The sequence below is a fragment of the Mastigoproctus giganteus genome, chromosome 6, assembly GCF_048544385.1.
Source record: "Mastigoproctus giganteus isolate SK-2022 chromosome 6, ASM4854438v1, whole genome shotgun sequence".
Taxonomy (NCBI): domain Eukaryota; kingdom Metazoa; phylum Arthropoda; class Arachnida; order Uropygi; family Thelyphonidae; genus Mastigoproctus; species Mastigoproctus giganteus.
In genome coordinates this window covers 170429119-170717476 of record NC_143580.1, presented here as the reverse complement: position 1 = coordinate 170717476, position 288358 = coordinate 170429119, and the positions used below count along the sequence as shown (strand labels likewise).

The following is a 288358-nucleotide window of genomic DNA, read 5'->3' as shown; positions in this document are numbered from 1 at the left end:
ATTGAAAAGTACAACAGTACAAATTATTATTATTATTATTATTAATAGCCATATGGTGCAAGGAAGCCTGAGGCTTATGCTGCACCAGGAAAAAAAAAAAAAAAAAAAAAAAATTCCCAAGTTACCCTGAGAGAGAGAGAGAGAGAGAGAGAGAGAGAGAGAGAGAGAGAGAGAGAGAGAGAGAGAGAGAGAGTCAAAAGTAGAAGGAAATCACCAAGAAAATGAAGAATGATTGAAAAGTACCACTTGTGAGAGTGGCGCTGACTCCTGTCCGAATCCAGTTCATGGACTAAAAGAGGTTTTGAAAGAATGAAAATTAATGAGCTATTCAGGAAAAAGAAATTCTAAACAAGAAAGCTGATATCCCTAGACATGTTATCCTCACTCTATCAGAAAAGTGTCTGTTCATGTTTCTCTGGCTTGAATAAAGCAATTTTTCGTATTTCTTTTAAATTTTAGGTAAATAGCAACATAGTTCTTCAATTCAACATACCTAACATCCATGTATTGAAATCATTACTTCTAGAATTATTGCAGAATTTGATGTGTAAATTTTATATACCAACAATTTTTTAAATCTTCCACTTCCAGTTTGGAAGTAAGTTCCCGAACTAGATCAAATGAATGATTTATACTGCCAAGGTCATGAAGATGCTTAAAACAAGAGGAGATAATTTTGTTCTTTTGTTCAGTGAAGCAATTCATTGCGTGACTAGTGACTATATGGTGTGCAAGTTCTCATGTGCTGTCTCAGAATTTGTAAGAAATCATGTTATAAATCATGTGCGTTTCTAGATTTGAAAATTTGGACAAATTTCCATTACTTCTCGGTATCATTAACCATAAAGAAACAAATGAAGCAATAGATAAATATACTAAGGTTCAGTCCAGTGGCCGGCCGCTAAAGACCGTACTTCCCGTACCTCTACTCTGCCAGTCTGTGACTGCAGGGAGTCCGAGCAGCGTGTTTGTGGGGGCCATTGTACAGGCCACGTTATGGATATATTCTTTATATAGCTTCATATTCGAGCAAGATATACCCTTGTTGTGTGTACACCATATCCAAAAATTTCATTAATTCGTACATGTTCCTCCTTTTATTATTACTTTATTTACTGAGTGCATCATGAATAGTGGAACACTTTGAACAACTAATTTGGACAGTGTGTCTTCTGCTGAAATTATTAAAGGTAAATCACGTTTCTAATGTTATTTTCTTGATAGAAACAAAAATTATATTAGAAACATAATAATTATTAAAAATGATGCAAGAAAGAAGCATATTAATTATTACAAATGATGCAAGAAAGCAAGCTTATACAGCATTAGAATAAAATTCTATCCACCTCATCTGACCATCCCCTTTGGTAATTTGTCTAATTCTTCAAATTTATTCGAACTAACCAATTCCGCAACAGCACATGGTAGTTTGTTCCAACAGTCCATTACTCTCTGGCTGCAAGTACAACTGCAATAATCTATCCAGCAGCCACCACCCCAATTTGTGTCACGTTATGTGTGTTGTCCAAGACAGTAAGGATGCCATCAGATTTAGTTTACGCAGTCCATATAAAGCCATAAAAACTCAAATCTGATATGCGAGCAGGTGCCTAGTTTCAAGTCGCTGTTTGTTGGTAGTATCCTGACTATCTCAGAGTGGATGATAGGATTGGGAAAGAATCATAACATTCTCGCTCTCACCGGCTATGTATTATTATTATTATTATTGCTGTTATATTATTTCTTCCTTATTGGGGGTTCCACCTCGTGACGGGTATTGCTACTAAGTACACAGGGCGGTTACGTATGGTGTTACTGTTGGTCGAGGAACTGTCTGTTTGCGACTTTCTGGAGTTCCTTTTGGTGGTTAGCTGGGAGACCTATTGATGCTAGGTTGTTATGTTGGTTCTTTGGCACCATACCGGTGGTTGACACGATGATCGGGATGGCCGTTTCTTGTTGCATATGCCGTCTGTGCGTGTAGCACAGTGGTATCGCACCGCCCTCCCCACACAGGGTGTAAAAGTTCCGGGTTCGAAACCCGTCGATGACGTGAGGAACTTTAATGGGTTTTTCACTCCGTGGCTGAGTTAGTCGGTCTCAGGCGTAGATAGCAAGGTTTCTACCCTCAGAAAAACAAGTAAATTGACCACAGAACACACTCAATATAGACAAAATAAATAAATGGGTACATGTAAGAAATTACGGTTGCCTTAATATAATAGATTGAGTTTTTGAGTTATTATTATACTGCTCTTATATTATTTCTCCCTTATTGGGGGGTTTCGCCCCTTGACAGTTATTGCTGCCAAGTACATAGGGTGTTGTAATGCCTGGTGTTAACGTTGGTCGAGGAACTCTCTGACTGTCAGGCGCCTCCGTAGCCAGGTGGGAAGGAGCAGTACGTAGCGCACGCTTCTTGATTAGACCTGGGTTCGAGCCCGTCACCACCAAATACGGAGGATGCGGAAAGGTCAGAGAATAACCACTGCATATCCCGGAGCAATATGGCCTTAGTTGCTAATGCTCCTAAATAACAAACAAACAACAACTCTGACTGCCCTTCAGGTGTTCAAGATTGCGACTTTCTGGAGTTCCTTGTAGGTTTTCTCTGGGAAACATATTGCTGCTGGGTTGTTATGAAGGGTATTTGGCACCGTACCGGTGGTTGACATGATGATCGTTACTTGTTGCATATGCCACATCTCTTTGATCTTATCTTAGGTTCGTGTACGTCTTGATTTTTTCCACGTGTTTTTTTTGGAGGTTGCCAGTGTTGGGCACCGCTATGTCAGTTAGATAGGTAGCCTTTTCCTCCTTGTGGACAAGGGTTACGTCCAGTCTATTGTGCGGGATTGTCTTGTCCGTCGCTGTTTTATTATGGCGCAGTCCCAGTAAAGCTTGTGGGTTGGGATCTCTAGTACTGCCTGGAGTACGTATTTGTAATACGTTACACTCTCTTTGATCAACTGGTAGTTTCTTAGTAGCTTCTGATGTCTTATCCTGGCTACCTAGTCGTGTCTACGAGTGTACTCAGTCTGGCGATCACCTTGCATCCCGCGGTGATATATTGGATTGTTTCTGAGGCCAAGTGGCATTGTCGATATGTGTCATCTGACATTCCGGGTTCCTTGGCGATATATTTTCTATAGTTTCCGATGTTGATTGCCTGGTCTTGGATGGCGAGCATGAATCGTTCAGTCTCGGGGACTAGTGTCCCGCTCGTTGAGCCATGCATTGGAAGCCATGCATTTGTGCCATCCGGGCGGGAGGGGACTCCTCGCTTGTGTTGGGTGGAGCATACCGCTTGGCTGTCTTCCTTATGGCCTGGTAGAGTGCTTCTATGTGTTTCTGGAAGTAATCCTTCATGTGAGCTATCCCTGTTTTCTGTTGCTCGATGAGGTCTATCATACCCATTCCTCCCTCTTTCCAAGCTATTGTCAGTCTCTCCACGACTGATTTCGGATGGTGTTGGCAGCTCTTGGTCATCATTGTCCTTGTTTTTCTCATAATATCCTCCAGCTCGGTGTTATTCTAATCTGTGTCCCGAAGGAGTATGTTAGTATGGGACTGTTTATAGCTTTAACTGTGTTTCCTCCGTTCAGCTTTAGTTTCAACAGGCTTCTTAGTCTGGTGTTATTTTTCGATCAGGCAGGCCTTGATTTCCTTGTGCTGTAACTGCTGATCCTGCATCATAGGCTTCGATGTCTTTACCAGTCTGCAGCTGGTAGTTTTGGCCGACTAATTTCTCCTGATGCAATTCGTGGGCCCTGCATTTGTCTAGATCAAATTCCATCCTGATACCATTGCTGAATTCTTCAGTGATCCGGAATAGTTGCTAGAGTTGCTCCTCGGTTTCCGCGTAGAGCTTAATGCCATACGTGTACATCAGGTGGGTGAAGGTGTACAGGTTTTTCCTCCCTTATTCGAGTTTATATCCATACTTGCTGCTGTTGAGCATGCTGGACAGCGGGTTGAATGCTAGACAGAACCACAGTGTGCTCAGGGCATCTCCCTGAAAGATTCCTCTTCTGATGGGGATCGGTCTGGTGGTGATGATCCCGACCTTAATGGTGGTACTCCATTTCGCCATCGTTGCTTCTAGGAAGTTTATCACTGTCGAATTGACCTGTAGACCTTCAGCGTTTCAATTAGCCAGCTATGAGGCACGGAATCAAAGGCCTTGCGGTAATCGATGTAGGCCGTGTACAGGTTGCGGCGCTTCTTTTAGACTTGCTGTATAACTGTGGCATCAATGGGTTAATTGCACCTTGCATCCTTTCTGGTTTCTTTGGTTCAAGTTCATATGACTGCTAAATATGGTGCTGTTTCTTGTATTCTCTATGTTGTGAACTCTCCTCTGATCGTGTGGTCGTCATTGAGTATAAACAGAAATTTTTTTATTTATAATTAATACATGTAATACTAACACATTTTGTATATTTCATAAGTTTTATGAGCCGCTGAACGGTCTCTCAGAATTCTCTTGGTACAGTACTTATGTACAGAAGTGTTTTAAATTGCACTGACATTATAGGGGTAGCTTTTATATACCAAAACAAGTAAAAATATGTGTGCGCCGGGCACGTGCGAACAATGTTCTATGTGAAACATCTCTTTAGAATTGAATTTTTTTGAAATAAAGAAAAAAGAAATAAAATTTTATTTATTTATTATTTTTTTTTGTACCACAGACGATCACAAATCGAGTAAATTTCACAAAATTCGTCATTCCAAAATCTTCATTCATACTCTGTATGCGAAACGATATTTGTTGTACTGTAATTTAAATAAGGCAAAGTTGGAGTGGATTCTTCAGAAAGTTTCAAACATTTTAATCGAGGGAAAATGTGTCGCGTCGGATGTGGATTCGAACTAGCAGAACTTGCAAATGGTTGGCCTTGGTTCGTAGATAGCTGATTTAGTTTAGCCGAAAGAAAACTTTCATAATTTTTGCAGGTTCTTGACATTCTCGTTGATATTCTGCAGCTGATTTCGCAATCTTCTTCAGTTTAGAGACATTTAAGCGAGCCTTATATACTTTTGCCTTTTTACCTTTCAGCGCCGGTTTTTGCCATAACAGTCTAAAACGATGTTTTATTCCCCTCCCTCCACAATGTCAAAATTTTACGTTTTTCTTACACAGAACGGCGAAATAAAATCACTACACTTCGAATTTTTCAAATCGGTCCAGTAGAACTCGAGTTGTCACAAAATGAGATGATGCCGACTAGTCACTCCACACTGAAGCAGTATTAAGCCTATAACAGCTACAAATTGGTAATAATGCCGCTGGCAAAGAGAGCAAAGAGGGGGGGGGGGTGAGGAATTCTTCACATATATAAATGCAAAGAAGAGAAGGACAAACCAGATCGGACCCTTAAGTGCCTTGGGATAGTATTAGATACCCCAGCTGAAGTTGCAGATGAACTCAACAGTTACTTTGCACCGATATTTACAGAAGAAAAACCCTTCACGGCAATGACAAATTCTGGAAGCGAAGTTGAAAAAAATGTAATTAATGATGTTGAAATTTCACACGTTTATTTAATTTACGAGCCTACAAGCCAGTAAGGCTCCTGGGTGAAGGTGTACAGATTGGGGGAGCCTTACTGGCCTTAAGGGAGGCGGCAAGTGAGTGCTTGCCGAACCATTGAGGCTAATTATGAGAGCATCACTGGACTCGGGAGTGATTCCGTTGGATTAGAAAAGTGCCAATGTATCTCCAATACATAAAGTACACGCTTGATATTTTCGAACTTGTGTGCCAAATGTGCCGATACAGGTTGTGTTTGCTAAGTTCGAGCAACCACTTCAAGCATCGTGTTTGCTGAACATGGTGAAGAAGCACTTAAAAATTTGCATTGAAGAGAACTAATTTCACTTACTCTTCCTTATAACTCAAAGCACACACTTATTAAAAACGATTTTGCTCATCGCTTCTCATAATTTTGGCAGAAGAATTTAGAAATATCCTGTATATTGACCTCTTAAATATTTTCTGTTGTTATTTTCTTTTTTTATTGTGTTGATGATTATAATTTTTTGGCCCTGCATAGCATGCTGTGTAGTGCTTGGTATTAATTATTTAAAATATTTTGAGTGTTAAGAAATTTACTTGAAGTTCGGTTTAGGCTAGATTGGTTGGCGTTTAGAATTTGTGTCAAGGTAACTAAGGCAATATGTGAGGCTTAAGTCTATCGTGTTTGTAAATTGATTGCATTATTTTATGGTTGGTTTTGTAAGTTTTGCTGCATTTAAAAACTCGAATCTCCGGAGAAGAAACCATGCTAGTAAAAACGATCAACTCTTCGCAGTATATTTCGAAACCTAGGCTGCAATGGAGTTGAACCAAAGGCATTTTTTCACACGCGGTAATATTTATGAAAAGTGCAATTTTACAATTAATAATGGAAAATAAATTACAATAAATATACTCTCTCTCTCTCTCTCTCTCTCTCTCTCTCTCTCAACGTTCACTTATTTTTGCTTTATGAGGGCTTACTCGAAATGTTCATTATGACGAAGTTAGCATATAAAGGTTGAATTTAAATATACCCAGTAATACGCAGTCGTTGCAATCTAAGATACTGTAATAAAATTTTTGGTCTTGGACCGCAATAGTTTTGGTTCTCATCAAATGTAGATTTTAATTATACTATTGTATAATCTATGCCCTCTTTGCACAATGTTTTGTAGCTATCGTTGCATGAGATGTCTCACATTCTAAAAAGCTTGACTTGTATTCTCACAAAAACTAAGGAAAATAATCTTGCACCACCCTATCACTTATTTTGTTTCTTTGCATGAGGCAGAAATAAAACTAATCATTCCCTAACAGAATACAACAAAAGGTTCAGTTTTAATTACATTATGGAAATATGCAGGCTAGAAGGCACATTCCCTTTATTACTTTCCATGAAAAAAAAAAAAAAAAAAAAAGACAAGTCTTCAGCTTAGTTTTATTTCTTTCAGTCCGAGCCGACTCCTGCCTTTTCATGAGCTGCTTGGCGTTACACTAATAACTGTCAAATAAAGAGCGAGCGCATCAATAGAGGAGCACGTTCCTGTGTATTTAAAATAGGTACCAGAATACACTCTGGCAGCTGTTTCGAATGAGATGGCAGTACCGTCCCATTTGAGAGCAGGTGAACATCAGGTATTGCAATCTGGCAAAACATTTGATAAGAGAAAGCGGCTTTATGAAAGATGCCTTGTGGCACTTGAAATTTGCAATCACAAAAATCAAATATAGGTCAGCAGCAGGCCAAGCAAAAGTTATGAGAATGTAAGGGTCGTTTAAGGCAAACAAAATTTCGGAATTAAACAGTCTAGATATACGCATAGAAAAAATGACCCCACTCACAGAACAGATATAGACGCACTCCGTGACTGGTGTGTTAGTATAGGTGTCAGATATTAGCGAAAGGCGAGGATTAATATAAATAAATCTTTATTGCAGACTGTAGGCATGTTACAGTAGGCAATCCACCCATCATAGTTTAACCAGCTATGAATTAACAGTTTTATTGTTATATCAGGATAACATAAGTGATTAATTAATTAAATTATTATGCTCTCTTAGAATTATAAGTATTAATTCCTTTGTAATATCATGACTCGGTTGTAGTCGGTTACAGTTTTATAATAACTATGACGGCTCTGAACAACTTGCATACGTCCCAATGCATCCAGCTTGCAATAATGCAGTTTTTGAGTATATAAGGAGAAACACGATTGAACATTTAACACTGTTCGCTAGCCGTATGAAAAGTAAACTGTTTAAAACTTGTGACAATGGTGAAAGAAGTTCACAGGGGGCCAAAGCGTCAAGGAAGTTTGGGAAACCTCACACGGTCCTTGATATCCAGGCTTAGCTAAAACGATACAGGTGGAGAAGGTACCGCAACGCCTACAATCCTGTGCTCTTGCCAAATCGTTCCCGTATCTCTTCCCCCTCACCCTTCACCTGAAGAAGCGCTAAAAAGCTGTCTCTTCATCAAGAGCTAAAGACGCTGCAAAAAATTAAAAAATAAATATGTTATTTATGAGGTTTTTCTGTATATATGTGGTTTCTGTTATTGGGTATATCTATTGGCCTCACTTGTGACTAGCAGTTTAAGTACGTAATAAGAGGCAAAATTAGGCAAAGAATCAGAATAGAAATACTGTAGACACTCCTGCCTGTATGAACTGATAGCTCAGTGTGGAAATAATTAGTTGGGGGAAAGTATGTGAATGAATAATATAAAGTTGGCGCTCGGACTATCCTGGAGTGTGATTTCCTCCATGCTAGTAACGGCCCTGGACATTGCAGATATGTGGATCAGTAAATAGTTGCGTGTATTTAAATATATAATAATCCTATTATCTTATATATATATATATATATAATGTGATGTAAAAGTTAGGCAAAAGTAATAAAAATAAATAAATATGAATATGAAGCTATCATTAGAGGCAGCAAATGCACATCCTCCACATGAAGCCTAATTATATCTGATAATTAAAATAAATATGATATTTAAAATAAAAAACATCAGCCAGTAGTACGGCAAAAATGCAGAGCGAAAAGAAACGCAAAATAATATAAAATAAACAAACAGGGAAGGGAAAGTAGAGATAATAAGACAAAAAGGTAGTCGATAATCCCCTGTATAATTTAGTCATTAAACCCAATTAATAAAAACGATGTAAATTTAAAATAATGCCAATTATATATAATTTAGCGGTACCCCCCTTGAAGGTACCAGTTCCAAAAGACGTGAAATATCACCAAAAGGGGTTAAAGAAACTACAAAAACTAAAATATCAAAATGATAGACTGACCATTATGCCCCATATCGACAGAGGACCACGAGGCCAATAATGGTCATGGAATCGCTGCATTTCAATCGTCATACAAATCATCGCAAAGGCGGAAATATCGAAGAACCAAACCACCCTTCCATTCTCCGATAGATCAACCAATGCAGAGGATTTGCATGGCGGTGGTCCTTATGCAGCGAGAAATAATCTATAGAACAGACAGCACTCTTGATCAGAGCCACACCACTGACATAATGCAAGCTTAACCAACTTATATAATAGAAAGCATTTTTGCCGTACTACTGGCTGATGTTTTTTATTTTAAATATCATATTTATTTTAATTATCAGATATATATATATATTACTTATTCAAAGTATTGCACTACTTTGAATAAGTAACGCCTCTCTCTAATAGAGGAGACTACTGTTATTTATTCTCAGTGGGTACCACCACCCAGACGGCACCTTTTCAAATATGGTATGGGATAAAGATCTCTGTTATCCTCATACTATCCCTATTAGACTTAGGAAAGCAAAAAAGATGTAGGAAGGTAATAGTAGGAGAAGAAGAAATGCTCTCTGAGGAGGAAAGGGACAGTTACTCCTTCAACTCGCACTTTTTTTTTTTTCCCCTTTTATTATTTTTTTGCGGGCTACAGGGTTTCCCCTATTAGGCAACGCTTCCCCAGTTGAGAAGTTGTTGTTACTTATTCTCGGAAACTCCGTGGTCATCATCCCACCCCCCAGACGGCACCCGTTCAGGGCTTGTTGGACTTTCATCGGTGGTGGGTACCCTGGTAATGCAACATGCCATCACAGTTGCATTTAAACTACGTATATAGTGTAAAAGGCAGCCACAATATGAGATACAATTTAAACGATGCCTTTTACACTACATACATAGTTTAAATTTATGGGTAAAACTATGGTGTATCTACACCGATATTATATAGTTAAGTATTCAAAACCCATATATAATTATGCCTTATGCATTTCATCTTTATATATATATATATATACACACACAATCCAATTAATCCAAAAATTAAATAGAGAGATAAAAAGTAATCAAAATATATATTAAAAATAAATAAGAAAAATAGTAGAAAAGCAAGTCAGTGGCATCAGTGGCAGCAGAAAAACACAATCAACTACATGTCGCTTATAATAAGCTAAAATAGGATATTTGCCAGTAGCGTGGCAAACCAGTAAAGTGAAAATGAACTCAACCAAATAAAATAACAATTAACAGAAAAATATATGGGGGGATAAAGAAGAAGAAGAGTGTAGTGTTGAAGCAACGTTCCTAAAATAATTTAGAAAATTAAGCCAATTAAAAGAAATTTAGCGGCACCCCTAGTAGGCACCCGTTTCCAAATTATGTGAATCTCACTAAAGTGAGATTCACATAATTTGGAAACTGAAAATAATAATTAATAAAATGAATATATATATATATATATATGTATATATATATATAAATATTCATTTACAGTTGTCTCCAACGTTGTTCTTTTAAGGCACATCAAATGTTCTAATATACTCAAAAACAGGCATTTACCAACGTTAAACTTCATTTCCGTTGCCTTACCCCCAAGGGTTGAACAGCAACTTTTTTTTAATTCAGACCAAATAATATTTTAACTCACGGAACTATTTGGCAATTACTTAACAACCTTAATTTATCGAATCAACAATATTTAAAGTCCATTCTGAGTTATATTAAATTCTTCGTATTTCTGCTCTGCAGCTGCTGCTGGCACCACACGACAGCTAATGATTAAATTCGTGTCAGTCCCTGTTAAACAGGCGTGTATCAAACGTACAATAAAGTGCTTCAGACTGCAGAAAATTGATAAAACTGAGTAAGCAAGTTAATAAACGAGTAACAATAACGAGTAACAAATAAGCAAACTTTGTTTTTCCTTCTTTCTTTTTCAAAGTTGAACAGTTCATATAGCAGAGTTCCATCAAACAGATACAAAGGTCAACAGCAAGCATATTGTAGATTTTCAGGCTTATCTACGTAATGTAACATATGCGAAGATTAAATTATACTACTGGATGATTTTTATATGATTAGCATTTTTTTAAATATGCTATTTACATTTATCACTTTTCAATTTTAAGTTAATAGCCCTTATCAGACATTTTTAAGAATGAAATAAATCAAAAATGATCGGCACGGTACAGGTATATGTCAGTGACGGGAAGAATTTTTAGTTCTCTTCAGTCAAAGGAGTAGCATGTGTGTGTGTGCCTGTGAACACACACACACACACACACTTCTGCAGACCAAATACATGATACGCATATGAAAAACAAGCTCCAGTATCGTTAAAATAATACTTTGAATTTGTACATATATATGTGTTCTCAGGCCGATTTGAATGCGGTGCTGGCTGGTAAAGCACCTAGATACCTAAGGGGAAGGGGTGGAAAGGAAATACTACACCTCTCCCTGCGATTGAAGAAGCCTACAGAAATTCATCTTCTTCATAGACGGAAATCAAAACCAGACCTCTCCAAACGAGTGGAGTGGTCTGGATTTGAAATGTGGCGGAATAGTCACACGTGTGGAATTCTGTTATATTAAAGTAATGTTAAACGAAGCAGCAAAGGAAGTTAGCAAACCCTTAGCCATAATTATGAGAGCATCGTTGGATGTAGGAGAGTTCCTCACAAACTGGAAACGTGCAAATGTATCCCATATTCACACACGAGTAATTACAAACCTTTTAGTTTAACATTTGTTCAAAGAAAAAGAAAAATAATGGAGTCATTGGTTAAAGAAGCATTGTAGGATCATCTAGACAGGACTGCAGTAATAATTCAGACACCGCATAGGCTTGTTAAGGGGAAATCTTGTGTGAAAAGGTTGATTGGATACTATGATGTGGTCACAAAGGAACTGGATGCAAAAATTAATTTTGATATCATATACTGGGATTTCGGGAAAGCTTTTGATATTGTTGCACATGGAAGACTACTGTACAAATTGGAGCAGTATGGCATTAAGGGCAAGTTTCTGCTATGGAAAAGGGATCCTTGAGCGGGAGAAGACAGAGAGAGAGGTAATCAATGGACACTGCTCTTCATGGAGTAATGTTATTAGTGGAGTCCCCCAGAGTTCGGTTTTGGGCCCATTGTTGCTGTCTATATTTACCAATGATATTGATGAAGGTATATCAGGCATAATGTCCAAGTTTGCAGATGATACGAAGGTTGGCATGGTTGTTAATGACAGTACTCTACTGCAAGAATCTGAGAAAGTTGGGCAGATGGGCTAGAGGTGACAACTGAAGTTTGACATTGACAAATGCAAAGTACTGTATATTGATAGCAGTAGTTCCAGAGTAACGTACCAACTGTGCGGTACTACACTCAGGGTAGTGGAGAATAAAAAATACTTGTGGGGGGGGCTAATTGTACGGTCAGATACGAAGTTTTCTGAGAAGTGCAGACAGGCTGACAGGGCAGGTCATAGGGTTTTGTCAATGATATATAGGAATTTTGCTAGTAGGGAAAAGGAGGTGATTATCCCTTTGTATAAGGCAGTGGTCAGGCCACGCCTTGAGTACTGCATACAGGTCTCGATGCCTCATTTTAGGAAGTATATAGAGCTGCTGGGACGAGTACAGAGAACGGCAAGAAGATTGAGGAGAACAAAGCGTTGTTCTTACTAAGGAAGACTTAAATTCTGCAAATTGCAGTGGAGACTAGGCTACTGCGAGGTCGAGATTGAGGTCTTGAATGGCTTGAGCAGGCTCATTGCTGATGGGATCCTTCCTCTTGCTTAGATTACCCACCTAATAGGCATAAATTCAAATTGAGGAAAGAGAGTTGTAGAGTAAATTTGAGGAAATTTACCTTTAGCCAGAAAGTAGTTGATTGCTGGAACAAACTTCCATCTGTCGTTGTGGAAGTTGATAGCTTAAATAAATTCAAGGAAGAACTGGACAAACTTTTGGAGCGAATAGATGGGTGAAATGAGAAGTTTTTTCCCCCTTGGCTGATTCTCTATAAGCTTGCTTTTTTTGCATCATAAGCCTCTGCTAATGCTAATATCGTAACTATTCAAATTCTATAGAGGACAAGAATATTTTAAATAAGCCCACAGATTTTTAAAAGGGTAGTAATTGCATATCAAATTTATAGCAATGTTTCTCTCGGTGAAAATGCTAATGGACGGACATGACGAAGGCAGTGGGCGCTGAACGCATTTTAAACGTGCCTGTTAAAGTAGTAGGCATGAATATAAGGAAGATGATCTTTAATTATGCACTAAAGGTAGTACAGGAACTTGTACTTAATGCAACTCATAGAGTTGTCTGGGGGCTTGTATCAAGAGTTTCTTCTATTTTGTATGCATCCGTAGTTTTTAATTGTTCGTATGCTCACTTACGGTTAATTTTTTACTTTTTTTTATTTTTTTATTAACGAGTGCGTGACAAGAAATAGCTTGATATGAAATACAGATAACTTCTTGATTCTTAACTGTGCGACAATTTTATAAAGTTTTTCATTATTGATTATTATTTTTTTTCTCGGTTCTTGGGTTCTAAACATGGCTAAAATCTGTAAATAAATTACAAAGAGTGCTAACATTTCGAAACTTCGTAGGAGATGTTTCTTTTGACCATTACGCTTCCAGAATGAGACTAATTAGGAAAATAAAAAATGCTATTGAAAGGTGTCTATTTTCTAACAGTGAAACTAGCGTTCCTAATTATTACGAACGCTAGATTCAATAAGGCTCCTGGCAAACACCTACAAGGAACTCCAGAAAGTCGCGATCCTGAACACCTGTAGGATAGTCAGAGAGTTCCTCGACCAACAGTAACACCAGACATAACAACCGACTGTGTTCTTGATAGCAAACCCGTCATGAGGTGTAATCCGCAATCAGGAAGAAATAATATAAGACACTGTAACTGCTGCAAGGTTTACAATTACAGACTTAATCTAAATAAATTACCATTATTCTCCATATGGCCGAGGCCGGAAGAATTTACATATTCGTTGTGACAGCACACATATTGAATTAATTATTGAGGACAGCCAGATTTTCCTCCAGCACAGTTTAGAACAAGATGTGCATTTTTTGTGGGTGCTGCAGGGTTCAGCAATCTTCTTACTTGTGACTACGCTCTCTGACCACTGGAAAATTTTGGTTAAGAGATTCCTGAATGTGAAATAAACAGAACTAGCCGTGTTTATTTCATATGCAGGAAGCTCTCCACCAAAAATTTTCAGCTAGATAAATAAATTTTCTGTTTATATACTAGGACAGCTACATAGGAGCACAGGAGTCTACAAATATACCAGAAATATTATTACATTTTGTGGTATCACGTGGATTGGAACACAGAGTTCTGTAACTTTTTACTTTGAAGCTGACCTCTCCGTTGTGTCCTGATTTTTGGGTAGTGTAGTTTTGTTAAACACTAAATCGGTTTATTTGAGATTATCAGTTTATTCTTTTTCTATAACGTTCCTGAATTACATTTCGGTATTCGGGTGAGCCTCTGAATTATTTGCCATCTTGAGGAATCGCAATCTCACCTTTTCTCATAACTCTTTTCGCAAAAAAGACTCCACAAGGAAGGTTCTCTCGGGGGAAGTCCCGCTCCCCCTCTCTGTGGCTGTTTTTCATCTGTGTTGGACCTGTTCTTTGCCATATATTCAAATGTTTTCTATATCCAAATGACATTCAGCTCTTTATCCGACCCGATGATTCCCACTAGTTGCAATAAACGGATAATAACAGTAACAGAATATTTGACAAGCGTATGAAGTGGAATATCAAAATACTGTAACTGGTGCTCAACTTATCTTCTGTTGGTATTTCTGTTGAGCAGAAAAAATGGCGAGCAAATAACTTTTACCAGTACCTGTTTACTTATGACATTCAGATTTTTCTGGGGTGATCCTCGACTGTAGAAGTGCACCGGTACAAAGATCTTGAAGAAGTACAAATACTATATACTCATATGCAAGAGGAGTTCATCGGACTCTCGGACAAAACATTATAGTTTAAGGCCGTTGAATGCGTTAATGTATCAGTTGAATTCCAAACTTGATTCATTCCAGAAACGCATCTTTGGGTGTGAATATTGGCTTCTGAGGTAGATCACACCGAAGGCAAACAACTCCTCTTAGTTGAACTATGCGGTTTAAATTGAATAAACAACAACTGGCTCTGTGCTTTAGGCAAATATTACATCTCTGTTCTTCATTATCTTAATGAATATCAAAGACCTATGCCATCCTCTTCCTCAACAATGGATACAATTTTGATAAATAATCTTCGAATTGACACTTCCGCTTTATGCAGCGAAAAGAAATGATCATTCTATATATCCTGAGAGCTAATTTTTCTATAAATAACGTAAATTTGTTTGTTATATGGTAAATATTTTGTAAGAAATTTCAATGCAAGTAATTTAAATGTCAGTTGTTAATCTGTTCCTGCACTTTTCCAGAGTTAAAGTTGCAGTTTTCTTGAAACGTGCAACTTCAACTTTCGGCTGATCCTATATGTTCTCTCATAAGGTGATTTTATACTCATTTCTGTAATGAAATTGTTTACTGCTGCAATGTTCTCTGAGGTAAAAAAAAAAAAAAAAAATCAATTGCGATTATCATCTGAAGCAAGCACTCTCTTTTTACTTTCAACCCACGTTCCACGGAATACAAAAGGGGGAAATGCCGCTACTATAAAGCTTCAGGAAAGCACTCTATTATTGTCTGCATCTGCCACTCTTATTACCGGTTACTGGCGCTTTGGTGATTGCGAGAAGAATGGCGTAATAGGAGGAGCAAAGGCTGCGTACATTTTAGGAAATTGTTTAGAATTATGGCTGGAGAGCACGAAAGGTAGTAACTGTGATGGAAACGCAATGTAACAGTGAAATGAATCCTTGCCTTGAGTTTGAGTCCTATCTGATAACAATTAAATGAATTTTCCTTAAAGGAAGAGAACAGACTTATTTTAGTGGCAGGACTTGGTAATTAGACAAGTCCGTTCAAATGATTCAAAAGAAAATTTTCCAACAGAACTTGACTGTGACTTAAATGTGTAGAATCTGTGACGGTTGTTTACGTATATAATTAGCTAAAACCACACGAATTGATTTATCTGGGGTGACCGTTTTAGGCTAGTGAATAATTTGTCTGATGTCATTATGCCAATTAATCCATTTAGAAAAGGATATTTCTTTCCCTTCACTGTACTGTACTGTACTTTTGAAATACTTCTCTTCAGTTTGATTAAACGTTGACATTGTATAAAAACATTATGGGAATCCTGTTGTCTCGAAACTTTACTGTACATGTTGGACAGACAACTTATGTGATCGAGACCCGCTATTAGTAGCGGGTCTCGATCACATAAGTTGTCTGTCCAAATTTGATTAAACGTTTCAGAACGATGCAAATAATACTTATGTTTTGCAGATCACGAAAAACTTCCAGGTGCGTTTCGACATCCCTGTGTTGTTAATCAACGCGATTGGCTACTACTTATTTATTTAGGACGCCATTCGTAGAGAATTTCCATTATCATTCATGGGATTTGTATGCTGTTCTTCTCATCTAATTAATTATCTTTATTGTTGCTAAGCAGGGTACAGGTAGTAGAAGAAAACTCTTAATCCGGCTTCTATGATGTAATTAGCAGAGAATAAAAGGATCATCTTTGATTCAACTACAGATCTCGAATTCCAAGAGATCTGCAGTTCAATCAGACTAAGGCAAATGATGCAAGGAAGCGGAAATTTTCTGAATCAGCCAAAAAAAAAAAAAATATATATATATATATATATATATTGACATTGGGATATAATAATAATATTATTATTATTATTATATCCCAACTTGTGTACTTGGTACTAGTATCCGTCACGGGGTGGAACACTCCCATCAGGGAGAAATATTATTGTTATTATATCTATATATAAATAAATAAATAAACCCTTTTTCTCCTTCATGGGATTTTTTTCCCACCTCGTGACGGTGTTGGTACCAAATGCATATGGTGGTTGGTTGTGTCCGGTTACCATTGTTATTATTATTACTGTTGGTCAAGGAACTCTCTTACTATTCTACAGGTGTCCAGGATCGCGGCTTTCTTGAGTTCCATGTGTGTTCTCTGGGAGACCTATTACTGCTAGGTTCTTATGGAGGCTCTTTGGAAACATGCTGGTGGTTGACACGGTAATCAGGATGCTTATTACTTGTTGCATATGCCACGTATTTTTGAATTCTTGTTTTAAGTCTCAGTACTTCCTGATCTCATCCTCGTATGTTTTCTTGGGGTTGCTGGTGTTGGGCACCGCTATATCGATTAGGTAGGAACCCATTTTCTTCTTGTCGATGAGTTATGTCTGGTCTGTTGTGCGAGATCGTCTTGTTCGTTGTTATGGCACGGCCTGAGGCTCGTACTTGTAATACGGTAAACTTTCTTTGATCAGTTGGGATTTTTGCGCTAGCTTCTGATTATCCTGGCCGTCTGGTCGTGTCTGAGTTTACTCTGTCCAGGTGATTACCCTGCATCCTGATGATGTGCTTGACTGTTTCTGGGGCGAGGTGCATCGATGACATGTGTCATCTGTTACTCCGGAGTCCTTGGCGATGTACAGGGTTGTTAAAATTAAAGTATCCCTATGTAGAGGGCTCTGGAGCGAGTTTTAAGGCTCGTACTGAAGAGAAATTTGGACAACAGGAACAATAAATTCTTTAGAATGCACTCGCCATTTATTGGGGGGAGGAAATATATTAGTTACAAAATTTTTCACTGTATGGCGCGTAATTATCTTAGTTACGATTATGCAAACAACACGTTATTTGCATAATCGTAAGTTATTGCCACAGCGCCACTACTCAGCTCTACTGTACTGTATAAAAGCAAAGCAGTCTCTTCAAACTCATGAAGTATTGCTGCAATGCCAACAACAACGTTGCAGAAAAAGGCGCTATTACTGAATCTGTACTATCAGAACAGCAACAATGCAGCTGCGGCTATCAGAACAGCAACAATGCAGCTGCGGCTATCAGAGAATTCCGGCGTCAGAAGCGCATAAGGCCTACGTCGACCTATGACTGTGCTGTCCGCAAAATGATTGCGAAATTTGAAGCGATAGGACATCTTGGTGTTCAACCAGGTGGTAGAGGTTGAAAACGAGTGGACTCCTCTCGTGTTGATGATGTGGCTATGGATGTCGTGAATTTATCAAGTCAATCTTCATGTGGTAGCGCAAGTGTGCCAGATGTTTCTCGTGAAGTGGACATTCCTTATTTCACTGTAAGGCTAGTAATGCGTCAGGTGTTGCGGTACTATCCATACAAGATGCACATGCTCAGCAGCTAAAGCATGGTGATGCAGATATTCGTTTCACATACGCATTTCAGTTTCTGGCGCGAATGATAATGGATATCACTTGTCTATGGAACATCCTTTGGAGTGATGAAGCCCACTTCTGCTTAAATGGACAAGTGAATATGCACAGCTGTCGCATTTGGACAACAGAAAACCCTCGAGTTATCCAAGAGGTCCCGTTGCATTCTCCAAAAGTGATAGTGTGGTGTGGATTTACGGTCGCATTCATGATTGGGCCATATTTTTTTGGACAGGTAACATCGACTGGACCCCGCACCTGTTCTGTCACTGGACAGCGATATTATGAAATGTTGGAGAATTTCGCAATACCAGAGCTGCAACAACCTGGGTGCCTTCAGGATACCATATTCATGCAAGATGGTGCGCCATCCGACATCCACCGTTGTATCCAAAGATTGCTAAGGCAACACTTTACAGACGAACGGGTCATCAGTCGTTGTTTTCAGACGTCTTGGCCACCCCGATCACCGGACCTCACCCCATGCGACTTCTAGTTGTGGGTTTTTTTGAAGAACCAGGTGTTATCGGGAAGGATGTCAAACTCTGGCAGATCTGGAGGACAGCATTAGACGCCATGTGCTAGCTATTCCAGTTGGCATGTTACGTTCTGCTGTAGAAAATGCTGTTCTTCGAATGGAAACTGTTGTTGACCAAAATGGAGGACACATTTTGTAGCGCTGTTCAAGTGATTTGTATTGCCACACTGCCATATAGCGAAAAATTTTGTAATAATTTTTTTTTTTTTTTCAATAAATGGCGAGCGCATTCTTTATTGAACCTGTTTTCCAAATTTCTCTTCATTACGAGCCTTAGAACTCGCACCGGGCCCTCTACATTGGGATACTTTAATTTTAACAACCCGTCTTTTCACCCGTCTTCAGCTGATAGTTTTGTTCGACTATATTGACCTCTATGTAATCCATGAGTCTTGCATTTATCTGGGCCAAATTGCATCCTGATGTTAGTGCCGAACTGTTCGCTGATCCGGAGTAGTTTTGGGAGTTTATTCTTAGTGGCGGCATAGAGTTTGATGTCATCCATGTACATCAAGTGAGGGAAGGGAGAATGTACAAGTTTTTCCTCTCGTCTTTTAGAGTATATTCGTACTTGCTGTTATTGAGCATGATGGATAGTGGGTTGAGTGCTAGACGGAACTGTAGTGGCCTTCGGGCATCTCCCTGGAAGATTTTTCTTCTGATGGTATCGCTCTGGTCGTGGTGTTCTCGACCTTGATGGTGGTCCTCCATTTTGCCATGATTGTTTCTAAGAAAAGTGTCAATGTCAGGTTGACTTTATGGATCTTCAATGTCTCTCTCAGCCATCTGTTAGTCCCGAAGTCAAAGGCTTTGCGGTTGACGATGTAGGCCGTGTACAGGTTGCGGTGCTTCCTGTAGGCTTGCTCCATAACTGCAGCGTCAGTGGTAAATTGCTCCTTGCATCCTTTGGTCATCTGCTTACATCCCTTCTGCTACTCGGCCATGATGTTCTAGCTGTCGAAGTGGTCCGTTAACTTCTTGGTTATGCAGCCCGTCAGGATCTTGTACATTGTTGGGAGACAGGTGATCGGCCTATTGTATTTCGCTCAGTTTCTTGTATTTTCCTTAGCCTTCAGGTAAGTATTCCTTGAGAATTTTCTGTGGGTGACTTATCATTCGGGTGAATTGCTCCGTTAGGTGTGTGTGTGTGTGTGTGTGTGTGTGTGTGTGTGTGTGTGTGTGTGTGTGTGTGTGTGTGTGTACTTCTTGTACCTTGTAACAGTAGTTGTAGCTGTTATCTATCGCTGGGGTTCCCCAGTAGGTCTTCCTGATCGCCTATTGTACTTCTTCCATTCTGTCATCTTTTGTGTGTTGTTGGTTTTCTTCCGTTCTTGTTCTGTCCAGGGGGGGCTCGGCTGTTATGTCTTACGTCACTGCTCTTTATGTTGCCCCAGAAATTCTTGATTGTCTTCCACTTTGGTGGTCCATTACCTTTTCCCCTTCTTCTCCGATAAGTCGGTAGAAGGCCCTTTGGTTTTCATCGAAGGTCCGGTTGCTTCTGGGCGTTCTTTGTATTAGCACAGTCTCTTGCTGAATGCGAGAAGGTTGTTACTTCAGAATGTCAAAGTTTTCTCTGATTTTTGATGTCGTGTTTGCTGTGGATGTTGTCACTAGTTGTGGTCTACCTCTCCGCGGTGTAGACGAACATTGGGCAGGCTCTCCAGGTGATCGCGTTTGTACTATAAAAAGTACTGTAAATTAACTAAACAACACAACACAACACTTACACTGCATAAACTCAACATTATTCACCTTTCTGGCTGTTTGTAGAGTTCTGCATCATCACAGTGTTCCACAGCGGAGTTCAACTAAAGTTGTGGAACCGCCCTACATAAGATACTATACAAGTCTGCATACATGTGGATGTTGTCTCTCGCTTCACTTTTCCAATCAGCTTCTTAATCATATTATCCCTTTTGTTTGCTGGGTAAATTGGTTTAACTTGATGTTAGTTCTTCTATCTTCTGCCGAAAACTTATTTTCCATGCTGCCGGTTCCTTGTTATTATTATTAGTACAAAACAGAATATCTGTACTCTTCTCATTCCCGCAAAACCTTACAGTTCTGCTTCGAATTTAACGAGACTCGCTGCCTCTGCCACATTTGGACACATCTTATTCTAGTAAGTAACCCCTCTCCAGAAGTTTTATGTTCGCTGCTCATAAGTGATTTAATGAGATCTAATCTTCTGCTTTTCTCTGAGATTTTGTGGTCCACCTGGCTCATGTCTCATCTAGGAGGGAGAACAGATCTGCCTCATTTAGCTTGTCCAACACCTTCAGCGCCTTATAAACCTCAATCAGATCTCTTCCCTTAGATGTCTAGTTGTGAGACTTTGCAGTTCACGCTTTCTAAAAAGATCTTCATATTGCATCGATTTGTCTCGTCACTAATCTGGTTGCCCTTCTTTGAACACTCCAGGTGTTTTATGCCTTTTCCGGTTGCGGCCTCCAAACCTGAATACAATATTCCAAACAAACTTTACAATTAGTAAAAGTACTATAAACTTTGAGCCAGACGCAGTGTGTGTGTGCGTGCCTTCCCAGCCGCCTGTTTACACTGCATGGCAACGTTTCATGTCAAATTGAATCGTAACACTTAGTCTTGAACCGCTTTTAGCTCCGCTTACCTAGCGTATACGTGACTCCAGGATCTCTGTTCCCCACATGCATTTGAGAAGCAGTAAACTTTGCCATTTTTTCTACCACATGTGCAAACGATCGATTTTTTTTTTTTTTTTTTTTTGAAGCAGAATATCGTGGCTCAGAATTGTTAATTCCCAGAGACCATTGACATCATCGATTGTATACCCTTGTCAACGTCATTTATAAACATTAGAAACAGGAAGGGACCCAGCTCTGAGCGACCTCCCCTCGTTACACTGGTCCACTCTGAACACTAACCGTTTAAGACAGCTCTCTATCTCTTATCTTTCAGCCGCTATGCGAACCTACATAGGAGCTTACTAGCAACTCTAACTTGTTCCAGTTCATATAGTAGCCTTCCATGTGAAACAGTCTCAAAATTTTTTTACTGAAGTCTGGGTATTTAATATCAAAATCATTACTTCAAATTGTTTAGTGACTGAAGCTTAGTAATTTACTGGATTGGACAGGCATGACCAATAACGAATCCATGAGATGGTCCTGCATTGCATTATTAACCAGACTCTACTTGATACCTGGTCTTCTCTACCTAACTCATTGCCATATAGTTACGCAACTCCTTTTTAGTACCACCGTTGTGGATTTCAGTGACATTAATACTTCTCCAGCCCAAGGAGTTCTTCCCGCGGTGTAGTGACACTCTAATTAACATTCTGAACAATTTTATACACTCACATGACGTTGTTGTTATTTGGTTTTTAGGAGCATAAGATCTAAAGCCATATTGCTCCGGGATATGCGGTGGTCATTCCCTGACCTTTCCGCATCCTCCGTATTTGGTGGTGACGGGCTCGAACCCCCGTCTAATCAAGAAGCGTGTGCTACGCACTGCTGCTCCTTCCCACCTGGTTACGGAGGCGCCACACTCACATGAAGTTTCTTTAATAATTGAATATACCTCATCTTCCCCTAGATCCTTGTCTTCCTTATACTCCTAGTAGCTTTATTATTATATTACTTGATTTACAGCAATCTTACTTCGTAGCATTCCTCAGAAATTCGAGCTTACTCTCGATTGTAAATGTTACTTTCAATAGCATCTGATTTCTGTTGGACTATTTCCGCTATCTAATTTAAGAGACATATGATTTGCTTTCTTTTTTCTTTTTTTTTATATATTCACGTGTGAGAAGAACTTCCTACTGTCTTCTTAGCTTTCTTTCTCGTAATCAGCTGATTGTCTGTAACTGCCTCATGCATTCTTTTGCTCAATTAAACTTTTTTAACTTTAATTTTCCATTCATTTTGGCATCTTACGTTTACGGAACTTGACTGCTGGTACGAATACATTTCTGGCTTCGAGGATAAATCCTTTGAATATTTAATATAGTATGTTTGTATCCCGTGGCGTACTGTAATCTCTCCAGTTAACTTAGACTGCTATAAAAGCAACAAGTGAAAGTATAAATGAAAAATTTAAAAAAAAATTTTTTGCTACTGCTTCATATCAAATTAGGATTACTGTACTAAAAAAAACTTCTTTAAAATCATTGATAAGAACAGCTGGGGATTTACTTAAGAGAAAAAATCCAAGAATTAATGATGCGAAGATCAAATAAAACATTTTTATTGGCCTACAAATTAAAAAACTTATGGAGGACATCTGGCGAAGCCGTAAACAATCTTGTAAAAGTATAATTATGAACTTTTGAAGCAGTGGTAGCCAATTTCTTAGGCAGTTTTAATGAGAAATATTAAGTTGATCCTGTAGAAGAGATCGGAAAGCCTACGAGGGAGGATGTAATATGTCACATCACTTAAACTACTTTTCTCATGGAACGGGTGTTATCAGTGGTGAGCATCGAAAAAATTTTCACCGAAATATATCTGATATGGAAAAACGCTACCATCAAGTACCTTGATTGACTACTGATTTCTATGAAGGTGGGGGAAAAAATAATAATTTTTTATTTATTTATTTATTTATTTTATAAAACTTATTGGCATTGAGTATCTATAATTACTAGCATTTTCTACTTCTGATTGTCTCCCTCTTTATCTAAATTCTATCTTTATTTTAATTTTCTGATAAACTTTTCGGAGAATAATGACTGCCTCGTTATTTTGAAATTTTTATGGTTATGATTATCATTATGGTACGATAAAAAAACAAAAATTTGGGTCATATCTCATTACTGGCATAAAAGTAAGTTTATTTTATAGATTTTGGGGTGCTAAACGCGGAAATGGCGCTTGAAATGGCAGATTGGCTCTTGTTTTCGAAAAAAAAAAAAAAAAAAAAAAAGTAGTTTTTTATATTTATACAATATATTTTTTTATTTATATGGCACTAAGATATAGTTACGAACATACCTGTATCAAACACGGGACCTTTTCGCCTGTCGCTTGTGTTCAGCTTCGAGAGCATCCATTTTCGCCATCCAACAATAATCTTCTGACATGGCGGCACTCACTCCATTTGCTTTTGTATCTTTGTTCCATCGCTGTGATGTCTTGATGGATGCGTTCACCATGTTGGTCGCTGACGGTCCCACAGTTTGGCGGGAAGACATTCAAGTGTGAGTGCAATAAATGCATCTTCAATGACATGTTGCACCCCAGTTTTTCGTAAGAAGTAATGAGACCTTCCACAAGCTGCCTGTAGTTGCCGGCTTTAACATTTTCTAGAAAACCAGTCGAAACGTTTCGAAAGGCTTTCCACGCTGATTTCTCGCTATCGCTATGGATAAATTCGGACTGTTCGTCTTTGAAAAGTTGTCTTATTTATGGACCGATGTTTTGAAAACGCCTGCCTTAATCTTCTCTGTATTAAGTCTTGGGAATTTCTCTTGCAAGTATGTGAATGCAGGATCTTTCACTTCCGAAGCCTTCACGAAATTTTTCATGAGCCCCAGTTTGATGTGGAGTGGTGGAAGCAAAACTTTATTTGTATGTACTACATGCAAACTTTATTTGTATGTAGAGGTTCAAATGCTACATTCTTCATTTCAGATGTTAATGATTTTTATTGAGGCCAACTCCTCTTCTCGTATGCATAATCATTTCCACTACTATCCCACTCGCAGAAAAAGCAACAATACTTAGTGTAACCCTTTTCTACCTTTAAATCACCACATATATGCCACTCATACTTCTGATAGCCTACACCTAAGAGGATTTTCTCCATGTTTGCGTATGTTTCTTTTTTGTGGACGGCATACACAAGAGGTATTGAAGGCAGCATATTTCCATCGTGTAATAACACAGCATTAAGGCTAACCTTAGAAGGGTCTATAAATAGTGCCCATTCTTCGGGAACGTGCCTCATGTTCATTGCTGACATTAGACCATCAACGTTCTTACAACCAGTGAGTTTATCTTGTTTGATAGAATTTATCATAGTCTTTATTTCGAGTACGAAGCGTTGTCACTTTCACAGAATGATCTAGAACAGCGTTTCCCAAACTGGGGTCCGTAGACCAGTTCCGGGGGGGGGGGGGGGTCCGGGAAACGTTCAGAATGTATAAAATAATGTGTTTATTTTCTTAAAAAATATACTGACAGAATCACAACGAACTTCGTCATAGATCATTACTTATTTTCGGTACAATTAGTGTATATAATTGTATACATATTTCAAATTATTCGTTCTAAGTATAGCAAATTGATGATAAATAGAGTTATTATTATGTATTTGTATAAAAATAAGAATAAACTTAAGTTGTTTTACACATTAAACTTTGAATTTTCTTTTCAGAAAACCCCGTGTTCATACTGGGTTTTCTTTTTTTGAAGGAGATCCGCAAACTTGTTTTGATTTTTGAAGGGTCCGTAAATCTTAGTAGTTTGGGAACAGCTGATCTAGAAGATTCCACCGATGTAGCCTCGAGGCCAAAACCTCTGCCTTATTCTTCGGCAGTTCGAGATGTCTGATGAGGTCATTAAGATCACTTTCTGTGATCTTATGTGGTTCAGAAGGATAAAGGTTTGGACAAATGATGGATCCCTTGACATAAACGGCTGCTGTACTTCTTCGTGTATATCAAGTTGATGTTCATCAGTATCTTCATCTTCATCAGAGTGTACAGAAAAACGGTCGTGTAGTCCCAAAATAGGTAGTACAGTACTTCACCGTGATGCGTAGGACGAATTGCAGATGGTATATTTGGGTACGTCACTGTCCACTTTTTCTTCATTGCCATCCCTTTTCTAAGAGTGGCACCATACAGAAGTAACAGTCTGTGACGTGATTTGTTGGCTCATTCCATATCATGAGCACTGCGAAAGGCATAAAACGTCCCTTTCGATTCACCCACGCAGTGAGTTTTGATGAGCAGATAGTGTAGCATATGTGTGGATCCCAGTTCTTGTCCTGGACCTACTTTATACCCAAAGTACAAGAAGTAGGCCTTTTTTATGGCTCGAGTTAAGGGACGCTTTCTTGAATCTAACGTGACTTCTCTACATACGTAACAGAAGTCATCCGGACTATTCACACACAATTACGGGATACAAATACTGCGCAAAAAGTAGGAATCTCACAGAGAACAACCGTGAACTGCGAAAAAATCACCCAGTGCCTAGTCGTATTCGAGGATTACTGCAACAGAGTTGAAGACGCATTTGAGGAAACAACAACTTATCACGTGATGCAGAGCGAGGCGACAGTTGCCGATCACGTGATAAGAGCTTGTGGTATTGAAACTGCGGTGTTGCTATGCGTTTTGCCGAGAGCCGTAGTTGATAATGTATACTAACCCGCTAATATGAAACCCAACTGTAATTCGAAAACAAGACCCAGTCGACAAATTTTAATGTGATTTTCGTGTTCAACAGCATGAAATTAGTCAGGATTGGATATTTTCGTTTTCTTAACATTTTACGTGTTGACCAGTGTAATCAGAAAGTGCTAAGTACGGTTAGGCTATGAGTGGGGGAAGGACGCTCCATAGTTCGTATTTAGAGCATCTTCTTAAAAGCACGTGAATAAGACCATCAAGTTAGTCTATCTCAAGCGAGGGTTGCATGTTTTTTTAACCTTAAATTCTTGTTTTTAATTCTTAAAAACGTGCAAACCGATCATAGAACCCACGTAGTTTACCGACACTGTTTATTGATCTCTCAGGGTCATAGTTGTTTCAGATTTACATTCGATTTTGCCAGATCTTTCCCAACGACTAATATGAATTGTTGACATTATTTATAAAGTAGAATAACGTGGTTATTTTACGAATTTTTTTGATTCTGTACGATGATAATTAATTACGGAAAGCGGAACATAAACCAACAGTCTGAATAAACACGCAAAAACTTCTTGCATTCATAATCATCCCGTTTTATCCCAGTGCATATTTGAAACAAATGATTCGAATATGCAAAGTACACAACATTGGATTCTCTGCTGGAACTATTGTATGACAATAGTTCCAGCAGAGAATCCAAGAATCTCATTCAACGTCAAGATGACTACGCCGTAGCAGCGTTATATACAGAATACAGGTAGAATTTCCTCTCTGGTCTAGCACGCTGGTTTCGATTCCGGATAGAAAAGGTCTGAGTTCAATTTCTGTGTAGAGGGGATATTTCGTTTTGTCCTTTCTTGGCCAAGCCATAGCCGAGTTAATCGGTCTCGGGTGAGTTTACACAGTTTTTCTCCTCAGAAACGGCATTTTCATCAGGTAAAGCACAGACTGACCGACCCCAGGACGCAGCAATTTACATATTACAATGATACTTCATAGTTCATTGTCTTAGTTTGCTCTGGTACGAAAGAAAAAAAAATAATAAAAACCAAAAAGCAAACAGTAGTCGGAGTTGTAATAGTTTTTACGTAGGCGCAACACAGAGAAAGGAGGATTCCATGGCTGAACATTAATGAACATGAAGAAAAAATACCTCTTCAAACATCATTTGGTGCAACTCCGGCGGTATTGTAAATACCACGAATGCTCAAATAATAGGACATGAGTACTGGATATGACGCATCCTGTTGCTATAAGATGCGGGGGGGGGGGGGGGGGGGGGGGCTTGTAGAGGAGAACAGGAATTGCCTCAGCTCTCCATTGGGTTTGAATTCAATTTTTGAAATTGAAATTTAACTTTCAAGAGCAAATATATTAGTATCCATTTACGTTCATGTTAATCCTGGCCTTGTGGCCGTGATGAATTGCAATGTATCTTTTGTTGCAAAATAAAAGATTTCCTAACCCTTACATTAATTTTGTAACTCGCGATTTTAAGGAATACATAAATTTTTGTTTTTGACAATATTTACGATTAACGGCATAAAAATCGAGTACTTTGGTGTATCGTTAAAATTACTAATATATGCTTGAAGCATGAAACACTGAAAAAAATTTTAAATGCAAATATAGTGGACAGTGCATTTTTTAAACGCTTATTGCAAATGTGCACCCGTTTTTTCCTAGCACCCTCAGTTCACAAGGCATTTCTTATTTTAGTTTTCCCATACTTAGATTTTGGTAAATCTCACAGAGAACTTATGTTAGTTAGACTGCTTATTGAGAAGTTCTGGGGGTCAGGAGTTTTGTACACCTTGTTGCAGTGGGCAGTTTCTAGATTATTTTACCTCCCAAGTGCTTGCTCCCTGCATAGCATTCGACTATATAAAGCAAACGTCCCAGATATCTCAATCAGTCGGAGTTATAATTACGTTATTACATGTGAACTCATGTTCTTTTTACAGTTTATTGTCAGTATTTATGGTTTTTTGTCAGTTGCGGTTGAATGTGCTTTTAAAGTGTCGCGTCAGTACTTTAATTCACCATAAATTTTTGTTATATGCGCAGTGTGACACAATTAAATCTCATAGACAGTCTCTAACTCTTCTATTAAAGAAAGAATATGAACTTATAAAGAAAGAGTATGGGTGCAAAAGTGCATTAGTGCTCATATGTTGCACTAATTGTGCGTCGCGTATCAGAGACTGGTTAAACATTAAAGATAGAGTATCACGCCATTCGTTGTTCTCATGGTGTGGACGGACCGAACTCATCATGTCAAGGACTGCAATTTTTTATAACTCAAATTGAAATGCAGAAAGGGAAAGACGGGGGGGGGATTCACTATCCAAGCCATTAGACCAGTTAGTCAGAGTGACGAACTACAGTTCTTACAAATCTGGTCCCTGGAGGGAGTGGGGGGGGGGGAAGAGGAAATACAGGTAATTCACTAGAAACAGGCTATGCGATATGAATCAGAATACGAATGCCTAAACACGAGCGAATCACGTCTTATAACTCAAAATGAATTTAAATGATTTTGTGCATGATTTAAGTCTGTTTAAGGTACAAGCAGAGCTTTTGCTAGGCTGAATGAATAGAATTTACTGCAAAGAGATGTAAATACATCTGCATTTTGTAAAATACAAAAAAAGCGCCTTCCTATATATTTTGCTAATCAAGATTCATTCAGCTACTCTAATGAAGTTGTTGGACTGACTGATGCCGTGAAAGAGAAAATAACCAGAGGAATGAAGGCATTTCTTCTGTCGTTTAAAATTAAGTCTGACAGCTGCACTACTCCACAATGGAAACATACATCTATCTGTACCAGTCGGTCTTGCTGTTCACGTGAAAGAATCCGATGAGGATGTGGAACTTCTCTTAAGAAAAAGACAAGATGCACATCTCTGGAGATTTCAGCGTTATTTGGATCCTTTTAGGTCTACAAGTTGGTATATAAAATATTCTTGCTTTTTGTGCGAATGAAAAAGTCGAGACAAAACCATTCATTACGAAACTAAGATTGTCCCCTCCTATCATGAATCTTGTTATGTGGAAGGAAAAATGTCACTATAAACCACTTGATCGAACAGACATATTTTTACCATCGCTTCACATAAGATTACGTCTAATAATGAATTTCATAATAGCTAAGGAGAAGAATGGGGATGGTTTTCAATATTTAAAACTAGTTTCCACGCATAAATATAATTCCAAAGTGAATGATGTACGGTTCGCAGTATACGTGATAGTCTTTCGGTTATTGAAAGATGAATACTTTGAAACGGTGTTAAATTCTATAGTATTGGAAGCTTTGCTTGGAAATCGTTCAAGTGAGTTTGTGGATAAGAATAGGCTTTGAGCTCAGAGAGGCTTCTGTTCATTAAGAAGGGGAGAAAAAGAAAGAAAAGGAAAAATGACTAACCTGTATTTTTACGTCGTTTATTCTAATACTTGTTTAAATTTCATTAAAAATTTTAATAAACATAACCTGCATTTCTCTCTAAATTTGTGGGTCCTTGTCAGTATTTTACTTCAGCTCATCAAACTCCGTGAGATGGAGAAAAAACTTCAAAATCTTAATATCGTTATCCATTGTAATTAGAGACAGAATAAAATAATTGAAATGCTATTATGTTATCCATAATTTAAGTCCACCATTGTTTATACATAATTTCTTTACCCCACTTAAAGTAAAGCACTTGAGATATTTTGTAACTGGCACGATGCAAAGGAAATGAAAATTATTAACTTAAATGAAATAAAAGCAATTTTCCCATGTTTTAGTAAATATGCATTTATCGAAAAAAAAAGTATGCAAATTATAGCCAGACGTTTCGTGGTAAGATTCTCTGTCACTTCTTCAGTTATTGCTATCTTCACTGTAAACCGCCACAAATAAAGTCACACGAATGGGTTTACTTCAGTTTTTCCGTAGTGTTTTAGGGCGCCTCCGTAGCCAGGTGGGCAGTAGCAGCAGTGCGTAGCACACGCTTCTTGATTAGACCGGGGTTCGAGCCCGTGCCTACCAAATACGGAGAATGCGGAAAGGTCAGAGAATGACCACTGCATATCCCCGGAGCAATATGGCCTTAGTTGCTAATGCTCCTAAAAAAAAAAAAAAAAAAAACCTTAGTGTTTTGCTAGTTTCATAAGGTAAACCCTTAGTTTTACTGTTCACAATTATTGCGAAGATAGCAATTATTGAAGAATTTGATTGAAATTAACCGTGAAACGTCTGATTCTGCAGTGCTTGCTCACTTTATAGTCATGTTCATATGAAATAAATACGAGTTTAGTCAAGTTTTTATTATTTATTTATTTATTTATTAATGAAAACCCCCATACACGAAAAGTGTTTGGGTAAAGTGTTTTGAAAGGTATAAAATTATTTGAAACTGGAAGCTTGGAAATCCGTCACGATAGTTTGTGAGCATGAATAGGCTTCGAAATAAGAGTGCTCCTGATCTGGAAGGTATTAGAACTTAGCACCGTGCATGGGTTGAAGGCTGAAAAGTATGGTTTTGCAGAAAACAGAAGTGGAAGGTATAAATGAAGAAGAAGAAGTATAGTTGATTCTGTGAATTTGAAGTTAGACAGTAAATGGTGCAGACTGCTCGCGGTGCGTGTTCGACTGGTTTGGGAGAGAGAGAGAGAGGATTGTAGATGCCAATTCAGAAGGACAGTGCCTACTGCAGTATTTATGGAAAAGGCATACAGCAGAAACAGAAGGTAACAAAACTTTGTAAAAGGCTGGCCATTCCCTTTTTAATAGAGTATTTTTTGATGCAGAGGAAGCAATATTTGTGATTTGCATATGTCAAGAGAGAGAGATTAGGAGTCAGGCTAATCTGTAATAGAGATATGTGATCTTGTCTAGAAATTTGTGTCATTGAAGAATGTCATAGGCTCTTGAAGGAGTGAAGTGAACTAAGTTTGCTTTGCTCCACAGGAGAATTACCCTGAAGATCGGAATTTAAGGAATTGGTGGTGGATAATCGAGAAATTGTTGCTGTTTGTGCAGGACAACGTTTCTGAAACTGGAAGGTGGAATGTAGTGTGCTACCATAGCAAAATTATGGATAGCGTTTTCTTAATAATAAAGTTCTTTATATCATTTAACTTTAATTAAAATAATATGAATAACAAATTAATTTTTTGAAAGTAAAAAAATATATTTTTTGACAGTCTGAACTATCTTTTTGTTGATATGTCGAATTTTTCCCAATATATGCATTTGATTTTGCTTTTTCCCTCCTTTTTCTCCGAAACAGAAAGAAAAGCTTCCTATGTACTTGTTGCTTCTCGGTCTTATCCGATTTCACAATTCTTTTGGCTTCAGAGAAGTTGAGGTCAATGGTTTGGTTTTTTTTTTTTTTTTTTTTAGGGGCATTAGCAACTAAGGCCATATTGCTGCGGGAATATGCGGTGGTCATTCCCTGACCTTTCCGCATCCTCCGTATTTGGTGGTGACGGGCTCGAACCCCGGTCTAATCAAGAAGCGTGTGCTACGCACTCTGCTCCTCCCACCTGGCTACGGAGGCGCCCAGAGGTCAATGGAAAAGAGTAATTTGTAAGTAGCACTGTCCAGAGATGCTAGTATACCCCGCACACCTAAAATTCAGGGGGAAAAATAATAATAATAGTCACATGGTGAACCTATACAAACACAAATTAATGGCAGAAACTGGTACCAATTAAAAATAATTTTTATTTATGATGAGGTACATCAGAACTGCGGTAGTTTGAGGGTTAAAAGAGAAAGATGAAACGTAAGGCGAAATGGCAGACACATGCTAACGAAGAAATACGTTAAATTACCCGAAAGCTTCGCGATTTTAGTTGTAGGCTGATACTGCATCCAAGACGGCCTCCGTAGCCTAGTGGTCAGGAACGGGAATGCAGTAGCACACGCTCCTTGAGTAGACCGCGGAGTTCAAGCCCCTGACTGCTAAGTACGGTCGATCTGCCAACCCGCACTGGACCAGCGTGGCAGATTATGGTCCATCTTCCTCAACATGAATTGTTGAAGAGGCTTCCATCCTGCAGTGAGTTGATAATGGCTGCAGTTTACCTTTTTTTTTTTTTTTTTTTTTTTTAACTGCATCCAAGTAGTCGTCGTCAGTCTTATTAGTCCTGTTTCCTATCAGCAGGGGACCTTTTTTAGAGAAAAGATAGGGTATGGTCTGGATATTTGGATTACACACTTGCAAGATAAACATTAATCAGCAATTTAAACTTACTTTCATTTATGGAAAGGTTAAAATATCTTTATTTGTAATAATAATTATTGACGCATATTAGCATATTAAAACATGTAAAAAATTACGTTATTTTGTAGGAAAATAATTAAATAAATAAATAAAACTGAGAAACTTGAAATCGATCTGTTTATCTTGCAAGTGTATGGATAAATGGATCATGAGAATATTATTTGTGGATATTGTTATCTGCAAATAATGGCAATTAATTCTAAATAAAGATATTTATTTCTAAATAAACACATGCACTTACATTTTCTAAATTTTGATTTTTGGCCTCTCCATGCGCGTACACACTCTAAATGGCACCGAATTGTACAAAATTGGCATTTAATCCATTTCTCCATTTTGATTTATTGTTTGGATTCGTAACAGTCCACAAAATCCACAGCTGTTGTCACCATCCTTTTTAGAAACTCGACCATTCTGAGGATGAATTAGATGTAATGAAAATAGTTTTACTCATATATCACATGCACCGTTTACCCGCAGCTCAATTATTGAGAGATATCGATTTGCGTTATCCGGCTAAATAGAAAGTAACACATCAACGAAACACTTTGGCAACTGAAAACTTAAGTCCAGTGATTTTTAAGTCCATGTGGTACTCCAGAGATTATACGAGCTTATTTGAAGTCAGAGATCTTATGACAGATTTTAAGATTATGCATTTCGCTTACATTTATAATAGAATGTGTGGAATGGACTTTGTTTTAGGCAGCAACGATGAAATTGCAACTACGGAACGTTGCCAAGATTAATGTTGCTCGATCATGACTGTATATACAACCCTTGGTAAGAAAATGAAGCTTCTCTTTAACTTGATACAGATATTAGCATGTTTACCTGTTAATTCTTTTAACTTGTATACTCGTAAAGCAACTTTTCTGTACAGAATTTCTACATTTGATGTAAAAAAAAGAAGAGAGAGTTTGGAGCTGGACGGCGAATGGGCTCTTGACCCTTTTTTGGTCACTCTTGATGAAAAAAATTAAAAAGTTTCGTTAGGTGTGTTTTCCGTTGGACGCATCGAAAAAAAAGGATGGTTGTTGAAACTTTCAGTAGATGATTGATAGAATTGCTTCTTGTAATAAGAGAACCGACTTTGCTTTCAATTTGTGCGGGGAAATTGCTTTCAGAGATTAAGCATAACTCTTTTGTGGCTTCCGGGAACTCCGGTCTTACTCTAGCTTCTTTGAAAGCTGTAGATCAAGTCATAACGATATTATTAGTAGTTAACAGAGAAGGTTATCCAGAAAGTGGACATAATGCTGGAAGGGATTGCCCTGCTTATAAATTATTTATTCTGTTCTCGGAAAAGCATCTATTCTTATTATTTTTACGATCAGAGAATTTACAGCCTTACATTAGAAACTATAAACTTGAAATGGACCGGATGGAAGGAAGGAGGAAACTAGAAAAACTAGTGTTATTCGCGATACGCAATAGTTTGTTTTTTACCGAATATTAGTCACATTATTTTGGAAGGAACTGGGAAATTTTATGCTCATTCAAAAGTTATTGAAAGGCTTTGACGTCCTTCATTTAAAACGTCTCTAAATATCTTAGTTACTGAAATGCTGATAATTTCTTTTTGAAAAAACACGTTGGAATCTTTTATGACTTAAAGAGGAAAATTGCTAATGATACAAGTGAGATAGTTACATCCCATTTATATTTACGATATGCGCTAACAGGAAATCATTTTTGTACTAGAAAAGAATAACGATATTCCTTTGGCCATTTGGATTTTCTGTTCCTCCTTTCTTTCTCTCCATTTTGATTAGTGGTCTGTGTTTTACTTTTTTGGTTAACTTTTTTTTTTTATTTTGTACTTGTTCTTTGTCATAAATTTTCTTTTGGGTACAATAATTCAGTGGCTATATGCACAAAGGTTTTATTCATCTACATGTCACTTTATGCTAGACATTATCAGTGAGATCTTGAGACTGGACTTGAAAACACTGACCAACCAGTGAAAGCGTTTTATGTAGTAGCTTCTACTCTAGACATCCTATTGTAAATCACTTTCTTCTCTTTTCCAACTGAATAGGTAATATATCATTTTTATATCTGTGCAAGACCAAAAGGATCTGAGTGTGCTCTTTAATTCTGACTTCAACTTTCACATTTATATCAATTTCATCATGCCTAGTGAAATCCTGCTTCTATGAATCATCAAAAGATGACCGGGGTTCAAGCCCGTGACTGCTGAATACGGTGCTGTTTCTTGTATTATGTGTATTTTGTAAACTCCCCTGACCGTTTGGTCGTCCCGGAGTATAAACAGAAAAATTTATTTATTTATTATTTTCCCATTCATTTTCATCTAACGTTCATAACTTTATAAATAGCGCCCACACACACACACACACACACACACACACCGTGGGTAGCACAGTTGGTATAATCACCCTCCAGCCCGAGTTCGAGTCCTGTCAGTGAAACGAGGAATTTTTATGGGTCTTTTTTGCAACCTGGCTGAGTTAGTTGGTCTCGGGCGAGGGTAGCAGGTTATTTCCTCCCGGAAACTTGGGTTTTTCGAAAAACAGCAAACCACTACAGAACATACACAATTTACAGACATTATATACGGTGCAATATAGCCTAAGTTGCTGATGCGCGTACAATAAAACACACTGAGTTAGCATTGCATTAGCAACAATCTCTTGTCTGTGACGATGTTGAAGGCTGAAAGTAGGGAACTGCTGATATAGGATTGTAGTTTGCACACGTGGCAGTAGGCTTTTGAGTATTTGCAAGGAACAATGCGTCGGTGTCGAGCTCTTTCCGACTTCGAACCTGCAATGATTGTTGGGGCAAGACATGCAGATTCCAGTACAATATCTCGACAACAGCCAAACATGGTTATGTGCTCCCGTTCTGTGGTGGTGTGCGCTTACCTGACTGACCCAACAGCAGTCGCTGAACCATCAAAAGCTCACACGTGGGACACCCATGTGTGGTCAATGCGTACAGTGAGCGCTGTGTTTATGTCTCGTCTCGTAACACAAAAGCGATGCAGCTTAGTGGTCTAGCTAGCTAGCCACCTAGTACAACTTAGGAATAACAAGACCAATATCCACATGGTCTATGTGCTGAACATTAGATCATATAGACCGGGGGTGTTCAACCTGGAATTTCCGACCCCCTTTGAGGTCGCGGAAGAAGTTCGAGGGTTCGCCAATTAAGGAACATTGAAAAGGAAATCATACTCAAACATAATACTTTTATCATATCGCGTGACATTGTAGTTCCTACAGTGTCAGGCGATACGATAAAAGTACTATGTATTGTACTTTTATCGTATTACGTAAAAGTATTACGTTTGGGTCTTAATTCTTTCCAGAATTCCTTAATTGGTGACAATCCCTCCTGACCTTATTGTAGTTCCTACAGTGCCACGCAATGTGATACAATAATTAAAATGTAGTTGAACAATTGGGATAAGTCTTCTGATCTTAACCTCGGCCCACGATGGCTGTTACTGTACTTATTATTGAAACATGTTAGTCTGTTTCATGGACGTGACATCCTTGGTTAAATGTGCGGACAGTGAAGTGTGAGAGATAGAGAGCTTTTCTATTCTTTGTACTGTACAATCTTCATTGTATAAATATAATAAATACTATCAAAATCTATAAATGATGTATTTTTCATATTGTTTCCTAGGCAATGGGGGGGATCGTCATTGTCGTCTAAATTTAGGGGTCGCGAGTAGGGAAAGGTTGCTCATCCCCGGTATAGACTTTGGCACTCGGCCGTCACTCATGATCTTTACTCAACAAGCTGAGGACAAACCCCAAAATGATGCTATTTAAGAGCAAATTGGACCTCAGGTGATCTCCTCAAGTCAAGTTCTTTGGCATCCAACTTTCTATTGTGACTGAAGCAACCGTTCTGGAAGTAGTCATCGACCACAAACTTAATTTTTATCCCCACCTTTTGCACCTCAGCTCAAAGGCGAAAAAATCCTCTGCCTCTATTATAAGAATCTCAAGAAATGAGTGGGGGCTTTTTAGACGGACGCGCTCTCTTTACTATAAAGCAATAGTACTCCCAATTGTCTTCTGTGCGTCGGGGGTTATGGTTCCATCTCGTAGGACTAGTCAAAATGCCATCTCGGTGATTGCCGGAACCCTCCCGCTCTATCTGTATGTTGTTCACAGAGGTCTTACTTTCAGAATCAAAAAGAAAATTCTGACCAAGATCCTCAGCCTTGAACTCGACTCAGACTTTGATTGTAAGGCGCAGAAGGTCTGTTGCTATAAAGGATTAGTAAATATTTGGAAAACTCGATGAGACACTTTTCCTTGCGGAGTCGTTAAAAGGAAATTCCTCCCCGGCATTACCTTACCAGCTACTTTGGCTCTTTTTAAGCCTTGAAACATCATTTCTGGGTACCGGATACGTCTCACTGAATGAAAAGCTCCACCAGCTAGACATTCGATGCTACGACCATCCCCCTGAAACTGTACAGGCATTAACTGGACACTGTGCAACGCGTGGACACTACCACAGGACACCATGTAATTCCTTGTGGAATCCATGCCAAGACGTTTGTATTACTGATAAAAGGTGGCCCCACAAGGTAAGTGTTGCTAATGCGCAAAGTCAAATCAGTGTTTCTCTTTAAGAATTAAAAAAAAAAAAAAAAAAACCCTTCATGGATAATGCAATGGTTTTAATTCTCCTAATTTAACAAACTTGCAGGCGCCTCCGTAGCCAGGTGGGAAGGAGCAGCAGTGCACAGCACACGCTTCTTGATTAGACCGGGGTTCGAGCCCGTCACCACCAAATATGGAGGATGTGGAAAGGTCAGGGAATGACCACCGCATATTCCCGGAGCAATATGGCCTTAGTTGCTAATGCTCCTAAAAAAAAAAAACCAAACAACCAAACCTTAACAAACTTGCGTTTGCAACGAGGTATTACTCTCCTTTCACACAGATGTTTCGCCAGCCGACCGGGCTAGCCGAGTGGGTAAAGTACCTGCCCGGCAACCCAAAGGTCGCGGGTTCGATTCCCGCCTCGGGCTTGGATCAAAGTACTGCAAAAACCTTGGGAGGTGCAATATGGCCACAGAAGCCGATGCGCCAACAACTACCAAATCAAAAAAAAAAAAAAAAAAAAAAAAATGTTTCGCCAGTAGGCTGATTGGTCATTTCTTTAAAAGATGTAACTGCAATGATAGCTCGCCTGTTTCAGAATTAATTGGACCTATCAGATAACAAGTGGCCTCTAGTGACAACACGCCGACAAACCAGTAAAGAAATTTTGTGATGTGAGCTCTCGTGCGGTATACGAAACTAGTTTTCAAATTTGTAATATAGCTAAAGCTATCTCTTGAAAGTAGCGCAATATTGGGGTAATCCAATACAATGGAAGTTTGTTTTCTTCTGAGAATTAGAATTAGCATTAGCATTAGCATTAGTAGAGGCATATGATGCAAGAAAGCAAGCTTATTCAGCATCAGCCAAAAAAAAAACACACCACTCCATTTCACCCCTCCGTTCGCTCGAAATACCTGTCCAGTTGAGCCTTAAATTTGTTTAGGCTATCAACTTCAACAACAAGTGATGGAAGTCGGTTCCACCAACCAACCACCCGTTGGCCAAAGGCAAATTTCCGCACATCTATCCGACATCCGTCCTTCCTCAATTTGAATTTATGCCCTCTGAGCTGATTATTCTGAGCAAGATGAAGAATCCCATTGGCATTGAGCATGCTCAAGCCATTCAAAGCCTTATACACCTCTATCAGATCACCTCGCCGGTGCCTAGTCTCCAGACTGTAATTTGCAAAATTTAAGCCGTTCTTCGTAAGAGCAACCCTTTGTTCCATTCATTAATCTTGTTGCCCTTCTCTGTACCCGTTCCAGCAGCTCTACATCCTTCTTGAAATGAGGCCTCCAGACCTGTATACAGTACTCAAGATGTGGCCTAACCATTGCCTTATACAAGGGAATAATCACCTCCTTATCCCTGCTAGAAAAATTCCTGTATATCATTGACAAGACACCATGAGCTACTCTTGCAGCTCGTCTGCACTGCTCAGAGAACTTCATATCTGCCTGCACAATTACCCCCAGGTCCTTTTCATTCTCCACCACTGTCAGTGTAGTACCGCAGAGTTGATACGTTGCTCTGGGGTTACTGTTTCCCATATGTAGTACTTTACATTTGTCAATGTTAAACTTCATTTGCCACCTCTCAGCCCATCTGTTCAACCTTTCCAGATCCTGTTGCAGCAGCATAGCGTCAGTGGTGTCCTTAACAACCCTGCCAACATCTGCAAACCTGGACATTAAACTTGATATCCCATCATCAATATCATTCATAAACACCGAAACAACAACGGACCCAACGGTGAACCCTGAGGAACTCCACTAATAACATTAGTCCACGTTGATCAGTGTCCATTGATTACCACTCTCTGTCTTCTGCCACTCAACCATCCCCTTATCCATAGCAGCAATTTGCCTCCAATGCCACACTGCTCCAATTTGTGCAGCAGTCTTCCATGTGCAACAGTATCAAAAGCCTTTCTAAGATCCAAATATATAATATCAAAGTTATTCCCTGCATCCACTTCTTTTGTGACTACATCATAGTATCCAATCAAATTGGTCAGGCAAGACCTGCCCTTACAAAACCATGCTGCGTCTGAGCGATAACTGAATTCTTGTCTAGATGATCCTGCAGTGCTTCTTTAACCAGTGCCTCCATTAATTTACCTGGAACAGAAGTTAAACTAACAGGTCTATAATTACTTGTGTCAGCCTTTGATCCTCCTTTGTGAATTGGGGTTACATTTGCTCATCTCCAGTCTATGGGTACCTCCCCTGAGTCCAAAGAAGCTCTCATAATTATGGCTAGGGGTTTGCTTACTTCCTTTGCTGCCTCCTTTAATATAACTGGATAGATCCCATCCACCCCAGGTTCCTTTTTATGTTTATCCTCAACTGTTGAACCATCAATATTCAGTGGACCAATCTGATTCATCCCTTTCCTTCTTGAGTTTAAATAGGTGAAGAACTCTTTTCTGTTTTTCTTTGCATCCTTTGCCAAGGATTTTTCGTAGTCTGCCTTTGCCTGCCTAATCTCCTTTGTGACTTGGTTACAGACCAACTTATATCTATCATAGGCTTCCATGTCACCCATTAATTTGTATGTATCCCATGCATTTTTCTTCTCTGCCACATGTCTCATTAGTTCATCTGACAACCATTTAGGCCTAAACCTTGAACAATATTTCTTAGTTGGTATGTAAAGCCTGGTAGCCTCCAAGATTAGTTCCTTGAATGCTTCCCATTTTGAGTTTGCTGTTGGTAACATCATCAGTTGGTCCCACTGTATAGAATTTAAATACTGTCTCAGACCATCATAGTCGCCTTTACGAAAACAAAAACCCTTCCCTTTACCTCTGATGGTAGTTACCTCCTTGAGTAAATCCCACTTCAACACACTGTGATCACTGCCACCTAGTGGTTTTATAGTTTTATAATTAAGATAGTTTCATTATTCATGCGGTTTAAATCCTGCTCACAAAAACAGATGAATCTACAAAATAGTCATTCATTATAAATGTTTACAGATATAAATAAGTTCAGTTGCTAGTGCTTAATATTTACTGAAATGTGCTTTTATAAATCTGCTCAACCACTAAGAATATCTCTGTAAAATTCGGAAAATTTTAGAATCCAGCATTTCTCAATGCGCGAGAGATGCTTGTTTTAAAGACTTTACTGTATAACATTAAAGTATTAAAGGAAAATAACAAGAGGAGTGGTTCAAAAAAAGATTTGTATTCACCCCGAAATAGTTCTGATAGAAAGATGAAAATTTTTTTCTTGATACCTTGAAATTTCTGTAGAAATCATACAAATTTTGGTTTCGATCTGACAGTTCATTTTTCTACTTTGTAGCGCTGAATGAAGTGAAGTGACTCAATGAATAAAGTGGAACAGATCAGTGATTAGGTTCTTCTTTCTGTAAGGGAAAACACCCAAAACAATCCATGAAGAAATGATCACTGTTTATGGAGAAGACTGCCTAGATTACAGTGTTGTTGCACATTGGTATAAACAGTTCAAATGTGGAAGAACATTAGTGCATGATGAAGAAATCCCAGGATGCCCGGCAACTGCTGTAGCAGAAGAGAGTGTTTTAAAATCCTGGAAGATGCCATATTAGCATCAAAGAACTAGCTGCAGAATTCCAAATTACTGTAGTATAGGAGTCTGTGGAGAACATCATCCATCAACGGTTGCATATGAGTGAAGGTCTGCTAGATGGGTCCCCAGACTGCTGACCCCTTACCAGAAGAAGGATAGAGCCCAATGTGCTCATGAAATGTCGATGCGCCAGAAAAAGCAAAAGGTGTTTGTTTCACGGCTAGTTACCATGCATGAAACTTGGATCCATCATATGATCCCGAAATTAAACAAACGTCAGAACAATGGAAGCATGCAGAATGACCACCGCCCCCAAAAATGTCACAGATGCAAACAAGCGCTGGCAAGTTGATGTTGTCAGTTTTTTTTTTTTTTTTTTTGGAATCAACATGGTGTAATATCAACAGATTACCTTCAAAAGGACTGTACTGTGACGGTGAAGTGTTATTCCAACTCCCTCATAAATATTTTCTATTATAAAAAAAAAACAAAAAACGAGGAAAGCTGTCAAAAGGTGCATTCCTCACATGCTGCAGAGGTATTCCCACGAATGTGGGTTTGAAATATTGCCGCATCCAGCTTATTCCTTCAACCTTGCACCCTCGTATTTCTTCCTCTTTCTTGCCGTGAAGTAATTTACCTGATGTAGCCGAGTGGTCAAGAACGCGAGTTCAGTAGCATACACTCTTTGAGTGGCCAGGGTTCAAGCCCATGACTGCTAAATACGATTAACATTTGTATTGATTAATTTATTGTAAACTCCACTGCCCTGGCAGTCGTGCCGGAGAATAAACAAGAACATTTTTTTTATACCTTCTAGATACATATACACGGGTATACGCCGTATTCCCTCTGGAATTCGATTAATAAGCACAGTATACTCTCTCTCTCTGCATACTTAACATTCACAGAGTATACCTTCTGCTAATTTTACGACTACAGTACTGCTCATACCCCTTGTTCAAATTCATATGTTCCACAAAAAAGGTAATGTTCTTCTATTCGCTGTTTTGTAAACTCCTCTGGTCTTTTGTGGCCGTCCTGGAGTACAGGTAGATAATTTATTGTTATCAATCTCCTATAACATCACTTTTACTATCCAAAACCATAGCGACTTGCGAACCACACCTTTATATACTTTGTTTTACCCAAAGATTGGAAGTTCGCCACGCATACAAGAAAACATACATAGTCAACCTCATAAATTATTTATATACCCTATAAAGCATCGTGTTCGGTAGTTAAATTGGTGTAATAAAGACCTTTAGTCACATGGAAATTCTGGAGTATAAAATAAAATTCCCTCCAAAAAACAGACTTGTATTTTCTTATTAGAAATGGTGATTTAAAAGAGGTGCTAAAAGGAATTTTACTCTTAAGTCTCCTTTCATAGTTTTAATAGTAACAAATATAGTTATTATTAATAACTATATTTGTTATTATATTCCCGCAAGGCAATAGAAGACCATAAACTTAATAACTTATTAATAGACCCTATCGCATCAATTCCATTAGAGACAATAAGAGTTTAATTAGAAATTAGTTTTCGAATAGAAATGGATCTCTATCTTTTAGTTTCTAAGTATTTTATAGATATGAAAAGCGTAAATTAATTAAATGTGTTGAATGCGTTGTATTAATGCTAGCAACATAAGAATTTCTACTAAAACTTAAGTTCACGCTCATGAATCACGAACAGTGCGGACATTTTAAGCAGTAGTAGTAGTTACACAAGAGTTTCACGTTACCTGCATTTGGAAGTGACAGTTCAGTTCACTCGAGACTTGGCAGTCTTGCTTTAAAGGCGTTTTAACGTTTAGTCAGAGTGAATCATAACCTTCTCTCAGCAGTTTCTTTCACCATAATAATCCTCCAGTTCGTTCTTAAAAGTAACCTTGTGTGGGCCCCACAACTTACGACCCGCAGGAATACAGCAGATCTCCGAGTTCTTGATTAGAGCACGGTCTTTTCTAGTCCGGAGGCTTCCAATTATTCATTGTTAGGGATTAAGCTTCGTCCGTTCAATTCATGTTTCGCCCTTAGGGAAATTGCTATGGGAGGCTCATCGGCTTAACATTTCTCCAGTGTCATTTCATTATCTGTTCTTTATGTTATATAAATCATAGAGATATTAGACCTTTTACACCTGTATTACTCACGACTACTACTTGATAAAAGTTTTGGTTTCATTTTACTGAATAAAAACATTCGAGATCAGTATAATTTTAATCAAATTATCTGAGCTTTTCAGTAACATTCCTTAAAATTGCCAAGTAAAAGGCTAAAAAAAAAAAAAAAAAAAAAAAAAGAAGAAAACTTTACATGTAATCTAATTTTAATAATAATTCACTAGAAATTTAGTTATAGCTATAAGTAATGATGAATAAATTATATTTTAAGCTATAACTTTTTGACAGTATAAAGTTTTAAATCTGACTTTTCTTTATTTAGAGATGCTTTTAACTCTTCATTTGATCATATTTTAAAGTATTCATTATTTTAAGCACACACCTACACAACTTAATAGTTTAGTTCCTAAGTTCCAAACTGAGAGATAATCTTGCTCGTAATCCGACGACTTTCGAATTCTCTTTCGGCTCTTAATCTAAAGCAAGTAAAAGTAAGGTGGGATAATATGTTTTCAGAACTTAAATTAATAATCCACCTTAATCACAAACCAATATTTTTGAGTTCCATTACCTAACTGAAATTATGAAAGATAGTTGTAATTTTTAAGTAATATAGTTGCGAGACACCATGAGATTAAGATATTGGCATACAATCTGTATAGTGTTGATAAGAATAAAAAACTGAGTTGGGAAAGATATTGAGACAAAGATAATTAGAAGGCCTGGGGCAATTTTATTGCCAACGTACATTTGACGCCTGTAACACGTAATACCCAAGGGAATATTTTTGGAGTGAAACTCGGGTATAAAGAAGGAAGATGAAAGGTTGATTATTTGGTATTTTACATGAGATGGTAAGATTTTATTTTATTATTATTTTTTATTAATAACAAGATACACAACAGGTAACCATTAAGAGTGTATCTGAGATCAGAACAATGAACACAATAACAATAATAAGAGATCCAACAGGAAGATAGACATTGATATAGATTCAAACATTAAAATCATATGTACAAAAGCGGATTGCATTAAGTTAAGTTACCCGTAAAACAAGTAATAATTAATCAGTTAGAGAATAGAAAAATAATAAAACACATAATAATAATAATAATAATAATAATAAACTACAATAATTAAATGAGAGCTAGCCATTTGGCATTTGAAGTGACGAGGCAAACTTGTGGATGGAGTTCATCAATGACTGGGAGAGAGTGTAATTTGCTGATTCTGTTCAGTGGACTGAACTTCATAAAGTCCGTGGTGGCAGAGTCAAGGCGAAACGGTGTTAAGGTTCCTGACTTGTCTACAAGGAGTATTGAAGTTGATTTTGCTAAGGATATCGGATGCTTCATAAGTTCCAGTGATTACTTTGGCTAGAAGGGTGATGTCAGCAGTAACTCTTCTAGTGTAGTGCACAGAGGCCTCAGATGAAAGTAATCTTTTTTTTTTTTTTTTTTTTTTTGCAGTTGTTGGCGCATAGGCTTCTGTGGCCATAATGCACCTCCCAAGGTTTTTGCAGTACTTCGAACCAAGCCCGAGGCGGGATTCGAACCCGCCACCTTTGGGTTGCCAGGCAAGCACTTTACCCACCCGGCTAGCACGGTCGGCCTGAAAGTAATCACACAGCGATTCATAATACACTGAGTGATAGAATAGAAGATTACGGTACGTAAGGTAACGGACAAATTTTTTTTGGACTGTTTTAACTAACAGTTTTGTTAGTTAAAGTCTTTGTGTGAGCATTCCAGATGGGTGAACTGAATTCAAGAATTGGCAGAACAATAGTTTTATAAAGGATAACTGCATATCTGTAGTTTTTGAACTTGTAAGTGTTCCGTTTGATGAATCCCAGTGTTTTGAATGCTTTACTGTGATTTTAAGGACATGGGCATCGAATTTAGCACTGCTGGAGAAGAGAATCCCTAAGTCCTTAACTTGGGGATTTCGATGATCACAGAGTTAATACTGTACTCCGTATTTACTCATCCGACACATGTGGTGATCTGCCGGATGAGAAAGAGATTACTTTGCACTTCGAGGGGTTAGCAGACAAGCCATTCAGAGATAGCCACAGAGAGAGAATTTATTGAGAGCACACTGAAGCTGTTGAGAATCGGTAATCCCCTTCACTGCTGAGTAGATCTTAAGATCATCTCCATACAGAGCAACTTGAATATTGGAGGTGTAGATGAAAGAAGGAAGATCATTTACGAAAACAATGAAAAGAAGAAGAAGACCTAAGGGGGAGCCTTGTTGGTACTCCACTTAGTGGTATAAAACAGTCTGAGTTCACTTGATTGATGATAACGCTCATGGAACGATGCGTAATATAGCTGCATAGCCATGAGAGCAAAGTCACGAATACCATATAGCTTAAGTTTTTCCAGAAGTTGTTCGTGTGGGACTTTATCAAATGCCTTAGATATATCTGTGTAGACTGCATCAACTTGAAGGTGGTTATCAAGAACTTCAGAGGTGTATTGCCAGAAAGGAAGCAAATTTGTGACTACTGACTTGCCACTGCAGAAACCATGTTGATTCTGATCAATGAAAGGCCTGAAGAATTCGAAGAGATGTTTATGTACTGCTGTGTCGAAGAGTTTAGCTAGACTGTTTTGCAAGATATGGGTCTGTAATCAGTTACATAGTTAATAAATTGAAATTTAAAATTAATGCATGTTGAAATATAAAGTAAAAATTAAATAAAAATATTAAAGATTAATTTTTAAAAAATGGTCAGTTAATTTGCACTTGGATATTGGGATTGTCTGTGTCTTGTCGATTCAGATAATTTCTTTCTTTGTTTTTCTGATTGGTCTGTGCTCTGTTGTCGCTGGAACTCTAGTTTTGCTTTTATTATGGCTTCTGATAGAAAGGATTCCTTGAATTGTCTCCTGATATATTTTGAATTTGTATTATGGAAGAAGAATTAAAGTCATACTGCAACCTGCATTCCAAAACATGCAGTCTGGACCATCTATGTCGACCCGTCCATATTGTGTGTTCTTGGTGTCTTTTCCTAACGTTGTCATAAATCTTTGGCACGATTTTCCCATATATACTTGCGCATATCCACATGTGAGCGCAGGCCACTTGGTTATTTATGGGTTGTTGGAGTTGTTCTTTTTAGAATTTTCTTTATGGTGTTCTTTACTGTACCAATTGTCAGAGCGATGTTTATAGAAACTTTGAACCTGTTAAATGAGTGACTACATTGAAGGCTTTTACTGATTAAGCTGTATTCTGGCTAATGAATGGAACACCAGGTAAGGTGATAATTCTTGAATTGGTGGAGGGGTGCTGCGAACCTAGCTGTTGTTCCATCAATGTTTTTTGAAACAACGTTGTCTGGGTATCCATTCTTTTTGGCTAACGAACCAAGGTATAAGTATTGTACCTTCTCTATTAAGTTTTCACCATGACATACTTTTAACGCTTTTAAAGGAAATGACGACGCCTACCTTAATAATCAGGTCCTATATGGATATGAAGACGTGAAGATCGGTATAAGGGTATTCGTTGATTTCCCCGTATACTTTCATCCACATGCTGTGGCCTTGTCTGACTAAACAAGTTTGTGATCCGCTTCTATTCTTATTGTAAAGGTGACATTGGGGTAATGTCTGTTGTGCTTATAGAAGAATCTGTTGAGTTCTTCCATGCCAAGGAATAATTGATCTATCTGCTCCAAAATTTAGGGACAGATATTGCTCCTCTAAAAACGATTTTTCAAACTATTCCGTGATGATAGCTGCAAGTATTGGTCATAATGGATTTTTCGTGCTTAATTCAGATTTCGGGCTATAGAAAAATAGTTCTGGAATATGAAGTAAGCCTCACTAACAGAAATGGCGATTAACTAGAAAATTTCTTCTGTGTTCATGGGATGTACGAAAATTAATGGATAATTCGATAAATTTTCTACTTAATAAGGCTTTCGCTTCTTTTAAAGGCACTTACGTGTATATTGAATCTTTTGAGGTCTAAAGATTGGATCAGTGGAATTCTTGGTAGAGTGTTGGTTAGGAAAGACTTGTCAGGAGTTTACTAGCCGACGGAAATTCTTCGTTGATCGAGACTTACCGCTGATGATCGGTCTCACCGATTAAGATCTTTATTATAATGGTTAAATGATTCAAGGAAGCGGAATTTTTCTGCATCTTCCAAAATTGGGGGAAAAAATATCTCTCGTTCATACCTTCCTTGTCGCCAGAAAGTGGCTGTCATTTCTCCTTTGAACTTTACCAAACTGTCCCTTTATCTTCCTGTGACCTACAGCACGCTTCTCGAAAGTACACTTGATGAGATCTAGCCTTCTGTTATACCCCAAAATTTCGTATTATTTATGCCCCCTGATTCTTATCTCTTCTACCAGTGAAAATATATACATCCCTTATTCGTTTACTGATGGCTTCAGAGCCTTATTCGCATCTGTGACGTTACTCCCCTTTATTTGGCAGCTTGCAGTCTTCACCTTCTGAGTCGTTCTCCATACGGACATAGATTAGCACTGCTTACCAATGTGGTTGCCTTTCTTTTAACCATTGCTAGAAGTTCTATGTCTTTCTTCAAAAGTGGCCTCCAGACCTGAACACAGTATTCTAATTGCAATCTCACCATCGTCGTATATACGAAAGAGACAAATGACGTCCTTTTCTCTACTTGCAAGGTTCCTAAATGTCATAGACAATATACCACGTGCCCTTCTAGTCGCCTGTTTACAAATCCGCTGTGCCATGGAATATTGTTTCCACCTCTGGAGTAGTGCCACCAAAACTTCAAGATTCCATTCAAAAGACAGTAGTCAGTTTAATTAATGACCCTGCCTCTTACAAAGTCTCTCCACCCTTTGTCTCAATACATGTTCTGTTTCTGCCGCTTGGCTTTTCTATAAATACTTCCATGGGCACTGTTCTTGATTTGGCTTCTACAGTTCCCAAACCAGTCCAAACACGTGCCATAAGCAGTGAGCATCTATGTACTGTCTAACTTCACACTCACAGAACCAGCTTTTCTTCTTCCTCATTTATACCTTTAACTTCCATTTTCAAGAACAACCTTCCTGTCTACTTCCTGAAAATTAGTCTACAGAAATTCAAGTTTAATGTCATGTCAGCAAGTATCTTTTGCCTTCCCACACTGCAGCCTACACACACACACAATGCTCTCCAAGCGGTCATAATCAGTTGATGTCTAAAGATAATCCAAACAGAAATCCACAGATAAAAATTGGTCTTATGGCTGAATTTTAATATAAAATGTGTAGGGTATCACTGAAATTTAATTTCTAGCGTGTTAACAACTTAAAAAAATTTCTAATTTTTTTTAATAACACCACTCTGCATGGTTTTCGATGTTTGTAAATTTTTTTTAACTCAGTTTTTACATTGATTTCAGAAATCTTATTCGGTTGTTTTTTTCCTATCACGTACCATTTTTTCACAGATCACTTTATAGCATGAGTTGTATTATTGAATGTATTAAGTTAGGAATAAATGCTGGTAATTTGTAAGCTATATCTTCACATCTTGACAACATTGCCTCCAGCCATTTGTTTTTTGACCTTGAGTGGTCCATGCAGTAGTGTTTATCGGTGTGAGCTGAGTTTATTTTTGAGGTTGTCGTGTTAGACTTGTGCTGAAAAGTGAATAAAATATCTTCATGCAAGTGTTTAAACAATCCGACATTATTTTATATATTTGGGGAAGTTATGTAGTCCTCAAGCAAAGAAAATATTAAAAAAAAAAAAGAAAAAAAAGTGTATTGTGTTTATTTTGGAGTGAAACTCGGTGAACAGTTTACAATGGGCTCCAGAAAAAGTTTGCCGATCCTGTGTTGAAGCATTGAGATTGTGGAAAAATGATAAAAACTATATACCATTTTCAATTCCTATGATTTGGTGGGAGTATACAAACCACCGTACGACTGTTACTTTTGCTTAGTAATTGTAGAGGGATATAATACAAATAGTAAGAAGGGCATTGTGTATCCTAATATGCGTCTGCGTGGGTAGCAACAGTGGTATCGTCACCGTCCTCCCCATTCCGGGTGGAAAAGGCCCAGGTTCGAATCCCGTCGATGACGTGAGGAACTTTAGTGAGCTTTTTTCACTCCGTGGCTGAGTTAGTCGATCTCAGGCGTAGATAGCAAGGTTTTACCTCCAGAAACTGGGGTTTTTCGTCCAGCAAAACAGACAAATCGACCATAGAACACACGCAATTAACAGACATAAGACACACAGCACGGCAGATGAATTTAATTATTCAGGTGGCCTAAAAATAATAGTTTTGTTTGTTTGTTCGTATCCTAATATGCTCTGTCATTAGACCAGTCCAACATGGAGATAATCTGTCGATTCCATGCTATTTACTTATATTAGAGAATGTAGCAGCAGATAGTGCTGAAAGTGAAGCTTCTGAAGATGAAACTAAAGGCATTGAGTTCAGCCTCAACTGTTTTCACAGCATGAACTCAATGATCCGGTAAGAGATTTAAATTTACCAAAGGAATCTGGAAAATTCCTTTGTTCTAGACTTACGTCAAAAAATCTAGCACATGGGACGTTTTTCTCATGGTACAGAAAAAGAGAACGAGAGCTAGACCCTTACTTTTCTGAGGAAGATTCTATGGGTATTTTTTGCAGTAATATAAATGACTTAATGAACTATTTAGAAATCAGTTACAGTCCTACACAGTGAAGACTTTTTATTGACTCGTCAAAGAGGAGTTTCAAAGGGTGTTGCTCCACAATGGAAATAAGATGGGTCAGTTCCAGTAACTCACTCTGTGCATTTGGAAGAAACATATATATGAGTGCTCGAAGATATTGATGACCAATATTAATTATGAACATCATCATAGTTTCTTGCGACGACTGACTAACTGGTTAAAATAAATTTATTAAAAAAAATGATATATACATAAAATAAAACAGAAATAAAATAAGAAAAAAGGATTAAAATACAATAAGATAAAAGAGTTAAAATATATATGATGAAAGCGTTAAAATACTTAGTAGCTTTCGAAGCGAAGTGCCTCTTCATCAGCTAGTGTGTGAATGGTGTACTTCAGTATATATTGATGGTTACAATAGCACAAGTCAGCTGGGCATGATCATGTATCACGAGTCTGGTTTCGGTAAAGCAGAATTACGGCGCCTCCGTAGCCAGGTGGGCAGGAGCAGCAGTGCGTAGCATATGCTTCTTGATTAGATTGGGGTTCGAGCCCGTGAGCCACCAAATACGGAGGATGCGGAAAAGGTCAGGGAATGACCACCGCATATCCCCGGAGCAATATGGCCTTAGTTGCTAATGCTCCTAAAAACCAAATAACAGCAGAATTACGTACACGTGATGATCGCCAGCGCTCATCGCACTGCAATACAGTCCATTCTATAATAGGGTGTAAGTGTAGTCCCCTCGTTCGATTCATAGTACTATTATTGGTGGCTATGTGTAGTGCTTCAAGCCATGAGCGCTGGCGGTGAATAGTCGACGATTTCAATATCCCGTTGGGGATCAAGGTTGTGCTGATCAACTCAGTAATGTTCGGCGACTGCGGAGCGTTCAAAATTAGCGGTTCGCAGAGCCACCTCATGCTCAGAAACCCGATCTTTCAATCTTCTACCCGACGCACAAGGCCTGTTTTCTAATTAATTATGAAGAACATGGATGGTTGGTCTGTGCCTACTTTAAAGTGATAGGCGTGTTACTTAGACAGTAGCAGTTTGCCTACAAAAAATGCCTTGCTTTTTGTGTGAGTGGAACAGTCGGGCAAGGAGTAAGCACTATAATGTCAAGGTCTGGCAAAAGAGGGGCAGTTTGTTGCCTGTATCAAAGAACATAGTTCATAAAACCACTGGTAGACCCCAAAACTGTCCTCCTTCCACCCTTGCACATCAATCTGGGTTTGGTGAAACAGTTTGTGAAAACTTTACCTCAGGAAGGTCTCTGCGTCAGCAGTACCTTTGTACTAAATTCCCATCGATCACCAAGAGAAGCTAAAACAAGGTGTCTTTGTTGGACCTCAAATTCGCAAACTGATAAGGGACAGAGATTTTAAAGCAACTATGAATAAAAGAGAAAAACAGTCATGAATTAACTTCAGGTCTGTTATTGAGAGAACTTCTTAGGGCACAACAAGGATCCAGACTACAACGATATAGTTGAAAATATGTGACAAACTTCAAGAAACTGTGCTGCAACATGATTGTCAGGGTACATTTTTTACACTCCCACATCGACTAATTCCCAGAAAATCTTGGAAGTGTTAATGAAGAAAGGGTGAGAGGTTTCACCAGAACATTAAAGACATAGAGATGAGGTACCAGGGGAAGGTGGAATTCTCATCATGACGGCTTACTATTGCTGGATGCTGAAGAGTAACTGTAGAGTAGAAGGATCTGCAAGGATCAAAGAAACGAAAATTTGACCAATCTATATATAGTTTTAAAATGAAAGGTGATTGTTTAGTGGCATTTTAAATGCTGCCCTTTTTAATAGTGTTTTCAACATGTATTGAAATATAACAGTCTGGTAAAGTAGCAATTTGTTATAATTTCAGTGTACAAATTCTTCCAAAATTAATAAAAATTTGTGAAAAAATCTAAAATTCTTTCGTGATTTTTGAAGAAACCTGACGTGATGAATACAAATGGAAGTTATTTTTGAAATCAGCATTAGAAAATTATTCAGAAAAATCCTTTTCTGAGAAAAAATCTGAACTTTTTTCCAAATGCAGCGTAGAATAATCTATTTTCTTCCGTGTTTTGGAATAGTTCCTACTTTTTTGTAAAAGCCTAAATCCCCCCCCCCCGTGGTTTGGCCCAAAAAAAAAAAAAAAAAACTTTCTCTTTTCCTGCTGTCTATAAATGTCTAATCTCCAGTTTTTCGAAATTCAAAGGTTAGCAATTGTGGTACAAGTAGATAGGCAGAGATTTCTTTGTCGTATTTTACTTTGCGCTGTTTAATTGAGACTAGAGGTCAGGCTTCATTGACTGATGGTGGCGTTTTTGAACTGTAGCAGTGTATATAAGTTAAATAGGGTTTGTTCCTGATATTCTTGTTCATAGCGCATATCAAGATCTATTTTGACTTGATTATATGTACCGACTTGGCAAATATTTTGAGTTAACCGTAGATATTTTGAGTTGGTTCAAACGTATTTCGGGAAAATCAATATCTCTTTAGACAATGAAGTTTGTTCACTTTTCTTACATAGTGAGATGTGGGTTTATTCGTTCTGACCACACGTGGCTCTGGAACTTTCGGTATACCTATGATATTGAATACGTCCAGTGAGCCAGTGATTGTGTCGTTATCTTTACGTTTTTGGGTCATGACAAGTGGTTCCTTGAGGATGCTTCTGTGTTGATGAGCATAACAGTCTTTTATGTGGTAAATGCGCTACCCTATAAGAGTCAACAAAGTATCCAATACTTGAGCACAAGATGCTGATCTTTGTAAGTGTGGAAAGCAAAATGTTCCATTCTCGCTTCTGTCGAAGTTGAGAAATAGATCCCGTAGGGACGAGAGAAAACTTTTATAAGAATTTTTAAAACTTTCGCTGAATTAATCTGTCTCGGACAAGGGTTGAATGCTTTCTTTTCCGGAAACTTAAGTTTTTTTTTTTTTTTGACCTTCTATAGAATGCACCAGTTTATATATATGATACAATGATGAGTGGCCTTAGTTTTCTCGAAAATTCTAAGCAACTCGCGACCCGGTACTAAAACTGTAATACATAAAATACATTTTCATGATTACATATCATTATTTATCCGTAAATTACTACCGAAATCGGTCGATTTAATCATTCTGCTTGAAGAAGTAGACAGTAAGAAAGATAAATGGAGCTCATGAAAGTCAATAATGCATTAAACAGACTTGTCGTATTACGCATATAAAGAAGCCTTTCAGAATTTGTCTCCTTCAAACTTACGATTGGCTGCATTGTCGCCGTAGGAACAAGAAAAAAAAAATTATTCTTGTTTCCGCGGGTTAATTATTATAACGTCTTAATGGCGCTTTCAATAGATACGCTCACTCGTTTTTCATTTATTCTTTCGAATTATCATAATGTGAATTTGCAGGCTGTTTAAATGCATATTAAAATATGCTCTTGAAATTGATATGGCTAATAGTGAGCTGCGTTTAATTTTATCTAATATCGAAGTTATAGAAAAATGTTAACATGTGTTCACTTTCGGTTGAAAACATTAGTATGGATCGTAGTTCTTCCTCAAGGATGTACGCGCGTGCTTAAATTTCTTCTGGTTTTCCTCATCGACATTCATTAATCTTTGAATAAGTTCGTGCATTTTTTTATTTTTTTGTATGGCTCTAATTAACAAGTGAAGTTTAATCTCACGATCTGACAACTGATAAGGTTTCTGTTCAGTCCAGAAGTTTGAACTCGCTCCCTTTAATTAGCTACCTAACAATTAGGTTTTGCGAATTTTGGATTACTTCCTTGGCACATTTGATAGCACGCGTAAACACTTCGTCTTGTAGTAATTAGTAGCCTTTAAACATATAATAAAAAACAGACTTAGTAATTTTTTATTGTCTTACAATATCTACCTCGTCTTTTCTTTCTTTTCTTGCATATACAGCTCGAATGAGCGGACTTTATAAAAAAAAATTCTTTCTTCCAGTTCTGATTATTTAAATATATGCCTCCTCTTTCTTTTTTTTCCATTCCCCTGTATAAATGACTGGATTGATGAAAGATTCTACCTTCTGGAGAAGTAAACAGGTAATGATTATAAATTGACAAAGGAATCACTGAAGGAAGACGTTGGGTCGGTCTGCTGCATATCACGTCTGCATTTCTAAAACCATCACTTGAGATTCTCGCAGTTTAAAAGGTCGGATGGTTGCCAGAAGGTAATACAGGTGATTAATTTGTGAAGTATTTGAATTTAGAATTGTGATGATAAATTTTCTAATTGAAAAATGAAGTTATATGGGGGGATAAGAAATTTGTTCTTGTAATCAATTTCTAATGTGGTTTATGTTGTTTCTGAAACAGCATAAACCACATTACAAATATAGTGATACGATGTGATGATCGATTGTGTTGCGAACTTCGTAAGAACATAATGGGCAGTAGAGGATTAAAATCATTTTTTCCTTCTAGTGGTACTAGTATCACCAAATGGAAAACAACCTGTTTGATACCCATTGTTAACAACTGGAGATGGAAATGTTTGTGGACATTTCTTTCTGTTTTTATACAGAGCAGAGGTGCTAGCGGCTAGCTAGCCTTTTAGAGTCAATAGGTAGCCTTGCCTTTGCCACCATATGCTTTGGTTTTCACGGTAACATCCAACAGATATGATTCTTGCAGTTGACATAGTGGCTACAATCCCTTTCCTTCGGCATCATGTAAATATGTCCTGGATCGAAGTCCCATCTCGATGAGAAGAACTTATGTACTTTTTTTTTCACACTGTGTTCGTGTTAGTCTGTTTCGAAAGTACATGTTTTTTCCCCCCTCCGGGTTTCACGGGAAACAATATAAACTAACCATAGAATTCGTACAGTCTACATACACAATACAGTGACAGTTCGTGACTTTACTTGTTTTGGTTCAATACACAAATATAAAATCAAAGATTTATTCCAAATGAGTTTAGTTGATCTTCAGGATATTCCTATAGGCACTGTTCCAGACTCTTGAAGGTGGCACAACGGTTACGATTGCTGTACTTCTCACTGTAAGGAAAAGGCCTGGGTTCAAATTCCGTCTAAATGGAATGAAGTCAAGCGAGGGTCCCCCCCCCCCCCTCCCTTCACTTTTCGGAAACACGCGTTTTTCATCCAGCAAATGCAGTCTGATCATTTGTCTTTCTCGGACGAGGGACTACTATAAATACACGCAATTTACTTGTATAATAATTTCACAACAGTAGCACAACAATAACAATTTTATTTACTCACCACAGCTGTGATCTTTATATATTCGTACTCTTTATGTTGTTATAGGGCAGTGGTTTTTTACCGGGGTGCCGCGGCACATTAGTGTGCCACAACAACGTTCTTGGGGTGCCGTGTAATTTGGGTTTAGTTACTTAAAGTTATTATTATTTTTTTATTGTATTTTTTTTTAAATTTGTGTATTTATTTCATTATAAAAAGGTGGACGGTATCCATTGTACCGCATGTTTTTAATTTTGTGGTGATCTATAATTGATCTTTATTTAGTACCTCTATATAAAGAATAAAATTATTATATAGGTATATATTAAAAGGTCGAAAACCACTGTGTATTTCTTTTGGCCTAGGGGTGCCGTGAAAAAATTACTGGACACTAAAGGCCCCGTGAACCGAGAAAGTTTGGGAACCTCTGTTATAGGGTTTTAGGTGCATCAGCAACTTAGGCCATATTGCACCATATATAATATAAATAAATAATAAATTTTCTGTTTATACTCTGGGATGAAACGGTCAGAGGAGTTCGCAAGAGAGACAGAATATAAGAAACAGCACCGTACTTAGCAGTCACGGGCTTCAATCTCGGTCAATCAAGGCATGTACTTATGCACCGGCGCGCCTGACTGTTATATTTGACCACAGAACATATATTTGACGGCTACGGCGGCCGTCAAATATATGTTCTGTGGTCGATATGCTATTTGCTGGACGAAAAACTCGAGTTCGGAGGGAAAAAAAACCTTGATACCCTCGCCTGAGACCGACTAACTCAGCCACGTTGTTAAATAAAATTAAAAATTCCTCGCATTGTTGACGGGATTCGAACTGGGATCTTTTCCACGCGGTGTGGGGAGTATGATGATTATACCAACTGTGCTACCTCACAAGGTCTCTGTACTCTTATAATCAAGTTCAACTTCATATACAAAATGGCAAATGAATTCTTACGTATATTTACAGTAAATTATCACAAAGTATGCATAAATACCATAAGTAATTAAAAACGGTCACTAAAAGTACATAATAAAGTTCAAATACGCACAGGTTCGACACAAGTGTGTAGGAACTTAAATTTAGGAAAGAGAGAATATACCTCTAACCATGAAATAACGAATTATGTTACCTTACTTCTTGCCTAAAGACTGCGGTGGATAAACTTTTATTCAGTCAAGTCTGCCTTGGTTCTGTGAGATCTGCACAGTCTACTTTATCCTTTTGTAATCTGAACTCCAAATTACACAGTCTGAAATTCCAAATTTAAATAATCAGAACTTCCGAAGTTAAACAGTCTCCTAACTTTTCAGTTGTTTCGTGTTTTATATCTGACAGAGATTAATCTTTTGTAGTGCCAAATATACAGTATTTAAGATTGATATTTATAGCTTCTTTTATTCTAAAAAAAGGAAAAAAAAAATGAATGAAAGAAAGAAAGAAAGAAAACAATGTACACAATTTTGGGTCATTTTGCGTCAATTTTTATTTATTTATTTTTTTTTTTTTTATCATGTACGCATTTTTACTACTGAAACCTTTGATATCCATATGATCATCGCCTGCTTATGTCTCATCATTCCTAATGCCTAATTTTCTTTTGCGAAGTATGATATTCTGAAAATTTCGGATTTGTATCATTAAATTTTTGTTTAAGAAAAATGACCGCCCTGCGTAAATAAAATACATAAAAAATAAAATCGAAACTGCATCCAATCTCGAACTGGACGCATTTCGTTTTAAGGGCAGAAATAGAGTCCATTGTTCTCTTCTCTCTCTCACACACACACACACACACACTTGTTATACTAAAATCTACTAGCTGTAGATTTTAGAAGCTTAAATATTCAGTCATCGCGCGGGGCGCGGAATTGGCTGATCATGGCTTTGTATGTGTATAGTCGTAATAAAAATCTTACCAACCTTCATATGAGAGCGACGGACTGAATAGCAATGTATCTTAGGTCATAACCTCAACGTTAGGTAGCGCAGCACGTTTCAACTAGGTTCCTCATGTAGCTAATAGTGTCTAGTACTCTAGTTAGTATGTGTATTGTTGCGCTACTGTGTGGCTGTTGATTTACGAGTTTTGAATGGAAGCATCTTTGAACTTGTGGTTCAAACAATGTGCAATTATGCAGTTTGACATTGATTTGGGAATCTGTGGGTATAACACCCACAGATTCCAAAAAAATTCGGTGTGTTTGGGAATCTGTGGGTATAACACCCACAGATTCCCAAACACACCGAATTTTTTTTGGGGGGGGGGAAGGGAAGAAAGAACACTTATTCACGTAAAATATATCTTTTCCTTCATGAACTGGTGCAATATGACGTAGCAGCCCTTGCGCCATTAAACTTCAACAATCACACAGTTATTCAGTTTCAGTCCGGTACATTCAGACATCGGACAAATATCAAAAAACGAATAAAACGAATAAAGTATGGCAATGCAGCAACGTTACTTCAGCATGACAACGCACGACTTCACTACAGCATTATTTTCTGATAAGAAAGGAACATTAGGGAGAATTTCGTTGCTGGGATTTGAAGTATCCAACTTATAGTTCAAGTCTGACCTCAAGCAACTTTTTTTCTTTTTCTTTCTTTTTTTTTTTTTAAAACCAAAAGTTAAACAATATCTCTGAAATAACAGATACGACTTAATTTAAGAAATTACTGTAGCCATGAATAGTGGTTGGCTTCTCAGCCGAAATAAATATTATTTCAATGACGGTGTGCAAAAGGGGGGGGGGAGAGTTTAAAAGTATCGAGTTACTTACACCACTTCGAATCAACATGATAACACAAAATACGGTACTATTCTTGCAGTTTCAATTTTGTGAACTCCTGTGGCCGTCCGTAGGTATAAACAGAAAATTTATTTTATTTAATGTAACTATTTTTTCAAATCATTGCTGCATCAAACGTGTCGAATAGGGCATGGTATTACAAATGTGCTCATGTGCCTGTAATTATCATATATGTTAATGGTGATTTGTAGTGGTTTTGATAATAATGGTAATCTTCAAGTCCTCAAACCTTTTTTAAGACTTGAGTATTGTTGTAGGCTATAATGGTGTAAAAACCCACGCGTTATCCTTTCATTCTCATTATCCACACGCATCATTTCTCTTTCTCTTCAGCCTTGTGGGTACAAGGACACCGAACTGGGGGTTTTTCCTTATGATTAACATGATCATAACACATGGCATGTTTTGGAGGTCTGAGAAAGCACCGCTTCTTGGTCATGTGCCAAAAGCTCACAACATCCGCTGGATTTTTTTTTTTTTTTTTTTGTCAGATTACCTCAATGTCTTATTGTTACTATTGTTATTCTTGAAGTAATTTCATTGTATTGCATAGCAAGCTTAATTTAGTGATAGGCAAAAAAAAAAAAAAAAAGAGTACGAATTAAAAAATATATATTCTCACTCTTAAGAAAATTATCATCCTTTCTTCACGATCATTTATACCGAGTAAAATGTAGTTACTTTCTATATTGCTTACACTTATTGGACTCCTGAAGAATTATTCGAGATGAGGAAGAAGGATAATGAAAATAAACAGGGATGTACAAAACAATTAGCTGCGTTATTTTGATAACGCTTTAACTTTAAAATTACGGATATGTATAGAAAATGATATATATATTAAAAAAGGGAGAGAAAAGAAAGAATAAAAGAACAAATTTACATGTACTAGAGCTGCTAATAATCAGTGAAACCCAACGACCATGATGAATATTAGAATATTAGTTTAGTGATAAGATTAATGTGAAGAATACAGAAATAGAAAGGTAATAAAGAGTAAGCATAATTAGTTTAGAGATAGAAAAAAAAAAAAAAAAAAAAAAAATATATATATATATATATATATATATATATATAATACAAAATGAAATAATACTAAGCAAAAAGATATTGCCACATAACGGGCAACTGTGTGTCACTTTTCAAGCACCAGAGCCTATTAGCGGGTCTCGATTACACAAGTTGTCTGTCCAACATATCGAACTACAAGAGGTGACAATATTAAACCTAAATGTCTGTTTCGGATATAAAAACCATGCCACTAAGAGTTAAGTTAAAACTATGTGATGCAAATGATTTGGGATTAATTAAAAAAAATTAAAACGAAGGTAAAAAAATGTGTGTGGGGTAATATGTATTAGGCAGGTAGTTTATAATTGGTTCTACAGAGAACGGAAATACCCATTTAAGTAAAAGATAACTTTCCGTAAACCCAAAAGGCGCGAACGAGAAAACGAACATGAAATCTCACAAATATATATAGCCACCGCTTGCGACTAATAAAAAAAAACAAAAAACAAAATTAGTGAAAGCGTGAGATTAAATTCGTGATAGCTACAACTCAGCATAGAATAGAAATAGAGATAAACCACGAATAAAGTATCAGGCGCAGATGCTCATAATTTTACTAAGGCGAAAATAGTTAAGATGATAAGAAAATAGTTTCTGCTGTGTTTGCATTAGTTTGTAAAACTAATGGCTCTCAAGAAATAAGCTTGTAGAACAGTAAAAAGGGAAAGTAAATGTAGTGAATTAGTAGAGCTCCATTAGTGCGGGTCGCAAATCCCGTTCCTGTTGAAAGGACCTTGAACAGAATTTAAATAATGTGAAACTAACAAGAAAATAAGGATAGAAGCCAATCATTAGTAAATAAAAAATAATGATAAAAATGAACAAATGGATAAAGATAAACAGCGATTCAGAAATTACTGAGCAAAATAAGCTTAAAAATGCGTACTCCACGTGAAGCCAAAACAGTTCGTACCCGGCGAGGCACGGACGCTACTAGATTTCTAAATGTGTCTTGTGGTATCTGGTACCAACACGTAACCAGCAGATCCTTTATTTTCTGTAAGGTCCGTGGTTCAGATGCCGCAGATCGGAGTTGCTCTTCCAACACAAACTACAGATGCTCGATGGGATTAATGTCTGGGGAATTTGGAGGCCAGGGAAATACCTAGAAGTCTTCCTCATGTCCCGTGAACCAGTCTCAAACAATCCGGGCGGTGTGGTATGGCGCATTATCCTGCTGAAAGATGGCACCGCCAGAGAGGAAGACCGTTGCCATGAAAGGGTGTACCTGGTCAGCAATGATGTTTAGGTATTTTTTTATTATTATTATTTATTTACATAAATACAATAATACATAAACACTCTCTATTTACAATCATTCGAATCTGTGTAAGAAACTTCAGCAGAGAATGGAGCTTCTCTTACAAAATTGTAAAACGCAACAAATTTCTCAAAGATCAAAAGTAAAAGAAATGCATGTATGCACACTCAATGACATTTATGTATGCGTAGCGGCTCCAGGACCTGGGTCCATCTCCACAAATTGTCTCTGTCTTGACTACAGAATCTGTGTAATCAGGGCCTGAAATGTGAGCAGCCAGCACCTGAGCAACTGTTGCCTAATGCCCGTCCCAAAGCACGTGTATCCGGGCATAATATACTATCTGCGCCTCAGTAGTGCGCTAAAATCCCGCATTCACTGGAGGTAGTGCAATACCAGTGGATGCCATGATGTTTAGGTAGGTGGTAGACGTCAGAGTGCCTGACACATGGATGACTGGACCCAAGGTATCCCAACAGAAGGTCTCCCAAAGCATGACACCGCCACAACCGGCTTGTTTTCGTCTTTCTAAAGCACGTTTCTGGAGGTTACGACTAAAAAACAATAAAAATAATTTGCACTTTCCGGTTTATTGGGCTTTTCTGTTAGCCCAATCTATTGTAAACGGGTAGTAAACCTGATCTTATTGTATTTGCCATAATACCCATAACTGGAATTCTATGGGTTTTTACGTTACGGTATTATGGGTGAAATGAGTTCCCCTTCACTGAAATCTTCAATCATATAAAAAACTTAAATAAATTTTCAGAATCTTCTCTTCATTCCTATTTACTTATTATAATGGTGAAGGGAAAGGGACCAACGTAAAGGACAAGTGCTAGGAAACAAAACTTTGATTACTTTGGTCAAAGTAACTCTTGCACATACCTCAAGAGTTCTTATCTGTTACCCCAACTGGAAATATTATCTAGGTGTTCTGGGGATAGAAACGTTTCAAATGAGCGGGTAGCTAATGCCAGGGAAGTTTTAATTGTTCATATAGTAATGTTAGAAGTGTCGTCAATAAAATGAGCGAATTCGAACTGCTGGTTAAAACAAATAACGCAGACATAATAGGGCTTACGGAGACGTGATGCCACCCGGAAACTGGGGATCATGAGTTTCAGTACGGCTTGTATAATGTATTTAGGAAGGATAGGGGGGATAGAAGGGATGGTGGGGTAATGCTTCTTATCAGAAGCAGCCTGAGTGCTACGATAACTTTCCCGGATTCATACGTTTCACATGCTAATATAGAATCTGTATGGTGTGAGATAGCTGGAAACAAAGGTATAATGCGAGTAGGAGTAATCTACAGACCAGGTGATTATGACAAAAGTCTCTACATGCAAATGGAATGGGCAAGTAAGCGTCAATGTCTTATTATGGGTGATTTCAATTTGCCTCTAATTGATTGGAGTAAATGGGAAGGGAACTCGACATGGGGAACAAAATTTTTAAATCAACTAGATGACTGTTATTTGTATCAACGTGTCAGGGAAAGTACTAGAGAAAAGAATATCCTAGACCTCATCATCACCCATAAATCAGATGACATAACAGGGCTGACAGTAGAGGAACCAGTAGCAGGAAGTGATTACGGAGTTCTACGGTGGATGATGAAGAGGGAGGTAGCAGTAGTAAAAGGCAAAGGAATGGGTTATAATTTTAGAAAAGGAAATTACGATGCCTTAGGTACTACATGGCCTCTATTAACTGGGTAGATATCGCGCAGAGAATGAATACAATTGAACTGTGGTATGCTTTTAAAACATTAATCACAGATGCCTTGAATGCGTATTTACCATTAAAAAAATACTCCACGAGGAGGGTTCCAAGTTGGATGAATAGTGCAGTTGCCACATTGCTTGAGCAGAAAAAAGGTGGCATGGAAAGGTTAGAGAGCAATAAAAAGTACTGAAGCCTATAACAGCTACAAGATTATCTGTAATAGAACCACAGAAAAGGTTCGTCAAGCAAAGGCAGTTTATGAGAAATCACTAGCAAACAGAGCAAAAGGGGGGGGATAAGGAATTCTTCACATATATAAATGCCAAGAAGAGCAGGACAAACCAGATCGTACATTTACGTAAGAGAAAGGGGATAGTATTAAATACACCAGCTGCCGTTGCAGATGAACTCAACAGTTATTTTGCATCGATATTTACAAATGAAAAACCTTTTGTGGCAATGGGAAATTGTGGGAGCGAAGTTGAAAAATATGTAATTAATGATATTGAAATCTCGCAAGATTATTTAATGAAAAAACTTTCGATCCTACAGGCCAGTAAGGCTCCTGGAGTTGATGGAATATACCCTATAATCTTAAGGGAGGCGGCAAATGAGTGCATTGAACCATTGAGGCTAATTATGCGAGCATCACTAGAGTCTGGGGAGATTCCCTTGGATTGGAAAAGTGCCAATGTATCTCCCATACATAAGGGTGGCTCTAAGAGTGAAGTGGGAAATTATCGACCTGTCAGTCTGATTTCAGTGGTAGAGAAAATCATGGAGGCAATGATCAAGGGTGAAATTCAGGATCATTTGGATCGAATTGAAATTCTCAAGGATACTCAGCATGGTTTTGTAAAGGGAAAATCATGTTTAAAAAATCTGGTTCGCTATTTTGAAAGGGTCACTCACGAGCTGGATTTAGGGAGTAATTTCGACATTGTTTATTTAGATTTCAGCAAAGCTGTTGACTCAGTTCCACATGAGCGGTTGCTTTATAAGTTGGAACAGGTTTGAATCGCTGGGAAAATCCTTAGATGGATAGCAGGATGGCTTCAGGGCAGGAGGCAGAGGGTTGTGATAAATGGCTATTTCTCAGATTGGGTTGATGTAAGAAGTGGGGTTCCCCAAGGATCAGTATTAGGACCACTGTTGTTTTTAATTTTCATAAGCGACATCGATGAAGGGATAGAGGGCGTGATGTCTAAATTTGCAGATGATGTTAAAATTGGTAGAGTAGTTAATGATCACTGTCAAGCTGAGCTTCTTCAGAGAGACCTAGACAGGCTTCATTAATGGTCAGAAGAATGGCAGCTATGCTTTAATCCAACAAAGTGTAAGGTATTACACCTGGGAAACAGTAATCCCAAAATAACTTATTCACTTGGTGGAGTTCAACTAAACCCGGTACTGGAGGAAGGGGATTTGAGTGTTACGATACGATCAGACATGAAATTCTCTGAGTATTGTAAACAGGTTGCAAGGAAGGCTCATGGTGTCCTATCGATGATCTGTCACACTTTTGCAAGTAGAGATAGGACGTGATAATCCCATTATATAAGGCTTTTGTTATACCACACTTGGAATACTGTGTTCAAGTATGGAGACCGCACCTAAAGAAAGACATCGAGCTTCTTGAAAGGGTGCAAAGACGGGTAACTCGCCTGGTGAGATCAGCAAAAGGGCGTCCTTATGAAGAAAGACTTCGAATATGTGGGTTGCAGAGTTTGCAAACTAGACACCTTAGAGGAGATTTGATTGAGGTGTTTAAGGCTCTGAGAGGCATCAGTAAAATGAATGAGGACGAAATTTTCAAGATTATAAATGATGCTAGAACTAGGGGACATAAATTCAAGTTACGGGGGAGAAATGTTTAGATTGGACTGCAGGAAGTTTTATTTTAGCCAGCGAGTTATAAATTACTGGAATAAGTTAACCTACATGGGTGGTAGAGGCTGCCAGTTTGGGGAAATTCAAAGGTCATCTGGATAGTACCTTCGGTTGAGGGAAGCGCATAGGATGATAGGTTTAATTTACTTTTCTTTGATTAATATTTATTTATATTTTTTTAATCATTGTTTTATTCGTTTTTTTTTGGGGGGGGGGGGCTGGTAAGCCATAGGCTTTCTTGCACCATACGGCCATTACTAATACTAATACTGAAACAAAATTGATTTAGAAATGAAGATGATTAATGAAGAAGTACGAAGCAGGACAGAGTTTGTCATCTATTGCAAGGGAATTAGGTCTCGCTGCTTCAACAGTGAATACTATTTTAAAGGCCAGTGCGCTTATAAAAGAACATGTCAAAGGATCAACGCAATTAAGATCAACAGTGAACAAAAAAGTGTTCAGGTGCTGTATCGAAGATGGAACAGCTATTAATAATATGGATGGAAAATCAGATTCAGAAGCAATGCCCCTGAGTCCAATGGCCATTGAAGCAAAAGCAAGAACTATTTATGAAGATATTAAGGATAAGTACGACGAACCCCAAGCCAAGTTCGTGGCAAGCAACGGGTGGTTTACTAGGTTCAAGCATCGCGCTGATTTCCAAAACATTAACATATGCGGTTAAGTCGCCAGTGCCGAATCTGCAGCTGCAGAGAAATTTTGTGATGTGTTTGAAAAAATTATTGATGAAGACGGCTATTCAACGCAGCAAAATTTTAACGTTGACGAGACTGCTCTGTATTGGAAAAAAATTCCGGATCGAACATACGTTGCCAAAGAGAAAAAGACAATGCCAGGTTTCAAGGCTTCAAAAGATAGGGCAACGCTCTTCCTTGAGGCTATTGCAGCCAGAGATTACAGATTAATACCATTTCTTGTGTACCATTCTGGAAATCCTCGTGCATTTAAGAGTATCAATAAATCCACCCTACCCGTGCATTTCCGATCGAACCAGAGAGCATGGATAACAATATCTCTTTTGAGGATTGATTTAAATGCTGCTTATTCCCGAGGTTGAAAAATATTGTAAAGACAACGACATTCCTTTCAAGATTTTGCTTCTATTAGATAATGCTCCTAGACATCCTACGCGTCTAGATGATTTAAATTCGAACGTGAGAGTCATATTTCTACCGCCAAACACGATTTCACTCATCCAAACTATGGATCAGGGTGTTATTTCGAATTTAAAAACATGCTGTTTACGTACAGCATTTTCTCAGGCATTGTCTGCAGTAGACGGTGAGAAAAATTTTACGTTACGAGACTTTTGGAAATCTTACAATATATACCACGCCATCTTAAACATTAATAAGACCTGGGCGAAAATTACTAAAAGTTGTTTAAATGGCGCATGGAAGAAAATATGCCCACGGCACGTAAAAGGCTTCGAAGGGTTTGAAAAAGACGAATGATACGAAGAGTTTACATATAAGATTGTAAAGGTTGCAGAGCTACTTCAGTTGGAGGTTGTTGCCGAAGACTGAAACCTTTTCAGGAGAAGGAGGAAGGAGACATTTTCTTGTTTGCATCCACGCGTTTAGAAATCTTAACTCGTCCTTGAAGAGGGCGATGATTTAGTTATAGGGCCGAGGGGGGGGGGAGTGGAATCTATTGATACTACGAAATACGTAACATTCTTGTGCCTTCCATTTCTTGTAAACTCACTACATATTTTTCTCATCTGGAGCTAAACAAAAAAAAAATATATTGATGTCTAAATTAAAACGCTTTCATAGTATAAGCATTGCTGATGACTGCAACAAGTGATACTTGAGAGGCGCTAACAGCTATATGCGATCAAAGTAATTTAAATAACCAAATTTAAAGAAAAGTATGAAGCTGCAAAATAAAATGAAACTATAATTAACAATCAAGTGCCCAGTACTTACCCAGGGAATGGAATGGGATCGTGCAAAGGTTTCCAGCAAGACGTCTCTACGTGTCCTTGATTCCATTGCCTGCCTGCCTGCCTGTATGTTATATATACAGCCTCTGACGAACTTTTGACTCTGTTGACCACCGGTCTTTGTTAGATAAACTTCACAGGTATGGTTTCATGATCCTCTGTTTAAATGGATAGAAAGTTATCTTGAAAACAAATCGTGCTCAGTACACATCAATGGACTATGTTTCACTTCCTTTGAATTAAAAATAGGTGTTTTTCAGGGCTCATCTTTTCGTCCCACGCTCTTCGTTAATGATTTGTTTTATTATATAGAAAATTTTGACGTGGATATGTCATCCTATTCCGACGATTTGAAGCTTTATAAAATTATTACGAAAAAGTCACACTGTTTGGGCTTCTAAAACGCCATTAACCAATTTTACTGTGGTCTATAGTAAACATTAAATATATAATAATGCAGTATCTCTGAGAAAACAGATAAAATAAAACAGGTTGAAGTAAAAAGTAAAACTTCAACCTGTTTTATTTTATCTGTTTTCTCACCGATACTGCATTATTATATATTTAATATGAATCCTGAGACCATAGGCTTGTTTCCATTTAAAGTAAACATTGTTCAAGTTTCAAGTTGAAAGTTAACATTGCTAATAACATTGCCAAATGCAATGTTATTTTATGACATTGCTAAATGTAATGTTCGTGGATTACAGACCTTGTCTGTAATCCACGAACATTACATTTAGGAGGAGTGAATCGCTCTGAGGAGTGGATTACAGACCTTGTCTGTAATCCACTCCTCAGAGCGATTTTATATAAATGTCATATTGATTCCGTTCTGTAATTAGAGTTGAGAAGCTAAAGTGATTTAGGAATCAGTTTTTGTTCTAATGGGGCTTTTTTATAGCACATATTGACACTATCATAAAGCGTGGTAATCAAGTATTAGGACTCTACCCCTACTGGTTCCGCTTTACGGTATAGAATATACTTTACCTAACTTTGATTTTACCAGTCTTGGAATATGCTTTGATTTTTTTAGTCTCCCACTTCTACATTGCAAATCGCAACACTTGAAAAAAAATTCAGAAAACTACTATGAAATAAATACTGGAAATAGATGGCGAAATTAGCAATTTTGAACAACAGTATTCCGCTTTCTTCAAGAGATGTAATCTCCATCTAGAAACACGTAGACCTACCTTATCAGAGTGCATTTCCATGCTCAAAGACACCAGAAAACAGATTATTTACAATTACTTTAAAAAATATAGTAGTATGGTAGATTTAGTCCATTATCATGAACACTTAAGCTCATTAATGATTTTAATTTGGTTCCTTTTATTAATTCAACAATTTCATTGCTGATTATAAAAAAAGATAAACAAATGAATTATTAAGTGTTTTTTTTATCAATTCTGCACAGTTTAATTTTATTATTCTGTAAATCGAGATTTTTGTTACATAACTAATTGTAAAATATTAGGGGTTCGGTATTTTATATTTTATGAATTTAATTTCACCTTTATATTAAGATTTGGAATTTAGTTGTTTAGTTGCTCTTTTGAAGGTTTCATTTACTATTTAAGTATTGTATTCTTTTTAGAGAGAATTCATAGTTTCAAGTGTGATTTATTCCTATACATAAATTTTATATGAAAAATCTGTGGTTATTTTACAGTTATATTCTTTATTCTTGATGTGATTTTGAATTTTATGCGTAACCAAAGTTTTATTTAACACGTTTCAAGAGGAATCCTATATAAACAATTCTTATTCATTGAATTTTTCTGTTCTCATACATTTTATTTGGAGTTTAATCCCTGTTTTGTATGATAATTAATAAGATAAAAAAAAATAATTATGTACAACTGCTTCGTGAAATGACGCTAGGAACCCTACCTCTCGCCACCCAGAACACCAACACCTAGCAAGGGAAAACATTTTTGGGAAACAGCGACAGCTTGATCATAGGACATCTGTCACGGGGAAAAGTCTGTACTTTGATAAAATTTATTTTTGAACAAATTCTCGTTTACAGAATATATATATATATATATATATATATATAAAAAAAAAAAAGAAAAAGAAAAAAAAAGAAATTAGCAAGTTACTTAAACGGTTTCATTTCGATGTAGAAACCGAGATTTTGTTTATTTTCGGAAATTATCAATTACACTTTTCAGAAATTGGAGTCACTTTTTTCAGTTTCTCTTAAAAAATACCAGACAAAATCCACTTTTAACTTATCGATATTTTACCTTTTTTGGATGTTGAGAAAAATTTTCTTCGTAAATGGTCTAACTAGTAAATACTGTTGTCGGAATCAAAATGGGGTAGAAAGGCTGGCAATTTGATCCTGTTGAATTGTAGACAAAATTATAGTGTGTACATACGTGAATGTTAACTTTTATGATCTTCCCAATGATGATCATAACAAACATACAGAAAAACTGGAACGGATAAGAAAGAGCAAAATAAATCCATTCTGCCTTTAGGAATTTTTATGGACTTTTTTTTTTCACACTGTAGCGAATTAGTCGGTGGATTAACAGATTAAATCATGCAGTCGATCGCGGTCTCGACTGTAGGATTCTCTCCCTCCCTCAAAATTTTATTTTAATAAACAAGCAAACTGATTATAGAATAGGTATTTTTTTTTCTATTTTCCTTTACTGTTGATCTTTGTATAACCCTCCTTATGCATTTCCTTGAAAATTGCAACCTGCAGAAATTGATCAGTGCCAACATATTTCTGTCGTCTCAACATTCAACCTGTTCAGTAATAGAATACTGTCGGTTCCCATAAGCATTCATATTTAGAAAATTAAAAAATCGAAGAAATCGAATACCATTAAAAAATCGAAGAAAGTGCCATTGTATTGAGATGAAATTATCATTCACCAAGTGATATTTCTTTTGGAAAACTATTAGTAATTAATTATCATAATTCATTTTTTACACTCCATATATCTTGCTTTACAGAACCCATGTTTTATTTTTTTCGAATTTCGAAAGCACGAGTTAATGATTGATACTGCAGATGTTTGTCGTGCTTCTGTGTTTCTTTATCTTGCCAGAGGTCTGCATTATAGCCGTAAATGCTAATGAGCCAGTAAAACCCAAACCCGAAGTCTGTGTTAAAAAATGTACTCCACATCTAAATTTCCAAATTAACAAGGCCGCTTTCATTAAAATCACTTAATGTGCAGAAGCAGATGAAAATTACATCCTTTCCATATAAATGATTTAATGCTCCCAATAATTATCAGTTTAAGCCGGTCCTAATTCAGTTTGCAGGAAAGATGGCGTATTAAGGGATATCATTAAATGAGAGTTAGAACATAACACATTCTAGCCGACAAAGTACGATAGTCAAGATAGCTATTAAAATTTACACATCGCCATTAGTCAAGTATTTGAATGCGTGTTTCGATTTCATTTATGGCTTCAAGAACCTTATAATTTCCTCTTGAATCTGTTGTAATTTTTAAAATTAGAGGAAGAACCATAGATCTTCGCATGATAGCTCTGCATATATTGATAGCTATAAAAATGTTAGATAATTAACAATATATTGAAGAATAGTTAAAAAAGAAAAGGAAGCTTAAACAGTAAGCAGGTCTGAGTTTGCATTATTGCTTTTCCCATGAAGAGAAATTTAGCGTCTCACTGTTTACAGTTGTGAAGCGACAAAGAGATCTTGATGGAAGCCCACCTCCAGAAATATAGGAGTTTCAATCTAAAGTAATATCCAGTTATCAGCGTGTAGACAGACGGATGGCAGAGAGCATGTCTTCTGAGCAATACAAACAATCGTAAATTCAGGAACATGGTATGGTATACATGGGCTTCAGTTTGTAACCATCTACGGATTCACTTGATAATGAAATGATTGCGAGGTAAATTTTGTGTAAAAACTGTGGAAACAGATTACAGTTTAAGATGAAACATATAATGGACAGAACTATGTGTCGGCGTGATTTAAACAATCAGCAGAGAAGTCCCCACTCCGATGCGCCGGAGAATTTGAGATGAATAAATCAAAAGCTAACTCCCTTTGTATAATGCTTCTTTGAAATTGTGTACACCTAAATTCTTAGAGGGATCGAACATCAGTGAGTCATTATGGGTCGCTAATATTCGATCCCTGTAAGAATTGATGGCTATCTTGACATATTCTTGTAGTTTTCCTGAACAGGTGTTAGACGAAGTGCTCCAGACTGAGAGGCATTGTATGGTAACATGTAACACACTTTAATTTAGGCGCTTATAATCACTGTCCTTTCACTCCATGTGGAAATGGCTTAGGTTCGAATTTCATAGAGAGATAGGAGGAAATTTTATGGCTTTTTTTTTTTTTTTTTTTTTTTTCGCCCTATGGTGGAAAAAGGAAAAAAAGTAAAAAGCCTTACTGACGATACATTGAAATGTAATATATTGGTAAAACTGTCAGACCACGTCCTAAAGATAAGCGAAACTATCACCATAGCTTACGTATTGCCCTCCATAACACAGAGAGATTAAGACGACTATTCCCTACTGACGCCCTCAAACTTTTTAGAGACTTAAAAACTGACCCGAATATGTATTGTCATAAAAACACTTACAGGAACCATGCAGCAGCCGAAATATATACCAAACTCCAAGTTTAATGATGAAAACATGAAGGAAAGGGAAGCACGAAAAACGAATCTGCATTCTTATAAACACTCTAAAGCAAATTGGTCAGTCATTAAATAAATTCGTTTAATGTGCTTAAAGTGCTTGAAAAAAAACTCTTAAAATATTTATGAAAGACTGTATAATAGATTTAATTTTTTGAGTCATCTAAAAGTGTATACAGCCGTTTGTATAATATTACGTATTTATTTTTAAGTATTGGCGGATGTAAGTACACCACTTTTCTAGATAAATTTCTTTATAGGGGCATTTGATCAATAAATGGATAATAATAGACCGCTTACGGGCTGCAGGACTTACTTTGAAGTGTATAAGGTGTTGAAGGGTGATCAGTAAAATGAACGAGGGAGATAAGTTTATATTCTCACTGTTAGAAGAGACAAGAACCAAGAAACATAAATAAAATTTCATGATTTTCTTGACTGCTTGTTGTCGATCGATGGAAGAAACTAGCCTTAATTTGTGGGATTTTCTATTAACTAGAATTGGTCGTCTTATTCGGGCGACCCAAGACCGAACTTATAATCCCATGTGAATTATGTCCATAAATTGCTTGTGCTCTGTGGTCGATTTTCCTGTTTTGATGGACAAAAAAAAAAAAAAAAAAACTCGATTAACTTAGGCAATTACTATTTTGATCCGCCTTGTGAAAACAGTGTAGAGGATTTAACAGAATAAGTGCAGTTGGAATGTACTATGTATCCTGCTGAACAAAAATCTCTTAACCAAATCTCAAGAGGCTTATACGGTACTCAAATTTAACTCCTCATTTACAAGCTAAAAGGCCGACCGGGCTAGCCAGGCAGGTAAAGTGCCTGCCAGGCAACCCAAAGGTCGCGGGTTCGATTCCCGCCTCGGGCTTGGATCACAGTAAAATGCAAAAACTTTGGGAGGTGCAATATGGCCATAGAAGCTGATACGCCAACAACTAACAAAAAAAAAAAAAAAAAAAAAGCTAAAGGTCATCATTGGTAGTGACCCTGTGGACGCCGCTAATGTACATTGATTGAAGCTGTACAAACGGGCCAGAAACAGAACCAAATTTCAGCTCAGGATCACAGCCCGCTTGACAACGATACATATCTACAATATCCGATATCATACTAGGATATCCGACTGTTGCACCAGACCATCATTAAAGAAAAGACAAAAAATGCTCAGCAGTGACAACATACGAGCATCCGAAAACCTGAAGGTCTGCACAACCACATAACACGAATGAAAATCTCGGGTTGCGGAGAAGCAAAACTGGAATGTGAACTATGAAATACCTGGTTATCTAACCAATCAGTAGATCCATATTTTAGGTCCCATAGGACATTTCAGATTGTAGCTGGGATCACGCCAAACCATCGAAAACTGTAGACCGCACACAGTCGCTGGATGTCAACAATCCAGTCTCCACAGTACGGAATCTGCCTGGTGATAACCGTAGATTTTGTTAACAAAAGCGTCACCTCCAGAAAAACACGACCACTGTATACACGAGACTGACACTCTCAGCTAAAAGCCCCACCTGGATGGGAAAGAATATTTGTGACCAGGATCGACACAAACACAATAGTTTCAGATCTTCAAACTCTTACATTGGATGATTTGAAAGAAATGGATTACAGCCATGCCCTCGTTGCACAGTTGTTATAATCACCGTCCTCACACCGGGTAGAAAAGACCTGAGTTTGAATCCTGCCAATGACACATGGATTTTTATGGGTCTTTTTCACAACGTGGCTGAGTTAGTCGGGCTCAGGTAAGGGCAGCATGGTTTTTTTTCTCTCTCGGAGATTTTGGATTGTTTTTCGTCCAGAAAACAATCCACAGCACATCGACCACGGAATATACATAGTTTACAGACATATTATGTACAGTGTAATATGGCCTAAACCCTACAACAGCAATCATACATAAGGCCGAGCGGACCAAACATTCATCATATCCCTCATTCAAAGGCACATGTAACTTTGAATATTGTAACACCATACTCAACCTGCAAATATAGCCTTTCGGGTCTAGAGCAAAAATATTCCAAGACGTAGATTCTCATGAAAATACGCGGAAAAGATAGCAACGAAAAAACATGGAGCCATGCACAAATTCTTCAGAGCTTGTAACGGTTTTCTTCCAGAACGTTGGAAGTATTGGAAACAAGCTTCATTTGTTTCAGAATTTCCTTATGCATGAAGATTTTACCTTTTTATGTCTCTTTGAAACGTGGCTTACCTCCGAAAAGCAGATAAGACATCAGTGGGTGTGCGGCCTACATCACCTCAAATAAGGAAACGTAAGATAGGAGGAGACGTCCTTATTTTCCACAAGAACATAAAAATACATCGTACCAGTAAAAGCGAAGCTTTGACCATCAACAAATCCATATTGTGCTCATCTACCTCCCGGCAGAGCGTGCGCGCTCTGCCGGGAGGTAGATGAGCACGTACCCCCCCCCCCCATTCATGCTGGATATCATTGCTTACTGCCCTACTCGTATAAAGCATTCACTCCCAATTATAATAGCAGGGGATTTCAACATACTTATTACTTTTCTTTACTACAGGGAAGCCAGGGATGAGGTTGAGCACTTCTTGCTGTCCCTCGGAATGGACACACCGAAACTCAGAATCATGATTTAATCTTCCACAAGATGGATAAAATCTTTCTTCAAAACATTAATTTTTGTCATTTCACTTCCGGTCATTCTCCCATCATCCTCAGAAACTTCAACAACAACAAGGAGAAATAAATCAACCAGATTTCCTCGAGGGTTGCACTTTTCCACAAAATTCTTAAAGCCCGGTACGCTAAACTCAATGGACTGGAGGGCAATCTCCTAGACTCCGCTGACAAAACATTAAAATACATCTCAAAAGAATTTCGTTGGCTGAGACTTCGAAAAAGATTGAAACTTCTTAGTGGATCAAATCTTGATTTACAAAAACCTTAAACTTCTTTTCGAAACCAAGCAACGAGACTAGAGTACCTTACAGAACTCGGCGGATCCTTGATAACCCCATCAAACACAAAAAAAAAAAAAAAAAAAAGGAGTACTTTTCATGTATGAGAAGAGATAAGCCCATGGGCACCTAGCAGAACGTCGCTGGATAGAAAGGCGCTCCTAGGTCAGGCAGATGGTCGATTCTCATGAAAATACGCGGAAAAGATAGCAACGAAAAAACATCTTCGGTGGCCAACTACACCTTGCTGTGGTTGGCCACCGAACCTTCCCTGCTGTGACGATAAATAATAAAATTCTGCTTTCTTCCATCAGCATAGCCAGACAAGATCTTATCTGTTCAATGAACAACCTGCTAAGCAAATGCACTGTCGTTCCCGATGGATTTTCTTTATTCATGCTGAAAATCTGTAGCCCATTCATTTGGTCGTCCCGGAGTATTAACAGAAAATTTATTTATTTATTTATAGATCTTCTCCTGCTCATTTTCAAGAGGATTTTCACTTCTGAAATTATACCTTCAATCAAGAAGCAGTATATCGCAAATCCATACTAAAAAGACAAAAATCCAGTAAGGAATTTAAACCAATCTCCTTAGGATGCAATATGCCAAAAATCTTCGAGAGAGCCATTCTCAAACACATAAATGAGCACTGCTTTAGCCACAGACCCTACATTGCGCTATAAATAACAGATCAACAAACTCAAACCTCCTTTGAGACCTGTATAATCCATCGTTTCCTAAACGACAAAAGGATATACAGTAGACTTTCGAAATAACGGCACCTTCGGGGGATTCAATGAAAAATTTCGATTTTTCCGTTATCTAGAAAGTTTTATTTTTAATGTATTTAATACAGAAATAGTTAGGCCAAATAAGAAATAGGGAAATTAAGAATCCAATTTTATTAACTGCACATAAAAAAACATAAACATGTGTTGACAATCCAAATGTTATATTCTGCCATTAATACACTTCTGCTCACGCCTCGTTCTATTTTCTTTATGATATCAAGTTTAGTGTGCGCGTGTAGCACAGTGGTATTGTTACCGTCCTCCCCACACCGAGTGGAAAAGGCCCGGGTTCGATTCCCGTCGATGATTCGAGGAACTTTTATGGGCTTTTTTTTTTCACTTCATGGCTGAGTTAGTAGGTCTCAGGCGTAGATGTCAAAGTTTCCCACCCCCAGATTTGCCTGTTTTCCTACAGCAAAACAAATCGACCAGAGAACACACGCAATTTACAGACACAATACATATGGGTATATGAATTAACATTCCGAGTCATCGTACTGTAATAGTTCGGATTTTATCAAGTTTGTCACTAAGCTTTAACGGTGTTCTTCTTTTCTTCTCTGTATGAGGTTTTTTAACTTTAGGAACCATAGTGAGGGGTTTTTAATTTAAAATAAATGTAAAACAGCGATATAATCCGTGATATCAGTACAGAATTCACACTGAAAATGGAGAACGTAAACAAATACAGTAATTACATGACTTGCCGTTTTCTTTTTTTTTTTCGGCACTGCAAGACATCTGCGCTGTATGTATACATCCGATCTCAATGTGCCGTTATTTCGACAGTCTACTCTAATTTTCTTCGATAGCGAAGCAGCATACGACCATTAGTTCCTTACTGAACTTCAGAATCACAGGCCTCATACTGAAGAATTTTAGAGAACTACTGACCGGGAGACAAATCGTTATGTCGCATAATGACAACTGCTTCTAGTACACTATAATAGAAGCTTACCGCAAGGAGGCATTCTGTTAGCATTTCTTTTTGTGGCAGCTGTCAACCCATTCATGTCGCTGCATAAGAACTTTATACGAGGGGTGGTCGTTTAATTCGCGAACTGGTGCAAGATCTTATCTTAATTGGCATCATCTGAATCTTCTGTGGATTTCTCTTTCGGGAAATACTCTTCCTTAAACTTTACACACTTTCGCTACCGTCGTACCCACGTATGAAATGCTTCTTGCAAGCCATTTTGCGAAATACTGCGAAGCTTCCGTTGTGGCTCTGCGAGCATCGTTGTGTCGGACGCGAAACGCCTACCATTCATAGCTTTTTTTAGACGTGAAAACAGGAAGAAATCACACGGGGCTGCTAAGTCCGGTGAATAAGGGGGATATGGCAGAACCTTGGCACCTATGGCAGTGCCGAGGTTTTGCCACAATCACATATCGCTGCTCAATCTGTATGTCCGACCTTATACTTGCTTCAAAAGGATCGTCAGTGACACGCTGTTAAAAAATTCCCTTCACGCAATACTAGCTCGGCAAGTACAGTACTAGCATGCGCATACATATTCTACTCAGTAGCGATCAGGGAGAGCGCCTCTAGCGGTAATTATGGAAAGTTCGCCCAGTAAACAAAATCTTGCACCAGTCCGCGAATTAAAAGATCACCCCTCGTATTTCGCATGCAGACGAATTCAATGACTTCATTTCCTTATATATCTCACAGACTGCAACACGCCAGATTTCGGACCTTGTAACCTATCTCAAAGTTATTGGCTTAGAGATAAATCTCAAAGATAAAACTCACCTTTTTACGACAGTTCGCAAACACCAATCAAAAGACCCTTGCATTGCTTGGTGTTTGCGTTCCAACTATGACTGCCCCGCTGGTCATAGTTGGAACCTGGCAGAGCCGCTAGCTCCAACTATCTTAACTAGCCCAGAGACCTACAACGGATGTTGTCGTCCAATACGGTAAATATCGTGAACTGGCTGGGCATAGATAGAGGGCAACTGTGCGTAAATAAGGCCTACAGAACTGCCATTTTTCGGAAAATTGACCAGCTAATGGGCTCTAGCCGATGGAGACACTGTTGGCAGCTCAGTGTGCCACAGCTCCCGCAATCGTCATTATATATAGTATATTTATTATATATGTATACACTTTACTATATTTAATTTATTGTATATCTTCAATTCTGGTCTGTACTTTTTTTCACACAAAAATTTATTATTTTTTTTACTGATTTTTTTCCCTAATCCAGTTGCACATACTGCCGCACCTGGAGGCGAAGTTGTGTACTTCAAATAAATAAATAAATCCAATTAATTATCAAGGCGACCGAGGTAGAGAGTTTGGTTAAGTGTCGCTTTTGGGCATTGTGGAAAGTATAAGCCATTGTTTATTTATTTGGCAGATGCAGAACATGTCTGCTTCCTTGCATCATTTAGCCATACTACTAATAATAGGAGTATTATTGAAGATGAGTAGGGGGAACAGCAGACTCAGTTTTGCGAGAAATAGCCTCATGTGTAGCACAGTTGGGAGGATCGCTGCCTTCCTCACACCTGATGGAAAAGACATGAGTTCGAGTCAGGTCGATGACGAGAGGAATTTTTACGGGCCTCTTTCACAACGTGGCTGAGTTAGTCGGTTTCAGGCGAGGGTAGCATGGTTTTTTCTCCCGGAAACGCAGTTTTTTTTCCAGCCAACAGAAAATTCGACCCTGCAACACGCGCACTTTCCAGACAATATACAAGGAGCAGTATGGCCTGGGTCGCTGATGCTCCTCAAACCCTGCTACAACCAAAACATTCCACAAGTGTTCAATTGGATTGAGGCCAGGCGAATTTGGAGACCAATCAAGATAGGTGATATCTTCACTGTGTTCCTCGAATTACTTTTGCACACTGTGAGTCCGATGACACGTCACATTATCGTCTTGGATGATGCCTTTTTCTGTCCGGGAAAACGTACAACTTGGTAGACTGCATATGGTCTCCTAAGAGCTGCCGGTAGATCTCACCAGCGAAACGTGCTCTTAGTTCTTGCCAGAAAAACATGCCCCCATATTAAGCAACCATCGCCACTCGCCTGGATAGTGAATACCATGCACAATTGGTCCATAGACTCGTGTCACTTTCGCCACACACGAAGGCGTCCGTCGGCGTGTTGCACCAGGTATTTGCACTCATCCGACCAGCATGCACCTTTCCAGTCCTCCAGTGTCCAGCCAGTTTGTTGTTGAGTAGAGTCCACTTGAATTGAGTTTTCTTAACATAGTCCGGTTGGAAATTTTTCATATGTGCCCGCAGCAAACTCAATAGACAATTGATGACAAGACATCGTAGGGTTCTGTCTTGCTGTTAGAACCAGATAACGGTTTGTTCTGGTTGACGTAACCCTCGGGCGACCTTGGCTAGCTCTTTTCGTGATATGTCATATGTCATAACAACGTCAATACCGACGTCGGTATTGACGTTGCACTGTTATGACAGATTTAAATTCAGCGTACCACACTGTGCTTTCTGTTTCACGGTTTATCTTACTGACATGACTGAGGCGGTGCACGTAGGAGTCATTCTGCGCACACTCACGGCGCAGCCATGGTTGAGGTGTCAAATAAAACTTAATGAGTAACTACACTGTTTGCTGCTACGATCACAGCAATCGATCAAATATTTCCGACGATAATTAAAAGGGAAATCACGGACACCTTTTTCGATTACCCTGCTTGATTAATGTTTGTATTGATGGTTTATTGTAATTGTAAACTCCACTGACCTGGTGGCCGTGCCGGAGTATAAACAAGAAATATTATCTGACTTGCCATCCTGAATACTGGAGATGTGGCTATACCACTGAGCAAGCCAAAAAACGGGAATGAAGTGATATGGTCGGAACCCGTGTTTTGTAGACATGAATCATTCACATAATGTGCGGCTGTGTAATGTGATAGATCGATTTCTATTGGATACTCCAATTTTGCATGCCAGGATGCATATTATATCAAATATTCGTCTTCCGCGACACTATTCACAATAAAATATTCATTAAAAATATCTTGTTCTTTTAATTTTTTCGATCAGTGTAGAAATGTTTTGATAAAAACTGGAAGGGGGTCCCCTAATAACAAAGTTATGAATGTCTTGTATGCCAAATCGCTGTTCTGTGTCGTAAGTTTTAACAATATCAAGGAAAACTAACGCCAGATTCTCGGATTTTATAAAAGCATCACGAATGTATGTTTCCAATGTGATAAAATAATGCAAATTGGAACTGTTTCTTCGGAAGCCACCCAAACAGATGACCTTATGGGATGGAGGTCGTCTGTCTCTCTAAATACCACACATGGATTCATTATTCTTTCCAGTATCTTAGGCAAACATGTATGTAGCAATTTTATATATTTGGATGGCACCAAGATGAAGGCCCCGTTTCATCTTGTATCAATTTATTTTTAATACATCACTGTATAATGGCTGATGTTATTTGGTTTTTAGGAGCATTAGCAACTAAGGCCATATTGCTCCGGGGATATGCGGTGGTCATTCCCTGACCTTTCTGCATCCTCCATATTTGGTGGCTCACAGGCTCGAACCCGGTCTAATCAAGAAGCGTGTGCTACGCACTGCTACTCCTGCCGACCTGGCTACGGAGGCGCTCTGAATAATGGCCTGATATGCGTTTTGTATACGTTTTTGTAGTATGTGATTGTGTTGTGTCAGGCCACTTTTGCTACCAAGGAGCAGCCAACATCTGGGCAATTGCTGCTTGGCGCTCGTCCCTAGCCAACGAGGAAGTGGACTTGTGTCTACTGCTTTCGCATATTACACATGAAATAGCCCGCATGTACTGGATATATTGAAATTCAAGTGGATGCCAGCATCAATCCTGTACCCAGAATTGTCAAAGGCTGGCCATAAATTAAGTACCGCCAAACTGGCATTCAGGGTAAAATTCCCTGGATGCCAGCAGCATCCTGTATTTGGAGACATAAAAAGCAGGAGCACAGAAGAAAATTAAGTATGTAAATAAAAAATTAAAAAAAAAAATAATAATGACACCCACCGAGTTAAAAAAAAAAAAAACCCTCAGTGGGTTCCCAGCATAACCAGTAACCCTATTTCGCTGTTCACTAACCCATACACCTCACCTAAATAAAATAAAAATAAAAAAAAAAAAAAAAACACCCTGCACACATGAGATGACGCCATAATAAGATTTTGAATATGGGCTCCGTAGCGAGTGATCAAGTTTGACATGTTTTTGTAAGAGGCGGCTCCTATAACATCAATTCAACTCCGCCTTTTATCTCTGTGAAGAACAGTACCACTATAAAAGGGCCAGATTTGTGAATAGTGCATGTATTTGTAAGTTGTGCGCATGTTCTGTTGTATGTTCTGGCCACTTGGCTACCCAGAAGCATCAGTCACCTGGAGAGATGATTTTGGGTACTCACCATCGTCCACACCACGGGAAGATGGACCAGTCCCCAGAAAGGTGCATACCATCTCAGAAGAGACTCTGACCCACCTGGTGTTGCCAGAAGGTGGCCAAGATCTTCTGGGGGGGGGGGGGGGGTCCCAATCCAGATAAAAAAAAAATAATAATAATTAATAAATAAATAAAAAACCGTGGTGTAGGTTATTGGAAAAAACAAACAAAAAAAAGCTTAAAATAATATAAAAAAAGAAGACAAAATAAAAATAAGAAAACAAGACAAAATAAAAATAACAAAAACAGAAAAAAATATATAAAAAACCACTAGCGGCGCTAATAAAAAAAGACTAATTGCTGTTTTGCAGCAAATTAGGACATCTATCAGTATATAAAGAAAATGAAAAACAGACAAATAAAAAAAATAATAATAATAAATAAATAAACAAACAAACAGTAGATGTTTGAGTTTGTCTAGTGCCACAGTTCTCCGCATTCCTATCTCTGTTGTTTCTCCTTCGCTAAAACACTTTGGCCGCAAAGTTCTGCAGTGTGCTAAGATTACCAAGTGACTGAAGGAGCTGATCCACTTGATTCTCTGCAATGATCGGGATCCTAAATGTCTGCCGAAAATCCTCATACAGGATGCAATCAGAGAGTGGGTGTTTCCAATTCTCATTTGCTCCGCAGGAGCACAGCTCGGTTGGGTGTCGGCCTTACTAGTATAGCTTCTCGTTCAGAGACCCGTGTCCTGTGACCAGGAAATAAAAGGTTTCTAGACTCAGTGAGAGGCATGATTTGACTGACTTAGACACTGGAAAGGTTACACATATCCGAAAAGAAGTATCTTGTATCGGCTTCTTGGTGGGAGGTATCCCATCGAGTCTGCCAGATATTTGCCAGCTCGTTATAACAAACAACGGGCCTTCTCTCTTTTTGGGTTTAGGTTAGTCGAGTGGTCAGGAGCGGAAGTACAGTAGCATATGCTCTTTGAGTAGATCGGGGTTCAAGCCCCTGACTGCTAAATACGGTCGATCTGCCAACCCGCAATGGAGTCAACATGAATCGTTCACGAAGTTTCCATCCTACAGCGGATTGATAATGGCTGCAGTTATTACCTTACTTTTTTTAGCTGAATAGAACTTAAACTTTAGAATCTGCAACCTGAACCAGTTCTTTATTCGAGTCCATATTGCTCCTCCACTGTTAGACATGGTTAACTGTTTACTTATGACAAATACATTCCTGGAAAAATGTTGAAGAGCAGTAAAACTAGTTAAACTTTAGAATCTGCAACCTGAACCAGTTCTTTGTTCGAGTCCATATTGCTTCCCCACTGTTAGACATGGTTAACTGTTTACTTGTGGCAAATACATTCCTGGAAAAATGTTGGAGAGCAGTAAAATTAGTTAAGTCAGCGAGTAAAGCTTGTTCATTACCTCACTTAGCGATGGAACTTGTTATTTCAACGCAATTTCTGTATTGTTCATAGAATTTGCATTCATTATATAACAGCTTCTACGTTTCTTCCCTTCCACATTGACAATTCATATCTGCTTCCAAGTCAAATTATTGTAACTTTGGGTTTAAAGACCAATGTCCTGTAAGGATTATGAAGTGACTATGGTTGGATAAGCCACTTTTATAAAAACGTTTTTAAAATCTTTTCGTGAAATGCTGTGTATTTCACTTCAGGAAAGAAAAGATGTGTGACTAACCTTGTTTCATTAGAATTTCATGTAACTGTATAGCTCCATAATTATTTCTCTTGTTTTATACCTGACAGTTGTATTATTCCCATTATAATTATGGAATTGCCTCTCTAAGACCACAAATTATTCCTATAATTTGTAGTATTTACGTACAGATCCAGTTGCAAAGCACCAGCCAACAGTTCAAGGGTATTGGTCGATACGGTTCTGAAAACTCTAATAATGGCCTTTGTCTTTGCAGTACTAAAAATTTCTCTGATCTTAATTTTGGTCACCTTGTAGAACCAAATACCTACAGCGTATGTGACTAATGGTAAAAATAAAGCTTTGTTATAAAGCATTAATGAATTTTCTTTAATCCCCATTCAGAACGAGTTATCCGTATCATTGACGCTCTAAACGGCTTGGCCTTATTTATAAGATTTTCAGTGCGGGACTTAAAATTAAATCTGTCGTCTCATATTAGGATGTTGTTGTGGTGAGGTTTTAGAAGCATCAGCGACTAAGACCATATTGTTCCCTGTATACTGTCTGTAAATTGATTGTGTTGGTCGATTTTCTGTTTGCCGGACGAAAAACTCGAGTTTCCGGAATCAAAAACCTTGCTATCCTCGCCTGAGATCGACTAATTCAGCCACGTTGTGAAAAGGCCCATAGAAATTCCACACGTCAGAATGGGATTCAAAGTCTGGTCTTTTCCACCCTGTGTGGGGAGGAAAATACCCCAATAGATACTAATGCATTGGTATCTATTGGCCACAGCCTCAGATCCCAGGTGCCACAGGAATCTGGCATGTCTGTCATGAGCAGCAAGCCGTGGAAACTCGGAACAGGGATTCTGGTAGATGAAGGAACCCAGCTTGAACGCATCACTTTGGCCTCAAGTTCAAGTGCGGATGATGATCAGGCGATCATCAGCCGCATTTCGCTATGGGAGCCGCCGACCCACCAGAGTCCATTTGCTAACACCACGACACAGGACTCTACGCCTCAACTGGGCGAAAGAACGTCGGCACTGGACCTTAGATGATTGGAAACGGGTCTCTTGGCCGATGAGTCCCATTATTTCGAGCGGACGGGAGGGTGCGTATCTGGTAGAAACCGCACGAACCTAAAATCCGATAATAATATGCCCACCTAATGGGGTGTGACAATTATAAGTGCGACCGTAACCAAGTGGTGTACCAGCGTTACTAGCCAGTTACTCATGCCCTATTTAGAATCACGTACGCCTCATAATACCATAATGTTGTTGTGTACCCTATTTAATTCTCTTTGTCTCTGCTAGACAAGTTCCTGTATTATTCTACTGTAAAGTGTATAATGTACAAGTACACATTATACACTTTCAGTGTATAATGGAAACTTTTGTCCGCGAAAAATGATGGTTCGCTTATATATTGACTTACTTTCGTAATAGTGAACGTTAAATGTATTAGTTCTCATTAGAAAAAATTATCCTGTAAAAACCAATAATGATTTTCTTTCTTTCGAGTTAACGTATTCTGTTTATTTCATACTGTTGGTGTTCTCCCTGTAAAAATATTAGTTACATAATTTTCCCACTAACGTTGCACAGTTTATGACATCGTGAATGAGCGACTAGGTTGCTTAGTTTTTCCGCCTAGACCGAGAAAAATGAGTACATCGATTTTTTTTTTTTTTTAATAAATTGCCTTCTTTCTATAATCTGTTTCGTGATATGAAAACCAGACTGACTGGAAAGAGAAAACTGTATAACCATCGCCCGAGACGGACTGACTCAGCTACCGTATATAGATACCGTATATAGATTTTTTTTCCTTCTCTAGAGGATTTGAACCTAATTCATTATTCACGGTGGAAGAATAGCAGTCGTATCTACTGTGCTATCAATATATTAAAGTGCTTTCAGTATATTAATATGTATCAATATATTAAGCGCTTTCAGTCAAAATTGAAAATCTGCCATTTTGATTGCATGTCTTAGTTTTAATGATTCGAAATTTGTAGTCACATTTCAGCAATCCATAGTCCTCTTAAAATTGTAGGACTTTAATTAGGGCACCTCGAGAGTCTTCTGTAACACCAAATGTCCAGCCATTGAGATCATTGCCGGTTGTATTCTTTTAAGAGGACTAGTTACGCTTCTAAAGAAAGAAGATGGTATTCCATCTTACTGGTATATGGTTCTGTCAAGAACGCCTCGTTCACGTAATTTTACCGTCAGCTGCTGTAACAGCTTTCAGTGTCTCATAACATCTTACCCAAAGAAATATGGAACAGTGAAAACTGCGGTAAATCCACACCACACTAATTACTTCATCATGGAGAGGCTTTTTTGATTAAGCCGTGAACTCCCTTGCCCATGTGACACAATAGGAATAAGTCTCATCGCCCGCAGTAAATTAGCCTGCCACATTTTAGGTTTCATCTAATCTTCATAAACAAACACTCGTAAAATACATCCTAGTCACATGATCATTCCGAGTTACTGATTGAACAGGGTTGATCTCGAGAGGGCATATTTGCCTCGTGACTTTAAAAACAGTACTCTGGAATAGCCAGGCCTCGAGCGAAATTCTTTGCATTATATTGCAAAGATGTTGAAGCAATTTCTTCAAATGTTTAGGGTCTTGGTAATTGTACAGGCACCATGCACACTTACAGTTGTTTCATACTTTTTTCAGGGTTGCAGTGGTTGCTCTGCTGCATTATGGACCAGATTTCTTTCTCTATATTACAGGCTGTAACGCATTCAATAGTAGAAGATTTAGTTTTATAATTAGCAATTGATAATATTAACGTTGTGGATAACCCTTTAGTTCGAGGTTGAAATGACAGTAAAAAGATCGGAAACCTAAAATGCCGAAACTTATATGCCAACTGTTTATGTATTAATAGATGATATCCATTAATACAAAAGCAGTTGAGAGTTAAATTCCAGCGTTTTCGGTTTCCAATCTTTTTATTAGCAATTCACAAGGACAACAACTTCTTCAGTTGTTATTAGCTATACCAATATTTCTTTATTTATAAGCGTTCTCTGCATAAGGTTTGTATTACCCGGATTGTTGCATAATGATTAGCTTATATCAGCCTAAAAATTTAAATTCATCGTGGGAAGTTAGTTTATGCTCACCCTGTAGATTCAGAATATTTTACACGCCGTTCACATTTACATCAGAATTTTAGATATTTTTCTAATCCTGTAAGATGTCACAGTTCAATTTGAAACATTAACAAGTTCAACAGTGTCTGAAGAAATGTATATTTATTTACTGTTATACACATAAGACAGTACAGCCTTTAAAACAAACAAGTATACATTGATGATATCTGGTTTTCGTGGCAATATTACTTACATAAACACTTCCCCTTTTGTTTTTGTTCGTAATTATTTATATCTAATTTCTAGAGATAAATTTGGAAAGGAGAGTTCTGACTGTATTAGTAGTCGAATATAACCGTCTTTTATTTATTTTTGCGAATTGAAAAGGAATTAGCTAATGAATTACATTTACTGCAGGGCACTTTCTAACAAAAAAAAAAAAAAAAAAAAGGAAAAAAAAGGGGGGGGGGGAAGAATACGAGAACGAAGATCCTTGCTGCTGGTAGCCAACACACAAAGAAAACATCAAAAATATATATACATCATTTCTTGTTTTAGCATCGGGTGTACAGTATAGTAAGTGCTGGTGCTTTATCCGATATTAGTATTTTTTTTTTTAAAGTTTATCAAAGCTTTTAAACACCACTTATATTAAACTACAAGTGAACTACAACACCAACAGCTAATAACTTGCACGTGAAGATGTGACATGGATACCCTGTTAGTCTACATATCTTACCTCACATATACATAAATATGTACAGACCTGCCAGTTATCCATTCATTCTTTCATTACGTGGATTTATTTATTTGTAAGCGATGACCTCGAGATCTGTGAATGCTCCGAACCTTTGTCATGGGAGGGGAAAAAAAATTGATATACACCGTGTAGATGTCAATTTTTTCTTTCTTTTGGTATTAAAATTTAGACACGTTCTTTTACCTTATAGCTATTCCTTTCCAAAATCTGCATATTAAACTGACAAATAAAAATATAGTGATCCCGAAGTCGGACACTTCAAACTTTTATGGCATATGACGCTTAAAACATAAAACAGTTTGCGATAATGAAAAACGTGGTTTAAAAGTAAGTGTGTAACGATGTGGCTAATGCAAATAAACAGTAATCCGAAATGGCGACTACTTTGCAAAGGCGTTGTTTTGCCGCTGAGTCATTTTTGACCAGATCTTATATAACAGCGCTAACGAAATAGAGCAAATATTCATCACACGAAGCGCACCCACAAAGTTTGGATAATTGTGAAGCAATTTAGTGAAACGAGAACTGTTCTGAACCTCGAAGTGAAAGGCCAGCTGTCTTGACTGTATGATCGTCACGTCATGGATTTCCAGCTGTTAGACCGAAAATTTTTCAACTGAAGCTTGGTTTCACTTCTCGGGTTACTTTAGCAACAAGACAATCAGCGAGGAACAGTATATTACACGAAACGTTTCTATTCTTTCAAAATCTGCAACTTCGTGCAGTATCCCAGTCATAAATGATTGGTCCAGTTTTCTTTGAAAACATGCTAAATTTTTGGGTCACTCACATTTTCCAACTTTTTATTTATTTATTTTTATTATTATTATTATTATTATTTTGATCAGCTGGATGACACTGTCAAGAACAGCCATGTTTCAATAGCTGAAATTGTGTCTATATTTGAAGATTGTGTTATTCTTAAGACTTATTGCCTCCTGATCTGAGTTCGCCAGATCAGGAGGGGATTACTTTGGGGATTATCTCAAGGAACGTGGTTTTGCAAGCAGCCCCCCTTTCACTTGAGGTACTTAGAGAACATGAGAGATCTCCTTAAAATATTTCACTGAAAACTCTTTGTCCTGATACTGACGAGTTTTGAACACATTTGGGTTTCCTTTTCAATCATATAAATATGTTTACTGGAATATTTATAGAATCTGATTTAATGAATTAATATACTTCACGCCAAAGATTACAGTAATTATATAATTCGATATTATTAATCTGTTAGTAGTAAATATTCAAATTTTTAAGGATGCGATTTGAAAGGCTAGTTATATTTTTGCTATGTGGCAAGGATCATTCAAAAGTAATACTTCACAATTTCTATCTTTGGAAATATGCTATTTCAGGTAGGAGGAAAAAAAATTCTTTCAAGGCTTAGAAATCCCCTGTTACCCACCCAAAGTTCCATTAAGATACAAAAGTTAAGAGTACAGCAGTTTCGCTAAGCTTGTGCAGCGCAAAGTGGTGTCAGCTCCTTAGAGCAGATTACCAAACCGCATTGATACCGTTTCCAGAGTGAGTTGTTTATGAACGGCTTAAGAATGCCTTTAACGATTATACTGTTGATGGTTTTTACACCGTGTAACGACTGAGGGGCGGGAGGAGAAGTCTAGAATAGGTTACCATGTATTCCCCCCAAGAGTATGGCTCCCCCAGGGTATTTTCCTCTCACATTAGCGACCTCGGATAGCATCCAGTACGTATTGTGTAGGTTTTTTTTTTTGGAGCGATCATCGCATTATTATCTAAATATTGTTCAAAAACAGGAATTGATAGTGTTCTGATTTCTCTTGTATATCTTGAAATCTACTTGATTGGGTCCTCAAATTTTAACCGATATGCAAAGATAGTTGACAAGCAGTTCACCCATAATTGTTTACACAATTTCGTGTTATGCTTTACTTTCTTGAATAGGCACGTCGAAGGAGAAGGGGAGGATATTGGAAGCTATTAAATACCCTGCAAAGATCTCAGAAGCCACTTGCATGAGCCAGTGTCAACATACGAATGAGGGCTCATATTTGTTTGGGCTTCGCAATGCTCATCTATATCTGGCACTACTCTTAATATCCTTTTAATTCCAAAATTACGATGAAGTGAAAGATTTGAGTAATGGTCTTGGCATACATCTGTCAAAGTGGTGCTGCCATAATTTTAGTTAGGCTGCCGTAGCCGAGTGGTCAGACGCGAGAGTGCATAAGTACACGTGCTTTGAGTGACCGGAGTTCAAGCCCGTGACTGCTAAATACGGTGCTGTTTCTCGTATTCTCTGTATCTTGTGAACTCTCTGACCGTGTGGCCTTCGCGGAGTATAAACAGGAAATTTATTTATTTGTTATTATTGACTAACGGCGAAAAAAAAAAACTTTCATAGATTGACATAGTAGCCATGTCTCAAGTTTTCGTGATTGTTTCATATTTTTAAATAATATTTGATCCAGCAGAAATTCAAGTTTTAATTTTTCTACATGTGTTTTCTAGAGCTATAATGGCTTTGCAGTAATAAAATCCTATTTAAAATTTCACATATTTTATTTTTACATAATTATGGTTTTCCTAATAAGGACAGGTAGGAATATTGCATTCTTAATTAACAATTGCATCAAGTGGTCTTTGCCTGTTTTGCATGTGTGTAACTGAATACAACCGGATTGATAATTCACGACCTACCCAAAATCTGTCGTTACATGATAAAACTACATACATTTTAGAGTTACAACTGGATTATTCTAGATGTTTCACATAGCAAAATCCTGCAGAGCTGTTTTCTTAGTGGTAATTTTATCATCAATATATACCTAGACAAAGCGAGATAATTGTGTTACAATACGTGGCAAGAGCTAAAGATGGGGAAAATATAACAGGCGGATCAAGGTCACTTGTTGGTGAGTGATCTAGTCCCTCCTATTATTGTTCTTCTTGCTCTAACTACATATTTTTCTTGTTATTGTTTCAAAGCGAATATATGGAGGGGAAAAATTAGACTACACCTCTATATTATTATTACTGAGGATTTCGTTCATATTTTATTATCGTTGGTTTGAGCTGTATATATCGAATAAGCCTGTATTTCTCTGTTTCGAAATTCTGTTTAGAAATCATTATAAGTATTATGCACAAAAGTTGAAAACGGTTTTCTTGTGTTAAATTTAAAATTCGCGAACATAAATTGTAAGAAGTTTGAAGACCTTTTGGAAGGAGCATTTTCATTTTAAGTCCTTTGAGATTTTAAAACAGTAATTAAAATAAATTAATTAAAAAAGTAAATAAAATTTAAAACAATAATTCAAATTGCTTGATTAGTCTGTAAATTAGAAATTAAATTAGTTTTTTTTTCCTCCCTTGTTTCATACTTTGATATAACAATCTTTTATCAGAATATCAAGTGCTAATTTTTATTATAGTTGAAAAACTTAAAATTTCGACGTGTGTCTTCCTCTCGTAGTATTTTTTTTTTTTTTTTTACCACCTTAGCTGGCCGAATCGTGCCAAGTTACGTTTGTACCACTATGTGACAAAAATTTTATTTACCGCAGTAAGTGGTAATATTTCTTATCTGATATCTAATAAGCCTAAAGGTTTATTATCACTTCCCTCTGTCATGAGAGAGAGAGAGAGAGAGAGAGAGAGAGATGATAGCTCTTATATAATCAGTCTTCTAGTTGAGATGCGTGTTGGAAAATCTATAAATAGCTTATATCAATTGTTGGGAGGTAGCCACTGTTTATCTAAATATCATTCCTTATATTCCAGGAAGATTAAAGTATTCAAGCTGAAAATCGGCCTGTTAGTTGACTCTATATTGGTTTTAAAGGTGATTTTATCAGTAGAAGATGAATGTGATGTCTTTATAATATTTTTATGGACATATGAAAGGTTGTTATATTGTATTGCTTTTTAACATTTTCCTCACTTTAAACATCAGTTAATTTTCTTCTAATCTATATATACAGGTATTATAATTTGCTGTTGAAACATTTATCGTATTTGTCAATATTTGATATATTTTTAAGCTAGTTGATCTTCTCCCCCTCCTTTAATATGTATGTGTTTCACTGTGATGTGTATATCTGAAGATTAAGTTTGTATTTTCCAAACATTTATGTACAAACATAAAGAGAGAACTTGTAGATCAGTTATTTCAAAAGTAATAGGGTAAGGCAGTATCTTTTGACCATTGGACTGTACGGAGACAACTGCGAAAATTGGTTGTGCATGGCGTTAATCACGTGTGAACTGCGTTTCCTAGTTTGAAATATCTTGAGTCGGGACTGGAGGAAGTTTTCACGTTTGGGTTTTTACACCCTTGAAAAGTTGGAAAACTAACCGTGAAATGTATAAAAGTTACTGATACGCTGTACTGATGCCTCTTGACCTTAGCTAGCTTCGCTTTTATGAATAGCTGATGGATGGAACATCCCTTGTAGATTTTGTGGAATCGAGTATTATGAAAAACAATCAATTTCCGGGCCGGGGATGGTCTGGACGAGACCGATTCTGCTGTAAACTTTTGAATATGGTACCATGAAATATGCCTTCGGACTTTTGGCATAAAAAGTTTTTTTTTGTGGAAAGTGTATCAGCCCATAATTTATAAGAAAATGCAGAAATCAGAATGCGGATTTTCATTTTTCAATTTTTGTTTAATATCTGTTAGTACATTAAAAATTGTCAAGACGGCACCTTGACAGTTTTTAACCTGCTTACTTTCACTGCGGGTTAAAAAAAAATTTCGACTTTTGTGTTCTAATTTTATTGTTGAGGTTGCAGTGAACTTAATAGCTCTGCCCTAAGTATTTTTCCTTTAAATGTTTGTTAGATGTACTTTTGCACATATATTCGAAATTGTAAAGCTTACAGTATTTTATTTTCTAAGTGGTCATTCCTGAGGGCACAGAAGAGTGCACGATTTGAGTGATCGTGGTTCAAACTCACGTGACTGCCAAAACGGCTGCTTTCTTGTATTATCCCTAATTTGTGAACTTCTAACCTTATGCGGTCGACCCGGAGTATAAAAGCATAAACAGAAAATTAGGTTAATTAATTAATTTATTAATGTACCTTCAGTTTAATAACATTAAACATAGGGAATATTGTAGTAATAACTGAAAATTATGTTAATATATAAATGTGGACATTTTCGCTATTATAAATGCATGAAATTTCGAAATGCGCAGTGTTCTCGATCATGGTTTTGCAGATACGCGTCTTAATTTTAATCGTTGTTGATGCAATGTGACATGTGCTAATATGTTTTTGGATCTTCAGAATTATGGAGACAAGTTTATTTTGAGCCTTGAACGTAACATAGCCGAGTGGTCAATCGCCTGTGCAGTCATATGTGCATTTGAATTGACCGTGGTTCGTGTCCATATGATGGCTGAATGCGGTAATGCACTTGGTATTCTCTATCTTGTAAGCTACTGTGATCTTATGTGGTAGACCGGGTGTATATACAGAAATTTTATTTATTTAACTAGATTTGTCTTTCCGTTTTTATATTTCTGGGTCAGTGGCCAACATGTAATTAATTGTGGGCATATTTGTTGCACTTGGAAGGAGCGATACTTGTTAAAATTCTGTTGAAACTGTTTTCCATAGAGACACGAGTAAAGATATATTTTAAGATAAAAACTTAACAGAGATTAAAAGAAAAGCGTGGACTTTAAAAAAAAAAAAATAAAATAAAATAAAAGCAGAATTTGAAAGGATAAATTTCTACGGGAAGAGCAATGTCAGCAAAGGTGAAATTGTTAGGCATTATTATTACTAAAGTTAAGAGGTACAGGTCATATTTGTTGTCCCTCTTCACCGCTTAAGAATATGATTGAAATAAGGGATTCTGTTCCTCTTGACAGTGCTCCAAGAAAAAAGGAAGAAACTTTGAGTTGCTGAATCAAGTTTGGTACAGCCTTTCATTCATTGTGTATGATTCATATGCAAGGATGCTATATCAACTGCATTTATTTCATTATCCTATTCTCTGATTACAGTAAACATTATTATTATTATCATTGATGTAGACTAGAAGTGAGTACAACAGAATTTCTTAATGTCTTTTGTTTCTTTTAGCATTTATGCCTTTTATAATCTGTAATTTGGCTAAACCAGAACCCGTTATATAGAGTAAATATGATTTCTTGGTTTTTGTTATAACGAACTTTCATTACATTTCTTGGTCACTAAAACACAGCAGTGAAGTTCCTGGTACGTCACTAAAATTGATAGAGGTGAATTAAACTGCAAAGCGAAGTTGTAAGTAACTAGAATTTAGTCAGTCGCAAGACGTGATTTTTCAATTTCTTGTTTTTTTCCCTCCCCTTTCTAGAAGCAGGGTGTACATTAATGCGCTACCGTTTTGGATATTACAGATAGCTGATAATCTTTCCTAGCTCAGCCAGAGCTTCTTATATTTTAACAAACCTCTAGAAGCTGAGTGTTATGAAACTGTAAGAAACTTTGTGGCTGAGCTAGGATAGATTAATAGTATCACAAAACTTAAAGCTTACAGAGAAAAATTTGCGTGGAGAATTGACGATTATTATTTGTAAGGCATTAGTTAATAAGAGCGAAGCTATCGTAATCCTTATATAGAAATTTCCTGCTGGCTGCCGATTTCATTCGACTACCAGCAGGATGTCAGTTACAGCAGGTCGGAAACCAAATTGTGAAATCATGTTGACTATGCTTTGATACGCTATTATACTCCGTTTAGGTTCAGCGAGCGTGTACGCTTATCCTTCAGTACTCTAATCTTTAACACAACAAGGGATGAACATCTTGTTCAATTTTAAGTTTTCCTTGTCTGACCAAACTTAGTCGTCCACTCCGCTTGACTGAAGGCTACCATTATAAGTTGGTGTTATTGGTTTGGTCTAATTCAACATGTATCATAAAATATTGTCTCTTACTTCCACGATTCAAACCGACTGTCTGATTCATGGAACCAACTCCTATTCTCTATGAAAAGAATGGTGCACAGGATAGTTGTCACGTCACAAAAAACTTACTGCTGAATGCAACGTCATTGTAGTATCCATCGGGGCGAACTTGTGGTCGGAAAGTTTATCGCAAATACACAGTACCATGTAGAGTTGAGGAACTGTCTCACAGCATCTGAAATTTCCAGGCTGCAGTTTTGTCAGCGCTGTACTCTAAACAGTCGCTTGGGGGAAGGCCACCGTTAATAGGTGGCGTTCTTGGTGTGAGAGATTGGGCTGACGAGAGTCCAACTGGTGCCATGTGAGACGTCATAGTTGTAGTCATCTGGTTTAATGACGCCATAGTGGTAACAGCAAGCTGAGCATGTGACATGGGAGGTGGTAAGTAGTCCATGTTCATGTTCCCGTAATACGATGTAGGACCATACGTCTGGGAATAGCAGCTTGGAGTAGGTGGTGTGTTGTTCGTCATCTGGTATGAAGGTCTCTGCATGCAGCTACTGCTGGTCATCAGATCAGACACAGGCGTAATGGTGGCCGGGCTCCAGATGGCGCTATTGTTATTTGTGGTTACAGTAGTTGCTGTAGACGACTGTGGAGAAATAGTGGGCGGCTTATATGGTGACTCTCGAGTGGTGGGTGGTGAAATAGCGGGTTGTGGACTTTTCGCCTTCTTGGGTCGACTTTTACTTGTGCCACCGTTCTGCTGTTGTTGCTGCTGTCGACATTTTGCTCTCCTGTTCTTGAACCATACCTGCAACAAAAAATTGAGAGAAATAAACAAACACTTAAGAATCACATACTATATATTACAGACTGGATGTTTTTTTTTTTTTTTTTTTTTTTCAATTGTCTTTTATTTAATGAGAAAGTCTATTATGTCTAGTGGGAAGGTAGTCTGCTATTCATATTAACTGTGTTCCATTATATGCTTTGTAAGATTTGGATTTTCTGTTAAGGATTTGGGCGACAGCGCCGATGTAACATTGTGTCTTCTCTTCTGGATACTTCGTGTGGGGACGAGAACATTTTATAAGTTTTTTCAACAATGTGACTCCATTAGTTTTTCTTTCCCTCTCCCTCGGATCTTCGCTTTCAAGTATTTCGATCCAAGGAGGAAGATGCGTTGATATTGGTAAGCTCTTTTCTGGGTTCTCACAAAACGCGATCTGTTTTAATACCGGTTTATGTACATGGTGTTTCAACTAAAACGCATCAGTATATCTCCTTATTTTTAGATTTGGGCTATTTGTCATCTGGACCTTTCTTTCTTTCTTTTTTAAATCAAAAATTGGGCTGAAAGTTTTGAATTTGATGTTTAAATTGGACTAAGTATTACCGTTTAGATTTTACGATTTCTAAATTAAAATTTTGTGTAATCAACTGCTTTTTCTCAGTGGGAAAGCTGTTCCCCGTCCTCGGCTAAGTCTAAAAACATCATCGGTGTACTTCTGAAACGGACGCAAACCGATTTTAAATGAAGTAAATTGCAAACAAACACCACAGTTGTATGTGTTACCGGTAATTGCTTTTCGATAGGCGCGTTTACCTGTATCGAACGGCTAGCTGCAAGGACAATATTGTGTCGCATCTCCTTTTGCAAATAATGACAAAAGAAACAACATTCAAAACAATATTTTTAAAAAATAAATTCTGGGGGCGAAAGCAGCAATTTCCTGAAATAGATGAATATGGGAGAAAAACCAACAAATGCGCAGTAATAAATTAATTGTCAGGGAATAATAATAATAATAATAATAAAAAAAAAGGGTAAATGAAACTGGAATGGATAATTCGGTGCTTAACTTTGAGTTTAGCTGTTTGTATTAAAGATCAGCTGTCAGTAACGTTCAAGAACGCTGTAAGGCTGCTGCTGTTATTTCCAATGAAAGGTAACAAATTTTCAAATGAAATCTAAGAATGTAACTGATAACAAAATCGGTAGATTCAAATAATTTTAATCTTATAACAAAATACCAAATACACACCATACAAATAATATATATTTCTACATTGAACTTACGAGAGACTGTTATTCATAAACTCGATGTGGCTCTGTCACTATACAACCTTGTAACTTCCGTAATACGAGTATATTAGAATGAACATTTTTCTGAATAATGTGTTTATTTCAGCGCGTGCATTATGCATTCCCCTTTTGAGATCGTCTGAATTGTCAGTGGGTGTTTCGTACACTTTTGGTTTAACGAAATTCCAAAAGAAAAGATTAAAAGGAGGGGGGAAGTGCGGTGGCCAAGACCAGTGTATAGGATATGTCCTACGCACTGGTCTTTAAATAAACGTCGTAGCCACTATGTGCACTGCTAGCTTTGGGCGGTGGTGTCAATCATGCTGGACCCAGAGATGTCTTCGATGTTTACCGAAGATTATAACCAGTCAAATGCATTAGTGCAAAACAATTCGTAATATTTGGTCCCATTCAGCGTGCGGAAAGAAAAACTGGGCCGACAATTTCACCACTCCTATATGCCACACCACATTGACGGACCATCTCACCCGATGGCGAGTATTTCTGCAACTATATGGGTTTTGATGAATAGGTTCCCCTTTAGCAGGAATTGTGCCTGTTGGTGAAGCCATCACGAGTGATGGTAACCTCGTCAGTCCATAGGATATTGCTGAGGAAACTGATTTCCTTCCACTTTGGTTAACAACAGAAATTACAAAACTCCAAGTGTTTTGTATCCTCACCTCATGCATACCATCGGGTATCTACTCACCCACCGATGAAGGGCCAAATACAGTTGAAGTCCTTTATAGCAACCCTCTTTTTAACATCCCACAAGTCGCGTTATAACGTCCTATGTGGTTGGTCCCGACCAATTTCTCATTAACCTAATGCTATTTTATAAACAATCGATATAACGCCCTTCCGATATAACAACCGTTTTCTCATACCGTTGGAGGGTCGTTATATAGAGCTTTGACTGTAGCTCTGAAACGGCCATCTGGGTGGTGGTACCCACTGATAATAAGTAACAATAGTAATAATAACAACTTCGGTTAATTTACTGCGTGTAGACATGATGCATTTGCACTAACTTATATGTCCGTAAATTTTCCTGCAGTCTGAGGCCTTAGCCCTGAATTTTTATTAAGTATTTATTCTTCTTCTTCTTCTTATTATTATTTTTTTTTTTAAGAATAAATTGTATTGTATTATTATTCGGATATTTTGCTTGTAAAGGAGTGCAGTTGTTATTGCTAGAAATTAGAAAATGTTGAGCGTTATTCTTGCGTATTTAGTAAAAGTATTTTCTGTACAAAGTAAATGATTTGTTACCAGGAACAACATTGCGAGTTATATCAACCAACACAAAACATGTTGGTGCTACATTTTAACGTTATGGACATCCACAAGTGTGTAGAGTATATTGTTTGTTTATTTTAAGAGTTGTCACTTTTCTGCGTGACTACTCCATTCTCGAATGTAGCCACTGTCTTGATAGTAGGACCACAGGGAAAATAGATTGCACTGTTGTAATTATTAAACAGTAACCCAGCGAAGTGAATCCGCTGTGCTGCTAAAGCCTTCAGTAATGTCTCCTTATCAGTCCATATCTCGTCTGCCCAAGAGCAAGCGAGACTTCCACGGCTTTTACACAAATAAATCACCATAGCTGACAAAGCAAGTGAACAAGGTAATGTTTCCGTAATGTGCCATGTCTCCGGGTTCTTTATTGACGTCACCCTTCCTTATTAACTTAAGAGTGCATTGGATGCCAACCAATGAGGTGAAAGTAGCGTAACTAAAACCAGTTAGTGGCATATGTACCTTGGGGCTGTTGGTACGTGGTTTAAATATCGCTTGAATCAAAAGACGGGATCGCTATAATGAATTAATGCGGACTGTATATAATGTGACATCGTATCTTGTACACGCTTCGGTGTAAAGCGTACATGTCACAAATGATTGAACACTTAAGGAACTGCTTCTCAGCTTCCAGCAACATCCGTTTATCGAATATCGAGATCTACCTGAAAGATCCGAAACACTTCCGCTAGAAGATATTCACACGGACATTTAATTAAACGTTTACTTCAAAATGGGCCATCTGTAGCCTACTATCCTTTCACTGTATGTACTATATATAGCTCTTGTTTCCTTGATCTCAAGTTGTATTGCATTGCCTGTACATCCCTTTACGTTTTGGCATTGTTTCTAGTATAAAAATGACATAGGGCGCGAAGATAAAGCAACCAACTTAATCTAAAAAATATATAGATAGGAAGAGAGTTGGAGATTGTTGTAAAAACACATGATTAGTACCGTCCGAAAATCAATAGAACATTACGGTCTGTCTGGAATATATACATACAGTATATGCTTGTTTACTCTAAGCTAGAAGACAAGAATAAACTAGTTTAGCTCATAATCGAAAGGCTAGGTGATTCTCGATATTTGATTCTAGATAAAGCACAAATGCTCTAGAGAAATTATTGAAAATTTTATATATAGAAATATAAAAAGAATATTGCCATTTATGTTTATATCAATGTGTCTAAACTATAATTTGCAAAGGTATCCTTTTCTAATTGTGTATTACCAGTAATAGCTAGGCCAGGAAATTGGCTACAATGTTAGCTATTCATCATATTTTTACAATATTATTTAACGCTTACTGGTAAAAAATCAGCTGTCCGGACGAACAACTTCACAAATTAAATACAATTATGTACAATTATAACAGCCATCTATGGATTATGGATTAATGGATTAAATTAAACATTGGGGGAAAAGTAAGAGACAATAAGTGTTAAATAAAGCGAAGAAAGAAAAACGATAGCAATAGTACCTTATTTTCAATAACGTAATACACATTCGAAAATATGATCAATTGATAACAGTGTAGACACTTTCCTGGCCTATCTATTACTTGGTAAAATTAATAAGCAACGAATATCTTAGCTAATTGTGATTCAGATACATTGAATGTTGCCTCTCACAACATACTTTCAATGTATGTTATTCATAAGTGGCAGTGTTTTTGTTTATATTTGTATACATAAATTTTTAGTAATTTTATCTTCTAAGGAGTTTCTGTTTTATCTAGACTCAATTTATACAAAAGTAAAGTTTTTTTCTTGCTTTGTAAGCTTAAATAAACGCGTGCGTGTAGTTTAGGTAGATAAGGAACCTTGTATAAACGAGAAAGAGAGAACAAAGAAAAGTTGCTATGTAAATGAAAAACCAAGGTCATTAAAATGACTGAAATGCAATGGAGTCTGAAATCAACGAACCAGACATCAGTTTATCGAAATGATGGGCAGTGTCCACTGAACAAGGCACCGTACAGAACCCAGCTATGTTATGTTACTAGGTCCCGTACGAACAAAAATCCTGGCGAACTCTCATAGGATAACGGTCAGTAAAAACACTTTAATTAACTGGCTACTGCACAATTTATTATTATCATCTCTTCTTCTGATGGGTTTTCCTATCTCGCGACTGGTGCTAGTTGCAGGTGTGTTAGATGTTTACGATATGTCCGGTTACGATTATTGGTCAAGGAACTGCTTGACTATCCTACATGTGTTCAGGATCACGGCTTTCTGGAGTTCCATTTAGGTGTTCTCTGGGAGACCTATTGCTGCTAGGTTCTTATGACATCATGCCGGTGATTTAATTGATCATTACTTGTTCCATTTGACACATCTCTTTGACTTCCTGATCTTTTCCTGGTAAGTTTTCTGGTGTTGCTGTGTCGATCACGTAGGTAGCCATTGCCTTCTTGTCGATGAGGTCTAGTCTGTTGTGCGGAATCGTCTTGTCCGTTATTAGAGCGGTTCCCAGTATAGTTTGTGAGTAGGGATCTCTAGTACAGACTGAGGTTCATACTTATAATACGGTACACTTTCTTTGATCAACTGGTATTTTTGCGCGAGTCTCTGATGTATTATCATGGCGACTTGGTCGTGTCTATGAGTATACTCCGTTTGAATGATAACCTTCCTCCCGCGGTGATGTGCTGGATTGTTTTTGGGGCCAGGTGGCATTGTCGACATGTGTCATCTGTTATTCCGGGGTCCTTAGCAATGTATTTCCTTTGGTTCCTAGTGTTGATTGCCTGGTCTTGGAATGCGAGCCCTCTTATCTATGTAGTCTTATATTTAGATTAATGTAGTATCCGTCATGAAGTGCCTTCTTCGCATATTTTAATAATAATTATTATTATTACTTTTTCTCCTTACGGGATTTTTTCCACCTCGTGACGGGTACTGGTACCAAGTGCATGAGATGGTTGGTTCTGTCCGGTTACTATGATTATTACTATTGGTCGAGGAACTCTGACTACCGTAGAGGTGTTCAGGAGCGTGGATTTTTGGAGTTTCACGTTGTTGTTATTGTTATTATTATTATTTTGTAACCTCTAGCCTACACAGAGTGCTGAGACACGCAGAGTACACAACGCGAAGATGGGGGGGGGGGACTCCTGGGGCCGCTAGATAATGAATGCTTTATCCTTTGAGCAAACTAGTGCCTTTTCGTTTCTGGTGTGAAGTGATGCAACCATATTTTTTTAACTACTTAACAATATAAGCAGTATTTGTTGGCAATAAGAAAGTTTGATTGTAAGCGCTAGATGTAACGTTGTAATAATGTATTTTTATGAAACCTCCCCTCCAAAAGTTCAGTGGCTCTTGAGAGATGCTGTTCTGGAGGTTGCCAGTGTTGGGCACTGGCAACCTCCAGAAAACTCGTGAGGAAAATATCAGGAAGTACACGAACCTAAGACAGGCGATCAAAGAGATGTTGCATATGCAACAAGTAACGACCATACCAATCATCGTGTCAACCACCGGTATGGTGCCAAAGACTCTACATAACAACCTAGCAGCAATAGGTTTCCCAGCGAATTCCTACAAGGAACTCCAGAAAGTCGCAATCCTGAACACCTGTAGGATAGTCGGAGTTCCTCGACCAACAGTAACACTAGGCATAACCACTCTGTGTACTTGGTAGCAATACCCGTCATGAGGTGGAACCCCAAATCAGGGAGAAATAATATAAGTGTAATAATAATAATAATAATAATAATAATAATAATAATGTGTCCTAAATGTTTTCAGCAAATCATTTATTTCCTTTTTCTCTGAGCATCTTTGCTATGCAGTTTTGTAAGAAAGCCGTCATACTGTCTGCTTTCGGTTAGTGTTCAGTGACCTACCGGGCGTACAATCACCGTAACCAAGAATATCGAAGACCAACTTTTAAAAACGGTAGTTCGCAAAAAATTCTGTGGGGATTCGGGGGAAAAAAAAAAAAATGATAATGGCGTTTCTTTCACTTTCTTAGTTTTACAGTTCTTGTCATTATTTTTCTCCTAGTTTCCTAGAAAGTTTTCTTCTTGTGTATTAAAATATTTACGAAAGAAATTGGGACTGTTCTCATTTTATGAGAAAACCATGCCCAATCACGATTTGAATTGTGTGTTACAGGCATTGTGACCGTGCATTCTACAGTTATATCGTTATTCATTAAATTAAAGAATGTGAATCAAGTGCTCTTCTTTATGACTTGCTTTAAATTGTAATAGGGGGGCTGTCTGTAAGTAAGTAAGCAAAAGGCAAGGCAAGCGAAGGCTTCCCGCTTTTATGTTTTTGATTAATTCTGGAACCCATCGACTGCATGTTACAGTCTGTTTCAGCTAGAACATGCTTTGTCCACAAAATTCCGAATAATTATAATTCCATGAAATTCTTCTTGGGACCAAGTGTCCAGTCTGGTCAACATTTCGAAAAGTCACTGTCATCGAGGGAAGCTTTCTATGGATACAAGACATATACATTATTTGAAATGTCTTGAACGATGTATCGAGTTATATTAGGAACTGCAAGTGCCTGCTATGAACTCAGTATTTTACAGAGTTCAAAAGAATAAAATAAAATATTAACCCGTAGCTGAGACTATGTATATCAACCGAGACATCTGCCTTGGGCAGAAGATTTGGAAGTAAATGTCCTTTACTTCCCTTGGAACGAGGCCACTAATATGGAAATGACTGCATCTCACAGGCAGCTCTCAAGGGCGGCAAAATGTACACCGAAACTTTTTTTCGTTTTGGGAGGAGCGGGACAGCAATCTTTTGTTTGTATCTAGGAGCGTGATACTGCCTTGGAATAATTATTGTTCAAATTATCAACTGATTTAACAGGTAAAGATTCGGATATGTCAGTGTGTAGGCCTCACCTGTTTTCAGGAAACTTTTCAGTGTGGCAAAACGATCAACCTGAATTGCTGGTCATGGGGGATGAGGAGAGATGATATTTGATATGCTATGTTTAATAAATTACCGTGGCCGGCAGCTGTTATTTTTTATTACTCTATTAGCGTAGGATTTATAATTATTGTGGATAAGAATCTTTGATTAGGGTGTGTATCCAGGTTGACTGCGACCGTAGAGTAATGTACTTGCGCACAGATACGCGCATTCCGTGATCGAGCCACGCACGCTGCCACGAAAAATGCGAAGTCGTACGATTTTTGCGCTGATTTATCTATTGCTATGATATGATACACAGATACAAATTTATTATTATTTATTTTCTTAGAATACAAAATTCCAATCGGTGCTTACGCTACCAACAAGGCTTTTTGGTTTGTATAATTCCTTTTTAATTTTTATAGTTTTATGTCTGTGGTCCAAAAAGGTGAAGCATATTGAAAGTTGCTGTTATTGGATTTTAAGGCGCATCAGCGTCTTCGGGTATGTTGCGCCAGTGTATTGTGTTTTGTACAAGTGTGCGTCTAGTGGCCAATTTGCATGTTGTTTGGGCTCAAAAACAGATCCTGTAGATCTCGGACGGAGGGAGTAGAGTCCTCTCCCCCCCCCCCCACTGTGAGATTGGCTAACAGTTTCTGTTAAAAGTTGCATCTTTAAGAATTTCTCCTGTGTCCAAAGATTTAAACCCAGACCTCTCCAAACGAGCAACAAGTGTCGAAATCAGTATATTGTTAAGGATCGGCGGGGAATCTATAGCTTTAAATTTATGATCCTACGTTATTGATGAATCAGTAAAATTTTGATTCTTTAAAATCTTTAGGGTCGACGTTATTTACGTGAATGAGGGGCAGTTTGATATAGAAAACAGTTCTGTCGCAGTGATTTCAGTAATTCAATAGAAATTAAGATTCACCAAAAAGTAAAGTTTACTTTAGGTTGCTGAACTTGACGGATTTCATTATTCTTGATAGTTATTCTGTGTTACATACGTTTTTCTTCTCCCCCCCCCGCCTGCATTCCGCTAAATAGTTTCAGTTTTATGGACTAAAGGCAGGATAACTATGCATTTATAAAGAAACCTGTTATGGAGAGGAGAATATAACAATTTCCTGGAATTAATAGCGGAGAAAAAAAGTTATGACCGTAGTTTTTATACATTAAGATCAAATTAATGCTGTGCTACTTCGTGTTGTTTGTTCAATGTAATGACATGGGCTTTATCAAATCTTGCCCAAAACGATACTGTTTGTACAGGGGAATACATATAATTGAGTCGAGGAACGCGTGAATCGACAGGTGTTTCCTAGTGGTCATCGTCAAACTTCCGTCAGCTATAAGATACCCTGTTTTCGGAATACAATTATTAGTGTTTAATATACGTTAAGGTTGAGCAGATGGTTTGATCGCCTTTGGCCCCACTGTCATTAACTCCGCGTTTAAAGTACTGGGACGCGTGTTAGAAATACAGTAGGGATTTACAAATCTATCATCAAGATTATTGATAGTCCTCATTTAACAAATGTCTACTTATATATCAAACTTGGCCGCCTATAGACTCAGCCAATGGCTGTTGACTGTCAGATGTAAGATTTAGTGCTTTTTTTTCTCTCTCTCTCCCTGCTTCCCTTTAAAAAACTGCGCGGGCATTGTTTGTTGAGGTGCTTCATTAACAATATATACAATCGGTTTGGGATGCGATCTTTCTTTCTGTCCTTTTTCTTTTTATTTCCTCTATTTATACATAATACATTGATTGTACAAATCTTTGTGTCGGGAAATGAATAAAGTGTGCCTAGAGTTATTAACAGTGAAGGAACTAAGAATACAGCTGGCAGTATTCATTATGCTCCTTTTGTTAAATTCTGGTTTGGAGAGTGGAATGTTTAGGATGGAATCCCTTTAACGAATAGGTAAATAAAGCTCGATAAAGCATTCAGGAATGATATTCATACAAAGCTTATTTCTTTCCCAGGATTAAAAAGAAAATTTAATTGCCTTTCTTATTTTGTAGATTCTGTCAGTGAATAAAATAACCCCGCCCCCTTTCTCTTAGAGAGAGATTTACTAGTTTGCGTTTAGCAACCATTTAGTTTACTTGGTTGAAGCAAGTGACGAACTCTTTAGGCAAGAAATATGTTTAAAAAAATAATAATAAAATCAAATCAATATAATTATAAATCAGTCCGAGTTAGCCAGATTTCGGTAACTGGAATGGGTTAAAACGGAAGGAATAAATTTTAATACGAATGAAACAGGAAAATCTAAATATCCAATTGAGTGACAGTATCAGCATATACCAAGAGCTTTTTAAGAACGAAACGTTGAATTTGTGTTTTCTTCTATTTCCTATTAATGAAGAAAGAAAAGTAGAAGTCCCAAGCCAGTGCTTTTCATCGTATACTGTGTAGCGAATATTGGTCTAGTGGTTATTATTTATTTATTTTTTTTTTTTTTTTGCCAAAAACCGAAACTGAATTTTTTTCTCAATTAATTTGTTTTTAAATCTTCGTTTTAAAATTCTCTCCAAAATAAAGCTAGAGAGAGAGAGAAAACGAATAATAGGCCTTGGCCGACGGTGAGATATCAAGGCTCTTGTTGAACAAATAAATAAATGTATTTATTTATTTGTTCTCAAAAACAAGAACAAGCTGGAGCAATAACCTATCTATGGAAATACAGTATGTAGGCAGACTTTAACAGCGGACTTGGATACGTAGGCTAAATCCTGGATGTACGTGAACATGTACTAGAGATATTAGACAAGTAAAATATTTTCAAGTAATCACAACTGTACTCCTTGTTTATACTCAATGTTTTATACCTGATATTAAATTCACTTCTTCAAACAGTAATTAGCTTTGGTTCTATCCAAGCCTTCTTACATCATACATTCTAACTGGCCAGTTAGCATGTATGATGTAAGATATGACGGCTCTTTGAATGCTCGTCTTCTTCAATTCAATCTAGCTACGTCAGATGCCTGTTTCTGCGGCGCCTCTGAAGACTGGAGTCATGTCTTATTCTTTTGCCCAATTTACCAAGATTTAAGACAAACATTATCTAGAACAGTACACAATTTCTCTCCTGGAAATGATGGGATTTTTGCCTGCTTGTACCCAGAATTGGGCTTCCTGGGTACGCGCACTGCTGGCATCCACTGCTATTACACTTTCTCCAGTGGATGCGGGATTCTTTGTGGTATTTGTCGCCATACGTAATTATAGGAGACTGTTGCACCCATAGGATTTACTCTTCTTCCTATGGGTGCTGGAAATGTTACATTTAGTTCAGTACGTGTATAGTTGGGCCCGCTTCCTCATAGCGTGAACGGGTACTGGGAAGCAGCATTCCTGGTGATCGCTGCTTCCTGGTAGCAAAGCGGCCAGAAACAACTAAAGAACACACATACTATGCAAACATAGCACTACACTCATTTCTGGCCATTGTACAGAGTTCTGTATATCATCACAGAGAATCATGACAGAGATGAACTAATGTTTAAAGGCTGCCTTACGTGAGACACAACATGTGTCCACAACTGTACTCCTACATAAAACGACTCTTCTAATTAATATTTTATGCACATTTTTGCTATTAGAAGTCAATGCTTTTATATGAGTATTATCTACACACACACACACACACACACACACACACACACACACACACACACACACACACACACACACACACACACACACACACACGTGTGTGTGTGTGTGTGTGTTTTGGACTTTCTGTAAATATAACCTTTCATTCCAGCAGTTGAGCAGTTTCATTGTATAACACACAAAATATGTCTGTACATACCTAGCATAATCAAACAAATGAACTTCCTTTTTCTGAAACTTGCACTGACTTTATCTAAGTAATGTTGTTAAGAAGGCAAAATGTAGTTTACTATAAATCTGTAAGAGTACTAGTATTTGTCTTCCCTGTGTCCGTAGTAATTAGAGTTTATCCATGCTAGACATGTTTATTTTTTAGATAGCGCTTTCATTGAAGATGTCTCAGTTGTTGGGACCCTTTTCAGTGCAATGAAGAATTGTACCAATGCGGATACACACTATAATGGAGACAAAAATTCTATAGGCTGTTGAAGATCATTTGTGAACTGCCTTCTCTCCCATTCCGTGTACCTTTCGCCAACATTATTCGTGGTACTGACTGCTTACGTAAACACTGGACCAACAGTTTTGTTGATGAGACAATGTGGGGTTGTAGCGTATATGCGTCGCTGAATAGCTAGTGAGTGACCTTGACCTGCTTAGGGAAATTTTCTCTAATATAATTGTGTGATGTACATCCGTGAGCCTTGAAAAAGAACCAACTAATGCTCCGTAATTTTAAGTAACTTCTGGATCTTATCTATCTGGATCAAAGAAGCTTACTCACGTCTTTCAAATTGGTACAGTGCGTAGCTGAGATGGATGTGTCAGTTGACAGCAGATTTATCAGATAATAATCTGATAATTTATTATTAATGTGATAAATCGTTGCGAATTGCACAAGATAATCATATATGACCCTGAATACTGGTTAGTTTAAAAGTCTTGAAAGTCTTATATCTTGGTTTTTTTTTTTTTTTTTTGTTAGGACCTATTTTCAACCAATAAAACTGCACTCAAACTCAATTCTTTCCACAAAACCTACTTTCGGTTACGAAATTTGCTTGAACTAAACAAGGACCACTTATATATGCCTTGTAACTTAAAGAAAATATATGTAAAAACTGAAAGCCCAAAAATTCTACGTGCATTTATTTTTAATTTAAATTGTGATCCGTTCATTTTCAAGTTGTTTTAATGTGCCGAAAGTAACTTTAAACAAGGTCTTTTCAAAATTGAATATTCTGACCACGTACTTCATTTATAATTTTGGAAACTAAAATAAGGGAAGTGGGGTGGTAAGATAAAACTGGAAGGGAGGTAAAGATACAAAAAGATTTAGGAACACCTGAATTAGAGGGAGTTGGAAAATAAAAGATTATTTTGGAAAAGATCATCTCCAAGTTTACTTCTTAAATTTTTCTATGCATATTAAAGTTATTGCAACTGCATTTTAGTCCTTCTCTCACGAAAAGGACTTAACTGCAGTCATGAAATAAAATTGAACTGATTAGAAACTTATTGAAACCAAGATACAGAACCGCTGCACCTATGGCAGTGATCACTGCCTGTAATATTAACCTTTGGGTCAACAGCAATGTACTATAGTTACAGTCTAAATAGTGCCAAGTAAGATTTATTTTATTTAAATTATGCTAATATGCATTATGATATTCGACAGACCGAAACCGGATAAATGGTCGCTCTATTACTGTGATAAGCACATGTCTAAGTAAAGTCAATGATTCATACTTTTAAGAAATAAGACAGGAAAATTTGTTCTTCTTTATATGGAATCACTAAAGTTAAAATGATATAGGAGAATATATTAGAGATATTTATTTATTTTAATTAGGGATTCACAGATAAAAACTATCTTGGTTACTGCTAGATTTTTTGTTTTAATTTATGAAACAAGAAAGGTATTTATATGGAACAGTATAAACAACATGCTGAGGAATAGTATAATGATAATATATAGTTTGATTCGGCAAACAACAACTTATAAAGTTTTCATAGCTAATTTATTTCGTCTTCATAAAAGAACAGAACACACCTCTGTTTGCTTAATGAAACGCTGTTGAAAATGCGAATTCTCAAAGGAAAAGACTGATACGATCGCTATCCTTCCACGTAGAAAGGCAAAAACCAAGTTCGAGTACCGAGATGGGAAGAACTTCTAAGGGCTTTTCTTTTCTTTCTGTTTTTTTTTTTTTTTTCTTTCTTTTTTCTTTTAAGACCTGTCGTAGCCAAGTTTTTAGAAATTCAGATATTTTAATATCTCACTTTCTTACACATGATAATCTGCATGTTATTCAAATGCAAATACTTATGCAACACGCATATATTATTATTATTATTATTATTTCTACATGAGGGGGGTTCCACCCCGTGACGGGCATTGATACCAAGTACACAGGGTGGTTGTTATTGTCTGGTGTTACTGTTGGTCGAGGAGCTCTCTGACTACCTATAGGTGTTCAGGATTGTGACTTTCTAGAGTTCCTGCTATGTGTTCTCTGGGAGACCTATTTCTGCTAGGCTGTTATGTATGGTCTTTGGCACAATGCCAGTGGTTGACACAATGATCGGGATGGTCGTTATGTCTGGTGTTACTGTTATTGTTATTTTGGTTTTTAGGAGCATTAGCAACTAAGGCCATATTGCTCCGGGGATATGCGGTGATAATTCCCTGACCTTTCTGCATCCTCCGTATTTGGTGGTCATGGGCTCGAACCCCGGTCTAATCAAGCAGCGTGTGCTACGCACTGCTGCTCCTGCCCACCTGGCTACGGAGGCGCCCTGGTGTTACTGTTGGTCGAGGAACTCTCTGACTATCCTACAGGTGTTCATGATTGCGACTTTCTGGAGTTCCTTGTAGGTGTTCGCTGGGAGACCTATTGCTGCTAGGCTGTTATGTAGGGTCTTTGGTACCATACCTGTAGCTGACACGATGATCGGGATGATCGTCACTTGTTGCATATACCACATTTCTTTGATCTCCTGTCTTAGGTTCGTGTACTTCCTGATTTTTTTCCCCATGGGTTTTCTGCAGGTTGCCAGGGTTGAGTACCGCTATGTCAATCAGATAGGTAGCCTTTTCCTTCTTGTCCACAAGGGTTATGTCCGGTCTGTTGTGCGGGATTGTCTTATCCGTTATTATGGCGCGGTCCCAGTACAGCTTGTGGGTTCGGGTCTCTAGTACTGCCTGGGGTTCGTACTTTTAGTACGGTACACTTTCTTCGATCAACTGGTATTTCCTTGCTAGCTTCTGATGCATTATGCTGGCTACCTTTTCGTGTCTATGAGTGTACTCAGTCTGGGTGATCACCTAATATCCCGCGGTGATGTGTTGGATCGTTTCTGAGGTCAGGTGGCATCGTCGACATGTGTCATCGGACACTCCGGGCTGCTTGACGATATATTTTCTATAGTTCCTGGTGTTGATTCCTGGTCTTGGATGGCGAGCATGAATCCTTCAGTCTCGGGGAAGAGCGTTCCGCTCGTGAGCCATTCATTGGAAGCAGTTTTATCTATGTAATCTTGATGGAGATCATTGTAGTGTCTGCCATGGAGTGTCTTCTCTGCCCATCTTTCTAGCTTCGTTTGTGCCTCCTGATTGGGAGGAGACTCCTTGCTTAGGTTGAGTGGGGTATACTGCTTATTATTATTATTATTAATAAAGGAAATACACATTTAAAATAAATCGAGAAGTGTTATATTTTATTATAGAAAATGAAAAAAAAAAAGTGTAACAAGCGACACTGTAATTGTTGTAAGTAATGTGACATGTTATACTACATTAGTTTTTGTATTTTTTTTTTAAATTTACAAGTTAATAAATGTTAATAAATTTCTGAAAAAAAAAAAAAAAAAAAAAGAAGTTGACTTTTGTGGGCCTCAGGCATGGCGGCAATGCCTCCCTCGAATATACAAGATATACATTGCCAATCCCAAAATTTTCATAAAATTACGACTAAAAAAGATATTCATAAATGGACGTCCGGTTTAAGAGGCAAACATTTAACTGCAATCTAAGCTCAGGGACGACGAAATTTTTAATAGTATTACTGGGATCTTTCCTTGTAGCAAGGGTGCTGTTACTCCTATTCTCTCGAGTCCTGGGCAGTTTGTCGGTGAAGCTAACAATGTTATAACTATGGCTTTCACAATTTTCCTTGTATTGAAATATCAATGATGCTGTTCATAGGAAACTTCGGTTTGCAGTACAGGACTTTAATTTAGTAAAGAGGATTGTGTATTTTAAAGTAACTTTTATTAGGTACATTTGTTTGCTGTTGCAGGATATAATTATATAGTCTCCCATATACTGATTAGCACTAAAGCTAGGACTTTCATAATTTTTGATCAAAGAAAAGTGCATAGGGCCTGAAATCCTGGTATGAAAAGTGTAATCAAAAGAATAAATTCTTAACGTTCAGTATAATTAATAAGTAAATGAAATTGTAGAAACTGCAGTTTAAAATTATTCATTACTGGTACTGCGTTTAGGAAATTGCCCATCTCATTAATCTAGATTATAGATCGTAAAACACTTTGCCGTATTTGTGTTAAGTAACCGTCACACACAAGTAAATATTAAACAATAATACAAACAGCTGAATTGCTCACATGCTACTTTTTTAAATGTTCATTATTTTATTTTTTTTTTTTTTTTAGTTCAGGTGTTGCTAACGAAGACGCACCTGTGTAACCCGAACACACCCGTCACTATACATGTGAGGATTTGTCACTTCCTCTGATAAACCTAACATCTTGTAACGGCAAAAATCTGTTAAAGCAACAACAACAAGGACGAGCGTCAAAAAAGAAAACAAAATAAAAAAAATAAGGGCTATTTTTCTTGTTCTCACCTGTACTCTTGATTCTGGGAGGTTAATCTTCAGGGCAACCTCTTCTCGCATAAAGATGTCCGGATAGCGGGTCTTGCTGAACAGTGCCTCCAAGACATCCAGCTGTGCCCGGGTGAACGTTGTTCTCTCTCGACGTTGTTTCCTAGGAGGCGCTGCTGGTGCTGCAAAAGATTCACTGCTGTCAGTGAAGCTACAATTGACCACTCACTTGGTGTGGTGAGCGGATTAATACTTCGTTGTTCCTAGGCTTAATCCAATAATTACAGACAAGAATGTGTTTTACATCTCTCTCTCTCTCTCTCTCTCTCTCTCTCTCTCTCTCTCGACACACACACACACACACACACACACACACACACACACACACACACACACACACACACACGAATAATGCTAGCGCTTTAGATACACGTGTACGTGTAAATAACCTACTGAAATGCTGCTTCTGTGTTGACAGGCGCTGTTACTGGTGAAAAGAGTAAGAAGAAAATGACAAGAAAAAACCCATAATAAATGATTCATAACTCTTAATTGTTAGCACAGTGACAGTTAATCCTTCAAAGAAAGTAATTTGATACCGGTAGAGATTTTTTTTTTTTTTTTACCTTTTAATCCTCGGGTTAGCCATACTGGGTTTTCATTAGAGTTCACCAATAACTTCTCCACATCTCTCACTAATTCCCTTTAAATATAGTTTTACTGTATGAATTTTTAACAAGCTATGCAGGGCGTGCGTGTTTCGTATTGTGAACAAGTGGCTGTGGTTCTAGTCAAAGAGGAAAGAACTGCTAGAAGCAGTGAGGACATTAAAATTTTATTCCGTAATTATTTTAGCCGATCTTGTACAAATTTAATCAAACATTTCAGCGTAACATTTAGTTGCCTAGATTAAGAAAGAAATATTTCTTTTCTTTGTAAGGAGTTTCTCCCCCTAACTGAGTATAATAAAACTATATTCAGTAAAGTAACAGATAAAATATAAAAACTAATTGGAAAGGCAAGCCAGCTGCAACATATCGTTACAAGCACACAATTATTATGTATTGTGTGTAGTTCTTTTCTATCAAAATATTTAGTTTCTTTTGTACCAGATTTCTCTAAATCTTTATCAATAGTTAATAAAGTGATGTAGGGAATGAACAGCTTGTAATTCCAAGGAGAGAAGCAGTCTTACCTTAAGCACATTTTAACATATTAATTCTATAATAGCAGCACATATTATTTTCTAGATATAATGGTGTCCTTACTTAGACTTATTAAATTTCTTTATCTGGCCTTCTTTAACAAGCATAATGTAGTTGAATTCCATACCGACATACGTGTTCATCCTTCCTCCATCCGTCACGGTTTTCTTTTTCCAGCAACTAATAATGGTATCACGACATGCAGGTAACTACGTATGATTTCAACAGAATTAAACATAATTCTGTTGGAACCATTTCACCTTAGCCATGACTACTCAAGGGTATGCCCCTAATTCAATCGTCGCATCACTGGTATTATCTTTTAGCCTTCCCTCCCCTCCCTTTCCCCTCTTCACTTTTTTTTTTTAGCTAAGAATTTTGTTGTATTCATATTTAATGCATCCTAAGAGCTCACCTATCACATAAGTTTAGAAATATATTTATTTATCTTTCTCGTTTTTCATTATTATTTAATTTTTTTTTCTTTTCAGAAAAGGCACAAAGAAACTGATAAAAATAAATTTTCTGTTTATACTCCGGGAAGACCACACGGTCAGAAGAGTTCACAAGACAGAGAGAAAATACAAGAAACAGCGCAGTATTTGGTAGCCACGGGCTTAAACCCCGGTCACTCAAACCACGTGTACTTATGCACCCTCAAGTCTGAACTGCTCTCGTTTTGGTAATGAAATCGCCCATTTTTCTTCCTCCACATTTTGTTTCTATTTCTCAGACATATTGGAAATAAATCTTATGTGTTTTCCTGCAAGTAACTGTATCTTTAGCATGCTCTAAATTAATAAGTTAAATTAATTGAAGTTTCATACTGCATTTCTCAAGCGCGAGACTGCATAAGCACACGTGCTTTGAATGAACGTGGTTCAACCTCGCGTGACTGCTAAATACGGTGCTGTTTCTTGTATTCTCTCTCAATCTTGTGAACTCCTCTGACCATGTGGTTGTCAGGGAGTATAAACAGAATATATATATATATATATTCGGTTTATTGTTTATATTCTTTTGTTTATATATGTTTATATGTATATATTCACCGAGCGCTATGTTAGTGCTCGTTGTATAAATTTACTGTCTAAATTTGCATTGAGTCATTCATCACTCAATGAAATATCGACTTTTCATTTATATCCCCCACCCCGACTGAGCTATTGAGGTATGGTACTGCAGTAATTAGATGCGACGTTCTTGAAGAATGATGTCACAGTATATATTTATCAATGCAGAGACATTTTCCGGCTCACCTAGCGATCCACATCTGTTTCGTCATCATCTAAGGTTCGGTGACTGACCGCGTCCATCTCGACCAGTTGCATTTGTTTTGTTTATTCTGTGTTCTGCACGATCACACATTAATCTGTCTAATATGTCAGATTCCTTTACGCCTCGTTCATCTAGAATTTTGACATCTCTTTCTCTCGATTTTTCCTTTAAATTTTGTTATTGTTCCTTACAGCTTTTTCGGGTATTGCCCTGATGGCGAGCCCCAGAATATCCGGGAATCAACTAGCAGAAAGAGAAGTTTTAGCGTTTAAATTTTGTGGCGAAGGTAATTACGAAGATTTTTTTCTTTTCTTAATGATAGCCCAGTATCGAATTATTATTAATTGTTTTTGTTAGTTGTTTCATGTTTTTTTTTTTTTTTTTTTTTTTTTTGTGGGTTTTTCGTCATTTAAAACAGGCAAACACATCGTAGAATGTTGCAATTTACAGATATGGTATACTGATTACCTCATGACCTTAGTTATCTCGTTGTTTGAATTGTTTAAAATTTACAAATCTTATATGGGAGAGAGAGAGAACTGTTTCGTCATTATATCTCCCTCCCTGCTTTGGGATTTGAGATTATGTATATAATATGTCTGTACTCATCATGTGTCCATGGTCCGATCGTACTTCCATATCAGATGTGATAGCACAGTTGCAGAAACATTGCTGCTGACTTGAACTTGGTAAACCGCGAATTATCACAATTCAGGGCAGTTGGCAGCAGAATTCAGCAGTTTGTTAATGCAGAATGGTGAGATATTAGTGCAAACATCTTCAGAGACCGGCAATATTCTCAAGATGTGTGCACTACTGGGACAATTGAGTGGAAAAGTGAAACGACGTAATGAGAGTAAGGGCAGCAGTGGTCCTGTGTTTTCCCATTTAGTTCTATCCACCCCACCGTTAGTCTAAGTGTTTTACCAACATGTCACTTGGTATGGCATGTTATGGATTAAATACACTAAATTAAATAAATATTGTAGTTTTTATTTATTTATTTCCTTTTGAGACATGGGCTAGTGGAAATGTGCTAGTGGAGGATTTTATGGAGTTGGAAAACGTATTTGGTTTGCATTCCGTTTTCTGCTGCTCGTGCCGTTATGTGTGTTCGTTATTATTATTTATTTATTTGTTTGTTTGTTTGTTTGTTTTATACTGGATATTCTGCGAACCCAGCTAAACTTCATAAGTTTTGTTATAATTCGGTAATGTTGAGCTGAAAACGTTATAAAATTGTAAATTACAGACATGGTTGTTGTTGGACAGTGAGTAAATGAACTGGAACTCATCTTATTTTTACTAAATTCATGTCAGGAATTCAGCAAAAATTTGCAGACGACAGAAGACCATTTGTTTTTAATCAGAGAGGTTCTGATCATCGAGAGGTATTTTGCGTTAAATAGGATGCCATGTGTTCCAAACTGGGCGGTGCCGTGTTTGAACAACGTGGCGACGGGCATTTTGAACATTATCTATTATAACTTACATGAATATGACTCTAATTACTTTAAAGGGGCGGTGGAGGTCAGCTTATACATTGAATATTATTAAACCGGATTTTCAAGCAAGGCAAAAAATATATTCAATTCGACTTATACGCCGAAATACAGTGTACTACTCATAACTCTGCAACGATTAAGAATGAAGTACGTGTATACAGTACTTAATATGCGAGAGCCTTTGAAAAGTTCATGGCTTGAGTATGAAGGGTTTATTTGAGAAGTCTGGTATATGTTAATTTTAAACATAAGCGTAGTCAACGTAGCCCTCTTTGGAGTCAATACACTCTTGCTATCGACGATTGCGTTGATTCCAACTGGAAAGAGTATTTTCTCTTGGGCCTGCAGGAATGCCACCACGGCATCAGTGACGTCACTGTCGGTGAGAAAATGGATGTCAGCCAGGTATTTTTTCAAATTACGAAATAGGGGAAATTCAATAGCGCTAGATCTGATGAATATGGGAGAAGGCCCAAGGTTTCAAAGCGGCACCCATAGCAATGACAGACTTGTGAGCAGGCTCGTTGTCCTTGCGGAACCAGACTCATTTGCTGAGTTTTTCAGGGCGTTTTCCCGCAAACGCCTCACAAGGTCTGCCAAATATTCCCCTGTGACTGGCTGGCCTTTCCAAATTTCCCTTACATCCTCCGTCGCTCTGTCTATACCTCCTTTCCTTTACCCTCTCCGGTACATCCTGTACTCCCTGTACCCTATTATTATTTTATTATTTTATTTTTTAATTGGTCTCTTTCCAGGAAGCTCAGGCGACCTGGAGGAGAGTACCGGAGGCGCCTTCCCCCAACACTATGCACACTATGGCCTTTCTGAAGGTAATCCACTAGCAATACTCCATCAGCATCCCAAAAAACTGATGCCATCACCTTGGCAGCAGAAAGAATCGACTTGGCTTTTTTTTTTGGAGGGGAAGAAGAGCTGTGTTTCCAATGTTTGGACTGCTCCTTTGTCTCATCAATGGTCAGAAACTTTGCAAGGAAATTATCTGGATCTCCTTGAGACGATGCAAATGTTCACTTGACAACGCTTGTGCATTTTTTATCTGCTTTCAAAAACTTTGGGATCCGTCGTGCTGACACCTTTTTCATAGCGACAATCTTTGTTATTATGTGGTATACACGTTCATTTGAGATGCGCAAGACTCTGGAGTGTACGGAACTGTGAATACTCGATCACCAATAATCAGATCATGCACACTTTCAACAACTTCTGGAGTGATGGACGTTGCAGGTCTTCCACGACGTGGGTCACCTGCCGGGCTTCCCCTTCCTCGTTTAAACCATGGAAGGGGAAGAGGCATTCTCTTCCAGTGTTGTAACCGTATCGTCATGAATTGACTTTGGTTTTAGTCCCTTCCCCCCCCCCCCAAAAATATTGGATGCTCTACGGTGATTGATTTTGGCCATCTTTCCTCATTCACACAATTTTATTGACTTCAAGACCTGTAATTAAAAAAAAGACATTACTGAAACTGCATGAAGTTAGTGGGTTACTATTTCACCTGTTATATATTAAGTATAGAAATTTTTTAACACTATCCTTTCGTACTCAGGCTTTTTAACTTTTTAAACCTCTGTCATAGCCCACAGAAGCTTGCTCGTTATATAAATTGTGTATACAGAGTGTATGCACAAAGCTAATTTTATACTAATTTTGAATATTTCTTAATGGGATGATCAAATGTTTTCGTTATTTAATTATATTTTTTCTGCCTCCTTGTTACCTCTTAGTCTTATAGTTAAATTTGATTCATTTCCTTTCATTAATGCATATAGTTGATAAATAAATAGAGATTATTGCTTCCCGTGTTTTAAAATTTATGTATAATAAAAGCGCATTTTTATACTGTAAAACAAAGAATGTCTGTTCATAATCGTTGTTTTGAAATGCTACGAGTAACTAATCTTTAAAAAATTAACCGGATGTTTTACAGTATGTCATAAATCCAGTATCTATATATGAGTTTATTTCCTTGACATAACGTTAACGTGAGTGAAATGACGAAATCAGACTTAGGCACGAAAAGATAGTTACTCTTGCGTAAAGTACGAACTTCATGCGTACCACCGCTCAACCAAATTGCGTCTCAAATGAATGGATCTCCGCCCACAGAGTACTACGACTAGCCAATGATATAAATAAACAGTATCTTATCTTCTGGTTGGTTGACAGTTTCCAGTTCGTTCAAGCATTTAGCGAAACTACAGAAGTTGAACAAAATAGTGCTTAGCTGTTAAAAACGCGAAATTTTTAAGGACTGGAAGTATAATTAATTGCATATCACGTTAGAGTATAAATAAACGACAATCTAAACGTTAATTTATTTATTTATTTTTTTTTTTTTTAACGTGTGGCAGTTCATGGCTATGCCACTTGCTGCTCTCATTGGAAAGATCTAAGTTCAGTTCCATCGTTGACATTCTGAAGGCTTTTTTCGTTGGGAATTGAGTTAGCCAGCATTACATTACGTGGAGTGTTAATTTTGGAACTCTCTGATTATTATTATTCAGTAAATAAATAAATTACATGAGCCCCTACACAACATTTATATGCTAGGAGGGAAATACCGACGATTGTATATAACCATATCAGTATAACATCTTACATACATGCATGCATGTATTTAAAATGTACACTCTACATTCGTAAACTTGTCAAAATGTTACAGTAAGATTTTCATTCCATATAACATCCTTATTTGGACATCTATTATAGCTTTTCTTTTAATATCTACAACACATCTATTATATTAGTTCATTACGCAATGGCTGTTTTAGAACTAGATTAGTAGGAGGATTCTTCAAAACCCATCTCTATAACCTTTCTCTTCGCATTCTCTTCGAAGACGAATGTTCATGCAAATCTGTGTGTGTGTGTGTGTGTGTGTGTGTGTCGGGATGTTACACAAACAGCCCAGTTGAGCAAGAGAGGGACGGATTTCCGTTGTTTGCTAGTTTGTAATTGTTCTTAGATTGCTTGATGAGTTTGTAATAAATTTATATATTTATTACAAACCGGTATAAATTTAACGGGAGTGACGCCGTTCCTCTCGAATTCATGGTTGAATATAAGAATCAATGGGGTTGTTTCTAAAGCCGTTCTTTTTGCTACATGTTTCATGTTTATGAAACGTATTGCCGGCACAAAGCATTCAACAATTAGTTGCTCCGTGTTTCTGAAAACTAGTGTCCACAACAAAGATTTGTAGATCTGCTAGTTAGTTGACATTTGGACGGCACATGGGGTGCGAAGTAATAATAGCTACTGCGGCATTCCTTGTTATTAGTGAAGGCAATGAAAGGAAGAAGCTGAAGCGGAACTGCTGGGTACGACCTTTAAAAAAAAAAAGATTCATCAAGGAGGGACGCAGCTCATGACCGATTTGAAACTTGACGATCAATTAATTGTTGGTAGCCACCTGAAAAACTTCCGAGTGTCAGGCTCCGATTTGGAAAAATTACTAAACAAAATTGGGCTGATTATCTCATCCTCTCGTTTCCTGGGCCAGTGAAGATACTGGTGTTCCTCTAGATGAGTGTCGTTGGGAAGGATAGATTTATGATCCACTCATCTCTCAAGACGGAAGTAATGGACGTTCATAACCATGAATAATTTTGTGCAGGATAGTCGTATTTTCCTAGATTGGCTTCCAACAAAAGTTTGATATCATATGATAAAATATATTTGAAGAATTACATAATAATAATCCTTAGTTACTGTCTTTGCAGTCACTGAAAAAGTGGTAATGAAGTACCACGAAACGTTTGACTCCTTTATGTATATATTTCCAGTTAGGAATAGTGCCAACGTAGGGGTTTGAGTGCTTCATTGTCTTCAAACAACACAATTGACCTACGCACCATTCACTCAAGGAATAATTCAGAACATAGTCAAATTGTTGAACACAATACTAGACTATTTACTACAATACATCATTGTTTTCAATCGAATGGAAAATAATCAAAATTCAACTGTCAACAAGACGCGACTAGTAATAATCGAACACAACAGAGAAACATCCGGTGACAGTTCCCACCTGTCGCCGTTTCTTGCCATTTTCTCTTTGAAGTTTACCTCTCAAGATGGAAACACGCAACAAGAGGGAACATTCGGCAGCTAGCAACGGAAACATAAACATCTAGCAACATGAGTCACCTAGTAGCAACTTTATTTTTGAAACCTGTTGCAAGGTCGAAACTTTGACACTTGTTGCTTTGACACTGTGTGGAGAGGCCTGAAAAGAGAGTAAAGCCGCCTGATGGCGAAGTTTCCAGCTATTCGATCGAGTCATCTTAATATTTAGTACTTCAGCCCAATGTACTGCTTCAGATATTTTGGTGGGGCCGATACCCAAATCTGTGATGTATTGTAACTCTATATATATTTTGTGACCAATTTTATATTTATAAATCCAGCCAGCTCTTGTCGAACAATCAAAAGAACAGCAAGAGATTTATTCTTTGCTTCCTATAATGGTGCTGAAAGGAAAGGTTCCCATACCAAGCCGAGATCTTTGTGATTATATATGTTGCTATTCTTCGCCGAGCTGTCAATCGGCCTCTAATTATTAGGCACAATAGCATACACGCGTAATGCGCTTATTGTCTTCACTATGTCCGTGTAATAACCAGAGACGGACTGGTCATGACTTACCGGGGAAACCCCGGGAAGCCGGAGGCCTATGTGGTTTTGGCCATAAATTAGTATTATGAGATACATACAAGTTTTACCCGGTAAGCATTTTTGACCCAGTTCGCCTCTGGTAATAACTCAGCTCTTAGTGGATGGATTTTTATGAAGTTTCATATTTGGAGCTTTTAAAAAGATTTGTCGGGCCATCCCAAATTTCATTAAAATCGGACTATTAGAAATCCGGCAATTAAACTGCTCTGCATTTTGAAAAAACGCCACTTTTGTAATCATTTTCTGATGCTTATTTAAAAAAAGGACTATCGTTTGTTTCCATCGCTTCAGGTTTCTTCAAAAATCAAGAAAGAAAATTTCAATTTTCACAAAAAATTTTAATAATTTTAGTTCAATTTATGCACTGAAATTATAACAAAATTACTTTTATCAAGACTTTTATAATTTGAATACATGTTTAAAACGCTATTAAAAAGGGCAGTATTAAAAGGTTCTCTAAACAATCAAATTTTCGTTTGACCCATCATAGAAGGAGCTGCAAGAAAATCAGAGAAACTTGATTTTTTTTGCAGATCCTTCTACTCTACAGTTCCTCTTCAGCATCCAGAAATAGTAAGCCATCATGCTGACATTCCACCTCCCCTGGTACCTCTTCTTCGTGTTCTTTAATGTCCTGATGAAACCTCTCATCCTGCTCTTCACTAAAACCTAAATTATCTGGAAAGTAGTCGATGTGGGAGTGTAAAAAATGTACCTTGACACTCATGTTGTAGCGCAGCTTCTTGAAATTTGCCAACATATTTTCAACTACTGTATATTCTTGTAGTCTGGATCCTTGTTGTACCCTATGAAATTCTCAACAACAGACCTGAAGCTAAACCATGCCTGTATTTCTCTTTTATTGATAATTACTTGAAAATCTCGGTCCCTCATCAGTTTGCGAATTTGAGGTCCAACAAAAATACCTTGTTTTAGCTTCTCTTCGGTGATCAATGGAAATTCAGTACAAAGGTAGTTGAAGCAGGGACCTTCCTGAGGCAAAGCCTTCACAAATTGTTTCATCCACTCCCCAGACTGATGTGCAACGGTGAAAGGATAGTGGCTTTATGAACTATGTTCTTTGATCCAGGTAACAAACTACTCCCTTTGGCCAGACCTTAACATAAACAGTGCTTATTCCTTACCCGCCAAATCATGGGAATTGCAAATGGAATAGCCTTATTTTTACCATATTTCCACAATCTCAATGCTTCAATATAGGTTGGCAAAATTTATGTGGAGTTCATTTTTTCTCTTGGTGACCCAGTTTTACTCCAAAATGAGCACAATACACTTTTTTTTTTTTTACAAATTCTGTAATGTCTTGTCTTTGTCGCTACGTAACTTCCACAAATATAAAAAAATAAGTTCGGATTGTTCAAACACTTGCGTGGTCACTTTACTCACTTTTCAGCACAAGTTTGATTCGATAACCTCAAAAATAAACTGAGCTCGCACTGATAAACACTGCTGCCTTAAGTGATGTGAAAAAAATGGTACATGATTGGAGAAAAAAAAAAAAAAAAGAGAACATTTCTGAAATCAGAAATGTTCTTTATTAATGCACATTATTTAACTTGTTAAATTTATTAAAACAAAAACATCCGACTAGGACCTTATATTACCGCTGTTTGAATCTAGATTTATCGATCCATTTCATTTAAAATCGCAACCAGTACTATATAAATAAAATGGAGATTGTAGATTCGCATGCCCCTCGTGACGCAGGCAACGCCCGACCGTGTAAGTGGCTAATACAGTATGTATACTGGGCCGTGACTACTCCCAAGTCTTCCTATGTTTTGCTCATTGTGGGGTCGGAACGTTCAAGCTGGCAGCATCTGGGGAATTGCAGTATTATTATTATTATGAAATCGGTTTATATTAATCACTTTATCAGTCAGCTTAGTGGTTCACTCCCTGAATAGCTATCCTGCTAGGAGGGTCTAGGATATCTGTTAGAAATAGTACATTAAAAACGCAACAGGTATTATCCATAACAGGTGGGTCAGTGACCTGCTTACTTACCTACATACTTGTAGCTAGTTTATAGATAAGGCAGAAGTGATAATGTAGAATAACAGGTTAGCATATCAACATTTAACATTTGTTAGATGTTAATTCAGTGTAATTATAGTGATTTTGTAACAAAGATCACAATTTACAAAAGCAGAAAACAAAACATAACAAAGCATATCCAGTCGTTTAATTCAGTATGTCGAGTTGGTGAAAATTTGAAGATAACCCTATTGGCCTGCAGTCTTCCCAGAGAGCTTTGAGGTTAAAACTCATGATGCTCAGAGGAAGTGTGTTGTGCTATGATGTCACGGATTGAGACGGAGTGGCGGTAAGTCCGGTTAACCAATCAGCTGATATGCGTTTTGCAGTTTGTTTTTCGATACTTTTGAAAATCTGTACCCAAGGTATTGAATACACCAGAGATTAGCCACAAACGTTTCAAGTAGACCAGCTTTATTTGACTCGTTGGAAGGAAAGGCCTGGATTAGAATGATTTCTCGAGCAGTCCTTTGACTTGAGACTAACACTAAAGTTGGGGGGGGGGAGCATAATTTATCCGGATAAATTATCTGTCTGTAATTATCCGGCAGGGGAATTAACCATTCGATACTTTTAGTGTGGTGGTACCCAGTGCTGCAGTCGTAAAACTAGCAGAAGATATACTCTGTGAGTGTTATTAATGAATGTTATAATGTTAGATATTTTAATAATACAGCATTCGTTTTTTGTCTTTCAAATCCCATAAGGCAGTGGTTTTCAACCGTGATGCCGCAACAACATTTCAGGGGTGTCACGTAATTTGGGTTTAAATTATTTAAACTTATTATTTTTTAATTTATATGTTTATTTCATTATAAAAATGTACAGTATCTTTTTAATTTTGTGATGATCTATAATTGATGTTTACCTAGTACCTCTATATAGAGGTACTAAGTGTATAAAGAATAAAATTATATACTGTATATATATATAGATAGATTGAATCAGAGCTGTAATACTCAATATGTTCTACGTTGATAATAATATTAGTAAATATTATTATCAACAATTTACTAATGTGTATATATATATATATACACAGAGAGAGAGAGAGAGAGAGAATTGAGTAGGGGTACCGCAAAATAAAATAAATTACTTAGGGGTGCCGTTATTAAAAAAAGGTTGAAAACCACTGCGGCATAAGGTATACACTATTCACCTAAAAAAAAAAAAAAAAAATCCAGAGGGTATACGGCGTATACCCTCTACTACAGCCCTGGTTGTGCCGAGATTAGTGCAGACCAGAGGATGGATCTGGAGATGTGAAAGATTGCCCGCTGCTTAAAATCCAGTCTTTCGTTCCAAGGCAATTGTTTACATGAGGGGCTAGAGCAGAGGAACAGATTTCAGAGACAAATAGGTGTGAGGTACTTTTCAAGGCATAACACTTTTAGATATAGTCAAGGTTTTTGTAATACTACTCACAGTGACGCAAATGCGCTGAGAAATTGATGGGAGGGACGAACCGCACTTGCTTCGCGTTTTCATTTGCTCGAACTGTACAAATAAAATGATTTTGCACGCTATCAAATAAAATAAACTTTATGTAGAAATTCGTCCCCCCCCCATAGATTGTCAGTCTCAGTCAAGACATGCATGGCTTCCCCCCCCCCCCGCGAAAATTTTTCAATGACTCAGACTCTCCAACAGAATATGGAAATGAAAATCGCATTCTTCATCCTTCGTAGCGGGTAAACTGACCATAGAATACGGTTTACAGAGATAAATTCCGCCCGGGCTAGCCGGGTGCCTGTCTGGCAACCCAAAGGTCGCGGGTTCGAATCCCGCCTCGGGCTTGGATCAGAGTACAAAATGCAGGTGCAATATGGCCACAGAAGCCGATCCGCCAACAACTTAAAAAAAAAAAAAAAAAAAAGATTGAAAATACTGATGCTTCAGGGCCTAGTTCCTAAGTAATTTTCAACCCCCCCCCCACCAAAAAGGGGAACCTTAGCGAACCTCAGGCTAAATGCTGAGTTAAGGCATTTATTTTATTAAATCGTTTGCTTTCTAATTTATTTGTATTATACTGCTATTATTAGGCGCATTCATATACTGTGTGTGTGTGTGTGTATATATATATATACACTCTGCGCCTGTTGTCCTCACAACGTCTTCCCGTCTGCGTTTAACAGATGATTCCCCGAATGGACGGATTTTCATGAAATTTTATAATTAGTTCACATTGAAAGATTTGTCGAGCTATCCCAAATTAAATTTAGGATGGCTTGACAAAATAGAAATCCGGCAATTATTATTATTTTTTTTTTCCATACAACAATTGGTATGTAAAAAAGAAATTTGTAGATTGAATGTACTTTTAATGTAGTATCGTTAACTTTAGACAGTCCGTGCACGCATGACGTAATTGTTCTTTAAGACTCATGACCGTGACGTCCTTTGTGAAGAGGTACATATGTAGAGAGAAAAGAGACTTAAAAGTATATGGAAGAAGAGTAATATATAGTTGTAATACAATTAAATTGAACGGCTAAGTTTAGAGAAGAACTCAAAACTCTAAAGCCTTATTACATGTTCTACAGAGTTATAATAAATAAATAATAAATAAATTTTCTGTTTTATACTCCGGGACAACCAAACGGTCAGAGGAGTTTACGAGATAGACAGAATACAAGAAACAGCACCGTATTCAGTAGTCACGGGCTTGAACCCCGGTCACTCAAGGCACGTGTACTTATGCACCCGCGCGCCTGATCACTAGGCTACGGCCTTAGTAATTAATTGATACGGAGATAATTATATTTATTTTTCACTTCTGTTAATCACAGAAAAAGAACAAAAATTCAAATAATTTAAGAAAAAAAAAAATTGAACGCTCCTGAACTGTAACACATTAAATATTTAATTTTAATGCTCTGGCCTACTCTACTACTAGTTTACTGCATTTACATAGTTTTAATTATACTAAAAATGGTGTATTTATGTAAGTTAACTTACATGACCAGAACTGCAACGAATTTTTAAGATTGAAAACGAACGTACCGAAATAAAAATTTCGGTGTGCTGTCCTGTCCCTTCTTGTTTTTGCTATCAGACGAACGAAACTAAATTAGCTTGACATTAAAGGTGAGTGTAATTATACTTCCTATCACGCTGGGCACCCTTCTTACCTTGGGACAACCCCGCGTACTATCTGATAACCTGAGACAAAAATGACGGATTGGTTAAGTACAGATTTTTTTTTTCTTTTCTTTTTTTGCACTTTGCGTTGACATGGACTGCAATAGAAAATTGGTGAGGTGTAAATGCTCATGATTTTATTGATCAATTTTTCACGCAGGCATTACGTGCTGATAATGGTAAACCGGTCCATGGCTTCAAGAATAAGATCCCCTTTCCAGCCTAGTCTTTATGTATTAATTTAATTTTATTTTTTGCTTTTAATAAGGATAACAGCAGCGTAATGGTATTGCAATGCCATCTTGCGATCGCAACCTTAAAATTACATTTATTTATTTCATTTTAATCAAACTGAAATTTCCAAATCTGTAATGTACAAACCTATAAATTTCGCCCCTGGTGTATTATTATTATTTGGGCAAATTAAACAAATTAAAGAAATATACTGCCTATAGTGGTCAGGCGCGCGGGTGCCTAAGTACACGTGCCTTGAGTGACTGGGGTTCAATCCCGTGACTACTGAATACGATGCTGTTTCTTGTATTCAATCTATCATGCGAACTCCTCTGACCGTTTGGTCGTCCAGGAGTATAAACAGAAAATTTAAATTTATTTGTTATACATAGTACAAAAAAAAAACAAGAATCCACAAGGCTTTATTCATGATGTCATGTTGAGATAAAGATTTCGGTCTATTTGCAGCTTCATTCGAATATATAAATCTTTGAATTTGCTGTTCTTAGAATTTTAATTCATGTACCAGTTCATTATTGATTTCCATGGAGTTTTAAAAACTGATAGTATTATAAGGAGCATATGCTGTAAGCTAGAAATGGGATCAAATCTTGCACGCAGTGCTTGCTGATGACTCGGAGGGCACCGTTTATTTTTCGGAAAGTGGCAATCGAGAGTTAATGTTAGGTGTGTACGGGTTCCCTGCCAGTAATTTTGGAAGCGCTAGATATTTCTTGTTGAAATAGTGTATTTTCAAGTCGTAACTTTGAGTGCTGTGAAAATGCCACCGCTAGAAATAGTGAACATGGAAGACAAAAGTTCGCAACTTCAAAAAATAAATAAATAGAAATAAATGAATAAAATAGACAACGAATTAAACATTTAAAACTACTGTTAAGTTAGTAATAATATAATTACTAATTCTAGTAATTGCACGCGATAAGACTTGATTTTTTAATGCCAAATTTATAAAATTCGCATGTTTTAATAATACTTATCACTAACATCAGTTCCTTCCATTCTAGCAGTTCCATTTGGCTAAACTCTGAACTACGACCGGCCAGTGTGTGTATTTCTGTTATGAAATTAAACCTTTAGTATTTCTTTATAACACGACTCTGTCTAGTTTGATGCGCATCTCAAAACCCCCTACAATAGCTCATTTCCCTAGCTGTGATTCTGGTGATACGGCTGGCGCAGGGTACAATTCAGAAGAGGACATAAATACGTGTTTCCTCCTCCCCAATTAGGAATGTAATACAGTAAACTCCCGTTATAACGCTTTCAAAGTAATCAGTCCAAAGGGGCACTATAAGCGGTAATTTATGACGGGTGTTTACTGCATTCGCTCTTTACACGTTGAGCATGATTAACTATCTACGGCTCCGAGTGGCATTTGTTATGAGCGGCTATTTAAATGTGGCATTAGTAGATCTTTATTTCTGAGTTTTATTATCTTGAGTACCAGGTAATACATATATTGTCGTATTCTTTTCAGAATAATTCGGAATAAACGCGTTATACGGCTATTAAATCTAATATCTAGTGACCGGATCCATCGCTCACAGAAATAAAGCTCATAACTTATCAATATACTTTTGCGGCTTGCGATGCAACTGGACAATTAAAAATAGTAAATGACGGATGTCGACGGTGGCCAAATCCATTTTTCTCACTAACGTGCCACTTCAAACACTGATGAATAAAGAAATGAAGGTGTAGTACACGTATAAAAGTTGAGAGCATTCGGAAACGTGTTTGAAGGGTAAGGCGGATTTGAAATTGTTTATCGTCTCAGAGTTTGAAAGAGCATCGACCTGGTTTTTTTTTTTCTTTTTTTTTTTTTTGTTGCATTTTCATCTTTCAGCATGATACATAGTATTTAATACTTGGATTTTGGATGGCTATTTTAAGTACTCGTTGAAACTTTTTTTTTAAATGATAGTTCCAAACACGTAAGGTTGTTTGTTCAAATCTGCAATATTCTCGTACTAAGAATAAGATGAAAGATGAGGTTTGGAATTACAAAGAAAAGTATTAACGCAAGACGTGAATGTTGTGTAGACTATATTTTTCTAGAGGAATGGGGAGAGGGAATTCCGTTCAAGATATTAAAGGTAAGCATAGATGAAATGGATGCTTGTTTGCAAGAAGATATACACAATTGGAAGAGAGGGTTATGTGGTCAGTATAGAGACTGGCATTTAAGGAATTTGTGACCAAAAAATAAATAAATGTTGTTTCTGTATTGTAAGGTTAGTAAAAGAGGAAAGATGAGTGCAGTATACTCTCAGGGAGAGAAGAGTAAACCTCGAGGAACTCCATCAATGGTCAAGACGCTTAAAGATGAAAACCGTCCTCATCACATATTGCACTAGAGTGGCCAAACGGCAAGCTGACCACCCAGTTAAGAAAAACAGAAGACAGGGCATAGGATCATCGAGGAGCGTGATTTGGGCGATATTTAGTACTATTTGTTTGGTAGGAGATTTTTTCCCAAGATCACCGATACAGGAGTTTGAGGAAAAGTTGCGTGCTAATAGACCAGATTTATTTATCATTAAACAAATTTGCAGTATAACATATTGGAAATGACAATTGGAGTTCATTTTAATTTACGCTGATGACTTCAACACATTTGTTGAAAAACCAGGGTAAAGTAAATAAAGAAAATTTAAGCAGAGTGAAAAATAAAGGATTTAATTCCTGGGTGAATGATTTCTGAGACGCAATTGGAGCACACAGTACTATCAGATCATCACTAGAAATGTAAAATTTTACGAAACAGAGCTCTTGTAAGAATAATAGAACAGAAGGCAGTTAATGCATATACATGGCATTACTGATGCGTATGAGGAACCCGAACGGCGTCTCCATTCCAGCCCAGAATTCGATTTAAAACAATATGAGTTAAGATCATCAAAACCTTATGTATTATATTCGTGGAGCAGCCAAGAAGAGGGAAATGTTTTAAAATAAGATACACATTAATGTGTATAATGTACATTTGATAGACAGGAACTGTTAATTCCGCCACACACACACACACCTTAAACATCTATTGGATACTTCATTTTTAGAAGTAATTGTTAATTCCAGTTCATATTACAGGTCTTAGGCGTATACCCATGAGAGAGCTGAGAGAGATAAATTCCTCCAAGGACTTTTATATTATATTAATTGCACTGTCACGAGTTGATGATTGTAAAATCTACCAGTGTGGAACGTACGCGTTCCTCTCCCCCACCTCTGATAGATGACTATATCAGTTAAAAGCATGGCAATGAACATGTCGACAGTTGAAACGGATAGTGAGGGAAAATCGCAAATGCTCCCTTTTGATGAGCTGACTCGAAAAAGAATTGACAGAACTGGGTTAAGTGTATGACTAGCAACCATCAGAAAAACACTTCAAATAACGGATTACTATGGTCGCTGAGTCGATCTTAAGTGGAAGCTGTCTCTAAACGATTAACGCTTCCGCCTATCCTAATAAAGAGACATTACAGCTGTGGCGTAACATGATGTGGAGTAATAAATCATACTACCAGTCCAGCCATCAGATGGACACACCTTAGTGTGCAATATGTCCAATTACTGGTTTTAACTGAGTTCTTTTACCAATGAAGTTCGGTGGTGGTGGTGGTAGTGGTAATATATGGACTGGTATCGGTCAAAAAATATCGTTTGAATTTGGTAGTCTGATTGGTTAATTTGTCATGCTCAGAGCCTAGAATTCAATACGCTGAATATCTCGGGTTGCTTTGGAACAACAATAATTGAGAACCAGAACAAATGGAAACAGAGAATTAGTCACAGCCTTACTGGAGGGTTGTAAAAATTTCCAGTCTCTGCATACCAAAAACTTGTAAAACGTTTTCCCGGGAGAATGCGTTATATACAGTAATTTGTTTCACTCTGGTGTTATACTTTGTCTGAAATTAAAATAAAATTTATTTTAATTTATAAGGAATTATACAAGATATTAAACATTTATTTTATAACCAGATGTTTTTTTTTTTTTTTTTTTCATTTAATGTCCCTATACATTTTTACCCCGATATAGCTGCAAGGTAGCTGGAGGAGTTTACAGCTTCATAGCGCCCCAGTTAGTCTTTCTGTGTTTTTGTGGAAACATACGGCTCGACCTCAATGTGCATACAGTATTTACGTTCGCGTGAACCGCCGAGGGACTCCACCCTGTGTGTGTATGTGTGTTGCCCGTTGCCTCTGTATATTTTATTAAAATTTGGAAATGCCTGTAGTTTCTTTCCCTAGTTTATTCAAAATGAAAATATTTCTGTGTTTTTTTTTTTTTTTTTTGTTTTTTTTTCTTCGCAGCGTTTCCCCGAAAACCCGGGAGGTCCAGTTGCTCAGACAGTGACAGTCCGTAAACCTAGCCATTTTATCTAACCAAATTCCGGTAACCTTCTTTCTTTTGACATTACAGCTGTCACTTAATGGGTGTCGGGTGTGCTTACGCATTCGTTACGAAGTACAAAGAAGCGTCCGAGGCTTGTCTGCTGTCTCGCATACACATAAGGTATCAGATTGGCCATTTCCCCCGTAGTTGTTGGAGATAACCCGAGTCAAGCGGTCATGTAGCTGTCAGTACAGTTGTTCTCGCCACTCTGCTTTACGAGTACCTATTGGAATTCGCTGACTGTACTTACTTACCTTCTGGCAAATGTAAACAGAAAACAAATGTTGGGAGAACATGATGTAGGAACACCGGGGCACGATTTTAATGGCCACTACTTGCATGTGTAGCGAATTCTGATACGTGTCAGTATTTCTACTTTAAAAATATATGGATTTCATTATTTAACGAAATAAATTAAATCGCAAGAGGAATCATACAAGGTATTAAACGTTTATTTTATAACCAGATGGGTCCCCCCCCCCATTTAGTGTCCCAATACATGAGTTCCATGACTTAATTAAAACACCTCGAAGTGTATTTTATTTAACGTGTAAATAGTGCAATTTTCATATTTACATGTTAAATAAAATACACTTCGAGGTGTTTTAATTAAGTCATGTAACTTATATTTTCCTTTATTCAGTTTGCTGGAATATTAAATTTGAAATTTAAACGTTCTATGTTAATGGACTAACATTGGTAGTACATTAACTGCCATGCACTTTATCTGTATCAGTATGAAATTCTTGGCAGTTTTTTTTTTAAACTAACTCTTAGTTTTAGAGATGTAATACACTGCTCGACAAAATTAACAGAACACGTAGAAAACGTGGTGTAACTCATGCAGTTGGTGAGTTTGGTAGGACAAATAAAGATTTATTATTTATGAAGCGGGACAAAATTTTATATGGTAGTGTACCATAGAATAACGATTAAATGAGGGGCAGCGAGATACTTTGGACAGATATAAGGGACATTTATAGTGGTTGTATAAGAATTACAAAAAAGGTTACATTAAGTCGACACATGATGCTCGAAAACATGGTCACATGATATCAGTACTGCGTATGCTTCCCTCCAACGGCTAAAGGCCTGACAGCTGTGAACCATGCTCGAAATCACGGTGTCCAAAGGAATCTTGTGGCAATAAATCACATTCTTCCACCAGCGCAGACCTTAGCGCACCAAGTGACCGAGGATTTGGCTGTCAGCGTGCAGTGGGACGACCAAGGACGTCCTACACATGTTCGGTCGGATTTAAGTCTGGTGATCATGCTGGCCATGGCAGTCGTTGGATACCTTCATTTTAAAGATATTCCTCCACTGCTTGAACTCTGTGCAGTAGCATTGTCGTGCATGAAAAGAAAATCTGAGCCAACCGCACCCCTAAAAAGTCTCACTAAGGTTCGAGGATGTGTTCTTGGTACCTTTGCGCAGTTACTCTACCCTTATCAAAAACATGGAGAGGTGCGGCCGTTGCTCATTATTCCGCCCACACGAGAACAGCGCCTCCACCGTAAGTGTCTCTTTCCCTGACATTGGAGGGATGGTATCGCATTCCTCATTGTTTCCAGATGAAATAACGACTAGAATCTGTAGACGTTCGTACAGTTCTGTTCGAGAATCAAGATAACAGAACAGTGCTCCATTCAGTAGTGATTTTCTGTATACTTACTAACACTGAATTATCCTTTCCAATCTTTTAGTCTAATCTATTTGTCTAAATGTGCAAAATTATTAATATATCAAGTCTTCGTTGCTTGTCTGCTAGTTGTCATTTCGTTAATTTGTCGCCACAGCCTATCATGTGCACTCCTCCACGGTCCGTGATATCTTATGTTGGATCATATCGCCGTTAAATCAGTTGTGCTTTGTTTATTTATTGAGAATTCTCAGAATTATGAATTTCATTGCAATCGCAATGTTACTTTTATTATTTAAATATTTTCAAGAATAATTTGAAAAATGCTAAAAATATCTTCAGCTGTTTTAATACACTTTTTACTATTATTAATGGAATTAATACAAATGATGCAGATTTAAATGCACCAGAGAAAGTCATGATATGCGAGGCCCTTTCATATGGTAAATCAAGCTTTGAAAATCACTTCCGAAGACATTTTAATGTGGAATTATAGAAGTGCTGTTGAAGATGTAATTTCCTGTTGCAAAGAATTTTACAAAGCAAAAAAAAAAAAAAAAAAAAAAAAAACAAATTAAACAATCGAAAATCAATTCTTTCTTTAAGAAAAATGAAGGCGCACAATAACTCCTTGTAGAAATAAACTAGTGAATTTTTTGTTGAATTAGGGTTAATCATAGCTTACTTTTCATGGAGTTAATATAAACTTCATTTCGATGTTCGTCACGATTCTAGCATCGAACAGCGATTACTTACTGTATGCTGATTTTCACATATTGGACTATTCTTGGGTTTTAACTAAATGTTCAGAATTTGAACACGGATTGGTCAAACAACCTACATCATCATTATTTATCCTAAAATACTATCTTGTTATGATAGAGTAAACCTCTATGGTAAAACGATACATTATTATACCAATAACGATTAGTAAATCCTTATTGGTATAATAAGCATATTTGAAGAAATTAGATAAAAAAGATAGCTTTCCAGTGGTTGGAGACAACGGCTCGGAATGGAAAATGTCTCCTTAAAAATAAAACCGAACACAAGCAATCTTGGGAGAGAGGATTCGAATGTCGGTTTTCAGTGAGGCCCATAAATATACGTAGCTGTACTCTGCTTGCTGGCCATTACATGGCTACAGCGAGACAATTTCGTCTGTGTTAGAAAATAATAATAATTATATTGACAAAGAACTCTAATGACAACAATCGAGGTATACACGAGCAGCATTAACCCTTTAATTACCAAGCCTGTATACAAAATGAAACTTTACAACGTAAATCCATTAACATCTGAGATAAAATGTTCTGCTTCCTGGGATCATTGATTTGTTTACTGCGAATAAGTTTGTTTTACCAAGAATAATTTAGGATTTAACCTATGCAGAAAAACAAGCGTTGCATTTTTTTTTGTCTATTTTCGAAGTACATGAAATTACATTGCAATCATGCACTGAAAAGTATGTTTGGTGGGGAGGAGAGAAATTCGCCGGGATAGAAAGCACATTCTTTATGTACAGGCAGCGTTCCGAAGAGTTGAATGCTATCAGCATTCTCCGACTCCATAAATCATCTGCTTACACGTCTATAGCATTATTGATACTTCCACTATATCTCGAAACGATCAGACGGGGCCTGCTCTACCACCTCAGAAAAGGAATGACAACTGAAATTTTAAATCTCCAGCTTGACCTTGCAATTGGCCCCAAGATTGAGAAGCGAATCACGCAACACTCACAAGCGATATGACAACAGAAATAGAAAACCACGCCGAAAGGAGAGATCACGAGGCGATTCCTACCAACCATCAGTGTAACTCACCTAAGACCTCCTCCCTGGTTCTCGCCTGGGCTGCATGTGACATTCATCATTACCGGACGCATCACCTTTCCGCCAAAAAATGACAGCCATGGGGATTGAAAGAGATCCGCGATGCCATTGTGGCGAAGAAGAGTCCTGGGAGCATCTCATGTATGAGTGCCCCGCCTACGACACTAGTAGGCTCAAATTCCTTACATCAATCCAAAGAAACCCACGAAACCACATAAAGTAAAGTGCAACCATTATCAACCCACTGCAGGATGGAAGCCTCCTCAACAATTCATGCTGAGGGAAATGGACCATAATCTGCCACGCTGGTCCAGTGCGGGTTGGCAGATCGACCGTATTTAGCAGTCAGGGGCTTGAACCCCGGTCTACTCAAAGAGCGTGTGCTACTGCACTCCCGCTCCTGACCACTCGATTTCTCTCACGAAACCATATACAAGGCACTAACTATATACGCGCAGGAGACCTTTGCGCTTAGAAGAATAAAGACCGCAGAACAGAGAACAGCTCTGGATCCGGTGTCTAAATCTCTAAACCGAAGGAGAGTGGGACAGTCCTCCTGGCTGGATGACCGTCTGAATGAACATTTAAACTCAATGGGATTAAATACTGCTGGCGCCACTAGGTGCGGGATTGCTGGCTCTCCTGGATTCCTCTTGGAGAGCGGGATTTGGTTGCTAACCCACAATGGGTAGGATATTGCTAGCACTGAAACTTTGCGGGATTGCTGGCTCTCTTGGACACCTCCTTGGAGAGCGGGATTTGATGCTAACCTATACTGGGTAGGATATTGCTGGCACTTGTCAGGGTGCAGGATACAGAGTTCTCTCGCCAGATGGCGATCATGTAGGGGTGCCTTCCCCCTGTAACTTCCCAAATCCATCCCCTGCTTTGCCTTACTCAAGGCGGACTATCTCCTTGCGCATCAGTCTGACCTCTCCTTCCTCTCTTTAAAACGCAACTTGTCTATACCTTATAATCATCTTTCTCTTTCCTCCTCCTTTTTTTTTTTTTTTTTTGTTTCCTTCAGGAAGCTTAGGCGACCCTGGCGGAGGCCAGCCAGGGTATGATGGGCAGCCTGGCTCACCTCCCCTTGGTGGTGGCGGGCAACGTAGGGACTCACTAGGGGCCCTGCGGCCAAGAAGCCAGAGACATAACAACAGAACAAAACACAATACAGTACTTCAAAAACCAGACGTTACACTTTTTCTGGCTTTGCAGTAGTTCTGCATTCCACCACAGTGTACATACGGCGCAGGTGTGGGAAACCACTGGTGGTGCCTTCCACACTATGCCACTATGATGCTGATTTTTAGAACAAGAAATACTGATTGATTCTGTAATTTTAAATGTATATATATATATATATATATAGTGTTGATGGCTATAAGCGTTTATTTATATTACAGTTTCACTATATTTATAAGGTAAAAATATAAAACGGGATAAATGCTAAAACGAAATAAGTTCTTTCGTTTTTTCCCCCTTTTCTCTTGTAAACATTCAAAATCCTCACTCAGTATGTTGCCTCCATGTCTAACAACCCAAAAGTGCCACACGGATATCCGCATTGTTTTGATCAGTGTATATCACATACTGAAATTTATTTATTTTTTTCTTTGTCTTCGTATGCTTTCCCTCCCCACCAACTTCATTACCCCCCATATACGAACGCTCTAGCGACCTCTAAGACCATTTCTTACAGTCTAACAAACTGTTTCGTGCGTGGAAAGGAGTGGCGTTTTACGTGTCCTTCTGCTGCCAAAAGTGGACGTGCTGTGCGCGAGGGCTGAATTACCTATCGAATCAACGTATTTTTGTCACGTCACGCGGAGGGGGAGATTTTCAGGGACTATGTGAGATCTCATCTAATAGGGGTGGGGGGAACAGCAATATGTCATATTAAAGAGTCAGTATAAGGACAGGGTAATCTAATTATAACATCCTGTAGTACGGCAGCTTGTGCTGACGGCGATGAGAGAACTGGGAAAGGCTTCCCCTGAAGATAGTTCAAAAATTATGATACCACTGACTAGGAGTGTGATAACGCGATAATGGGATATTACCATCTGCACGGTAGTGAGTAGGTACACGGCATTATTATATGATAGCAAGGGAAAGATAGAGACCGGAAGAGGCAGACAGCATGTATCTTAAAATCTGAGCAGTAAATTTTTTTAAAATTTATTGTTTTTTTTTATTATTATTATTTTTTTATTTCTATATTACTGATAATCGATTTTTAATACATTGTCATTATTCTGGGAACTTCTTAAATACGCTATTAAGGCAAAAATTTATCGTGAAAATTGAGATATTAGCTAATATCTTGATTACAATTAGCGATTGGTGGTGATCGCAGAGGTGGTGATAGCACAAGACTTAGAAGATGCAAAGTATAGTATGCATGTCGTTAATTGTTTGAGGAATATAAACAATGGGGTCTAAAAATCAATTTTAGCAAAACTGAAATGTTGCCTTCAGGGCCAGGACACGTTCTAAATATTGCAGGTTTTAAAATCAAACAGTCGATAAATTCAAATATTTGGGATCAATCTTACAAAGTGATGGATCATCCTAAGCAGAGATCAATAAGAGAATTGCAGACGGCAGAAAGGCTATCGGCATGTTAAACTCTGTTCTGTGGAGCAAAAATATCCTAAATAAAACAAAGAAACTTATATTTCAAACGATTGTACAAAGTCTTCTATTGTATGGAGCGGAAACATGGACATTGAATAGGCGACCGGAAAACAAATTGCTCTCCACAGAAATGGATTTTTGGAGACGCTCAGCAGGAACTTCTAGAAGAGACAGAAAACAGAATGAAGACATAAGGGGAAAAAATGGAAGTGAAAAAGACTATTATTGACACCATCAAAGAAAAGTGTCTAACATGGTATGGACATGTAAAACGGATGCATGAAAACAGATATCCAAAGACTATCCTGGAATGGATACCTCCTGGAAGAAGGAGAAGAGGAAGACCTAGGAGAACATGGATGAATGGAGTACGGGAGTGCATGACAGCCCGAGGCTTAACCGACCAAGACACCTTGAACCGCACTTTATGGCGGGAAAAAATTCCTAACAAGAAATAACTTGTAGGCTGAGGAAACCCATTGTAAATGGAAACACTCCTCTTGAAGAAGAATTAGCGATTACAGGTATTTAAAATTTTCTTTCGATAGCTATACTTAAGTAAATCTTTAATGGGACTTCCAAATAGAAAACTAAAGTGAACGTTGGAATTACCGTATCAATTAATTAATTTTCTTGGATTGCTGCAGATCTTAGATCACGTTAAAGCTGAAGAACAATCCCATTGAGTTCTAGAAAATGTGGATCTTCCCCCTCCCCTTCTCATTTCCAAAACAACTAAGATTTTATCACTATATTATGTATATAAACTCGTGTATTCTATGATCAGTTTGTATGTTCTGGATGAAAAACACGAGTTTTCGGGGAGGAGGGCTCAACCCTCGCATTAGGTCCCCTAACTCAAACACGGTTTGAAATACGATGCTCCTCCCATCTTGACGGGATTTGAACCCACGCTGGGTAAAGGCAGCAACTGTAATCACTGTGCTATCTTTGAGAGTATAAGGGTCATTGTCAGAGCCAGGAGTGGATTAAGGTCGATTGAGGCCTCGGGCGCAGAAGAAAATATTGGGTCCTTTAAAAAAAAGAGAGAGAGACAGGGAAAATAAAAATACATGTTAACCATTTTTTCATTTTTTATTAGATACACTTAATCACTTAATTACATGATATTGAGCGCTCTTTCATAACAATAACACGTATTCGTATCATGCGATATAAAACAGATGGGCAGATACGTAGGGATGCTGTTTGTATGCAGTCAATGGGAAAGAAGAAAGATTTTTAAGTGATCTTTACCGTGGCATGGTAGCTCGTCACGGTCAAGCCAGGTATGAATGCCTCGGAAATTGCAATCCTGCTGAGGTTTTCACATATGACTGTCTCGGGTGTATCGAATTTGATTCAATAACTAAATAACATCCAGCCAACAGATCCTGTGGTCGGTCTCGTTTATACGAGAGGTCAACGGAGTCTGACAAGACTTGTGCATTTAACAGAAAGGCTAGTCATTCAGATAACAACCAGTGCAACAGTAGTAATCAAAGAGGAATTGCATTAACGCCCAACTCATTGTACTGTACCTTGTCACGAATGGGATATCTCAGCCAAAGACAGAACCAGTTCTACTCCTGTCAGCAAAAACAAGGTGTGCTTACAGTGGGCTCAGGAACACCAACACTGGACAGTGGAGGATTAGAAAAGCGTTGCTTGGGCAAGAGAATCTCGGTTCTTATTGGTGGGAGACTAGATATGGCTAAAACAGTATGGATCCGTGGATCATCATGCCAAGTGCCAACAATTGAGGCTGGCAGTGGCAGTGTAATGGTGTGGGGAGTGTTTTCGTAGTATACACATTGGACCCTTTATACCAGTGGAGCTACATTTAGATTCCAAAGGCTATCTGGAAATTGTTTCCGACCAGGCGCATCCCTTAATGGCTATATTGTATCCATCTACAAATGGGTTCATCCAACAGGATAATGCTTTTTCACAAGGCCAGACTACTATACATCTTGTTCCAGAAACAGGACAGTAAATTTTCCCCACCGCGGTAGCTTTCCTAGTCAGATCTCAAAGTGAGCACTTGAAGGATGAAGTGGTACGAACTCTTCAGAGTCGTGATCCGCAGCCATCCAGTTTTTGCAACAATTGGGAAGCAGTTAAGTCGACTTGAACTAGCATATCTGTAGCACGCTTTCGATACCTCATTGAGTCCATGCCACGTCGAATCCAGGCTGTTTTCAGGACTGACGGGGAAGTGAGTGCCTAATAAAGTGGCCACTGAATGCACATTGGTGCTCGAAAGCTAAAAGAACAAACACGAAAACTCATTCATTTTTGAATAAATATAGAACAAAATATTTCATGAAACAAAATAATCTGTACCAGGCTTCGTGAACAAAGTCGCTCACAACCAATTACAATGTGCAAATCGGATAATTAGATGAAAATATGATGCCTGTTTGTGGTTATTTGAACATTTGTATCTAATGGAGCCTTAGTACTTTGGCAAGGTGCGATTCTGCTACCTGAGTACCATGATATCCTAACATTCAAAATAAAATCAAATCATAAAGATAAGAAAAGGGCAAAGCAGCGCTCACCCTAAGCAGCGCAAACGTACGACTCCACTCAAAGAGACATACCCATACACCACCCACCAAAGTATGAGTGTTCCTTTATAATAAATAAAGAAATAGAATTAAATATTATAGAATTAATATTTAATTCTATTTCTTTTGTTCTTATAGAATTAAATAGAAAGCAGCGCCTCTTCAAAGAGGCATCAGCTTTTGAACTCTGAAAAGGATCATATTTCAGTCACTGAGCGTTATCCAACCAAATATCAGCGTATGTTCCTATACTATCGAACACAGAAAGAAAATAATCAACGAACTGAACTCAGTTTGCCATGGCCACCGACTTCTATATTTAAAATAAGGAAACCTAAGAAACAAAATGTATACTTGAACGTCGACTCAGTCGTCGATTAAGTCCTTAATTTGCATATTTACCAATGTAAATATGCAAATTAAGGACTTAATAAGCATTTATTTAAAAACTAAATCATAATAAATAGAATTAACATGAATAAATCAATTAAACTGAGTCAAATAATTAGCACAAGCCAAATCATAGGATAAAGTTAAAACATAATGAAGTGATCAGTAGCATTTCTTTTGCCCTTTGGACAGCTATTCTTGGAGTGCATTTAATTGTCATGGTGATCAAAGCGATTAAAAAAGTAAGCAAATACATAGGGTGTGTGTGTGAGAGAGAGAGTGAGAGTGAATTTATCGCTAAATCATGATGCAACTGATAACATAAGTTTCAAAGAATTTTATGCCATCAGCTGAGGATAATGAAATCGATACAATGTAAAGCACAGTTTAGAAGCAGTTTTTATGCATAAATAAATAAATTTTCTGTTTATACTCCGCGAAGACCAAACGGTCAGAGGAGTTCACAAGACAGAATACAAGAAACAGCACTGTATTTAGCAGTCGCGGGCTTGAACCCCTGTCACTGAAGGCACGTGTACTTATGCATACGTGCGCCTAACCACTAGGCTACGGCAATTTGGTTTTGTAGTTCACTTCAAAATATTTCTCTGTCTCATATAAACTGAGATGTATCTTTTAAGATGCTGATCCTGCATCTTTTAACTACATCTCAAATATGATATGTTTTAAGGTGTTGGCTTTGTAGTCCGTGATTATCAGAGTAGTCACAATTACCGTTGTTTCCCCACCACTTGAAAAAGATCCCGGTTCGAATCCCGTTAATGATAAGACGAACTTTTATGTTTTTTTCTCTCCTCACTTCGTGGCTGGGTTAGTCGGTCTGGCAAGGATAGTCAGGTTTTTTTACCCAGAAAACTCGGATGACTTTTCTTCGTCCAGCAAAACAGGCAGACCGGCTAGAGAACACCCGCAATTTATGGACATGCAATACTTAAGGGTGGATGAGACTGTTCTCTGGTGGCCGTATTATGACAAGCTTTGTTTGTTTATTTATTTATTTTTGTCCTGCCCACACTTGGTGGAAAAGGCCTGAGTTCGAATCTCTCAATGACCCGAGGAATTTTATTTTATTTATTTATTTATTTATTATTATTATTATTTATTTTTTCATAACTTGGCTGAGTTAGTCGGTTTCAGGCGAGGGTTGCTTGGCCTTTCTCTGTCAGATTTTTTCCTCCAGAAAACAGGCAAATTAATCAATATAATTGATTAATTTGGCCTTAATTGTTTGATCAACACACGCGCGATTATCCTATATCCCCTATTAAGTAAGATGTTGCAGTGTTCGACAAAGTTGTTTGGGAACGTGCAGTTTATGCATGCTGGGTTTCGAACTTTCTCGCAAAGTACCCAGAGTGGGAAGGGGAGCTCCCCCTCCCAATCGCAATAATATACTGCGTTTGTGAAGACGTCAAGGAAGATAATAGTAATAAGCTGATTAAGGATACAGATCGTGGTAATGATTATCTTTCCAAAGTATGATTCCAAATACTATGGTTGTTTTTGTGAGTGAGCCGATTTTATGAAGTTCTGTTGCCACGTCATCGCCAAATATTAAATTGTAAGGGTGGTCTGAGAAGTCGATGACCAAATAGTTAAGTTTTTATCGGATTAATGCATCTTAAGCCACAATTAACCAAATTTGCTTTTGGATGTCTGAGTTTTTGTTTGATGTTTCAAATTGTAGCGAAGCATTTTAATTTTAGTTCGTTGGAATGGTGTCTGAATATCAAATTATGAACCGTTTATTGTCTAGGTTTTTTGACAGTTAGTTAACAGGATAGTTAACGAAAGCGATCAGCGTATGCTGCTTCAAAAGGTTCTAATAAATCGGATGGGTTGGTTAACATACAGCCTGTTGAAAGTAACCTGTTGCAAAGAGTACAGAGAACTCAGAACCAGGCATCTGAGTGGCGACCTGAGTGAGGCTTTAAGGACTTTAAATAAAAGTGTTCAGTATATTAAATTACTGCTTAATCTTGCTTAATCCACTTCGAAGAAAAAAATTGTAATTAATGTGTTAATAGGCAAATGATAAGCAAGTGAAGGTGTTTTTTTTTTTTTTTTTTTTTCTCTCTCTTCTCTCTCTCTCTCTCTCTCTCTCTCTCTCTCTCTCTCTCTCTCTCTCTCTCTCTCTCTCTCTCTCTCTCTCTGGATGCTGTTGTATAACCTTGCCTCTTGGCATCACTTTGCCAATACTACTAAGATTTTTGTGTAATCACTTTTATGAGTGCCGTCAGTTTTTTTTTTTACTTGCATATCATTTTTGCTTTATTTTTTCTAGTATTAGTAAGTCGGGAAAATTTGTTTTTGTTAATTTCCAGTCCAGCAGGAATCGCACAAGATATGAAATTTGGGTGCATGAAGAGGAGCAGATTAAGAGTATCTGCAAATAGTATTGGAGAAGAGCTCCTCACCTGTGGGTTACTGTCGAAGACGTTAAAACTTCGTTGATAATTACATTTCGTGTATTGATTCCCTTTACAGAGAATTTTGGCAAGGACTTTAAGGTAGGCTCCCATGTGAGTTTGAAATGATACCCCAGGATGAACACAAGGTCTTCGATTGAGACCTTGCCAAATGCAGTATTTAATTCTGTGAAAAGGATTTCGACGCTAAAAGATTTTTTGTATTCTAAACAGTGTTTTAAGTAGATTGTGAACATTGATCTCCCATGGATAACTTGATAGAGGTATGTCGGTCTGCTCGAAACACCGTTCGATGATTAACACATGTATTATCTTTTCAATAAGTTTGAGAAGGGAGCAGCCGATGGAAATTTGTATGAAATATTTGGCTCCATTTTTGAAAACTTTACTTCCCGTCTTGGACCAAGATCATTTTTCCAAATGAGGTGGTGATTGTTTTTTTATTTTTGCGTCAAAGGGACAAAGGTTGTGAAACATTATAGTATATTGTAACTGTAAGTTGTGTGTAATGTGTGGTGAGTTTAATGAGGTCTTTTTCGCCGAGTCAGCAAAATAGACTCGATGAAAAACCCAAGTTTCCTGGGAAAAACTGTGCAGTTTCGCCTGAGGTCGACTAACTCGGCTACGGTGTGAAAATAAAGGCTATCAAAATTTCTTTTCTCTTTACCGGATTCGAACGTAGGCCTTTTCTGCATCCTATGGAAAATCAATAGGGTTCGGCTGTCGCTTTATTTAGATTCTTATATATATTAAGAAATTTTATTGCGATATAATAATATTTGAAAGCTGTGCCTGCAGGATAATAATGCAGTTGGGTTTGAAAGATGGCTTTTTTTTTTTTTTTTTTTTTTTCATTAGTTTACCAGAGATTCTCCATTCATTTGTGGTATCTGTTTTCATCCATTACAATAAAAAGACGTATTTTTTCTTGGAGAATGTGCTCGTACCAGGTGAACCAAGTTTTTGTAGGCGGGCACTGTTTTGGAGGCCCCCTCGTGAGCAGTTTTAAATAATCAGAACAGATCTGAGAGGCTCTGTCGACTGCTTGTGCTTATATCTTTCCACATAGTAACTTCGAAATGTTGAAGTGTTATTTATTTTTTAAGAAAATTAGTGGAAAAAATTGTAGTGTTGCTGATATATAGTGATTGGAATCTGATCTTTTTTGGATTTCGACGCTAAAAATCTTTTAGCGTCGAAATCCTTTTCACAGAATTAAATACTGCATTTGGCAAGGTCTCAATCGAAGACCTTGTGTTCATCCTGGGGTATCATTTCAAACTCACATGGGATCTCACAGTCAGAGAGACTGACTGAAATTTTGTGGAAGGAATAATTACAATAATTGAGCTCGATTTCTTGTTCTTTTCTACCTGCATTTTGGCTACAATCAAGAGCAATTCAAACGATAGGAGCACGGAATCTAGTTAAGTTCTGCACGGCATGTTTAACATGTCGCACAAAATTTAACTAGCATGCCTTGGTCGTAGTGACATCCGGCAACGAAAGTTAGGGCATTTTGTTGATGGTAATGAGAAATCTATGCAAAGTGGAACGTTTAGGCGACTGTTTTTTTCGGATGAAAGTGCGGGCTTGAAACTCCGTGTTTTCTTACATAAGGTTGACACACATGACTTCAGTTTCCTCTATAAAATTGAGACAGCTGAAGTTTTGAAAACTCTAAAATGAAATTACAGTTAATTGTATTTTATGGTTCATCAGTGTTTTATTACGTAAGGTTGACACACAAGACTTCAGTTTCCTCCATAAGATTTAGACAGCTGAAGTTTTGAACACTCTAAAATGAAATTACAGTTAATTGTATTTTATGGTTCATCAGTGTTTTATTACGTTAGGTTGACACACAAGACTTCAGTTTCCTCTATAAGATTTAGACAGCTGAAGTTTTTGAAAACTATAAAATGAAATTACAGTTAATTGTATTTTATGGTTCAATTCTTACATTTGTGATTCTTAGGCCTTTAGGCAAGAAGAAATTAAAAAGATACATACCAACGTCTCTCTCTCTCTTATAAAGAGACGAATATCCGAAAAACGTTCGTGAAGATATGTCAAGCCAGTTTATTTTGAAACAGTACATACAAGTTTAGAAATCTGAAGTTAAAATCAAGAAATACAATTTCAAAACTTTCCCCTCGAAAACTTTTTTTCTTTCTTTCTTTCGTTTTAACCTGAATTTATATGATCAGGTGAAAAACTGGAAAAAATAACTAAATATCTTTTAAGCTGGCGTCTGTGTTTCTGTTTCCCCCCCCCCCTCACTTCCTTCATCTTGGAAGAAGGAAGGCAGAGTGGTTACGATCTCTGTTCTTCCACGCCGTTTGGAAAGGGCCTTGCTTCGAATTCTCCTCAAGGTGGGAGGAATTTTTACTGGGCTACCCGGTTAGTCAGAAAATCCCATAAAAATTTTATCTCCCTAAAAGTTGGGATTTTTCGTCCAGCAAAGAATCACACCAACCGAGTACGCAGTTCGTTGACAGTATATTCAATATATTGATGCACATGGGCATAGTTGTTTCTGTGCTTATCACACAGCCAACATTAATTTGAAATAAAAAGGTATATAACAGCAACAACTGTAAAAGGCAGCGTGTTAGCTCGAAATTGCAGTACAGTTTGTATATATTATAAATTTGCAAACTGTATTGTAATACAGTTTGCATTATTCATTATTGTAATAATGAATAATTAATATATTGATAATTTATCTTTATGTTCCTTTGGGCGAGGGGGATAAGCACTTTAAATTCACGATTTCTGTTTCAGAAGATAGTCATCCATTAATATAAAAATTGTGAAAAGATATTAATATTTAACAGAAACGCATTAAATACTGCCGATATTCTGTTGTTCCATATGCATTAAAAACTACATAAGCTTTTAAGCTGACGTCTTTGTGTTTCTGTTTTTTCCTCACTTCATCTTGGACGGAACTATTAGTTACAAATGATAGAGCACAGAGGAGGTCTGGGGGAGTAAACCCACCTTCCCTGTCTGCTGATCATTGAGCGAAACCGTAAATCTGACACAAAAGGATTACCTTATAAGAAGTTTAGAAAGTATTGTATTCTCTCTTGGTCCCACTGTTTAATCCCTTTCTTTCTTGGGAATGCCAAGGAAAAACAGCCAAGAATAATTCTGTGGAGTAGCTGGCATTCACAACGCAGAAAAAGAACTCTGAGAATCAAGAAGAGGTTGTCCCAAGTAAGCTGGTGATCATCGAGTTTAATCTTCGTTAAGGAATAAGAACCAAGTTAAAATTTCCTCCTCGTTCTTGTGATATTAGCATGGTTATAGTTTTGTGCATTTAATCTTGAATACTTGTATTCTCATTGGATCGCTTGGAACACGCCAATATTATAATTTGAATAATATCAGTTATCATTTGACAAAGCAGCTTCTGTATTCGTCAGATAAACTTCTAAACTAATTTTTCGATACACCTTTCTCAGATAAATGTGCAGGGATATATAGATAAAAAACTAATCCAGTCTAATGGCAAATAGATAAACAGTGCATAAAATATACAAAATGAATCCTAAACGTACCATGCATTTATAAAATAACACAATTTAATAGGCGGAGGGAAAGAGCGCTCTGTTACTTCATAAAAATTATTTCATATGACTGTACATTCTCACATATAAGATTTCTCAAAAGAATAAATTTCCCCGGCAGTACTACAACGACGGCACACCTACCAGTACACACAGACAAAAAAAAAACAAAACAAAACTGTTACTTTGAATAATTGTTTCATTTCATTTACGCAAAGCATCCTAATACTCCTTAATAAAACGATCGTGAAAGATACATTTCGGCGTTTTGTTTTTCAAAAAAAAAAAAAAAAAAAAAAAAAATGCAGAAACGCGAAGTATTCGTTTGTATTCCAGGGAAAAACATTGGCACGCCTTTTTGTTTTATTAAAACCTGGTTGATCAACACATGTCCCGGGGAAGCTGAGCCCATACGGATAGCATGTGTCATATATGAAGGTGGGGGGGGGGGACCGAAAGAAAGAATAACTGACGATCTTCTATTTGTCCGATTATTCCTCCTACATATAGTCGTCACACAAGAAATCCCAACAACTCTGTTTTCTCATGAAACGCTTTTGGGTTTTCACAATGGTTTCAACCGGGGCCATTAGAATTTTTCCATTTGGGAAATTCTGGAATTTCACTCTGCGAAACCAGTTTTTAGAACATTCACTTTACGGACGATGCATAACACGCATCACTACTTCAATTTTAATTTTCTGCTTTTTACCACTGTGGTGAACTAAACTAAATTCCAGTAATCCTTGTTATCATCACTGTCAAAATATTTCGCACACAAAAAAAAAAAAAAATATATATATATATATATATATATATATATATATATATATATATAAAATAAATAAAAAATAAATATACGTATTGTATTGCTTAACCAGCAGTCGCTATAGTGATATCTATATTTAACTAGTTTTTCTTTAATGTGATCAACTCACTCGCCAACGCAAAGTATTCATTTATATGCCAGTTCTGCTTTACTTGTCAGCACATCAGGAACTTACACTAGCGTCAGGAACCAGCATGGGCATGCCTTTTTTATTTTATTAAAACCTGGTTCATCAACACACGTCCCAGGATAGCTGAGCCCATCTCTTCCCATTTGATACTCCACCTAACACATATGACTAGTAAAATGTTTCTTGTTTCTATTCATTTGGTCATTGTCATTGTCCAAACATACCACGTGTTTGTTTCTCATGAGGATTAAACTAGTTTATATTGTGGGTTGGTTTTTAGACGCGTTCGCATATATACATATAGGGCCTATTGTCTTCATCATGTCCGACTGTTTGTACATGTTAACTAAACGTCCAGGAGACTGATATTCATGCAAGGGAGAGCTATAAAATCGGACAAATAGAAGATTGTCAGCTATTCTTTCTTTCGATGCATGCTACCCGTATGCAGTATATTGCAGTTGAAGCACTGGATATTTTCGTGTGCCGATGCACTTATTTCAGGAATGAACGAACAATATGGCGTATGCGCAGAAAATAAATATTATTTTATTTATTAATTTAATTCAGTTTAGTTACATAACGCCCCTGCCCTGCCATAATGGCCAGGAAGCGGTGAAGATGGGTTCCCGTTTCGCTCGTATGAAACGGTTGCTTTTTGATGAACTCTTTTTTTTTTTTTTTTTAATTAATATACTAACTATATAAATCAAGGGCTGTAACTGTTTTCTTATTATATTAAACACTTTTATAAATTTAGTAGGAATTATTATTATTACTACTACTACTACTAGGGGGATTCGTCCCCTGCTCGCTTTGCTCGCAAACCCCCGCGCACGCTTTTCTACATAAAACGTAGAGGTATGATGGAGTAAGTCAAACCTTTTCTAGATAAGACATTCCATTTTCCATTTATTTGTACACACAATTATTTACAAATTATATACAAAACTTACAAAAATATATATACAATTTTATATACATTAGCATTCTCATTATACATATATAAGATACTATATTATATATGAACACGTGTGTGTTACCTGTAACAAGGGTGGCTCCTAGGCCTAAGCCCATCTCCACCTTGCACGTCTGCGTTGGTGCAGAAACTCTGCAAAGCTTTGTTTATTGGTGTATGGTGTGTCGCTTGTATCAGTCCACCTCGCCACCAGGGAGCAGCCAACACCTAGGCAGCCGCTGCCCGCCCCCAGGCAAAAGGAGCCGGGCCTGGGTCTACTATCACCTTAGTGCCTTGTGCACAAATCCCGCACCCACCAGAGATAGTGCAATACCGATGGGTGCCAGGAATCACGTCCCCAGGTTGCCCAAACCTGGAAACCCAAACCAAGAAACACTAGTGGAAAAATATCCAAGCCTCAGCAGATACAAGCCAATTTGAAAAACTCCAATAAACTTAGCGAAGTAAATACATTTACATTTGTACAAGATACTAGAATTTTAACTCTAAATCCTAGTAATACAATTAAATTTACATATCTTACAACAAGTCATTCTATTTATATTTAATGGGATAGAAACATATATATTAACTTCTCAGCTCTCAGATTTCTATTCGATTTTGTGTTTGAGTTCTTAGTTCAAGTCTTTTCTTAAAGACCGATTCTGCAAAGGTCTGGAAAGTCTCAAAGTTTGTTTTGTTCTCAACTAGTATTTTTACATTCTCCTCAGTTAGACCTAGAACCTGATTAAGTAGCAATACTCGATGGTCTGTATATTGCGGACAAAATAGTAAAACATGGATCCAGTAAAAGACACCTGTCGAAACACTAATCTATATCTAATGAGAAAATGGCCCATGTAATTAATTACCTGTGCAGTTGTAGTTACGCAATTGCCCCGTCCACGTGTATCACATGACCCACATCCCTCTTCTCCCGTTGGCTAATCCTCCCACTACGCGGCATTCTCAAGGTTGAATAAATATCACTATGTAATTATTTACCTGCGTTTACATAGGTCGCTTATGAAAAGACCTATTGCTTTGAGTTCCATAGTGCATGAGGAATATTGTTGCATCCGTAAGAGCAGGACTAAAATATTTACAAACTGTACAAATATTTAAAAAATACTAAATTATTTAAAAATATACAAACTTTATCGGGTCCCTTCATCAGTTAACATTACAATGGAACATCAAATGATGCCGGGCATGGTCATGTATTTGACAGTGAAGCACGTGCACGAAGTTGGGACGTTATGGAGGCAGTTATCTTTCAATGGACACAACAGTGTAATTATTTACCTGCGCATTTGTAGTGACGTAATTGCCCCACCTCTTCTCACATTGGCTCGAATAAATATCACTAGGAAGAAAACTTTTTTAATGTATAGAGATATTGTTATTATCAGTTTATTTCTGAAGAACTACTCATTTACAGCTATCCATCTGTGGGAGGCAGATTGCATCACAATGAAATACAGCACCATACAGTGAAACCGTGTTAAAATGTACTACATAAAATTTATGAAGAAAGATAATCATTACAAAACCCAATACAATTACAATACATGTCGTCAATATATATATATATATATATATATATATTTATTTATTAAAAAAAAGGGGGGGGGTAAACTGCTGCCATTATCGATCCACTGCAGGATGGAAGCCTCCTCAACGATTCATGTTGAGGGAGATGGACCATAACCTGCCACGATGGTCCAGTGCGGGTTGGCAGATCGACTGTATTTAGCGGTCAGGGGCTTGAACCCCGGTCTACTCAAAGAGCGTGTGCTACTGCACTCCCGTTCCCGACCACTCGGCTACGGAGGCCACTCCAAAATTATATACTGTATACATAATCCTAAACTGGATGAATATAGTGCAGCTTGGGTTAGGAGATTTTTGGGCCCACAACATTTCCTGTGAGTAAAACACTCGTAAAGCAACAACTTTCGTCCTTCATGAGGGCGTATGTGCCCGTAAGGTTGGAAGATCTGTAGGTTTCATCGTTGCTCAGCATCTGAGGATCAATGGATAATCTAATAAAAACCTCAATGGAATTACATGGAAACGTGATCCAGAGAGGTCATGCTTCGTAATTTCTTTACGATGGGGAATAGGTTGGTATGGCTTCTTACATATTGGGATTTTAGAAATGATATCTAGTGATACGATAGTTCCGGGCCGTTGTTGAGCAATTATAACAAAGTTATTGGAAATGTCATGGCAACATCATAGTAACGTATTTTGAAAGAGTGCAGAAGCATTTCAGTGATCATGGTTCAAGCTGCGCGACAGCTAAATACGGTTAATGATTGCATTCATGGATTAATTGTAAATTCCTCTATTCTAAACCAAATAAAACAACTACTGTATCGTAAACTCATTATATTCCTAACTATTGAATAAACTGGAGGAGCTGTGGCCGCCGAATTGTTAAAGATTTATTATATTTGTTGGTATTTGAAATTTGTGGCTGGTATCCGGAATTCGTAGATCATTTTAATTGACCCAGATATTAAATTCACCTGTTACTTATTTTGTATAGCTTGAAAATTGCTTACCTTTTATACAAATATTTTAGCACAATTTTAAATTAAACTTGCGGCTACTACAGCTGAATTTTATGATTCTAATGACTACTCCGCGTGTGCATGTATGTTCACGCGCGCACACCTTTTATTATTATTAGGGGCATTATCTTGGGGGAAGAGGAATTCTCTCTATCTATCTCTTTGTTCTGTGAGTTAGAGAAAAAAAAAAAAAAAAATACACGACATTCAGAGATTTAACGCCATGTTATTATCTTGGTCATGAGCCTCCGATTACCACCTGGCTGGAATGTTGTGAATCAAGAAAGAGGATCACGTCTGACACACGTAATTTGGTTTTAACAAGATAATTAATCAGCTAAATTTCTGAGCAGCCATTATCGAGGTGTCGTTCAGTACATGTCACGATGTGTTCAGTTTAACAGCTGTCATTTCACAGAAGTCGTTGTCTCTCAATTTATTTATGATGCGCCTATTTATTTATTTTTTCCCCCTTCTTTTGAGAATTGAATGTACAACAGCCTGTCTAATTTACATTTCTCCTTTTGGTTTCACTAGTAGTATATTTTATATCAAAATAATAAATAAATAAGTTAAAGAGCTTTTGTCCTGCTATATTTAGAATCATGTAATTAACAGAGTGTATTCCTGTTTCTACACTAATATTAGCGTAAAACTCATGAAATGTTTTCACTTTGATTTCTCTTGGCAAAATTTATATGAATTTTCCTCTTTATTGCTTTAACCAAATGGATATAGAAGTATGCCTTCTAATGTGATTTGCGATTAATTTAGTCCTTTTTGTTTTGTTTGCTGTTATTTTTCATAAATGACCGATTTCATTTCTTTTCATTTCTCTCAGTTCGAAACAGTGTAACTAATTTGTATGGTAAATAAATACATTTTATGTTTATACTGTGTGGTGACACGCGGTTCACAAGATAGATAGAGAAAGAATAGAAAAAACAGCATCATATTTGACAGTTACATGAGCTTTGAACCACGGTTACTCAAAGTGCGTGTACTTTGCACTCTCGTACTTTTACTACTCGGCTACGTTGGCCTAAATTTTCTGTTTAAACACGGTGACGACCACGCGGTCAGGAGCTCATAAGTTAGCGAATACAAGAAACGGCACCGTATTTAGCAGTCACGCAGGCATGAACCCCCGATTACTAAAGCGAGTACTTATGTACACCCTCTGCTGACCACTCGCTACGGCGGCCTCTTTATTGGAAATGTGTTCCAATTAATTGAATCGTGAAATCGGGATAATAATATAAGGTATCACTGCACCCTGTACCTGCTAATGCTTATTTTTATCCGTTAACATCACATCCACTTAAAAACAAACAAAAAAAGAAAAAAAAAAAAAACATTAAAGAGGCAAGGCTGGGTTACAAAAGTTTAGAGCAGTTCAAGGATAAAAATAAAAAACAGCTGTCATTTATAGGCAATGATGACGGAGTATGACTGTCTTTTAATGAAATTCTCAAGGATGCTCTTCTACGATACACGCATTTCAGCTGATAGTGGGTTCGAGGTCATATGACTGCTAAATCAAAATGATTATTCTCATTTGAGCTGTAGTCATGTAAGAGTCATAAATAGAACGTTTAATTTTAATATTTAACTCGCAAAAGGCTGATAATTCAGGCCAGCATGAAATGCTGGCCTGAATTATCGTCCTTATGGCCAAAAACGTGAAATTTCAATCCAAACCCATATGATGCAGAGATTTCTTGTTACTTGCCTCGAGCCTCTCGACAATGGCGCTTCAAGTCCAGGCTAATTTTGCTTTTTCTAGCTTTTAAAGGTCTCAGCTAAAAATAAGCAAAATATTCCTTCTGAGTTTATGGGCATTAATGCAATTTTGCTCAAGATTTTACTTTTATTTTATTAGTACTTAAAATGTACGCAATTGGAAAAATAATCTTCCAGACTCAACGAGACTGGATAATTTGGCGACGAACTGTATGTAGTTAGTTGTATAGGAAAACAGTGGTTTTGTTTTTATTATTAATATCAGCTGCTGATAATATCTTAGTTTGTATTTTTTGTTTTAGGAGGTATTTTCTTATGTTTGTCCCTTAATGGGTGTTGCAACTACCTCAGTTATCGTGTGCCTGTTGTTTTTTCAATATGTTCGGGTGTCACTGATACTTCAGACACGGGTTTTAATGTGGAATATATGTTTGAAATGTATATAATTTTAATACTTTTATATATAGGTTTTCTGATTTTTATTTCAGAATGTTGAAACCTGGTATTATTTTTGTAGATGTTCATTTTCCATTATTTTCCCCCTCTCACTTCCTCTTTTCCCACATTCTTGTAAGAGAATTGCAATTATTTTTAAAGTCTTTTTCCTTAATGGAGACTAATGGGTCGTTTTCATTTACTCTTAGAATTATAAGTGAATAAATATTTAGCATTTATCAGTTTCAAAAGAGATAAAGCTTTTTCCAAACGGTCCTGAAGATAGTTCAGTTCGTCTTTTGCTAATTTTTTTCAGGCTTGGAATGGACCGGAGCGCACCGGATCTGGTTCCGATTCACCATTTGATTATTAAAAGTAACATACATTTAAGGAGCTGCCCTCTTCTGTTTCGTAAAATTTTCCATTTCTATTCCTAGAAGAAAACGCTCTTCTTTCAGCGGCACATAACATTTAATTTCGGCATTAGGAGCATTTCGGTCCTTTGGATTTTTCCACATAACTCGCTGGGAACTGCCTGGGTTCGCTTCCCATCATAGACTGGAGGAATTTCTGAAGATGTTTTCAGTCAGAGCTGTAGTTAGCTTTTCTCAGGCGGAGGAAGTAGAAAATTTTTCCACCCACGAGTTATTCGGGATTATTCACTCCGTACAGTATGCAAATTGTCCGGCGAAAACATACTTCTGCAGACTTAATATACAATGGAACAATGTGGTCTAAGTCGCTGATGTGCTTAAAATGCGAGGTTCGTTTAAAAACCGCATATACCGGTAATTCTTCCGCTGATCGACGTTGTCTACAAGCAAAATACTGTATTTGTTTTTAATTTTGGTGGTGTCCTGTGATATCATTAGCCTCCGTGAGTAATGTTTTTTTTTTTTGTATGTAGACAAAGTGTTGACATTAAGTGTTACATTCTGCCTTGTTTTATAAAAAGAAATTCTCTGCGAACATGTATATATGTATATGGCGGCACCTGGAACGTCTGTTCAACTCCGCCTCGTGTCTCCGTGAAGAACAGAATCAACTGTAAAAGGGCCAGAAATATGTTGTATGTTTGTGTGTATTCTGTGTGTTCTGTTCTGGCCTCTTGGCTACCTAGAAGTATCAGTCACCTGGATAGATAATTCTGGGTAATTCTCTGCGAAGGGAGAACAACAGAAATTGTTTATTTTTTTAATGAAGTTGCTTCATTTCTCTTATAATTAACTGAACGTGGAAAATTCGCGGAAGATTTCCCTCCAAATTCTACTCGACTTTTAATTGTTTTATTTCTACTATTAAATGGGTTTATTCCATATTTTGTTATGTTTAATTGTGTATTATTTTATTTTAATAGTATGAAATTTATACAAGATTGTTTAAAAAAATACAGTATCATACATCCCATTAAGGATTTTCTTATTTTGAGACATTATCATGCAAGTATATAAAATATTATAATGCAGATTTTTAAAATGAAGTTATAAAATAATAATGTTAAATACAATGTATATTTTAATATCTATTAGCGTACTCCTTGGATATTCATTAATAACCTCCAGGATTGCCATTTTCAACTGCGCATATTTTGTTTAGTAATTTAGTCGCACTTAGCTCAGCTTTTTTTTTTTTTTTTTTTTTTACTACGCGATGAAAATATAAATCACCTGTGGTAAAAGCTACAAGCTATCTCTAAACATCCCGTTTAATATATAAAGTAAGTATATTTTATGTTCATACTTCGCGATTGATAGGTTAGAAACTGCAAAAGTACATTACCGTATTTTGTGGTATCATATGGATTGGAATGCCACCGGGATGATCCAATTTTGTTACTTGGCCACTCGGCTATGAACCTGCTTTTGTAGCAGAACAAAGTCTATTGTTTGAGGGGATAACATTTGATCCACTCAAACAACAGGCCAGTTAAAAAAAAAAAAAAAAAAAGAATAGTCACGAGAAGAAATACAGCTCATCCTAGAAACTCCTGTCCCCCACTGATTTGTTGTGTGTACAATAAAATGCCAAGTGCTGTCAGAGTCAAAACCATTTTCTCTTATTGTCTCTCATATTATAATGTCCTCTTAAAATATGCAGTAATAAAAAAAAATTCTTTTGATGTTGAGAGCTGCTGAACACATTCACACACATGAAAGCTAACTTTCATATATGTGAATGTTTGGTTCAGTTTGACGACATAACCTAATGATGGGTGATTATGATATTGATAAATGTGTTCGAATCTAGGTCGCCATCAGTGGCTCAGAGGCCACTGATGGCGACCTAGACCCTCAAAATACGTTGCCCTTTTCCATATCCCGTGACAGATATGCAGTCCTGTGTGATAAATGGATATAACCTCGACGTCATTTTGCAAGCCGCTATGGAAGTGGCTGACGAGACGACCTGGAGCATTTGTGGGATACTAGATTTGCACTTGGATTATCGCTTTAGTTAATGTCAAAGTAATAATAATGTATGTGTTACATCAAACACGTTTGCAGGAATAGGCGTGACTCTATTTTTTTTTTTTTTTTTGCAACAATCATTTCGCTCAGCGAATAATAATAATCGAAAAAATAATAATAATAAAAAAATAAAATAATAATAGTAATAAAAATGTATATAAACGTACTACAAAATTAAAAAACATAATAATAATATAGTTATTATGGAATACTTATGTATTTATCTTGAAAGTCCATTTTGCTTTTCATAAATAATATGATGAAAAATATAACTCCTTAAATTTATGAATTTAATCCATTTTTCTTGATATATGTAGCTTAACTTCTAAGAAGTAAAATGATATGTATTTTATAATTTCAAAATTTTAGATTTTTTCCTCGATGGTATAAAGTACTATAATATTCGACCGTCTTAGAAGCATGATAATACAACTTTAAAATCTTTCACGTTTAGTTTTTTCTCACTCCCTAGGTGTGCGAGAATGAAAGAGAGAATCTGTGTTAGCTAACCTCTGATTAGTTTAGGAAGTATTTACAGCAGTGATATTGGCGAAGTGAATCATTCCTGGGTAGTGGTGTCTCCTATAGTTGCAAATGAAAATAACTGGCCGTTCGCCACACTCAAAACCGGAGTGAAACACAGGAAACATGATTAAAGATAGTAGATGACATATAGAGTGAACGCAGGAGATATACTGCATAAGAAGACAAAATTCTGTTGCTGTATTTTACCTTCAGAGCAGTTGTGTTCCCAGGTAATGGGCTTTAGGATGGAGTAGACAGTGTTGTGTAATCGATACTGATATTCAGTTGGGATGGCACTTAGCATTTTACGTCCTTATTCAACAGGCGTATACAAAGGAATTTTCTGTTGTCCCTACAGGATTAACGAGGGGTGCAGATCCAATCTGTCAGCAACAAAGGCACAAATAACTGGCTTAGTGCGACTGTTGTAGACGGATGCGAGCAGAAACTGCGGCCACCAAGTGCAGGTGTTCTCATCCTTGTGACTGCTCACAAAAAGTTTGGGAAAAGAACTGCTGAATACCGCCGTCTTTTTTAACCTTATTCTCCGCTGTTTCTCTGTGGATCACATAACGTCACAACTGTCCCTCACACAACCCCCTCTCAGGCCTTAATCTATGGGTAGCAAACTTTTGTTCGCCAGTTACGCGTCCATCGCACACGCGCTTCTTAATCCTCCCAGAGCTAACCGCTGTCCATACAACGCTCTTGAAAACCGGAGCCCGATACTTTAAGATTTATTAATAATACAAGCGGGAGGATTAATGTCGATAGACGGTTACGGGACGTCCCCGCCGTCGACCCCAGAGTTCGCGGCATATCTCTTTTTGCCATACACCAATATAGGAGGTTTGGACATTGTGGCTACATTTCTAACCTATAGAAAGGCTGTCGCACTAGTAGGCCGTTGACAAGCCCAGTAGTACCTCAGGGGTAAGTCATAGTTTAGGTCAATCAAACGTCCTGGTCATGGATCTCTCCCATCTCTACTCCCCCAAGACACACCTGCGACGAAGACACTGTTTACATTCTGTTCGGGTCTTTGGATGCATTCCATTCCCTCTGTCTCTCAGTTATCTGTTTATCTTGACCATTTTTATTTTTTTTCTTTTCTTGTTTCCTTCTGTGCTCCCAAACTGATTATATTTATTTTGTCCATTTGTCTTCCCGTAATGATGAGAACCAACGTGCATAGCCACAAAATAGTGATTTCAAGAGTGTATGCATTAATTTTTCGCAGTGTGTTATTTTTCTTGTATTTCATTATATTGTGTGTTCATTTACGTTGAAATAATTTAATAAAGGTGTTAAGGGCCATTTCACCTATTAGGGGTGCCGTTTATCATTGTTTGCTGGGGTCGAGTTTCAAACGTTCTCTTTCTTTCTACATTATTCAGTCATAATAGTTTGTGTGGGTCTTTGCTTCACTTTATTCTTGAAGCAACGATGGATGAAGTGGAGATTAGGGATAATTCTTACTAGTTATGTTAAGTTGCAAAAACAAGCAGACAAGTTATTGATATAAACGGGCTGTATGAAAATGTTTTGTTAGTGAATGGCCAGTTTGCGTCCTGTGGTTTCATTTTGATATGAGATGCAAGTTTTTGGGTGTCGTCCGTGACCGTTAATTATTATTAACTCTTCCGTAAATCGAGTGACAGCTCTTGTCTATGCAGGCTTCATGATTGTAACCTTTAATGGTCGTTAAATACAAGACCACCAAAATTATATTAAAAGTATGAAATAAAATTTTCCCCCTAAAATTAACTATGCGATCCAGGCATTCTATATAGTGTCTGGACGCTTTGCGATATATATATATATATATATCACTCATGTACTATATGCATAGGTAATTATTGTTTATTATAACTAATATAGCCTGCAATAACTATAAACTGTATATAAAATTTATTTGGCCATGGATTGCGGGGAGTTCATTTCGTTACTCTATTTTTAGGAAAGTTTTTCTTGAGAGTATTTCTGCTCAGCGTTGCCTCAATCTAAATGATTTATGGTAAGTTTTCATTTTTAACTCAGAAACAGAAACTAATAAATGTCCATTAAACACATACAGCTTGCTGAAAACTACAGTTAACGTATACTATGTTATTTTCACAACTTACCGGAAAGTTTGGAAGGAAAATAGGAAAATGTAATATTATTTATTATTAAAGTTTAAGAAATACATTAGATATTTTGGAGATAATACGAATTTCTTTTAATCAATATATATATCACCTTCATATTAAGCTGCTGTAAAACCCGAGCTTTTGAAAAAATCTACCGTTGTACTTCGATAAAATTTCATTAGTCGGGAGGGTTGTTAACTAATTATTTTGGCTGTGAATTCATTACCGTATTTACCGGTGAAGGAGCTAGAACCGCGTTCATCAGAAAACGCTGCTATACTCTCACGCGGACTGCTGGGCTACGTGCGGCCTCACGTAACTGGAAGACAGAAGTTATATTTTACAGATGGCATTACTTCCACTTGAAACCTTTTCATCGTGAGATGGTTTTCGTTTTGGTGGGTACTTTTAAGAGACGTCCCTTCCAACCGAGACTATTCGCATTCAGGCGAAACCAGTGTGAAGATAGGAACTGTCCCATAAAAGAAAATTGTAATAATATAACATAATGGCAATATTGGCTACAGAATTTCATTTCACGGCGGCTAAGGGGGAGTACAAACATTTGTATAAAAATAGTTTGTGCACGCATGCACGCAGTTTTATCTGAAAATCAACTCGTTGAGCATGGTATTAAGAGACGAGCGATGTTATTTCATAGTTCAGTACGCAATATGACATACGCTGTCTTATTCACGAAGCTCTTTAATCTCTGAAACTCACTTAATTATAATAATAAAAAATTAAATAAAAAAATTGACAATAACCTTTTGAAATAAATAATTAAAATGATACTAAACCTTCACAAAGTTTCCCTTTCTCATATTATACACACATAATTTCATTAATTATGTATAATATTATCCGAAAATCGCACAAGAACTTCATATCGTCTCTTAGAAAGGCGACATAGGTAACATTATATGTTTTGATATTCTCAAGGAAATGATTGAGAAATGTAATTTTTTTTTTTCTGAGTTAGAAAATATTTAAAAATGGTATGACTACCACTTTGCAAACAATTAATGGTCAGTCATTTCTCCAGTAAAATAAACTTAACAAGAAACTTGGCTAATGATAAGTAGATGCAGAGTTCCAAAATGTTCCCACATAACAGAATAGTGCATGTAACACAAATGTTTATAATTCTGATGTACTTTCATAACTTCGAATTCTGGTAAACTTTTGAGTCTCGTTCAAAATACGCACTCTTTCTCCGATCGTAGTGTGCAATACGAGCATCTTTGTTAGTATATCCTCAGATTACGAGACTGCATCTTGTAAACTTATACATAAGTATAAGTTCGGGGAGAAAGTTCAACAGACATATTCGTTTAAGAATTTGCTAATTCAGACAAGCATGTACTTACATAGAATAGTCTAAAGCCTCTACCGTGTAATCATCCGCTTCAGTCACATGCGCCTTAGTTTCCCTATTAATAGCAGTGTTTATACTGACTGCTGAATACGGCACGCATTCCATCTCACATTTTCAGAGGTCACTACTACGAAACGAATGCCTATAGGCCACTCAGTGACAGAATGGGTGTATTCCCTGAAAATGTGAGATATTACTTCCAGTTATACAAGGCTATTACAGACCCAGAGGGCCTATTTGAAACTAGTTCTGCAAGGTCTTACAAACCTGGCCGGATTACTGTTAGGGATTCCAGGACTCTCTCCGTTAAAATATTTCTTCTTTTCCGCCAGCAACGCTAATGGAAGAGACCATGTTTTAACGAAGGGCGTAGATTTCATTTGCTACATTTTCACAATCGTCATTTCAGACTTTGAATCACTTATGTATACACTTGTGATTTGTGACTCGAGGGTTCATTTTAGAGGTGCATTACTAGTTTTTCAAGACTTGCCCTTTTAACTGGGCGGATTAATTTCTGTGCTTTGCAACAGTCTTGCCGAACAAGTTAGTTCGAAGTGCGATTGATTTTTGAGACAAAGCGTTGTATCTGTACTTCGCTTGAATGAAACTGAACTTTTTTTTTTATGGAATCAGTTGAATTTATTGAGCGTAAACGAATTAAACTAAGTTTTGTATCAGGGTTAACTGCTTTTTTTCCCTCTCTCTGTTCATGACACAACCAACAGAAACGGAAATTATCGATCTATGTTAATTCATTCGAATAGTAAGCAGTATTGCCACTGGAATTAGTGGTAATACTGCTTGCATAATTTCTGCTGGTTGGAAATGAGAATGTCTGATATTTCGAAATAATTTTCTTCAGTTACCAAGTCTGTAATGTCTGTAAATGATGAAATGATTTCACGAGTGCATGTCGGTGCTCCTAATCTGGTGAAAAAAAAAAAAAAAACCGTATTCCACAGCAAAAAGAGGACAAAGAGTAGTGTTGACGGCAATTCGAAAAACATTTGAAGGATTTTCTGATGATTTAGATATTTTTACAATGCCGGTATTCTCGAATTTGGAATCGTCAGTGTTACAAAAAGGTATAACTTTCCTCCTCCTGTGTTTCTTTAACGAGGAAAATTCCTCCTTAGGTGTTTTGATTCAGCCCAAGACTACTAGTGGATTCGTTATTCCAGATTCTCTTTGTAGACTGCGGATGAAGGAATCCTGTCTCCTTTTCGATGACATTACAGACTTGGTAACCGAAGAAAATTATTTCCAAATATCGGCCATCGGCCATTCTCAATCCCAACCAGCAGAAATGTTTCGTGGCTGCGAACTCATCGTTGCAGTTTTCATTTTAACCAACGTGGCTAAAAGTAAAGAAAGAACTGGGATTTACAACGTTGTATCTAGATGATGCAGACATTAGACAGTATGTCAGGGTGGTTTTGTGCAGTATTCTGGCTTACCTCAGTCCTCGCGGGTAGATCGTGGTTAAAATTAGCGTCCTCTCCACACCGCGTGGAAAGGGCTCGAGATCTAATCCCATCAATAACGCGAGAAATATTTATGAACTTTTTTCCCTCCCTGGCTGTCGGTCTCGGGCTAAGACGGCATGGTTTTTTCATCCAGCAAAGCAAGCAAACCGATCAGAACGCACTCAGTTTATGCACATAATCCACATGGATGGATGAGATTGTTATAGGGAAACCTATAACAAACCTATAAAAAGAATGGCTCAAAATAACGAAAAATTCACCAACAGTGGAGAAAATAGATGATTTTAACTTTGTGGATCAGTGGCTAGAAAATCATACATTGAAAGCTATGTGGAATTTGTCATGGTGAACAACCTCATACTATAAATTACTTAGAGGGATGGCATCACATCTTAATGAAAAAAATAATAATAATAATAAATAAATAACTAAATAAAATAAAAATAAATAAATAACTCAGTTTTAATGAATTATTGAAAGTTTTAAGAGAAGATAGTAGTTATCGTGATACAGCGCAAATGGAAACTGAAGTGTTCATTTCGCTGAAGGAGAGGTGTCCTGTCCAGCTTAACATTCTGATTCATAAATACTTTGGACTAGAAGGATAAACAGCGGCGTTCGCTGAAACTTGACATGAAAAAATCTTCGAAGTATGTCGGCTGTACGATTAGAATCGATCTAGTCAGCTGATGAGTATGTTCAACTCCGTTCCCTGTATTCCAGCTGCAATGACTCGCAATTGCTCGTGTTGAAGGACCGTGCCATGAATTGCCGCCAGTAACAATGAAATATTTCTGTCATGAAACGGGACATCGCTGCCCCTCATGATAATGATATTACCATGTCTTTTAATAAAACTTAATAACAAAACTCCCATCCATATTTGAACTACTGTAAGTGCTTGGCAACTTACGAGACCGGTTCTAACTCCCCCCTCTCAACAATTCGTTGGAATATGGAGAATGTAACTAGATATTATTTTCGCCATTCGGAGAAGCAATAGTATACGCATATGAGTTTATTCACACGGAACCAGGTCCATTATTTTCTGTTTACTCCACACCTTTCTCTGTTATAGAGATTAATCTCTCTTCTGTGAAATTGTGAGAGAATCGTGATATTGTGATGTAACCAAATTGGTGTATATATTGGTGCTTACATTCCATTATATGTCTTTGTGCAATTTTTGTCTGGCTGCATATCTTTCATGCATGAAAAATGTCCGTTAGTCTGATCCAAATTATTATTTTAATGGTCCCTGTGCGTTACGCAAATCCGTGTGTGTTGTACACTGTGTAGAAGTGTGTGTTCACGGGCCGATATGGATATGTTAAAGGATGAAAAACCCAGAATAGCTCACCGGGAATCGGCTAATTACAGCCTCGATTGAAGACGACTTAAGAAATGCCTCCATTCGTTGACGGGACTGGAACAAGGACCTCTCCAAATGAGTGACAAAGTGGTGAAACTACTGTACTATTACAGAGGGTAAGAGATTGTGCTCATCAAGTTGAGTGTCCTTCCGAATGAAAAATCATAAGAAATCTCAGTGATGAAGATTGGAAGATGAAGAATAGTTTTCTGGGCGCTTGCGAGTGGTATTTGGCTTAACGTTGAGAAGCATAAAACCTCAAATTAATACGCTACCATTCCTTCATAGAGCTACTCATCTTGTAATATGGATATCATATTCGTGCCACTAATCTTATTTGCAAACCTAGAAATATCCGATCTTGCTTTCTATGTAAAAGTATAACTTATCTACGAAATATATAATGTATTTTATCTAACAGAGAAATTTAGTTTTTAGTTTTAAAACTGTCCGTTAAATAACCGTTTTAAATCGCGTCGAATTTGCATGTAGTAACATTTCACGGTATTCAACTATCCTCTGCATTTGCGAAGAACGGGGGTGGGCGGAAATATGCCACTTTCTACCTTAAAAAGTTTGAAGACCTTTGCTTTTTTATTTGTTTCGTTTTTACGTGTAACTCCTGCAAATTCATTTCAACAGTTTTATAAGTGAGAAGGTTTTGTAAGCAAAATTTCCAGGGGCTGTCACTTTTCTGCTTTTCAACAAGGTGTACTCTATCGACGCGGGTTATAGAAAAGACAAAAAAAAAAAAAAAAAAAAAAACCTGCAAAGAATGAAACAGCTATAATTAAAACTAATTCATGCCGCCTATTCTAGTTCGAATCCATTACTTTTCGAATGTTAAATGTGAAAATGTAGCTGCAGCAATATGTACAAATCAAAAGTTTAACAAATTTACTTAATCACAACCAATATACAGTGAAACTACTTCTTTCTAAGGCTCCAATTCTAATTAGTGGGCTGGTAAGCCGCGTGCACTTGTCTGATTAACGCGGTTAAGTGATTTAAAGTGAAGGGTACTTAAGTGTTGGATAACAGCCCCCCACTCTCTCTCTCGGTTGAATTATGTATACGGACTGCAGAAATCGGAAAACGGGCAACAATTTGATCATTGCTTCATTATAAAGGGGCGTTTAGTTTTCCTAAAAGGAAACAGGATGATTGCTTTTTTGTTGGTAATTAGCGCTGCTTATGATTTTTATGAATAGTGATGGATAAATTTCACAGGTTCAGTTAACAGAGACAAAACTTTTTCATGAGCATTCATTCGAAACGTGAATGCTTCTCCAAGTCTACTCAATTCACTGTCCCTTCAACCTTTTGTCTTGTCACTTCTCGCCCCCAGCACAACTTCAGGTACTTATAGAGTTCTTCTCCCCACTCCCGTTTTATTACTGGCCAACAGTCTGCAATACTGTATTGCAAGCCTTCGTGCAGCCTATCCTGCTTGCTCGTTCTTGTATACACAGACGGCACGTAAGGTAATTCTTATTTCCTGCAAAGGATGGAGGCCCGCCTCGTTCTTAACAGCGAAGTCCCTTGCCTTCAACGACATAGTGCTCGAGGACAGTGCAGAGGAAACAGTCCGACGGTGTACTGTTACGTATACACACTGTAAATTCTGTTGTAGTGAAGCAGGGCTCAAGAGGCGCCATCTTCCGTGTAAAAATGTTATTAATCGAGTTATAATTGTTGCTGAAAGAGAAATTGGGAATTTTTAAACACAGCACTCTTTTAGTGTAGTAGTAAACTTGGCTGCTCCCTTAATTCTTTGTGCTTACTAACTAAATGATCTCAGAATTTATTTTCTCTAATTTATTATTATTATTAGAATCGAATCACAATATTCTCTTGGCCTGATGACTTAAATACTGTCAATGTAGTCGACAGCCAAAACTCAATAGGGCGGACAAAATGCTTGGTTCATTGACGTACAATTTTTGGTGTTGATTCCATTAAAAAAATAAATAAATAATAATGTACAGTATATGTATTTCGAAAATTGAGCAGATTTTCTGGATAGATTATTATGAACATGGTAATACCACACAAATACTCGGTCATTTCACTAAATCAGTAGTACTGCAAAAAACCTTGGGAGGTGCAATATGGCCACAGAAGCCGATGCGCCAACAACTACCAAATCAAAATCAAATCAACTAAATCAGTGGTGGTCAACTCCCACCCCCACACACACCAACGTGGATGGATTCGTGCTGTTTTGAAATTATTTTGTGCCCATAACATGACTCCACTTCCAAGCACCAACAGTATTGCGCTGTCATCTACCTTATCTCATTTATCTTGCCATATTCTTCCAGTCTTAATATTTTAGTGACACCTTTCACCTCACTTATTTTTTGAAATTAGCACAGGCATCGTAGAGGTAAAGTTAAAATGATTATTTTTAATAATCAGTTATGTAATATTACATGACATTCTCAATTCTTGAACTGGAATGGTGTTCTGGTGCGATCCATTCCATTCCAAGTTCAGAACCAGGGTCGTTTTAAGAACTCTTGGGTCCCCCTGCGAATTTCCAAATGTGGCCCCTATTCAGTTTAAATTTTTTTCTGTCTCTCTTAGTCGCATTCGTAACCCTAAGTGAGGCCCCCAGTAGGCAAAGGCCCCTGGCGTCCGCCGGGTGCGCTCATGCGTTAAAACGGCCCAGTTCAGAACTAGTGAGCATGTTGTTGACAATCTTCTTAGTCTTTTCATTTATAAATGACTAAAAAGTTTTTTCGAAACACTCTTGTTTTCTAACTGATCTTCACTTTTTTCCGAGACAGAAGTTGTGAAATATTGTCGGTGTCAGTTGTAAAATACTGTCGATGAAATTATAATCTTGTAGCAGCTCTCCTATTTGTATTTCATCGGAAACACTAGCGTAAAGCTCAGCATCACTTATATGAGGAAATTTTCAAACGATGTACAACCTTTCTCTTTGTTTTGTCGTGGCCATGAGAAACTTCTTCATTAGTCCCAGTTTTATGTTTATTTAATTACAGTTTTATATGGCAGAAGCACTTTGCTTGGAGTGACAAGTGGCGTACTGATAACATTTTTGTTTCTAGTTGTGGTATTAGTCCTTTTAGACACGTCTTTCTGAAAAAAGTGTTATGTAAATATTAATAATAACACAATGATTACTAGAAAATACAGTTCTCAATGTATTCTATATTCTTAATTGGCCGCACTATGGGAAGTGTATTTTTTGAAAACTCTGATAAAGGGCTTTTGGTAATCTGACACGTTGTGAATAAAACTGTGCTCACTATGTACCATGAACAAAAATCATGCATATCGGTATTATCGTTGGTCCGCGAAAAGTTGGCGTACATGTATATATAAGTATATGTATATATACGCCATACGTATGTATATATACATATACTTATGTCTATATATAAGTTACAGAACTGCCTAACGTTATATCTTCCAGAATCTGTACATAAAAGAAAGAGGGTCCTCCACACAGCTTTATACAGGATTCCACAGTCGAACCGCCGATCAACTGTCGGTCATTTAATATTAATAAATATTAGTCATATGCAAGTAAGTTAAGCCTTTTGTTGCACGATTCGAGAGGAAAAGAAAAGAGAAACGCCTTACGTGTTTCCTTCCTCTCTTAGGTACCGATCCGACTGGTCTTTAAATTTTTCCAGACCCTCGTCCTAAATGACTCACAAGGCAACTTATATCACTAATTAACGTATGACCTTGGCTAAAGGAAAACTTCTTGCAATCCAGCCTATAACCCTCTCCCCGTTTGCATTTAGACTCTTGGTTCTAGCATCATTTATTACCGCTAAAATTTCACCTTCATTAATTTTACTATCCTCTCTCGGAATCTCATAAACCGGAAAGTAAAAAGGCAACTTTAGCTTAGCTACCTTGACGTTTAATCTAAAAACACAAACACGAAGCTGCGAATGTAAAAGAGGACCTGACGACCAACTGCTTGAGTTAAGATAACAACCAAAAGTTGGTGTTGCATGGCGAAGACAAACTCTTCGGGAGAGGAGAGATAACTTACCTCGGGCAGTTTACACTCTTGTTAAAAGGCCGAAAAATCTATATTTTATAGTTTCGGTATATTTATACATCACCCTACTGGAATCACTAATACGGGAGCGAGTTTAAAAATGTGAGAGTGGACGCTGTCTTCCCTAAACGCCACATTTTCCTGTTTGTTATCGGTTTCACGGAAGTTTTTAGTTTACCACCACTTCGGGTTGCACTCTCAAGTATCCCAACTCAAGAAGATCGCATCCGACGGAAATGGCATGAGGGGAGTGAGTGTTCAGGCAACAGCAAAGGTATCTCAAACAAGCAGAATTGGCACTTACGGTGTTCAAAAGAGGCTCAGTCGTCATGTGCCATATTAACAATTTGCCACTGCGTGCAACAATGTATGCTTGAACTTAGTATTGAACCCACAGCCTATTAAAGTATAAAGTGTAAAATGTTTGGGGCCTAACGGCACCAGGGGTTTCCTTCATCTCCGCGCTGTGTGCTCTGTGTAACACAGAACTCGCCGAAAGCCTGAGATTTTTACAAAGGTGTAGGGGTATTGTTCTGACGTGTAATGTCGTGGTACGTTGTTTCTCTGACATTTTAGCCGTTGGGAACCTAGTGTGACCCACCGTTGCTTCGAGGAGGCAGGTCAGACGCCCATTAGATAGAATATTTTAGTACTCTGGCAGGCTCTGCCACCTATTTTCTGAAGCTTATGTAATGAAAAGATGGAAGAACCGAAATAGGTATACCCAAAGGGTCAAATAGGATTGGGGTGAAGGATCCCCGACGGACAGGATTCGCTGATCCCTGAAATAAATAATTAGTAATTATCAGTTGTAGGATTCTTTCAGCCTCGGCTGAGATCAGTCCACGTATGCTCGAATAATTGACGTACAACTGCAAGATCATGAGATTCTTCAATCGGTCCAAGTGGATTATGAGAACTGGAAATCCAGTTGTTGATCGATTTGCATTCTTTTATGCAGATAACTGGTGTCGGAAGCACTAGCATGAAGCGATAGATTCATCATACTCCCCCCCCCCCTCCACTCCTATAAGTGTTTGTGGGAGGTTGAACAATTGTGTGGAAAATGTCCTCATGACAAGTACTTAGTCCACATATGTCTGAAAGGCCGATAAAAGGCTGGTGCATATTTATGATTATCGGGTCGTGTACATCTGTATGCTCCATTTTTATCCCGAAGGATGTGAAAATGGGAGAAATGATCACTTTTAAGATGATTATACGACTTACAGTGCTCTAGTTTGTTCATGAGTAGTTCGAGAAACATAATAGCGAATCCGGTCACTTTTTTTCGACTAAAGCTCTCGAAAATCGAGTATCTTCATCGCGCAGAAGAGGAAATCCAACTACTGAATACACGCAATTTACAGAAATTATTACTTAACGCCTGGTGGCCTTAGTTGTCTCGGTGCACTCGATTCCAAACAACCCAAAGGAGGTGCTGGACATGATTTACCGCATCGCATAAAGTAACTTGCTTCACAGTATAGTCCAGACTAAGTATTTTTACTGCCATTGCAGTGTAGTGAGATGCTCTTAAAGGAAAAAAAAATATATTGACTACTTTCATCATTCCTAGTGCTGAGAAATGTAAAATATAATATCAAAACAGAACCGTTCAAGAAAATTGCTATGGCGATTTTGTAATCACAAACAACAAAGAAAACTAACAGTGGTATTGAACTTTTTTTGTTGACTAACCTAAGTTTTCTCGAAAAATACTATATACCGTTATTTTTTTCTACAAAGTGTATATCCCGTAAATATATTTTCGAGACAATATCCGTTTCTAATATCTATATTGATAAATTTGATATATTTTAAATTTATAATTTTCAATAAAATCGATTTCGTATTCTAGCGTCGCTGAAGTGACTTTCCGTACTTACAGAGATACACGTACCATCGGCTCGATATCACTCATAATATAAGCCTATATTTAAAGTCCAAATATTGATGGCAACCATCCGTTATCGATACAGTTCCGTACGTTTTTACTCAAGTCAGAAATGCTTTGTTTATAAGGAATCCTGGTATTGACTAGTCAGTACATCTCGTGTTTTGACCAAGGTTCGAAATAAGGCATCAGTAGAATGAAAGCAGCATCCAGTTTTTAACCAGCAGCATTTGGGAAATGATTAGCAAAATGCTAATCTCAATTACGTTTGATGCAACATTTTGCTAATGATCGTTATCTTTCCACACCCTACAAAAAATAGTTCTGGGTTCGACTTGCCTCTAAACGGGAAGTTCAGATCGTAACCAAAACGGTCGTCAGCATTTTATTATCAATTCCTTATATGCTTCTGTTTAATTAAGAAACACATGTTGAGTTATCGAAAATGGGAATTAAAAAAAAAAAAAAAAAAAAATGCTTGCCAAGAAAATTCAGCTACTGTGTTCACACAGTAGCTGAATTTTTTGTGTGTGTGTATCTTTTGGCTACAGAAGCACTTTGCTTGGAAAGACAAGTGACAACCTTGGCCAGTGCGTAAGTTCATATTGTTTTTCGTGATATGTCTGTATATGTGTGTGTGTTCCATAGCCGATTTACATGTTGTTTGAGCTGATAACGTCGGAATGGATCACAGAGAATCATTCGATTCTCATCTAAAATATCTTAAAGTTCTCTCCATTTGGAAATTATGGTTTCTGAAACAAAAATTTAGTCCACGTGTCCAATTATGAGTTAAGTAGAAAGTCTCTTCGCTAGTCACCCTCATTTTGTATTCCTCAATTTATCTGGGCCACAGCTGTAAGCTGCAATATCAAAAGAATACTGTCAGTGGAATATAATACATTATATGTTAAAACCGGTTTTCGTATTCTTTATGGCGCGCCAAAAAGGCCTAATAATCTCAGATTTCCAATAGCTTCACTATTTATCCTTGTTTGGTCCGTGAATTCGTTTATTAAATTGTTCAATAACATTTGGCATGCACCATTTCTCTGGGAGAACATTGGGTGGCACATTCTCCCTACCACGATTATAATACCACGATTGGTCCTTCTCTTATACTGTTATAGAGCAGATTAAAAGTTCACAGAGTGTTTCTTGGTCCAATGTTTAAATTAATTAATGAATTGAATACTTCTATTCTCGTTAATGTCGAATATCAGAGCAAAGTTATGCAGGCAGTTCTGAGCGGTCCAACCTGAATTTAGAATGGAAGTTTTTTTTTTTTGTAAGTGCCATACGGTGTATTTTATACTGGGTATGTGTTAAGTGCATTGTTGTATACTGATCGTCCTGTGTACAGTCTATCAGTTTAATTTTGTTATTACTATTTAATGTAATGTAATTTAGTTGCTAATTTTGAGGTAGTTTTATGGTTATACTGATGGTCTTCGTGTCGTTTAGGACACGTAAGTTCCTTGTATTCATTGTATTTTTCTTAAAATAACATTATTATTACTCTTGGGATCGACTAACTACATTCCCGATTCAAAAGGCTTTTTTAAGAATTAGCAACTAAATTACATTACATTAAATAGTAATAACAAAATTAAACTGATTTTGTTATTAAACGCGAACTCGGCCCAGTATAATTTACTATAAATGTTCAGAGATTCATGCGTTATCGCAGACTGCACTCCCAACAATTCTAAATTAACAAACATTTTTTTACCCCTTTTGCGATATTAATTATTAAATTTGATTGTTTGGTGACAAATTCACTGTGCTGTAATTAGGAATAATTTAGAAAAGCTACAAATTCATGCTATTAAGTATACAGTAAGACAGGACAATATTTTAATTTATCAAAACAACCGTTCTTCTATATTAATTATAAGTAAATAAAACCCTTTTATTTATGTATTACACTGGTTTAAAATTTATTTATAAGAACATTACGTCTTGGTATAACTTTACTCCGGGCAACGTCATTTAAATTTCATAGCAGAAGTAACTTACTGCTCTTTCAGATTCTATTATTTTTATATATTGTGTATTATTTTGCTTGCGTTTGGGATTCATATAAAAATGTTTTTACTTCTCTTTATGTGAGCTTCACCACTAGTTTTGATTTAATAAATTGTCGTACATTATTTCTGTATTGCAATCTTCCTGGAATGTGCTGACAATGACACAACAACCAATAAATGCGCAAATTTGCGAAGGCTATTAAGTATTGCGAAAGTCCGACACTAGATGGCAGCAGTGGTCAACCCCGACAACTGTGCAATACGTTGTACTGCATATTATTTGATCAAAAGCTTCATGCACGAGAGCATCTGAAGAAGCACTAAAAACACGAATCAGGTTGATGCATGATGAACATCCAGTACAAGGTTATTACATGATGAATATATAAATGCTGATAGACGAGTACAAATAAATATCCAGCCACTCCCAGACTGCCATTTTTGTGCTTTCGACTATTCAGGTTACCTAGAAGTGGGGTTTCCGAGCATTGTATAGAAAGCCTGGCAAAGTACGAAACGAATTTCATAGTTTGCCTAGTCATTTTATGCAATATCTAAGCATCTAATCAAATGGCTAGGCAAAGTGTAATGAAAACTTTTTAGACATGTATCTCGGAAACTATAATCGTCACATGATACTTGTTATGTAAGTAGAACTCAGTTCCCGATTTTTTTACTAAGGCATGGGGGTGCAGACAGTAGTCCCCCTGTTAAAATCCAATCTTTTATGTAAGTGGAAGTAGTATTTCTCCATATGCCATTATATAACAGTTAAATATTACACTCAACCCCCATAAATATTCATTTAAACAGCGAGATATGTGGGTAAAAATCCCCTTCGTATGCACAAGGTTGTGGTGAGGGGGACTCGGAGGAGGGGGGTGCGCTCGCGCGAGCCCCTTGTTTAGTTTTTGGCGGTTATCCGAGCCCCTTGTTTACAAAATAATAATAATAAATTTTATTATTCAAAAATAAAGGGACATTGAGATGCGAATGGGTGTGGGGGCGTGTTCATAATCAGCATACATGAATAATGCACTTTCTTGAAATGGCATGTTTGTGTTTATTATATGTGGACCATCACACTTGGTAAATTTTCCAACAAAATTAATGTACTTGCTAAAAAAATGCCATTTCCGCATTCTAATTTTTCCTAAAATTAATTGAATTTCTTTTTCTGTGATTAATTGAAGTGAAAAGTAAATATAGTTTTCTTCTTACCAATTGATTACTAAGATTATAACTTTATAGAACACTTAATAAAACTACGTTCTCGAAACTTAGCTGTTCAGTTCAATTAAAACTATATATTTATTGCTCTTTCCCATATATTTTAAATTTCTTTTCTCTCTCTCTCTCTATATATTATTTTTACAACGAAATTTTATCCTGTCTTATTTTATTATTATTCTGTTTTAATTTAAAGTTTCGGCCATATACGGTTGGTGTATTCCATTGCAGTTATTATGAGTCAGAGCTCTCCCAATCCCAGAGTCCTGATTGAAGATACAACTTACCAAACTTACGAACTATTGACACGTAGGTAAAATGAATCAGCAACAAGCGGAAGGCTTGCAATAAAATTAGCTGTTTCCTAATTCCTAAATACTGTATTTGTAATTTTCATTGTCCACATGAATAATATTCTTAGAGTCTATCGTGTAAACTCTTGTGATCCTGAAATATAAACGGAACTTCTTTTAATTAACAGTCCACGAAAACGTAGATATACAGGGAAATAGAACTAGATTGACTAAAATTAAAAGATCGTACCATAACCACAGCTTAAACGGCATTATCAGCGGTGTGCTGCCATGTCATTACAGGCTCGCTCTGTAATTAACTGCGCACTGACTGAGTCCAAGTTCTATTAGCGATGGGCTTGGCAAACCATCCGGAATCTAACGACAGGCTACACGAGCTAGACCGAGCTTCTGCTGTATTACTAATTTATTTAGCGCATTATCTAGAAATGTTTGCGTTCATTTCACTATGAATTAACGATGTGATTAAGCCAAAATTTTTACTTACGTGTGACTAGTTGATAGCAGTTTCCGTGTAGGTAGTTGTAATGAGACATTAACTTGACAGCATCCATCCCACTTAAACTTCGACTATTCCTTTTTGTAATGAATTTTAGTGTCACTTAGAACAAGCCTGATTTTCATTTCCATCAGAGTCGTCAACTGAGCCTCGCAGTTCGCTATTGCGAAGGAGTAGGAGGCGCGCTTAACAGACAGTACCCACCTACGAATTTTCCCCTCTTTTGTCCAATTTTCCCGTAGGCTAGTTACTAATGACGGGCTAAAGACAAGCATTTGGGGAAGTCACTGCTCACGTTTTCTCCTGTGTATTTGCTGATCAACTCCCGTTACGCGCGCCAACGTAGAGATTGGTGGAGGTCATTGCATTACAAGCTGCGCTAATGCGTGCCCCGCCCGACCCACAAATTTACAAGCGTCACTAATGTGTCCACAGGCTGGTAAATACAGTCATTACCAATTTTCAATGGGGAGGGTAAAAGGTAGGGGCGTAAGAACTAAATCGAATCAGAAAGCTCTGGAAAAGCAACTAAAAGAATTGTCGCCTGTAACGAGAATACCTAAATCCCTCGGGTTAGCGTCACTGCAAGTGGACGATACCCTACCGATTAATAAAGTGACCCACTGTCACTGCCATTTACGATCCATCGCCCCATACTAGGCTCCGATTTTCCAGAGTCGATAATCCGTAGATCATCGCATTATGGTTGGCGAAGAGGATTATAGTTCCTTAATGGATTTGCAAACATGGTGACATTGAGATTTTATAAGAATGAAACTTTGTTCTCATCACTATAAATTTTTGTTTCTGTTAAGGGTTTTTTTTTTAATCGGTTGAAATCTAGATATATTATTAAGTTCATATTGATAAAGAAATAATTACTTACGTGTTGATTTAGAAGTTTTAGCCGTACAATTTTCGTTTATTTCTTATTTCACAAACCACCATTTCTGCTGTCCAGGAAAACCAATGCAAGCAAGATTTTTGTGTTATATCTAATTTATTTATTTGACGTGTTAATTTTGGTTTAACACGTCAAATAAATCGCGACATCCTTAGGGGTCGCGAAAAAGATTTTGGGGGTCGCAGCAAACATTGATAAATGTAATTAAATAAAATATTTATTATAGAACTATTGGAATTATTATACAACAGCGGTTCTTAAACTGTGGGTCGCGCACAATTCTTTATAATTAGTTTACTATCTTACAGTATACTGTGTTAAATAAATGTTTTCCATACCAAATTCTGGGGTCACTGATAATTTCGTCTTATGAAAAAGGATCGCGGATAAAAAAAAAAAAAAAAGTTTTAAGAACCTGTGATCTACACCTGAGGTTTCCAAACATTAGCAGAACCCATTAGCAGAACAGTTGAAACTAGAAAACGTCGATGGAATAAAATTGAAATAAAACAGCAAGTTTCTCCCCCCATAAGTTTAAGAACCTCTTAAATGGACAGAATGTTCCAAAAATGCGCACATTCTTTTGGGGAAAAGTTTAGTTTTATTTTGATGATGTTATCATTTTCATATGTTATAAAGGATTTCATCACTAGGGCATTAAATAAAAAGGATAAGTGCAATAATTGATTATTTTTCTTAGTTATTTTACTTCTTTTTTTTTTTTTTTTTTTTTTTTGGATTCATCCATACACTTTCAAATTTTATTTGAGCCTGCTTGTATCATCATGTTATAACTGCATTTTCGACATTTATCATTTTTACAGTATTAAATGCTTCTTCACTACTCAAGAAAAACAAACTATTACCTACATTAAACACTTATGAATTAGGTACTTACCCTTACTTTCCCAAATATACAGAAGTGTTTTTAGATTATCTGATGGCAATCTTTTGCTAGTGGAATTAAAGCCCTCTGTCGGCGAGTGACCAAGTGGGTACAAAATTGCATGCGCTTTGGATGACAGCGGTTCAAGCCTGCGTAGCCACTAGATTCGTTATAATGTTCTTCTCAACTCCTCTGACTTTACAGACTCATCAATCATAATCTGGCTTTATGGAAAGTATCACGGCGGAGTTGAACAAACGTTCCTGGTGCCGTGTAGCCTATGACTTACATTTATGGAAAGTATTTCTGTAAATGGAGCCATCACGGTCCTGTCTTACTCTGACACAGATGTACCATGAAGATGCTTCTCTGATCCTTTAATGCTTAAATGTTTAAGGCAAATGATTGTCATTTCTCCTAAAGAATATTAAGATTACCCCGATGACTTAATTTTGTTAAGATAACAAAGCACCTTCCGTTCTATATAGCCTTCTGGTTCCATCTGACTGGATCGAAGTACTTCTAATCAGTAGCTAAATGAACAATATTTTCCATGGATTAGCTCCATCAGGTATATGTTTTGTGGTTTAATTTACGTAATACTGTAAAATACATTTTGCAAATACAAACCTGGTACAAAATCGCATTTGTGCCATTCGCGAGAGGAGTTGCATGTGATCGACACAGCTCCTGTATTTTCACGTAACTTCTTACAGAATATAGTTTGTAATATTGTGGTATTTACTTAAATTAACAGTACAGTGAATCATACTATAAAATAAAATGCGGGACATCGATAAGAATTCTCTTGGCTAAGACCTGATTGGGAAATTGGATTCAAGGATCGAAAGAGTCAGAGCTGTTATTAAGAATTTAAATAAACTGGGATTCCATAAAGGTGCTGCAGTAACTCTTAATGAAACCAGTAAAACGTACAAATCACTTGTACACTTTGCCAGATAACATTAATCGTGGCGCGAAAGATACATCAGGAGTTACATTTTAATGCAATTTAAGCACATGACATACTCTGGAGATGAGAATGTTGTCAAAATAATTTTCACTAAATAGTATTACAGAATGTTATACGGCATTTGTTGTCATTGATATACAGAAATTTTGCTAGCAGGGAGAAGGAGGTGATTGTCCCTCTGTATAAGGCAATGGTTAGCCTACGCCTTGAGTACTGCGTACAGGTCTGGAGGCCTCATTTTAGGAAGGATGTAGATTTACTTGAGCGTGTACAGAGAAGGGCAACAAGGTTGGTGAGGGGAATGAAGGGATCCTCTTACCAAGAGAGGCTTAAGTTCTGCAAATTGCAGTGGCTGGAGACTAGGCACCTGCGCGGTGATCTGATTGAGGTATATAAGGCCTTGAATGGGTTGAGCACGCTGAATTCTGATGGGATCCTTCCACTTGTTCAGATTACGAACCTAAGGGGGCATAAATTCAAATTAAGAAAAGACAGATGTAGAATAGATGTGCGGAAATTTGCCTTTAGCCAGCGGGTGGTTAATTGCTGGAACAAACTTCCATATGTCGTTGTGGAAGTTGATAGGTTGAATAAATTTAAGGAGGAACTGGACAGGCATTTGGAGGGAATGGTGTGATTTTTTTTTTTTTTTTTTTTGGCTGATGCTGCATAAGCTCATACACTTGCTTTCTTGCATCACATGCCACTACTACTACTACTATTTAACTGTGACCCTAAGCACCTCGAAATTAGCTCAACGCTTCTTCCATTGCCTGATGAGATTGTTGAAGATATTTTTATGGGTGGCAAGTTTTTATTTATTTTTAAATCTATCAAAAAGTGACCAAGCGGCAGATAGCATTCTTTCACAATTTAAAGCTTTATTTCTTTCAGCCAAAACGAACGTGAGATTTTTTATAGGAATAATTTTGTAATATACTGTACTTCGCTGTGAGATAATCATGATTTTAAATCCTTTTTTTTTTACTCCTGATTTCGAGTTCAAAGAAAAAAATCTTTGTCAAAGCTTGACAAAAATACCGTTTGTCACAAAAAATATCGTTCTATGTTACTTTCTTTGGGGTAGGGGGGAAGAAACACTCCCACTGCGCAGTAAGCAAAAATATTTTCCTCTGTATTCAATTTAAGCAACATATGTCTTCTCGATCACTGTTAAATAGTTTCTTAACTGCTTAGCTATCTTTAGTTTATATATTTATGTTTATACAGTATATACAATTCAAGATATGTTAAGAGCAAAAGCTAATATAGTACCAAGAACAAATGGTTAAAAAAAAAAAAAAATCTTTACAATACTACTAGCCCATGAATAACAAGTGTGAACGAAACTACGGCATAACAATGAGAGAGAACATCTAAAATGAAATTGCGTTTTCCACTGCTCTTCCCAGGGGTAATGGTTTCGAGAATTTCATCTATAACACATTTTCTCAGAAAGGAATTTGGCAGGTAAGGTTTTGAAATAAAACATGTTGTGGCCTGCCTACCTTTACATCCTAGAATTTTCACAAAACACACATTTTCAGAAAAGGCGGGTGCCGGTTAGTGGACACCACTGACCACACGGAAAATGCCCTGGAGCCCGCGGGCGCCCTGTTGGACAACCCTTCTTTAAATACTCCTGAACCTTTTGTCTAGGAAGGCGTAAAGTTTCTTTGAAGTGAGGCCGCAATCGGCATCAATAAACAGATTTTTCATTCATTCAACTAGTACATACTGAAATCGGGTCAAAATGCAATAATTTCAATTAGAAGTAAGGTGTAATATCTGCTTGGAACATGCAAGATATAAGCATGCAGAAGTCTGCAGCGCTACACACGAAATATTATGCGAGAATTTTATATTAGCCCTTAAGATCGTTAATTGCCACATCAGATTGCCATTTAGAATTTTAAGTCATTGATTAATAGAATTTTTTTTTAAACTGCAGTTTATTTCGTTATTTCATAGTACTGTATCATCCTTCAGGAACAATTATTTTCCTTATAATTATCCCCTAGTCATTTATCTGGCCGTGGAGGGAATTTTGCCTTCATGCCACCGTAGCTGAGTGGTTAGGGCGCGGGTCACAAGTACCCGTGTTTCAGCGACCGGGGTTCAAGCCCATGACTGCAAAATGCGGTGCTGTTTCATGTATTCTCTCTATTTTGCGAACTCCTCTGACCATCTCTGAGTGTGAACGGAAAATTTTATGTTATTTATATATGTACTTCGTATATGTTAGTATGTATATCTTCGGCAGTAAAGTTTTATTTATTTCCCAGAGTATTAAAATTTGAGTGTACAGTATTATGAGTGTTGATCACGGAAAATTGTTGTCAAATGCTAAGGTTAGGTGACTATGCAGACTGAAAACACTGGGAAAGTTTTGCAGACTTCTTAAAAGAGTGTAGAAATTTCTTGCTTTAAGGAAGGGTTTTGCTAGGAATTAGTTGATATGGTATGATTGTTAGAACTTTCTTTTCTTTAAAGCCGTGATACTTTCCGTGTTTTTTTTACCTGGAAGTTAAATGAACTGAATTGAGAATTTCAACCAGTAATAAAACTACAATACTGCCAGGTTTTTGCCAATTGCTGGGGTCGCGATTCTTTTATTCTTATCCAAATTCTCCAAATCTAAAGTATCTCTCAAAAGCAGCAGTATTTTATGTCCGTAAATTGTGTATCCCGCGATCGGTTTACCTGTTTTGCCAGATGAAAAAATACCCAAGTCCAGGGCTCCCACTCACAAATTTTAAAAAAACTTAGATTGCAACTTAAATAAACCCAAAAAAAACCTAGTTTTCATCATATAGTATAGCAACACAAATAAGATAAAACTTACCATGCAAAAATATCTATTTAATTGTAATCAGAATTTTCATCCCATTCAGTTCCCTCCACATTTATTTTTTGAAGTTCTTTCATTTTTTCAAACGTTCTTCGTATCTTTTATGACAAGTTCCTTGTATGACTTCTTTTACCAATTCTGATTTAGGTTTCCATGTATAGCAATTTTGATTAGATCTATTTATCGCCTGTTTTGCCATTAGTCGATTTTTCACAGTTTCTGGTTTAAGGGAGTTTGTGGCTTTTGTTTTTATATGGTTTACTTGGGAGAAGATTCTTTCTACGCTTGCCAAAGAGTGAGGTAAAATAGTTAGACTGGTCATAAAGTTAGATAAAATCTCATATTTAGAATTATTAAAGCCATCTTTTATATTACGTAACAGATACCAAAACTCAGGGATGGTTTTGTAAGAGAAATCTAAATCTTGATTTAAACGAAATGATCTCCATTCATCATCTAGAAGATCTAGTTTGTCTTCAGAAACAAGGCGAGGGAACTGCATTGCTAAATGGAAAATTGAGGATGGCGAATTGGCACGATCATGTATCACTGCTGGGTCAAGAACATTGAGACTGGCAATAATTCCATCATCATTTAGAGGAAATATTTTTCTGATTTCCATACAAAGTTCAACAAGAAATTTTAAACAATCATTTTTAAACCTGCTTTCACTGTCACCAAGTGGTGTTGAATTTAATAAGCCCATACAACGGCCTCCCAAATATATTTTATTTAGAGGCTTATGATTTATTGCATTGCTTGGATCAATTTCAACCATCTTTCACGAAGTAGTGACTTCTTTTATGAAAAAACTAAGAATATTTTTATACTCAATTGAAACCATTGAATGAAGTAAGTGCAATCTGAAATGCTCAGATTGAAATTCAATATTCAGGCAGTTTATTTTCTCAGTACATATCCTAAAAACAACAACATATGCTTAGTTCCTTTGGTGATCATAGTATTGTAAATATTCACTGCACCATCGATTTTGTCAATTTTTGATTGAGACTGAAAATAAAGAACTAACGCATCCCACTGCTCACTAATAATTTTTATTACATTGCCACGGGATAACCAACGTGTTTGTGCTAATTTGGGGATTTCATGCTTAGCAGTATCTACAACATCTTGAATCATTTTGAACTCGTTTAATCTTTTACTACTACGTGAAAAATAACAAGAGATATCTTTTATAAATATTTCTAGATATGATGGTAGTACCTTGACTGAATGACTAGCACATAATGCAAAAGAATGGCAAACACATCCCATTATAAATACTGATGGTACATCCTTTTTTAGCAATGACTGGAACCCACTCTTAGTACCCATCATAGTGGCACAATTATCACTATCAAAGCCAACGAGATTACTTATTTGAATGTTTTTTTTTTTTCTATGAAAAGATCTTTTACAGCTTGATAAAGCCCTTCCGAAGTACCATTTTCGACACAAACAGTGTCAAGTAACACATCTACAACATCAAGTTTTTGAATATCAAAATATCTAACAGCTAAAACTTGCGATAAAGATAAATCTGTACTTTCATCTGTTATCATTGAAAACTTGTTGTTTCTGCATATGTTAGAAATGTATATTTTTTTCAAGATAGGCTATGCCATCTTGTATAAGATAAGAGACTTTAGTCGCCTTCATCTGAACTTGTTTTGCAATATTGCTATCATGAAATTCTTTCTTACATGCTTCTATATGGTGATCACATTGCGCAAATGGAATATTATGCTCAGAAATGAGTGCAGCAATTGTTTACTCTGCCTTTGCTACTTCTTCATTCTCCGTAGGTTTACGTTTTGTGAAGAACGTGTCTAACGTTGAACTTGTCTTAGCAATATTTGCACTTTTTTTATGTTTAACTGTATTTTTATGCGCTAGTAACATCGATTTATTGGCATTCTTTAATTTCATTTCGCAACAAATACAGTAAGACGCACCTTTTTCATTACTGTCTTCTTTCATCTGATCCTTTAATTCCGGATCTTTTAACCATTCATTTCTAAAATTTTGAGTATACCACCGTTTACTCATCTTTCTCTGTGGGGAACAAGTTTCAGACATTGTGGGCAATTTGTGGGTATGGCTAATTAGCAGTTATCTTATTTAAAATGTTCTATAAAATAAAAAATAAATCACTAATCCATTAACATAAAATAGAAATAGTCACTACAATTTAAATTTATTATATCACTGTATGTAGTACACGCATAAATGTAAAAATCACACCAAATAATGCAATAATACCACGAACGATCACGAAAGACTGTGCAGTAAAGACCGCCTTCCACCTGCTCAATAGGCTGCGCATACATGTTAGTAACACGATCATGTATGCTTACATGTATGAACATGTAAGCGTAATTTCATAGTGTAGAACCCTGCGAAAACTTTGAAATCCTTTTACATTTGTAGTATTTTGTACAAGCACTTGAGATATTACAAATTATGATCAGTATTGTTAGAATATAAAATTAAGAAAATTGTAAACTGTTATTAAATGTATTAAATTTTATTGTATTTACAAGAAATAAAAATAAATTTTGACTTAAAAATTACCGAAAAAACCCAGATAATGAGATATTTTTGTGAAAAAAACCTATCAACCCAGATGACAATCAAAAAACCCAGATCTGGGTGGAAAAACCCAGGAGTGGGAGCCCCGCCCAAGTCTCGCGGATAAAATTTCAGCAATCATCGCCCAAAACAGTATAATTCGATCAAGGCGCGAAAAAAAGACAATATTTCCCTCCTCCATCATGATGGGAATCGAACCCAGGCCTTTTTTCCACACGATGTTATGTAGGTTGTACACGTGTTTCTACCTTGAATTTTTTATGACTCATTCCGTTTGTACCCAACATATCTGTATTGATATCTTTTATATTGCCTTTAACTGCGATATATATATTCCACTCAGGTATTTGTAGAAGGGTCATTGGAGTTAGAATGTGGAATCGCAATGTGGGTAAATAGTTACAACGAATTGGTTATTGGTTTCAGTCAAATGAAGACCATTTCTCCGGCCATGTTTCGATCAGGAAGGTTAGACAAATCATGTACGAATTTCTCTCTTGAATTGTTAACACACACACACACGGAATTATTTAAAATGACTGATAACTATCTGTTATAATAAATTGTCTCCCTATGACAGATAAATGCACACTTAACGTATACAGGGCGGTTCTTTCGACTTCCTCTTTAACCTTTCTCTTCCGGTCATTTTCGTTAGCCGTTGATGGAAAAACCCATGCAGCAGGGGTTATCACGTCCGTCAGATTAACGTATCCAGCTACGGCTTGGTGAGCGTGTTGATAACTGAGATAATCAAGAAGTCGTGAGTAGTTCACGGGTTTTTTCACTTCTGCTGCAAACCTCTGCTACGGAAGAAGGCACTACGCTACAACTATCGTAGGAAGTACTTAATGGGAGCTTGACGGATCTTCATTCAAACTAAGCTGAGAAGAACTCGCGAACACGTTCTCTTACTTTCTTTTGACTATCATGTTCAACACGAAGTCAGTCTTGGGCCGAACAGAGTTTTGATTTTTTTTTTTTTTTTTTTTTTGCGTAATCATCATAAAACGTCTTCCTAGTGAAATTTGATGGACCGCCAACATTTTTTACACCTGTAATTCCAGCTTCGATTTATTTGAACGGGAAGTTTCATATACTTGTATGACATTTAAATGCCCGTGGAGGCACGGAGTTTCAGCCCATTTAAAAATTGGGCTGAAACTCCCTGCTGAACAATTGAAAGTCTAGCTCTTCACCTACTCAACTGAATCTCGAGGGAACCTTTTTCTCGAGATACAGTCACTTCCAAAGCACATTGCGCAGTTGCCTTCGGAGTGAAAGTTCCTTCCCCTTCATTTATATTTAGTTTTTAACTCACTATGCACATTAGACGCTCATATTTTTGTGATGCTAGTTACATACAAATTAATCAGTGTTGAAAGTGGCTCTCAGAATTCCTTACAACTAAGTAGCCGAGTGGTCAATCGAGGGTGCATAAGTACACGTGCCTTGAGTGACCCGGGTTCAAGCCCGTGACTGCTGATACGGTGCTGTTTCTTGTATTCTCTCTACCTTGTGAACTCCTCTGACCGTGTGGTCGTCCCGGAGTATAAACAGAAAATTTATTTATTTATTTTACTCAGTGGACAATTTATACGGAACGTCATCCTAGCATATTGTACGATCTCTATTCGCCTGTAGAACAGTAGTTGTGTTTTCGTAGATTGAGTTCCATGATATATCAGTAACATTCCTGTTAAGATCCAACAAATGTTCTGTTGGGCAGAGGTCGGATGACTGTGTAGATTAGGATGGTGAGGAGAGAGATCGCGATAATGCTCCTGGAATCACTCATGCATGATATGAGTTTGGCATGGCATATCATCCTACTGAAATCTTCCTTCAGCAAAGGTCATGACGAGGTGCTCGTGGTCTGTGATTATGCTTAAGTAGGCGATTATCATTTACGCACTGGTGTTACAGTATGCCCCCAGTCCAAGTATCTCTCGACGAAATATGCATTATCATAGCACTTTTACTCCACCAGCTTGCAAACATATTCACATTTCTTCATACCGTAAACATGAATTATGCAATTGAAAGTACGATTCTTCCCTCTAGATTCCTTTTCCAGTCCTAATGGCCAATTGTGATGATTTTTTTTTCGGAACTGTTCCATTTCTTCTGTTACACAGTAGCATTTGTTGAGGAATCTTCTGTTACAATAGTCTACATTGAATATGCGTCATCTACAAGGGATGAAATGCTTGTGATAGGAGTAATGTAAATTTTGGATTTAAATGGAATATATTCAAAGTAATCTTGACCTGTCTTAAGAGGAATATTGGCCCATTATTCATGGCCGAACGTTTCAAGCTCCTTAAGTGGTGAAGGTGAAGGAAATCTGCTTCTAACTTTCCTCTCCAAATATGCCTGCAGTTGCTCAATAACTTTTAAGTTGGTGATTGTACTTACTATTGAATTGTATTAGCTTCAGTTCACGCTCCTCATACCAAGGTTAGAAACATCTGGCTGTGTGTTGAAACATTATCATCTTTAAAGATGATAATGTTGGAACATTATCATCTTTAAACATGGCATGATTTACAATGTTTGTTGGAGGAACCTGATCACACAAAATAGCAAGGTAATTAGTGGTAGTAATTCACCCGTTCAGGCTGATGATAGGATTGAAAGAACGCCAAAATACTGCTGCCCAAACCATTGTTGATCCTCCTTCGTGTTTTCCGGTTGGCGCAAGGCGATGAAGATAATGTTTTCTTTGACATTCGTCTAACTTAAACTTTCCTTGATGTTGGAAAAGTATGAGTAATGATTCATCTGAGAATATGAAATGTTTCCAATCGTGAAATGTCCAGTTTTTGTGCTCCTTTCACCATTTCATCCTCTTTCTAGCGTTACCACCAGTAATGAATGATTTGGCAATAGCCGCTCTGCCATAAATCTCAGCTTTATGAAATTCTTACCGAACTGAATTGCTGAGAATCACATTAAGTTCTGCAGTTATTTTTCAGGCAGTAGTTTTATGTTTTCGGACTACAAACGTTTTCAGTGTCCGGCGTCTCTTGTCAGTCAGTTACGATTTTCTGCCACAATTCGTCCTATCAGATTTTGTTTTTCCATACTTGGTGAAAGCAGCCATCACTTTCGATACAGTTGCTCCTGTTACATTAAACAAATCGGCAGTTATTGTCGCCGATGCTCCCTGATAAACGTACACCGACAGTTTGGCCGCTTTGGAATTAAGACAGGTCGGTCATTTTCTTCGTGTATTTTTCTTATATCACCTCTAAATAAACATCAGCTTTTAATGTCTTTCCTTCACAGTACTACCTGAAATAAACAAACAGAAAAAAATAATAATAAATAAATAATAATAATCGCTGTATATTCATAAATGCGTCATACAGCCATTACAAAAAATATTACTTCCATATTAGATGCTTCTATTATTTTGTCCGCCCCCTGTATTTGGATAGCTGTTTTCATAGGTACTGCAATACAGTATTTGGACAAGCATTGCCCATCCAGTGCTGACTGATTTCTAGTGCCTCCGGACTCCGATCACTCGTTTGTAGCCACGTGTTTTGTGACTACAAACGAGTTCGAGAACATGCTGTTTGCTTTATCTATTACGAACCAGTCCTGGCTTGCCTTGACCGTATAGTGGGTTCGCCATTGTTCGTTGAGAAGTGTGGGTTGAAATTCAGTTGGAGACTGGCAGAATTATTAAAAGGCTTTTTCAGTTTAGGTCTATAGATATAGTTAGCTGATCTTAGATTTCGATCCTCTCTTTTACCCGGATTTTTCAGCTGGCACAGTATGCAAATCAACACCAGTACAGAAAATAGATATCATACAGCTCGGCATACTGATCACTGTGAATATCATGCGCATTAGCATATTATCACCAGAGTATTCGATGCGCCAATCCCCCCCCCAACATTCCCCATCCTCAAGAAAATTCAAAGTACAAAACACAATGATGGCGTGAATACGCCATCACATAGCCACTGTTGCGGTGATTTTGGTACCCATCTTCCATGCCCATGCTGCAGGATCAGATAGATCACAGTTTTCAGTATGTGATTCGTGGAATCCTCGATTCCCAAAAGGATCCAGGAGTTCCGAAATATATTGTTATATATATATTTTTTATTGTACATGTAGTCGAGTGGTCATGGGCACGGGTGCATAAGTACACGTGCCTTGAATGACCAGGGTTCAAGCCCGTGACTCCTAAATACGGTGCTGCTTCTTGTATGCTGTCTATCTTGTGAACTCCTCTGACCGTTTGGTCGTCCCGGAGTATAAACAGAAAATTTATTTATTAATATACTATGTTTACATATATTGAGGTTCCACGGAAAAATTGCGTTTAAAAAAGGGTTACATGGTCTGAAAATGGTTGAAAAGCGCTGAACTATACCATGTTTCCGACTCTTCGGTAGTTGTCGAGATTATGGATCTATGGTTAAAGACACAGTACAGGGCTATCTCGAAATATTATCTTCGATAGATCTCAGCATGAAGGGGGCGATCTTGCCTGACAAATGTGGTAAATTGCTAGGACGAAGTTATAAAGCTGTTGAATGTGTGAAACGATGTTGATATCATATATTTAGATTTTAATGAAGATTTTCATGGGAGGTTATTGTATAAATTAGAACAGCTCGGAATATAATAGGGAAGATTCATCAGTAGATTAGGGAATATTTGAAGGACAGGAGACAGAGGGTAGTCACAAATGGGTAGTAATCTTCAGTGTGGATTGGAGTAGTAAGTGGGCTCCCTCAGGGACCAGTGCTCGGATCTCTCTTTTTCTTATATTCCTAAATGATACTGATGAGGGAATACAGGGAATCTCAGAGACAATCAAAATAAGACTAGTTTGGTACGTTATGCGAGTTTTGGGGCAGACTATGCTGCTTTAAAAGGATTTAGCCGATGCAAGTGTGGGCTGAAAAATGGCAGTTAAAGGTTAATGCTATCAAATGCAATGTATTATACTTGAAGAATAGGATCCCAAGAGTAGTTTAAATATCAGTGGAAGAGGAATTAAAGAATCCAGGATGAGAAAGGCTGGAGATAACGACACAGAAAGACATGAATTCAACATGATAACGGTGTTCTATTTGTTATTTATCGAAATTTTGCAAGTGGAGAGGAGTCGGTATTCCTCTCTATAAGGCGATAATGCGACCACACGTGGAATGTCGTATCCAGGTCTGGAGGTCCCATTTAAAGAAAGGTGTAGAACCCCAAGAGAAAGTGCAAAGAAGGACGCTTACATTGTTGAAGAGCACTAAGCATTGTTTCATGAGGGACGGCTTAGAAGATACAATCTTCAGAACTTAGCAAATAACACCTTAGGGAAGGGGATTTGATGACGTTTATAAGGCTGTGAGAGGGGATTAGTAAAATGAAAAAGGGAGGAATATTCTCACTGGTGAGTGAGACAAGAACTTAGGGAACAATAGTAAACCAGACTTTATGAATTTTACGTTCGAATAGCATTTTGTGAAATGTTGGAATAAGTTGCATGTAAAGGGTAGCCAAGGCGCAGAGTTTTACAAAATTCAAGGAAAAATTGGATAGGCACTTTTTGACAATGGGAACAGTATCAGAAGTATTTATTTATTTTTCGTTAGATACGGAATAAAACACTTCCTTGCATATGTCATGTACAGCATCATACGAAAAAAAAAAAAAAATGTTTTTTTCACCCTCCAATAGTTTGTCTAGTTCTTCCTTGAATTTATTCAAACTGTCCACTTCCACAACAACGGATGAAAGCCTCTTCCAGCAATCAGCCCGTAGACTGAAGACAAACTTCCGCACATCTATTCTGCAACCATTCTTCCTCAATTTCAATTTCTGCTCCCTCATGTGTATAGTCTGAGCAAGAGTAAGAATCCCATGAGCATTGAGTTTTCTCAAGCCATTCAAAGCCTTAAACACCTCACTCAGATTATCTCGCAGGTGCCTAGTCTCCAGACGCTGCAGTTTGCAGAACTGAAGCCTTTCTTGGTAAGAGCGCCCCTTTGTTCCCATCACTAATCTTGTTACCCTTCTCTGTACTCGTTCCAGTAGCTCTACATCCTTTCTGAAATGAGGCTACCAGACCCGTATGCAGTACTCAAGATGTGGCCTGACCATTGCTTTATACAATGGGTTAATCATCTCTTTATCCCTGTTAGCAAAATTCCTATATATCATTCACAAAACTGCGTGAGCTGGCTTGGCAGCCTGTCTGCACTGCTTAGAGAACTTCATAACAGACTGCACAAATACCCCAGGTCCTTTTCATTACCCTGAGTGTAGTACCACATAGTTGATACGTCACTCTGGGATTATTGCTACCCATATGCAGTACCTTACATTTTTCAATGTTAAATTTCAGTTGCCATTTCTCAGCCTATCTGTCTAATTTTTCTAGCTCCTGTTGCATCAGCATACCTTCATTACTGTCAACCTTTGTATCATCTGCAACCTTAGATATTAAGTCTGATGTAGCCTCATCGATATCATTAATAAATAAAGAAAACAACAATGGGTCCAACACCGAACCTTGTGGGACTCCACTAATAATATTAGTCAACTAAAAGCAGTGTTCACTGATTTTTCGAAATAGAATTTAAAAAGGCCTCCATAGCCAAGTAGTCTAAGCGAGGGTGCATAAGTGCGCAATCTGAGTGACTGTGGTTGAAGCCTGCGTGACTGTTAAATATGGTGCTGTTGTATTCTGTCTTGTGAACTCCTTTGACTATGTGGTCGTTGCGGAGTTTAAACAGAATATTTATTTATTTTTATTTAACGTTTGTTATTTCGTATTTAATGATTAAATATAAAATCCAACAGTTATTACATAACATTAATAACATTCTTATTAAATGGTTATAATAATATTGTTAAGTACTGAGAAAGATATATTTATATATATCATAGAAAGCAATACAGGAAAATCTTATGTTGCTAAAAATGGACATTTTAAAGTCCATGGCGGTGCACTTTGGACTGCTTGCCTGGTCGCGAGCTGCACATTGTGAAGGAATGGGTCGCACGTGTTGGATATCCCTGATGTAGACAATTGACTACTAAGTGTAGAACTATCGACTGAGTTCCTGGGCTGATTTGAAAATATATATTGCTATGGCAATCATGAATAAACAATTCGTTGAATTCGTTGCAGTAAGTAAAAAAGAACAAAGAGTACTGAAAAATGGTTTGGTGAGTGTGAAGCACCACGAAGACCGCAGTTTAAATTTGTAAAAAAGAAAATCATGCTAATGTCAAATGCATAATTAAAATTACAGCATATATTGCATTTTTTTTTTGTAATGCAATACAAACCGTCCATTATGTTGAAGAAGTAACTACGTATTATTCAAGTAGCATCTGATTTAGATGGCTGGGAGGAGGAGGAGGGTGGCCTGGTACACCATCAGTCCACCTCTAGCATCGGTGTGCTGCTGATAACTAAGTGGGGGGATGTCCAACCCGCTTGATCCATTCCTTAGCATTGTACGGCAGTAGCCTAAATGTTATGCGTCCTCCCAGTTTAAACCTGTCATCAAATATACTGTAGTTTCATTGACTTTTGGAATTATCCGTTCTTAGTAATACTCGATTTCTGTATTGCTTTCTTACGATGTTTTTTGTATTTTCCTGGTTTTAACAATATTATTATTTTAATCATATATAATAGAATTACAGTTATTTAAAATAAGTTTTTAGCTTTCTTTCATTTTTTCTCGAATTTTAGTCAAATAACAAATAAGCTAACATAATTAATATTTAATAAATCCCACTTACATAAAGCATTAGAATGAAGCAAGGAAGAGTAAATTTCATCCGTTTCATTGCTGTGTAATAACACCCACACTAAATATAATGCATGAAAACTTCACTGTTGAAGGGATAGGGGGGGGGTAGTGTGCAAATTCACCATTATTTTAATTATTGCCTGAAAATAATACTTTATGTAATAGTTTAGAAGAAATTTTAGACATTTCTTTTCCAGTAAACATTTCATGGATCATATCAGTAGTTTTTTATGCGCTTTTTTTTCCTTTAAATTTTTATTTATATAGTCCCTCGATTAAGCTTTCCGTAAATGGGATTTTCTCTGTACAGATCGATGAACTTAAATTCTTTAGAAATTTAACGGCATTGTACAAAGCTTGAGGCGAACATGAACTGCGTGTTAGCATAGTTTATTTTCGTAACAATCCACGTTATCACTTTTTGATTGATGAGGAAATAATTTCAACACTAAACAGAATCAGACAAAAACTGAAAATGAAGACATTGTAATGGATATATGTAACCAACAGCCAGTGGAGTTTTTAACTCTTTTCATTCGCTGCTAGATGAGGCTCATCGCAAAGAATTTAATTAAAAAAGAATTTTCTTTCGAAGACAAATTATTTGTCTTCGAACAAAAATAAAGAATTGTGCATTAGGAAAAGATTGATATGTTTCGCTTACAGCAGAACATTGACAATCATTTTAAAGCTGTGTAAAGCATATACAGTACATAGTGTAAATAATATATACAAATTGCTGTACTTTTTTCTCCTTCATATGCCTATTACTGCTTGAGTCCCAGTTATTCGAAAAGCATTTGTTTCGGATAAGTGGGATTCTACTAAGAGTGTCAAGTGTTGTGTAATAATTGTTGTATTTTCTTATTTAATTATGAAATATAAAAATATCAAATTGTACATATTACAAATTCTGTTTCGAGATATGCGTAGTGGTAAGGAAGCGTCATTGCGTCCCGATTCTCGCGAGATCCCATGCGGCCCGCCACCAGAATTTTATCTGTTTTTTTCTCCTAGCCAAAAACAGGTTGGATGCCCTGAATTTAGTCGACTTAATATAAAATTAACAACGAATTTACTAACAGAGAGAAACTACTCTTAAAATCAAACTAAATAAAACAGTGGGCTTCGCATGACCCATCCATCGGTCATAAATCAGTCAATGGTCAGGACACACCACACCTTAACTACTGCATACAGGTCTGGAGGCCTCATTTTAGGAAGGATGTAGAGCTGCTGGAACGAGTATGGAGAAGGGCAACGAGATTGATGAGGAGAACAAAGTGTTGCTCTTCCCAAGGAAGGCTTAATTTCTGCAAATTGCAGTGTCTGGAGAATAGGTACCTGCGCTGTGATCTGATTGAGGTGTATAAGGCCTTGAATGAATTGAGCAAGCTCAATGGGATTCTTCCTCTTGCTCATATTATGCACCTGAGGGGGCATAAATTGAAACTGAGGAAAGAGTTGTAGTATAGATGTTTTTTTTTTTTTTTTTTGGTAGCTGTTGGCGCATCGGCTTCTGTGGCCATAATGCACCTCCCAAGGTTTTTGCAGTACTTTGATCCAAACCCGAGGCGGGATTCGAACCCGCGACCTTTGGGTTGCTAGGCAGGTACTTTACCCGGTCGGCTAGTATAGATGTGCGAAAATTTGCCTTTAGCCAGCGATAGGTTGATTGCTGGAACAAACTTCCATCGGTCGTTGTGGAAGTTGATAGCTTAAAGAAATCCAAGGAAGAACTGAACAAATTTGCATCATATTAGATTAGTAGAGGCATATTCTGCAAAAAAGCAAGCTTCTACAGCATCAGCAAAAAAAAAAAAAAAAAAAAACACCTTCCCATTTCACCCATCCATTCGCTCTAAAAGTTTGTCCACTTCTTCCTTGAATTTATTTAAGCTATCAACTTCTGCAATGACAGCTGGAAGTTTGTTCCAGCAATCAACCACCCGCTGGCTAAAGGCAAACTTCCGCACATCTATCCTACAACTCTTTCCTCAATTTGAATTTATGCCCTCTCAAGCGATTATTTTTGAGCAAGAGGAAGAATCCCATCAGCATTGAGCATGCTCAAACCATTCAAGGCTTTATACTCCTCAATCAGATCACCTCTCAGGTGCCTAGTCTCCAGACACTGTAATTTGCAAAACTAAGCTGTTGTTATTGTTATTTGGTTTTTAGGAGCATTAGCAACTAAGGCCATATTGCTCCGGGATATGCGGTGGTCATTCCCTGACCTTTCCGCATCTTCCGTATTTGGTGGTGACGGGCTCGAACCCCGATCTAATCAAGAAACGTGTGCTACGCACTGCTTCTCCTTCCTACCTGGCTACGGAGGCACCGCAAAACTAAGCCTTTCTTCGTAAGAGCAACCCTCCGTTCCATTAACTAATAAATAAATTTTCTGTTTATACTCCGGCACGACAACCAAGTCAGTAGAGTTTACAATAAATCGTCAATACAAATATTTATCGTATTTAGCACTCACGGGCTTGAACCCCGGTCCACTCAAGGAACGCGTGCTATGCACTCTCGCCCCTGACCACTGGGCTACGTCAGGCCTTCGTGTTGCACTTCTCTGTACTCGTTCCAACAGCTCTACATCCTTCTTAAAATGAGACCTCCAGATCTGTATAAATAATTAAAAGTACTCAAGGAGTGGCCTGACCATTGCCTTATACAAGGAGATAATCACCTCCTTATCCCTGCTAGAAAAATTCCTGTATATCGTTGACAAGACACCATGAGCTACTCTTGCAGACCATCTGCACTGCTCAGCAAACTTCATATCTGCCTGCACAATTACCTCGAGGTCTCTTTCATTCTCCCTACCCTGAGTGTAACATCACCCAGTTGGTACGTTTCTGTGGGCTGCTGCTACCCATATGCAGTACTTTGCATTTGTCAATGTTAAAATTCATTTGCCACTTCTCAGCCCATCTGCCCAACTTTTCCAGATCCTGTTGCAGCAGCATACTATCATTACTGTTATTAACAACCCTGCCAACCTTTGTATCATCTGCAATGACAACATTAAGCTTGATATAATTGCATCAATATCACTGATAAATATACAAAACAACAATGGACCCAACACCGAACCCTGGCCTCTGCTAATGCTAATTCTTCTCGTTTTGGGACACTATCTCAGAGGGAAGAAAAGTATTCTGTGTTAGTGCGGTTTGCAGACGTCTAACCATTGGAAAGAAATATTACTTTGTGATTCCACAAAGTAATATTTGTTAAACTAAAGAGGGAAAATGTAGCTTATTATCATTAGGAAATCTGAACAAGTGAGGAAAATATTTACAGATAACTACAATTTAAACCACTGTTATACTGTAATAATTATCTTTATAAAGAACATCACGTTCCGGAACTAATATCGATCTCTTGATTACATGCGATTTTTCCCCAACGGACTGATGTGGGGTGGGGGGAGGGTATTCGTCGCTCTCTGGTCATCGTAACCACCGTGAGGAGTCGTGCATGTAATCAAATGATCGTTATAGGTTCCGGGACATGATGCTCTTTATGAAGATGATTATCGTGGTGTAACAGTGGTGTTAATTGTAATTATCTCTTATTGGAAATAACCCACAAAGGTAAGAACTCTTTTGAAGTCATGACTGTGGAAATTGTTTATATATATATACTGTATATATATATATATATAGAATCAAATTACTAAAGCGTGGAACTGTGATGTTATATTTACTAATGCTATAATTACTAAAGCATTGATCAGGGATATTATATGATAATAATATTTTTTATTATTATTATTATAATTTCTATCTTATTATATTATACCCATCTTTCGGGTACTTGGGACGCTTTAGGTCCTAGTTATACAGGCAGATGACAACAGAAACTGATAGCTCTGCCAGCCATGGGTTTGGTATTTTGTAGGGGTTTAGCCCTCGACAAAGTCCCTTGCAAAGTATCTTTCCCATGGACTGCAATTTATATGTAATTTTTATTGAGTTTAATATTTATGTTTAACCATTGTTGCCTAGGGTCCGGTTAGTTCATGGACTGCTTCGTGTTTTTAAACACAGGAAGGACTCTACATTTTAACATTATTTCATTACTATATATATATATATATATATATATATATATATTAGTGATAAAAAAGGAAAGAAAGTTAAAACGACAGTAACTGTAACTAATATTTATGGGTCAATGCAGTTGCAAGCAATCATGCAATACACCCATAATGTCTATAGAATATTAAGGATAATAGAAAATTATTAAAAAAAGTAAATCAATCCAATAATAATACCATCAGGGACCTAAGTAAACGTCTTAGGTCCCTAAAAAAAAAAAAAAAAAATTTAAAAAAATATTATCGCTTTTTACTGACAATCTAGATGACTTCAACTGGGGCCAACCACCCAGACAGAATGGTCGGTCTCTTGGCTAGAGTCAAGGAGCATAAAGAGAAAATTCTGTATTTTTATTTTGCATTCAAAAGCTACATATTTCCTGAGTTTTCTTTAACTGCTAATAGGCTGTTTTTGTCTATTAAAGCGCCTATAAGTCGAATAGAAAAATTATGAAGTCCTTAATATTTTGTAAGGTACCTGTAGCGGTGGTGGGGGGGGGATACAACAAAGCGCATCTGCAGTTATTAAATATAACGTTGCAACTTAATTCATAAAACTAAGACTACTAATTGTTCTTCAAACAGTTATGTGAACTGCTTAAATTTACTTCTCTCAGGTATTTAAAATAAGAGATTATGAGGTATGAATCGATTATTTTTCAAGAAAAGTAATGTTTTAATTACTTTAATATGGATTATATTTTTTGGAGTCAGTATACATTCATACAGCCGTATACACAATTCTCTCCCGCATGGAAGACTACACGGCTGTTCACTCCTATGAAGTAATAGCTAATTATGGAGATCACATAACGAGTAAATTGGCAGTTAGTAGTAGGATATAAAAGGCATGCACACTGAATGACAGATAATTAGGCAGAATGGGACGAGAAAAGGACCTGGGTTCCTTCACAAGAAGTGTGATTGTGGGTCATGTTGCTAGTATGTCCATTCGTCAAAAAGCAGAAGGGGTGGGGATCTCCAGAATAAACTGTTAGAAATATCGTATGCCAATGGAAGACAAAGTAAAACGCGACCATTCTTCCCAATCAGGTAGACCACCATTAATGATTTTCAGAGCATGTCGATGGTTGCGATAGCAAATGCACCCTTAATGACCTAAATCGAAACACAGTTAACAGAACTGTGATAAGTGTAAGACCAAAAACCATTAAAAAGCCACTTCACAGGAGTTTCCATGGTCGCGTAGCTGCTCGTAAGCTGAAGTCGTCTCCCAACGATTCATATTTAAGTCTGTCCTGCAGGTGGAGAGAATGGAAGTGGAGAACGGAAGACATTTTGGACATTTAGCAATGGAAGTGGAGAACGGAAGACATTTTGGACATTTAGCAATGGAAGAACGTGATTTGGAGTGATGAATCACGCTGAACGATGCAAGCATTAGAGAACACACCTGGGTGTGTCATGAGTTAAAATACCCAAATTGTATTGTACCAACAGTGAATTTCGGTAAAACTGTACAACTATACTGATTTTTCATCAAAGTATTTACCACGAGATTTTATTGTTGCCTTTACACAGACTTGGCATTCTGACGATTACTTTTATAATAGTGTGTTGACTAACCTTATTCCAAGCGATCTGCAAGGTTTCCCATTAACTTTTTGAAGGTTGGTAAACTTCAGGACCTAGCTATCTGAAGAAAATGTTCTTGTTTTTATTCCAGCACGACAACCAGGTCAGAGGAGTTTACAATAAATCATGAGCGCAATTGTATTTAGCATTCACGTGCTTGAACTACGGTTCACTCAAAGAGCGCGTGCTAATGCACTCTCGATCCTGACCACTCAGCTACGTCAGTCCAGATCATCCCATAAAATCTCTGTTGGGTTTAAGTCAGGCGATTGGGGTAGCCATACCATAATTGGCAATACCTCCTCCTGTTGTTTAGTTGCTAGAAAGTCCCTGGGTCATTATCTGATGTCCGAAGTCTGCATTGTCATCGGACATCGGATGAGTGGAAATGGGCTGCTTGGTCCAAGGCTGGCATATATGTATGCTGTGTACACCATGACGTGCGTGAGTACATAGCATGAGGCTCCCAAACAACGTCGTACAGATCGACGGGTGTAGCATAATAGTCTAGGGTGTGTTTGGATGGGAGATCAAGGGGTCCCTGTATTTATCAATCGGTTGCTCACTGGAGATTTGTAGAAGTCCATTTCTGTCCATGTATACCAGTTTATAATGATCGTCTTATCGGAACACGAAGGAATCATTAAACAAGATAAAAGTGTTTGTCTGGTTCGACGAATATTCCGGCGAGTTCTCTGTCTTCCATCCCGCACATGTTTATTTGGGCCCCGTTTTAACCCAATTTGAACATGTTGCGCAATGCCATTTAATTGGCCCTTCCTGGAGCCCGCAGAAAATAATAAAATACTTTGAAAAAAAAAAAAAAAAAAAAAACTTTGGCCCTTCGACGTCTACATATAGTACAATTCACTAACCGGAAAGTGTAGGATGCCGTGTAATCACGTGTAGATATCCTCCACCACCTCGTGGAATGTATACTGCTGCATAGATTGGACTGTAGGAAGTTTTATTTTAGCCAGCGAGTTATAAATTACTGGAATAAGTTGCCTCCGTGGTAGAGGCCGACAGTTTGGGGAAATTCAAAGGTCATCTGGATAGTATCTTCGGGTAAGGGAAGCGCATAGGATGATAGGTTTAATTTCTTTTTTTTTCTTTTTCTTTAATTATTATTATCTATTTATTTTATTTATTTATTTATTTATTTTTGTTTTTATCATAGTTTTGTTCGGATATTTTTTTTTTTTTTTTTTTTTTTTGGCTGGTGCAGCATAAGCCATAGGCTTTCTTGCACCATGCGGCCATTACTAATACTAATACTAATATCCACGCCGTGCAGTGCTAAAGGTGGAGCAACCAGGTACTGGGTATGTGTTCCTGATGAAAAGCTATCTCTCTCTATGTATATATTCCTGTTGGAAGACACTAGTAAATGTTGGAAAAATTAATAAAATAAAATAAAACATATATATGAAATTGTCTAGGCTTCTATTGTCTATTCGGACGTCTAGAAAAGACGAAAAAGAAATTCGAATTTCTATTTGAGCATTTTCGTTTGAGTCATCCTGCCATTTTTATCTTCAATCATTTGATTGAAGATAAAAATGTACAAACTGACGTTTGTACAATGTCAACTCATGCAGAAATGTAATGACTAATTTTTTTTGATAAGATTGTTGATAGAGAAATTGAAATTTCCCACTGTAATTAAAATTTAGACTATTACAAAATGATTTTTTGAGAATAGAAGGAGAAATGCTTAGTTGAAAATAATTTTTTAGTAAATTTGGATTATTTGCGTACATTTTTTGCAACAATGAAAGTGTCTTAAAATGGAAGTGTAGACCGCATTTGATGGATGGTTATCTTATTGACTACAATGAAACTTTGTATATAGTAATGAAATATAAAAATTTAGGAGTAAATTTTTATTTTTATTAATGAATTAATTTTATTATTGAATTTTATTAATGAATTTTATTATTGAATTAATATTATATTATATGATTATATGTTAGCCCTATATGTCTTTTAGTTTTCGTATTGCATATGTGTGGCTCACGAAATATTTTCAATTCACAAATGAAGTTCACAGTCTTTAAATTGAGCAATTATGCTGTAAAACACAGAGCGGGACAATTTTAGTCGTTCTCTATGCTGGTACTTGAGGTATTTACAAATTCATGCATATAAAGTATTAAATTTGCCCATAGAGGCAGTAATGTCTACACACAAAATAATTATAATTTTACCCTGTATACAAGTTAAGGAAGGTTAAATTAATAAGAATGTATTGAATCCGGACTAGATTTATTGGGAGTGGATATAACCTCTGAGATGAAGTTGTATTATTTATTTATTTATTATTATTTTTTTTTAAGTTTATACAAGCGTTAATCGTTTTGTGGAAATATCTCATACACCATGGTGCACCCCTTAGATTCTTGGGCACTTCCAGTGATCAAGAATATAAAAGTATTACGCAACAGCTACAGTTCTAGATCCACACCACGAACAAATATACGAGCTGTGGCAGTAAAGTTCCCGGACTGATGCAATACACTGAAGGAGCTCAAAAATGGTTTTATTTTTATTCAAAGTAAATCACTACCTGATTGAATGCACTTATATCATTCCAAGAGTTTCTGAAAAGAGTCAGCGAAGGCGTTCAAGGAGAACGCCTTCGTTCTGTTTTCAATTCTGGAGTACGTTCAATTCTGCGGTGTTTTTCTTTATGTCTTCAACATCCTGATTCTCTTTCTTCTGAGGAAAGTTTTCCCAGTAAAAAGGAAGATATAGCACCACTAAAAAGATTGGTGGTGCTATATCGGATGAGTATGGTGGATGGTTGAACTGTACAATGCCATGTTTCGTCTGAAATGTCGTCGCAACGTGTAGAATGGCGGGGGCATTGTCTTTCAACAAGAACCAACTGCCTTTCTTTCGAAATTGCGACCTCACCCGGGAAATGGGCGCTTCAGTAGTCTTTGAAGCACTGTACCTCGAACGCAGCATTGACACTCTCTCTCTCTCTCTCTCTCTCTCTCTCTCTCTCTCTCTCTCTCTCGCTCTCGCTCTCTCTCTCTCTCCTTTAGTTACAAATTCCTTGAGATTCACATCCTATTTGTCAGAAAAAGACGATTTACATCGTCTTGATCTTGGACTTCTGTAAACAAAACCTTTTGGACCTTGGTGATGATATTGAAATCTGCATGCTATGTGCTTCGTCTCTGGGTAGTGCCGAAATCCCAACAGTCGTCTCCACCGACAATACAGTCGAGTAAATTAGGATTGGCTTGACAAGTCCATATGAGACTCTTTTGCTTCTGCTTTGTGCGGCAATAATTGCACATGATCTTCCTTTTCCTTAAATCGTTATGCAAAATTTGACGAGGCGTCTCCTTATTCATATGCAACTCATCAGTCATCATTCTGAGGGTCAAACGATGATCTCTTGCCACAAAATTTCCCGAACTTTTGCAATTCGGCCCTCGTTTTGAGAGGTTGACGGACGCCCACTTCTTGGGTCCTCGCGAAAATCTTACGTCCGTCTTCTTTGAACTTCTTATACCATTCAAACACACTGGTACGACTTCAGGTTCAGCATCATAAACAGTTTTTAACATGTTATACGTTTCTGTTGCTTACTTTCCCATTTTAAAGCAAAATCTGATATTGGTTCGTTGGTCCATTCCAAAATCAGGACGCGGAACGTTAACGCTACTAACGAAACTGGTTGTTACTTGCAGCCTGTCAGCCTATTGGACAATCTTTGTAGTACCATCTGTTGGACGAGGTTTGAAGTACAACATTCCACTTCCGTTTACTCTCGATCGAACATGACCGCAACAGCACCAGTCCGGAAACTTTGTTGCCGTACCTCGTAATAACTATATATATATATATAATAAAAAAATAATAATAATAAATAAATTTTCTGTTTATTCTCTGGGATGACCACACGGTCAGAGGAATTCACAAGTTACAGAGAATATGATAAACAGCACCGTATTTAGCAGTCACGAGCTTGACCCCAGTCACTTAAAGCACGTGCACTTATGCACCCTGACACTGGCCACTCGGCTATGGCGGTCGTGTTTTTTGCGTGTGTATAAAATTCATAATGTTGTAGCTGTATGCTATGTATGCTGTTATATGCCCGTGAAAACAGATTTAAATACTGGTCACTCCTGTTATGTTTATATTTCAACCAGGCTAGTGCAAATAGCTGATAAAATTAAAACTACTCTAGCTTCAGTTTCTAATTAAACTATGTAGATTCTTTAGATTGATTTTCTCCCCCCAAAATTTTTAACTCCGACTGCATAATTTCCAGACAATCAAATATGAAATGAATGTTGTAAATGGAACACCCAATGCCATGTTTATTTTCGCAGAAAATCCATTAACATATCAGATTGAATTAAAAGAAAAAAGTGTGTGTGTTAATATTTAACACGAAGGCATAATAATGCAGTTTAGATAACAAAATAGTTAATAAAAGACTCCATTTCTATCACAATTACGTAAAAGTATGAGGATCATCCTGCTTCCTCTCTATATAATATTTCCTTTTATTTTCTACTTCCTGCAAAGCTATTATAGCGACCATATGATTATTCTGAGTTCAAAACAACTTATTAAAAATCTTTATTTTCTTGTTTCGTTTCCGTGGTTCGGTATCGCACTCTGCCAGTCTCGTCGCGGTACTATAAGGAATTTTCTCCGCCACCTGACCCTCTCTAAGTCCATAATTGACTGTTGATAGATTGCAATAGGTACCCCAATAAGGAAATTCTGAGATAGTTTATTCATGCCACGTGGTTAATCCTGCGTAGACAATTGCAGCTACACGTGGATGTATTTTGGTAACATTAGCCGGTAGTATAATTTCTCCTTTTCATTGTCCTATTTTTATGTCGAGTGGCGATCCATGTTAAGAGAGAGATGGACATGAATAAGGCCGACAATTTGCTAACAAGGATCCTATTGGGAAGTGAGAAAATGACGAAATAAATTTCTCACCAGTTGCTGGCATTGTTTTATTGTTACAGTATTTGGCTGTACTAATATATCAGGCTTACACTGCTTTGAAAGATTGGGGTTGGGTTTTTAATGCATTTCCATAGTGTATTTTGCTGTCACCACCTCAGTCAATTATGGTAGCACATAACACAAATTACAAACCAAAGTAAATTTCCTTCAAATAAAAAATGAAGGCGAATAACTAGAATTAAAAATCAGCTAAACGTTTTACAGGCCTTATTGAATCCAAGCAGCTTCACAATTAAGCTCTAATGAATTGGTTGTTGAGTTACTTATTGACCCAGTTTCGATACTATTGCAATGCGATTCCATCGACAGCTTCTCTTTTAAAGTTACTCGCCACACTTGAAGAACATTTTGAGGTATTTAGTGTTTGTCTTTGTTGGAAGGAGTCAGGTAATGGTTGTCTGCTGAACTTAATTTTGTGAGCTTGCCATAAGCCAAAGCATTCTTCACAACATGACCAGTTTTATGAACCCTGTGTACATTAAAACAAAGATTGATAAGTGACATGACATGACACGACATACATAAACTAACCGCAGTGTCTTTTCTAGATATGATGTCGCTAATGAGTCAAATGGTCTCTGTCCACGCACGCTTCAACGCATACCACAAACCTGTTATCTAAGTGCGAAGTTGTGCTATGAATACGGAGCCACAGTAATAGAAAAAAGAAAATAGGTAATAAAAAATACTTTTCTGGGATCACGTAATATTAACGTGAAGCTATGCTAAGGAGTTTTTCCGATTGCGTGATAACCCTGATCATCGTGTGAAGTGAGGTGAGTGTTGTTGATAGGATTTCACACCACGTCTCATGAATATGTCACTTAATGATAACATGAAGCCTGCGAGTGTCTGCTTACTTTTTGCGATAAAGGGAGGGAGGTATGTTTTGGTGGAAAGAGGAAGGGAAGCAGTTGTATCTAAAATACACGCATTGGAGCAATGTTGTGCTTTCTTCAGACAGTCAGAACATTAGCAGTTATGTCTGGTTGTTAGGAACTTAATGATTATCAGTATAACGTACTCGAAAAATGGTGGCCTAAATTATATATTAATTTGCTTTAATAACAATGATCTATGAACATCTTGAACTGTTGGAAAGTATTCAACGAGATTTTTTTTGGCAACTTCTCATCCAGTGATTGATTTTGCTTGCTGTTTCGTTTTTTCTTTTATTTTTATTATTATTTTTTTGTTTCCGTCCTTGTCTGTAGAAAAAGATCTTTTCGTGCGCAATGTTCATAATCGTTTTTTTATTTTATTTTATTTTTTTTATTATTACTTTCCTTTTCCTTGTTTAGTCTTGTTGTCTTCTTCCCAAGTGTAGCTGTTATTTAATGTCTTCTTGCTGTCCCATAAATATCAACTCAGAAGTGATCCGAATTTTAAATGCAAGCAACTTACAAGTAATTCAGGCGTCGCTTGTGTCAAATTTTTCTTTACCTCCTTGATTTCATTAAAATTGTCTTTTCTCACGATACAGCAAATCAACTCTCGTAAAATTTGTAGATGGAGATGTGCATATGCAGAGCGATTTTTATTCATGATCAATGTTTTAGCATTGAATAACATTTTATACAATTTCCAACTAATAGTTCTCCCCAAGGCTTATTGGTGTTTTCAGATGAATAGATCTGTCTAGACCTTCAGATAATCGCTTGCAAGCATTTGATAGCAGATGTTAGCGTTTCTAAGTACGTTAAAAATATCGATTGCCTATAGACCTAATAGAGGTAGAAGGACCAAGGAGAACCAGTCAAACTCACCGCAAGTGATATAGACATGTTTTTTTTAAAAGTCTTATTCGTGACATTAACTATTTCATTTAACGCGTTGAGTGCCCGTGGGAAATACTATATATATGTGGGACTATGTTTTTGTTATAAAAATGTCTGTAAAGATAAAAACATCAGACACTTCAAATATAGGTAGGATCATGGGCAAATGGCCGTGGACAAATAGGAATTCAGGTCGATCTATCCTAATTTTCTTGCTACAGTTTCTAATGCGCTATTCACACTATCCGTCAGTATCACGATCCAGAAGAGAATATCGGCATAGCGGATTGTGTGAATGGGAAACAAAAGTGGTATTCTTTAGAACAGTGAGAAGTCCACCTTTATTCATTTTACTAATCCCCCTCAGAGCAAGGTGTTTTCAGCTCAGTATCCTGCCGAAATAGATAATGAAAGAATGAGAGAATCTGTTCGAGAATACAAAGAATTGTTTAATTATTTATTATATTCTAACTCTATAATATCGGTGTAAATACACCATAGTTTACCCATAAATTTAACTACATAAGATAAAATCAAACGGCATCGTTTGATTTTATCTCATATTGTGACTGCCTTCACAGGTATTGCACTACTTCGAATAAATAACGCTTCTCTAGTAGAGGAGACTACTGTTATTTATTCTCAGTGGGCACCACCACCCAGACGCGGTTCGGAGCTTGTTGGCTCACTTCATCGGTGGGCGGGCAGGTACCCTGATGATGAAATTAACTCACGGTTGCGAAGTTAATTCCACAATATGAGAGATGCCAAATGGTGAAGATAATGATAATATTTTGAAGACTAAATGCTCAAGGTACCTGGTGTCTCCTTGTGAAGGCAGCCACAATATGAGATAAAATCAAACGATGCCGTTACACTACTTATGCTGTTAAATTTATGTGTAAACTGTAGTGTATTTACATCGATATTATATAGTTAATTTCAACTCATAACGTATTTAATATTCAAATTATTATATCCTAAGTATAAAGCGATTTTAAAGTCTCTTTTCCTACCTCTTCCCCTAACTACATTTAAGTTTGGGCAAAATGCATTTCCTTCATAGGCACCTTAGCGGTATTTAGTACTAGGAAGCGGAACGCCCACTAGTAAAATATCTTATATTTAATATTACCGAACGAATAAACGTGTGACGAATTGTAAAGGGATGCTAGTGCGCTCCGATCCATTCCGGACCCTGCTGGCATATAGATTTTTTATTTTTTTAATTAAGAATACTGCACTGATAACTATAGTACTAACTCCTAACATTTTCGATACATATTCTCAAATATCTTTTAATAAACTCAAATTTTAAAAAAAATTATTTATTACCAAATTAAAGATATGAGTAATAGTTAGGGAAAGAAATATGTATACGTCTGGAATTGATCACGTATACTGGAATAATAAAAATACGCAAGAAACCGTTGTATTCATTTTCCTATTCGTTGAACTGTTATCATGCTGCTTACAATATCCTGATTTACGAAGCCAGGTAATCATTGTCGCAGACGCATCAGTTATGTGATTTCTTATTTAAAAATTAACTCATTAAATTCCGAGTTAATAAACTAGGTTCCTGGTTGAGGCTTTTCGAATGGTGTATGATTTATCTTTGTAGATGCAGAACTCGAGGCCCATATCGTGATTAAACATATATTGAAGAACGGTTTTGAAAATGTACAATATATTCTTTCATTAGTACATATATCTTCTTTCGCAATGAAATGGTGGTTAGCGGTCCCTTTCAGAAGAAAACGAATAGAACCTTGAAATTTGAATGAAGGAAACTGATACAGAAAACACGACTTCTTTTTTTTACAAAAACGATTTTAAGGTATGAATAATTTGGTTTGAATGAAGCTTGTAGATATACAAAAGAATACCACTTAACTTTATACAAAATTAATTTAATTTATTTATTGTAATCTACGTCGGCTAACATCTCTCTTAAAAGTACTGTGCTGAATGCAATCTAACAGTGTGATTTCTATACGAGAAATTTTACCTGAAACGAGTGCTGGATTTAGACATAGCCATGGCTTTAGGCCTCGCTATCCCAGGTGGCCTCTGTTTCTTTTTGTGAGGATAAAAATCTATAATTTCCATATTTTGGGGCTTCGTCATTTCTAATTCCGGCACTGCTTGAGTGGAAGTCAAAGCTTGTTCTATTTACACCTATATGTACTAGATCGCGCTGAGAGTGTCTCCTTGAGTGCTACGAGCAGTTATTTGGGGAGTAGATAACTGTTAGAATAACACAAAATAACAAAAGGAATTCCTTTTTGTTACAAACTTTTGAAGAATCAGAATACAGTTTTTTATATTTAAATATACGTACACAGCGTTTATATTTGTTTTACGTGTATCATGAATTAAATTTTATAAACTTATTTTAAAAATGTAATGCTATATCATCATCAGCCATTTTCAATCCACTGCAGGATGAAGGCTTCTCCAGCAACTTTCCAGTTCCTTCTGTTTTGTGCAATGGCCATCCATTTACTCTACTCACGAAGTCGTGAATTTTATGTGTCCATATCCGTTGTTATATTCCAGGTTTCCTTTTAGCTCCTTTTGGGAGCTAAAAGGTAAACCTGGAATATAACAACACCTCATGTCTTCTTCACAAAACCGTTTAATTTCTTTAGTTTTGATAAGAATGTCCTTTATTTGTGTTTGTTGCCTAATCCATGTTTCTCTTTTTATCTAACAGTGCGATTCCTAATATTCGTTCCATTTTTGCTGCGTAATTTTCAGCTTCTCTTCCATTCTTTTGGTGAATGCCCAAGTTTCACTTCCATAAGTCATGATTGGGAGTATACATGGGTTCATGTACGTAATGAGATATATATATATATATATATATATATAAAATTATATAAATAAGGGAGAGCGCCGCGTGCACTATTTAAAAAGAGAAAGTGTTCTTGTGTATACTCCGGCACAATCACTAGGTCAGAGGAGTTTACATTAATTGTATTGACAATGAACACAATCATTAACCGTAGTTACTAGCCACGTGGGCTTGAACGACGGTTCACTCAAAGCGCGTGTACTTTTGCCCCTCGTGTCTCACCACTCGGTTACGTTACTTAGGAAAAGCATGGAAGAAATCTCTAGGCAATGCTGATTTACGCATCTGTCTCAAAATATATGGCATTTAATGATAACTTATTATTTATATTTGACTTCGAGGGGTAGAATCGAGGAGAAGAGTAATGTTCAGCAACTCATACAATCAATAAAGTGAAAATCCAACCAAATTACCAGAAACCTTAGAATTTGTTTATTCTTTGGATCAACAAATATATCAGACACGGGGATACCAAAGAGCACAGTGCATTAACAGTGTGAAATGGTAGGCGATAGATGAGAGCCTCTTCTGTGTATGTTTTAATCCCTAACCCCTTCACAGGCAAAGAAATAAAGGTAAGGTTCTCCCAGCAGGGAAAGGTTTCGTATAAAGAGTTTCTAAGTACCCGAATGCCCTGACATTGCCTCCAGTATCACCCTTAGGACTAAGTCTTTGTGTTTGTGGTAGCTTGTCGATACACCAAGGTCATTTACGGACAGAGCCTTGGTGACCCCGTCGTATAAATAGCTGCTATCAACATACAGGCACGTTCGTTCATCTCATGGCCAGATGTGGCGAAAATCAGCAAACACCGGCTGCGTCACGTGACCTTTTTTTCCTCTCTTAAACAAAGTTGTCAGTGGAAGTCGGTAGAACAGTAACGAACGCAAGAATGGACCTTTAGGCAAAGCGCGCACAAAAGTCACGCCTCAAGGTACCATTGTGTGGTGTACATGGGCGGGCGTGTTGGTCGCCATTTCTCTGATTCCATGACAATTGATGTGGTGTGGAAAAGTGAAGCTGAGCTTACAGTTGTATCGTGCTCATATAGAAACTACGTTTGTTAGCTGATATTATTGACGCCAGCCCTCCAATAATGTCGGCCTGTAACTACAATAGTCACACTTCCGGTCTGCATCATTTCATCATGCACCCATCTAACGCAATAGAAAATTGCCGTAAACAGAGCTCAATGAAAACTTAGTGATCTAATGCTGGCATTGGCTTAGTAAATAGTTCATAAGCTACACCAGGTAGTCCAACTTTTCTATTGGCTTCCGTGTCGGATGGTATTTGGGAAGGATTATGTGACCGGAAAATCCCCTAGTGATGATATTCGACGTTATGGCTATAAGAAGAGGTCTTTGCCCGGAAGCTTATTGATGTAATGGCTTCCGATCACTGTACGTAATGACTCGTGGGTTCAGTTCGAGTTTACAGGGAGCCAGTAATAATCTGCAATTACAGTACTTTCCAAACATATAACATTATATTTGACGTCACAAAGATATTCAGACGGTTGATTTATTTTCTTTTTGAAAATGTTCAAGAATAAATAAAGATGTTTCAAATAATATGTGAAAGATGTTTCAGATAATATGTGTTCTTGACTTTCCAAGTAAATGCATTGTATACTACAATAAATTATTTTAATTTTCAAAAATATCGCTTTTGCTTAATATCACTTTTACAGTTCTGTATGAATATTTTGTGTTTTGTTCTGTTTCCTTTTCCTTGATCAAATGATTTTTCGTTTTACACTGTTCTAAATTTCTTGACCCCCCTTCCACACAAAAATTCGTCATATGTGCATTGCGTTATGTACGTTCGATTATTGCATAACGAAACTCAGTGGTTGAACTTTTCTGTACTGTGCTCAAGAAGTATTATCTAAATTTCTCCAAGTTCATGTGATAGGTCATGAGTAGGATATGCAGGGATCCTTTAGGGAAGGACGTGTGCACAGGGCTAACCTATCAACGTAAAATTTGGTAGTAAGTCCCTAAGTAGGAGTATTTTACGTTAATCGTGAAATTCTTAAAAGGATCGGAGCGTTCCGAATTTTTAGCGAAGTTTCTTTGGATTAGGGAATAGGAATCGGGTCTAAAACGTTCCCAAAGAACCTTATTGCAACGAAGATTTTCTCTCTCTCTCTCACACACACACACACACACACACACACACACACACACACACACACACACACACACAGCATATATTGATAATATGGTGTTGATAAGACTTTCTTCTTCTCGAGTAATGCCTGACGTAGTCGTGTGGTTAACAGCGAGAGTGCAGTAGCACTCGTTCTTTGAGTGGACTGTGGTTCAAGCTACTGGCTGCTAAATATGATTAATAATTGCATTCATGATTTTATTGTAAACTCCTCTGACCTGGTAGTCGTGCTGGAGTATAAATTAGAATTTTTTTTTAATGCTCGAACATCCGAAACATATACTTCCGCCTATATACGGATTTATGTGGGAAAACTTTGGTGGGGTGTATAAAATCGGAATTCAGCCCAAAATCTTCCCAGAGACTAGGCTCCCCAGTAAAGGCTGGGCATCTGGAAACACGTTAATATTTATTTATACAACCCTAAATATACATGGTAAAAAAAAAAAAAAAAGAGTTATTACATGCGGACGAAGAGACAATCGGTGTTATTTTTACGCATTTGCGAACGCGCCTAAAAAGCAATGCCATTCAGAAGAGCAGTTATCGTATTATCTTTTAATTTTATTATTATATTTCTTTAATCATTCAGAAAACTGCTTGTGTCACTTATAGATGCATGCAGTAACTTTTCAGGCTAGTGAGAAACATATATACATGATTTTAATGAAAGTTTGCACGCTGTATTCTGCCTCTTCGTACTGTAACTGTCGTAACCTCCTAGCGAATATCTATTTTCTGGAATTTTTCCCAGTTCTCTTTTCTAAAGTTAAGGAATTCCACAATTTTTTTAATGAACATTTAAAAAAAAAAAAAAAGAAAGAAAAAAAAGCCTCAGTTCTTCGACTGTTTCCAGAAAAAAAGTGAAAAGGAAGAAAGCGCAATGTTACTTGGACTCTTTTCCTCACTCGATATATACTGATACCTTGAGGCTTTCAAAAATCATAAATCATAAATAATAAATAAAAGAAGAAACACTGATAAACCAACGTAATTAATTTTAAGTAGAATTTGCTGTCCAAAAAAAAAAAAAAAAATTATTCCGACACAAAACCCTATTTCACAATTTGGTGCCGTTTCTAAAATTCCGTGTGCAATCTTGTCAACTGAACGAATAAAAGGCGACTTTTTCATGAATATAACCAGAAAGAATATGAAGGAACTGTTCTTGTTATTCCCCCTTGAAAAAGTAAATAAATGAAAATAATTTTATAAATCATTTGCTATTTCACGTAAAACAATCAACACGAATTATGAATGGTTTCCACCTCCATCGTATACCAGTACTCGTATTGCACCAGTGGCACGCCAACTGCGATCCGCGTGCAAGCCCTTAGGGACCTACTTGATGGATTTTCTGCTCATACGATTAATATTATCGTCAGCAAGGAGTTGCATTCACTTTCGAAAAGTGTGAGCTAGATGGATTCCTCGGTGTTTAACACCAAAAGAAATGACGACTTAATGTGTTCTGTCAGTATGAGCACGAAGAGGACTCCTTGCGAGAGAAGATGAATCTTGGGATCATATTAGCAGTGCCGGATTTGGGTGGTTTGGGGCCCTGGAACAAATATTTTAAAGGCCCTAAAAGATTATTCGGATACCCCTGGACAGTTGCTTTGAGGTCAGTAATTGAATTGCACTGTTCTTGACATTGAGACTCTGTAGAAATTGCGATGTTGAGCATTAGTAAGTTCAACAAAGCCTCCGTAGCCGAGTGGTCAGGAGTGGGAGTGCAGTAGCACACGCTCTTTGAGTAGACCGGGGTTCAAGCCCCTGACTGCTGAATACGGTCGATCTGCCAACCCGCACTGGACCAACGTGGTAGATTATGGTCTATTTCCCTCAGCATGAATTGTTGAGGCTTCCATCCTGCAGTGGGTTGATAATGGCTGCACTTTACTTTTTTTTAAGTTCAACTTTGACTATTACACACCAGAATGCAAACATGAAAGTTCAGTAACGCTTCGATCAAAGAAATCCTATACCCAAGGATCAACCTGGAAAATGCTACTGTATTCTGAAATCATAAAGGAGTGCTTCTGGAGCATTGTCTGGAGAGAGGAGAAACACTGATATGTGACAAATACCATGTGTGCTTCTGAATCATTTAAAGGCAGCAGTTCGAAGTAAACTTATCCTTAGGCGTGTGCCTGTAACGTGATAACGCTCTTCCCCACACCGATCATTGAAGTATTACCGCATCCTTCATATTTAGGCTTAGTTTTATGTGGTTATCGCCTTTTTTTTTTTTTTTTTTTTTTTTTTTCAGCCAATAAAAGACGTATTAAGAGGATGTTGAAGGACGTAGTGCAGCGTTGGAGGAAGTGTGTATGTGTATCGAATATGAGGGATGCATTGAAGAATCACATGCATAGTTTCCTTGCAGTTTGTGAAATATAGCTTTCATTTAACTTCGCAGTTTTTATTTGAATTCTCTTTGTATTCACAGAATGCATAGGGGTGCTCCGTAAAGATTTAGTACCATTTCCTCTTTACCCTAAGATAAATGAATTTTAAAACAGAAATAATATAATATTCATATTTTATATTTGCTAAGTACACCAAGCTAACAGCGATAGCTCCTCCTTTAACCCTCAGAATAGCCTCGAGTCGTCAAGCCATTAATTCCAGGAGATGTAAAAGTGTGCCAAAGGGTGGGGCTGATGCTGACTCGACCACATCCCGCAGTTGCCTCAGATTGGATGGGAGCGAGTCCTTGTCGTGAACAGCTCGTCCCATCTCATCCCACAGTTATACCCTCAAATATCTCAGCTGCCATACCAAAGTATTAAGAGAACGCCAATAGTGAAATTGCAGATTCTGCCCCGCTGCGAGATTCACGAATGGCCCCTCGTGCTCTTTAATACGTATTCCAAACCAACCAGCTGGGTCCCTTGAACTCCCCCTGCGGTGGAGTTCATGGCAGTATAGTAGTTTTGGCACTGTAGAATGCACTAATAGCACTTAGATCCACCTTTCGTGATGACAGACGACGAATCTGTGTGCCATGGATTTGACTAGGAATTTCAGTCGTTTGAGAATGACTTTAGATTCTACACATTCGTTGGTTGCTGAGACTACCTCGGATGCGTGTGATTCAACCGATTCTCGATGGAATTCATGTCTGGTGACGGCGCATGCAGCATTGTCAGGTATTTTGGTATTCATGGTATATTTCATTGGGACCAGGGGTACCAGTCGAGGTATTTCACGAAAATATGACTCACGCCATTACGTCAGCAGCCTGCGCTGCCTGTAGTATATAATAGAATGGTTTCAGTGCTTCAAGTTATTTTCTCCATTTGCGCACTCTTCCATCGGTGCTGAAAGGAGTAAATCAGGACTGATCAGACCACGAATTGTATCGCGTTCTTGGCATCAGGCCCTCGTAGGTAGCACAGTTGGTATATTCATCGTCCCCTCCACACCACGTGGAAAAGATCTAAGTTCAAATCCCCTCAATGTCGTGAGGAATTTTTATTGGTCTTTTTCACAATGTGGCTGAGGTAAGGTAGTCGGTCTAAGGCGAGGGTAGTGTGGTTTTTTCTCCCGGAAACTGATGTGCCTAAACCCAAAATTAACCTGGCATCAGCACAACTCACTCTTATTTTCCTGTTGGTATCTGAGATCAGTGGCGGTTCCCTACTTCCGTAGTGCATTGTTTATCGGGTGATTCGCATGGAGAGAGTACTGATACCCTTTCCATGCGAAGAACCCTACAAAGTCTTATGATGTTTCCGCATTAAAAGCAGAAGTAAGGTAATGGAGAAAGTGCTCCTTCAAGGACTTTCTCCATCACCTTACATTTTTCACCATAGTTACGGATGCTGACGAATGTTTTTTCTATAGCTGAATGGTCAAACGCGGGGTGCAGTAGTACACGCGCTTAAGGAGATGTAAATTCACCGTAGTTTGTATTCTCTCTATTCTTGTACATAGGGACAGCCACATAGGGCCTCCAAGGCCCTATGTGGCTGTCCTGAAGTATAAACAGAATATTTGTTTATTTTTCTAATCCTTAAGGACTCGATTGATATCAGTCTTTGAACATTCAAGTATTCTAATTTGGACACTATATAGTCGACCACACGCCTTCATAATGCTTTCCAGCACATTCCATGTGTGCTGGAAAATGAAACATGTAAAAGTGCGGATTGCTGACAAGAGTTCAATAATTTTCGAAATGTTGATATAAATTAATAAAATTTGCTACGAAAGTACGAAGTGCTTTTCTCTATAGAGGACAACTCGGTACTGTAACTAAGTGGTTAAACACGAGGATTCAGCATACACGCGTATTTAGCATTCACTTGGGACCGTGATTTGATCCTGTGGCCATCCCGGAGTATAACCAGAGATGTTACAGGGTGTTCCAAAAAGACCTGGCCCATTTCATAAATTCATTACAAAAAGAAAGAACGAATAAAAAAAAATTACAGCCATCGATAGAACAATTTAAAAAAGTTTTTTTACCATATTATAGGTGACACGTCACACGCGAGAGTAGTGTAAGCTAAAATGGCGTCTCCTCAACAGAAGGCTCACATATGGCATGTTCATCGAGACGAAATTTAACGTTGAAACTCGAAGAAATTATCAAACAAAATACAGACAACAGCCACCATCTCTTACTAGTGTGAGTGGCATTGAAAGTTTATAGAAACGATAAATATCGATTTAAAAAAAAAAAAAAAAAAAAAAAGGTATGGACGTACTAGCACAAGTGCCGAAGGTTTGGAATGAGTACGGGGAGCGTTTGTTAGACGTCTTCCAAATCAATCAGACCTGCCTCCAGGGATCTTCAGGTACCAAGTTGAACTGTACGCAGAGTCCTGCGCAAACGTTTAAAGCTCTGCAAGAGTTTTGAATTTTCACTGAATATACTTCACTCTATTGATAGCGGCGAAAATTTTCATAAGCAGGTCGTGTTTTCCGATGAGTCCACATTCCACGTTTCGGGAACAGTGAGTAGGATTAATGATTGAATTTGGGGCTCAGAAAATCCACACGTTGTACGAGAATTGGAACGGAGCGGCGAAAAGGTGAATGTTTGGTGTGGATTTTTTCATGATCGCGTAATTGACAGTTTCTTCTTTCATGAACAGACTGTGAATTCGAACACTTACTTGGATATCCTTGAGATTACGCCTTCCCACACTGGAAGAACAACCTAACGTCTTTTTCTAGTAAAATCGCGCGGCGCGCCTCCACGTTAGGGTTTTTACAGTACGCAGTTCGCTTTATATGGAATTTCCAGGCCGTTGGATTAGCCATGATAGTCCCATACCTTGATCAGCACGATCAGCCTATTACACTTTTTTTCTGTTGGGCTATGTGAAAAATATGATGTACAGAACGAAGGTACACACCGTTGTGGAACTGTAAACGAAATCGAAGCTGCTGTAGCGACTATTGATCCCGGCATACTGGCCTGTACTTGGATGGAGATCGAATATCGACTAGACATTATTCTTGCTATAAAGGGTTTCATGTGGTAATTTATTAATATGGTAAAAAAAAAAAAAAAAAAAAAAAAAAATTAATTTTGAGCTGTTCTATCGATGGTTGTACATTTTTTAAAATTAACTTGTTTTTCTTTTTGTAATAAATTTATGAAGTTGTCCAAGTCTTTTTGGGACACCTTGTATTTCTAAAATATGCAAATCAGTTCACGTCTATCTGAAAATCAGTATTCAGCAGTTATGTTGCCCACCTTATTAAAAGGTGTGATTATCCCCGACAGGAACACTCACAATGAGCTCTTATGATAGCAGTGAGTGGCTTAGTGTTACTGAAATGCACTTCCAGGAGAGCAGTTTGTGACACGTAGGATTCTGGGAGGTGGTTGACGACTAGAAATACTGATTGGCATTCTTAATCTCCCCGCCCTCGAAGGCTTCAGACATAAATTCCATTGATTACGTATGGGATGATAAGAAGACAAATTTGGAGTCGTCAACCATCTTCCACACACTTATAAGTGAGTAGTTACAACGTGATCGCCTGATAGAGTGCGCTTCAGTACTACCCGTGAACACTTTTGTTAAAGCATTAGATCCCCATTGTGTGTGTTAACTGGCTGTCAGGGGTAATCACACCCCCTCACACCTGTAAAAATTTGCAACTTTCTTTGCTAGATACTCATTTTTTAGATATGCATTTTGTAATTGCGTATTTGAGAAATGGCCCTGTTTCTGGTATTTTTCAAAATGCTACACTGTTCAACTATCTTCATTTCTAACTATTGATTTGTGTTATTGCATCAGAAATCTTTGCATAATTTGAGCTTTTATTTTAAAAAAAAGACGTCTAACGTTTCGTACTATTAAGTAAATACTGTATAAAGTAAAATTCCAGCTTTACGAAATATGTTTCGAAATATTTTTTCTTTCAATTTTAACTCTTCATTTTAATCAAATAAATTGACCTATTTGATATTTTTTGTATAAGAAACAAAACTATCAATCGAATATAATAAAATCATGATTCCGTTTATACAAAATATTTCTTGCATGTCACTTCTGTCTTCTTGACTAGGCTCTTCCATCTTTCGTTGTGGGGGGGTGGATGGATCGAATAAATTCAAAGCAGAACTAGACAAATCCTTGGAGGGTATGGATTGCTGAACTGTTTTTTTGTGTGTGTGTGTTTGTTGATGCTATATAAGCTTGTTTTCTTGCATCATTTGCCATTACTACTGCTGCTACAAATATTCTAACATGATGCATGATAAAATGAGGAAATTGTTTCATTACTAAATACTGAAACAAATCACACAGAAATTTAGATAATGAATATATACCACAGAAAGCAGCAGTCAGTAAAGTTTAGCGCAGTACTGGTTGCTACTAGACGGACTCACTCGCGAGAATTGAATAAGAACCAATTGGCGTTTTTGAGGAAAGTAGGGAATGTTGCAGCAGAAAGAAAGACTGCGAATGGCAATTATTTTAAAAGCTCTATAAGAATGCATAATATATAATGTGCAAATAATAAATACAAATTACTGTGAATTATTTTGTTTCTCTTTTATATGAAGATTTAGAATTAATTATCCGAAAAAATGGACTATTCGGTCTCAGTTGTTTCAGATAACTAAGATTCTGCTGTTATTGCTTACGGTGTGGTTTATGCGGGAATTATCTAGTAACTTTCGTGACCTCAACTCTTTCTGCATTATTTTTACGAAGCTTAAAAATTGAACATCTTGGAGATTTATAGCAACTATTTAAAAATCTACTGGGATCTAAGTAAATTAACTATATTTTAGAGTTCGTTTATAAGCCTTTGCACAAGGTTCTTCCCATTTTGTTAAACAATGTGTATTTGTGTGTTGTTATACTTTCGAAATTATTGGGATAATTTATACCACTTCAGAATATAATAATAATATATTTTATATTTTACCTTGTGTAAAATATAAAAAATTGAGAACACAGTTAATGTGTCCAGTTAAGCACAAAATATTGCATTACATAATATTTAGGATTGTTATATTGTAACAAAATACAAAAATTTAATTAATTCCTATTTTCCCCTTTTTTAAATTAATAGTCAGTTATAATTCGTCACTATACCATTATTCACCTTAACTTCAATCTGATTGGATAACGTTATTCGACAGTTTATTACCTATTTAAGATTGATGCTAAGGTGAAGAGTAATATGGTGATAACGTGGCCGCCGTTAAGAAGGGAGCGGATACTTCGTAACAAATTTCATCATCATGGGATAGAGGACAAATCCCTTTTTTTTTTTTTTTTTTGTATTTTAATAATTCACTCACCAAGTAAGTCTACACCCATTTGGCACTCTGGATACCTGTCAGTGATGACCCACTTGGCACTCTTCATACCTGCCAATGATAAACACTTTCTTACAATCACGATAGGACGTTTGTAGAATCTTGAGAAATGCTAAGTTATAGAAAGAAAGGTGCGGGTGACTTAGATTTATGGTGTTAAAGACATAAACTGCAGCAATTTGACAATATGAACAACGAATAGTTTTTGTAATATGGAAACCGCATGAAAGTTTCACATTGTTCTAGAGACTTAGCTGTCTTCTCTTTAATCCCCCAAGGGATTTTTTTTTGTATCTTGCATGACGTGTGTATATGTTAGCGCGTAAAGAACAGGCTTTTTTTCTCTTAAATTTTAAATATCTGAATGTAGTTCACTGTATATTATCATTCCCTGTTACTTTTTTTTTTTTTTAAATTACATTAACGAATTGCTAATATTGTCAAATAATGGCGTTTCTAGTAGTATTAAAAATCACATATATTATTTCAGTACATGAAGAAATTTCATCATAACCAAAAATATAAATACTTCTGTAGTTAACTTTTTGGTTCCTTATAGAAAACTACAGTAATGGTTAAAAAAAAACAAAAAAAACCCTAAAATTATTATCATTTTTCAAAATTATTTTTGCTATTTACACATTTCTGATATACACCAAAAGAAATGGAAGCCGGAACACCACGAAAGAGTGGTCCGATTTTGACCAAAATTGTTAATAATATTAAGGAGGGATTAGGAGAATATATTAATTTTTTTTGTGAATTTCATTCGGTATTAAAAGAAATGCAACGTTATTTTTGAAAAAAAACAACGTTATATCTCTTTTAATACCGAATGAAATTACTGGATTTTTTTACATGAAAATTATAAAATTTTCGAAAGTTTTGATTAAAATTTATTGTATTCTTTGAATAATGCCTAGGAGGAGACAAATTTTCCGTATGTTCAACTGACATGCTTACGGGTAGTTAGCCTAAGAGAGAGCGGAATGTCGTTCCGCGATATTACTGAACAAGTTGGACGAGAGTTGTCTACGGCTCATCGATGTTGGATGCACCGAGAAGAGAAAGGCCCACATGTTCGAAAACCAGGAACAGGACGTTCCAGAAGTTTCGAAAAAAGGAATGACTAGGTATATGACGGATGAGTTTGCCGAACAGGTCAGCCGCTTCTACCCAGATTAAGAGTGTTCAGTGTTCCCACGTGACCTTCGCACAATTCTCAGTCGTTTGCTGATAGGGGGGGGGGAGTCTGCGATTTCTAGTCCCATTGAACTGTTTACCTCTCATTGCTGTCCATCCTCGTGAACGTTTTCATTGGTGTCGTGCACGGGTCGATTGTAGGCCAGAATGGCGTCCATCACTCGCACCGAGCCGTTTCGGCCTATTTTTTTACGCCAAGGTTGAGGGTTAGACGACCTCCGAGGGTGAGGGAAGAGTAGACTGTATAAGTGGGAAGAGAGACACACACACACTACACGTTGCTAACTCCCAGTGTTAATGGTTTGGGGAGCCATCGGGTATGACATAAAATCAACTCTCGTGTTTGTGGAAGGCAGTATGACAACTCAGTATTACGTTCAAAATGTCACTAAATCATTGGTCATCTCCCCCCCCCCCACCTTTTGGGATTATGGGTATTGCGACGTTATAATAGATAGTGCCTATCCACATGTCACCAACATTGCCAGATGGCTCTTCAAGACGTGAATCGAATATAACTGAAAGGCACCTAAATTTGATACTTGCACGACATAAGGCAAGATGACGTCCAGCACTTTTTGCAGGCCACAGTTAGCCATTGTATGTATGATTAATATCAGATGTGAGCTCACACCTGATATTAATTTTCAACAGTGTAAACATTTTTCATTACTATCTCAAATAAAATTTATTTTAATTCAATTGAATATTTAATCATTATTCCTGTAATCCCTTTGGCATTATCACAAACTTTGGTGAAAATTTTAGCGTTTCGATTTTTGTTTTCTGTAGTGTACAAGTATACAAGGTATTTCAATTAAAAAGCACGGGGAATAATATACCCGGTGCCTTTTAATTGAAACATTTTGCTTATTTTTAGGTTTAGGTAATTTTTCTTTTTCAATGTTTTTATTATATTTTGGCTGAAATATTTGAATTTGATGTTAAAATTGGACTAACTATTACACTTCAAAGTTGTAATACGATTTCTAAACTTAAAATTTGCCTATTATCTGTTTTTATCTCAATGGGAAAATTGTTTCCCATTGAGATATATATATATATATTAAAAATGTATATATTTCTGCTTTAACTTTAAGCAACTTTCCTGTAAGCATTTCAATACCATGTTTATAAAATTTCTTTGGCTTTAAAGCAAACATTGCGGGCAAACACTTTGGACAGCTTATAATTTTCTTTCCCATTGAGATAGCGTTGCATACTTTTGAACAGGTGATAATTTCATGGCGCGCGGTCTGCTGAATAAGGAGGATGTGAATCATTTCCCCCTCCTAACAAAGCTCCTAGGTTCTGAACCGCAATAGTTCAAAACAAACCATGCTTTGAAATCTCACTAAAAACAGCAAAATCTTTCTGAATGTGGAGACCACCTCTTTGCTGTGGTGTACCAGATTCTGCATCACTAATATCAATGATGCTTAACATTGTGATAACTCACCATTTTTTATCTCATTAAATAGTTGATTCGAAACAGTTCTTGAAGTTCGTGAGAATGCAGTGAAATGCAGATGTTTACCCAGTCTCTAAGATTGTCCCAGCATAGTTTGTGAATAGGGGTCTCTAGTCCTGAGGTTCGTATTTGTAATACGGTACCCTTTCTTTCATCAAATGGTATTTTTTTTTTTTTTTTTTGCTAGCTTCTGATGTATTATCCAGGCTACCTGGTTGTGTCTGTGAGTGTACTCCGTCTGGGCGGCGCCTCCGGGTGGGAAGGAGCAGCAGAGCGTTGCACACGCTTCTTGATTAGACCGGGGTTCGAGCCCGTCACCACCAAATACGGAGGATGCGGAAAGGTCAGGGAATGACCACCGCATATCCCGGAGCAATATGGCCTTAGTTGCTAATGCTCCTAAAAACCAAATAACAACAATAACTCCGTCTGGGTGATCACCCTGCATTCAGCAGAGATGTGCTGGCCATTGTTTCTCCGGTCATGTGGCATTGTCGAAATTCGTTATCTGCCACTCCGACATCCTTGGTAATGTATTCCTGTAGTTCCTGTTATTAATTACCTGGTGTTGGATGGCGAGCATGAATCATTCCGTCTCGAGGAAGATTGTCTTGCTCGTCAATCATGGGTTGAAATTCATGTTATTTGAGTAGTCTTGATGAACGTTATTGTAGTGTTTGCCATGGAGTGCCTTATTCGCCCATCTTTCTGCCTTTGTTTCTTCTGCCTGTGTCAGTTAGGCCTTTTCCTTTTTTTTTTTTTAAACACTGCGTAGTGCGTGCTATTCGTCTATCTTTCTTATGGCTCGGTAAATTAGCTCATTGTTTTCCTGGAAGTAATTCTGCATGCTTTTAATCGCCTTCTTCTCTTGTTCGATGAAGTAATTCATACCCTCCCTCTTCTTCTCTGGCTATAGTCAGTCTCTCGATGGCCGACTTCGAGTGGCGTTGGCGGCTCTTGGTCACCATTATCCTTTTCGATCTCATAATCTCCTCCAGCTCTGTGTTGGTCTAATCTGTATTTCCGAAGGAGTACATTAGTCTCTGTACTAATGTACTCCTGTTGGTCTAATCTGTATTTCCGAAGGAGTACATTAGTACAGAGACTGCGTAAGTGTTTATGGCTGTGACCATGTTCCCAGCATTCAGCTTTGATTTTAGCAGGATCCTCAGTCTCTGGTGGTATTTCTAATTCAGGCGGACCTTGATCTCTTCGTGTTCTATGTTATCTATTTAGTCTTGATGGAAGTTATTGTAGTTATTGTCGCTTTGTGTTCTAACTGGTGAGACTGCATTATCCTCAGATATTTCTAGGTCTTTCGCTCTGTAATGGCTTCAGTCTCTTCACCGACATTCATCTGGTAGTTTCGTCCGATTGGATTTCTCTGATGCAATCTATGGGTCTTGAATTTGTTTTAACCCAAATTGCATCCTGAAGTCAGTGCTGAACTCTTCGGTAATCTTGTGTAAGTGTTGGAGTTGATTCTCGGTTGCGGCATAGAGTTTGGCGTCATCAGGTGAGAGCAGGTGTACAGGCTTTTCCTTCCTTCTTTTAGGGTATATCCATGCTTGCTGTTATTGAGCATGGTGGACAGTGGGCTGAGTGCTAGCCAGAACCATAGTGGGCTCAGGGCATCTCCCTGGACGATTCCTCTTCTGATGGGGGATTGGCCTTGTCGTGATATTCTCAGCCTTGATGGTGGTCATCCATTTCGCCATGGTTGCATCTAGGAAGTATATCATTGTCGGGTTGACTTTGTAGATCTTCAGTATCTCTGTCAGCCAGGTATGAGGTAGAGAGTCAAAGGCCTTGCGATAGTTGACGTAGCTGTGTAGAAGTTGCGATGCTTCTTGTAGGCTTTCTTCATAAGTGCTGCATCAGTGGCCAGTTGCTCTTTGCATCCTTTGCTCATCTGCTTACATACCTTTTGCTGCTCGGCCATGATGTTCTCGCTCTCCAGGTGGTCTGATATCTTCTTAGTTTTGAAGCTGTTCAGGATCTTGTACATTTCCGGGAAACAGTTGATCGGTCTGTACTTTACTGGGTTTGTGGTATCTTTGTTAGCCTTCAGATAGGTGATTCCATGAATCAGAGACTCTGGGATTGTGTCAGTCTGCCTTATAATTTGAGTGTACTGCTCTGTTAGGTGCTTGTGTGCGCGCGGAAGTGAGCTTCTTGTATCAATAGTTGTGGATGTTAGTTATTTCTGGGGTTCGCCAGCTGTGGGACTTCTTGATCAATTGTTGTACTTCTTCCTACCGAATTTCCCATTCTCTCATTTCATGTCCTTGGTTTTCTTCCGTTATAGGTCTATCCAGGGTGCACTGACGTTATGGCTAACTTCGCTGCTCTACTGGTTACCCCGTAACTCCTCGAGTGACTTCTGATCAGGGGGTTCATTAATCTCATTTTCCTCTTGTCCAGTGTTCCTTTAGAAGAATCTCTGGTTTTCTGTGAACGTTGCCTTCCTTGAGGATGGTTCTTACTTTTCTGAACAGCTTTGTACTTCTGTTATCCGTTTGGTACCGGGTCTTTTGGTCTATCTTACTCTTAGCTCTTTTATTATGTAGTCTCCCCTTTCCTAGGCAGGGTTTTTTTTTTTTTTTTGTCTGGTTTCTCTTCCGTTCATCCTTGGCTGCTATAAAGGCAGAGTAAATGGTTGTTCGGATGGTGTCTAGTTCTATTTCGTTGTTGCTGTTGAGGTAATCCGGTATTATTCGCTGATTGAGGTGGTCTGTGACTTGAAAGAGGATTCTGTTTGGTCTCTGTCTCGGTAGGTGTGAGTCATTGTGGGGTCCATTCCCTTGAATTCTTCTATGGCCTTCCAGTCTGCCCTCGTTAGCAGCACAACTGGTAGAATCGTTGTCCTCCCGACACCTGGTAGAAAAGACCTGAGTTCGAGTCCAATCGATGACGTGAGGAATTTTTATGGGCCTTTTTTTACAACTTGACTGAGTTAGTCGGCTCAGGCGATGGTAACACGGTTTTTAGTTCCGAAAACTCGGGTTTTTCGTCCACGAAATAGAAAATCGACCACAGAACACACGCAATTCACAAGACAATGTACATGGAGCAATGTGGCCTTAATTGCTGATGCTCCTAAAACCCCACTACAACCATCCTTTACTTTTCTTCTATTCTAGATATCGCAACCTCCTCCTCTGCTCCTGGTTGTAGTCCTACTTGCTGTTCCTCCTCCAGTTCTGGTTCGGTTGTGTACATATTCTTCGTAGTTGGTAGATAGCACATTTCTTGCTTGATTTTTTCCAAGTGTGCAGGAGCTATAGGTTCTTCGTGACGAGTCCGTCGCTGTTCGGTGATCTGAACAGTCTGGAACCGTTCCAACCACTTGGTGTGTGTGTAGTTTCGTCCTATACTTTGTCATGTCGGTCTCTAGCTTCGTTACTGCGTAGTATCCTTGCAGTAGTAGTTGCGTAGTGCTAACAATCGTTTAATTAAATGTAGTTTATTATTATTATTTTATGTTCCATGCAATTTAAAATTTAATTATCGGAATTCCCAAGATATTTTATTTTAAAAAAAAATGGATTCCGCCACAAGTTTGAGAACAATTGCAATAATGAATACTGATTTTTTACTTTAAAGGGTTTGTTTCTTTCTCAACATTTCATATGGTTCAGTGCACTTGCTCTGCTGTTCACCAATTTGCAACTGCGTTGACACCACAATTGGTGGCAAGGGATATCATTAGATAAGGGCAGGGGTGCACACTTCCTTCCTTTGTTATCCTTCGCCAAAGACAGAGAAAGGCAGTAGATGAATGCTAATTTGTAGCTTATTTTGTCAGCAAATACAAGATGAACGTTCTGTATAGACCATGTCACCTTTATTCCTCTCCTAGTCAATTAATAAGTACAGTGTGCCGGTGGTGAAGCAGAACTAATGCATTCTCTTTCACAGGGACACGAAATGAATTGATAAAACATTTACAAATGCGACAGCTTATCGTTACTTTTACAATTGCATACATTTGTTTATATTTTCAGTTTATATTTGCGAGTGGTTTAGCAGATAAGTGATTTTCGTTCACTGCGCTGTTTCTCACTTGTCTATTGATGTAATATATTAATTATGACATTATTTAAAAGCTATATTGCATACTGATAAAAATTGTATGGAATGAACACCCTTATACCAAAACTGCTGTCCATGGGTGAATATTTTTTATTAAACTGGTAAATAAATAAAAAATTTCCATACTATTCCTTCATTATTAAGCTACATTTCAACGTCAGTTATTCAACAGTGATTTTCATAAGATATTGAGACATATCAGTCTGATTATAAATTATTGCTATATGTTGAAACCGAGTTTGTATTTACTAAAAGACAAATTACGCTTTAATCAAATTTGGGGAGGGGAGAAAAACCCTTTATAAACAACAACATTATTACTGCCTGACTCCTTGAGTTGGCAGGTATAACCTTTAAGATAAGTATATAATTTCATAGAAAATAAACATGCTAGAATTTGACACATATATTACGTATAACAATCAGCATTGATTAATTAAAGAATTGCGCTAGTCCAAAGAAACGGCTCAAGAATTCAAATGCATTTAATTATTTTTGTGCTAATATTTTAACGAAATTTTCCCTTGTCGGATTCACTAACTTAGATTCTGGATGATTACATAGTGAAGTTTTTCTTATGTATTACATCAGAAGAACTCTCTCGGCTGGGGCGGGGGGTAATATTGCTGTTCTTCCACACCTCGTGCAAAACGCTTGGATTCGAATCCCGTCAAAAACGAGATGAATTTTTATGGGCTTTTTCACACTGATGGCCAAGTTATGAAAAACTTGGGTTTTTCATCCATAAAAATTGGCAAACCGACTATAGAATGCGTGACATTTACAGATACAGTACAGTTAGACCTTGGAGCCTTAGTTGCTTGGACGCAAGAACAACAAGCGTAACAGAATTAGCTGAAGAATTTTCACTCGATTATTCATTGCAACTGTCGATCAGATAGCAAAACTAGAAAACGTTGATTTTTCCAGAAAAAAGCTAAAGTTTAATTATCACAGTAAGAAATGTTGTCTATTCAGTTTTAGTTCATTCCTGTTAATGAAATTTTGAACAAAATTTCGTAACAGAATTTCGTGCATTAAAGCATATCATGAAAACATCATTTGGAATTAGCTGAAGAATTCTTCAGCTAATTCCAAATGATATGCTATTACTACCTTAATAGAATTATACATTATATTATACATTATTATTAAATTATACATTACTACCTTCAAATTACAAGCAATTGTCATTCTTTAGTCACTTTAGTGATTGTAAACAGATAAACCCTTTTGAGAACTTTCATCCAGTCTTAATGTAGTGCTCTCAATCCCTCAATTCAGACCTTTTGAATTCATGCAGTTTGTGGAGCCAGAACATTGGCAAATACTGGTCTGACAAATTGGCGCCAATTTAAATGTCAAATAACGCAATCCAAAGCACAAATATAACAGTAAAGATGAGCCAGACATTTAAAACAATATTTCTTGCCACATGTGTGTTTGCAAGAATTTTAAAATAATGTGGACAACAGAGCAGACATTAAGAAATTCGAAGTTTTCGATTAGCCTGGGGCTCAGGTTATAGCGTGTGGTTTGAATGAACCGAGTGTACACACTTTTTCAGCCTTCTCTCTTTTACTGGCTTAAAAGAAAGCTTGGTAAAAAATACCAAACGCGGTAAGAAGGTATAGGAAACATGACGGCTTCTTCTTTGCGAATGTGTGTAAGTTGTATATTTATATTTGTGCGTGTAAGGTGGGAAGACTAGCTGTTAGAACTTCCTCTCTAAATAAGTATGAAGAAATCTTAAATTGGATGGTATGCTATTACAATTCCTTGTTCAAGATTAGACCAATAAAACTTCTCTTAAAAACATTTTCATACATGACGTAATTGTTGCAGACCTTGAACAGTCCCGCATTTCATAGATCAGTAATTGCTCATTTCTTCCAGTCATTAAAAAGGAGACGTTTGGTTGGTATGCAATTCATACGATAGGAAGACTGTAGACTCATTTTCATAAGCTTTCCTCTTTCATTTAATAGTTTCTAAAGCAGTCACTTTTTTTATAAAGATTAGGACCCGCAGAAACTTTTCGGTCCCTAGGCGAAGTGGAAGGATACGGTTTGAGAGTGTAAAGAAATATTAATTTATTAACGTTTTACGTATCATTTTAATTCGTAGTAAATCATCGAAGTAGGTGAAATGGTATCGCTTATGTTACATCTCATATTGTGAATTCGCCTACTTCGGTGATCTACGAACTAAAATGATGCTGTGCACTAACTTGTTCATCTAATAAATTTCTCGTAGTTTGAGGTTTTCAGCCCTAAACCCCTTTTTAGGTTTTACGTATATAAAAATATTTATTTAGTCCACACTACTCTATTTTGAGCAATCTCTTGAAAAACCCCGCGCATTTTGAATTTTTATTTTCTTAAATTTGCCCACGGAAATTTCCCTCCGTTCTCTTGTTCCTATATCTACCATTGGTAGATATAACCAGATTATTAGTACATTAGTCAGATAAAAGCGTCTCTATTCAATCGACAATTTTCTACTAATTCTCAGCCGATTCGAAGGCTTCACATCTCATATTCAGATATCCACTTACCAACCAGCAGAAGATTTATGTTCTAATCAACACATATTTTTATGTTGTTTGTCCTGATATTTTGATTAACGGTCTGGCGTGTAGCTGCTTGAATTTTCAGAACCCATCAACAATTACCTGGTCGATAGTCATTAGTCTAGAGAAGATGTACAAATCCTTTTCAGTTCCTTCCTATTCTTGCATTTATTTAGGAATGTGTTTGGGGAAGCTTCAGCTATACTGTTCCGATTTTAGAAATATGCTGTACATTAAAATAAATCGACACGTCAAAAAAAAAAAAAAAAGCAAGAGTACAATTTCAATGACAAACATCATAACTTTGGTCCGCATACACTTCCACTTCGTGCCCCTTTTAGTGTCTCCCCCCCCACCGTCGTTTCTCGATGTACAGGAAAGGTGAAGCAGGTTGAATAATACTTGATAAATAGCGTTATTGTTATTGAAATCAGCTTATTAAAATGTAATTATATGCCCACTAAGTGGCCCCTTTATTTGGTACACCTACCCATTTCATGAAATGATAGACTTTCAATGATAGACGTTAAGTGATTTCAGTGTTCGTACCATGAATATAATACGTATACGTAGGATGTTGTATGTGTGTGCAATTCAATGCGATAATGGACAAAACTAAAGATTTAAGCGACTTTCTGTGTGGCATGGTAGTTGGAACCAGACGCGCAGGTATGAGTACCTCGGAAACTGCAACCCTGTTGGGACTTTCGCGTACGCACATTGCTGGTTTGGTCCAGTAATCAATAGCCAACGATCCTATATTCGGAAACGTGTTGATGTTAAAGGCCAACAGAAACTGACGAGACTTGTGCAGGGTAACAGAAAGGCTATATATATATAGTCAGACAAATAATTGCCCAGTATAACAGTGGTAACCAAAGAGCTATTTCTGAACGCACAACTCGTCGTACGCTGTCAAGGGTGGGGGTATCTCAGCAGCGTTTCACTCTTGTCAACAAAAACAAGCAGGTACGGTTGCAGAGAGCTCGTAGACATTGGAGGAGTGGAAAAAGCAACGCAGTCTGATTTGACGAATCCATTTGGCTGCTGTTTCACGCTGATGAGAGAATCAGAATATGGTGAAACAGCATGCGTTTATGGACGCATACTGCCAATGCAGGTTCGTGGTGGCTATGTGATCGTGTGAGGAGTGTTTTAGTGGTAAACATTAGGATACTTGATAACTGTGAAGCAACATTTAGATGATATAGGCTATCTAAAAATTATTCCTGACCAGGTGCAGCCTTCCTTCTGCGAAGGGGTTTTTCCAATCACAGTGCCCAAGTTGTACAGAATACTTAATTGGAATGAGATATGATGACAGAGGAATTTAGCCCCCACAGGAAGCTGACTTCATGTTCCTGTGGGATGAGGTGGAACGAGTTCTTCCCAGTAGAGATCTGCAGTCATCCAGTTTTCAACAACTGTGTGAAGCTGCTGAGTCAACGTGGACCAGCATTCTTGTGGCATGCCTTTTGAGTCCATGAAACGATGAATCCAGGCTGTTCTGAAGGTTAAAGGGGGGATAACTACTCACTATTAGATAGGCGTACGTAGCCTACTGAATGACAAACGTTTTCCAATGTAACTCCTGAATAGCTTTACATTGTTGAATTGTTGCCGCTTTTCTACCGTTCACTACGTTCTTCAGGTAGCCCCACAAGTAGAAGTCGAATGGGGTTAAATTTGGTGAATGTGAAGGCTAGGATACTCGGCTCTTTTTCATCGGATTATTCACTGATCTGTGAAATGGTTGCCAGTATAGGCTATGTATGATGATAATGTGGGGAGTACCGTACAGTTGGTAGTAAACCACTTCGTTTTCTCTACAGTTTATGAATGGCTGGCACAATGGACACATGAAGCATGTGGAGGTACATATCACCAGTAACTGTCACTTCAAAAAATACCTCTGTCCAACAATTTCCCTGAATAACACATCACATCACGCTATTACTCTTGAAAAATTCACTGTCTTCTTTAGATTTGGATTATTACGGGATCAGTACACTGAATTATGTCAGTTCACTGTACCACTAATTTTGTACGTTGCCTCATCCGACCGAACAGTGTTGTCCGAAAATCTTGTATTCTCCTCCATCTTCATTTTAAATCATTCACAAAATTCAACTCACCGACTGAATTATCTTCGTTCATGTGGTGTAGCAATCTTGTCGCATAAGATTTAGCGTTTTTGAAAATGCGGTGTACGCACTTTTCTATTAATCCTAGTCGGACAAGCGGCTCGTTTTGAAGATTTTCGTCATTATGAAAATCACTAGGGTATACCATATCAGAAATTTCTTCAGCCATTCATGAGTAGGCGCTCTTAGATCATTGCTTGCGCAAATCTTGCAGCGTTGTACGATTCAAATTTATCACTAATAGTTCGTGATGGTAGTTTTCTTCTGTCTTTGAATTTCACATTCATTCTCAGATTTTCAATACCACTTTAAAATTATTTTCCGTTATTCCAACGTCAAACGTCCAGCCGCCATGTTGTTTACGCTTGGTATTATGGGTATAATTTCACTTTGTTTTAACAACTAAAGCTGTCTCTTATCAACAAAACAATAATCAAAGACGAAAAAAATTAAGTTCAGCTATAAATGCGTGATTATGTATTATGTTAATTGTATATGTTAATTAAAATATGTACTTTTCAATTATTCCCCTAAAATTTATGTGTTTCTCTTCTTTAGATTTGGGAATAGCTGAACGTTACTGGGGACCAAATCTGGTGAATAGGGTGGATATCTTTGTATTAGTCGGAGTCCAGTTATTTTTTTCACAAAACATTTGATAATAACTTAACCTCAGTTTTCTCAATTTCTTACAGAGGTAGTACTGATTCAGTCAATTGCTCACTTGCAACGAAAAATGTATTATTATGAGTGACCTCCAATTTAGTGTTCCTGCATCAGAGACATGCAGGTAGATAATATATATTTGAAAAGAACTTGGAAGCGAATTATTTTAATATTAGCGAAACTTGACAGAGAAACATGATCACCCATCGTATTGTAATAATATATAGCAGTTTTATCTAATTTCTGTAAGTGGAAGATTCTTCCTCCTTGAAAGAATTTTGGCAGCTGGTAACGTGGTTGCCTATCTGTTGCTAAATGCTTTTGGGCGGTCATTCCACAACCAACCAAATTGCTGACAGGTGTAAATACAGAGTTACTTAAGCCGTGTGTTAGAATCTAAAATACCACTAGGTACGGTAATATTGTTCTCTCTCTTTCCTCTACAATCCTCTGGCACTTTGTGGATCTCCCTGGGAATTAAAAAAAATGGAGTGAGTGCTCATTGTTAACACCGTGTCCATCCCACTTGAATCCTCCCTTACATCACAAAAATTTATGCCTCATTGTTAACTGTTGCACTGTCTTCGGTGGCTGCTAGTTGGTAGGATACTTTGACGTCTGCCACTCGCTCGTGGAATTTTGGATTCGATTCCCGTCGAAGACTAGAGGAATTTCTAAAGGTTGCAGTTACCGATCTAAGGCAGAGGAGGAGGGTTTTTTCCTGCGTGAATTATTCTTAGTGATTTTCAGGCCACGCAACATGCAAACATGCAAATCGGTTCTTGAACACACGTCCCCACCCACACACCATTATACAAGCGCCATATCGTGGTTGAGGGGGGGGGGATTTCCTCCCAGCGATTTCCCCATTCCTGCAGCCGCAACTAACAAAAGTTGGACACGCGATTATTATATTATCGGTGCGTTAAAAAAAAAAATAAATAAAAAATAAAAATAATTAAAATGAAGTTGTGAATTCCCTCTGGCCCGATGGTTTATTCGTTACTTAGAGCACAGTTATTAATCTTAATGTAAGTAATCCTTAGAGGTGACATATGGTAATCTCTAAATGTAGAGTGATGAAGTACACTACAGTATTCGTAAACAGAACCATTTGCAGTCGGTGCTCACTCCGACACGAATCCTGCCGAGTGTACGTATGTGTTTTTGAATGGTTTTAGAAACGTTGCTCGTACCCTGGATGTGCATTCCTTCCTTTTTCAGAGTGTACATCCATTTCTGGATATACACTGTGAAAAGGAAGGTTTTTGTCTAAATTGGAAATTTGGCCATTATCAGGTTTCAAGCGCAACTTCAAATGTGTTCGCCTTCTCTGTTATCATTACTGTTGACACACTCACTTGAGATCCATCCCTCTACTGGTAATTGCGTGTGCTGCAACATACTATTTTGCTGACACAGTTTGTTCAGAATTTGCAACCAAAGTCATGATACGACGGTATGTCGTGTCTGACAGTCAAGTCTATTCTGTGGTCTGTATGAACTGCGCTAAAGAATGTAAACCCGAGTTTCCGCGTGAGAAACTATGCTACCGTCGCCCGAGACTATCAACTTCGGCCGGAGAAGGACACAGAACTCATGCCTTTTTCTCATTGCGTGGGAGGGCAATGACATTATCCACTTTTTACCGACGAGGGCTTACCACAGATTCGAGATTCGAATCTGTGATTACACGAGATTCGAGCTATGCCGCGAAGTTCTTTCAATGCAAGAGGAAAAATGTCTTTAAACTGTAAAGATGTAATAGCTCTGCCATTTATTGTTATGTGCTCGTCATTTGGTTTTCTCATCCTTTCTTATATAAATTTCTGATTGAAATTATATTAGTGGTAATGGAACACTTGTAATCTAAGATGGTGTTACCTAATCACTGTCTGGGGCATACACACCATGCTGTTGGTTTCGTATATGGATGGTTATAGTAACACTTTAGGTTACAGTAAACAACTTCGTTATTCATTCATTAATGATCTTGTTTGTGATCCGGCACGACGACCAGGTCAAAGAAGTTTACAAAAAAGAATTAATATAACCGGTAATCGTATTTAGCAGTCTTTGAACCACGGTTCAATCAAAGAAGGTGTCCTACTGCACTCTCGCGCCGGACGACTTGGCTACCTCTGAATAACGATAAATTAATTTGAATTCACTATTAATGCTTGCTGGTTAAAGCATTAAAGTAAACCACACACAGCCTTTGCGAGGTTTTCCGCAGCTCTGTTACTTATTAATGATAATATGCGCAGAGAAAGGAACACTGCCAGTTACTATATTATGCTGGTTTAAGGATAATAATAATAATAATTTTCTGTTTATACTCCGGGACGATCAAATGATCAGAGGAGTTCACAAGATAGACAGAATACAAGAAACAGCACCGTATTCAACAGTCACGGGCTTGAACCCCGGTCACTCAAGGCACGTGTACTTATGCACCCGCGCGCCTGACCACTAGGCTACGGATCCTATCACTGTCTTTTAGCTATCTAGTAAATTCTAATGTATGTATCTGTGATATACGGGGTGTTCAGAAAGTCCCGTTAGCCGCGTAAAAAAACCATTTGTAATAAAAGTAGATGTTATTTATGCGTTTTATCTAAATGGACCACACATGAAACCTCTTTTAATGTCATTTTTTACCTGTTCTAGATATTAAAACATCATGTAAGTTGTAGTGTATGACCAGCCCACTTACACCACGAAGGAAATATAGTGATGAGAACATGGACCTATAAATATATGAAGAGATATCCAAGAATGATTTTAACGCAATTCAACAAGACAGGCTCTCGGTTCGTTTTGTCATCAGGTGCGAAAAGTCTTCAAGGAATTATTTCGAGACAAGTACTCTAAAAATTTTTTGTCCCCCTTCACGGGCTACCCCAAAGTCCAGATCTGTTATCATGTGCGTTGTGTAATGGCGATTAAATAAATAGAAAATGGCTCGGAGGAAATGAAACAAGCTGTTGGCTATAAATTTCGTACATCACTCCAGCAGTGCTGCGTCGATTTTCGCAGCACAGAGGTGCGTTATATATGGTTACGAAAATGGCGGTGGAAACAGACTCCGTAGATGAGTAACTGTTGTTAGTGGCTCTTTTCCTTATTTAAATTGATGACGTTTTATTTTAATGAGGGAACGTGGGCGAAGGGACTTTCGAACACGCTGCTGATTCGATTGCTGTGTTGGCCGGTAGAAAGTAGAATTCTGAATTATCAACGTGGTCTAAAAATAAAACATACGTAACTCAACTGTTTCAAAACATTACGTTAACAGCGACACTTTTTTTTTTTAGTTCAGTGGACCAAGTCTGATTTATGATTCTCTGTGCTTCAAGTTGTATTTTTACGATTCTTTCATCTTAGTCATCGGCGATCTATACTTAACAGTAAAACGGATTACCACCAGAATTGCAGCTTAGGATAGTCGTTAGACAAGCTTCATTTCTGTTCTTTAGAGAGACATTGCATGCTTCTTTTGTTTTTATAAATCAGTCCAAAAATATCAGATGGATTTGAGAAGGAAAAGAAAACACGATCTCATTGAGTTGCAGTAAGTTTTAGACGATTTTCGTGATCACATTTCTATAATTTTCAAGGATTTCTTCGACGCAGGGCTCTTAATTGGTGGGTACATCCGAATTCCCAGCTGCACTGGCATGCTAAAAGAACCTGCAGTCCTATAAAAAGTTAGATTATATTTTCCACATTATTTTCGATCAGAAGATAATATGGAAATCGTCTGACCCACCCTATGTGGACGTCCACATGGGGTCACAGCAGTTTAAACCTACACTAGAGCGATTTGTAAATATTTTATCTTATTTTGTGATCGAGTGGACTCGATCACGCGATGTGCGACATTCGCACGCGAACTACCCGACTACGATCTGTGGCGTATTATAAAAATGATTTTGATTCGTCTTTTAAATTTGTTTAGAGAAAGGATGGACGGAAATGAATGCAGTAAGAGGTAGCAGTAGAAAGGAGGCCATATGAATAAACTCTTCCGGTAAATTTAGATGTATAGGTAGATGAAATACCCGAGTTAAGAAATTGTTTAGAAAGCGAAAAAGATAATGAGCGGAGATGGGGCACATTATGCTCAATTACACCACCAAGCGTGCTTCAAGGAAAATGATTTTCTTGAAGCACACTTCATGGTGTAATTGAGCCTCGCAACAGTTGAAAGCTGCTAAAATCACTATGTGCGGGGGGGGGGGCGGAAGGATTACAGTATTTTACTCTGTCAAGCAGTTAACTCAATGCAGCTTTCTCCTTTACACAAACATCTGAAATCCCCTTGAAAAAAGATGGACGCATTGTCACTACAAAGTTCTACAGCGGTTTTTGTAAAATCAGAGATATAGTCCCTTAATACCTTCTTTGGGCCCTTCTTCCACTCTACCTTCAAACAGCTTCCTTAGCCTGCATACTATTAACTTACTTTCACACTGCGTCGTCTTTTCAAACTAGGATTCAACACTAGCAATACATACCAGTCTTTTCCCTCCCTCTCACTACCCCTTTTTCAGGTGTGTTGGTTCAGCTGTGTCTGTCCAAGCTGACCAGCGTAACATCCTCGTGCCATGAAAAGAAATACCGTCTAAATAGCACTGACCACAATAGCTTCGCTGGTTAAGAGTAGGAGGTAAGAAGGCATACAGCACGTCTCTCTCTTTTCCTGACCCCCCAGCTATTTGCATCCCACCTTGAATAGCAGGGGGATTTATTTGAGAAAAAATGCCAACGAAATCTTATTTAAGGAATGTATTATGAAAATACTTGGAGTGCTTAGGGAGGAGGTCATAAAACCGTTCTAAAACAATGTGACGTATTTGACGTAAAATAAACTGTGTACTAGTGAAGTGCGCTGATATTTGCCATTTTACTTAAGAGACTGGGGGATGTTTAGAAGTCTGCGTATATCTTTTCGTTTGTGTTACCTAGTTATTGATTTCTGGTTATCAGTGAAAGAAATCAAAGGATGTAACGGGAATGAGATTTTATTCAGGTGAATAAAATAGAGATTAATTCATGGAAAAACTGCAGAAATTTTTTTTTTTTTTTTTTTTTTTTTTTTGGCGATTTGGAAAGAAATTAAATACATTTAATATTGTGAAGGTCGTTAGAAATTGAAGGTCCTTACAAAAGTTTTTTACCCTTGTGTTGTTATTGAGGAATTGGATTTCAAAAACAGTAAATTTAAAATAATGAAGTCGCGATGCAACAAAACACTGCTCGACTACTGCTCTAGCAGTACCGGTTGCACGTTTAATTTTTCTATGCGAAATGGAGTTTCTGTCTCCTGTCAAGTACTAAAAATATCAGATATCGGGGTATTATCGTTCCGGGTGTCTCTGTATTTGCGGTGTTAGTGTACATTGCGCCCTTTAGAGGACTCCGTCAGATGGCTCTACATTCTGGTATCCTAACATTAAAATCCTTGCCGCTTTATTAGAGTTTCATGGTTCAGCATTTTTTCACCTTCATTATGCTTTGAACAGAAGTAAGAATCTTTAAGTGGAAATTTTGAATTCGTATGTCTGATATTTCTTTGACCAGTAGCAGTTTCGCCGTCTTCATTTGGATCGCTATCTTCGAATATAACGCGTGTAAACATTGCTTCAAAGATAGGGCGAAGCACGTCTTTTGAGACACGCGTTTCACTGATGAAACTTGCTTCCATTTGAAATCGAACTTTTTTTTTGGCTCGATTAACTGTAGCGACTACTGTATGCTCTCAGATACAAATTTACGACAGGAAAACGGTTATAATGAGGAAGCACTAGCAAAGAGAACTAAGAGCGGAGACAACTAAAGAATTCTTCTCATATGTGAATACGATACATAAGGGAGTAAATCATTAAATGATTGCAATGGAAGGGTCATTGAAAGCCCAATTGTCGTTCAACGTATCTGTTCAACTCATCTTCAGAAATGACAGATGAGTTGAACAGATACTTATTGATATTTACAGTCGAAAATTTTGGGGAATATTAAGGTCTCAGACAAGCGTTTGTTGAAAAAACTCCTGAGATTAAAGGGCAAGCCTCCAGGGAGGAAGATAATATATATATATATATTCAGTTTGTAATTAAAAAGGCAGCATATTAGTGTATCAAACTGTTGGGAACGTTAATTGAGAGCGTCACTGAACTCAAGGAAGATTTCTCTGGATTAGAGAAGTGGTAGCTGTCAAAGTTTGCTGATGATTAGAAGTTGGGAAGAATGGTTAACAGTTTGAACCAGGCCATGGTGCTTCTTTAAAAGGACTTTGATTGGTTGCACGTGAAATCGAAAAAATGGCAAGTAAAGTTTAAAGCTTCTAAATGTAAGATTTTCCATATGAGTAACAGAAATCCAGAGTCACGTATAAGCTAGGGGGAGAGGAGCTAAAAGTGGCTCAAGACGAAAAAGTCTTAGGTGTTATGATTCAATCTGACATGAAATTTTTCATGCAATGTTAACAGGCGGCTAGGAAAGCATATGGTTTCGTGTTGCGTCTGTAATTTATGGAGCCTTTGGTAGTAGGGAGAAAGACGTCATTATTCCTCTTTAGAAGGCGATGTTAAACTGCATTTGGAATATTATATTTAGGTCTCTGAGAGAAGATTCAGAGAAGGCCGATCAGATTGATGACGAATGCAAAGCGGCGTACGTGTGAAGAATGGCTTAGAAGTTGTTCACTGCAAGGTTTGACAACCAGACGTCTGGGGGGGGGCAGATGTTACGTTTTCCCTCGAGAATTGTTATTGTTGTTATAGTTATTTGGTTTTTAGGAGCATTAGCAACTAAGGCCATATTGCTTCGGGGATATGCGGTGGTCATTCCCTGACCTTTCCGCATCCTCCGTATTTGGTGGACACGGGCTCGAACCCCGGTCTAATCAAGAAGCGTGTGCCTATGCACTGCTGCTCCTACCCACCTGGCTACGGAGGCACCCACTCGAGAATGAGACACAGGCCAGGGGACACAAATATGAAACTGAGGAAATAACAGACGATTGGATTTCATGAAAATTTATTTATGTAGAGGGTTGTCGAACATTAGAATAAGTTGCTTTCCAGCGTGGTGCAGGCCGTCAGCCTGACTAAATTTAAATCAGAATTGGACGATCCTTTTGCTAATGAGAATAGCATGAGTATTCTGATTTGTTTGAATTTTTGTAATTATTATTTTATTTATATATTTTTCGCTGAAGCAGGAAAAGTTCAGGAAATTGTTTTTTTATAAAATTTAGGTCTGACATTATTTTAATACAGCTGATAGGCGAATTAAAAATGGGCGGAAACGGTGTACTTTGTTGTTTTACTTTCTACCCCCCCCCCCATTGTGCATTGCTGATTCAGTTCAAGCAGAAACGAAGAAAAGGGTCCACGCTGTTTCAGAAAATGTAAAACATGTGAGACGACTAATTTATTTGCTATATACATTGTCGAAACTGTCTTTGCATGTACATATATTAACGATATAGGTCTTTATTTATAAAATGAATGAGGACGAAATTTTCAATTATAAATGATCTAGAACTAGGGGCCATAATTTCAAGTTACGAGGGGGATGATTAGGCTGGATTGCAGGAGGTTTTATTTTAGCCACCGAGTTATAAATTGCTGGAATAAGTTAAGTGCATGGGTGGTAGAGGCTGACAATTTGGGGAAATTCAGAGGTCAGCTGGATTCAAGGTCACCTATGGGAGGAGGGAAACGCATAGGTGTCTATTTCCTTTTCTCTTATTAATTATTTATTTTTTAAAAAATTTCTTCTTTTTATTATTTATTTATTTATTATTATTTTTTGGCTGGTGCAGCATAGCCATAGGCTTCCTTGCGCCATGTGGCCATTACTAATACGAAATACTATTTTTGCATTTACAAAGATAAATCATATCTATTTCTAAAAGTCTCAACCAGGAATCTAGCTTAAGATATTAACCAGAATTTAATGAGATAATTTTTCAATATGAAATCAAATAACTAATTCGTTTGCCGCTGCTGTTGTTATTGGAGGTTTTACGGCGCAACGGCAGCTAAAGGCCATTATACGCCAAACAATGGTAGGAATGCGTTTGCGCAGATGACTAACTGACATTGTAAACCTGGTGCAAACTGGCCTTCTGCTCACAAATCTTATATAAGCAGATTTCTTGCAATCGAGTACTGGATAATGAGATGGATGAATAGCGTAATAGACAAACCCATTCACCATCTCCAAAGCGGTATTATATACAAACCTAAACATCACTCTCTGGCAACTTCGCATAGCATCGAACAAATTCTCTTAATTTCTCAAATGCTTACCAGAGTGATTGACGCACCAGGTCTTTAAAGGCCTCATCGCTACCCCCACCTGCCATGACGGGCTGTGATAAACAACATCTCCAGCCCAAATAATTTTTCAGTAAAGAAGGAATACATAAACCTATTCAATTCACTGAAAGATCGAACGAAATATTATCAGAGCAAGCAATATAGAGTGAAGAGTGTATCCGAAGTCCACAGCTTACCACAATTATTGACTGGGTGCATTCCAAAGGAAACTCTGTACCTTTTTCACCTTTGTCCAGTCTCAACTCCTAGGATTAGAAGATAAAAGCAGTACTGTGTAGCAGTAATTATAATACGTATAACGGCCTATTTAAATCGTATGGAAATCAAGTAACGTTAAATTAATGTCTAACCACGATATATTGTAAATAATTCTGTGAGTATCATTGTGAATAATTGTTATTATGCCTTTTTTTGTACAACCTTTTTGCCTTTTTTTTTTTGGCAACAGCCAATATATACAAGTTTACCGTGACTGTCTCAAACATGATCAAACAACCAGCCAAAGATCACACGTGAGACAGCAAAGTGTGGTCGACTCTCACTGTGAGCGTCGTATGCCCTTCTAGCCGGGCGACTGTGTAATAAGGTTAAAAGCAAATCTTTGCTTTGAACGAAGTGATATAAACTGAGCTAGCTTCGTATTAGCAGCACCTACCTAATATCTCGTAGCGCCAGTTTTTTTTTTTTTTTTTTTTCCCGTAATACAGCCCGTATTCGCCTTGGGATGGGTTCTATAAAGTATTGCAAGGTGTCCTGTGGTAATGCTATTCATGCGTGCACAATGTCTTCAGTAATGCCTGCACGTTGTCAGGCGAATGCCGTAGCATCGAATGTGCTTTTCCAGTAGGTCCCAAACATGCCTAGTTGGGTTGAGATCGGATGAATTGGGTGGCCATGGGAGGATGAAGAATCCATTTTCATGTTCCTGAAGCCACTTTGCAACCTACTGGAACTTGTGGCATGGTGTGTTGTCTTGTTGATAGACGCTGGAGTTGCCAGGATACAATCATCACCAAGGAGTGTACTTGGCCGGCGACGATAGAAAGGTAGGCGTTCCCATCGAGCCATTGATTAACGGGATCAGAGGACCTAGGGCACGACACGAAAGCAGTCCCCAAACCATAACGCTACTGCATCCAGCTTGCCGAACACCAATAGTGTATCCAGCTGCCATGACCTTACATTGCTTCCTTCAAATGCGAATACGCCCATCGGCATAACACAGTTGGAAATGGGATTCATCAGACCAGGCGACAGATTTCCATATGTTGGGTGCTGACGCGCGGATGCAAGTGCAGTTTCTTGTGTCTCGTAACAAACATGGGTACCTCTGACGACTGTCAACTGCCATAATCTGTACTAGCTAATGTCTGGCGCATAAGTCCGTATGGATGTTGGTCTTGCCGTTCCTATGTTGTGCTGGGCGGTCAGCCGGGCCACTGTACTGCGGTGTTATAAGAGGCGACATACGACGCTCGCTGCGAGCGTCAACCACGGTAAACTCGTATGTATATATATATATATATATATATATATATATATATATATATATATATATATATATATAAAATGGCTGTTGCTGAAATACTGACACCTGCACTTCTTGTAGTCTCACAATCATTCCACGTTCGAAGTCGGAAAGATCGCGACGCCCACCTAATCTTCCTTGGACACTCGAAAACTGATCGCCACGTGTGAAGAAAAATCTTATATCAGCCGTTCCCGACTTTGAGCCTTCAGCGGCAACGTCACAGACTATATCAGTGGTTTTCAACTGGGGTGCCGCGGCATTTTAGGGTGCTCCAACAACATTCTAGGGGTGCCACGTAATTTGGGTTTAAGTTACTTAAACTTATTATTATTATTTTTTAATTTATGTTTATTTCGTTGTAAAAAAGTGTACAGTATCTTTTTAATTTTGTGGTGATCTGTAATTGATGTTTACTTAGAACCTCTGTATAAAGAATAAAATTATATACTGTATATATATAAAATGTAATTTTTATAATTATATTATTGTAAAATATCATATAACATATATATATATTTATTTATTTAATATTATATATTTTTTAACACACACACACACACACACACACACACACACACACACACACACACACACACACACACACACACACACAATCGGATCTAACAGGGAGAAAATTCAGTAGGGGTGCCGCAAAATAAAATAAATTACTTAGGGGTGCCGTTATTAAAAAAAGCTTGAAAACCACTAGACTAGTTCGTTCCAACACAAGCAGGGTGTTTCTAATGCACAGCCAACTGAATGTAAATGACAGCTATAAATAAAAATTGTTACCGAGAAGAGAATTTACTCATTAAATAAAGTAACCACTAAATGTGAAACTGAATTTTATTGTTGAAGTTTTATATTAATTTTTAATTTGGTAATAAAATATTTTTCGAAATTTGACTTTTATCCGTTAAAATCGCAGTATGATGTATATTATTAATATACATTGTTAACTGTATGTATACGAATACTATACATTACATGCAAATAATAGAAGACTATTTTGTTATAGTGCTTCAAATTCAAAGGGACTTCGAACCGTTGCTTCATAGAAGCTCAAGTCCGTTCTCTTAACCACTGTGTAACGTCTAAAATCACAAACCGAAAAGAGCTGTGCAGATACGAGAACAGGCTTCGTTTTTCACAGTTTGGTGGCAAGAAGAATAAGTTATGTTTTGTAGTTTTATAAAACCAAATTTTAAGGATTTTGATTCTACCTAAAAAGTCACCGACGTTCAAACCATGGTTGTTAATAGTTTCGGTTTTATTTTTGTGTCTTGGTTGGCAGTAATTAAATGAAGGTACTGTATAGTTGTAGGGATTATTAGCAAGAATAGCAATATTATAACTCGCGTCATTCAGTTTCTTCTTCTTCTTCTTATATTTTAAAATCATACCATCAGCTGTCGGCTAGTTTCCAACATTCAGTAGCTGCATAAGTACAGGGTTCAAGTTTTACCGCTTTCACTTCCGCTGCTCATTGCCTTTATATTTGATACCGTACGTGTGTTTCCATTTTGAGATCTGTTACAGACTCTAAGGATTTCATGCGATGGAGCGTTTTACTTTCCATTCAGAAGCCCTGTTTCAACAATTTGAAAAAGTATGCCCTTTATAATTTATTAACTTCTTTTTTTATTTTGTCATTTATTAACTATGACTAATTATATGAACATCCCTATCTCTCTTTATAATTTGTGTGTTTCAATACACATATTTTCCTTTTTCCTGTGAACATACTTTCAACATTGCGCTCCACTAGTACACATACTTCGTGCTTCGTTGATTGTCTATTACCATAATAATCATAATTGAATATTTACGACAGTTGTCACAATGTAGTAGAGAACAAAAGAACTACGAACATCTTAGAGAAATTCACGAATCTCAAGGTTAGACCAAGATGTTAAAGAGAAATGCACCAATCATGGAAGAGGAGGTGGGTTTTTGAAATTACAGTTGGATTGAGACAAATGAGAAGAAAATAATCCCTTAGTCTGTAAAAGACAGTGTACATATGGCAGGGATGGCTCAACTCGATGTAATTAAGCGCTACCTTGTATAAAGTGTACGGAGTTGGTTCTTTTTCAGTCTTGCAAATGGCAATTACGAGATTATAAGAACAGAATTTCTAACACAAAATTGCCCACTAATGTAATAAGGAAAGATGGCGCAAAAACAAAGGAAACTTTATTCACGTCATGATTCGCTGCTTGTAAATATTTGTATTCATTTTCAAGGTTCTTATTGATGATGAGAACCCATGAAGTACTCGGTTATTCTTTTCTTTAATTACATTCTAAATTGCTGCATTCATTGATAAATGCTAACCATCCATCAAATATAGAGTGTCTCAAAAATATTGGTACGAACGTTTAGGGGAGGTAGGTAACATCTAAAGGAATGTGAATTGCATAGGAACCCATAACCCGAAACGTCACCGTAAGTCGGTAGGCGGCGCGGTAGTCGCCGCACGAAGAGCATGCATCTGGATATACGAACTGTGAGCTGGCAGACATGCACCTAGTGTATGGATTAGCAGAGGGCAATGGACGAGCCGCTCAACGAATTTATGGAGAACGCTTCCCAGACAGACATGTACCGGACCACCATTTGTTTGCACGTGTGCATCAAAATTTGTGCGATTATGGGTCATTTAGAGGTAACAGGAGTAGTGCGGGCAGACCACATTCGACGCAAATTCCCGCCATGGAAGAAAGTGTGTTGAATGCCGTCCAGAATAATCCTACTACCAGCACACGTGCCTCTGCCTTAGGAGTGTCTCGTTGCAGTGTACAGCGTGTCTGGCACGACGATTTCTTACACCCCTTTCATCCCCAAAGGGTTCAGTTACTGCTCCCCCAAGATCATCCTGCACGTGTGGCTTTTGTGCAGTAGTTTCTCCAAGAAAGTGTTCAAGACTTGAATTTTCCAGTCTATGTTTTGTTCACGGATGAGGCTTATTTCACTCGGGAAGGCTTATTCAATCAGCACAATGCTCATGTGTGGGCTCACGACAACCCACACGGTGTGCGCCCCCATGCCGCACAACATCGCTTCGCAATAAATGTGTGGGCAGGTATCGTTGACTGCTTAGTCGGCCCATACCTGTTACCATCCCGCATGCTAAATATCGGATCTTTCTTGAACAAGTTCTACCAGGGTTACTTGACGATGTTCCATCAAATGTGAGACGCAGCATATAGTTTCAACATGACGGGGCGCCTGCCCCGTCATGTTGTCGATGGATTGGCCGTGGGGGACCCGTTGCCTGGCCTGCCCTCCACCCTCACCTGATTTATCGAGCCTTGATTTCTTTCTGTGGGGAGCCCTCAAATCTATCGTGTATGAATCGCCTGTGGAGACGGAAATGGATCTCGTGGCGAGATTCGTCTGAGCTGCTGCTACTGTCAAAGAAACTCCAGGTGTGTTCGACCGTGTCCGCCAATCCATGCTGCGTCGGTGTCACGCATGCATCGCGTCTCATGGTGGAACCTTCGAGCATCTGTTGTAATATCATGAAATGCATCCATCTCGTACTCCATTGTTAATATTATGTCAAATAAATGTTTGCCACTAATTACTGTCTTGTGTCATTTCTGCTTCTTGTGCCTCTGCTACTACTTTCCCGTGACGGTTCCGGTTATGGATTCCTATGCGATTCACATTCCTTTAGATGTTTACCTACCTCCCCTAAACGTTTGTACCAATATTTTTGAGACACCCTGTATATTACTCCAACGTGCCGCGTATAAGCACGGTACTAATTTTTGCAGGTTTGCCTTGGCCTCGAGGATTACAGTTTCTCTTATAAAATAGTTAAAACTTTTAAAAGAGCCACTGCAATACACAAGCCGCTTTACGGGATTATAGACAAATCAAATCTCTGAAGGACCGCCAACTACTGTACTGTTAGAAAAGATAACAGAAATTTTCGAAACAGGTTTCTTGTTCTTGGAGAGGAAGCGTAACAAAGCTGAAACCATTATTATTATTCCGCATTATATAGATTTAGAGAGCACCACGCTTTAATGACATCGTTGGAATTTTCGTTGTTGTTGGTAAACCCTGCCTAGAACAACCGTACGTGAGCTATGTCACATCTAGAAGCTTCCGTATAATTCTCCCATGAGAAATATGGAACACGCCGCAGTTTGCACTGCGATTCATTTTTCCATTGATAAGTGACGGTGATTTTTCATGCTCTGATGAGGCCAGCTTTCGCCTGAGTCGTGTGGTCAAGACGAATAAGTCACCTAAATGAAAAAGGAAAATCACTTAGAATTCTGGAAATGCGTTCCATTTCGCAAAGAATTATAATTTGACGGCCGCAAACAGAGAGGATTTTGAAAAAAATTTATGTAAGGCAGAGGACTGTACAATCCCCCCCCCCCCGCACACTTGAATATATTAAGGAGTTCCTGAAGGATGTGATTACAGACTGTAGTAATTAGCTGAGTATTTCCACCAGCGGAAGTACCTCGCTCATATGCAAATGACAATAGTGGAATTAAACAGATGCAATAATCGGGAATTGTGAAAATTGACTGACATTGTCATTTTTGATGGAAATTTTAGTGTCACAAATGTACTGAACTTTTCTTTTGTTATTGTTTTTAGGATTTACATTCCTAAAAGTAGAAGTGATATCCCAGAAACGGTTTATTTTTCGTTTTCTTTACATTTTATTTTTATGAGATTTAGTTACGGTTTATTTCTGAGCAACTGGATTGTAATATTGCTCTCTCTTCTGTATAGGTCGGTTAAGAATTTAAAGAATGTTTTTAGAGATGATTGTTTACTTTTTAAATTTATTTTTTAGTGGTGAGGGAAGGAATAGTAACAATGTACTTTCGTTATGCTGCGCCAGTTTACAGTTTATATAATCTTTATTGTATATTATGTCTGTACAATTGCGTATTCAAGGGACGAAATGCATGTTAGGCTTTCTGAAAAACGCGGAAATACTTACAGCTGTTTAAGAATCTTCCATTCTGCAAAGTGATTTGACCCTAGATCTCTCCAAACGAGCAACGAACCCAGTATACTCATCAGATGCACAGCCACCCAAAGGAAAAACATTGTCACAAAGGAAATCTTCGACCAATTAGTTATACAATGACACTGTAATGCAGAATCAGCATGTTTCTATTTATTTAATGGTTATTGGTATGGTGATAAAACAATATATATCCCAGTGCCCCTATTGGCGTAGTAAACTATTTGATTTTGCTGTAGGTTTTACACATATCCGTACAGAGTTGTTCTCACATGAATCCTTGTAACCTTGTAATCCAAAATACGCGAGTATTTTCGCGAAAATATCAGTTTGAATGGTGGTTGCATTGCTCAGAGTTTCGAACTGCACTCCAGGGAAGTTGAAACAGAGATGAGTTCCTCAACAATTGGCTTATAGAATCGCTGAACGGATTAACTGGGTGCAGATGAATGCATTTGCACAGATTTGCTGATTGTTTTTTAAAATGCTAATTAATTTTCAATAATTATATTTTTTTCCACTAATCATTGATGAGTTAACACGGTATAAACAACAGTATTTTATTTGTTTTTTCAGGAATGTAATTTAAACATTACTGGAATTGCATGACCTATGATGATTTCATAGTAACGGAATAATTTTGTGAACTCAGAGGCTAGGGCTCGCAAAGGTAAGCTATATTTCTTGGATTTCTTCCCCTTGTCCAATCCTTAGATTGATATGTACAAGTTCTCATCTATTGAAATGTACAGGCGTTTCGTTTCTCTTTAGAACTACCAGAAGTTCCAACCCCCTTACCGTAGATATGGTTCGAGCCCGTCACCACCAAATATGGAGGATGCGGAAAGGTCAGGAATGACCACCGCATATTCACGGAGCAATATGGCCTTAGTTGCTAATGCTCCTAAAAACCAAATAACAAACAAACAACAACCGTAGATATAAATTTAGTATTAGCAAGACCGAATGATGCAAAGAAGCGAACTTTTCCTCATTCAGCGAAAAATAAATAAATAAAATAATAACGATTCAAATAAATCAGAATATTCATACCATACTCATTCGAACAAGGTAATCATCCAATTCTGATTTAAACTTAGTCAGGGTGACGGGCTCTGCCACATTTGGAGGCAACTCATTTTAACGTTCGACAACCTTCTGCCATAAATAAATTTCACGAGATCCAATGTTTTGTTATTTCCTCAGCTTTCATATTTGTGTTCCTGGTTTGTGTCTCATCCTCGAGGGAGAATGTAACGTACCTTCCTCATTCATTTTACTCAATCCCTTCAGTGCCTTATTACACCTCGGTTAGATCTCCCCCACTTAGATGTCTGGTTGTCAAACTTTGCAGTGAACAACTTCTAAGCCAATCTTCAGATGTACATCGCTTTGCATTCGTAATTAATCCGATCGGTCTTCTGTGAATCTTCTTCCAGACCTGAATACAATGTTCCAAATGCGATTTGCCATCGCCTTCTAAAGAGGGGTAATGACATCTTTCGACCTACTAGCAAAGGTCCCATAAATCGCAGACACGACACCATATGCCTTCCTAGCCGCCTGTTAACACTGCATGGAAAATGTCATGTCAGATTAAATCATAACACCTAAGTCTTTTTCGTCTTGAGCCACTTTTAGCTCCTCTCCCTCTAGCTTATACGTGACACAGGATTTCTGTTACTCATATGCAAAACTTTACATTTATAAGCTTTAAACTTTACTTGCTATTTTTTCGATTTCACGTGCAACCAATCGAAGTCCTTTTAAAGAAGCAACATGGCCTGGTTCAAACCATTAACCATTCTTCACAACTTCTAATCATCAGCAAACTTTGACAGCTTACCTCGTCAATATTATTTGAAAAATTAGAAATTGGAGGGGACTCAACGATGATTGCCGAGGCCCCCCCCCCCCCACTTGTTACGCTAATCCAACCTGAAGACTAACCATTTATGACAACCTTCTGTCTCCTACCTTTTAGCCTACCTGGCATCCAGCATAGGATCTTGCCAATAACTCTAATTTCTTCCAGTTTGTAGTAGCCTTCCATGAGAGACCGTATCTATATACTAAACTAAAGTTTAGATACATAATAAAGAGATAAATACTGTATATTCCAGTGAAAAACGTTTAATAACAAATAGTGTGAAGTTTTCAGGGTTAAATGGGCCCCCTTCATCAGCAAATTCGAACAGGATAAAGACGTTGGAGACAAAATTGAACAGATACAGAGTTGTGCGCAGTAGATACCTAATGTTAAAACTGTTACCTTCATCAAAGTGCTTAATATTTACAAGACAGTAATTTACCAGGTTGGTAAGGTCACGAACCCATGCTGGGACCTATTCAAGATACCATTCTTGTCGAGATAGCTCTGAATATCGTCCTTTAACCATAGATTTCATGATCTTGCTTACCGAAAATTCAGAAATTACAAATATTGCCAAGCATATTTGTAATTCTGTATCTATCTATCTTCAAGTACAATAGGTAAATTAATTTTATCACAAAAAAAAAAAAAAAAAAAAAAAATTGTACGCTGCCCGCCACTTATTGTGACACAGATAGTGATCACAATAAGTGGTGTAGTTTCGTAATCAGCGCATCGGTTTCTCTTATCGCTTTTTTATTGCCTTATCGGGGTTTGCGCATGTGCAGTGGAAGTGATTGCATAACATTCCGATTTGTGTTTGAACCCCGACACGTTGCGTATCCAGTTATTGCTGTTTCTTCACACAGTCCGTGTGGTAGTTGTGTTATATCGTGAAAGTGCTGTATCTGCATTCCAGCCATTCTGACTGTTTTACAGTATATATACTCCCAGCTGTTCTCAAACTTTCTGAGTCCAAGCCTCCCTTGGCCTGTAAAATTTTCCCGGCGCCTCCCTTGAAGTAAAACATCTATAATTGTGCAATTTCTTGTAATATGTTAGTACAATAATTATTAATACATGAAATAATAATACGGGCAGGGAACACGTTGCGTTCTCTTCATCAAAAGTATCCCAAATATTTTCTAATTATTTACATTAATAATACAGATCTAATAGTAAAAAAAAAAAAGAAAAAAAAAAAAAACTATTACATCGTCCGCGATGTAATAGTCGCCCCTGGTAAATTATGGCGCCTCCCCACGGCGCGCGATGCACGGTTTGAGAACCGCTGGTAAAGAGCATTAATTCTCTTATAATTCTTGATTTTAGTGTTTTCTTTATTTGTCTTTAATAGTTTTGTTGGGATTTCCAGAAACATTATGTTAGTCAAATTATAGGATTTTATATTGCTTGAATTTTAATGTGTTTTTTTTTTTCTCCTCATGTCCAATTCCACCTTTTTATGTGCACATTTTTGCTCTGCGTCAGTAAACAGTGCTGGACAGCTGCATTCTTGTTTCATCGGTTATTCTTATCAATTAAGCTGTTCCGAAGTTATCACGATAAGCGATGCCGACTGTGTATAATATTGTGAAGTAAACCACTACGAAGTTCCTCATCCTTACCCCCTTAAAATAAATAGAATTTCTCATAAAGATAAGCAAGCTCTGTAATTATATGTTCTGCGACACCATCTCTATGTAATCTCTTACATTAAATTGTATCATGATAAACTAGCAAGTTTCCGCAATATCAGAGGTACTTTCATGTTGCGATACATGCAGGCATGTACTAACTGACATCCCTTATAATTTGCATTCTAGCAATACGACCAGTACAAAATTCTGCAGTACCATTCTAGAAATACAGCTGATTCTCGCTCATTGCCAGAAAAATTGTTTATTAATGAGCATAAGCTTGTTCACTTTTAAAATAATAATTAATAAATTAACTTCCTGTCGTTGCATGGCTGTTCCTAAATAAAAGTCGACCTGGCAGCTTGACAAGGGATCATGATTGCTGTTCTTTCACACCATGGCAAAGTCATTCGGTCTAGGAAGGGATTGCATGGCTTTTCATCTTTCGAAACATGCTTATGTAAAAACTATAAACCATTGTTTATGGTTTTTACTTAAAAAGAAAAACCTAAGGGTATACGTTGTTAGTGAAGAGTTGGACTTGTTCGGGCGATCGCCGCTGGGGCCATTATCGTTTGTAGCATTTAAAATTTAAATAAAATAAATAAATAGAACGGGAGCGGAATTTTTGGGAGGGATCAACTACAGCCAGTCTGTCCCTGCGTCAGTGTATTGCTTCTGTATATAGGCATGAATTCTTTTGTCGGATTGCTTGTTTTGTTGGATGAAAAAAATCTATTTTCCGGGGAGAAAAAGCAAAGCATGTCAAAGCCATAAAATATACAATATTCGGGCAGGATATACTTAACACTCATGGTCTTACTTGCCTCCACAGTTATTTATTCTGAACAATCTACCGATTTTTTTCCTTCATGATTATTTCGTTGAAAATAATTACGGAAAAAAAATGAATTTCTTGTTATATATCATTTTATTTTTAATTTTGTATTATTTACTTTATATAAACTGTATCCATTATTTTCTCTCCGTGTTCTTATCTCTGTTTTTTTCTTTGTATAATCATTGATGTCATTAATCCATGTCATTCACGTAATTACTTGCTTAGTATAGCCAACAATACAAGTTCGTAATGTTAGCTTTTTGGTCAGGACTGTCTCAGCCGGTTATGTTCACCCCCGAGCACAAAGCTGTTGGAGGTCGGCGAACACGTATATCTGACATCTTTTTAAACATTATTCTACAATTTTCCATTTAAGTTGAGATCCAGAGAGTTGGCTGATAGGAAAAAAAAAAAAAAAAAAAAAGACAAAAGTCTTCCAAATGTTCCCTGAAAGATGTCTTCATATTTTGGGCTTTGTGGCATGATTCCTTTGTTCTGCTGGGAAACGACACACCAGAAACATGGGGCATTGCTGGGATGTGCGTCATGTTGATTGAGATTCTATACAAACTATAGAGGTTTGAATGAAACATGCAAACACATATACTAATACACTGCCCATGCAGTGTCTACACCATGCTGAACAGGCCCAGTGACTTAAGTTGTTTTTAACATGTATGCTATTATCTCTATGGAACAAAAGTTAGCATTATTGATTCGACCAGTAAATCTTTTCCTAATTGTTAATGATGTAACTTATATTGTGCATGGTACAATAGGAGTTGCCTTTGTGTTGTTTGGTGACTTGGCTCTTCAAAGGACACTTCAGAGTCTTTAAATCTTGGCATTTATCCACAATTGCTGCGAGTTCGCACCGGGTGATTCTTAATGGAGTGCATTCCTTTGAGGGATTTCCATGGTGGCGAAGTGGCTGTGTCACTTGCCGTTCGTTTGTAAAGATCCTGATGCAACTCTCATCAATAACATCAAAACAGTCTTTGAAATCATGCAATTTATAGAAGTGATATGGCGATGCTTCATAATGGATGTTACCTTGGTCCTCGGTTATGAAGTGTTACCACCTAGTTAATTATCATGGTGTTTTGTTCAGAATTTTAAATTGAATGCAAATTGAAACAATAGACCCCAGAACTGTCCCTAGAGGGATGTGGAAGCCGAAGAGGAATGGCTATGCGCTGGCTCGGGACAGCGACCACACTCGCTCCGCTCCAAATCCATCTAAAGATGGATTTGGGGTACCCAACGCGACAATCGTTGCCGTACCACATGTCAGCTTACTATAAAAAAAATAATAATAAAATAAAAAAATAATAATGAACCAGCACTCTCATTTGACCTGGTGATTCAAACGAACTGGTGAAAAACTAGTGCAGGATGTATTCCTTTGTCAGAGATACATCTGAGTTTGCATTCCAGAGGCATGCACAATACATTTCTAGTGGACCCCTTAAGTAAGTCTCCAAGTTTCAGAATGTGTGATTACGTTGTGTGTTTCTCTCGTGTGCGATCCACTATTTCAGAAAATGGTCTAACCAAACCATGTGCATCTGGCAACTGAAATGTATTAATTGTCCAGTCACACATTTCATAATTTTAGCGAAGTGTATAGTCCATCACACTGACTATACACTCCGATAAAAAGATGAAACACTACTCGAGTTCCTCTTTGAACTCCGTTAGTGTTGCGGAAGTGCTGGTAGGCCACTCCTGGTGAAGAGAGGCGGCAGAGGTGACTGACTGATTGACTGTGATCATCCAGCAGCATAGCCGACTTGCTGATTGAGAATTTTGAAAAATTTTGGATAGAATAAGACCTGTACAAATGGTAAAGCCGTAAATTTTGGTGACTGAGATTTGTAATTTAATTTAACTTAGTAACAGAAGGGAAGCCATTCTGCATGCGGCAAGCTGTTATAGGCCTGACGCAGCCAGTGGTTGAAGTGGGACTAGAGTAGTACAGTTGAGTTGGCCGTAGTTCGAGTCCACGTGGCCGCTATATACGATATGTTCTTGTATTTTCTACGTTGTAAGCACTCTGATCCCATGTCGCTGTCCTCGAATCATAAACGTAAAATCTATTTATTTTACTCTTTATAATCCGAATAATTGAATTAACTGTTTAATCTTGTAATGTAAAAATATAAGATTAGATAATTAGTTAATTAATAAATAGTTTGGTCATCATTGCTTTACATAAATTCGTGGTCTATGCTTTCTATCTGAAAGTCTGTGCTTTCAGATAGAAAGCACAGATTTATTTATGTGGTGCAGTGCGGACTTAAATGGAAGAAATACTTTTGTTTCCTTCCCATCTATTACTCCGGGTTTCTTAGCGATCCATTTTATATAGTTCCTGGTATTGATTACCTTTCATGCTCGCCGTTTTGGGCTTGGATGACGAGCATGAATACTTCAGTCTGTTTTATTTCCTGAACTTTTCCTCCTAGGTTTTCTGGAGGTTGCTGGTGTTGGGAACCGCTATGTCGATCCGTTACGTAGTGATTTGTGAGGAATTAACTTGTCCGTTCTTATGGCGAATTCCCAGTACAGCTTGTGTATAGGGGTCTTTAATATGGCCTGAATTTCTTACTTGTAATACGGTATACTTTCTTTGATGAACTGGTAATACGGTATACTACTTTCTTTGATGAACTGGTATTTCTTCGCTAGCCCTCGTAGGTAGCACAGTTGATGGAATCGCCGTCCTCCCAACACCGGGTAGAAAAGATCTGAGTTCAAGTCCCGTCGATGACGTCAAGAATTTTTATGGGTCATTTTCACAGCATGGCTGAGTTAGTCGGTCTCAGGCAAGGGTAGCATGATTTTTCCTCCCGGAAACTTGTGTTTTTCGTCCAGCAAACAGGAAATCGACCATAGAACACAAGCAATTTACAGACGATATACACGGAGCAATATGGCTTTAGTTGCCGATGCTCTTGAAACCCAATTACTTCAACAACAATAACATTTCTTCGCTACTTTTTGATGTATTAACCTGGCGATCTGGTCGTGTCTGTGTGTGTATGGGTATTTATGTGCTGGATTGTTTCTGAAAAGTGGCATCGTCAATATATGTTGTCTGTCACTCTCCCGGTCCTTGGCGATGTATTTTTTTCTGTAATTCCTGTTGGTGATTACTTGTTCTTGGATGCTGAGCATGAATGCTTTGTACTGGGGTAAGAGCATCCCACTGCTGAGCCAAACGTCAGAAACCTCGTCTGTGTAGTCTTGATGGAAGTCATTGTAGCGTCTGCCATGGAGTGCCTTGTTCGCCCACCTTTCTGTCTTCTTTTCTTCCGTCTGGGTAAGTGTAATCTTCTCGTTGAGGTTGATCGTGGGGTGTGTCACTTATCTGTCTTCCTTATGGCTTGGTAGATTGGCGTTGTGTTTTTCTGGAAGTAATCTTTCATGATCTCATTCTGTTTATTCTGTTATTCGATGCTATCTGTCAAATTCATTTCACCTTCTTTCCGTGCTGTGGTCAATCTCTCGACGGCTGCCTTCAGGATAGTGTTCGCGGCTCTTAGTCATCATTATCCTGATCCTTCTCATGACTTCTCTCGTTCGGTGTTAGTCCCCTCTGTGGTTCCAAATAAGTATGTTAGTACTCATTTTGAATCACAGAGATTGCGGCCCTCTTGTTAGTCAGTATGAGGCGTGGTTAGCATAGATTTTTCTGCCGGAATCTCTGATTTTTCGTCCAGCAAACAGCAAGTCGACCACAGAACACGCAATATACAGACATATTGTATACGCCGCTATATAACTTAAGTTGCTGATGCACCTAAAACAAATGTAACTGCGTTGGTGTTTATGGCTTTAACTATGCTCCCTCTGGTTAGCTTGCTTTTAGCAGTTTTCTGATGGTATTTCTAGGATATTCAGGACTTGATCTTCTTGTATTCAACTTGCCTCATCTCCTGGTATTTGTAGGTCTGTCCCTCTGTCATGGCTTCAATTTCTTTATCGTTTTATCCTTGTGTAAACCGTGGTTCTGCATTTGCCTAGTGCGAATTGCACGTTGATTTCAGTGCTGAACTCATTGATGATCCACAGTAGCTGTTGCTGTGTAAAGCTTGTCGTCCATGTACATCAGGTGGGAGAGGTTGTACACGTTCTTTCCCCTCATTTTTAAGGGTGCATATCCGTACTGGCTGGTATTAAGCATGGTAGATAGCGGGTTGAGCGCTAGACAGAACCACAGTAAGCTGAGGACAGACGCCTGGAAGAAACTCACCTGATTTGTGATCGGTTTGTTCGTGATGTTCTCGACTTTGATGGTGGTCCTCCGTTACTGGAAAACAAACCGCCACTTTTTGAAGATAGACAAACGGCACACACACTGCTCAGCCTCAACAAAGAGACCTCCATTCACACAGACGAAAGAAACAAAGACAGAACGATGGGCGAAGAAGGCTCTCCATGGCAGACACTAAAATTACCTTCATCAAGACTACATAGATAAGATGGCTTCAACTCCTGGCTCTCGAACAGGACGTTCTTCCCCAAGACTGAAAGATTCATGCTTGCCATCCAAGACCAGGTAATCAACACTAAGAAATACATCCCCAAGGACCCCGGAGTGACAGATGACACATGTCGACGATGATATAGGTTATCATCCAGACGGAGTACACTCGTAGACATGACTAGGTCGTCAAGATAGTCATCAGAAGTTAGCTCAAAAATACCGGTTGATCAAAGAACGTGCACTATATTGCAAGTAAGAACACCAGGCCATACTAGATAACTCTACTCACAAACTATATTGGGACCGCGCCATAATAATAGACAAGACGATCCCGGACAAGGACCGGACAGAACCGTCATCGACAAGAAGAAAATGGCTACCTACCTGATCGACCGAGCAGTGCCCATAACCAGCAACCCCAAAAAAACCTACAAGGAAAAGATCAGGAACTACATAGAGCTAAGACAGGAAGTCAAGACTATATGGAACAGGTAAGACTCATCCCAATCACCGTGTTAACCTACGGTACGGTACCAAAGAGTCTCCATAAGAACTTAGCAGTAATGGGCTTCTCAAAGAACACTCACACGGAACTCTAGAAAGACGCGATCCTGAACACCTGTAGGATAATCAGAGAGTTTCTCCACCAGTCATGGTAACCCCACATAACAACCACCCCACGCACCTGGTACCAATACCTCTCGCTGGATGAGAAAACCCATTAGGAGAAGAGATAATAATAATAAAAATTATTATTACCTATAAGATGCTCTCCTAATATATGGCTATCTGGTTAGGAGGGCTCTAAATAAATGCGACAATCACGTATCACTGTAAATGCAGAAAAGTATAAATATATGACGTGAAAAAGAAACTTATCGGTGAAGTTAAGTTTCCTTTTGCATATATGCATAATGCACCTATTGTCCTTATTATGTCCGTCTGTCCTCATGCAACGACTCGACTCGCAGTGAACAGATTTTCTTCAAGTTTTATATTTGGGCCTTTTAGAAATATTTGTGACGCCTTCCCAAATTTCATTAAAATGGACCAATAGAAATCTGGAAATTATTATTTCATTGACCGTTCGTCCGTATGTAATAACTCTACTCTTAGTTCATAGATTTTAATGAAATTTTACATTTTGCTCTGTTAGAATGATTGGTCGCCCTTCCAAAATTCCTTTAAAATCAGATTGCCCCCCACAGATATCATACAGGCTGTCCAAATAGATGATATTTCAGCTGAGAAAATGGATATTGTGTTTGTGCAGTGCTCCTGCCGTGAGGAATGAGTGGACAGTGTAGCGCGGGTTATTTCTTTGTCGTCTTCATGTTATAACTTGTCTCCCAATGGGTGACTTTTTTATAAAATTTTATATTTCTCTTTGTTAGAATGATTCAACACCGAGCAATAGAAATCTGGCAATTATTATTTTCTTTTCTATCCATATAACATAGGCTGTCTATATAGCCTGTATTTGTATCTGGATCTGAAGAACTGGGTATAATGTTTATTGCGATGTGGTGGCCTTAAGAATGGACGGGCAATGTGGCCGATGAGCATGAACGAAATTTTCTGGGTTCCGGCATGAGATTCGTTACTTTTTGCTCATTTCTTTCTCTCTTTATATATATATAACGTGACTTATTAATATTTGGTAATGCACCTGAAATGTAACTAACTTTTTTAAATTCATTAAAAAGCTAATCGATATTTTATAAGTATTTCCACTCGTCTTATTTGTGGCTGGTGCTTGCAGCCAATTTGTCACAACACAGATTCCAGTCCGCAAAAGAAATGAAAGGGAAGCGAAACGAAAACAAGAGCTTACTAAAGTTTAAATTAAATTAAGTGCAGTTTAGTGCAATGGGAGTTCTCAATTTGTTCCTGGCAGCAATTGTACCTTTCTTACGTCGAAGACTGTGCCCCCGTGCTTCCTTGTGTAAGCGTAACTCCCCGCTTTCTTATTTATTCTGAATTTTTAAATTTATTTTCGTTTTTCTTTTTAATTTTTTTCCCGGTATCTGAATAGCATTAAGCACCTCTTCCAACAAAGACAGTAAAGTAAAATAAGGAAGAATAGAAGATTTAAAGGAGCTAACCCAGTGGAAAATATGGATATCCCGGAATCGGACCGTGATTCTGCGTCATCTCAATACCAGATAAAATTTTGGTTTAAGCAGTTTAAATGTTGAAGACCTGGTTATGCAGGATAGACTTATTAAAGTGTCTGTGATTGTCAAAGAAAATAATATTTCTGAGAGGTTGACTGACCACATCAAAGGTTAGTTCTCGCTGGGTGCCAAAAACTGACAATTAGAATCACCGTTCACAGTAACTTCAGAGACAGTTGTTATTATTTGGTTTTTAGGAGCATTAGCAACTAAGGCCATATTGCTCCTGGGGGGAGGATATGCGGCGGTCATTCCCTGACCTTTCCGCATCCTCCGTATTTGGTGGTCACAGGCTCGAACCTCGGTCTGATCAAGAAGCGTGTGCTACGCACTGCTGCTCCTGGCTACGGAGGCGCCTTCAGAGACAGGTGAAGAGCTGAAATTTGTGAGGGAAATTTTACACATGCACGATGCTGATTCACAAGTGGTTCAAGAATTATAACGGTTATTGAAACAGAGCGTCATCACTAGGATCTGAAAAGAAAACAGGAGGCCATGCCAAGGAAGCACCATAGATCACCGTCACCACCTAAAAATTTGAACTCCGCTTTGTGAAGATCATGGCCACCATTTTTTGAGATATGACAGGAATTCTTTTGATAGGCTTCATACAACAAAAGAAAATAATCGCTTCGGATACCTATACTGCTATTCTCAAAAATTTACGAGTGATATAAAGGAACAGAAAATAGAGAAATTGACACGAAGTGTCTTACTTCTTCGTGAAATAAAAATATTCCTGAGCACAAGTCCTATAAAGAAACTACTGCTTTCTGCAATGGCGGATTACAGGAGGTAAAACACCCACCAGTCCAGACCTGTCCTCCCCAACCCAAAGTGATTATTTCCTTTTCAGAAATCTGGGTGAACACCTGCTGCATGGGCATATATTTTTCAAGTGATGGCGATCTAAGAAAGTTATAAATGGCTTTTGTAGTCACCGGAACAAAGATTTCTGGGTTTTTTTAAAGGTATTTCGCCTGTGCTCTCCGAATGGAGAACACTTATTGAACTTAACTGGATATATATATTGAGGGGGGGGGGAATAATAAATAATTGACATAGATAACATTTTGAGCGATCCTCATATACACAATTAAACGAAGGTATTGAAGAGCCAGAAAACATTCAATGTACTTATCTTTGATTAGTGAGTCTTTCAGGTTATTTTTAAGCATTTTGGACAAGTAAAAACAAGTATATCCTCTAGCTGATTGGCTCTACGGGGAGGGACTATCTTTTGCTTGATGCAATTTTAATTAAATAAATAATAATTTTATCTCCTTCCTTCTGATCCTCTTTACAATCTTTTCCGGAAAAAGTTCCTATCGGGATCCTTTGCTGGAAAGAGGGAAATTGACATGAGGTGCCATTCTTTTTCATGAAATTTCTCCTGTCCGGGAACTAGGGATTAGACAAATCAATAACCTGGGAGTTCTTACCTTTCTAAATTTCTCTGATGGCTTTAGGCTCATGGTATAAAGGGTTGTTCCCAATTTCTCAAAGAGCTTTAAGTAAAGGGTTGTTCCCACAGTTATAACTACATTTTGCGGTTATTTATCTTGCCTTGTCGACTGCAATAATACCAGTATAAAGACACTTCCTTTTAATAGTATTAAGTTTTTTGGAGGGAAAAAATTACATAATGATTTTGAAATCTATTGAGTGGTTTTTTATCTTACTTTTCTATAAATGCAAAAATATGGATGAGTGGGTCTTATATTGTATAGGGGTTATCTAGCAAAAACGGGGAAGGCGGTGACCATGATTTCTGAATACTGCAGTAATTTCCATAAAGGAATAAAAGTTTAGGCAGGTGGATCCTTTATTTCCTGCACACTACCTCCATTCATTTGAGCCATCCTACTTCTCTTCACGTCTACTCGTGCCTGCAGCATGAATACTTGCTTTTCGAGAGTCCAAGGGATGTTTGCTCAGACACGTGCATCAGTGCATTGTAGTGATGATAAGCTACTTACGTGTTTCTTTGTCTGGCAGGTTCAGCTAGATCTTCTTATAGAAATCTTAGAACTATAATTATGGGGGTGGTTGGGGGGGATCTGAGCGAAATGCCGACCTTGTAAAGGGAACGTAAGATAAAATTCTAACAGAGGTAAACATTTTAATAATAATGTTTAAGTTGCTGCCTTTTAACTTATCTATATTGTGTAGATCGTTTACATAATGTTTGATTGTAGTGTAGTGTTTAAATCGTTTCTTTTATTAAATTAAAGATGACAAAATAATGTGATTTATCTTGCTTTGTTATATTTGGGACGAAACGTGGATTGTGCTCCCGTCCCATTTCCGGACAGGAGCATAGTTTGATTCTCTGATATTGCTTCATGGCAATTGGCAAACTCATATTAGATAAATAGTTTCTATAAAATAAAGTTAAATGAACGAAAAGTGCAATTTTCCTCTTTATTTTTAGCAAATAAATACATCTAAATTAATTAACGATTTAAAATAAAACGTGGTTCCCTTATAATTAAGCTATTTAGGTTGATATAAATAATGAGAATTGTGATTACATCACCTAAACCGAACATCTGAAAAGAAAACAAGTAATGTAAGTTTAAAGCAGTGTTTTTTTTTTTTCTCCCGTTAAATTGTTGAATCTTTCCATTTCCTGTGAGTGATTAACAGAAGTGAACATTAACTAATTAACTTTTCGCCAAATAATTGAGTACTAATTAATAATAATATTATTAATGTAATATTATTAATTTTATAATTCATTGATAATATATGTAAAATTGTTTTTACTTCACTACACTTGCTTCACAACGTAATACTCCCTCAACTTTTTTTGTAGTATTTTACTTATTTCAGCCTGTATTTTATAAAAATTGAGATATAACAAGCAACGTCATATAGAGTAAACATTTTTGTTATACAGTGTATTGTACTTCTTTCTTCTTCGGTTTCAATAAAAATTGAAATCGAAGGCAAATTGGAGAGTAAGGGTTATAATTTAAAAAAAGTAGTTATAGTACAGAAATGTTACTTTGAACATTTATAGAATGCTGTATGGTATCATTGAGGAGAATGGTCATCTAACTGCAAACGGTATTAGCCAAGTGCTTGTCATTTCTTGTTGTACATCTGGAATATTGTCCATTAGGAACTGCTGAATTTCCGTGCAGAGAAAATAAGTTCCAAAAATGTTGACAAATGAGAGAGAGAGAGAGAGAGAGAGAGAGAGAAAGAAAGGGGCGAGTGGTATATGCTCTGGAAAACCTTCAGCGTTACGAATTTCAATAGAAAACTTTTCTGGTACGAATTGTTACAGTAAATGAAATGTGGATTCACTTTTGCCCTGAATCAAAGCAGGCATCGATTGTTTAGAAGTATCTTAGATCCTCAGTGAACAAAAACTTAAATCAAACGCCTTCTGCAGAAGATGTGATTTTTATAATATTCTAGAGCAGGAAAAAATATTTGCTTGATCTATTTCAAAACACCTTCGATGGTATCTTCACCTTATCGCGGTGATGGGGCTTTCGCGCTCTGACAACCGCGAGAGGCATGCCGGCAGTAGTATAGTTACTGGTAGGGTCACCGAAGCCGGACTGGGCTTCGTGAGGTACGAGCCAGACTAAGAGAGATACCTAGGAGAAGGAAACTCTGATTCAAACTAGGGTGGGTTTGACTCTTTAGCCCAGTAAGGCAACATACCTAGGAGAAGGTGTTCTAAACAACACCTCTGGATGAGGGCAGCATCTCCTACAGTACAATGAGTGGGGATAGAAGCAATCTGAACAGTCACTGTCCTGACATCTTAGTGATAGATTTTGTCATTACAGCACTGCGATGCAGAAAGCCAGCAAGGAAACTACTGCATTACTATATCCCTTGAACAATCACCATGGCAAGAAAACTACATGTTAAAGATACCATGGACAGCAAGAGTGACCAAACAGTGTCCTGCAGGGAATTGGAAAATCCTGTGAATTGCTGAAGGACATAAAGACAAGAAAAACGGCGTATCTTGGACCACGGCTAATTACTTGAGGGGAGAATGGAAGGAAGAAGAAAGCCAGGGAGATGACGTACATAATGGCTTGATAACGTTAAGAATTGGACAGGACTGAATACCGAGCAGCTGTTCACAGCTACGAGAGACAGAGACATTTGCCGTGGTGGTCGCCGACCATCCTTTAGGATATGGCACACAGAGAAGAAGAAATTTTTAAAACACATGGCCGCAATATGTATGTCTAAATTTGTAAATTCTACAGGAGAAAATGTCCTGCATTGTCATGGCATTATGACAATGCAAGACACACATTGCGCAACTGACAAAAGAATGGTGGGAACAGATGGATAGAATAATTTACACCACCCAAATATTTCTGATTTAGCTCCTTCAGATCTCCAACTATTTCCTCACCTTAAGCGAGGAAACCTTCCTCACCTCACATTTTACAGAAAACATTTCCTTGTGAGTAACGAGTTTAAATCAGCACTGCGATATTGCTATTCCCGTGTCATCACATATTTCTGCAGTAGTGTTTGGAAAATCTCATCAAACGTTGGTGTAAATGTTTGAATGTTCAAAGTATATTGGGAAATACAGTAAACTATACATCTCTTTGTAACTATAAATAATTTCTTTTTTGCATTTCTCACTATCGTTTGAAAACAAAACATTGCAGACTTTACTTTCCGATTTTCCTTACAATGTATACTATGGAATAACTTTTGTTATTCCACCGTTGTTGATTTCTGTACTATATTCATAAGTGCCTACCAAAACGTCACCTCATGATCACCTGATGGGTAACCACGAGTCAGGAGCGATAACCTACTGTACAGCCCGGGGGGGGGGGGGGGACTGGTACACGAGAAATGGGTTAACCTATCAACATGAAATTTTGGTAATCTAAAACTACTTTAAATAAATCTAAAATTGTGAAAAAGAATGCATCCGCTGTTCCAATTTATCACTGTATTTCTGTGGGGGAAACTGAATTGGGTATCTGCGTCGGAGGACCTAAAACCTTCCCGGGGAAACAGCAAATCATACGCTGAATATTTGATATAGATCCAATTCCCCCCCCCCCCCTAGTGGTCTAGTGGGTTAGGCGCTTTCCCGGAGAGTATGCAGACCAAGGTCGAGCCCAACGTAAAAACAGAATTATTTTAGAGATGGTCGTGGTCCAGTGGTTAGCATGATCGGCCACTAGTAAAGAGGTTGCAGGCTCGAGCCCGTACGCTGCCACGAAAAGTGCAAGTGCACGGCCTGTTGTGAACATTGACGCCGAAAATCTTGCTACCCTTAATAATAATTAATGCAATATGTATATGCAGTCACAATGAATGTGTAAATTCTTCTGGCCTTGGCCGTGTTGAGAATAAACATAAATTTATTTATTTAACATCCAACACTATATATAGCTTTCTGTGGGGAGGTGGTAGCGTTGAAATCCGAAAAGCGTCACAGAAATTAACAGAACATACGATGATTTGTGTTGAACCAACTCTTCCTTTTTTACGTAGTAATGCTCAAACATTTATCCAATACTTCCAATTATGGTTCGAGATTTTATGGTGGGGCGAAAGGAATTTCCAGTTTCTATTGGTTCGATTTTAGTAAAATTTGAATGGCTCAACCAACCTTCTAAAAGAACTGAATAATAAATTGCATGAAAATTCTTCCACTAGGAGTCCATTTTTGCATGCGGACGAACATAGTCAACACAGGAATCCCTTTACGCATTTGTGGATGTGCATCAAGGTGAACTCTTCTAAAAGTAGCCGGTTATTGCATAATACTGCATCAAAGGATCTTTCTTTTTTTGCATATCTTCCCAATTGCTCATTTATTCTTCCAATCAGCGCACTGCCACGAAGTTTTACGCTCCCAGCGCTTCGGCTAATTCTAATACATATATATATGGCTAACCTATAATATGTGCGAAAAGTAAATAAATAGTCTGAATGTCGAATCTCTCTTTATCCAATTTTAATGAAATTTGGAATAATTCGACAAAATTTTCTATAAAAGACGTATATAAAATTTCATGAAAATCCGTTCGGTGGGAGTCGAATTATTACGTGTATGGACAGACGGACATGCCGATTTAAACTATTAAGGCGTTTACGCATTTGAGAAAGCGTCTTAAAAAAATAATAAAAAAAAAGAAGCATGATTATAAACAGTGATTAAAGCCAATTTTGCTAACGTAAGCAATTGATATAATAATTGGATGATTGTTGTAACAATCAGGCCTTCTTCACCGTAATCTTTTAAGCCACTGACGGAAAGACGTATCTTAACTATTCTGTTCTGTGGCGACACATGGAAGCTTGCTAACTCTTATTCATCCAAACATTTTGAAAGATTTCAAAGAAAACATGCTTAGTTATAAGGGATGAAATTATTTTTCAATTAGCTCTTAGCATCGCGTGTTACTAAAAGGAAGCGTGGGAACCATAATATACTGAAATTGCAGATGACTGTTAAAAAAAAAAAAAAAAAAATTATTTCACTAAAACCTTTGCTTTTCTTATGGAAAAAAATTATAGTGTGTTCATAGCGTAAGAAAAAAAAGTGGTGACTTACGGTACTTTAGGAATGGTTGAAAATGAATAAATTAGAATTGCAGTATTCCATGAGGAGTTAAGTCGATCGATTCAGCGTGAGTGTGTAGGGAAAATTTTGTTTTGCATTTCGTGTAGTTATCTACCTACCACACAGCGTTTACCAGCATGTTTCTCTAGAAGACTAAAAAATAAAAATTATAAAAGTAGAAACCACCAAAAGTATACTATGCTTTAAATACGATTGTTTTTCTGCTCAGTCTAAGAATCAAAACGTAGATCTGCTTCAAAGAATTAAAATATCTCCCTACTTTCCAGACTCTCCGAACCCAGATTATCACTGCAACACCTAGGATCAATGCAACATCTAATGCTCATTGCATCTAATAACTCTCTTCAAACTTTGCTGCCAGCAATATACCTTTAATAAGATATACAAATGAAATTCCCAATTGGCTGCAAAACCATAATATACTGTGTTGAAATTACAATAGGGATAGCGAAATATGAGCTCATAAAGCTATTATCATCAGTGGAGAGTCAAGTGGATCAAATATGTTTCATCCTCAAAGCTGGTACTCCCATAATTGCATCTTGTAATTGTAAAATTTTCTCCTACCCTTATGGCCATGGATTTCCTTGTATACATATTTATTTCACTGATGCTTCTTCTTTAAAATCTTTTGTTAAAAGAAGCTACTGGTTATACGCTATTCTCAATATTATTCTGACAGCAGTATTTTTCAAGAAAATAGAGAAATTTCAAGAAATCAATAACGATTACCATTGGAGAACAATCGAAAATTTTCTCTATTCTTTCTTCAAATTATTCTTTAGCCATGGCCTAATACGATATTCATCGCATTCATTCCATTGATTCTAAAGATGTTTCATGGCTAATTATGTAATATCTCCGCAAACGCAGAGCTTTCAAAACTTCAAGTTTTTTTTTTTTTTTTTTTTTTTATATAATCAGGATGCTGTACACTGCCGATACGTTAAAAAATTTGCTTACTTGGATTTTACAGAGTAGATGAAGTATGGAACTATCCAAAATATCATATTGGACATGGCTGTGAGGGCTCTAAACACCAACGGCTCCAGTGCAAATTTTGAGAAGCATCCTCTCATCAGTTGACTTCTTTGAATTTTATTTTCGCTAGAAACTATCGCTAGAAACTTTCTCACAGTCTCCAAACCCACATAAGAATGTCTTAAGTGAAAGGTATGTGTTAAGCGTAATCGCTCAATAGCAGTGGTTTCTAACCGTTTGTCACTAGAGTCATACCTAGAGTTGGCCGAGTGGTCAGGGGCGAGAGTGCAGAGCACGCGTTCCTTGAGTGGACCGGGGTTCAAAACCCGTGACTACTAAATACAATAAATATTTGTATTGACGATTTATTGTAAACTCTATTGAGTTGGTTGTCATGCCGGAGTATAAACAGAAAATTTAAATGATATATTGCGCGGTACACCATAGAGTGATTGCCGTTGAACTCAATGGAGTTTTTTTTCTAATTTCGCCTAACACATGGAGGAAGTTACGGCATACCTTGGGAATGTCTATGGGATCTTTTCCCATCGATTCATAATGATGGGCATTACACCATTCTAAAATATTTACTGCTTGTTAATGATATTCAATATATCAAAGCCGAATACAATACCATTTGTTTGGTATTGGGCTTTGATGAATATAACTCTACGATGCAAACTATTTCTCTCTCTCTCTCTCTCTCTCTCTCTCTCTCTCTCTCTCTCTCTCTCTCTCTCTCTCTCATAGTGGACCGTTTCTTAATTTATTTATTTATTATCGAAGTTCTTTTTTTTCTTCTTTCCCCACCCCCATTTTTCACAATGTTGGCTACAGCTCACTTCGTAAATGTTCGAACGATTTCAACAGCACGGTTTAGCATATAACATAGACTGCATGCACCGCACGCTAACACATATTAGCTACCGCTGATGTTTGTGGTGTTTTTCCTTTGACGCTTGTACGGTGCCACTTTGTGTATAGTTAGTCGGACCTACTTCATTACCCCTCTGGCCAAGGGTCATCGAAGATTTCTTTGTTGTGTTCGTTTCATTTCTGAAGATAGTGCACTTTTTGTATATGTCTCACTGTATTATTTTAGTATGATTGCCATGATTTTTCTCAAGTGCTTCTCATAGCACTTGAGAATATATATCATAGCAGAATATAACTTTGTTATAATAAATGTTTATTTATGATGAATTTCCGAAAACAGCTCATGGCGATAGCATTCCAGCTGAGAAACCAATGCCTATTACTGAGAATCTTGTTCCTGAACGGAATTTTTTTCATTTTGAAATGTTTATAGCTAATTTTGTTCGCTTGGAAGCCAAAGGAAACTGTTACAACCCTTTTTTTTTTTTTTGTCCCTCCAAACTTTAGTCATCCTAATACTTGAAAGTTTCATGATCTGAAACTTTTCAGCGGTTAATGAATGAATTTCTTTGTCATGCAATTTTGGGACCTCAGATGTTAAAACGTATCCAACTTTCAACATGTACCGTACAATCTGTAACCTCCTCTACAGAAATTGAACAAGGAGATATTCGATCTCACATAGAGATGACGATAAAAAGGGTTTGGGGGGGGGGGGGGGAGAAGAAGATAGTCGTCGTAAATGTTTGGGAAATCAAATGGAATAAGGATGACAAATTCCGGTTGTTGCTGTTCGTTTCGTGTCGTTCAGTTGACGACGTTCAAGGTAAATTATCACATACAGTGATACGGGGATTAATATTTTTGTTCCAGTTAGTAAGGTGTTGTTGATTAACCAGATGTATCTTGTCTTGCAGGCATCTCGAATTGGCAAATCATCTTCCGCTATGAAGAGGGATAGATGTTGCGGTTGACCTGCTTCATCGAACTGACTCATGTTATAACAATGGCAAGTCTGCATGTTCATAGTATAATTTTGTATTTTGGTGCGTGGGTTCTTGTTGGTACAGCTAACCTTCTTGTGAATCTCGTGTGACCACTTCTTTGTCTTTGTTGGTGATAACCCGATATTCCCCCCACCCTCCAAACACGTCATATACCCGACACTTTTCCATACACTCCGAGGTATCGGACTTCTCTTCATACTTATCTCTTGGAATCTGAACATTCAGGACAAGTTCATAACGTGATGTTGTAGCCAAAGGTATAGCAGGATGCATGGTGGATAAGTATTCCCAGTGTCAATGCTCTAATCATTTCAGCCACTGAACACCTTATGTCTAAATAAATTTATACAGTCACGTCACAATATAGTCGGTCGGGAAAGTCCCGACTTCGGGATTCAGCCAGTGACCTGGGTTTTTCCAGAACTTCCGGCCCATGCATTCGGTTGATCGCACGGCAGCTGACACATTATCTTTTTCCACATTACCTAGTACGATGGTCTTTGAGATGACTAGAGGCTATTGAGAGAGAGAGAGAGAATCTGTTTTTCGAAAGTGTAGATAAAAAAAATTAATAAAGAGCTAAGTATGCACAGCTAACCGAGGTGTAATTGTTCATGTTTTTAGACTTCATCAGGTGTGTATAACTAATTTAGAAAGATAAAAAGCAGATACATGTAAAGGTGAAAAGACAAACGTATAGAGTAGTCGATTTTGAATCCAATGGTTGGACTCAAAACCGGTTTTAGTTTGTTATGCGTCTGACAATGTAGGAAAAACAGTCTCTGTTTCAGAGATAGAATTCCTCAAATTCTAGCTTAAAATTCAGAAACGGTTACATCTTATTATATGAATATGTATATTCTTACTAATCTAGTATTGGTCCGCTAATTGAGATGGAGATAAAAACATCATGATTTGCGCTCTCTGTACCTGGACACCGACTCTCTGTGTGTGTGTGTGTGCGCTCACCGTGGCAGCTTAGTCGGCATGATACACCTCTGCTTGCCACTCGTTTGGCGATGTCAGGATTTGATTCCCATCTGTAACTGCAGGAATTGTTTAGGCCTTTTCAACTGGGGTAGTATTTAGCGGATCTCAGACATAGATAGCAGAGGTTTCCCCCGTTAGTTATTCCTGTTTATCTGCCCCTGCCGAACAAGCAAATCGGTCTGGGATCACACAGGCCAATTTGCATATCGTATTTGCATAATTTATATTTCATAAATGTGTTAATGAATACGAATAATACACCCCGTATGAGGATTAGTTACTGAATATGAGAGGGGGTAAAATGGGAGATGACTATCGAAGGAAGTAGAATCGCTTCTCTTCCTTTCCCACAGCTGCTGTTCTGTGGCAGTTTTGTCATATATATTTCAATAAATGAAGTATTATTAAGAAGTTAGGTGCCACGTTAAATGCATAGGTTGCCATCTGAAAGAAATAAAAAAACAGTAAGGGAAAAGAAGCGAAAGTTAATAGAAGTTAAAAAAACTGTCACAAGCATATGAAAGGCAAGTAAATTGCTATACTCTATATATTTAGGCAACAAAATATATAAATTAGAAAAAAATGTAGATATCAATCATGAGGCTGTCCGAAATGTGCAGCAGGCGCGGTGAAATTTAAGGAAACTATTTAAAATAAAGTTTTGGGAAGAATGTAAGCAAATATATATATCATTATTAATATAATTAGTAAAACTAGATTGTTGTGGCCAACATCTTCAGGGGTCACGTTTATTCATTTGGATGTCTGTTTCACTTGTGTGGAGTTCAAAACGCTGTGTTTTTACCATGTTGTATCCTGAAGTTGCTGGCCACCACGATAATCTATCTTTACTAATATATTAATAATTGATGTATTTATTTTCATACATTTTTCCTTCGTTTTAAATATTTCATCCCACCTCGAACTACATCATTATTGATATCTATATTCTTTTTAATTTATTGCTAATTGAATTTAGCAATTTACTTTAATTTCATATGCTCATGGCATCGTAGTTTTTCACCTTCTATTAATTTTCACATCTCATCCTCTCTTATTTCTTTTTATTGGTTATTTCTTCTACTATTTCTTCTTAATTTTATTTCTTTTAGTATGGCAGCGTATGCATTTATCATAGCAACTAGTTTTTCATTAATACTTCAATTATCGAAATTCGTGTCTTTATATATTATATTATATTCTTTTATAATTGCTGACCAAATTTCCATTCTTAGAGTCGTGTAACAAACAAACACAAAAACAATAATAAATAAATAATAAAATAAAAAGGCTTTATGACTAAGGCCGCTGTAGCCGAGTAGTCAAGCCCGAGAGTACTGTAGTACACGCGTCGAACTGACCATAATTCAAGTCCATGTGACTTAGATTATAATACGGTGATGTGTTTATATTATTTCTGCCTTGTGAGCTGTTCTGACCTTATGTGGTACCTCCAGGATTATAAATAGAAAATGTATTTAAATGTATGCTTGGGGAGTGGATGTGGTATTGTTGCACGCTGCTGTGCACTCATTTAGTCTTCTTCTCTCAAGGGTTTGGCACAGACTTATGAGGGCATTGCACTGTTACGTTTCTGTTCTCTCATAGCTTTGACCCCAATTATTCAAATTAGTTGCGTTATCGTGATGATAAATTTTAATTTTTAATTACATCACAGCTTTAATTTTTCTAACGATTGAAATTGTGTGATACCGTAAGCAGTTATAAGCTTGTCAACTTATGAGGAAATCGAGCCCAGTGGCTTTTATTTTATTTTTTCTTATGTTTGCTCAAGTTGGTGTATTTGTACATTACGTGATATTTCCAATCGACGCATACTACATGGATTCTCTGCATTGTAAAATCCTTTTATCTTAATGTGGTCGTAATTTCACTTTTTTTTTTTTTTTCCCCCGATGTCTATCAAGGGAACACCATCTAAAACTTCGTCATGGTTTAATATATAATTCGTTTACTGTTAAACGGATTGATTCTAAATTTATATATCATTAATTTATATCTTATTCAAAATTTGTTTCTAACCCCCCTCTTATTTTGTATATTTTATTTATTACTTTATTTTTGGCTCTGGCCTTGCTTTTTATTTGTTTTTAGTCACTCATTTATTTTGTTTGCATAATTTATTTTACTCAATTTGAAGTGCGCAACTTCGTCCCGATATGGCAATAAAAAGGGGGCAAGTACAAAATAAAATTAGAGCAGTACTATTGTGTCACTGTCATCTGGGCGTAACTTAAGGCTCTGGGCGGTGATGAGAGGACCGATACTGCCATAAAAACCTTGTCCACGCCAGAACACCGGCATCAGAGTCTTCGACAATGAGCCTGATGTATTTTGAATTATTGTTTCATGTGACTTCCCCTCCCCCATCTGTGCATGTTTGTTGGTGAAAAACAGTGCAAAATCACAGTGTGTAGAGAACACCCACCACTGTTCACTATACACTGCACTGCTATATCCTCACAGCATACAGTACAGCTGTGTAGCTAGCTAGATCCATTGATAGGAAGGAGTCGGTTCCTGCCGTGAAGCACAAGGTGAATTTAAATTATTCTAATTTAAATTGCCCAAACAAATGTATGACTAATATGAATAGCATCGCTTGTATTAATTGTTTGAGGTGCCATCCTATTAAATGACACCTATACCGTATACGATTCGAATACGGTTCGGCGCTTGAGTTTCATGAACAATTGGAACTGGATGAGAATGAAACGCATCAACAAAGACAGTAAACCACTTTCCAAGAACAATATTGCTTATGCTCGAGGCAAAGGGTATGGGTAAAGAAAACACAGTATATGAACTTACAATAATACACATAACTGCAGGATCTTTGCAAATTATATATGCTCCTCTCTGTGCTGCCCATGTTCCAGAATATTTTAGAAAAAAAACTAATTTGAGCTTATCCCATACTTTCCATAGTCAGCCATACCTTGCGTCAATGGGCTTCTGGTTGTTCTCGACGGTGAAAGACTCTCTTCGTGGCAAGACATTTCCAATCCGCTCAGCAGCATTTGGTGCCAATTATCATTGGGCTAAAGACAACTTACATTGCTGCAACCTTCACAGGTTGGAGAAAAATGCAACAGATATCTGGAATTTGTTGGGAACTGTGTTGCAAAAGGATGCAAATTTTATTCCTCTATAATGTATTATTTTGTTGAAAAAATTAGGCGCATCCATTATAGCTTTAATGCGCCAAGTATTTCCTTCGGCCTCCTGTGTTCTTGCAAGACATTGCAGACTTCGTCTTTAATAAAACCTGATTATAGACAATTGACGCAGTCTGTAACAATCCACGTTATCACTTCCACTCGTGTTCTTATGGGGGTGTTACCACAGGCACCATAGTCTTTCCTCTCGTGAACTCACTGATATGCTTTCTTTTATCACTGTAAAGCATTGATGACGACACCGAAGCGATACATCTCTATTTACTTGTATGTACGTTCATTTCCATTCATCACTAAATGACAGGCTTTTCCATTTAGAGTTCTGTAGAAAAGCGCTTTGTGTTCAGACTCCTGACTTAAAGAAAAATTTGAATATGGTTCCTCCTGAGACAATTTACATCTACAGGCTTTCGGAAAATTATGGCTCTACCTTCTTTAATATTACCCAGTCACTTCGCAGAAAAGTGGGACAATTCTTAGGGGAACAAATGTTGGAATCTGCCGAAACACTGGACGACGAGCACACAAAATTCTTGATCGACAAACGTTGTCGATCACGTATTCTTTGACGAAGCATCCTTTCATTTTCAAGGCTGTTCCTTCCCCAATACGACTTGATGGTTTAAACTATTTCCTTGGCATCAATTAATTCCACATTTCCCTGGGCAAGGTACTGCGAAGTTTTGTAGCCTGTAAGATATTGGAAACCGAAAAATATTATTTTATATTATACTAGATGGAATATAATGCACTCGTATTTGCGTTTAAATAAATGCATGTGAAAAAGCTCTCTCGTGTGCAAATCTGTTAGTCACCATTCATTGCCATCCAGGATAGTGTCCTCAAAGCTATGTTATTGTTACATGGATGTGTAATGAAATAATACATCGCCTATACTGATGTATTATGAAATAAGCATGTTACCATATTTTTAACATTTTTGCCTTGTTTATTTGATTCTGACGTGCTGTAACATATCGTAACTACCTGGATTTTTTCCCCGTTGCAATTGACTCCTTCACTTGTGGAAGCTGAGTGCGATTCGCACTGCATCCTCTTTGTAGAGCCACTTATAAATACTTTTTCAACGCTTTTAATGAGATGATTTATTAATTTAGTTTAGAGAAAATTAAGTAGCCTGGATTTTGTTTAACTCAGACATGTCTTCTCTGGTGGCCCTAATTATGACAGTTTTTTTTTTTTTTAAATTCAGGCTTGTCAAACCGGCGGGCCGCATTCCCCGCTCAGACGTTTGTTTCCCTCACCCCCAACTATTTACTATCTTTCACAGGTTAACAATGTTAAACCTATATGAAAACAATGATAAATCATGATACTTAAATGAGATACACTAATATAAAATTTAAATAAAATCCACAACTTATTGAAACAGAAGATCGCGTATTTTTTGCAAGGGGAAATACGCGGAAATATTTACCATATTTCTCTCACTATGCGACCCACTAGCGCCATGAAAACCGTATGTGCGGCCTTTAATTTAATTGTATTTCGTATACTACTATTTACTTTGAATTCAGAGTAAAATAATTTTACTCTGATTATGATTTAACTTAGCCTATTTCCTTTTCACTTAAACCTGCCTAGTTTTCCTGGAACCCATATATTACTTTGTCTTAGAATACATTCCCCTCAGTTAGCATGAACTGCGTTTTGCCTCGCTACTTTCTACCATGGGTTCAAACATTGAAATATGTTATCCCTGACATTCTCTGCTGTTAAAGTTATTATTGGGGGACGGAAGGGGGGGGGGGGCAGGAGAGAGAGAGAAACATCTCCAAACACTAAAGTCGACGGATGTTAATTTACATTTACTAAAATAGTAAAAAGTAGTAGGAAGAGCTTTATGCTTTACTGAAATAGCAAAGGAGAAAGCTCCTCCTGCCTCTCCATAAGTGTAGGAATCCGAATCCGCCTTGCAGTGATACTCTTTAATGTCTTTCAATTAGCTTAACTTTTAATTGCTGTTCAGTTTTCTCTTATAGTTCAGATTTCTTTTATTCTACTTTTAACTTGTCAGTCTGTTTAACTAACATATTAGTTCTGTTTTATTACTTTTTACGTTATTGTTTTTTTTTTTTTTTTTTTTTTTTTCCGTTAGCTGCAGTTATCTGGGTAATGGGCAACTAAATAAAGGATTTAATAAATAATAATATTAGCTTTGTGATGTATCTAGCTTTTGTCAAAGTTCCTAACCACAGATGGTGTTTCTTCAAAAGAAGTCAGCGTGTTGATCCATTCGTCGTTTATGGTTGTTGACTTTTTTGACCGTGGCATTTGAATTGCTTCCACTCGCATATGAATACGGAAATTCTGATCAATACTTTTTTCGTCTTCATGGAATTTCAAAGTACGCTGTAATATAAAACAGTTACTGAATGGTGCAAACAGTGGAACTTGCATACATTCCTTCGCATTTATACACTCATGACCCGAGAACACGGAGACATTATTCAAGTGCAGTGACAGCAAATACGCTATTTCATTTTATTTCGATATAAAAAAAAAATACACTACAGTCACTCTGTTATGTATTAGTTTGGAAATTTTCATTTCAATAGACATTACTGTATTTAAAGATTCGCAAGAATAACATGATCAGTTTTAGTAATGTGTACAGAATATAATTTTAAATAAATATTACCAGAGAGAGAGACTAGAAGCGAATCAAAGAAAGCAAAGAATAAAAATGAAAAAGTAGCAACAGATTTTAAATAACAGATGAATCAGGAACATTATGCTTCAATGACAAAAATTCTCTGCCAGATTCGTTTCTTGAGTCAGTCCCATTTGTTTCACTGTACGGTCATGGTATGTTTTTCGCTTTGTTGTTGTTTTCTTAGTTGCTTGAACTGATATTAAGAGTCATGATATTAAGACTTGTGGTCTTCCGTAATAGCTGCTTTGTCCGGAGAGGCCTGGGTTCGAATTCCAGAGATTGGAGGAATTTCTGAAGTTCCTTTCAGTCTAAGTTGCAGTTAGCCGATCACAGGCAGATGGGGTAGTGTTTTACTGAAAGTCATTCTGGGATTTTCAGCCAGCACATCATGCAGATTTGTCCGTGAACGTACACTTCCTCGATGTGGCCAAGATATTGGTGTACCGTAAACCAATAATAATCAAAATGATGTTACGAAATAACATATAAGGATAGTTTACATTGGGTTTTGAAGGGGAAGGTCACTTTTCTAGGCTTAAGATTCTTGCGACCATCTCTGCGTGCTTAAAACTGGCACTGTTAGTGCATTACACTTCAAAGTTATACATATCACTAACTCTATCTGCTTATTTTCTTATACTTGATAAGGAATTCCAAAAGAATTTTAAACAGTAAAAATAGTAAGAGATTATCTAAACTAGATTGAATTTCTGTAATTATGTAGAAAAATAACTAATAAATTATGATGATTTTACTTATAACGTGGAATGAGGTGATTTTACTCAACTTTATATTTCATTAGAATTCCCCCACTTACTGTAAAATGTAAAGATAGGTTATTTTGTGTTATCGATGGTGTTGAAGTACACATAATAGCACTACATTAGAAAAATTTGTAATAGCGTCCACTGTATTATTGAATGCGAAATGTGGCGATTGCCTGCTTCTCGTTGCTCATTACCAATAATTGTGATTCTGCTTGAGAAACGTATATCCTGCCATGGACTGTAGGTGCGCGTATTTGCCATGATGAAGAAAACCGAAGAAGAATGAAGAAATAGAAATAAATAATATTAATTATCGGTATTTACTTTTTGCCAAAGGTTAGGCTATTAGAAATAAAATGATGAAACTCTTAAGTGATCCGCTGAAAAGGGAATAATTCCCGAAGCGATCAAAGGATATACCATGTTGACCCAACAATGGTTTAATATATTTCTGTATTTCAATAATTGATACTAATCGAAAAAAAAAATAATAATAATAAATAATAAAATAAAAAAGAACAGTGAAAAGAAAGAAAGAAAATACCATCCAGATGTTTATATCTTATAATCATAATCAGACAGAAGCGTTTATTTTTTTTTAAGTGAAAAGAACTCTTACATTAAAATATACTCGTAAATACTAAAAACAATGTTTACAATTATTGTTGTAGAGATCTTTTTACTATAATTAAAAGTAAATGTAGGAAGAGATATTTTGCTCAGTTTATCACACATGGTTGGTTAGTAAGTATTCTGCCCAAGAGTAGGGTCTTCGATCCTGAGAATTTATCCAGGCTACTTCAGTGGTTTTCCATTGCCCTCTGCGCCTGAGTATACAGGTCTTTAGCTGTGTGTATTCAGGGCCGTTCGTGAAGAATAAAAAACACCGGAATAATCGGGGGAAAACCCCGAAATAAATCGGAATCTTGAGAGCGCTAGCTCAAATTCGAATGAAAATCTTTCGGTCTAAGAAGAATTATATATTATTGCTATATGTATACTAGACAGCGATAACATATAGAAATGGATTGTAGCCAAGGTGACCTTAAGATTTCCGCGCGCAAGTTGTTGCCGGGTTCATCGGTACTTTATGCTGGCCCAGGTCACAGCGTACAGTCAGCTTACTCTTTCTTTAAGAGACTCTCTTGAACCTAACCCAATAGTTCGTAATGTGAGAAATTACCACCATGTGAGTTTTTTTTTCTTTCTCTCTCTCTCTCTTTGCAAACTTTAATGGCTTATTTAGGGCTCAGTCTCAAATGACCATGTGGAAAAGAGGAACTTGGCCCACAAATGGTCCTCCTTATGCCTTATGACCTCTTTTGCACTCGTAGGCCCGTGATAATTGCGGATATTGCACAATTCTGTGCTTACATACTAATAATTGATGCTGCGCCAGGAGTTAATCGTTGTGCGCGACTATTTGGGCAACAATAATCATGTACACCATGGCACTTACGGAAGTGTTCAAGGTCGTCATCTAGAAATGTATAGTTTAACTCGTGGAAAACCAGAGAACACTCTATTCAGTCCAGGAAATTCTAGAATAGTAGTTCGAAACCAGTAGTACATATCTCCACCTTCCCTCTCATGTATCCACATGGGTACACAGAGGAAGGGAGGCCGTTTAATTAGATAGAGTAGCGTATGTGTATTACCAAAAGGTTAAGAATATCGCTGCAGTTATCAATACTGACTGCTTCGAAGTTAAGAGTATTGCCTAGATCTGTATGCCTCTACAGATGTTCTGGTGTGACTCAGCTGACTCACTGTCAAAGTTAGTAGGAGCAAATTTATATTCATTAGACGTGCGGAATGGTTGGGTAGCTGGTACAGCTATAAAACTTTCATAATTGCAATAATTTACACCATTGGTTCGCAATTTGGTGCCGCATATGTTTCGTAGGGGTGCCGCGAACTTTCAGAAAATTTTAGTTATTTATTATTTTTTTGATGGACTCAATAAGTGCATAAACTTATTTTAACAGTCATTGGATCTGTGTAATTGAATTTACGTTCTGAGAAAATTGTCTGGGTTGAGAAACATACTTCGCGAAATTCACCCGCCTGTCTCTTCAGTTTGGATAACTGGTCATTCGGTTAACCAGTATTTTACTGTAGAAGAATTTCAGAAATTGGAAATTATAGACCAATTAGCTTGTTATCCCACATCTACAAGTTGTTCACAGGGGTCATTATTAACAGATTATGAAGAATACTTGATGAGAATCAACCGAAAGAGCAAGCTGGCTTTAGGACAGGATTCTCAACTATGGATCGTAATATCACAGCTAATGGAGAAAGCTTCACGTAATATCACAGCTAATGGAGAAAGCAAATGAATTTAAAACACCATTATTCTTGGCATTTGTGGATTATGAAAAGGCATTTGACTCTATACAGCATAAGGCAGTGTTTTGGGTACTGGAAAGACAAGGCATAGGTACCTCATATATTGGCGCCTCCGTAGTCAGGTGGGCAGGAGCAGCAGTGCGTAACACACGCTTCTTGGTTAGACCGGGGTTCGAGCCCGTGACCACCAAATAGGGAGAATGCGGAAAGGTCAGGGAATGACCACCGCATATCACCACGGAGCAATATGGCCTTAGTTGCTAATGCTCCTAAAAACCAAATAACAACAACCTCATATATTATGATTTTGAATAAAATATATGAGAACGCTACCTCCTTTATTAGACTAGACAAAGACAGTAGCAAATTTAAAATTGAGAAAGGAGTTCGACAAGGAGACAGTATCTCCGAAGTTGTTTACTGCTCTTTCAGAAGATTAGACTAGTCGCAGAAAGGAGTCAATGTGAATGGAGAGTACCTAAACCATTTACGATTTGCAGATGACATTGTGATCATAAGCCATAATCCCAAAGAATTAGAGGAAAATCTTAATCAGTTATGCAGAGTTAGTAAGGATTTCGAACTAAAGATGAATATGGCTAAAACAAAAGTAATGATGTACGAGTATACCACAGAAAGGGTTATATTGATTGAAGGAGCAGTAATTGAAAAGGTGGATTCATATACTTATCTGGGACAAGTCATTAGCTGTAGTAATGATGAATGGCTGGAAGCCAAGAGAAGAATAAATTTTGGATGGATAGCATTCAGGAAATATAGTCACATACTGAAGAGCAATATCCCAGTTTGTCTGAAACGTAAAATAATGAACCAGTATATACTCCCCACCATCACTTATGGAAGTGAAACTTAGGCACTCACCAAAAGAATGAAAGAGAAACTGAGAACTACACAGCGAAAAATGGAACGAATTATATTAGGAATCAGACTGTTAGATAAGAAGAGAAACACATGGATTAGGCAGCAAACTGAAATAAGGGACATTCTTATCAAAACTAAAGAACTAAAATGGTCTTGGGCAGGACACATAGCTCGAAGACGTGATGACAGATGGACTAAGAAAATAACAGAATAGTACCCAAGAGGAGCTAAAAGAAAACCTGGAAAACGACGACGGAGATGGACAGACGAAATTCATAATTTCGTGTGTAGTAAATGGATGGCCATTACACAAAACAGAAGGAACTGGAAAGTTGTTGGAGAGGCCTTCATCCTGTAGTGGATTGAAAATGGCTGGTGATGAATTGAATTTACGTTCTGAGAAAATTGTCTGAGTTGAGAAACATACTTCGTGAAATTCATCCGCCTGTCTCTTCAGTTTGGATAACTGGTCATTCGGTTAACCAAATTTACTGTAGAAGAATTTCAAGGGAATTTCTTTTTCAGTAGAACTGAGTTGAAGGACTCTGTTCTACTGTAACAAATTTGTGTTCGTAATTTGGGAGGCCATCGTCACCATGCCCAAGTTATGGACCTGTTTAAATGGGTGCCGCTAACGATAGTGCATAGAATAGAATCTCTAATTGCAGCATGATATACGTACAATTAGTCCCGTCACGGCATGGTGGTGCCATAATTTTATAAAGGGTGCAATCAGCTGTAAAAGTCTGAGAACCATCGATTTAGATGAAAAGACTGCAGCGATGCAAAGATTACCAATTGAACTGTGGAATATTGGACTATTTTATTTTAAAAGATGCTTTGGTGGTATAAGATCTACTTCACTCTTTGCTGTACTCTTCTTAAAAGCCGCGTGTATGGCTAAAGCATTTGACAGATATGGCAAGCGTCCTTTCCATAGCATAAGCCGGGATTGAGCGGAGTTACTGTGTGTGTTGAGAATGTTCGCATGGAATTGGTTTGGTCCCATTGCTCATTTAGCATAGTAGTTTAAGTACTGGAGAGAACACAGTATCGTGGAAGTCTCATACCACTGTTTTTCAGATAATGATGAGTATCTCTGATGCCGTAGCCTAGTGGTCAGGCGCGCGGGTGCATAAGTACACGTGCCTTGAGTGACCGGGGTTCAAGCCCGTGACTGCTGAATACGGTACTGTTTCTTGTATTCTGTGTATCTTGTAAACTCCTCTGACCGTTTGGTCGTCCCGGAGTATAAACAGAAAATTTATTTATTTATTTGTAGGATAACGGTATCATTCACGAAGTCACTTTATTCGTGGTGATAGATGTGTTTAGAAGAATCATTTAATGTTTTCGAGAAATATGATGGCGAGGAACAGCATCTTCCATGATATCTACAATCAGTGGATCGTAACTTAGTAGTGTCTGGAAGATGCTGCGCAAAAGCTTTTTTCTTTGCTTATCTCGGACTAACGGCCGCAGTGCAACAAAAATAATGTAATATACATTTCCACACACATTGTAGACGCTGTGGAATCCGTGTTACCACACTTTTAGACTAGCATTAGTGGACGTGGTCAGCCAGTCTCATTATTTAGTCTCGTACTGAGGATAAAACACACACACACACTGAAATATATAAAGTAACAATAAGTTCGCAAAATAGCAAAGCCATATAAGAAGATCAATACCATATAACTTTAGCAACGAGGGGGGGGGGAAGGTAAGAAGGAATACATTCCAAAAATAATTTAGAAGAAAAGTCTATTATATATGGCCACACTTTTCGACCAACGAGATGCCCGTATTTTTATGTCTAAAATAAATCACATAATTCGCGTTTTTTTTTTTTTTTTTTTTTAAATCTAATATCTACCCCAATTAAATCACTAACAGCAAGCCAGTTTGTGCACTTCGCCATCAACTTGCTGTTGCGCGCGGCATGAAATTCACTCACGTGTACACACTGTCGAAAACTGCTTTATGACAAACCTCTTACTGATATGTTTATCTGTTCGCTTCTCATTTACATCGTTCCACCCACCCTCCTCTTTCCGTTCTTTCATTTTAACACCGTTCAAAAACCCTTAGGGTATTCTACTCCTCATTACTTGGGTTACCGTTACGGTCCGCTGTACACTAACGAGGCAGGTGGGGAAACCCAACAGCTGTGAGGCAGCAGCCTCTGTTGTCCTCGTAGGCGATCCTTTTTGTCGAGCTACCGTAGGTCTAAATACGGTGGTTATTGTGTCAGATAGTGTTCATTGCTATTATCACCACCGAACAAGGCACTAAAGTGACGAAAAGAAAAATGAAGCTTTGCTAACAAGCCTATAGTTTATAAAGTTTGTTATTTCCTGCCTTGTGCTGGTATAACCGCACAACTTTCGCATTTTGTCTCCTGTGGGTTTCACTTAGTGGCTTACAAATTCTTAACCCTTGGGTAGGAAGCTCCTATCCGTGAGCTATAGAAAACGATCTACAAATTGCGAAACATCCTTATCGCTAATTAATGCCACTAGATGGCGCCGTAGTCTAAAATGTCCGAATTCTCAAATAATGATTTACAAAATACCACGTTAAAGGAGTTGTTGTTGTTGTAAACTGCAACGTGTAGTGCCGAATTTTCACTTTCAACACCAGGCGAGACTTGCTGAATATTATGAGGATTGAATAATATCATAAAACATTTGTAAAGGGACATTTTATGTGTAATTTTAAGGAGTTTGCGTTTAGAGAAGCACGTGGAATGTCTGAGCAGAAGTAGTAGTGCCCTGTAATTTAAAATATGACTTATTTCACTAATTAACGACAAATGAGACTTTGAACATTGAGAAACATATCTTAGACTACACTACTGAAAAAGTTATAGTCTTCACGCATCCATCTTAGTTCCTTATCTGTGTTATAAGTAATAGTGATTTCGTGGACATGACTTAGTCCTGGAACTCGGTATTCTAAATATGTAAAAGGAATTAAGATTACTGGATGTGATAAAAAGAGAATGTGATTATGGCCCGGCCGTTCATTTAGTTTCATGGTGGTGGATATTTTCACAAGAATATGGTATATATCTAAACAGAGCAAAGTTTATCATTACAGATCGACAAATAAACCGCAAGAAAATAAACAGTAACTGCTGAAAATAATCATGGGACTGGGCGCGCTGTATTATTTTTGGCGCCAAGAGATATTGATATACCCATCCTGGCCTCTGAAGTGGAAAAGAAAATGCAGTCCAAGTCTGAGGGCTTCGTTATGAATAGCAGCCTTAAGCCAAGGGGACTGAAATATTATTAAGCATGAAATACGGAATATAATCCGCTCTATTATACAAAATTGTACGAGTGAATAGCATAGAAGACGAACTCAAACATTACATGTCTACGTTCTCTCACATAAATAGGCCGAAAGACTTTTGTTATACACAATAGAATTAAATTAACTAGTACGTGTCATTCCATAATAAATTAATGTTTTTTTTTTTGCCACCGGATGTTACTTAAATCACCGAAAAAGGCTTAAAGAGGCAACTCTACTAATGACAATACAAAGGAGAGAAAAGGAAAGAGACTTCATGGCTCCACTGGAGGAGAGTGAACTATGGGTTTATTTCCTTGTCAACACAGTCTGTTGAACAAAGGAATGTAGCTTTAAGGCAGTCTACTGGCAAAGAAAGTGGATTCAGTCTTCCGCCGTTTTTTTTCTCTCTCCTCAACCGACTCAGATAACAACTACTGTGATTAAACAAACGTCGTAAGTGCTTGTTCTTAATTTCAAATGAAGCATAAGATATCGTAGGTGAGAAGTTTGGAATGTCAGAAAATAGCGATTCGATGTGGTTGTATGAATGTGTTTGATATTTTGTTGATGTCAAGCTATTATTAAAGTATTTCTGGCAATTGGTACTTTTACTGATGGATGCAGATTCCAGCAAGCGGGTTATTTCATCATGAACAGGGCAATGAATGGAATATAAATAAGGTTCGAGTTTATCTTGAAATGTGTGCTTACGGACCGGTTTGTAAATTTTTGGGATGAGAATCCACAAATATATAGCCAAAGGCAGAATATAGGACTTTCGTCCTACCCTTTCGCTAAAGGAGAAAAAACATGATGCTTATGCTTCACAATTTGGGTGCGCAATTAAAAACAGTGATGCTAGTAAACCAAAATACTTACAAATCTGATTATCTGTTCCTAATGTCACTTTAGAAATTCCTTAGAAATTAATATTCGAATATGCAGCAGCTTCTTATTAAGTGAAATCACTACGAAACTCATTTCATCAAAAAAACTCATTTCGTTTTTAGATTTTCATCAAATAGAGTTATTCCTTGCTGTATTTAATGGCTTTCTTTTTTGAAAAACATGCTTACTAGTTAAGTCAGAATTCTAAATATTTTGTGCAAGCGTATTCTAAACCTTTTTTTTTTTAACACCTCTCAAAAACGTTTGATCTTCACATCTCCATCTTATGACACCTTAATTATATTATATTCCAAGTAATAGTAATTTTGCAGACACGACTTAGTCCAGGAGATCGGCGATTTAAATAGACAGAGAGTAGTTACCATAAGTTCATATTTATGTTTTCTTCTTTTTGGAAATTTTTGGAGCATCAACTAATCAGGCCATAGTGCTCTAGTTAATATGGTATTCTAGTTCATTCGGTTTGTTCGTGTGTTAATAATCGTCTGTACAAGAGTGAGCTCACGGACTTGCACATTGTGCGGGCTGAAAAAACTAGATTGTGGAAAAATTCCACTTTTTCCAGGCCTTAGATCAGTTAACTGCAGCTCCGATTGAAGAGGTCTGTTAAGAATTGCTCCAGTCTCCGACGGGATTCGAACCCAGAACTTTCTGAACGAGTGATGTGGCGAAACCGCAGTAATGTCAGGGAGGAATGTGGAATGGTAAGAAGTCACTAAAAAATGATAACCTGGTGTGAGAGCTAAATATTCTTGATGAATCTGTACCATAGAACATGATGAACGACCAGAAAAGATATATTGGGTATAAAAGGATATATACTCTGATATATTGGGTAAATATATCAGAGGTGACGCATTTGGTAAAGGCATTCTGAGATAATGAAATTTTGTGCTACTTGGCCTTCATGTGCCAATCGCCATGATTTTGTGCAGTCCTCCTATATTTAAATAAAGGGGATCGGTCCCACAAAGTCACTGAAATGCTAGTACTTAGTTGCTGCCTCCTGATTTTAATTTGGAGTATTTTTTATTTTTCTCAACAGAGTTTTTTTAGAAACATTCAACATTTACGTGAAACAATATTAAACTTTAGAAAAGCGATGTGCTAATTACGTCCTTGTTGGATGATTACCTTAGGAAATTCGAAACTATTGCTAACAATAATACTGATCACGAAGACTAGACAGGGGTATGTTTCTTTTCTTGAAGTCAACAGTGAAAATAAATGTGTTATGATAATCCAGTGGTGAACAGTATTTTATAAATGTGTGTTTGTAATATGCTATTTTGAATTTCTGTGGGTCTTGCATCTCATTAAAGTACTTCTCTTCCCTTGCCACTCCTAAATCCACTCAATAAAAAAGAAAATCGCTGTTCCGAAGCACTGAAGTATTTTATTTCTTATGATAATGAAAAAAAACTCCGGTTAGACTATCAGATGTATAAATGTAGGTATAAGATCTAAACTGACAAAATCGAAAATGAATGGTTACTTGATTGATAAACATTTGAGGTACGCTCAGCGAGCTCAAAAATAGAATCGGACGTTCTAATCCAAGTACGGAGGAAGCAGCATTACGTATTTTATTATTTAAATAAATGAATAATTGAATTGTCTTTTTTTGGCAGTTTAATGTAGAATAAATTTTGTAGTATTGATGTTTTTCAAATATGGACTGCATTTTTAAGAGATTGCATATACCTACTATAAAAAACGTACGATGGAGAGTTCGTGTTTTGGGGAGCGCTAGAATGTTCATCACTGAATCTTCTCACCCCCCCCCACATCTAAAAATTACTTGTTCATTAAGTACATTTCAGTCTTTTTGTCCTACAAGTATTCAAAGCAAATACCATCCTGAACACTCAAATTTCTGTGCCTGACGATGACCCATCAATTTTAGCAACTAGCAGAAGTCATTAGTAATAAATTTGATGAATGGGGAAGGCAGTAGAGTGGTTCGACAACATGTAACAAAAACAATTTACAATGTTTGTGACTAGAGATATTCGGAACTTAAGATGAGACCTGTGGACGGGACCCTTGCTTTTATGAAGCAGTCAGCCGCTTCTCAGTTTCTTGCGTATTTTTTTCCTTGAGCGCCTTAGTAACTGTCTCATTATCTGTTCAATGGAGCTACCAATCGGCAGCTCCATTATACAGATAACTAATTAGAACGACCATATTTGGTCGTGATTATATTTGGCGTGATTATGCTATCGAGATAGTAGTGCAAAACATCTGAACGAAAATGATGAGTGCTTCCAAATCGTTCTCTGCAGTTTGTTGGTTATTTCGGGTTTTTAGCTTATCAGCTACTTTTGTTAGTTCTCTAGTTCGTGTGGCATATTGTGTGCTATATCTATATAGGTGTATGTTCACAAGCCGATTTGCACGTTGTGCAGACTGAAGCTCTCGTAATAACTCCGAGAAAAATATTATTTCCTGTCTGAGTCGGCCAATTACAGACCCGATATTGAAGACGCTCGTTAAGCATTCCTCCATTTTCTGACGGGATTCGAACTCAAACTTCGAAATGAATGAATGATAAGTAGCAAACCCATCATACTGTTACGGAACGTTGCTTTGCAGTTTAGTGTTAAAAAGCGAAGTGAATTATCCATATTTTCCCTTTGGTAGTAAATCAAAAAGAAATATATAATATATCCTGGCAGTAAACTTTTAGCAATTCCGTTGATATTCGCAGTTGAATTGCTTGTTCTTTCGGCATTTGTGTATCGTAAACATTAAATGATTTGTTAGTACCTACTTACTATTGAACGAAGTACCAGCCGACTTAGATATTCATCTGTAGGTCATGCGACGATCGTTGATAAGAGAGTCACTCACTTTACAGCTTCCTTTGAAAGAATGGTTAATTGGTGATCGGACAGGTTTACAATTTCATATGCACCTCGGCCACTCTTAATTCAGCAGACCACTAAAGCAGAGATTGCTAATGTCTGTTATGTATGATATACCGATAAAAAGGTAATTTTAGTCTGGTAATGATGCAGATTTCAGAATACAGTACTTCAAAGAGCTACACCCACTCAAAGTTTCCAGCCAGTTTAGAAATTACTTCTTAATCAAATACAAACTTTTTGATTAACTATTGTACACAGTCATGAATATTAATAGTAATTATTTGGTTCCTATTTATGAAGAGTTATGGTAATTAAAGATGTTAAGTCTAACTTACGATACTGTCTGTATATCACCACGTGAATTAAACTCCCATCGTGATGAGCTTTCACGATTATACAGAGATCTTATGTTGACACTACAGAAATTCTGCTATAATCTGAACGGAGATTGCGCTTATTCATCATGGTCGGTTCGTACCAGGGTGCTACTCTCTCGTATCGCCGAAGTGAGAGGGTTAGCTTACGCTACCATGCTGCGGCACTCATGGGACTATCATTGTGTAATAATATAACAAAATCTGCATGTGGTAGCTTAAGGGCGCGAAACGCCCCTGATGCTCATTACACATAAAACAAATTGCCGGATAGTACTAACCATAAAGATGTTTAGGAGTATTAAAACTATACAATCACTTCATTTTACCCCTTTTACCAAATTCCGTTTAGTAGCTATGACATCGGCGTTAACCTTTTGAAAACCAAACTGATCATAGAAGAGTTATAAAAATGTCTCTTCTCAGTAGGAATTTGTCATTTGAAAATGCTGGTACTCATAAAACAAATTTAACAATTACAAATTTTTGAATAAAATCGAACTCGTTAATAGTCATTATCATATTGTGTTCATAAATAAGAATCGCTTTTTAAAGATGAACAATGGATAATATTTGGTGAGTTTACTTTAAAAAAAGAAAATTCTTTGCCCATCTAAATAAGCAAGTGAAATATGAAGAGAATTCAATAAAAAGGTTTTTACAGTTGTCGGTAATAAATTGATATACTCTGAATTCGAAGTCTTAAACTTTATGTTCTAGGTTTAAAGGTGGAAAGCCTTTGCGGAACTGACACCTAAACGTCTAGAGAAAAGGCAAACACAGAGGAATTGGGATGTCTAGTTATCGTGCTCAGCTGGAAGGAGGAAGAAATTTATAATTTAAATGCTCTTTTCCTTTCTTTTAAGTAAAGAAACTACAAATGTATTTTAGTATAGGTTATTTAGAACAGGCAGATGAAACTAGACAGGTAGTCATGATGTTATTGTGCCCTTAACAGTTTTAGCGTACAAATCATTTATAACATGTCGCATGGTTGTCAAAATACAAAACGCATAGTTTACTGTATGTAAGAGTTAGTTTTTTAGATACAAGTAAATACTACCAAAATATCACATTTTAGTTACAAAAGATTCTGTTCAAAATGATTATCACTGTTATCTATGCACAGCCTTGCTTCCAGGTTTGGTTACCTTTCGAATGGATTCAAATCCATTTGTAAGTAGAAGCACTCGTGATTTGACGCAAAGTTTTTCCCTTATCTGCGACTGCCTTTTCAGTTACCCACTTTTCTTTAAATGCTCATAGCTCCATACTGCTTGGGAATCGGATACATGTTCAGTGACATTTTCGACTCAAACTCATCTAGTCAACGATCTTTTGTAGTTTGGCTAGCTATCATTTCGCGGAACACCGATTTCACATATATGGGTCTGTCCGTTTTTCAAGTCCTGAGCATCGGCATGACTTTCTGGGTTGGGTTTCTTCGATGGTTTTCATTATTAACTGATGACGTCAGTTAAAAATTTTTTTTTTTTTTAATTATATATTTTATATCCTTTTTGGCTGTTAATTGTTACAGCTCATTTATATTATAGTTTTGTTTCCCTTTACTAACTAGCTTTGGAAGACGCCATAACGGAGCAGGATGACGATTTTACATAGTACTTAAGCTATGCAAAAACAGAAAAGAAATTACCCATCCTCAAACATAACTGGAAGTGAAAATAATATAAAAAGTTCCAGTTGCCTCGAAACTTTTTATCCTTTCCAAGTCCTTGGTGGGGCATACTCGCTGGATGATGTCTACTCATCATTACCACATTATAATTATGTTATAATCATGCAAGCTTGATGGATTATAATAACATAAGTAGGGGCTACAAATCAAAAATTGCGCAGCTCTATTTAGAGACGTGCCGCCGCAGCTTCGGCCGTGTGGGGCTCCTCGGACTCTCGGAGATGCGATTTTACGTAATGATGCGGGATGTGTCCGTTTACCGAGTCCCGAACATCGGCATGGCTTCCTGTCTGCTGGGTTGGGTTTCTTCGATGACTTTATTATTAACAGACGGCATTAGTTTAAGGATTAAAAAACCAAAATCCTGCACTTGGACATTCTTGATAATTTTCAATATTCCATAAATGTATTTGTTTCAATTCGTTTGATCATACGTTTGAATTCTTATGCCTTCGTCAGTCAGTAACTACCGAGATGTATCCAAACGCCGTTGCCTTCGAAAGATTGTCCATATCATTAAAAAACTTTAACAAGATTTTCTGTTTGGTGAAACAAAAAATGAACCAGGGTTTGCGGAAAGTGGAAGAATAAATTGAACTCGTTAAAAGTCATCCTCATACGATATGAGGATGACTTTTCATAAATAAAAAATGTGGATTTTTTTCAGTTTTGTCTTTAGAAAAATTATTTCGCTGATTAATGATAATTTGACATTCACTTCAGTTATTTTATGATCGTAATCGATTCGCTTTGATTCTTTGACTTGGATACTTTGACTGGATTCTTTGACTCGCACTCAATAAAATCATTTCTCGGTTTGAGATGAAACGTCTCTCCTCTCATTCCATACACATACGGTGATATTTCGAGTATGATAATAACTGGAATGTTGTAGTCAATGGTTTTTCTTAATCACGGTTAAGATACGATTCCCTTCCCCCATCACACATTTTAAAGATCTTTGGCAGTAAATATATTTTATCTTTCTCGTGTTAACAAGTGTTGTTATTAAACATGGCTGAACTTTCAATATTTTTCAGCAGTTACATTTCTATAGCCAGTGTCATTAATGTTTGTGAACACCTCAAAGATGTTAGGCGCATTTTTTAAACTTTTTTGTATGTTTTGTTTACGTGTAGACTTCGCACACTGAATGAACTTTTGACGAGCATTGGCCAACATGCCATGCCGCGATGTACTTTGTTTCAGAATGGCAATTTTATTTAAAATTGGCATTGTGAAACAAAAGAAAACAACAACAACAAAAAACAACCTAATTTACCTTTTTTTTTTGAGAGAGAGAGAGAGAGAGAGAGAGAGAGAGAGAGAGAGAGAGAGAGAGAGAGAGAGAGAGAGAGAGAACCAACGAGAACGTATCTGAACCTAGATTCTTGGTCTTAACTTTTCTCTGTTCTTTTCCATCAGATTTTCATTCAGTTTGTGAATTAATCATTCGATGTTGTTGCTGTTTGAAACAGCAGTGTCAAAACTTAAGTTCTTCCGTTTGAACTGACATTTTCAGGTGCAACTAACTTCACGTCTAGTGTTCTTATATGAACACACATGTTTAATTGAAGTAAGTTACTTGAAAATAACACAGTTATTTCCATATTAAGAAAACCCATGCCGCCTGTATTGCACACTTATAGATTAGTTTATATAGAATAGTTTATATGTCTTTCTAAGTGTAAATATTGTACAATGCTCCAGTTAATATCATTTTCTCCACCGGAAGACGCGTGATCCATCGAAGATAACTTTGGTTTTTCTTGTTTCCCATAGCTAAATTTATTTATTTAAGTGTCCCTCAATCTGACGGATTCGCTTAAAGTTGTTACTGCTGTTTCGTTTTGTTACCAATTCTATCTTTCTCTTATCTGCATGTAGATGTGCAGTTATATTACTTTAAATGTCTGCTGGCGTGTATGGACAGGCAAGTTACGTCCGCCTTTTATAAAAACGCATGCTTTATATTTAGATCTACATCCACGACTGCTAAATATGGTGTTTTTTTTTGTTTTTTTTTTTGTTTTTTTTTTTTTGTACTCTCTCTCTCTCTCTCTCTGTGTTAACCTCCCCTGCCCCAATCTAGCTCTCTCGGAGTATAAAAAACATTTAAATTTTGTAGCTGTCTTGAGTAATCAAGTTTGAATCATGCACACCGCATATTTATAACTTATTTGTTAAAATAAGAAAGTAGAGGAGACATTTATCATTGGATTCCAGTGTTCTTGAAGATTGTGAATGTTACTGAATGAACCATCAATTCTTCTTAATGATTTTTAATGTGCATAAGTAATCTTTAGGATTTCTATTAGACACTGATGAAATGTCTTCCCTTATTAAGTTTTTGTTAACGAAATGGTCCAGCGATGAAAAAAAAATGTCTTTCGTAAACGATTTATAATTAGACAAGAACACGGGATTCAAAGAATTCGGAAAATTTTGTGTTTGGAAGCCTAAGGCACCGTCCGTTTGTATTTAACTGAGTGAATTTGATATAGGTTTATATGATCGAAATTATTTTCCACAGTATAGAATCCATGTGCCGTAAGACAAAAAGGACGGCTTCTCACATCAGTTCATCGTATTGTAAGCGTAAAATTTCATCGAAAAATTTAGTTGCATTAGCTGCAAGTTGCTTTCCTCAGTTTGTTGAAACTCAAGACTTTCTAACGGTGCACAATACTTTGTGAGACGTAATTCTTGTTTGAATCAGTCATTTTCTGCAATAAATGAAACTACCCGTTCTGATTTCAACACATTTAATATTGACGATCTAGTTAGTGAATTTTGTTGTAAGAAGTTTCTCTTCGGAATACAATCCTGAAGAAATTCACAGCCATGTTAAAGTAAATATGAATAATAAACAAATATTAATAGGTCTAGACCAGGTTCGCTGAACAGCTGACCCAGGCTACCGCCTCGGGTAATGTTTTCGGAAGAGTGTATTATGTTAAGCAGTAAAGATGTACCAGTGTAAGTTATATATAATTATGAAATTCCTTAGACAAATCAAGTTATAAAAGTCTTTTAGTGTCACATGAAAATGAAAGGAATATCTGACCATGAAATGTCCAGGGCGCCATTCCGCATCGCGTTGGAGGGCTAGAAAACAACTAGTTCCCCTCCTGCTTTTGGAATATAATGCTTTTCTCTAGAAAGATCTTATTTGTTGCGAGTCATATATAGAGTATTTATATTTTGCATCCTAATTTTCTCTTGCCACACTTCTGGAATTAAAAGTACAATTGTTAAATTTTGCTCAGGGTTGACAAAGATGTCCAGAAAAATTGTAATGGTCAGAAATGGAATAGAATTGAAATATGTGTACCCGGTGGATTTTATATGCAATAAACAGGATTGTCCTTTGGTAGTGTGATTTTTTTTTACCTGTGTACGTTGCGATATCTTCACAAAGTTGTCTTTTCCGGTGGGCAGTAGGCAATTTGACGTCCATCACTGTCACTATCAATCACTGCCTGCCGTCAGTCATTGTCCCGTTAGACTGAAAACATTGTTTATTTTTGTAATGAGGAACGCGTGGCTTGAATTAGGTGATAGCGAAACAGACGTTGCTGTCATTCATTAAATCGTTAAATGTTGTCGCGTCACCTGATGGTAAAAACGACATTACCTGCCCTTTCTTATCGCCTTGCACCTCATCATCCATTTCCTATTTCGTACAGATTCAGTAAGTACAATCTGACGTTAAACCACACATATTCAGCACACGAAACGAAAGTATAATTGCTGTACGTCACGCGAGCCAAGATACAGCAATTAATGTGATGTAATATAATACCATTTCCCTAATGGTTGCATTTTTATTTGACCTTCACAAAAGAAAAGGCACATAATTTTGACAGTGTTTATGATGAATTAAAAAGGCTGGATATTGGAAGAAGAATTGCTGTGAGGATTGCCACTTTTCTTTATTCTCGGAAAGCCGTACAGTTTTCCGAATCAAAGCAGCCACTACTAACCATCGCATGGATTATGGAAAATTACGAGTAATAATAACCAGCAGCCATCGTCTCTTTCCCCCCACATACTCTTTTGAAGTAATCTGGCAGCTTTTTCCGAAGTTATTTTTAACTTGGTTAGTTGGTGCATTCCGTTTTAATGAAGAGTATCCTTTAAGATTCTCTTATTTTGGCCTTATAAGTAGATCAGTTGTCATAAAACACGTACTGTGAAGTTCAAAAACAAATATATGTAGTTAGAAATATTTCAGGGAATTGCTATGGTTGGCCTCAGAACGGACCACTCAAAATAGAATAGATCGAGAGCATCTGACGATGAAGTTGCATTCTTCATCGTTGGATGCTCTCAATCTGAAGGGGGGGGGGGGAAATCTCAGTGTGTCTGCGCGAGATGGGGGGTTGAATTGAAAAGGAACCCGAAGAAATTGAAAGCAATGTGGATGAATTTTTCCTATAGCGTGATCTTCGCCGGAGCGATTTCCGACTGACGGAAAGGCTACCGTCCCGCACGGACCTTTTCTCTTCCGTTAACTGACGCGTCAGCCAGCCTCGGGGATGCTCACGTCCCTGTCGCAAGATGCTCGCGTAGAACTGCTATTCGGGAAACTGTGTTCATAGAGGTCAAACACAAAAGCGCATAATGTCACTACAGGTGTCTATTTGCAGCATATTGTGAGAACGCCCTACTGCACTTCTGCACTAATGTTATTTACGAGTTGCACTCACTCCTGTGCAGGTGTGTAAAGCGACAATGGAATTTCTAACGGATTGGCCACGTTACTAGGTGTAGATGTAAAATGTGGAATACGTAGGTTTTAGGATTAAAATGCCGATCATTTTAAATCGTTATGATTAAAACCTAAGGAGGAGATATTCTTTGGCATTGTAAGTTAATCCAAATGATCATATTTGCAAATGTCGACGGAACAGATGATTTTATTAACTTATTTCGTGCATAGGAGCATAGGATGTAACTACATTAGGTGCACTTATTTAGCTACTAAATCCATGTTTTATTTTTGAAAATACTCCTTCGTTCTTTTCTAGAAAATCAGTTGATTTTTTTTAACGATGTTTATAATCATAGGGAAATGTCGAGGACGAAATTCTAGGGAAGAGAGCGAATACGATGTATTCTTATGTGAAAAAAAATAACAGTTTTTTCGGAATGTGTTTTCCATTGTGCAACAATAACTACTAACCACTAGTACCAACGATTATTGGTTGCGTGTATACCCACGCACTGTAGAAAACTGATGGTTCTGTAGCACCCGGGTTTCTGGATTTTTAGGAATACACGGAGTTATCCAACTAATATATGCCGTTAACATATTCGGTGTTCAGTATCGACACTTCCGTTTCAAAATGATTACACTTCTGTTTCAAAATAAATACCTAATCGTCGAATAGTGATTATAGACAAAAGAAACAGGCAATGGTACAGTATTGCCTAACCTATACGAATGATATTTTTAAAGTTATCGCTTTTCTTTTAGTAGTTGTGTTTGCAGTTTTCTTGTGGTGAATATTCCAGAATGCTGAGTTACCGTATGATGAAATCTCATAAAGCTGTATGTGTAACATTATTTAATATGCAGGATCTTTACAGAAATGCTAACGGCTAGTCGCGCTGAAATTTTTTCTGCAGAATCTTGTGGTCGTAAAGAGGTAATAAAATACATTAAGAAACTTTTAGACTACTGTTATGGTGAGTGAAAACGCGAATATGTTCAAGGTCACATCAATTAATATAGTCAACGTACCTCTAATGATGTTCGATTAAAACATGAAGATATATAACGATTGAAATATAAAGACATATAACGTTTCATGCATAATATACTTATTGCAGAAATCAGTATCTAATAATTTAATAATCAGTATATAATAGTAATAATTAATTAGCAAACAATAATTAAAGATGAATACAATAAATATAAAGATAAATAAAGTATTCAGTTATACTTTAATGATAAAGTAATGCCTAGCGACTAACTGCCCCGTCAGGGAACCGGTAACGAATTAAATTTCCATTAATTAAGTTAAGGCCAACTAAATATTCCTCCTTCATAAACAGTTGCGCTTCCCCTTTTTATATATAATACCCATAGTAGTAGGCGAGCCGCATATTCACTTATCACCTTGTCTTCGCTGTGAAGAAAATCCCACAACGTCCCTTCCCCCTCCCCTTCCGCTAATTTAGTCATTACCTACCTTTAGGGTAATTACAGAAGCGGAAGGCAGTTTTATCCAGTTAAATCAAAGACCATTGACTTGGTTAGTGACCCGAAATTCCAATCACACGCGCAGCCTAAGGCTATTCCGTGACACATCGGAGAAAAATTTCGGACACCCGGTATGTCTTATTGCACCGTCGCTCCCTTGTTAGAGGTCACAGTTAAGTACACGCATCCGCCGTCTAGGTTATCACTGGGACGTTTTATCATTATCGAACAGCAGTGTGAAGTAGCACGAGCCCTGAGTGAGACTACCTTATGACCAGCGAGAACCCAGCCTTTATAAGAATCCCTTCAATAAATAACTAAAGAGCTTCACCAGGGATTTACATGTTTAGCCAATAAGCCCGAAGATTTTAGTGATTACAGCACTAAGACACCTTTATCGGATAACGCGTCATCCTAAGTGGTATTAGGCTTTCAAAAAAAAGTAAACGCGGATTACCGCGTCTCTCTGCTCAATTCAACTACTCTGTTTACCCTAATTCCTTCTCTCATTCATGACGTATTAGATTACCAGTTCGCTACAATTATTCTTCTCTAAGCGCATAACATCCGTCAGACCACCAAAGTAATCGGCTTTATTACCGAACACGTATTTCGTATCTGAGCTTGTATGCTCTGCTCACGAGCTTGGGAGCCGCCTCAAGTAGCCTATAAGCAGAGCGATTCCCTGATAGGGCGGCTTAGTCGCCCGGGCCCTGACCGTGTACAGAAAGACCTGCTTGTAAGGAAAAGGAAGGAAAGAAACGAGCTAAGCGGCTTACCGGGGTAGCCCACCGTGGGATGGAGGAGGTCGACGCCCGGCGATGGTAGGCCGATGCCGTTGACGGCGTAAGGAGGTGACTTCAGGTACGCCATGCCTGAGGTTGCTGTCGTCTGACCTGCTGGCGATGAGAAAGGGGCACAGGACGAAGCTGCTGGCTGGAACGCCACGGTGCCGGTGTTTGGTGGACTGGCGCCACAGAGCTGGTGACCGGGGCCGGACCGGTAAGAGAGAAAGCCGGTGAGTGCAGGGCTGAAGCCGTCCCCACCACTCCCTCGGCCCTGAACGTCCTCAAAGTTGGGCCACAGTTTTACGGTTGGTGTTGCCGTCCTTACTCAACTAAATTTTTGGTCCCACTTTGAACGGGGATTCTGTTCCCCACTACTAAACTTTTTTACCACAACTCGGAGATCACAGTCCCCTGTCAGTGATTGGATCTGGAGGACTCATGAGTGCGTGCAGCCAGGCGTCGCGCCCAGTTGACTAAGCCGTGTGCAGTTCTTGCTATGCCACCACTGTTATTGCCAGGCCCATCAGCTTTATTCGGGCTCCCTCTCGCCACCCGGGGTTTGGCCCTGTCCGTCACGCCTTAGTTCTCGGCCGTCCGACACGGCCAGATGGCGACTGCAACTGCTCCGCCTCCCAGAGGAAACGTTCGCTCACAGCAGCCAACCAGAAGGCGTGTTCTCCCTTTTACCCTTAGCCTATAACCATTGCATGTTTAGTACGCTTGTGCTGAGTGGATGATGGCGAACCGCGAATATTGTTAAAGACAAAAGGGCAGGGCCATGAAATGACGGCGTGCTGTTTTTATTAGGATCCCTATGGTGGAGTTCATATAGTAACTATACAGTTTGTCAACGTAAGAACCATGGGTGCCTGTCTATATAGAGAAAAATAAGCACCAGTACCTCAGTACGACTTTAATATAAGGTATTCATTCAGCTGACGACGACTAATCCGTCGTCTTTCAGCTCCCAACAGTTCGAATGAACTATTAATTTGTTAAACTCTCCAAATGTAGGTGAATCGCTTTATTATATACCTCACGGGCAAAAATAGTTTCACTACCTTAGTTTTATTTATAATAGATATCTCATCTGAGGGGGATATAAAGATGCGGTAGGGGGTGCCAGATGAATCAATAGATTCAGGAAGTGCCCTAGGACATCGGTACAACGGTAGCAAATAGGAAATCTCCGCTAACGAGCTTAGTTTGTGATGCTCCATTCTCCCGGATGGAATGAACGGCTTCACGGGGCAGTGCTCACTGCTAGGAGAGAGTCGGCCCGCTAAACAGAAGGCCTAATCCCGTACAGCAGCGGAACAGCGGTATTAGTGGAATCAGGAACTGCACAGCCTTCCTGTTTCTTGGCTACCTACGAAACGTTGCCAGTAGAGAATTAATGGCGGATTCGCGTTTGTTTGCTTACTTGCTAGTGTACGAGATTTATTTATCCTCTTCTAACCATCCCCCTCCCCATCTTCCTTACATCCCCATTTCTGTTTCTAAGCACGTACGTGTTTCTGTTGCGTTGTTCTTCTAATGTTTACTTAAGTAATAAAAACGTTGTATCTCTAAGATATGTCCTTAGCGTGGCTGCTTTTAAATTTGTATACGGGAGCAGGGACGATATATTTCAGCCGAGTTACTCTAGCTCGATTATGCTCTGCTCCAGGAAAAATAATTTTTTTTTTTTTTTAATTTTTCCATGAAAAACGAAATATATTTCAGCAGTCACAGGCTTGGCTAAGCTAGTGCCATGAACATATTACGAGAGGTCGGTTTTATAAGGGTTCTCCTACCTCTGTTACCTTTTGCTTGGCTAATTAAGGAAATCAGGGAAAAAAAAAAAAAAAATGCATTGCAAACATAAAATTTTCTTTCAGGGCGAGAGAGAGTGGTGAAGAAATCCTAAGGTTTCTATAAATAAAACATTTCCTGATTATTATTGTTAAGGATAAACAACAATATGTAACAGTTGAATCATACAGCAGTGGTTCTCAACTGGTTGTTCTCATGACCCTCTTGGGGAGGTGGGGGGGGGAGAGATTTCGATGTACCAGATACATTGGTCTCGAACTAAGTTTGCTACCTCCAGTGAGGAGGATCACGAATTTTGTTTTACTCAGAAAGGGACCGCCCGAAGTAGAAGGTTGAGAAACACTGCCTTGCAGATATTCATTCAAGTACGTTTGTCAGCATGGTTATAGTAGCCGATGCACTTGGACGAAATAATTAATTACAATAGATGTTTATTTACTTTTAAAAAAATAAGGATGAAGAGTTTGTAGGCTTATTAATAGAATACATAGATTTTTCACAAAGGATTTCATTCGTATTGAAGCAACTGAACCAAAGAAAATGAACTCTTGAATCAATACTGACCTCGAAATTTTATTTATTTTATGTAAGTCAACAGCATAGCAGACAACGAACAGTTTTGGGTACGTACAGTTATCGAAATGTGGATAACCAATTCTACAAACTCTTTACCCTCCACAATTTGACCATTCAGTCAGTGATATATGTAAATTATTTGCTTAAGATAAAATTACATACATGTTAGCATAGAATACAAAAAATACATTGATCAAATATATAAAATCACATTTTTCACATTCAGTTTCTTTCTAAACAAATTACATAAATTAGAGATAAGAAGTTTAAACCATAAACTTGATATTTTTCTCCTGGAAACGCAAAATTCATTAAATTTGTCGAAAGTTATGCATTGACTAAGTACAGAATGCACCAGACAATCTTATCGTTGTCATTAATATTAAATGAAATGAGCATCTCAGCATTCTTTCTTTGATTCGAATCTATAACAGATAGTCCGGTTTTAGCTATTAATTTAATGAATACTTGACTGTGGAAATAAGCTGTATAAGCTGTATTACACTATAAGGAAATTGTGAATTGCTTGTGTAGCATTATTGTTTGTTACGGGATATAATAATTTTCTTCATTCATCATTGAAATAGAGCTGGCTATGGCTTATCTATTACAAAATAATGAAGACTAGAAATAAATTCTGAAAACTAAATTCATACGTTCCCCATTCAGTTTACTTCTAAACAAATCTACATAAGTAGATTAAGGATAAAGAGTTAAAACCATGAATTTGATATTCGTCCATTGGAAGCAGTAGTGTAGTGTTCCTAATGCATTAAATTTTTTTAAAAAATACCTACGTTTCTAATTTTAAAATTTTATTTTTGATCTTTATTTTTTAATAACTGTAGTCGGTTATATGAAGGATGAGTACATTTATCAACCTGACTTCGTAGGTCTATTTAATTGTAGTATTTATTTATTTTTATTTTATTATTATTTATTTATTTTTATTTTATTATTATTTATTTATTTTTATTTTATTATTATTTATTTATTATTATTATTATTTGTATTTTTTAATTTTCACTCCTTCCGCTTTTGTGCGTAAATTTTTCTAATTTCAGCTTCATGCATATCTAAGCGTATTACTGTCAATCATTTGTTACAATAGGTTTTAAGAGACGAATCGCACAAAAGATGGTTGAAAGAATAGTAATTTCCATCATTCTTCTTATTGATATTTCACCTCCCTCACAATTTCCCAAAACGTGCTCTGCATTGCTCGATAGTTCCTATTTGTTTTCTTATCCTCTCAATTTGAGAAATTTCCATACTCGATGTCCCTGATCTTCTCATTTTTGGCCTTCATATTATTACGTGCATTGTTGCTCAATAATTGGTCTGCACTTTGTTTTACTTTGGCTGGAAGTCTGTCATATTTCTTATTTAGTTCGGCCTGGCATGTCAGTCGGGGCTGTAGTTAGCTGTTCTCAGGCAGAGATTCTCCCTGGGATTCTCGGGATTCTTCCTTCTAACCTATGGCTGTCTCGGGGTGTCTTCTAATGATTGATTAAACAGCTAATAATAATAATAGGAATAATATCCCCCCCCCCCCCACCAGTAGATTATTCCGTGAACACTAAAATCTGGTCGATGCCTCCAAAATTCCTCGAGTTTATGGATGAGGCAACTCATGGTTCGCAATATGAGATTGAAGCATTTCGTAGCAAACTTAGTTTTGCTTTTTGCTACGTATACCAACGAGGCTTTTGCGAATTCATGTGCAGAATTCATGAATATATACATTGCATTAATAATGTATGCTTTTACGTTCGCAGACTTCATCATTTCAAATACATGTATGTGATAATTCTACCGGATTCATAGTAGTACGCTTGTTATTATTAATTTTTAGAAAAACTTATAATTATTTGTCATAACTTGATTGTGTGAGTATTAGTGTCCGAAAAATTATACAAGGAAGCGATCTTATATAGCACCAGCAAAAATAAATAAACTTAAATTTAATTTAATAAATTATTTTATTTTATTTTCATTAATTAAGTTTAATT

General features: G+C 37.5%; 1 protein-coding gene across 2 annotated transcripts; it reads right to left on the bottom strand.

The window, feature by feature from the left end:
- Positions 1–90901: 90901 nt before the first annotated feature.
- On the bottom strand, positions 90902–284261 carry LOC150084743 (homeobox protein OTX2-like). Of its 2 annotated transcripts, XM_090375479.1 has the most exons (4): positions 283947–284261; positions 209387–209455; positions 108383–108543; positions 90902–92408 (listed from the first exon to the last, which is right to left on the bottom strand). In XM_090375479.1, the coding sequence occupies exons 1-4, from the start codon at positions 284038–284040 to the stop codon at positions 91821–91823; spliced, it is 912 nt and encodes a 303-aa protein (XP_090231605.1). In that variant the 5' UTR covers positions 284041–284261; the 3' UTR covers positions 90902–91820. The 2 variants fall into 2 exon arrangements, with proteins under 2 accessions (XP_090231605.1, XP_090231604.1); XM_090375478.1 differs by lacking the exon at positions 209387–209455 and having other exon boundaries at positions 283947–284140.
- Positions 284262–288358: the final 4097 nt, after the last annotated feature.

Bases quoted from the DNA above. Each gene is read 5' to 3' on its own strand.
- LOC150084743 (XM_090375479.1), bottom strand. From the start codon at position 284,040: ATGGCGTACCTGAAGTCACCTCCTTACGCCGTCAACGGCATCGGCCTA. The intron at 209,456-283,946 runs GTAAGCCGCTTA...TATCATTGGCAG, and splicing joins TCCCACGGTGGGCTACCCCG to GTATGAAGAGTGCCAAGTGG. The intron at 92,409-108,382 runs GTGAGAACAAGA...TTTTTGTTGCAG, and splicing joins TCCCAGAATCAAGAGTACAG to GTATGGTTCAAGAACAGGAG.